The 288,358-nt window shown below is 39.5% G+C and overlaps 2 protein-coding genes and 1 long non-coding RNA gene across 5 annotated transcripts; 1 reads left to right on the top strand and 2 right to left on the bottom strand.

Moving 5' to 3' along the window:
• Positions 1–53,729: 53,729 nt before the first annotated feature.
• On the bottom strand, positions 53,730–135,354 carry DPY19L3 (dpy-19 like C-mannosyltransferase 3). Of its 2 annotated transcripts, none has more exons than XM_081274490.1 (19): positions 135,017–135,354; positions 133,116–133,257; positions 130,199–130,332; positions 105,449–105,539; positions 98,961–99,082; positions 98,224–98,369; positions 96,427–96,550; positions 95,753–95,887; positions 85,158–85,289; positions 82,307–82,408; positions 79,999–80,072; positions 79,669–79,827; positions 76,589–76,711; positions 75,888–75,999; positions 75,204–75,260; positions 71,207–71,289; positions 63,414–63,546; positions 60,387–60,545; positions 53,730–57,578 (listed from the first exon to the last, which is right to left on the bottom strand). In XM_081274490.1, exons 2-19 carry the CDS (start codon positions 133,234–133,236, stop codon positions 57,417–57,419), a joined length of 2,169 nt encoding a protein of 722 aa, XP_081130616.1. In that variant the 5' UTR covers positions 133,237–133,257; positions 135,017–135,354; the 3' UTR covers positions 53,730–57,416. The 2 variants fall into 2 exon arrangements, with proteins under 2 accessions (XP_081130616.1, XP_081130617.1); XM_081274491.1 differs by lacking the exon at positions 135,017–135,354 and adding an exon at positions 134,558–134,996.
• Positions 135,355–135,385: 31 nt separating this feature from the next.
• Positions 135,386–146,299, top strand: LOC308637746. Its single transcript, XR_014019678.1, has 3 exons — positions 135,386–135,490; positions 143,484–143,809; positions 144,587–146,299. It is a non-coding gene; the product is annotated as an uncharacterized lncRNA (long non-coding RNA).
• Positions 146,300–148,897: 2,598 nt separating this feature from the next.
• ZNF507 (zinc finger protein 507) lies at positions 148,898–183,974 on the bottom strand. 2 transcript variants are annotated; one of them, XM_081274488.1, is made up of 7 exons: positions 183,826–183,974; positions 182,302–182,395; positions 174,529–176,666; positions 172,827–172,944; positions 169,051–169,165; positions 153,491–153,625; positions 148,899–153,369 (listed from the first exon to the last, which is right to left on the bottom strand). In XM_081274488.1, the coding sequence occupies exons 3-7, from the start codon at positions 176,662–176,664 to the stop codon at positions 153,003–153,005; spliced, it is 2,871 nt and encodes a 956-aa protein (XP_081130614.1). In that variant the 5' UTR covers positions 176,665–176,666; positions 182,302–182,395; positions 183,826–183,974; the 3' UTR covers positions 148,899–153,002. The 2 variants fall into 2 exon arrangements, with proteins under 2 accessions (XP_081130615.1, XP_081130614.1); XM_081274489.1 differs by lacking the exon at positions 182,302–182,395 and having other exon boundaries at positions 148,898–153,369.
• Between the last annotated feature and the right edge of the window lie 104,384 nt (positions 183,975–288,358).

Genomic DNA, 288,358 nt, shown 5'->3' on the forward strand with positions numbered 1-288,358 from the left:
CATAAATATATATGCCCCAAACAATGGTGCAGCTACGTTCATCAAGCAAACTCTTCTCAAGTACAAGAGTCTAATAGACCACCATACAATAATCATGGGAGACTTCAACACACCTCTCTCACCACTGGACAGATCTTCCAAACAAAAGTTAAATAAGGAAACTATAGAACTCAACAACACAATTAACAACCTAGACTTAATCGACATATATAGAATATACCACCCAACATCAAGTAGTTACACTTTTTTCTCAGCAGCACATGGATCCTTCACAAAAATAGATCATATATTATGTCACAGGGCAACTCTTAGACAATATAAAGGAGTAGACATAATACCATGCATCTTATCTGATCATAATGGAATGAAACTGAAAATCAACGATAAAAGAAGGAAGGAAAAATCATGCATCACTTGGAGAATGAACAATAGGTTACTGAATGATCAATGGGTTATAGAAGACATTAAGGAGGAAATTAAAAACTTCTTAGAGTTAAATGAAATCACAGACACAACATATCAGAATCTATGGGACACATTGAAAGCAGTTTTAAGAGGAAAATTCATTGCTTGGAGCGCATTCCTAAAAAAAGAAAAAACCAACAAATAAACGATCTCATATATCATCTCAAAATCCTAGAAAAAGAAGAGCAAAACAACAGCAAAAGAAGTAGAAGGCAAGAAATAATTAAAATCAGAGCTGAAATTAATGAAATCGAAACAAAAGAAACAATTGAAAAAATTGACAAAACCAAAAGTTGGTTCTTTGAAAAAATAAATAAAAGCGACAGACCCTTAGCCATGCTAACGAAGAGAAGAAGAGAGAGAACCCAAATTACTAGCATACGGGATGAAAAAGGCAATATCACAACAGACACTTCAAAAATACAGAAGATAATCAGAAATTACTTTGAATCCTTATACTCCAATAAAATAGAAGATAGTGAAGGCATCAATAAATTTCTTAAGTCATATGATCTGCCCAGATTGAGTCAGGAAGATATAGACAGCCTAAACAGACCAATAACAATAGAGGAAATAGAAGAAACCATCAAAAGACTACCAACTAAGAAAAGCCCAGGACCGGACGGGTATACAGCAGAGTTTTACAAAACCTTTAAAGAGGAACTAACACCAATATTTTCAAGCTATTTCAGGAAATAGAAAAAGAGGGAGAACTTCCAAAGACATTCTATGAGGCCAACATCACCCTGATACCTAAACCAGACAGAGACACTTCAAAGAAAGAAAACTACAGACCAATATCTCTAATGAACCTAGATGCAAAAATCCTCAATAAAATTCTGGCGAATCGGATTCAAAATCATATCAAAAAAATTATACACCATGATCAAGTAGGATTCATCCCTGGGATGCAAGGCTGGTTCAATATACGGAAATCAATAAATGTTATTCACCACATCAATAGACTTAAAAATAAGAACCATATGATCATCTCGATAGATGCAGAAAAAGCATTCGACAAAGTACAGCATCCCTTTATGTTCAAAACTCTAGAAAAATTAGGGATAACAGGATCATACCTCAACATTGTAAAAGCAATCTATGATAAGCCACAGGCCAGCATCATTCTGAATGGAGAAAAATTGAAGGCATTCCCTCTAAGATCTGGTACAAGACAGGGATGCCCTCTCTCACCACTTCTGTTCAACATAGTCCTCGAAACACTGGCCAGAGCAATTAGACAGACGAAAGAAATTAAAGGCATAAAAATAGGAAAAGAAGAACTTAAATTATCACTATTTGCAGACGGTATGATTCTATACCTAACAGACCCAAAAGGGTCTGCAAAGAAACTATTAGAGTTAATAAATGAATTCAGCAAAGTGGCAGGATATAAAATCAACACGCATAAATCAAATGCATTCCTGTATATCAGCGACAAATCCTCTGAAACGGAAATGAGGACAACTACTCCATTCACAATATCCCCCCAAAAAATAAAATACTTGGGAATCAACCTAACAAAAGAGGTGAAAGACCTATACAATGAAAATTACAGAACCCTAAAGAGAGATATAGAAGAAGACCTCAGAAGATGGAAAAATATACCCTGTTCATGGATAGGCAGAACTAACATCATCAAAATGGCGATATTACCAAAAGTTCTCTATAAGTTCAATGCTATCCCAATCAAAATCCCAACAGCATTTCTTGTAGAAATAGATAAAACAATCAGGAAATTCATATGGAATAATAAAAGACCCAGAATAGCAAAAACAATGCTAAGCAGGAAGTGTGAATCAGGCGGTATAGCGATACCAGACTTCAAACTATACTACAGAGCAATAGTAACAAAAACACCATGGTACTGGTACCAAAACAGGCGAGTGGACCAATGGTACAGAATAGAAGACACAGTAACCAATCCACAAAACTACAACTATCTTATATTTGATAAAGTGTCGCGACCCCCTTGCCCGCAAGGAAGACGCAACAACAGGAATCTTCTTTCAGCCGTTTATTCAGGTCCTTGATATTTCTTCTTCTTTTTTTCGGATGCCTCTCCCAGCCTTAATAAAGCATCTCAAGCCCCAATGCGAAGCTGCCACGTGGAGCTTTCTCATAGGGTGTTAAAAAACCATGCGCCAACTCTCCCAAATAAGGAGTTGTTTGTTACAGACCACAGCGGAGCCAGCGCCATCTTGTAATGGCGACCACAGTCCGCAGAAACGGCTCACCACAGTTCCCCCTTTTGTTTTCCAAAAACAATACAGGCGAGAGTAGAGGTCCTATCCCACTGTGCAGAAGTGGCTGCATAGTATGGCTCAGCCCCAAGGAGGGCCCTTCCCCAGATCTGAGGCCATATCAGCTGACGCCTTTTTTCGTGGGACGGGGCGTGGACGCGTCTAACCCGCATGCAATAGGACATGCTCTCCTTGAGGTCCACTTCAAGGATCACTCAAGTGCAGTGCCTTGCCTCGCATCCTGTATCGTGATGATGGTGGACGAAGGGGGATGGCTGAGGCTGAACTGTGGCTGTATAGAAATACGACGACAAACAAGTTGGCAACACCCTAAAAGAAAGGCACGGGTCTTAAGGCGATAGAAAAGCACTAGTGTGGAAACCCATCTGCGTGCAATGGCAGTAAAGCCGGCAGAGTGCAAGGGCTTTCCAACACTAAGAGAATAACAAAGAAAGACATGTCGATCCCAGTGCAATGTTCATAAAACTTGGGGTGCAACGACCATGTCAAAGATTTACTGTTTAATCTGCGCAAGCCAGACTTGAGATGAGATGCCATTTTCTAAAGCTGCAAGAGCTTGTATGATCATAGCTTTATCTGGACCAATTTCCGGCCAAATATTCGCCAATGATACGGGAGGCATTCCTGGAATCATTAAATCATGAACCGGCATCGGCATTGGCCAAGCCCGTGCCGCTGCCCACCACTGCATTGGTGTCGTCCATGTCATCGGCACCAGCACCAGAGCCAGAGCACTCAGCAGAATGAAGATCCTCATCACGGGGTTGCTATGGTATTTCTTGTTGCTGAGTAGCTGGCGTCAAGACTCTTCTTGTCAGGCGTTCAGGGACCCACAATGGTTCCGTGCGATCCTGGGAAAAAACACATACAGATCCTCGTGCCCATGTCAGCACGGGGTCGGGGCCGTTCCATTGGCCCGTAAGAACATCTTTCCACTTAACATAGCCAATCACAGAGGGCTGAGGGGACACATGTCTATCGGCCGCAGAGCGACCGTGAATATCCAAATTCAAAAAATTAATGGTAAAGAGAGCTAAGGACAGGCGTTCTTTAGGAGTATGTTCAGCTCCTATTTCCCCCTTTTGTTTTTGTAAAGTTTCCTTTAAGGTGCGATGAGCACGCTCAACAGTAGGCTGCCGCATAGTGGCAAGCACACATAATTGGAAAGGTTTATCACTCTGGAGCCTGCATAAAGTAGCATGTTGTATAGCTTCTTCTACTGTCATAAGGGCCGCTCTAGCCTCTTTAGTGAGGCTACGAGGGGAAGTAAGATCTGGATCACCCCTAAGAGTAGCATACAAAGGCTGTAGCATAACATTAGAAATATGTAAATATCCTCGTATCCAATTAATATCTCCCAGCAGTTTTTGATAATCATTTAGAGTTTGGAGATCCTGAGTTCGTATGGTGATTTTTTGTGGTCGTAATTTGCCATACCCAATTGTTGCTCCCAAATACTTAATAGAATCCCCTGTTTGAACCTTTTCAGGTGCAATATGCAGTCCATATTGAGCTAACAACTTCACTAGGTCTTTATAGGCCTCATGAATTGTCTGCTCTAATTTAGCAGCCAATAATACATCATCCATATAATGAATGATCTTGATGGAGGAATACTTTTGTCTGAGAGGTGCGAGTGTCTTCCCCACATACATCTGACACATCGTGGGACTATTAGCCATTCCCTGCGGCAACACTACCCACTCAAACCTTTGATCTGGTTCCTCGTGGTTACACGATGGAAGGGTGAAGGCAAAACGCTGCGAGTCTTTAGGATGCAAAGGAATAGAAAAGAAACAGTCTTTAATGTCAATAACAATAATGTGCCAGCCTTGAGGAACAGAGGAGAGCAGAGGCAGCCCTCTTTGAATGGGCCCCATAAGTTGCATTTGAGCATTAACTGCTCGTAGATCATGCAGTAGGCGCCACTTCCCTGATTTTTTCTTAATGACAAATATGGGAGTATTCCATGGAGAAGTAGAAGGTTGGATGTGACCCAAGTCAAGTTGTTCTTTAACTAGAGCATGGGCTGCTGCCAATCCAACCGAGGGAAGAGGCCACCGAGGCACCCAAACAGGCTCCTCGGTGAGCCATGCTATGGGTATTCGAGCCCCAGCGGCCCCTAGGAAAAACCCAGACCAAATCTGTCAAGCTTTTCATGACCTTGTACAGGATGCTTACGTCCCTGTAAATGTTTTCCTAGTCCCAAACCTGGCCTATACCCCATACTTTGCATAATTTGTTGAGACACCGGGGAATAATCATTACTAAGAGTGAACCCCATGTCTTTCATCAGATCACGACCCCATAGAGAGATAGGTAAATCAAGCACATAAGGCTGAAAGGTACCATTATGTCCTTCTACATCCTTCCAGAATAGATGTCTACAGCTAATCTGAGGAGCTTGGGCATATCCAAGTCCTCTCAGAGATTGATCAGAAGTCTGCACTGGCCATCCCTTAGGCCAGTCCCTAAGCGCTATAATGCTACGGTCTGCTTCTGTATCAAGTAATCCCACAATAGATTTACCTTCTATGCTTAATTCCAAAGTAGGGCGATTGCTCATATCTAGTGACAAACAAGCACAATTCCCTCCGGTGGCACCAATCTCATTCCCTGTCCGTGACCTTGAGTCAGCAGGGAAGTGATTATGCAAACTAGGCAAAATTAGTAATTGAGCAATCCGATCTCCTGGGGAGATGGACACAATGCCCCCTGGAACTTCCACCATAACCTTTACTATCCCTACAGTATCAGGACTTATGACTCCGGGGAAAACACGAAGACCTTGTAAAATAGAGGATGCACGTCCAATTAGCAAACCTACAGTGCCAGGTGGTAAAGGCCCTTTGAACTCAGTTTCCACCAATTGGACTCCCATCTTAGGTGTTAATACGAGTCTGGAGGTGGAACAGAGGTCCAATCCCGCGGCACCTGTAGTGGCTCTCCGCGTTTCATGGGATGGCGTAGAGATGGCCATGTCTCGGGTTCGGGTGCAACATTCTCCACTGCCCCATATATTTGTGGGCCCTGGGGTCGAGGGCCCCGTCGGCCGTTTTTTGGCCCAGCTGAAATAGGTTGTCCATGAATGTCCCTCACTGATCTACACTCTTTTGCCCAATGCTTCCCCTTTTTGCATCTTGGACACAACCCCGGTAGACGAAAGCCATTGGAAGGGCCACCGTGAGGAGGTCCAGTAAAATTGTCTTTTTTGGGACATTCACGTCTGACATGACCGGGTTGACCACAATGGAAGCACGTTCCGGCGGCAGGACCGCCCCCTTTTGCAATCCGAAGGACAGCAGCTGCAAGACCTGCATTAGTTAAAGGTCCTCCAATCTCTCTACACACCTTCATCCATGCTTCTATGCCTTTGTTCTTATAAGGAGCGATTGCTGCTTTACATTCCTTGGTGCATTGCTCAAAGACCAATTGCTTAACAAGGGGCATGGCTCTATCAGGATCCCCAAAAATCTTTCCAGCGGCATCCACCATCCTTGCTACAAAGTCTGAAAAGGGTTCTGTAGGGCCTTGTATAATCTTGGTCAAATTACCGGATACCTCTCCTCTGTTTGGAAGTGACTTCCATGCCCGAATGCAAATGTTATTAATTTGATCATATACCTCAAGAGGGAATCCTGTCTGTTGATTAGCAAATCTACCTTGCCCCAAAAGCATGTCCTTATCCCAATGAGGATGTCCCGCCGCATGGTTTTGGGCGGCCTGTTCTATTGCGCCCTCTAACACAAATGTTCTCCAGTCCAAATATTTACCTGGGGAAACACAAGCCCGAACAAGGCTAGCCCAATCAGAGGGAGTCATACAGTATCTAGACAGACTCTCCACCTGAGTTAGTGTGAAGGCGGCATCCACCCCATAAGTGCGCACAGACTCCGCCAGGGTCTTCACAATTTTAAAATCTAAAGGCTCATGGAATCTTCCCCTATTATCGTCCTGAAAAACTGGATAAGCAAGACCCATCTCAGCGTGAACAGCCTTCCATGTTTGAGCATGGAAAGCTCTCCCCGAAACACCCCCACCATACGGCGGTGGATCCGGAGGATCACATTTCTTGAGCCCCTGCTTATCTTTGCTCCCTTCTCCTACAGCTAAACTCCCTAGCTGGCGAGACAGCCTCCCAAGCTCCTCCTCCTCATTCTCCTCTTCCTCTGACCCACTTTCACATGGAGGTGTGCGCAGCGCACTGAGATCTGGATACAATCGCCTCTTCCCCTGTTTCACGCTCCGCACACTTCCATCCTCCCGAGATACCTCACTTCCTGCCGTCTCTGATTTCTCCTCATGTAATTGTTCTAGAACTTCCTGTCCTTTAGTAAGTGCGTCATGACATCTGTCCTCTGTGAGGCAACTACGGACTATTCTCCAAAGGGGTATCACCCCGCCCTCTAATATGCCCTGCTCAGAAGCAAAGTCAAGATCTTTGCCTAATTTATCCCAACTAGGTATGGTAAGGCTGCCCGAAAATGCAAACCACGGTGCAGCAATATCTATCTTCTGTAAAAATCTCTGTAAAGTACGATGCTTCACTTCCAGGCCCTTGGAACGTAACAGGCCATCTAGGGCCAGGAGAAGCGGACTTGAAGATGCGGCACCCATGACACAACAACAAAAGAAACACAGAAAACAAAAGACACAGACGACAAAAGAAACACAGAAAACAAAAGTGAAAGTACACATTGCAACTGCAATAAAATATGAGGCTCTCTCTTTCTTTGTAGAGGAGCTGACCCCGCTTTGGTCGCGGATCCCACTTACTGGGACTATCCCCGCTTTGGTCGCGGGTCCCACTTACCTGGGACTATCCGGTGCACCATCCCTGACGACTGAAAGTTCTGGTTCCCGGGTTTCGGCACCACTTGTCGCGACCCCCTTGCCCGCAAGGAAGACGCAACAACAGGAATCTTCTTTCAGCCGTTTATTCAGGTCCTTGATATTTCTTCTTCTTTTTCTCGGATGCCTCTCCCAGCCTTAATAAAGCATCTCAAGCCCCAATGCGAAGCTGCCACGTGGAGCTTTCTCATAGGGTGTTAAAAAACCATGCGCCAACTCTCCCAAATAAGGAGTTGTTTGTTACAGACCACAGCGGAGCCAGCGCCATCTTGTAATGGCGACCACAGTCCGCAGAAACGGCTCACCACAATAAAGGGGCTAAAAGCATGCAATGGAGGAAGGATAGCATCTTCAACAAATGGTGCTGGGAAAACTGGAAATCCATTTGCATCAAAATGAAACTGAATCCCTTTCTCTCGCCATGCACAAAAGTTAACTCAAAATGGATCAAGGAGCTCAATATTAAATCAGAGACACGGCATCTGATAGAAGAAAAAGTCAGCTATGATCTACATACTGTGGGGTCGGGCTCCAAATTCCTCAATAGGACACCCATAGCACAAGAGTTAACAACTAGAATCAACAAATGGGACTTACTCAAACTAAAAAGTTTTCTCTCAACAAAAGAAACAATAAGAGAGATAAACAGGGAGCCTACATCCTGGGAACAAATCTTTACTCCACACACTTCAGATAGAGCCCTAATATCCAGAGTATACAAAGAACTCAAAAAATTAGATAATAAGATAACAAATAACCCAATCAACAAATGGGCCAAGGACCTGAACAGACACTTCTCAGAGGAGGACATACAATCAATTAACAAGTACATGAAAAAATGCTCAACATCGCTAGCAGTCAGAGAAATGCAAATCAAAACCACCCTAAGATGCCACCTCACCCCAGTAAGATTGGCAGCCATTAAGAAGTCCAACAACAACAAGTGCTGGCGAGGATGCGGGGAAATGGGTACACTTGTTCATTGTTGGTGGGACTGCAAAATGGTGCAGCCAATTTGGAAAGCAGTATGGAGATTTCTTGGAAAGCTGGGAATGGAACCACCATTTGACCCAGCTATTCCCCTTCTCGGTCTATTCCCTAAAGACCTAACAAGAGCATGCTACAGGGACACTGCTACATCGATGTTCATAGCAGCACAATTCACGATAGCAAGATTGTGGAACCAACCTAGAAGCCCTTCAATAGATGAATGGATTAAAAAATGTGGCATTTATACACAATGGAGTATTACTCTGCAATAAGAAATGACAAAATCATAGAATTTGGAGAGAAATGGATGGCATTAGAGCAGATTATGCTAAGCGAAGCTAGCCAATCCTTAAAAAACAAATGCCAAATATCTTCTTTGATATAAGGGGAGTAACCAAGGACAGGGTAGAGACTTGAGAAGAGCTTGAGAAGAAGATTAACATTAAACAGGGATGATAGGTGGGAGGGAAAGGGAGAGAGAAGGGAAATTGCATGGAATTGGAAGGTGAGCCTCAGGGTTATACACAATTACATATAAGAGGAAAGGAGGGGTAGGAGAAAAATTATATAAGTGGAAGAAACGATTTATAGTAGAGGGGGTGGAGAGAGAGAAGGGGAGGGGAGGGGAGGGGAGGGGGGATAGTGGAGAATGGGATAGACAGCAGAATACATCAGTCACTAGAAAGGCAACTTGTAAATCAATGGAAATGTAACTGATGTGACACAGCAATCTGTATACGGGGTAAAAATGGGAGTTCATAACCCACTTGAATCAATCTGTGAAATATGGTATATTAAGAACTATGTAATGTTTTGAACAACCAACAATAAAATAAAAAAAAAGAATATTAAAAGATAATAAAAGACCAAAAAAAAAAAAAAAAAAAGCTTCCACCTTGATCTCAGGCACATAGCTCCTGGGAACAGAGGAATTCTCTTGCTAGACAACCACGATGTTTTACCAGCTCTGCTACTCCTGAGCCTGCCTGCTTAAGAGTAACTTTAAACAATGGACCTTCTTGAGCATTACACAAAGCTCCTAACATTGTACTTTGCGACTGTGGATTGCAACTGTGGAAAAGCTACATAGATGTTTCTAGTTTCTGTAACTTTCCTGAATACAAAGAATAATGCTTGTATAGTATTTAACCTTGAGAATGAGACATATATAAATAAAGATTGCTGGAGTAACTCTTCTGATCTGCTTCTCCATTAGAGAGCAGCACTCCACCAGACCCCAGCTTTATCTTCAAAATATGTATGTGTGAGTCTATTGTTCTTTTTTTAAAAAAATTTTTTAAAGTTTTTTTTTTTTAAAGAAAGAGAGGTAGAGAGAGGTAGAGAGAGAGAAAATTTTAATATTTATTGTTTAGTTATCGGCGGGTACAACATCTTTGTTTGTATGTGGTGCTGAAGATTGAACCCGGACCGCACGCATGCCAGGCGAGCGCGCTACCGCTTGAGCCACATCCCCAGCCCAAGTCTATTGTTCTTAACCCTCTCTGCCCCATGCTGGGACTGCTTGAGTTTGGCCACACTGGTTGTGGCAGGTGGAAGCATAAAATTGTGCCATATTTGGAGAGGATACATGCAGCAGTTTTTTTTTGTGTGTGTGTCAATTTAAAATGACCATGACTTTCAATCCCCCAAATGTTTTTCCTAATAATCCCTCCTAAGGAGTTCTTTTGCAAGTTAAAGATGAGTTGGTGTTAAGAACTATGTGAGTGTGCATATGAGAATGTATGTTTATGTGCATGTGTGTGAGTGTGTGCAAGAATGAGCAACAATGTGTCTGAGTGTGCATAAGCATGTGTGAATGAGTGTGTATATGTGTGTGTAGGGGTGGGGGAGGTGTGCATGAGAGCGTGAGTCTTTGATTCCTCTCACCATTTTTGTCCCTATCAACAGGCACAGTGTCTGGCACATAGCAGATGCTAGCAAATGAATGAATGAATGAGTGTCAGGCAGATACAAATTTAAAAAACTGTCGTTATATTAATATGTGACACGGATTTGGGCCAAAATACTAACAGTACAGGAGTTATGATAGACAATAAAGAAGTTCATATCACTAACACAGGTATAGCAAATTACTGAAGTTGAAATATGTAACAAAACTAGAGGAAATTCAAGAATAAATGATCATAAGGAAAATCATAGTGAGTCACTTTAATACACCATTCTCAATCTTTGATGGGTCAAGTAAGAAAAAACAAAATGAAACCCTGGCTCTTAGATCCATGGGACTTTGTGAATTAAGCATAGTCATCTTTATTTCAGAACCTATGAGTCTGTCACAAGAAGAAAATCTCCACTTACACAGCATGATGTGCCACCAGGCACATTTTTTGACAGCAATGCAATACAACTAGAAATCAATTATGAAAGGTTAACTTTAAAAATTCAAAAGTTAAACAAACTTTTTAAAGTAGCTCTTCAGTCAAGGAGGAAACCCAAATAGCAATTGCAGGCTCCTTAGAAGTTAGGATGGTGGAGAACAGAGAGTACCAACGCTTCTCAGAGGTGCAGCCAGATCTCTGCTCAGAGTAAGACAATGAAGTTGTTAGGGAGGGGATAGGACCTGGGAAAGGGCTAGGGCCCCGAAACCCCACCTAGCATCTTCCTGTGAGGGGAAACTGGGCCACCTTGAAGTTAAAGAAAGCTAGAGGCCACTAGGGGAATTCAGGACCCTGAAGGGAAAGTCCCTAATCTTGGGCTTAGGCAATAGCCTGAAGAACTGACCTAAAGTTAGCTTGTTGCTAGTTAACCTAGCATTGCTATTTGCTCCCCATCCTTGCATTTTTCCTAAGGGAAAAGAAACTTAAGCATGGGCAGTAGAAGAGAAATTATGTAAATTAGCTGTCAATCAAGGTGTCAATCAACTCGAGGAGAACTAGCACAATCCAATAAAAGCGAGCTCCACCGTGTAGACTGCGCCTCCTCAGCTCAGCCCATTCTTCTCTCCCAAAGTGAACTTTTGATTTCAGTAAAACTTTGACCTTTGATTTGCTTGTCAACCTTTTGTATCTTGCTCAATTCTTTATTCAGGATGCCAACCTGGACTTTTGACCCCTTAAGGGACCCTTGCCAGTCCACCAGTAACAAAGGGTTCTCGTTATTACGTAAGTGAGGATGAACATAAATGAACGTAATATTCGTTAAAGAGTAAGAAAACCGCCAGGTGCGGTGGTGCAGGTCTGTAATCCTAGCGGCTCAGGAAGCTGAGGCAGGAGGGTCGCGAGTTCAAAGCCAGCCTCAGCAAGTTAGTGAGGCCCTAAGCAACTTAAGAAAACCCTGTCTCAAAATAAAATATAAAAAGGACTGTGGATGTGGCTCAGTGCTCAAGTGCCCTTGGGTTCAATTTATCCAGACCCTGTCTCAAAAAAACAAAAACAAAAACGGGATGGGGATGTACCAAAAAATAAATAAATAAATCAAAATGACTTAAATTTTGGTAATGCTAACTAAGAAAAAGAGAAAGAAAACATTAGTGTATGGCAAAGAATGGGTTACCTTAGAGATAGACGGCTTACCATTACAATAGGACTGTTCTCATCTTCTACCCTCTTCCCTGGCTCAGCTCTCTTAGGGTATCAGGGTATCAAGAAGCCGTCAGACTGCAGGGGTTGTTACTTGGAGTCTCTGGGCGAGTTCCAGTGATGTTTTTGGCCACACAAATGCAGAAACTTCACAGCCTTTTCCTTATGATCCAGTAGTCAAGGGGAAGATAGATGCTGAAATCAAACTGGAATTGTCTCAGACACTCTGGTAACAGATTCTGTGACTACTGCCGGTGATGGTGCTGCAATCTCAATGGCTAGGGAAACTGAGGCAGGAGGCCTGCAAGTTCAAAGCCAACACCCTCAGCCTCAGCCCTGAGCAATTTATCCAGACTCTGTCTCAAAAACAAAAAACAAAAACAAAAATGGAATGGGGATGTTGCTCAGGTGTTTATTTTTATAAACATCTCTGGGTTCACTGGGTTCAATCCCTGGTACAAAAAAAAAAAAAATCTGCTGGTACTCTGGTCCTTCTGGGTGTTCCTCTAAATAGAGAATATGCAATTTGGGAATTGCAGGGTGAGGACCATGTTCTCTAAGGGTGTGGGCAGGAGCAAGTGTGGGAATCAACGGAGGAAGGAGAGAGATAGAAGGAGGAGAGAGCTCAAGTAAGCATATGGCCCCCAGGCAACCTGTGGAGTCAGAAGGTATTTCAGGAGGATGAGTAAAGTGCCTCCAGTCCTTGGGTTCCCTGAGACCTTCTTGTGGTCTTATGTTAGGTTATAATTTACAAAAGATTAAATAACCCGACTCAACAATAAATAGAACAAGCATCAAAGACTTTCTTTGACACATTCATTACTGTGGAGACAAGAAAATATTAAAATTGGTTCAAAGCACATTTGAGGGACTGGATTAAAAAAAATTCTATAGTTGTATATGGATGGAATGCCTTTATTTTGTTTGTTTATTTTTATGCAGTGCTAAAGATCGAACTTAGTGCCTCACACATGCTAGGCAAACACTCTGCCACTGAGCTACAGCCCCAGCCGGGGACTGGATATTTTAGACAAGTTAATAGAGAAATATTAGGGGGGCTGGGGATGTGGCTCAAGCGGTAACACGCTCGCCTGGCATGCGTGCGCCCCAGGTTCGATCCTCAGCACCACATACCAACAAAGATGTTGTGTCCGCTGAAAACTAAAGAAAAAATAGATATTAAAATTCTCTCTCTCTCTCTCTCTCTAAATAAAAAAAAATTAAAAAAAAGAAATATTAGGGTAGGCTTGCTGGCTTACATAGTCAACTGATTGTTCTCCTGCAGGACCACAAATCACAGCTGGGGTTCTCTTTGACATTGGCATTATTTGCATATCTAAAAAATTTCTGAAGTTACCTCTGCCCTTGCAGAGCTGTAAAACAGCCCCTGTGTATAGAAAGTCAATCAAAAATGGAAGAGCAGCACTGCCCTGAAAAAACATTCAGCAGGTCTTTTATCTATTTTCAAATTTGTATTTATTTTCAAGCTTCAGATACCTTTTCCGACACTTCAACTAGATCCACCATTTATCCCAATTGGAAAGGAGTTTTGGTGTTCATTCTGGAGAGACTTAACCAAGTCTGGTGGGAAAGAAGGAGTGGAGCAGTTAGGGGTGGCCAGGCATGAGGACCTCATGAAGGGACAGGGGGTCCTCCTGGGGTCAGGAAACCAGCTCAGAGCACACAAGCCCCCATGTGAAAGTCCCTCTCTGTCCTCCTAACTAAAGCTGAATAAAATTGGACAAATATCAGTGGATTTTAGTTCATTATAAATTAACCAAACTACCCATCCACTTGCATATTTGAGAGTCCACTATATGATTACAACCAGGTTGGAAGTCTGCAAGTGTGGAAGCTCTTCAGAATCACTCTGCAAGACTTCATTGGTACAAGGAACACACTGAAATGAGTCCTGCATGCATTACCTGCACGCTGTTTCATCCTAGAAATGTTTTATAATTCTAGATGTTGTTGTGACTATGGAGAGAATAGGATCAGTACATTTGAACTAGAAGCAATAATTACTTGTAAAAGCAATGAAAAGAAAAAAAAAAGGCACATTTTTTCTGGACAGTCAACTCTCACTGACATGGTTTCTGGTACCATAGAAGTTCTCTCCCGGAAAACTGGGAATTTGGAGTCAGTTACCTGCGGCTCCCAAATTTAGTGCTTAAAAATAAGAATGATTTATTATTTCTCACAATTCCAAGGGCTGGCCACCCTCAGGTGGTGGATTCTCCTGTTGTCCTGACTTAGTGTCACTCACATAAGTGTGCTATCAAAGCAGGCCGGCTTTGTCTGCCTCTCGGTGTGTCAATCATGGAAATGGCAAATTTTGCAAAAGAGCATGTTTATTTGTCAGACAGCCAACGATGGAGGTGGGAGACCCAAATCTACCATGAAGCTAATGGGAGACTAATAATCTATAGCTTAGCATATATTTGATGATATGTATTTTCCGAATTAGATTTTTACTGTTAACTGAAAGCAGGTGAAACTAGAGGGTTTATTCAGGTTTCCCTTCTATTTCAACTGCATTCATTGCGCAGCTTGAGATTCCAAGATGGCCCTAGAGCTGGCTGTTGCTGGGCCTCACTCACTACTGGTTTCTCATCCCTCAGGAGTCTGGCCCAGTCTTTCTCACATCTCAGCAGGAACATTCCAAGAGGTAGAAGAGGAAGTCCAAAGTCTTTATGGCCTGGCCTCCTGTCTGCCAGCCAAAATCAGTCACAAGGACAACTTGAGATTCATGTGGTGGAGAAAAAGATCCTTCCACTTGTGGTAGGGAGGTCACAAAGCCACACTGCGAAAGGATGTGGACACTGGTTACATGATTCATGGGGTGGTGGGAGCCAACTTATCTCAACCTACCCACAGCTATAATGCAGTGGCTACCAAAGGTTCAGCACAAAACAGATATTTGGCTGTATTGCTGCTGTCTGCTTAATCCAGACAGAACCACACATCTGGGAAGATTTTAATCAACATTTGCTGTATTGAATTAGACTGAATGAACACAGATTCAAAGCGAGTGTCACCTTTTCATCACCTTTTGTAACCTTAATCTGTACAGAATCAATGGACCAAAAGCCCTGGAAAAGGAATTTAAGGGTTCGAAGAAAACTCTCTTCCAGATTTTTCATTCTACTTTATTTTACAAATAGTATATATAACACCTAATGAATATTTCAGTCTTCCACGTATGAACCAAAAATGTAATTATGGATTCGATTTTTACCAACATTTGCTGCCTGCAGTATTCAGTGATCACAAATCGCATTAAATGAAAGGTGAACCCCATTATGGTATCAGGAAAATGGAGCTTAATAAGTTTTGTAATTATGGGGCAAATCTATGCAAATTGCAATTTTTATTAGGTAATTTTCCATCTTCATCTAGGCTCTAATAGTCCATTAGACTTGTGGCAGTTCACTGCTTTTATTAAGGAAGTTCTTTAACTTCTTTTCTGTTTTGTTCCTTATAATGAAGAAATTGTATTTGGGGGTAGAATGGTCAGAGTCCTGATTCACTTATCTTTTTCATTCTCATGACAAATAAGAAACTGAATCCATGCTAATTATTCAGCTAAAACCCAATAGAGCCAATTTCTGTCCATCTTAGGAGAATTCTCTGGCTCCCTCTCCCTGGCCAAAAAAAAAAAAAAAAAAAAAAAAATCTTACAAACAAAATCTTCTTTTCCATTTAACATACCACGTTGGAATATTGACCAGAAGGAAAGGACTTCTCAATTTTAGGAAGTCTTACTAGATGAGCTTGTCATTTTAAAAACATTGTTTCACCTGTTTGGTTCTAAAGCTGTGAATTATTTTATAAACTGAGAATTCAAAGGTAATATAATAATGATCAAAACCATCAAAATTACCCATTGCAGCACTACCTTTATATATATATATATATATATATATATTTTTTTTTTTTTAACTAGGGATTGAATCTAGGGGCACTTAACTACTGAGCCATATCCCCAGCCATTTTTATTTTCTACTTTGGAGACAGGATCTGTTCAAGTTGCTGAGGTTGGCCTTAAACTTGTGATCCTCCTGCTTCAGCTTCCTTAGTCACTGGGAATACAGGAGTGCACCACCATACCAGGCTTTCGGTATAATTCTGAGGCTGAGGTAAGGTATTGAAATGTGTCAGATTCAATAATTCTAGATGTAGCAAGTTATCAGGTTTTATTGTCATAAATTTTGTTTTATTTTAAAAAAATTTTGCCACGTGTTTTAAAATCATGGTTTAAAATCATGATGGGATGACCCTGGGTGAATAACTATTTGGGAAGAGCCTCGTGGAAGGTTCTTTTAAGTTGTTTGAGTATTTTTATATGCACTGCTGGGGTTGGCTGAAGCAGGACTGAGCTGGGATTTGATCTGGGCTCAGTCAGAGATTTAGAGCACGCAGCTCGCTCAGAACAAACAGGGCACACAACAAACACTGCTGGCCGTAAATAACCCCCAATGCAATGGAACCTGCCTCACTAAGCACAGGGCCATGGATACCTTTGGTTTCATTTTCAAACATCTCCCTAACACTCTTGAGTTTTCAGCCGTGTGAAAGGCACAAATATTTCTTCAACAGACCACTGCATGTCTACTCAAACCTTTGCAGATGGTATAAATGAACCTCTCATTGCATGTAAGTGATCACCTGGATTTCCTTGGGATCAATGATTCCATAGAATCAGATCAATGTTCCTACAGAATGATTACATCCTACTAAGATTTAGAGTTAGCAGTATCCCTGTTGCTGCCTTTTGCAGGGTGAGACCCTTACTAACTCTTACTTCCTCCCATTTCCTTGTTAAGGTGGCCAGGAATATTATCTATTTCTTGAGACTTACATACACATGTATTACTACCTTTCTTAACTAATGGATATATTTGCTGACTCCCCCAAATCTGTGTTTCTCCTCTGGCCCTTAGTCCCCTTTCTTTCCCTTCTCCTCCCTCCCTCTCTCCTGTCCTTCCCTCCTTCCTTCCTTTTTTCAGTGCTGGAGATTAAACCCAGGGCCTCACATGCTGGCTCAACCACTGAGCTACAGCCCTAGCCCTTGACCTTTAGTTTTGAAAGATACTGGGCTAGGAATAGAATTCCATGTGCAGGATAATTTCCTTCAAAACCTTGAAAAAGTTGCTCTGTGTTCTTCTCTTCAGGGTTGTCAATCTCTCTCCTCCTTTTCATTCTTCCTGCTTGATGTTCTGTGAACTCTTTGGCTTGTGGACTCGGGTCTCTCTTCACTCTTGTTTCTCTTCCTTCATCCCCCCCTCCCACCATTCCTCTCCCTTAGACCTTCTTCTCCTGGATATCAGTTGAACTGCTGTTGAAGCTCCTCTCTCAGCCCTCCCTCCCATCCTGGGCTTCTACATACATTTCCATCTACCATACCGCTTGCTCTCTGCTCCTCCTCTGCAGCATGGATAATTCATTTTCAAGATTTTTCCATGTTCTTTTTCATGCAGTCATCCTAGCTTTGTGGACTCCCAGGAATGCGACTTCTTTGTTCCTGCCTCTGGTTGGCATGGTCTGGGGAGCTGACCAGGGGACGTGCCTAGGTCACCCCAGAGCCATCCACTGGAGCATGGAGCCCCCTTTGCCTCTATAACTTAGCTGCTTCCACATTCCATAGACATCCATTCCTGGGCATGTTAGGCTAGTGTGTCCCCCAATTCAGGCCTAATCTGCCTTCCAAGTTTCAGGAGTTCTTCATAATTGCTGGTTCATTGAAAGCACCCCGTCCTTTCTAAGCACTGTTTATAGATGTAAAAATACAGACAGAGATGTGTGTGAGTATGTATATCTGTCATTTTTAGGCATTTACAGTCAGAGGAGGCTGGATACACCATCTTCATTTAGTTTCCTCTGTGAGGTTCTGAATTTTTTTCCATTTAATGATATATTTTTTGAAGATCTTGTGGTTGTTTTGGAGAACAAGATTCTTAATGTTTAAATGACCATTTATTATATACACAAACTTCATTTATTTAGCAATTCCCTTATTATTAGAATTTTTCGGATTCATTGTCATGTATGTAGGCACATCATACACATATACAATATGCATAATAACTGTCATGTCCAGATGCTTCTCAATTTACAATGGGGTTATATTCCAACAAACCCATCATAAATTGAAAATATGGCAATTTGGAAGTGAACTTAGTACAGCTAACTGACCGAGCATCATAGCTCAGCCCTTTCTCATAATTCCTATTCAATACCATACTGAAAGTCGTAGCTAGTACAATTAAGACAAAAAAGTACAATTAGGAAAGGAAAAAATAATATCTTTATTCACAGATAATGTGATTATTTATATAGAAAATCTCAAAGAATAAGAAGGAAAGAAGGAAATAAAAGAAAGAAAGAAAAATGAAACTAAAACCAAACAAAAAAACATACAAAAACACCATTTCTCTACAAAGTACCTGGAGCTAATAAGCAAATACAGGAAGTACAGCAAGATTATAGAATTCTGGATTACTATATAAAAATTTTGATTGTTTTCCTACCTAGAATCAATGAACAATTGAATTTAAAATTTAAAAATGTCTTTTAAAATAGCACCAAGAGTAAAAATAAATACTTAGATATAAATCTAACAAAATGTACAGAAAACACTGATAAAAGAAATCCAAGAAGATGAAATAAATGGAGATATTCCATGGAGATATTCATGGCAGGGAGACTCAAATATTGTAAAGATGTCAATTTTTCCTGACTTGATTCAATATAATTACAATCAACATCTACTTTGTAGATGTCTAGAAACTAATTATCAACTTTGGAAAGAAAAAGACCTGTAATAATCAACATGATACCACAAGGGAACAAAGCTAGAAGACTCATACCACTCAATTTCCAGGGTTTATATAAAGTTATAGTAATCGAGACAGAATGGTATTGGTGACAGAATGGACACATATATCAATCCAATTGATTAGAAATCCTAGAAATGGACCCATAAATTTAGTCAATTGATTTTTGTGTGTGTATGTGTTAGGGATTGAATCCAGAGCTTTGCACATGCTAGGCAAGCATGCTACCCGTGAGACAGAGCCTCACAAAGTTTCTCAGGGTGGCCTTGAACTTGTGATCCTCCTGCTTAAGTCTCTTAATTGATGGAATCACAGGTGTGTGCCATAATGTCTCGAAGCATATTTTTTTGTTTTGTTTTTTTTTTAGAAGAGAAAGAGATGTTTATTTTTAATTTGATGCTTATTATTGAATAAACATTATTACAGAATATAGTGTACATCACAGGTCATCAGCAAAAGAGATTGAGTTTAGAACCATATCTCACTTTTTTATGTAGTTGTACAGATACGTAAGTGTTTTCAAGATAAATAATAACTAGTCCTCAAGTCTTCAAAAGAGGACTTGGTGCACCTCTTAAGAAAGACACTTAAATGATCTGTTTCAGAAAAGGACATTTGATTCTCTTTAGCGGCAATGATTCAGAGTACTTCTCTCCCTCCCCAAGTACTTTAGAAGAAAAATATGACATTGTCAAAGAACTTTCAAAGACATCATGAAAACATTTTGTTTACAAACCGTGTCACACATGGTTCATCCTAAACTTTCCTGGTAGCTGGTATCCCCATCTCTCTCAGCTAATTTGCTTTATGCAAAGGAAAAACAGAGTTCTTGTATCATTATGACAGGAGGTAGGGACAAATCCTGTGGAAGTTGCAAGTCTGAAAGGGCTATGTTCTGTGTGGCGCCAATTACATAACATTCTGGAAAGGGCAAAGCTGTAGAAATGGGAAGTAGATTAAGGATCCCCCGAGGCTTGAGTGGGGATTGGTATATTAGGTGAAGCACAGGGGAATTTTTTTAGGACAGAGAAACTGTTTTGTGTGACACTGAAATGATGATGGTTGTTATATAACATGTTGGTTTATCAAAAACCACCAGGTTGGGGCTGGGGTTGTGGCTCAGTGGTAGAGCGCTCACCTAGCACATGCGAGAGGCTGGGTTCGATCTTCAGCACCACATAAAAATAAATAAAATATTGGGCTGGGGATGTGGCTCAAGCAGTAGCGCACTCGCCTGGCATGCGCGGGGCGTTGGGTTCAATTCTCAGCACCACATAAAAAAATAAAATAAAATAAAGATGTTGTGTCCACCGAAAACTAAAAAATGAATATTAAAAATATAAAAAATAAATAAATAAAATAAAAATATTGTGTCCAACCCAACTAAAAAAATATTTAAAAAAACCCACCAGGTTTATCAAAAACCACCAATGCATTTTAAAGTTTGAGAAGCACAGATTTACTATGACCCCCACACTCAGAGTGCCTTACCTTTCTTTGTGGCCCTAATGCAGGAGAGGGGTTTTGTCCCTGAAGTCACCTATTGCATTCCTCTGAACTCTGTCACCCCAATTCAGGTCACAGGCACACCAAAAACAAGAGCTCTTTGGCTATTGTATCTAAAGTCTGACCTGAACAGTTTAGAACTGGTAGCCATGTAGAATCCATCTACACTGAGATGACGACACAGTGAGAAAGCCCCGGCTAGCCATGTGGGAAGGCTACGTGGAGAAAGAGATGCCCTGCCAGCCTCTTGCTCTTGTAGACATCCTGGCCCAGGTGCCAGACATGTGAGTGAAGAAGATGACTTTAGCCCCAGATGCCATCCAAATGTGACAGCATTGAGCAAGGACCAGTCATAGAGGCCAGGGAACCACAGAACTGTTGAGAGAGAATAATCAGTTACACTAAGCCATTAAGTATTGAGATAGTCTGTAGGAACTTCATAGATAACCAGTCCAGAGCTGTCAGGCTCTGGGGACTTCTGCCATGTGACCTTACTCACTCCAAAGAGAAGTGCCTAAAATATCAGGGGAAAACAGTGGAAAAGATTTGCAGGCAACCTTCCCAAGTCAAGGGAGCCAATGAGTCCAGCGGACTCCCCCTCTCCCATGCCCCAGCAGCAAAAGGAGTGAACAGATATTACACTTAAATAATTCACATCTAGTTCTTCACCTCTCTTTCTAAGAGAAGAACTAAAACAGTGCTCAGTTTATCAGGAAAGAGAGGGTGATGGCATTATGCAATTCTCAAGTGGGCTCAGATAGAGCCAACCCAGTACGGTGATGACCAGACAGGAAGCAATGCAGGAGTTAGGCAGAGCTCTTACAAAATTAATGAAGTATTACAAGACAGTGGAAGCATGAGTATGGATTAAGAATATGCACTTGTGCTGGGTATAGTGGAACATGCCTGTAATCCCAGCAAATCGGGAGGCTGAGGCAGGAGGATTCCAAATTCAAGGCCAGCCTCAGAAAAAACAGTAAGCCCTCTAAGCAATTTCACAAGACCATATCTTAAAAAAATAAATAAATAAAAAGGTCTGGGCATGTGGCTCAGTGGTTAAACACCCCTGAGTACAATTCCTGACCAATAACTGAATCTCACAATTGTAGAAACATTTAGATAAAACATCTCTAGCTCCTCAGAGAAATTAAAAAGGACGTGTCTATGAAACAAGAGTTCAAACAAGAGACCTAGGAGGTTAAAGGCAAGAACATTAAACCTCAGAAAGAAGGGGGAAGTAGCTCTTGGAGAATGAGTTCAAGGGAAAAGTTAGGTAAGATGAAAACCACCTCCCAAGCACTTGAGAATCAAATCTGCATCACTGTCATGGAGTGGGGTTCAAAGAGAAAGCACCTGAGTGCAGGGGACAGAGGGTGAGGGCGTGTGATTGGGACGGACATGGGAGCAGACAGCAGTGACACAATGCACAGAGAGTTTCACCAGGAGAACATGAAAAAACCAGATTTACAGACAAAATAGATTTACAGTGGAAACTGTGCACTAAAAGGATTCTCTCACTATCACGAGACAAAGGAGCACGAGGCCATCAGGACCAATACCAGTCCTCTAAAGCTCCAGAGCAGGAGAAGGTCAACTTATCATGGGAAATTTGAGGTTGGCTTCTGACTTTCTTCCAAAACTCAAGATGCCAACAGTTAATGGGACAATCATTTATAGGTGATGGTGGGGGCAAAATGGGTAAGCCAGGAACTTATAAATGCTTCTTGAAATGTATACTTTGGTTGATGGATTATGTAGTAAAAGAAGAATCAAAATAAAGAAGTCGTGAGTATTCAGAATAAAGTTTGCAATGAGCCTTGAATGTAAATAAACAAAACGATTAGGTCTAAATGGCTGGAAATTATGAGCATAGAAGCAGAATTCACTTACAATATTTTTACATTAACTTATTATGGAAATATAATAGATCACAAAATTCCCAGCTAGTGCCAAGCAGGTGAGGAATGGGAGAGCATATTGATTTTTTCATTATTTTATACAGGGAATCACTTTATTATTTAAGGTTTTTTTTAAATGAAAATTATTTAAATTTTATTTTTAAAGTTAATAAAGATACTGTTGTAGGGACACACGAGGCAAGGTGCTGAAGATAGCAGGAAACAGTTTATTTGGCTGCAGCCAGGTTCAGAAGGTACAGCTTTTGCTGTAATCAATTAATCCCCTGAACCCCGAGTTCAGGGAGTTTCAGAACTTTATACCCAGCGTGTAAGGGGAGGGGCTCAGAAGTTCACAGTCTGCAGAAGTCCACATAAAAGCAGCTTTTTCTTTCACTGTTCTGGGCAGGTTAACCCTTCAAGGACAACACCTGAGAAGGGGAGAGCTTCTTCTCCCCTTTCTTTCCTCCCCCTGCCAGCTGTAACCATGGAGCCCAATTGGTAACTCTCTCATCTTAGAAAGGTAGACATCTCTGTGAAGCCCCTGCTCAAAGCCAGAGGCCTTGTTAAAGGATCTTTTTTTTTTTTTTAATCACATTTTGCATTTGCAAACACACTTTTACACACTACTATACTGGATAAATGTTTGCGAAAAACTAGTAAAGGGACGTTCAGCACCTGGAGTGCTGATTTCTCCCAGGCCAGTGGCCAAGTAAAATAGAGCAACAGGAAAATAGGAAATTTGCCTACATTGAACTCTTTTGTAGAGACTCTTTTGCTGATAGTCCTAAGATCAATTATGGTGAAGATTTCTGGAGAAGCTTCATTAAGATCTTCTGTGGAGGAGGAGGTGCCACTATGATACTTTGATCTTTTCATCCCAGCTCTAACTTTAGACAATCACAAACTTTAAAACATTCTTTCTAAGACTGGAGCTATAATTTATTATATATAAATAATTTAAAATTATATGATTAAAATAAAATAAAAAAATTTTATATGTACATATAAAATATGTGTACATATATGTATATGTATGTGTGTACATGTGTGAATATAAAATATAATTAAATTCTCTATCTTCATCCTCATTATGTGCTTTTTCTGACTGGTTTTGGGAGGAGTATGTTTCTCCCTCTACTGCTATGCATTCCTTTCTCCCCATGTCTGCCCTATAGTTTTTCTTCATATACTTCAAAGCTACACTATTGGGTGTACCAAAGTACATGATGTTTATTTGTGTTGTGGAATGTAATCTTTGTCATAAAAGGTAATCCTCTGACTCATACAGTGCTTTTTGTCCAAGATGTATATCTATGATGATATTACTACTACCCATGACTCATTCTTTCCTGCCCCCCTCCCTCCCTTCCTTCCTTGAGATTGTACTTGAGATTGAACCCAGGGGTGCTCTAACATTGAATTAAATCCCAGTCCTTTTTATTTTGAGACAGAATCTTGCTAAGTTGCTGAGGTTAGCCTCAAATTTGTGATCCTCTTGTCTCAGCCTCCTGAGTAGCTGGGATTACAGGTGTGCACCACAACGCTTGGCATTTTTACAAGTATTGATATATAAATAAAAAACATTAATACTTTTTAAATGTAGAAAACAATCTACTTTAAGGATCGCCCTCTATTGACATACCCAATCAGGCTCAAAGAACAAAGAAGCTTTTTCAGGCATTATTTGCAGTAGCAAAAATTAGAAAAATTTGAAGGCCTCAACAGGAGATTGCTTGAATAAATGATGGCATATCTACCATTTTAATTGCAAGGGACAGAATTCCAACTTGAACAAGCTTTATAAGGCAAGTGTCAACTGCCATGTGGGGCTCCCCAGAGAGACCAGAACTAAGACTTGCATGCTGCTAGGATTCTTTCACTCCACCTCCACCTCTCTCTGCAAGCTGGTGGAGTCTTCTCCTCCTGGCAACAGGGCTTCCTTCCCCTAGAGGAGAACTTGGAGCACAGGCATCACTTAGGGGCTATCTAGGAGGTAAGTTTTAAAATATTTCCTGCTTTAGTTCCATAAACACCATCTCCATTTGCACACATACCAGTGTGTAAATGTCCACAGGTGTTTTTCTTTGCTGTCAATAAGCAAAATGCAGAAGTGCTTTTTATTTGGGGCCTTTCTGAAAGCCATCTTCTCATTGGACTCCAACAATGAAAGGTATTTCTGTCTCTCTGGCTCACTCTGAGTGAAAATGACCACAGCACAGGGGACCCTGAACATGCACACCACGGTGCACTGTGCACTGGTAACCCTAGTCACAAGTCTGTTCCTTTGAAGACTAACATGGACTTCTCATAGCAGATATCTTTCCATTTTAAAGCTGCAAGTTGAATTTAGAGTTGTAAGTGACTCTCTAAAGATAAAGACAGAATTGCAAAGGCTGGGTAGTATAATGGTTAGGAGCAAACTCTGGAGCTAGGTTTCTTGGGTCAGGGTCCCCATTCCAGCACATATGTGCTAGCGGGGGGGGGGTCTTACACAAATGAATTGTTCAAAACTTCTCATTTGAAAATGGGGTTTATGATAATATGTTTCTTGTAGGTTTGTAGAGTGAGAATTAAATCAATTAACATAGGTGCCAGGCTTAGAGGGATTCCTGGCTGATCACTGACACTATTATGTACATGCTGACTGCAATAAGTATGCCAGAGAAAGAGAAATCGAGTTGGTGTCTAAGGGCTTTCCATTAAGTTTGTTCTAAAGCTGTCTCAACACATATTTTAAGTTTGGCCCAAAGGTTTCTCTGTCCATAACGAACGGTAACCTAATTCGATGTGTAAATAGACTAGATCCTATTCTGGAAGCAAGTAGCTAAGTCTCAGCTAATCACAAGTAGCCAACTGTTCTGATCATGGTTAACTAAGATAGGTCTGAGCTCCAAGCACTGAGGCTGTCTCTGTAACACTTGCATGTTCTTTATGTTACTTCCTTTTCTCGGGCTGTAAATATAACCCACCCACTTGGTGGTGGTGCTGCTGGTGGTGGGAGCACTCTGAATCATCTTTGGTCCAGACTGCTGCCTGGTTCTAGGATCTCAGATAAAGGCAAGTAAGATCTGCAAAACAAGATTTGTTGTGATTTTTTTTTTCTTTTAGCTCCGTTCTTCCTCTTTCTGAAGGGTGTGTTGATGGCAGTTAGCCTATAATTATTCCATATATTGGGAGTGGGGCAATAACTTGGGGTAACCTGAACTTTTGTTCCCACATCTCTGGATGTAGAGAAGGCTTCCTTTGACCTGCCAAAGAGATTCTACAACTCAGAGAGAGGTCCCAGACTTGAATCATGATGCCCTAATTGGGTGGGATTTGGGGGATTATTTCTTTAGGGGAGGGAGAGATTCACTTTGCTTGTTGAGAAGAAGGATGGTCCACATACGTAGTGGTCAGAGGAGAGATGGTCATGTTTAGTGCTGTTGACTATTATTTCCATTGCTCCCCCTGTCCAGGCACACTCTGCGGTGCACTGTCTGGCCCCTTGTGTTTGGGTGGGGCCACATAACTCTTCTGGTCAATGAGTTGTAAAACAAACAAACAAACAAACAAAAAAACATGTATCACATCTAGGCCAGAGCATTTAGTTATTGGAATGAGACCCTCAAAAGGCATCTCTCAGGACTGGGACTATAGCTCAGTGGCAGAGAGCTTGCCTAGTGTGAGGTACTGGGTTTAATTCTCAGCACCACATAATATAAAGGTATCTTGTAATCTATGACTAAAAAAAAAAAGCCATCTCTCCCTTGGTCATTGTGACTCATCTATTTATTTATTTTTGGTTGATTCTCTCTACTTATACATACAGGTGAAATTCCCTGTGGTATATTAAAGATGCACATAGCATGATGTTTAAAAATTCTTTCTGGACAGCACGATAGAAAATCCTAGCTAATCTGCTGGATGTATAGCAAGAGCAGAAAATATCCTTTAATTATTTTAAGATTTCAGAGCTGTTTGTTATGGCAACAGATTGAGCCTACCCTGAAGAACAGAAATTGTGAAGGGAACGTTTTACTGGTATATAAAATCACCTTGCATTCTACCTCCCTGTTTGGGGACCAAAAGCCTTGCTCAAGGCCAGAGTAGAATTCGCACAGTGCTGAATACATCATGGGTACCCAGAAGGTGTTTCATGATTGATTGGTGAATGCCACATTTTTTTTGATGCTAGAGATTTGCTTCCATTGAACTTATAAGGTCTCCACTTAGCTATTATTAGAACATAAATTGGAGTAGACTGCTTTGAAGTGACAGGAATATAAAAATTGGCAACTTGGAGGCACTTCATTCTGAAGTCGTTTGGACAGCTCACTTTCAGGTATCAGAGCAGCAGAGTTATAAGGAAAGATGCGCATGAGCATAGCCAGGTTTAAAATGCTGCTGGCAGAAATACTCAGAGGGGACTCCAGCCTTCTCAGCATCGGCTTGGAGATGAGTGGTGAGAGGAGGCAGGTGCTTGTTTAGTGTCAGTTCCCAGCAACTTTGTTTCCTTATAAACCTAGAGGAGGGGCCTAGGAAGGTCATTGTGTAACATTTTTGGATGTACATCAGGCCAAGTTCAAGATCACCATTTTTTGGTCTTTTTCTTTTTTTTTTTAATAGAGTATTGTTGTTATACATAATAGTTGGGCTCATTCTGACAAAAATCATATATGCATGGAATTTGATTTTAATTCATGTGCCTCCCAGTTTCCCTCCATTTCTCCCTCTCCCCATTCTCTTCCCTCTACTGCACCGATCTTCTTTTTGCTCATCTATTTATTTATTTTTGGTTGGTTCTTTCTACTTATACATTTGGACAGCTCACATGCAGGTATTATATCCCTGTGGTATATTTATAGATGCGCATAGCATGGTGTTTAAAAATTCTTTCTGCATTTCCTCTCCTTCCCCATCCCTCCTCCCTCTCAATCTCTTCTTCTACTCTACTGATCTTCCCTATATCTTTATGATATCTCCTCCTCTTCTTCTTCTTTCCTTTATTTCACTTTAGCTTCCACATACGAGAGAAAACATTTGACCTCTGATTTTTCAGAGGCTGGCTGATTTCACTTGGCATGATGTTCTTCAATTCCACCCATTTACCAGGAAATGCCATAATAGCATTCTTCTTTAAGGCTGAGTAAAACTCCATTGAGTCACCAACTTTTGTAGTGACTCTTTTTAGTTCTGTTACAACATTTTTCTTCATCTGTTATATACCACCATCTTAAGGGCTTCACAGTTTAATGTTCACCCTCTTAAAACATTTTGATTTTTAATATAGAATATTTATTGTTACTAGACCATTTCTGAGAGCAGTGAGCAGGCTGGGGGGGGAGGTGGCAGCGTGGTGAGATGTGCATTTTCAACAACCCCTTTGCACCTGTGGAGAATGGGTGCAGGACACAGGAGAAGCTGTGGACAGAAGGTTGCTCTAGAGCTCTTGATAGGAGGAGGCAGTGATAACTTGTACTAGGCTATAGTCAAGAGGCAGAGTGAACAGAGACTAGGTATGTTGAGAAGTAACACAACTTGTTGAGAGCCACAGCCAAAGGTGGCCCCAGCAAACTTCCAGCTGCCAGCAACATCTAGCTGATTGGCTCCTCTGCGGTGATGTTCATTGGGCTGTTTCCCGCCCTTCAGACTGCCAGCTGATGATTGGCTCACAGCAGCCCCAGCAACATCTAGTTGATTGGCTCCTCTGCGTTGATGTTCATTGGGCTGTTTCCCTGCCCTTTCAGACCATGGAGCTGCTCATTGGGGGACTTCTTTGGCTCCGCCCACACGACCCAGCCAATCGGCCTCAAGAGCAGGAGGATATGGGGAGGGGGTGAGGCTTGTGTTGGGAAGAGAGGCTTGTGGGAAGCCAGTGGTGGCAGTTGGGCTCTGAGGGTTTTTTCCTGAGGAGCTGTTTTGTTTGGTGGTTGTAGTTCTAAAAATAAAGTTCATTTCTTTTGACAAGTGGCTCCTGAATTGTGCCCAGCCAGACTGCGGCAACAACTTGTGGATGTTTTGGATACTGAGAACAAGTGAAAAGACAGCATGAACAGAGGTAAGAAGTGTCTGTCCTGAACAACCTCTTGGAAGAAGGTGCCAGTTGCTGAGCCAGATGAACTGGGTTGAAGCTCCCAAAAGATATGTCCATTTGGAAACTGTGAATGTGATCTTCATTAGAAAAAGGGTCTTTATGGATATAATTAAATTAGGAGTCTTACGAATATTCTGGATGATTCTAGGACCTTCTAACAGGAAGCAGACGGAGATTCAAGATGCACAAGGAGAAGGTCCTGGGAAGATGGACCAAGGGATTGAAGCTATATAGTCATAAGCCAAGAACTAATGGAGCCATTAGAAGCTGGAAGAGCAAGGAAGAATTCTCCCTTAAATCTAATCTTCAGAGGGAGACTCCATTTCAGACTCTGGGCTGCAGACTGAGAGAATAAAGTTCTGTGGCTTTAAGCCACCACGGTAGAAATGAATACACCCTCTTGTCTGCATGTGTGCTCTGAGAAAACCAAGCTCTCCCATGGAGAGGCCCACAAGATAAAAAAATGAGGGAATCCTCTAACCCAAGCACTACTAGGTACTGAATACTGCCAGAAATCAAATGAATAGGCTTGGAAGAGGTCCTACTTCCATTGAGGATTCAGATAGACTTCAGGTCCCACTGACAGCTTGCCTGAAACTTACTGAGACAGCTTGAGCCAGAGGCATCCAGATATTTCATACCCTAATTCCTGAACAATGAGAGGAACTATGAGAGAACACATGCTTTTTTAATGTTTTAAGTCACTAGATTTTGGAGTAATTTGTTACACAGCCTTGGATAACTCATGCATGGGTTTATTGACTGATAGTGTAGTAAGGAGAGGAGACTAGGCTACTTTAAAGAGGGGAGAAGATTAGAGAAAGTTTTTGTGGGAAATGAGAAAGAGCATACGTTGACCAGTAGTAACACAAAAGGATTTCTGCACTATGTTGGGGCCCTGTATGAGTTTAGTGATTATGGATTTATAGTAGAACTAGTTTTCCTTATGTAAGAGGTAACGAGTTTATTCTTTTTTTTCATGAGGACATTTTTTTATGATGTTTCGATTGGCCATGGAAGATCTAGTCCTCCTTTAGTCTTTCCATGACATCTTTAGGAAAACTTATCCTTTTCAGCACATTTGATGAAGCTGTATGTATGCGTCCATTTTCTGTTGCTATAACAAACAACCTGAAACTAGGTAATAGTGTTTTAAAAAGTGTATATACTTAACTTAAAGTTCTGGAGTCTAAAGGTCTAAATTCAGTGGCATCTTTTTTTAAATTTTAAATTTTTAATTTTTTAGGTGTAGATGGACACAACACAATGCCTTTATTTTTATGTGGTGCTGAGGAGCCACAATCCCAGCCTCAGTGGCATCTTTTGTTCAGCCTCTGGTGAGGGCCTAATGGCAGATGGGAGAGATCACGATAAGACAGGAAGTGATTGAATTCATGGACCAGGCTTGTTCTTTTATAATGACTTTCTCTTAGGGGAACTAGACAAGTTCCCATGAGAACTATCCTACTCTCTTCCAAGGGCAATGTTTCCAATGACTTAACCTCTTCCCACTAATCTCCACCTCTTAAAGGTACCACCACCTCTCACATTCCCACACTGAGGACAAAGCTCCCAATGCATGAACCTTTGGGGAGAAGCTACATCCAAACCATAGCATTCCATTAAATGCAACTCTATTCATTAACAAATGTTTATTGTCCAATAGATGTCTGGTATTCTAGGCACTGAGGATATGAGGCTTGTACTATGGAGGAGAAATAAAAAATACATGGGTCAACAAAATATACTATATAAAGAAAAGTGGAAAAGTCAAGGGGATAGGAAGAAGGGGGCTGTTTTGTTTGGGATATGAGGCGTTCCCCAAAGACTCACCGGTTGAAGGCTTGGTCCCCAATGCAGCAATGTTTAGCGGTGGGCTTCTGAGAAATGACTGGATCAGAAGGATACTTACATCCTCAGTGGGTTCATCCACTGATGGATTAATAATTTGATGACATTATGGGAGGAGGTGAAAAATTTAGGAGGGGGCCCTAGTTGGAGGAAGTAGGTCACTGAGGGAAGACCCCAGAAGGGTGCTTCTTGTGCCGGGCCCCTTTTTCTTTCTGTCTCTCTCTGCTTTCTGGCTGCCATAGCTGAGCGGTTTCCCTCCCCTATTCCCTCCTACCATGATGTGTCTTGGAATCAGCCAACCACCTACTGAAACCAGGAGCCAAAATAAATCTTTCCTCCTCTCAGTTGTTTTTCTCGGGTATTTGTGATAGTGATGAGAAGCTAACACAGGGGCTTCCTTTTACTTACGGAGGCAAGGAAAATCTAATTACAGAAGGTTCTGGAAACACAGCAGCAAACAAGATCAAGTCCTTGCCCTTTGGAGACTTACACTCTAGAAGAAAAAAATTAAAAGAAGAAGCAAAGATAGAATCATAGATGCTGACATAGTGTGACACAGAACTAGGGTGACAAGGGCAGGTCTTTCTTAAAAGGCAATGTTTGGAGTAGAGAGTGGAAAGGAGGGAAGGAGGGAGTCGTGTGGAAAGGGGAGGGAGGAGACTCCGTGTTGTGGGGAGGCCTGGGAAAATGCTCTTCCCTGGGACCACACTTGGAAAGTTCAGGAGAGCTAATGCTCTGTGAAGTTAGCTTCGGTTTTTTGCTGACGGCACAAAGTATTTTCAAACAGGCATCCATCAGGAAAAAAGGAGGGGCGGGGATGTTTCTAGTGAAACATAGTTGAGCCACATCAGGGGTAAACATTTTATACCAGAGGGTAAAAAGAATAATTACAACAGCCAAACTCCCTTTTAGGAAGTGTCAAAATTGTGTTAATAATAGCAATAAATATTTATTAGGTGCTTACTCTGCGCCTGGCACTGTTTTAAGAACTTTAAATTATTAACTCATTTAATCCTTTCAGAAACCCTATGGGAGAAGACTATTGATTTAGTCTATTTACAGGTCAGGAAACGGAGACACAGATAATGTGCCCAAGGTTCTGCTCCAGGCAATGATGACGCCCAGGCAGAATCCTTTGCTTCTGTGCTTTCACAGAAGGATATTAGAAAATATTAGAAAATAATGTGCATTATAACTTAGGTTTAATGGAGTGCATTATATATGTGAAAGGAAAATTAATTTGAAATATCTTAATGTGATAAGTGCCACTACATTTTGGGGGAGTCAGATAGAAAGCAGCTTAGATTTACAGATGAACTCACTAATTATTTTGCATTTGAATTCTTAAAATATTGTGCACTGAGGTTTTGCATTAACCTAAACTATCACAGTAATATAAGGTAATGATTTATTTGAGATCTCAGCTGCTAATATGCTGAGTCTCTTTAATGGTTGTCAATCTAGAAAAACCTCAACTTGACCATGGAAAGTAGTGATTCTTGCTGCTTTCCTGGGTTGCTTGTATATGCTAGGCTCACACACTCTGCATTTTATTTACTTTGTGAGTTTTGAGGTCAGTCTGTTAATGACTGATTTAATTGACCTTTGAAAAACAGACATTTTTAACTGTGGTTTTAGATTCACAGAGAAATAGAGAGGAAAGTATAAAGATTTTTCATCTACCCCCTGCTGCAGAGTTTACCCCATTATAATATCCTCTGCCAGAGAGGTCCATTTAATGCAAACAATGAACCTGCATTGACATGTCATTATCACTCAAAGTCTGTCATTGCATTAGGGTTTGCTCTTGGTACAGCACACACTGTGGGCTTAGACAAATGTATAATACTCTGTGCCCATGAGGATAGCATGATACATAGTATTTTTACTGCCCTAAAATCCTCTGTGCTCCAATCCACAATAGCTAAACTGTGGAACCAACCTAAATGCCCTTCAGTAGATGAATGGATTAAAAAATGTGGCATATATACACAATGGAATATTACTCAGCAATAAAAGAGAATAAAATCATGGCATTTTCAGGTAAATGGATGCAGTTGGAGAAGATAATGCTAAGTGAAGTTAGCCAATCCCCCAAAAACAAATGGCGAATGTTTTCTCTGATATAAGGTGACTGACTCATAGTGGGTTAGGGAGCCAGAGCATGGGAGGAATAGATGAACTCTAGATAGGGCAGAAGGGTGGGAGGGGAAGGGAGGGGGAAGGAGGTTAGCAATGATGGTGGAATGTGATGGACATCATTATCCAAAGTACATGTATGAAGACATGAATCAGTGTGAATATGCTTTATATACAGAGATATGAAAAATTGTGTTCTATCTATGTAATAAGAATTGTGATGCATTTCTGCTGTCAGGTATTTAAAAAACTAAAAGCAATTAAAAAAGATAAAATCCTCTGTGCTCTAGTTATTTAGTCCTCCTTCCCCTTTAACCCTTATAGTCACTATCTCTGTTTGCCTTTTCCAAAATGTCATATAGGAAAAGAATCATCCACTACGTAGCTGTCTTAGTCCATTTTCTCTTACTAATAGTGACAACACCCAAGTTTGTTGGGCAAGTTTTATAAAGAAAAGAGGCTTATTTTGTCCCAACATTGAGAGCCTGCAGATAGCTGTCTGAGTCCTCAGGTGGTCTAGGGTATGATGTGACAAGAGACAGGGAGCATGTGTGAGTACGTAGCATGGGGTACCACAGGATGACCTTACCTGATCTACTCACCTCTCAAAGCCCCACCTCTAAACACCATAGTAGAATTCAGTTTCTACTCTCTTAATCCCTCACAATGAGTATTAAATTTTAACATATGAATTCTCAAACCATACCCAAGCCATACTATCGCACGCAGTAGCATTTTCAGATTGCCTCCTTCCACTTCGTAATATGTATCTAAGATCCTCCCATATCTTTCATGATTGAATTACTCATTTTTCGGTGACAAATAATATTTCATGGCCTAGATGTACCAGAGATTATTCATTCATTCCTACCCAAGGATTTCATGGTTGCTTCCAAGTTTGGCACTTTTAAATAGATCTTCCATAAACCTCTGTGTGCATATTTTAGTGTGGACTTAAGTTTTCTACTCATTTGAATGAAAGAATAAGCAGAGGGCCTGATGGATTGAATGGGAAGAGCATATTTAAGTTAAAAGAAACTGCCAAACTGTCTTCCAAAGTGGCTGTACCATTTCGTGTCCCCACCAGTGATGAATGAAGATTTCTGTTGGCCCAGGTCCTGGCCATCACATGATGGCCTCAACGTTTTGGATTTTTGCCAGTCTAATAGGCATGTAGTGATACCAGCCTGCTGTTTTAATTTGCAATCCCCTGATGACATGTGATTAACTTTTCTGAAGCTTGTGACCACCCACTTTATCCCAAGCATAAAAAATAAAAAAGCCAGGTATAAAGGAGCACACCCATAATCCCAGTGACTTGAGTGGCTGAGGCAGGAAGATAGCAAGTTGGTGGCTAGCCTTAGCAACTTAGCAAGACTCTGTCTCAAAATAAAGAAGGAAAGGGGACTGGGGTCATAGCTCAGTTGGTAGAGTGCCTGTCTTGCATGCACAAAGCTCTGGGTTCAATCCCCAGCACCACCAAAAGAAAAAAAGGAGAGGGCTGGATGTGTAGTGCAGTGTTAGAGTGGTAGAGCACCTTTGGGTTCAACCCCTTCTATTGCAAGAGGAAAAAAAAAAAGAAATATTAGTTGCTAATTTGTCATTAGGAATATTCTCTCTCTCTCTCTCTCTCTCTCTCTCTCTCTGTAAATTCTATGATACCACAGATTTGACTGAGGAGGGCAGGGGGCGTGGTTTGAAGGCAAGGGGATAAGCAACATACTTCATGGGGGCAACCCTACACAGTATGATCTTTTTTCTCACAGCGATGAGACTACTCTGTTTGTCTCTGGTGGAAATCATTCTGGCCATCCAAGAAACAGAATTCACCAATATCATCTAGAGACTCATACACCTCCCTCAACATATTCTTCAGATGGATCTTTAGGCAATGATCTTTCAAAATAAAAATGGTCAAAAAACTAGGGATAAAGCTCCTCAAGTTGATCTAAAGAACCTAGAAAAGAACAACAGCTAATATCGTATTTCAGGTTAAAAGACTGAATGTCTCCACCCACTATCATTTGGATAAATATCCCTCAAAGGTTGGTATGGTAAAGTCTTGGTCCCCACCCCGTGGTGCTATGGGGAAGCGGCAGAACCTTTAAGAGGCAGAACCAAGTGAGAGGTCACTGGGGGACCTGCCCTTGAAGGGGATAGCAGTATCCCAGGCCCTTCCTCTTCCTCTTTCCTCTTTTTGCATCTCAGCTGTGAGGTGAGAGGATTGGCTTCACTGTGTGCTCCCCACCATAATGTACTGCCCACCCCAGGCCCCAAAGCATCCGGACTGACCAATCATGGAGTGAGATCTTCCAAATTGTGAGCCAATCTCTTTGTAAGTTGATTACCTCAGGATTTTGTGATAGTCATGGAAGTCTGACTAATACACCCTCTGAGATCAGTAAAAAGGCAAAGATGTTTGCTTTTTCCTGCTCCACTTAACATTTTATTAGAGGTTCTGGCTAGAGAAATTAGCCAAGAGAAAGAATTGTAAGGCATCCAGATTGAAGATGAAGAAGTAAAACTATATCCCTTGCAAATGGAATAATCGTCTATGTATGACATCCTAAAGATTCTACTAAAAAAGCTATTAGAATGAATAAGAGCTCATCTAGGTTTCGGGAGATGAGATCAATATAAAAATTCATCAGTACTTCTATACATTAGCAGTGAATATCCTGGAAATGATGCTAAGAAAAATTTCATTTACAGGGCTGGGGTTGTGGCTCAGCAGCAGAGTGCTTGCCTAGCACGTGCAAGGCCCTGGGTTTGATCCTCAGCATCACATAAAAATAAATAAAAATAAAGGTATGTGTCCAACTACAACTAAAAAATAAATATTTTTATAAAAGAAATATTTTATTCACAATAGTATGAAAAATAAAAAGATATTCAGATGTATAATTATTGCTTTATGCAGCTGTCTTTTAAATCAAATAGGAGGAAAAAAGAATCATAAGCAAAAAATACATTTATACTATATATTTACTGGTGGTGTTACATATTCTAGTGTTCCTTATTTCTTTATGTGGAGTTGACTTATTTTCTAGTGTCTTTTAATTTTAGCCTGGATTCCCTATGAAGTATTTTTTAAGAGGACAGTTCTAATAGCAATGACTTTTCTCAATTTTTATCTCTCTGGGAACATCTTAATTTCTTCATGTTTTTTTTTTTTGGTGGGGGGATACCAGGAATTGAACCCAGGGGTACTTGACTACTGAGCCACATCCCTAGCCTACTTTGAATTTTATGTAGAGACAGGATCTCACTGGGTTGCTTAGGTTCTCGCTTTTGTTGAGGCTGGCTTTGAACTAGAGATCCTCCTGCCTCAGCCTCCCAAGCTGCTGAGTTATAGGCATGTGCCACTGTGCCCAGCCTGTGTGTTTTTATGAGTAGTTTGCTGGCTACAGAATTCTTGGTTGGCAGTTTTTTTTTTTTTTTTTTTTAAGCACTTTGAATATGTTACCCCACTGCCTCTGGCCTCCATTGTTTCTGTTGAGAGGTCAGCTGTTAATCTTATTGGGTTTTCCATCTTATATGTCAAGTAGTATTTTTCTTGCAGTTTTCAATATTTTTCTCTTTGTTTTCATGCTTCAGCATTCTTAAAGTTATATGTCTATATGTGAACTCTGTGTTTCTCTTACCTGAAATTTGTTAAGCATCTTAGATGTGCAAATTAATATTTTTCATTGAATCTGGGAAGTTTTCATCTGCTCTGTGTGTGTGTTTGTGTGCCTGTGCGTAGTTTTTTTCCCCTCTCTCCTTCGGATTCTCCACTTATACATATACTGTATTTTTGTTTTTGTGTTTGTTTTTTGTTTCGGGTACTGGGGATTGAACCCAGAGATGCTTGCACATCCCCAGCTCTTTATATTTTTTATTTTGAGACAGGGTCCTGCTAAATTGCTTACAGCCTTGCTAAGTTGCTGAAGCTGGCCTCAAACTCGAGATCCTCCTACCTCAGACTCCCAAATCACTAGATTACAGGAGTGCACCACTATGCCAGACTCTATGTTTATATACTTGATTGTGTCCCAAAGAAAAGTAAGGCTCTTCATTTTTTCTTCATTTTCTCTTTCTCTGTTCTTCTGGTTGCATAATCTCCATTGATCTATCTCCAGGTTTGTTGATTCTTCTGCCAGTTTAAATCTATTTTTGAGCCACTCTATTATTTTTTAAAATTTCAGGTTTTTTTTTTTTATTTTCCAATTCCGGAATTTTCATTTGGTTCTTTAAAATAATCTCTACCTCTCCACTGATCTTTTATTTAATGAGACATTGTCATCATTCTTTTTAAAGTATGATTTCTTTACTTCTTTGAACATATTTTAAAAGCCTGCTTTGAAATCTTGTCAAATCTGACATGGTGGCTATCTCGCAGGCTGATATGCTACTACCTGTGTTTTTTCTGCTTACAGTTCACACTTTCATGTTTCTTTGTACATCTTAGATTTTTTTTGGTTGAAAATTAGACATTTTAGATAATGTGAATTCTATCTGCCCTCCTAGGACTTGCTGTAGATGGTTTGAGTGGAGTCCCTGCAAAGCTACATGCAGCATTGGGTGTGTGCTCTGAAATCCTATCGTGACAGTGATTTTAGCATGGCTTTCCTCAGTCTTCCCATGATCATACTCATTTGTAGGCTTCTTGATTGATAGCTGGTTTCTCTCTTAATTTCAACAATGCCCTGGGATCCAAATTGCTCCCAAGTCTGATTCTGTTAGTGGTCATCTTGAGGCCAGTGTCTTGATCCCAGAAAGGCTCTGGGTAGGAATCTGTTTCCCTGGTTCTTTCTGGCAAACCAGCTATTCTGTAGTTTAGCATGTGGTTCTCATGAAGCTACCATCCTTCTTTAACTTAAAAAAACCCTCCATTGCATTTGAGAGGGCTCTTGGGCTTAGGCTTCTTTACACACTGTTTAAAATAAAGTCAGCTCCTTTGGGGAGAGCTTCAGAGATTTCTGTTCTTAGAGTTTACCCTTCATCCTGGGGAAAGTCTCTGAGCTATACTCCAGACCTGGGCCTCCCTTTTGAGTGACACTACTGCTTTAGGAGGACACTGCATAAAGGTAGTAGACCCTGGTCTTCCCAGCTTGTCTTTCCTGGTGTTGAATCTCAGCTCCATGAATAGGTCGGAGTGAGGGTAACTGAGGCTGTTTCTCAATGTGCCATGTCTGTGTGTGTTCCTGGGTGGAAGAACAGAGCCACAAATCTCCTAACCACATATATACCTGGAGTATATGCCTGGAATCTAGCCTCTTTAATCTGTAACTAGAATTGGGTGAGAAGAACGCTGGTGGGCTGCCCGACCCCTGGAAAGATACCATAGCCAGCTATTTGGCTGGAGGAGAGGGAGCCTTATATTCTTGGTTGACCTGCTTAGAGTGGGGGTTCTCTCAAGTTGAGCTGGGAGGGGGTAGGGTGAAAAAAGATTGGTTCACATGCCCCAGACTCTTGTTGTTTTTCTTTTAACCAGGTTTTAATTGATTTTCTTGAATAAATGTTTCTTATTTGCTGTATGCCCTTAAGAAAATTTCCATGAACTTTAAATGATTGGGTTTTACAAACACTCTTTCTGGTTTTGCTTGTTTCACTGGGGAGCAGGTTCACAGAATTCCTCATGCAGCCAATGTGGAAATGGAACTCTCTGGAAAGTTTTTTTTAATAACAAATATAATTTTATTAAGGCACTGATTCTCAAAACCAAATAACCCAGTTAAAAATGGGCAAAGGACCTGAATAGATATTTCTTCAAAGAAGACACAAAGATGGCCAATAGTTTCGTGAGGAGTTGTTCAACATCACTAATCATAAGCAAAATGAAGTCAAAGTCACAATGAGTTACCATTTCACCCCCATTTGGACATGTCATGAAAAAGCCACTGCTTGTCTCGTATGTAGATGCCAAAAATAGTTGATCTGGTTTTTTTTCTTTTTGTTTTTTAGTACCAGGGATGAAGTAAGGAGTGAGGGTAATTGAGGCTAAGTTTTCTTAGTGTGCCATGTCTGTGTGTGTGTGTTCCTGGGTGGAAGAACAGAGCCACGAACCTCTTAACCACATATATGCCTGGAGTATATGCCTGGAATCTAGCCTCTTTAATCTGTAACTAGAATTGAGGAAGAAGAATGCTGGTGGCCTGAAAATGGTAAAATGCAGGGGCACTTTACCACTGAGTCACATCTCCAGCCCTTTTTATTTTTTATTTTGAGACAGGGTTTCTCTGAGTTGCTGGGAGCCTTGTTAAGTTGCTGGGGGCCTCTAACTTGCAACCTTTCTGTCTCAGCCTCACCAGTCACTTGGATTACAAATTTACACCACCACTCCTGGCTAAAATATTGAATGTAAGTAGTGATTTCTAGAGGCTGGGAAGGGTAGTGGTAGGAGGGATAAAGGTAAGGTGGAAAATGGGTACCAAAACATAGTTAAAAGTAAATAAATTCTAGTGTTCTATAGCACAGTGGAGGGACTGTATAGTTTACAATAACCTATTACACATTTTATAAACAAACAGGAGAAACGAAGTAATGATAAGAAGATGGAAGCATCAATTACCCTGATTCAATCAGTTACACATTGTATATGTGTATGGATATATTGGATTGTGCTTTATCAATATTCTCAGCTATTACATGTTAAAAATTAATGTTTAAGCAGATGTTAATTACCCTGATTCCCTGTAGGAATTGCTAATTACCTTGATTCAATCATTGCACATTTTGTGTGTGTGTGTATATATATATTTTTTAGTTGTTGATAGACCTTTATTTTATTTATGTATTTATACAAGGTGCTGAGAATCAAACCCAGTGCCAGGCAAGTGCGCTACCGTTGAGCCCCAGCCCCAGCCCCAGCCCCATGTTTGTATGTGTGTGTGTGTATATATATATATATATATATATATATATATATATATATATAATTATTATGGTATACTCCATAAATATGCAATTATTGGTGGTGACATGGAGAAAAGGGAACCTTTGGATTCTGTTGGTGAGTATGCAAATTAGAGCAGCCATTATGGAAAACATTGTGGAGGTTCCTCAGAACGTAACTGAAATCAGGACTTCAAAGAGATTGCTACATTCTCATGTTTGTTACAGCATTATTCACAAGAGCCGAGATATGGAATCAACATAAGTGTGCATTGAGAAATGAATGAATAAAGAAAACAAACACACGTAATGAAATATTATTCAGCCTTAGAAAACAGGGAAGTCCTTTCTTTTGTGTCCGTACCCATGGACCTGGAGGACATTATGCTAAGTGGAATGATACTGAATGATCACATTACATGTGGAGTCTAAGAAATATTGAACTATGAGGGCTTAGAGTAGCAGATGGGTTGCCAGGGGTTGCAGGGTGGGACAGAAATTGGGAAACAGTGATTAAAGGGTAAACAACTTTAGTTGTGTAGGATGCATATGCTCTGGAGATCTCATGTACAGCCTGGTGACTGAAGTTACTAATACTGCATCATATACTTGGAACTCACAAAGGTTAAAACTCATGTGTTCTCTTCAACCCCACTCCATCAAAACTCACAAAATAGTAATTATAAGAAGTAAGGGATGCTAATTAGTTTGATTGTGATAATCATTTCAGAATGCATATGATTATCAAAATGTCATGTTGTACACCTAAAACACCTATCTTTCTTTTTTTGGGGGGTGGGGTGGGGGGAGGTACTGGGGATTGAACTCAGGGGCACTTACCCACTGAGCCACATCCCCAGCCTTATTTTGTATTTTATTTAGAGACAGGGTCTCATTCAGTTGCTTAGTGCCTCATTGTTGCTGAGTTTGGCTTTGAACTTGTGATCCTCCTGCCTCAGCCTCCAGAGCTGCTGGGATTCCAGGCATGCGCCATTGTGCCCAGCTACTTATCATTCTTATTTGTCAATTATACCCAGTAGAACTTGGGGGGTGGGGCAGAAAAAATAAAAACAAAACCTTGGAAAATGGAAAGAAAGGGGGGAAGAAGACAACAATTCTCAATGTGTGGTAAATAGATCAGCTGCATTTCATTTATCTAAGAACCTATTAATCTTTTCTTCCCCACCTCACCCACACTAATGGGATCAAACTTAGATGATCCTGATGCCTAATGAAGCGCGAGAACTTTTACTTTGAGAGACATAAAGTTTGTGTAAAACATAAAAGTAAAAAAGAAACATAAAGCTATATTTAGATTTTAATTTTTTCTTAAATCACTTTTGGTCATTTGTTTTTAAAAGAATTTTTTAAAATTTTTATCAAAGTTTTGAATGTTTTGACAAAAAGTTGTTCATAATAGTCTCATTTTTATTGTTTCATTTTAAAGTTTTAACCTTTGTGAATTCCAAGTATATGATGCAAGATCTGTAGTGATGTCCCTGTTTTATTCCTGGTATGGATTATTTGTGCCTTCTTTCTTTTTTTTCAGAAGTCAGTCTAATTATCAATATTATTGATTTCTCCATAATACCAGTTTTGATGTCATTGATTTTTCTCTATTGCTTGTCTTTTTTTGTACTTTATTGGTTTCCTCACTCATCCTTATTATTTCCTTGTGGTTTTTTTTTTTATATTTCTTAGTTTTTGGCGGACACAACATCTTTGTGTTTTTTTTTTTTTTTTTGTATGTGGTGCTGAGGATGGAACCCGGGCCGCAGGCATGCCAGGCAAGCGCACTACCGCTTGAGCCACATCCCCAGCCCGCCTTGTGTGTTTTTTTTTTAATTGTAAATGAACATAATATCTTTATTTATTCATTTTTATGTGGTGCTAAAGATCAAACCCAGTACCTCACATATATGAGGCAAGCGCTCTACCCCAGCCCTCATAATGTTTCTGTTTCTGTTTCTTTTTCTTTTCTTTCTTTCTTTTTTTTTTTTTTTTTTTTTTTTGTGTGTGTGTGTGGTGCTGGGGATTGAACCCAGGGCCTTGTGCATGAGAGGCAAGCACCCTACCAACTGAGCTATATCCCCGGCCCTTCAGCTCTGCCTTGTGCTCTTTTAATTTGTCCTATCTGGTTTCATAGGTCATTGGTTCTAACTCATTTTCTTTCCTAAAGCATTTAAAGCTATAAAACTTCCTTTATTCTCTGCTTTAGCTACACCCCACTTACATTGATAGGTTATGTGTTCTTTTTTTGTTCAGTTCAAGATTTTTTTCTAATTTCCCTTTCGCTTTTTGGGGGAGTGAGGGGCCAGGGATTATTATTTGAAAATTTATGTTTTTAATTTCCAAACATTTGTGGGTGCTCTAGATATCATTCTGTTATTTTTTTTTAAAGAGAGAGAGAGAGAGAGAGAGAGAGAGAGAGAGAGAAGAGAGAGAATTTTAATATTTATTTTTTAGTTCTCGGAGGACACAACATCTTTGTTGGTATGTGGTGCTGAGTATCGAACCCGGGCCGCACACATGCCAGGTGAGCGCGCTACCGCTTGAGCCACATCCCCAGCCCATCATTCTGTTATTGATATCCAATCTAATTCCTTTATTTCCAGAGAACACCCTTTGCATGACTTCAATCCCTGTCAATCTACGGGGGACCTGCTTTGTGAGCAATCTGCAGTGCATGTTGTTGAATGTCCTATGAGCCCTTACAGAGAATGCGTGTTCTTCTGTTGTACAGAGTGATCTTCTAAATAGATCCAGTTGGTTGAGAATCAAGTCTTCTGTGTTTGTTCAATTGATTAATGAGACCAGTGTTGACATCTTTAATTATATTTCAAGACTAATTTATTTATTCTTTCAATAATGTTCGTTTTTGCTTCATTTATTCTGAAGTTTTGTTACTAGGTTCAAACATTTTCAGAATTGCTGTCTTTTTGATAAATGGACTCCTTTATTATTGTGAACCACCCCCTTTTGTGCCTGGTAATAATTATTATCCCCAAGTCCACTTTGCTGATGTTCATGTCTCCACTGAAGACTTTTGTGATGAGTGTCAGCATGGAGATTATGCTAGTGTTGGATGGGGGATTGAGCAATATCTTTTCCTACCCATCTGCTTTCTTCCCAGTTTTTTATAACAGCATCTACCACCTTATGCTTTTGAGCCCACAGTTCCGTGGTGTTAAATACATTCATAATATGCAACTATCACCACCATCCATCTCCCATAACTTCTTTCATTTTATAAAACAAACTATATGCCCATTAAATAATAGCTCCCTATCTCCTCCACCCACCAGCAACCACCATTCTGTCTCTCTAATTTTGACTATTCTAATATCTTGAGATAAATGGAACCATACAGTGTTGTTTTTTTTCCAACTAGTTTATTTCACTGACCCTAATGTCCTTAAGGGACATATTGTAGCACACTGAAGGTTTTTTTTTTTTTTTTTTTTAAGGCAGATCTCACTATGTTACTCAGGCTGGCCTCCAACTTTTGGGGTTCAGAAATCCTCCTGTCTCAGCCTCCTGAGTAGCTGGGACTACACGTATATGCCTGGTTCCCTTCTGTTTTATGGTAGAGTGATATTAATATTGTGTCATTCACCTGCAGATGGATACTTGGGTTTCTTTCATGTTCCAAGTTATTGTGAATAATGCTACTGTGAACATTGGTATATATCTCTTGAAACCCTGCTTTTAATTTTTTTTTTGTGTTGTTGTTGTTACGTACCCCAAAGTGGAGTTTCTGGATCATGTGGAAATTCTAGCTTTAATTTTTTAAGAAATTGCCATATTGCTTTCCACCTTTTACATTCCCACCAACAGTGCACGAGAGTTCCAATTTCTCTGTGTCTTTGCCAACACTTGATTCTTTCTGTTTTTGTTTTTGATAATAGTCATCCTAATGGCTGGGACATTAGTTTCTACCTCTCCACTGATATTTTTTAGTTCAAGGATTGTCATCATACTTATTCAAGCATGGTTTCCTTTAACTTCTTTGAACATATTTTAAACAACTGCCTTGAAATCTTTGTTAAATAGGACATCTGTGCTATCTTATAGGCAACTTGTACTGCCTGTGTTTTTTTAAATTTTTTTTTTTAGTTGTAAATGAACACAATACTTTTTTTGTTACTTATTTTCATGTGGTGCTGAGACTTGATCCCAGTGCCTCACACTTGCGAGACAAGCACTGTACTGCTGAGCCACAACCCCAGGCCCCTGCCTGTGTTTTTTCCTGCTTATGGATTACAATTTCTTATTTCTTTGCATGTCCTATAACTAAATGACTAACTTTCTTTCCTCTCTTGCTCTCTTTCTCCCCTCTATCCTTCCTTCCACTGGCCTTGCACATGCTAGCAAGTGCCCTACCACTGAGGTGGATCCCCAGCCACTTTACAATTTCTTCAAATAAATATATTCTGCTACTAACACATTTGGGGGGCTGTTGGCCTGAGTACCGATATATTTAAGTGAGGTTTTCATATGCACACATTCCTTTTCAGATGCATCACTGGAACCTGACCTCACCTGTGGAATCCTGTGTAATAAACCTTTACTCCACACTTGTTCTGAGCATCCACTGGGGACTTGAAGACATAAAGATGAAATAGTCCCTGTCCTTAGGAATTTCAAAGCAGGTGAGAAGGGTAGAAAGAAATTAATCAGAATTCTGGGTGACAATGACCACGTTCACTGTATGCAAATAGCACCATGAGAGAAAACATTACACATCAGATGTCTGTCTCAAGAAAACCAGATTCAGTGCAACTCTTTGCCTTCATCTGAGTGTCTTCTTCCAGGATCCTTTGGCTGAAAGGAAAAGACATTTACTCATACTAGAAATAGTTCATTGGAAAGGTGACAGGGTGGTTCATGGAACCCAAGTATGGTGAGCGAGGCCGAGCTTCAGGAGGGACTGTGTGTGGGCACGGTGAGTTCCCAGGTTAGGTTTCCTCTCTGTGCCTACCTGGAGGCACCTGGGTCCTTAACGCTCACTACTTTGTGATGTTCTCTCCTCTGCAGGCTGCAGGTGGCTCGTCTGCTCTGATGTGCACGTAGCTGCTCCTGCCCGATGACTTCATAATGCAAGTTGCCCGTGGAGACTGATTTCAGTCCCTGAGTCGCAATGCCAAGTATTCAGAGACTCTGATGGCCATCTTGGAAAACACAGCTGGAAAGGGATCATGAGTATGGCCTCCTGACTGCTCATCAGAGGTTAAGGAAGCAAACTCTTAAGAAGGGGACGTGGGTAACAGAGGGAACTTACGTGCTCCAAGCAGGGTGACTGTAGGTTTGCAGATATGTCTCTACCTGGTGACTTACTGTAGTCATGGAAATGACAAAAATATGTTACTTATTATTTTCATAGTGTCAGCTATGATTAGGAACAGTGTGTCTCCCAAGCTTCACTGTGGGAACTTTGAGCTCTCTGGTAGTATATTCTCTCCCCTCTGAACTTGGACCAGGAGCAGGTAGACCTTGAACAGTACCTTACATCTATTCTAGAAACAGGAACAGACCTGAGAATGGAATTAATAAGTTAATATGCCTGAAGTACAAAAGTGAGGTGGGCGAGAGGCTCAGGTTCTGGGCACACCAATGACTGAGACCCTGAACTAACTAACGGCCAATGGCCAATTCATTGCTTTTTTTTTTCTTTCTGACTCCTATAAAAGGCCTGTTCCTTGGGGCTGCAGATATAGTTCAGTTGGTAGAGTGCTTGCCTTGCATGCCAAAGGCCTTGGGTTCAATCCCAAGCACCACAAAAAAAAAAAAAAAAAAAAAAAAAAAAGAAAAAAAAAAAGAAAGAAAAAAAAAAAAAGAAAGTGACCTTGGGGCTGGGGATGTGGCTCAAGCGGTAGCGCGCTCGCCTGGCATGCATGCGGCCCGGGTTCCATCCTCAGCACCACATACAAAGATGTTGTGTCCGCCGAAAACTAAAAAATAAATATTAAAAAAATTCTCTCTCTCTTTAAAAAAAAAAAAAAAAAAAGGCCTGCTCCTCCCCAGGTAAATCAGATCAGGATAGGTAAGATTGTGGTGCAGTAACAACCAATCCCCAAATCTCAGGAACTTAAATCAACAGAGGTTTATTTCCTATGCTGTTTGTTGAGTGCAAGCTGGTAGGAATCTCTTCTCCACATCATCCTTATCCTAGGTTGTTGGGGCAGCACCATCAAGGAGAAAGTTTTCTGGAGAATTTCCTGCTGATAGTTAAATGTTCTGACCCATATCATTGTTCCAAACTAGTCACAAAGCCCCACCTAGCCATAAAGGGACTCAGGAAAAATGGAGGACCAGAAATATTTGTTAAATACTAATTGCAGAAAAATTGCTCATCATCTCTAGCAATCAGAGAAATGCAAATCAAACTACTCTAAGATATCATCTCATTCCAGTCAGAATGGTAGCTATTATGAAGACAAACAACAAGTGTTGGCGAGGATGTGGGGAAAAAGGCACACTCATACATTGTTGGTGGGACTGCAAATTGGTGCAGCCAATATGGAAAGCAGTATGGAGAGTCCTTGAAAATCTGGGAATGGAACCACTATTTGACCCAGCTATCCCTCTCCTCGGACTATGCCCAAAGAACTTAAAAATAGCATACTACAGGACACAGCCACATCAATGTTTATAGCAGCACAATTCATAATAGCTAAACTGTGGAGCCAACCTAGATGCCCTTCAGTGGATGAATGGATAAAAAAAAATGTGACATATATACACAATGGAATATTACTCAGCAATAAAAGAGAATAAAATCATGACATTTGTTGGTAAATGGATGGCGTTGGAGAAGATAATGCTAAGTGAAGTCACCCAATCTCAAACAAATACCGAATGTTTTCTCTGATATAAGGAGGCTGACTCATAGTGGGGTAGGGAGGGAGGAATGTGGGACGAATAGATGAACTCTAGATAGGGCATAGGGGTGGGAGGAAAAGGGAGGGGGCAGGGGATTAGCAAGGATGGTGGAATGTGATGGACATCATTATCCAAAGTACATGTATGAAGACATGAATTGGGTGTCAACTACGTTATATACAATCAGAGACATGAAAAATTGTGGTATGTATGTGTAATAAAAATTGTAATACAAAAACAGCCAAGTACATGTATAAAGACATGAATTGGTGTGAACATACTTTATACAAAGATATGAAAAATTATGCTCTATATGTGTAATAGGAATTGTAATACATTCCACTGTCGTGTATTTAAAAAAATAAAATCAATAAAAAAATTTAAATATATATTAAAAAAAAACACCAATCATCGGCTAGGACTGTGGATCAGTGGTAGCAAGCACACTTGCCTGGCATGTGTGAGGCACTGGGTTCAATTCTCAGCACCACATATAAATAAATAAAAGTCTATCAACAACTAAAAAAAAATTATTAAAAACAAAAAACACCAATCATGACTATAATTCCAAACCTCTCCATCTCAAGAAAATGTACCATCATCATGTGCCCAATCTGCAAGACAAAACCCAGGTGTTACCCTTTAATCCCCTTTTCCATTATTTTTAATGTCTGATTGGCCAGCTAGTCCTATCAACTCTTCTACACCACCACAGTGATCCCAAACACCATGACTTCTTACTTGGATTATGGAAATATCTTTATGACTGGTCTCCCTGCTTCCAATCTTACCTGCTAAGCTCACCCACGTCTATTTTCCAGCTAGCATCCGTGGTAGGCCAATTAAGGTCTTCTGCCCACAAAGGTGCCCTCTTCCTAATCTCTAGAACCATGAATATGTCATGCTACTTGGCCAAAGGTCTTTGTAGATGTGATGAAAGTCACTAACCTTGAGATGGGGGAGTCTCCTCTGTTACCTGGTAATTTAATCACGTGAGCCTTTAAAAGTGAGGATCCTCTCCTGGTTGAAGTCAGAAAGATGCAGCCCAGAGGAGGGAGGGGAGAGGTGTCAGTGTGAAGATTTGACATCCTGTGGTTGGTCCTGGTGTGCATCGGGCAGGACAGGAGCAAGGGCCAGAGAGAGGCCTCCAGGAGCTAAGGAGGCCCCCAGCTGAGAACCAGCAAAGACATGTGACCCTCAGACCTTCACACTGAATGAGCCAGAAGTGGACTCATCCCGGAGCCTCCAGAAGGGAGGCTGGATGTCATACTTGTGTGATTCTGCATAGAGAAAGTGGCCGAGCCGTGCTATGCCCGTGCTTTTGACTGCAACACTACGAAACAAGGCGTGTGTGATTGTTCAAGCCTTTGTTGTCATTTCATGTGGCGGCCTTGGAAAATTAATACAGCATCCGTAGACACATTTTTGAAGTGTCAATTAGATAATGTCACTAATCTGTTCAAGAAACCCTCTCATGTTTTCTATTGCATTTGGAAAACAGTTCAGCCTCTTTTTTTGGCATAGGGGTCTGACTTCTGCATCCTTCTCTTGCTGTCTCCCTTCCTAGTGCCTTATCACTGACACCAAGTTCCTTCCTGACTCAGGGCCTTTGTAACAACTGGTCCAACTACCTGGAAAACTTTTCCTCCAGTCTTAGCTAACTGGGCTTCTTGTCATTCAAATATTAACCTGAATACCATTTCCTTAGAGAAGTCTTTCTGAGCACTTAACACCAAGTAGCCACCCAATCACACGCTACTACACCGTCTTACTTTAAATATTCGGCATTTTCTTGTACTTTTCTTGTGTCTGTATCTTCCTCTAAAATGCAGACTCAATGAGAATATGGAACTTGTCTCTCTCATGCATGAATGTGTCCCAGTGACTACAGTCTCAATACACATCAATGGAATAAATGCAATCTCTGGGGCATTAGGTTAAGCCTTACCTAAGGCCTGAAAAACAGGAGTGCTTAAAAATTCCCTTCATAGTTTAAGTCAATGTGGGTTAGGTTTTTCTATAACTCACTATATGAACTTTCTATCGGGTACACTCCTTCTTAGAGGCTCATCATAACCATATTTATTTAGTGCAATAATAGGATCTTTTAAATTTATGTTTATAATAAACCTAACCTCATATCATATCCCCGGATTCCCCCAGGCATGGAGTAGGGACTCAGTAAGTTGTCCACTGAGGACTCGGAGAGCTGGTGTGGGAAGGCTCTGTTCACAATCCAGGCTCAGAGAGACGCTCAAAAGATTCTGAAGCATTTTTCTCTATTAAACAAAAGCACTGCTCACGAAGATGGCACAATGACAGAACCACAGTTTTCCTTACCGTGGTTGTGTCTATTTGTGCTATACTATTAATTATCAGTAATCTCCAAAGTACTTTCCTAGCCGCGGAGAGTGAATCTAGTGTGAGATCAGGTGTTGGAAAAAAAAATCATTAACAGAAGTGAGTGCTAAATGAGCACAACTTATGTAAATAATCTTAATAGCAATAATAAGAGCGATAATTGTTCACAGGTGTCATTTCCTGGGGGGGGGGGAAAAACATCCACCTTTTCTTGCAAGAGAAAAATGCTAATAGTTTCATTAAATTTATGAGCCTTAATTAGCACACTGCTGTTCTAATTACTGTGCTAGTCCTGAAATCATGTTCCCTCACTCTTTTCCCTCTCTTGAGCAGATTCACACACAATCAGCCACTTCTCCTTTATGAATATGTGTATCTTGGCAGAGGTTTGACATTTATCTTCAACAATGATAATGGCTCTTCTAAAGTCAATCTCCACCAGTCTCTGTCTTTGTCCACGGCTATTCTCTCTTAGACACACACACACACACACACACACACACACACACACACACTCACACACCTCTTTTCTTGCAATGCAACTACAGACCTCAAGACAAAGTTGGTTGTCTTTTAAATGTTCTGTTAATCTCCAAGTCCTAAGGTGGTTATTTTTGTTTGTGAGATATTTTCTGCTGCAACAATACTTAACACGAAATCACTGAGGGCTTTTTAGTCCCCGTTTCACATGTAACTTTGTTCTTCACACTTTTTCACCTTCCAGGTTTGATAATGATGATGATATCCTACAGCTTCCATTGATTGTGATTACCATGTGCTGGGTATTGAAGCTAGAGCTTTAAATGTAACATCATTTAACATGCCCAACAACCTTATGGGCAGATTATTACACCCCCCCCCCCAATTACAAAAGAAGAACTGAAGCTAGGAATAAAAGTAGCACTATGGTTTGAATGTGACCCTCAACAAGTATGTGTTGGAAACTTAATCCCCAATGTGATAATGCTAAGAGGGGGGATCTTCAAGGGGGGATTAGGTCATGAGGTTTCTGATGTCATGAATGCAGAAATGCCATTATTATGGGAGTGGGTTCCTTCTAAAAGGACAAGTCTGACCTCCTTTTGTCTTATTCTTGCCCTTTATTTGCCCTTCTGTCACTTGACCCCTTCTGTGATGTCATGATTCATCAAGAACACCCCGACCAGGTGCTAGAGGTAACTTGATCTTGATTTTCCAGTTTCCTGAACTATGAAGAAATAAATTTCTATTCATTATAAATTACCTGGCTTCATATTGTGTTATAGCAGCACAAAATGGATTAAGACAAGTGGCTTGCACAAAATCACCCAGACCCACAATTTCCTCTCCTTGTGGGAATTTATTTACACCTACAAGATAAAGGGACATGTTCTAAAATAAGTTTCATGCTCTTTCCTTTGATTTTTACCTTTTAGTTTGGAAATTTTCTTTTAAACTACTGTCCAATTTATCAATTCTCTCTTTGGCTGTGTCTAATTTGCTCTTTAACCCAAAAATGAATATGTAATTTGTCACACTTTTCAGTTCTAGTATTTCCATTCTGTTCTATTTTATAGTTTTTGGTTCTTTATACTTAAATTCTTCATCTTGTCATTTAATTTCCTGTATATAAACATAGTTATATGAAAGTCTGTTTAAGACTCTAATATCTAATTTGCCTGTGGCTGTTTCCATTTCAATTTTGTTTGTCTTGTTTTTTAAAAATTATTCCTAGTTATTTTTGATTGAGTGCTGCACAGTGCATATAAAAGTTTTAGAGATAAATTGAGGCCACAGATGAGTTTATCATCCTTCATAGCCACTATAGTTTGGATTTGAAATGTCCCCCAAACGCCCATGTGTTAAAGACTTGGTTCCCAGCCTGTGTCACAACTGGGTACTGGTGAAACCTTTAAGAGATAGGGCCTGTTTGGAGGAAGTTAGGTCACTGGGGGTGTTCCCGTGGAGCGGATTTGGGATCTTGGGGCCTTTCTCTTCCTCTCTGCTTCCTGGCTGTCATGATGTGAACGGGCAATATCTAACGTGCTCTTCTCATGTTCTGTTCCATCATAGGTCCAAAGCAATAATGCAAAGCAACCATGGATCAAAACCTCTGAAACCTTGAGCCAAAACAGATCTTTCCTCCTTTTAATTTGATGATCCATCTTGAGTTTCTTGTCAGTGATGGAAGTAACTTAACACAATAGCAGATTTACATTTGCTTCTGAAAGGCAATTCGGATAATAGTCTTCTCTCTCAGGATGAGTTATACTCCCTTTAGGGTCTCAACTGAATGGCTGGGAGATTTACCAACGTGAATTCAGCCCTGGTTGGGCCTCACTTCCAATGTCTCCTGAGCATTAGGTAACCTGTGAAATCTGCCACTTATCAGATCTTCTCTGCCAAACTATACCTGAGCAGGTTAGGAATTGGTCATAGATCCACTGAGAAATTCTCAGATTTTCTTTGTTGCAACTTACTTCTTTCCAGTGTCCAGCCCCTCCAAACCCTTGCCCAATCCCAGACACCTCAGCAGACATGAACTCCAATCTGTTTCCTCTCGCAAGCCCACCATACTCTGCTTGGGCTCCATTTTCCTGTGCTACACCTTGGAAGAGACTCCTTGGAAAGGACTCCTGTTTCCGTTCTCTAAAACTTTATAACTTTGTTAGGTGCTTCCAAATACTCAGTTGTAGCTAGACCTGTCTTTCAAACTACTCTATTGTTCTTAAACTTCATCTTAGGACAAATTCTAGGATGGTTCCCAAGATTCCCAGTCCTCATAGGAATGCCCTGTATAGGACTCTCCCCTTCGGTGTAGGTGGGACCTGTGACTATGATGGGTGTCCCTCCCACAACTAGGCTATGCTGCATGGCAAAGGTGAAGGGATTCTTCAGGTATAATTCAGGTCCCAAACCAAATTTTGAGTTAATAACAAGGAAGATTATACTGGGTGGGTCTGACTTAAAGCCCTTAAAGAGAACTGGACCATTTGTGGAGATGTTCCTGCTGTCTTTGGACAGGCACAGCCTCTGCCTATGAATAGTGGTGGCCTTGAGGTGCTGATGACCTCAGTCCTACAAGCCTAAGTAAATTAATTCTGCTTATTAACTTGTATGAGCTTGAAGAGGTCCTCCAAATTTCATGTGTTTTGGAAAGTGGTTCGCTTGGGGCATGCTCTTGGGTTTATATTTTATCCATGGTGAGTGGAGCTCTCTCTGTCTCCACTTCTTTGTGCCATGTCCTAAGCTGCTTTCCTGTAATGTCCTGCCTTACCTCAGGCCCAGAGGAATGGGGTCGGCCATCTATGGACTGAGACCTCTGAAACTTTAAGTCCCCAAATAAACTTTTTCTCTTCTGATTGTTCTTTTCAGGTCTTATGGTCACAGCAGCTGAATAGCTGACTAAAACAAGGTCTTACTAAATTGCTTAAGGCCTCACTGAATTGCTGAGGCTGGCCTGGAACTTGAGTTCTTCCAGCCTCAGCCTCTTGAGTTGTGTGCATCACTATGCCCAGGCTTGTCACCCCTTTTAAAATAGATTTTTGCATGTACCTGTATTAAGTGTCCCTTGAACTCTTTTTCAGATATTATATAATTCTTGTCTATTCAAGTTAACTTCTATTTTGTTAAGAAATCATCTGTTTCCTGAAAGTTTTCAATTTTTTTTTTTTTGTCACAGAATTCCATGTAGTTTTCTCATATAATTTATTTTATCATTCCTGATTCTGGGATTATATCTTATTTCACAGTCCTAATATTACATATTTTTACCTTTTTTTTAAAAAAATCAGGTTTACAAGGTGTTTATTTCACTTGTCTTTTAGAAAGAACTGGAGCTTGGATTGATTTATCCTTTCTACTATTTCTGATTTCAGTTTTTATCATTTAAATATTTTTAACTTCCTCATTTATTTAGTTGGTTCCAATTTCTATCTTTTGATTACAAAAAATTCCCAACTAATTGTATCACTTGGCCAATCTCATTTCTTCCAGATGACCCACAAAATAATTTTGGTATATAATTTTGACATATAATCTTGTCTATAAATATTTCACAATATATTTTTAAAAGGACTTAAAAATAACAAAATGCCCATATTGCACCTGGTATTATTTGTGTATATGTTTATATGATATTTCTTTAATATCCTAAGTGTTCAGACAGTTCTCCTAGAGTTGACGAAGGGACAAGAACAGAGAAGTTCAAATTGCCATCCTCCCAGAACAGCCCGTGCTGTAAGGTATGGCTTTTACAATGAGTAAAACTCACAGTAAAAAGTGTACTCTCTATCACACCCCAGCACACCAATACCTACAATGTATAACTGAAAAAAATATTACATAAAACAATACCTTTATTTACCGTGTAGATCTGTCTCTCTTCCCCTCTCCCTTCATTCCTTCCTTTAACTGTTGGTTGCAATCGACGACATTGACTTCACATTGTGTTGTATCTATATTATGTGCATTTTGAGAACAAGCCTATGTAGCAAACTTCTAAATATTAAATTAACTGAAAAGGCCCATGAAATGCATATCAGATAGCTTTTGTGAAAGGAGGAGCAGAGAAAAAGCATTTAATCTGCCAAGTGCCTGGTTGTCCTGTGCCAAACCACATCCAGTTCCTTCACATCCCCTTCCACTTACGTATACTGTCTGTAATTCATACTTCACTAGAACAGGATATGTGAGATCCCACTGCCAGTTTCTTCTATTTGTTTTTCTGACAATTTCTGCCTGGAATTTTGACTTGTTTTGAACGACACAACAGTCATATGTTTGTCTCCATAAACTCTTACCAAAAATATGTACTATCACCCATCTTCCTGAATTATTAATGGTTGATAACAATGAAGTAGAAACTATTTTAAGGTTAAAACAGAAATAATTTATATTTTCAGCTCAAATTTTACTGAGCCCTCAATAAACCTCTTCCTCCTCTAAGTGGTTCTTGTCAGGTGTTTTGGTCCTAGTGATGAGAAGCTCAGTAACACAGAAGCCTTCTCTTTAGCAATCTAAATGATTCGAATGAACTAATAAGCAGCTATCAAATTGAAATCTAAGTGGAAAAAAAAACCCCAACTCCTTCAACATTAACAATGATTAGTGATTTACTCTATTTAGCATACAGTTATTGCACTTTAAATAAATAGGTTCCTTGGATTTTGGCCTTCAAAGAAATGAAATACACTCATTTTGTGTAATCTAAAAGAGCTTTATTTAGTATATAATCTCCATACAATTCAGTACAACTTATATAAAAGCTCTTTGTAAGATTTTACCCATAGGATGTAAAAAACAGAAAATTAGTTGTCACAAGAGAGTAAGCCACTTTCTCACCTTAAAAAGACTCTTCTTCCATGAACAGACAAGCTTTCTCTTCTAGGTCAAAAGGTCGTCATATATGGAGCATTTGGGAGCATGTTAACCAAGAAACATGATCTGAGCGCATTTTATTATCATCCTATTAACTCTAAGGATTGAATTAACATTTTAAAATTAAATATTTCTATGATAATTCTGTAGATTTGGGCCAAAGATGAGCTAAATTTTTAACATTTTAGTCAAAGTTAATACGAATCAGAACAAACATTTTCTAGTTAATTGTGAAATAAAGATGCAGATCTGATGAAATATTTACACATGCCCTTGCCCTGGCAGCACCCACCCAACACCACACACACACACACACACACACACACACACACACAACCAACTTATTGAGGTCAATTCACACGGGTCAGTCAGATCATCTTTAAGACAATGAGCAGCCTAGATAAACCTTTATTACATTCCTGGCCAACACATCTGAAATGAAGCCCTATCCTATAAATGCCTGTAATGAAAGTGTCCCCAGGGCCTTTCTACCGGAGTAGAATCTCTATGGGTCATTGTGATCTGTACCTATAGTTGGCATTTTAACAAAGTACCTAGGTTCAAGTAGGGAAGCATTACCTGCAACGTACAAATGTACTTTCATTCACCCATCTTTTCTTTCTTTCCTCCCCGGTGCTGGGGAAGGAACCCCGGCCTTTGCACATGTGAGGCAAATGCTCCGATCCTGAGCGGCACCCCCCAGCCCTTCATCTGCTAATCTTTTGATGTGAGGCTAATGAGGACTTTCTTCTGCATGAGGGTTCAGTGGCTGCTGCTCATTTCTTGTACAAATCAAACCAATAACATGATTTGGGTACATCGGACCACCTTCCTATTGGTTCAGACTTTTAAAAGGCAGAGTGAGTACACAGAAAAATCTGCGAAGCAATCTAAGTTCAGAAATTTTCTTGATTTTTATGTTTCCCTCAGTATTTCATGATTTTGTTAACCACATTAAATTTAAAAGTGATTTTTATTAGCAGTTGAAGTGTTTCCACATCAAAACGGTCAACTTAATTTTTACAGAAATAACTCTTTTCACATCCATATTTCCTAGGCTTATACACAGCTGACTGAGTTGTGTATTTATAATCAGAGGAACTCACATGGCGAGGTCTGGTGAGGGAATGGAACAGAAGTGGGGAGGGAGCAGGAGTGTTGGGAGTACCAGGGAGTGGCACCTGGCTGTGCTGGGCTGGAGCAGGTAGCTGCAGAGGGATGGAGACTCCAGGGCTCTGTGGAGTGATAAGCAGAGTCAGTTAAGAGCACTTCTATTGAACTTACAGTTTCTCTTTGGGGACTCAGAAGCAAAATCTGGTGTTTGTTCTATTCACAAAAACAGAACCTTCGTTTGAGGTTATTACCATACATTAAACAGCTACCAAGGCCTGTGTGACAGGGAGTGTAGGCCACAGGTCTCCTGCTCTGGCTTGCAGAGATGCTGAAAGTCAGAGCCAGAATCAGATGCTTTTTGTACTGTATGCTCCAATGAGAAGGTCATAAAAGAAAGAATTCTGACAAGTGCTAAAAAATATCTACCATGGTACTGTACATGGTCACAGTGTCTTGTAAAGAATGTATGCATGGATTCCGTCTTGCATGACTTTTTGGCACTTTATATTTTCACTGAAGACTGAACACTCAATGTGTTGGCAACAATGGCATTATGAAAAAAAATCACTACGCCATCACTGTGGGGATGACAAGCATACAAATTTAAGTACATGATTCTTGTATACTGAGACTCTAAGTACTCAAATACTTAGACTAATACAAATAGGAATATTTAAAATAGATTTAAATATACATGAAAAAGTAACAGAGATTTTTTTTTTTAAATGAAATCACATAGTCTCAACATCTTGTACCTTACATGTGCTTGGTTTCAATTAGAGTAAGGCACTCACCAAAGGATGTACTGACCCATGCTGTCAGCTACAACAGACATGCATCATTACTGGCTTAATTAGAGTTTTAGTACTGATTAAAATGTTTTATTATTGTATTATCCTAAACTGCAGTGGTCTCCAACCTTATTAAAGGATACAGGAAAGATATAATTCAGGAATTTCAGTTGCATAATTTAATAACAGCCGGGTATTCTTGTGTCCAAAAAGACAATGTAAATTTTTTTGAATGCTGCCTAATAAGTAGTAACTGAATATAAAATCATCTGAACATGCGATGCTGTCCATCTTGACGCCTATGGCAATTTACTTCAGTACAACCACAAGGAGAAACATTTAAATCATCTCCAACTGGCAAGAACGGGGGAGAAAGTTAATTTCATTAGCCACGTTGATTTAATTAAATGGACAATATGCTTTTATCAGCAACTTGTACACATCCCCCTATCATTAGAAATGATGTATAAAAGCAATTATCAAAAAATTTTGAGCAGGTACATATAATCCCCTTTGTTGTTTACAAATAAGCATGACTTAGAGGCACTTGGTTACCTTTTAGTGAGGAAAACAATAACATCACCAGAGCCCACATGATAAGATTGGAGACCCCAAGTCAAACCTGGTAGGAAAATGCTGTCTGCCAAAAATACTGTGTTAGTGAACTAGTCAAGATACAACATTGAAAAAATATTCAGGCTTTGCAAGGTTCTAGGCTGTAAAAAATACAAAGGCTAAAAACACAAAAAGTTTACAAAATTTTGCAAACCCAGTAAATTGAAATGGGTAAGAAATGAAGCAGAACTATTTTACTTGCAAGAGAGACTGAAGAGTATCAATAAGGTTTACAATAATAAGAGTAAACAGTCTTGTTGCTTACTAAACAAATTCTACTTGACTGTATCCACTTTTGCCCCTTTCAGGACTTACAATCTAGAACTTATACTTCTTCTGTGCCTAGCATTCTCACACAAACACACACACTCTCTCTCTCTCTCTCAATGTATGACACATACTATTGAACATATAACATTTCAAAGAGAATACACGAAATGTTTAAGATATATATAAAGACCTAACATGATTTTTTTTTCACGTTAAAAGCACAATTGTTGGAAAACATTATAAAATTTTAAGGTGAAACAGCACAACAAAGAGTTTTTTTTTAAAAAAGCCACTGATTGGTTTTCACTAGTGAAATAATATTAAATCATTTAATTATGCATCCTCTCAATTACACTTAACCAGTGCTGTCTTAAGTCCACCGAAAATCGAAGCATTTCAAATCCTGATGGGATCTCACTTTCTGGCATGGCATGTAGTTGTATAGGTCATCTGCGGAAAGCACACCACTCTCCCCAACAACAAAATCCTAGCTCAGGCATGTGAAACCCATTAAGCTAACGATCATTAATGGAAACGAGGAGGGACGAGACAAAGACAGACTTAAGCTTGCCAAGATGCTTCCAAAGATAGTAATGCTGTGTAAACATCTGCAGGACACTCTCACAGCACAGCTCTCAGGGACAGGCTGCCCCACCACACAGGAAGCGTCAGCTACCACGGTTCCTTACGTGGGAGTCTCAGTGTGTCAAAACAGAGATTGGGCAGAGATCTCCATTACTTGCTCCTGGTCAGCTTGTAGACATGGAATGCTTTGTTCTGAAACACTCGAGTGAAGTGTGCCACGTAGGGGGGCAGGTTCCTCTTTATCTCTTCACAGAAGCGAGGGTGGTCTGCAGGCTTCAAATCTGGATCATTGTCTCCAGGGCCATCCATCATCTAAAACCAAAGCCAACCCAAATGTAATTTGGGAGGGGGGAAGAATCACAACCAAAGCTGGGGGCAGTGGCACATGCCCATAATCCCAGGTACTTAGGAGGCTGAGGCAGGATGATTCCAAGTTCAAGGTCAGCCTGGGCAACTTAGCAAGACCCCCATCTCAACATAAAATAATAATTAGAAAAAAAAATGGCTGAGGATGTGGCTCAGTGGTAGTAAACTTGCCTAGGATGTGCAGGGCTCTGGGTTCAATTCCTAGTATGGGGGCGGGTGGAAACAATAGAAGCAAGAATAGCTACTAAGTTTCCTTACGGATGATTTGTTAGTGAAACTATTATCTCAATGTCAATGGCTACTTAGAGATCACTCTTCTTATCCACCTTAGTTTATACTTTCAGAGGGGGAGTCCAGACTTCTCCCCCTTTGAAAGTATAAACTAAGGCAGATAAGAAGAGTTGTATCCCACAATGATCACCAATAATGGCAAAGTCAGGACTAGAACTTGGATCTCCTTGTTCTTAGATAGGTACTATACAGCTTCTCTCACAAAAATGAAATACAGATTTCTACTAAAATCAATATTCTCTTTAACTTGTCAGAAGGATTACTAAGAATAAGTTACACACAAAGCAAAATTCAAATGCATGTCTTTAATCTGTATCACCTTTGAATTCAGGCTAGCTGCTATTATTTATTTTGGGCAAAATCTGAATTTCATATTCTGTACAGTAAAGTGTTTTTTTTTCCCCAAATTTAGAGGTCTATCATTTGGTCCCATTTATTTATAAACAGCTGCTTTTACACAACAGTTATGGCAGACACCACTCTCCCACAAAAGGAGAAAATTCTGTTGGCTCTGCTTGAGACCCAGCACAGCTCCAAGTATGTTTTCCTTGGAGGTAGAAGGCAGACACCGTTTGCCATCTCTCTGGAGTGCAGCAAGGTACAGAAAGTTATCTCCATGGCTGTTCTCATATGCAGACCGAGGTGGAACAGGAGGGCCTGACCTCTTTCAAAGGGAACTAGCTTTTTGCTTTTATTTTTCTTTTCTGGCCGGGCTGGTGGCAGGAGGCCTCTGAGGTCCTAACATCTCGACCCTTTCCCATGCCTCGCTGCTTTGCTTGGTGGAACAAAGGGAGATGAAGGTAGGGCAAAGACTGGGGCTGAGACTGCACCAACTGCAGTGCCAGCACCAGTTGCCCGCCTGCCAGGAAGGTTCAGGGAAGAAAGCAGTGGGTGTCTGTGGCTGCTGAGGCAACCATGCCATGCCCTGCCGCACCAGGCTTTGGACCACTCCTGTATCTTTCAATGTTCCTAATGTTTTGCTGACAGCTCCCCTGGGTGCCCACTCTAGAGACACTAAAAAGTAGGCTAGGTTGGGTAGAGATTGAGGGCTCCTGCTATCATCCACATGACTTGGAGCTGGGTGATTGTCAATACTATCACTGCTCCTAAAGTGTCACTGGAGGTGACAGCAGCTATGACTTCAGTCTCATTGCTTCTGTGGAAACTGTGGGGGCTGTCAATCAAGCAGCTTCCCCTTCAACAGTTGAGCTGACCTGTTATTGTGAACATTACAGCCACTCCGATACTCCTGATGGCTTCGGAAGATGTTGCTTTGGTTGCTACAGCTGTCCTAAACCACCCCACGAGACCTGTGCCCTGGAATGGCTCTGTCTCTGCCTACCATGCATCTACTTCAGATGTCATCACTTGGGTCTGTGAGTGATGACATCCATGACAGCCAGGACAGGCCAGCCTTTGCAGACTGGCATGATGGCACAGAAATCCTGCAATTAGTGGGCAGGAGACTGTGTACCTCTCAGCCTCACTGGGCCTGTCTGGAAGTCCTGTTCCTTCGCTGCCCCTTTTGTGCTACAGCATAAGCCACAATGGTCTGGCTTAGTTTTATTTTGCCTATTCATGATTTCTATCTACAGTAGAAATAGGGCTGCCAGCCCTGAGAACAGCTAGCAGCCAGAGAGCTGTGGAAGAGCTGTTGGGAGCTGTTAGCTCTGACTGCAGAGGGCTGTGAGAAGCTGTTAGCTCCAGCTCCTGAGAGTGGCTGGGATAGAACTAAGAGCTGCTGGCACACAGAGCTCAGAGCTGTTAAGACTAAAGGAGCACAATTTGCCTTTTTGTAATTTTTTTTTGGGCGGGGGGGGGCAGGTACAAGGGATTGAACCCAGGGGCACTCGACCACTGAGCCACATCCCCAGCCCTATTTTGTACTTTATTTAGAGACAGGGTCCCACTGAGTTGCTTAGTGCCATGGTGTTGCCGAGGCTGGCCTTTAACTCGCAATCCTCCTGCCTCAGCCTCTTGAGCCACTGGGATTTAAAGGTATGGGCTACATGCCTGGCCCTTTTTGCAATGTCTATCTGAAGAAAGAGAATATGTCCCAGGGCAGGCAGAAAGAACAGTAAGAATGGACCACCACCACTCATTCATGGAGGAACTAACATGATGCTTTGGAGCAGTGTTTTGAAGTTTGAAGTTTTGTTTTCAGCAGGAAGCTCTTAGAAACAGAGCTTCATCATGCAAACCAGCCAAAAGCAGAGTTACTGTTAAACACAGAATCGGGGACCTCAGAGCTGCTCTCTCCCCTTGCCCAGCTCCTGTGGCAGTCACAAAAGTGCCAGGGCAGAGAATTCTGTAGAATGCATATAAATATAATTCTTGTGGATATATAAGGGGACGCTAGTCTATATGAATTTAAATTATAAAAAGATTTACATTGCTTAGGATTTATATTGGAATCCCACCCCTCTGAGAGATTCCCTGCATGTGAGGAGGTGACATGCTCACGTGTCCATTGGCGACGTCAAGCAGGTCCCGCAGCCGGCAGCCCCGGTGGTGCCTGCGTTCATAGCATATGCTGTCTTCCAGGATTATGTAGTCAGTGCCGAAGGACCTTAGAAGGGCATGCACGTCCTCTGGGGACCTCTTTGCATATATCTGATAAACCTTCAAAATGAGATAAAAATGGAATATGGCAAAATACATCTTAATTACCTGAGAGTTAATTGAGAAATATGAAGTAACCCCCATAAGGGGGTGAGCTAAGACCTAAACACACAGGTCTCCCACCTGCTGCCCCAACTATCACTTATCTGCAGTGCTGGAATGTTGTATATGTGGGAATGGCTAAAAGAATACTGTAATTATTTACAGAGGGAGAGTGAGTCATGCTGAATACATTGAGATTCAGACACCAAATACACTTGAATTTGGAATGTATTATTTCAAGTTATGAATACATTCATCAGTAGATGCCATGTCTAAGAATGCTTCATCAAGGTAATAACAACAACACAGGAAATAAGATAAATATGTGTTGGTAAGGAGGAGAGCCAGCTTCTGATGATGGCAGGTGGGAAAAAGGACCCCTGAATGGGGTCCCTGGTCCTAGGTCATGGAAGCAACTGCTGCTATGCTGCTTCTCCCTTGACTAGGAGACACTGACATCCACCTCCACCTCTCATCCTTCCCTGGAGCATGAGTAACCTGCAGCCCCTGGGAATTCACTCCCAGTGCCAAGGGCCCCAAGTGAATGCACACACTCTTTGGTGTCTTGTGTTCTGAGACCCGGCATTGGGAAGAGGTTGTGTGGCGGGGCAGAGTGTGTGTGAAGGTCTTAAGAGAGACGCTGCTTCCTTTGTTATCACCCAATTTCCTGTTAGGAGCCCTGACTTATGGGACTGGGTGTGAGGGCCTGATTCAGGATGTTCACATGGAGAGGTGAAATGGTAGGGAGGTGAGCTGCTGCTCTTATGAAAACTTAGGTTGGCCACCCCTCAGTCTAGCACAAGGGCTCAGATGGAGGTGTTCCATGCATGTGAAGGTCACGACTAAGGACAAGCACCAAGACTTGCAGGAGGTCAGTTATCAGGGCATAGCACGTGGTGTCTCTTTGCAGGGGCAGTACACAAAAGGACCGGTCTTTCTATGGCTCTCCAGCCTACACAGCCTAGGCTACCTCTGACTGAACATTTCATTCTTCTTCTGAACCTGGAGCTGTCTGGAACACTAGGGCCATTTGAAAAATTCCCATTTTAGCAGGAGTCTAAGTTCAGATAATTTCCCCTAAAAATAGGGGATTTAGTAAAAATAATTTGCGTTAAAGCTAGTTATATCTCACCTAAAAATAAGACTCAACTAGTAACATTGAGAAATGACAAATATGAAACATTAAAAAGTTTGAAACCTTGCTGATGAGGACTAGGGAAGGGTAAGAGGTATCCTACTGCATTGTTAACTAGAATGTAAATTGATATAACCTGTCGGGGGGTGACTTGATAATATCTAGCTATCTAAATTACAGATGCCTATACCCATTGGCTTAGTGATTACACATCTAAGAATCTGATGTACAGATGCAAATATGCATATCTAAGCTTATTATTTGGAGCACTGTATAGGATTGCAAAAAGACAGGAAAATGGCCAATAGTTAAATAAAAATTGCTACATCCACATAAAGTATTATGTAGCTTTAACAAAAACAAGGAAGCTGTTAATATGCTGATATAGAATGAGCTCCAAAATAGTGTTGAAAATGCAAGGTGTGCTGGGCACAACTTCTAGCAACTTCAGAGGTTGAGGCAGGAGGATCCCAAGTTTGAGGTCAGCCTCAGAAAATTAGTGGAACCCTCTCACAAAGTAAGGGGGAAAAAAGGAGGTGGGGCTGGAGATGTAGATCAGTAGTCAAGTGTCTCTGGGTTCAATCCAAAGTACCACAAAAAAAGCAAAAAATAAATAAGTAAAATAAAGAAAAAAGCAAGGTGTAATATGGTTCCTTTTTTTAAGGAAAAAAGGAGGAATATATGTATGCATATATTCATATTCTTAAAATATGCATACACGTATACATATACACATATATTCAAATGCATTCTTTTTTTTAAACAGAGAAGGAACAAAGAACACCTTGCTTTTTTGACAATATATTTTGGAGATCATTCTATATTAGCAAATTGACAGCTCCTTTATTTTAAATACACACACAATATATATTATGCACGCAATATATATATAAGATTGTTGGTATATTAGTAAAATACCTTAGGGAGGATACCCAAGAATCGAGCCACATTATTTGCTTCAGGGGAGGGGCACTAGTAGCTGGAATACAGGGATGAGAGGGAAACTTTTCACTTATTCCCCTTTATATGTCCTGAACTTTGAACTATGTAGTTAGCATTATTTATTTTAAAAAGAGCAACAACAATAACACCACATATTAGAAAACAGCCCTTAAAATGGTTTATAAAACTGTGACCAGTATGCCTCCACTCCTTTCCTTCCCTCCCCAACTCAAAACTCTTGAGTGCTTTGTCCTAAACCATCTCTTCTGCACATCCCAGGCCATTTATCTTCTCAGCTATCCCTGTGAGAGGAGCATGTAGCCTCCTAAACTGCCTCTATTTATCTGTCTATCTATCTATCTACCTACCTGCCTACCAATTCATTCATTCATCCATCTATCCATCCATTTTGGGGATTACTGACCCAGGGGACTTGACCACTGAGCCACATCCTCAGCTCCTTTTATGCTTTATTTTGGGACATGGTTTCGCTAAGTAACTTAGGGCCTCGCTAAATTACTGTAGTTAGTCTTGAACTTGCCATCCTCCAGCCTCAGCCTTCTGAGTTGCTGGGATTACAGGTGTGCAGTGCCTTTCTGGGCACCCTGAACAGCCTTTAGCAGATGGGAGCAGGCTGAAGTCCAGAACACGAGACCAAGCCCCAGTTCCTTATGTGAACCTTTACCAACATGGGTAGCCTGGGCCTTGACTGTCCACAAGCAGTGGGCAAAGGTTAAGACGGGCCTTACCGCTTTGGTTCGCTCCCTCAGGCTGTTGTCTTCATAGTGCGGGTGGTTGGTTAAGGTCCTGCCCGTGCACAGCTTGACTCCGGCCAGCAACTGCATGCTTCCAGCAAACACAGCCTTCCTTGGAGTGTGAGAACTAAAATATTAAGAGTCAGAATTAACTCCACTGCTAAGATTTCCTTGAAAACATCCAAGAAGACAGTACCACACTCTCAGAATCACCTAGTTCTGCTAGGAAGTGTAAGATTGGGCATGGCCTATGTTCTGATTTGCACGCCATCCATCTCACATTAACTTTCATATCCGTTCTTGACTGTTCACTAGAACAATGGTCAAGAAGCGTCTGACTTTCTGCTTTGATGGGTTTACTTTTATGATGAATTGTCTCAGGAGGAAGGCAGATATCTCCTGAGTCTGAGGTTTCTGGGCTAAAATCCATAGTTCTCTTCTCTTCTGCTCCTGTACCAAGGAGGCAGATTCTAACAAAAAGAACTCAGAAGATTGCCATTGTTTTTTATATTAAATGTCACTAATGGGCTGCCTAAAATAAACAAACTAGAAAGCCAGAAGATCTGAGATATTATTATGAATTACTTTAAAAGAAAAAAACATAATTAAAAGGAAAACATGGAAAGAAGATTCTGAAATAGCAAATATTTTACCAATCAGTATGGGGATGTACACAATTTCTGATGTGGAATCATTCCTTTTGTTTAGTTCTGATTAAAACTATATGCATTTAGGAGACCTTATATTATATCACAATCTCGCTTTCCAATTACCACCAAGCTATGATTCTTTGCCTCCCTTAGGGTAGTGGGGTTGAGGGCCAATGATGGAGGATCAAGGAAAGATTCCCAAAACACAGTGAAAGCATTTTTCCTCTCCTGCAACCCAGGAAAAAATAATCTTAGTACAGACCATTTAATTTCCTTCCATTTTTTGGAAACCTGCAAACCAATGAAGTAGTGTTGTTTTTCACCATGAAAAACACAAACAGCTCTTCTAGGCATTCTCTCTAGTGCCGAATTTCCCATAGAAGCCCACTAGGAATGTTGCAAGGTATGTTTATCTGTCTTATGTTAACAAAAGGAGTCTATGTCTGCTGAACTGAGCTAATGCGATAGAGTTTTGAGGAGTCTATCTGAAGCCATTCAAACTCAACCACCTCTGCAGAAAAAGCAATAGGAGAGTCTGCTCTCAAGGTTTTGGTGAGCAAAGCATGAAACTTGCTCTGCTGCTGAGGTTTCTAAGAGACGCCTCATCATATTCATATATCCCACCAGGATGTTCTATTTATTCCAAATTAATGCTAAAACTACTGCATGAATGCCATCCAACAAAGGCCTTTGGATGTCTATGAGGAAGACATCCTACAATTCAAATGATGACATGTACAAATAATTTACTTTTTGAAAAATTCAAGATTTTCTCTCTAACTATGACACTCTCTTTCACTTGCATTCCAATAAGCCTTCTTAAGTGAGGAAAAGAAGTAGATGGAATTACAATGAGCACACAAGGAATGACACATAATCTGCATTTTCCCTCACCCATGCCAGAGTCTAGAATGTGGATTCCAACAGAAAAAAGTTGTGCGTGAGCTTGGCTGTATTTGATAGGTTGTCATCATTCTGACAGTGAGACCCAGGAACACAAGAACAAATAGATCTATGCTCTGTCCCCCCTCACAACAATTTACAGGGAGTCTTTGACACTTGTCCCACGTGGTCAGAGTAATAGGGTGGTTTAAATAAAAACATGAGAAGGTACACAGTGCTTGTGAAAGGTCTTACAGAAATTCCATTTTACTCAATACCTACTAAACACTTATTCTGGGCCTTATCTACAACGTCACTCTCATTTACAGTGTATCATAATTGCTAAAGAGGATAAATATGAACAAATATGAATTTTAAAAAGAGCCATCATTTTTCCAAGCCATTTCCAAGCCATTCTTTCCTTCTGAAAACTCTCAACTGGCATAAGCCATTCTGCTGCAATAAATCACATAGTCAACATTATGTATTAATGCCAAAATGTGGATGGTCCTCGAACTGGACAGATTAAGAATGTAAGAAGAAAATGAGCCTGGTTTCTATGTCTGGCAGAGCAGAAGGCAGAGGTGAGAGCTAACAGGCAAACAGTTCTGGCTTCTACAGTTTCACTGCCTCAAGATGCCAGGCTGGTCTTTCCATACAAAAGACACATCCAACAGCTGAACTTCCAACCTCTATTCAAACCATTAGCCTGTTTGGGCATTACCATTTGGAATATATAACAGGAATCAGTACCAAGAAGATGCAAAGACCTGTTCATACTGTGCATTTCCTAATTATGGCAGAGACAGATGACGGACCCTCTTATCTATTCACAGTTAATGACCAAGGTTTCAGCCTGCTTCCTGAACCATAATCATAACTCCTGATGAAGGACAGAGTTCACAAACGTTTGAGTGTCAGAAGTCCTGAGCTGTGTGCTTATTCTCTATTCATTCAAAACATATTACTGAGGGCCCACTATGTGCTCAGCTGACAACCTGTCTTTGAAAAGCTGGTTAAGAGAGTCAGGCGCAGCCCACTACAGCAAATGTTTCAAAATACACCAGAAATTAGTCTACTGCTTACATACTAATGCTTATTGGGAGCTTTCAACTCTGCTGGGGTCTGAACACATCAGACATTAAACAGGATCTCTTCAGTATGCCCTACCTGCACCTGAGCAATCCCCTCCCCTGAGCCCCTAGCAGGTGCAGCCCCTGAGGCAGCAGCAGACCATCAGCAGGCAGAGTAAGGAGCTGCCATAACTGCATAGAGGAATTGAGAAAACAACGGAAAACACATTAGATTGTAGCATGTCTTAAATGTTTGGTCTTAATAGCAAAAAGTTCAAAAGTCTAAAAGAAATGCTATCTGTTTAAAACGGCTAGTGCAGCAATCTCTGGGTTGTTAACATACAGTTTTACTGCAGCCCTTGGTTTTATTTTAAAATAGTAAAAATGAAATACTCTAAGGCCTAGAAAATGAATTAGAAATAATGCTTGTTTGAAAACTATTGACGTCCGAGGATAGCAGAGATGACGTTTATTCACTGTATTCGGTTTGATCTGGTTTTATGTGCTGGGCTCATGGTAAATCTGGGTTATTTCACTGCTACTTTAAATATTTAACTTTACTGGTAAAGCAACTGCAAAAGTCAAAGCAACAAGCACAGTAAAAAAGACAAAGAATAATCACACATTTTCTAAACTTTAAAAAAAGTCTACATTTGTTGCATTTTATATATTTTTTTTGTGGTGAAATCCACAGGCAAAGGGAGAATGGATTCTTTGTCCTTAACTTAAAATATGCACAATGACAGATCTGAAGATAGGCATTCTCCCTTTACAGACACTTGCACCTGATATAGTCTGTGGTCTGTATCTAAAATAGCTAATGTGCTTTTAACCATTGAATGACACTTCTCTATTATAGAAAAACAAAGCAATTTTTACAAATGTTTGAACAAATGATGTATAAAATGAAAGGATAATTTGTTTTTATAGCTCTCTGCCAAGCTCCATAGCAGGCTGCCCAACCTGCAAACAATTTATTCTGTAAGAAATGTCACTAAATAATGACAAGGACTCACAGGTCAAATGGATTTACATTATATAATTTAAATGTCATTCTAGGAAGACCTGATGGCATTTTGAACAAATAATCTCATTTATTTTTGAAGCTCTAGGCTTCAACAAGTTAATTACTGTTGAACTAATGGGTAAACTGAGCATTATAATATCACGTGTGAACGTTTGCTTTATCTACACTTCAAAAATTTATAGAATTATGCAAATACCAAAAATGATTCATTGAACATCAAGGAGGTTTATAGGCACTTAAATTCTGGACTTAGCCCACCTCATCTTTAAAATATACAGTAATTCTTTCTACTTTGATTAAATACTTTGATTAAATTTCTGCATTTTTTCAGTCCCATTGAGAAAATACTGTGCATACAGGATTCATTATGGAAACAGAGTATTTCTAGTGAAAATCTTCTAAAGCCAAGAAGTCAAAATGACATACATCAAAATATTCAGATCTCTCTATATTAATTCACTACATCAAAGAAAACTTTCAGGAACCAAAAATGAGACTCTCAGGACACAAGGAATGTGGCATGCACCAGGCTGTTATGTATTTGGTCCTGCTGAGTGCCGCCTGGTTTTTGCTGAGATACTGGAGAAGGCAAAAAAATCCAGGTATCTTACTTTTGTCCCCAGAAACATTACCAGCAATGAGGGCAAATATGAACATCTGCATTTCCCTGTGCTTGGGTGTGAGCCAGCCAGGTGACTACAGGGAAAGTGAGTTATTGTACCTGGGGGCCCACTCCCATCAAAATCCTCAAGGATTAAAATGACTTTAATTAAAGCACCACAGTGAACCCACTATTTTGTATAATTATTCTGCACCAATGAAAAAATTTCTAAGAATTTACAGTATTCTTGTAAAACAGAAATTTAGTACAGAAATATTTTTGGTTTTAAACCTAAATCTCCACTCCTTTAGAGAACTGGACAGGAAAGCATAAAACAACATTTCCTCTGACAAAAACTGGGACTCTAAAAACATTTTCCCACTAAACCTGTTAAGCCTTGAAAAATCATAAAATGGAGTGGAGAGTGGAAGAGAAGAACAAAGAGATAATGTTGAGAGAAAGTTTATTGCTTACTGCAGCGAAGAGGCAGTTAGAGCGGATGGCCTTTCAATGTTTACACCTTCAATATAATGTCCTGTATGTACACCTTTGGTGCTCAATAAGTATCTGTTGGATTGTGTTAATAATTGAGTGACTGTAAAACCGTGAAAACACTACAAGGCCTTCAAGACTTTCACAGAAATCCAGTCCTGTTTGTATGGCCCCTCTCATAAGTGAGATCCTAAAGTAACATACTTTGTTTTCCCTTGAATTTCTCTCTTTACCTCTAAAAGGTTATAACCTCAAAAGGAAAAGAAAATAACTACCTGGGCTTCAGCTGAAGCTATGGCATTTTTCAATCTACCTCAGCAGCAGAGAAGCCCCCAAGAGTCCATGCCTTGAACCACAGCTCAGTGGCCTTGGAGCACAATAGAGAAGCCTGACATGGTGTGTGGTTTACAAGGTACAAAGCCTGGGAGATGGTAAGTTTCTTCTCAATACTCCCCAAGAATCACCCTGTGCCAAAATGGGAGGGGGGGGGGTCACTTGAGGTATCCCTTAGAAATTCTGTAGGTCACCCTGAGGCAGTCATCCGGAGGCCTCCTGTAATGCTGGCCTGGAGAGATGCCATCATGACTGCCCTGACAAAGGACTGACATCTGAGTGTGCAAACTTTGGCTTAAGACAGAGAAGACAGGATGGTGAGGACTGAGGCATCCCTTGCCGACAGGTCTGGGTCCCCCCAGGTGTCTGGAGCTGCTTTTAGACCCACACTGTGTATCCTTGGATTGTTGCCCTTCCTTTAGTGCAGTTCAGACTTTTTTTTTTTTTTTTTGTACCAGGAGTTGAATCCAGGGGCACTTAACCACTGAGCCACATCCCTTTTTTATTTTTATTTTTGGGACAGGATCTCATTAAATTGTTTAGGGCCTTGCTAAGTTGCTGAGGTTGGCTTTGAACTAGTGATCCTCCTACCTCACGCCCACCCCTTAGCCATGGGGATTACAGGCATGTGCCACTGCGCCTGGCCACAGCGAATAACATGGACGCAGTGTGTCCGTCAAATTAGTAAAGTTAAGTTGAAGATCATATTTTATGTTTCAAAGATAGAATAAACCAGAGAGGTTAAAAGAATATTAAATACATTCCCTTGTGTTTGGAAAGCAAGCCTACGGACAAGAGCTGATTTGAATGTTGATTTAAACAAACATATTTTGTGTCTAAATAGACCCTATTTTGGCATACATTCATCATCACTTAAGCTTATTTTACAAACATGCCTAGCAGCTATTTTTACAAAAATGATAATTTAGATTTGAAGAATTTTAGGGGAAAACAGGCAAGATTAGATGACAATGGAGCCAATTTTTTTAGAACAATCTAAATCTTTCAGTTTTAGAGAAAGAAAACACCAACCAACCAAAAGACAAAGGGGTCTGTCTACCAGGGCACTCACTACTCAGGGAGAGGAGCTGCTGGGCCAAGGAGAATCTCAGGTGCAAAGACCACGCCCCCAACAGGGAGGAATAATAGATTAAGGGCTGCCACCTTCACACCTGAATAATTTCACACCCACAATTTTTCAGAGCCAGGAATGTTATTTTGATTTTCCTGGAGAAAAAGCATAAAAATAAAGGTACAACAAATAAGCACATCCAGTTTGAGACAGCCAAAGACAAACTGTGGCTCTGCTAGAATACATTTTTAATGATTCCGTAATTTTATAATTTCTGAATTGGGAAATGCAAGTAGGGAAGCTTATGATGCTAATCCAGGCAGATCTGGAAGCTCCACCATCTTCAGGATGCTACCACAAGTGGATGCCCTGTAGCATTAATTCCAAAGGTATAATCTTAAAAATATAAAATATCAGTCTCACCTTCAGATGCATGTATCGTAAATTCCCAGTTGACTACAGTTAATGCAAAAGTAATTAGCTTTCTTTTATATGGAATAATCTTTCTTCCTCACATACAATAAATACTGAAGGAATTATTTACTCTATAATTGTCTGCCATGATTTAAAATTAAATAAATAAATAAAGACCCAGCACCGAGTACCACTCTCAGCACTAGAAATATGTGAAAAATTACACTCATTGCATCTAGACAAACCCGGTCCTACACTGGGACCAAAGCCACATATATATTTTAGACATAAATCTCTATAAAATCCATGCATTGCACTCAAGAGACCTCAGCTATCAAACATTTACCATCTCTTAATACACAAGCAGCACTAAACTGTACTGGTTAGTAAACATTAGTCATGAGCAAGTGCCAATACGGCTACTAAAATTCAAAGTGATGGAGACAACAGGGCCAATGCCTTCAGAATATGTCACACAAGATTTGCAATGTCTATTTACCTGTGAGTAATCACACTGCTGCTTTTTGGTTATAAAGTAGAGAGATACAGTATTACAGTGTACAGAAATGCAGGTCAGGGTAGAAAAGTTTATTTTTGCTTGTGGGAGTCAGGTTTCATGAACAAAGCTTTGAAATACATGGATTTCACTCTGAGGCTCAAGGCTGAGGCAAACCAACCAAATGCAGTAAAAATAAGAAACAATATAATGCTAAAGTATTTTATCTTCAAGAGAGGAAGAGCCCCCGTTTTTGTATTTAAAATTCTCCTGAGGCTCATGGATCAGTGAAAATTAAATCTGCAATGAGCTATTATGATTCTAATGAATGGTAGTTTATACTATAACTTTAAAATAATTAACAAGGAAAGAATACTTTCAAGCGTCACCATTACCAGAATTTGAATGATATTAAAGCGAAACAATAAAGGCAAAATTGGCAAAGAGTAGAAAACTCTTAAGTTTTAACATAAGTAAAAATTTTACTCTGATTTCTGTCAGTGTTTGAAAGAAATTTGTTTTCTGATCCTGTTGGAGAGAATATTTCTTGAATGGAAATAGTTATTTCCAGATACAGAGTTTTAAAGAAAAAAAATTAATAAAAATGAATGTTTCCTCACAATTAGATTAAGAAAAAACAAACAAAACGAAACAAAACAAAACCTCCACCCCTTCCCCCAAAGTAAATGAGATGCACAGTGACTCTAAAAAAGTTGAAATTTTAAAGGTTAAAAAAACTCCTCTTACTTAATCCAGTTCATCAGCTCCACTGTATCTGGGTCATAGAATTCTCTCAACTCGGAGAGCTCATCCATCATTCCTGGCCAGAACTGAAATTAAAAACAAAACAAAACAAAAACAAAATCCACCCCCATACCCACAACTATCACTAAGATTGAATGGAAAAAAAGAGAAGCTGTACATGGCTTGTGGACTAAGTCACATGGAGGCTGTGACACAGAACTGCGTCTTCTCTGCAGCCAACCCTCCCAACACCAGGGTGCTGAGGTCCAAGGAAAGTTTACAAAATTCTCCTGCGATGAGGCCATTCAGGACCAGAAATGTTGTCAAATTTTTAAAATGAGCTTTCATTTTACCCTAGGAGAAATGCTATTGTAGGTGGTGCTAATATCTAGTGAAACAGTACTTTGCTACGACAAGAATATCAACCATGAAAAAGTTCACAGTGTATTACAAAAATGTAATTAACTAATATCTTGCAAACTACACTTAAGAGTTGAATGTGTCCACAGGAGACAGCACCACATTACAGCTGTAAACATGTATTTAAATGCAGAATCTCGTTTCTGTCTTCATGATAACCCATGAGACAGATGATTCAGCAGGAAGCATAGCCATCAGAGTTCTTTTTCATTACAAGTCTAGAAACTGGCTCAGAGAGATACCTGACTTGACCAGGTCACAAGTGGCAGAGCCACAGTTTGGAAGTTGCCCCCAGTCTAGAACCTCTTGTCATTATATAATATTGTAATTATATTTTTGGTGCTAAAAATATGGTCAAATGGTTTGACATACATTAACAGAATCACTAGTGCAATGGAAAAGAATATTTAAAAGCAGGACCCTCTAGGAAATTCTGATGTATTTGACTACCTTATTTATGCCACCAGTGCCTCTTGGTCAACCTAAGACTCCAAGTTATATAGATACAATATAAAAATTAGACTCTGAATCCACTGCTCATCTAATAACAACAGTCTGTTTATTTAATCATTTAATTAAATCTTAATTGCTTTATCAAATGATGGTTGACTAAAAAGATTTGATCATCTATGCACATCCTAAGGTTAACTGCAGAATTAATTTCATATATTGGCAGAGAAGACCAATGACAATGTATTTATGCTTCCATGATACTGAAAATGTGATAATTTTAAGATCCACCAGTAGAAACAAAGCAGCACCTGACTGGTCTAGGCTGTGTTTAGCCTGTTACTTTGTTATCCTGCCATCTCATCTTTGGCCACTTTTTACTGTTCATTCACATGGTGTCTCCTGGGTGAGTGAATCAGGAAAAGGGCTAGGGATGGAAAACCACGTGTCAGCGCTTCTGGTGCTAGTTTTTGGAAGGCAAGTAGTAAAAATTACTGGCCAAATGATCATTTTGTAATACTGTAACTATTTTCCCTATTAATTTGAAAATCAGAACCCTAGACTTTTAAATGAAATGTTCTAATTCTTTTACTATGTGAATTCAATGGCCATTAGATATTTTTGTAGTTTTACAGTTGCTGTTATCAATGCTAAAAATGTTAAAAGCTTCTAAGAGTCTTGTGGAAAACTTCTTAAATATGAAGGTGAGTGCTGTTTTTAAATAATTAAAGGCTATTTTAAAATAAATGGCAATAGTTTATTTGGGATTCCACAAATCAAATTAATAATCAAAACCAAGTAGCTTTTATTAATTCAGCCTTCAGAGTAGAGACTAGCACCTACTTTTCTCTTTTAATAAAATTATCCTAAAGAGAGAGCAAGTAATATTGGCACTACAAACAAATTTTTAAATCCTCATCATAATTGTCAGGTAACACTCAACTCAGGCTTTGGCAGACATGAATTTGTATTACATGTAAGTCTGTAATAGTTGGAATAGATGGAAAATAGATTGCTTCAGGGTAACTCCTAATATGCATAGCATCTTCTTTTCTCTGACTCTGTGTTTCATAAATTTTGAGAACTATCTCAACTATTTTATGCAGTGAAAGCTGGATGTGGTGGGATTTCTCCTGAAGGCCTATTCTCAGAGATACTTGGCCAACAGGCTTCTGGAGGGTTCTCTCCGATACCAACCCTTTAACTCCGGGAGAAGTACATGGATTTCCTGGAGAGAATGGCTTTCCTAGTGCCCTCCCTGATTCTTCATTAGCAAGGGTTCATAAGAGGAGTGAGGAGAGGGATTCTGATGCTCACTCCCACCTTGGGAGGCCTGGAAACGTAAGGGGGTAGTGATGTGGGGAGGGTGTGCTACTGGCATCCACTGAGTGGAAGGCAGGATGTGCCACACTATCCTATTAGGCTCAGTACAGCCCCCTATGACAGAATTATCCTGCCAGAAAGTCAACAGTGCACTGTTGAGAACCCTGACAACACTACAGCAGGGTTTCGTAAACGTGGTGGGACATGTGCAGCATTTGCAGGGCTAGAACGTCAATTGCTGGACTCTCCTTGCAGAGCTTCCGACTCGGTAGGTCTGGAGTGTGACCCAAGCACCTGCATTTCCAAGAGTTCCCAGATGCTGCTGGTGCTGCTTGTCTGAGAACTACGCCAAGGTTCCTCAGCACAATTTCTTTCTTCTACCATGTCCTTCCTCAACTGTATCAAATCAAGAGACCAAAGTCCTTAAATAGTTTTTTAATTAAAAAATCTATAAAATATCAGTAAGTAGCTGAGACATAAAAGAACTCAGCCTATGTGTCTCCAGCTGATGGCCAAGACAGTCACAGCTCACACCCACCTCCAGAGGTGAGATGAGAATGACGAGGAGCTAGATTTTTTCTAGGAGGAGGGAGTTTTAGTTTCAAGGTCAATTTGTAAGATTACATTACCTGACTCCTCACTAAACATATACTGTTTAACACATAGTTGTTGCTTTCCAGATATTTTAAAGAAGTTTCACTTATTTACATCAGAGCAATAAAATTCCCAGAGGCAAGAAGGCAGAAATCTATTTCTATGTTTTGCAACATCTAGCAGTTGGCACAGATCTCTGTCTATAACAGTCCATGTTCTGATAGATAGGAAAATGACAGAACATAACTAAAAAAATACTTATAATACAATGATTATCAAATATATTTATTTTTAGCCTACAACCTTTGGTTCACAATATCTGACATGAAAATAGAAGCAATCAAGCAATCAAAAGCTGAGCAGCTTCTATATGTGATCCTCTCTGGGGAGGATCCCATCTCCACATTTAACCACCCTCCCAAATCAGGGCCTTCATGACAGTAGAGTGATAAAGCCATTGTTCTAACTTAAAACGAAAACTGAAAAACAATCTAATCTTTAAAAATATGCATTTTTTTCTTTAAAGAGAAGGCAGGAGTTCAATTGGATAAAATAATCTGTGCTACTTGCCCTGGTGATACTTCAAAGCCTATAAGCTCAAGGATGTACAAAAGAATCCAAAGTAGTCAAACTGATCAAGGATCCTTGCCTCTGACTGGATTCTCAGATCTGAAGCACAGTTCATACCGTTTCAGAATTTAGTCAACTGAGCATATGAAAATTTTTGCTACTTCCTATTGAAAACAGAAAACAAATTTTTAAAAAGCCTAATCTCACACTGTATTTATTTTAAAACTTCAGTTCTCTTACGAAGTTTAGAACCCAACAAAATATTTTAAAATAGATAAAAATAAGATCTTAAAAAATCTCTTATGCTATATGAATTGGCTAACAGGAAAAAATAATTTTTCTATTTCATTCATTTCATAATAGGTCTGAAAACGTCTTATTTTCAGAATTTGCATCAGTAACAGTCAAAATCAAGATTAGAATGCCAGTGCTAATAGTTTCTGCTATGATATTTTTACTTAGTAAGAACTATCTGGGAAACTCATCAGTTTTCCCATCAATGCTAACTGCAATAAAGAACTAAGGAGATTGTTTATAAACTCCAATGACCACTTTATTTGCCAAATAACACAAAAATACATTGAGTCAAAGCAAATTTTATGCTAAATAAATTAATGACAAGAATGAGGAAAATTGGTCTTACCTTGTAGCACAGATACAGCAGTATTAATATTGGTACTGAATATCGCATTATACATATCTACATAAGAAAGACACTATTTAGATTACAAGCATTTTGAATACTTTTGCCTTATGGTTTTGCTTTTTAAGTATGTACTTCTTTTGAAATAACAAAAACATAATATAATGGTGCATGAGTCTCCTGTATGCAAAACTGAGTCAATTTAAGGGTTTAATCATTCATAAAGATAGTTGTAGCTTCTACCATATTGCCACCTAGTGAACTGAGAGGGCAGAACAATTCAAAACTGCATTTTCAGGTTATTAAATATTGTAATACATTTGTTAATAATTATTTTGAGGAAAATACCTTATAATAATAAGTTATAATTCTGGATAAGAGGACTATTGATGAATTTTAATTGCCCCTTTTGTGTATATTTCTAAAATTCTTCAATTTCTATATAATAAACATATTTACCTTATAGTTTTGGGGAAAAGTTAATGATTTTTAAAAACAAAATTAAAATTAACAAGTTACTTAAAAAATAATTCCTTTAAAATTCTTACAATATCAATTATTCTTAGTTTCAAATTTTAGTATCCATTTTACATGAGTAACATATGGGCAACTACTGAAGAAAAACCAAGAACAGGAATGAAAGAAATACTAAAAATCATTAAAAATTAAATGGAAAACACTGACCCTCTTTGGGTTATAAAGATGGACCAACTTCAGAAGCAACTCCCAAATCTCAGGGCTGCATAAGCCAAATGATGCGAACACACACATGTGAGATGTCCAGAGGTACTTCATCCTGAAAGGACAGAAACAGAGGAGGTCAGCAGTTCCCAGCAGGTATGCACCTGGATTGGAGACAGCTGCAAGGGCAGCTGCACAGTCAGTGACAGGAACATCTTACTTAAAGCTATGCAGAAACCATTTGCCATGGGTTAGTTCTACTGCCTCTGGGAACTATCCCACGAGTAAAACATATTTCCAATTAAGAAAAAACTGATTATGAATAATATTTTGTAGTAAGGTACACATGAGGACAATTTTATGGGAATGATAATCATTAATGAGGATGACTACTAATTTCCAAATTATATTGCTAAGTAACATTAAGTTAAGAATGGATGAAGCTGGGCACATTAGCACATGCCTGTAATCCTAGCATCTTGGAAGGCTAAGACAGGATGATAGCCAATTTGAGGCCAGCCTCAGTAACTTAGTGAGGCCCTAAGCAACACAGTAAGATCCTGTCTCAAAATCCAAAATAAAAAAGGCTGGGGATGTGACTCAGTAGTAAAGCACCCCTGGTTAAATTCCCAGTAATACCCTCCACCCACAAAGAACAGATGAATTAAAAAACAAATCAAATAGATTGGATAAAACAAAAATACCTCATGGTACTCAATGCTAAGAATCCAAACAGAATGGTGTGTATTAAGTTGTAAGCAGTTTCTGGTTTCAGGTCAACTGTGCATTTTCCCATTTTACCCAGGGATTGTTGATTTGCAGCATCACTGAACAAAATAGCAAACGTACAAATTTAAAGCTAGATCCATACTTTTAATTTAGTTACATCTTATTATTTCCCCTAAAATGAAATGAACTAGCATTGATCAAATTTTACTTTGAAGCCAAAAGTGTCACAATGTAAATGGATAGTAGTTAGAATAACTAAAATTTCATAGCAGATTTTAATTTAAGTAAAAATTTAAAGTACTTCAATTCTTTAAGAGAAATATCAAAAAATAAGTCCTGCTGGAATCACTGAGATGGGAGGAGATCTTGAAAGATGTTTTATGTTATCATTGGCATTTTGCACATTTTTATAAAGAAGCAAAAGTCAAATGGAATTGACTTGGAATTCAATTCTTTGTGAACCAGTGATCACATTTTTTACCTACCAATACTTCATTGTATGATCAACAGATAACTTTTATCAAATAGTTACATTAAGATGAAACCCCAGTGTAATGAACACTAGCTCTTTAATATCATCTGACTACTCAGGGTGTATTCTACTTTCCCTGTTTGCAGCAATTGCTTTTTTCAGATAATTCCTTTGGATCAGACTCTAAAGCTTGCATGTTGCATTTCTTGATGTATCTCTTCAAATATCTTTTGATCTATAAAAGGATCTCTCTTTTTCTTTCTCTCTTTCTTTTTTAAAGGGATATGTATTTAAAGAAAATGGAGCCTTTGTACAGTACCTCCACCCACCTTCTGGATCTGGCTGTCTCCTTATGGTGGTGGTTACTACCTCTCTCTATTCCCATGTTTCTTGTAAAAATAGAATTAGATCTAGAGGCCAAGTTCACCATTCTCCCCCTCTAAGAACACTTCCCACAGATAAGATCTACTCTAGCATCACACTGGGAAGCATGTGCTATCTGGCTGTCTCTACTCTAGTGAGGTTAAGACTGGGGAGTGAATTCAGATGTTGCACAATTTGTTTCAGAGGGGAAAAGAACACAATAGCAAGGGTTTCCGGGTTCAGATAAAATCAATACTTTTATAAGGGCCCTACTGATCCTTCATATAAATTCAACAGAACTGGATACATATATTGCTTTTCTAGGTAACCAGAGACTCTTATTTCTTAGAAATCCTCTTTTGACCACCACAGATTCATAGGAATATTAAAATGATACTCTATGGCAGCTTTTACCATTGATAATAATTACTTAAAATGATAATCCAAACATTGGCTTCTATGTACTTAAAGATTACTCCAGGAGAATATATGTTGGTAAATTCCTTTGACACATGAGAGAATTTGTAACTCCTTCTCTGTACCCTTGCCATGTTGGAAGGCTCTGATGAGTCCCATGAACACAGAACATGGTGTCCCTTTCAGTTTTATCCTTCCTACCACTGCAGACATGTTATGTCAACATCATGGTATTGTCTTAGTAGTATAAAAGCAAAAATATTGGGTCTTGAAAAAAATATCCTTTAAATACTTGAAAGTTAATTCATTAACTTAATTCATTAAGATACTATCATTTCTTAGTCTAGTAGTGCTTTCCTTCTAATAATCTTTCTAAAATCCCTACCTTGTAGAAGAGGATGCTTGAAAATCTTTATCTATAGTCATATTCCAATTCAGCCTCCAGAGATGGCTGCTAGGAGCACCCTGAGCATGGCAGACATGCTCACAGAGCGCTGCAGCCCAGCTGAACTTCCTGCTTTGGATGTGGTCTAGAGTCCTGTCAACACTTGGCATGTCTGGAATAATATTAAATTATACAGTCCAGGGCTAAATTTTACCTTGGGTTAGGCATAAAAAAAGAACACTTCTGAAAGATACTAAAATAGTTTAATAGTCAATGAAATATTTTCATGGTTCAATGTTGCTTCATTCTTAATAATCATAAAACACCTCAACTGATCTGGACTTGCTTCAGCAACAGCTCTCTTGTGGCTGTGAATCACAGCTCACCAGCAACTTAATTGGCCAAGTAACTACAAATAGAAAGGAATTTCTTGGGAGCTTCATTAAGTTTTCACAAATGACAGTAGCTTCAATTTCTTACACTTATTTTTCTTTCAATTTTAACGTGGATAATAAATGCACCCCATAGGCTTGATAGATAGGAATTCTACAAGTTTTTAAAAAGGCTTTAAAACTCCCTTTGTCTTTCAATGGATTGGTGGACATGCTGTAAATTTTTAAAAACTGGCAATTATTACTTAAAACTTATCTATAGTAATATACTTTAGATAATCATATACCAACTCAGCTTCAGACCATTACATTGTTGGTTTCTGACATAAAAAATTGTAATCACTGTGCTTCAGCCTTCTCCCTCCCCGTGACACCAAAGAGTCATCTTATATTTATTTTGCATATTGAAAAGCATAAGATGTCTGAATAAAGTCTTATCCTCTAATAAAGTCCTAAAATAGATGACTTTGTAAGCCCTGAAATAAGATGTAAGAAAACAAATGAATAATAATTAACTTCTAACATTTCACGAGAAGGAGGTAGAAAAAATAGAAAAAAACAGAAAACCAATAATGGAAACAGAGACTTATGAATCACCAATAATAATACTAGCGAATGACAGCTTACACCTACAACATATTCTAGTGTTAGACGCTATTTTTAAGTACTTTATGTTGTTTTAACTTACTTATTCCTCATAAAGTTGTGTGGAATAAGTACTCTCTGTATTCTCATTCTACAGACAAGGAAATGAGATACTAACAGATTATGTAACTGCCTCAAAGATCACATCATTCTCTAGTGTGCAGCTGAGACTTAAACTCAGACCTGTTTGCCATGTCCACTACTCTGGTGTCGTTTCACCCCTGAGAGTAGAATCCATTCTAAACTAGACATGTTCTCTATTTAGGATAACAATACTGTTTTGTTCTATGTCTGATATATTGATTTTCAACTTAAGCAAATTTTCTATAAACCCAGGACAAGCTCATTAAATCATAGGTAGGTTTCTGAAACACTTCATACCTGAGATTTTGAAAGGCAACAACTAAGGCTGCAATCACTGTGATGGACAGAACAAATATGTAAGCATAAAAAAGCAGAGTATCTGAAAGCCTTTCAAATGTATTAAAGGGCAGGAGGCCAAAAGCTTCTTCACACAGATACAGATTTGCATCAAAATCCCTGGGGAACAAATGGAAGGAAAATTGTTAAATTCAATACAAGGTAAGGGAACTACATAATACTTCTTGAAATAAGTCTGCAATTAATATTTGAAGGCATAATGATGACTTAGCTGTAAATTCCCTGATGCTTTAAGATAAAATAGCAAACAGATTTTCAATTCAATCATACCTTGTTGCTCCAAACCCAAATTTTGCCTTTAGAAATTTAAATATGTGTTCATCTGACTTCAGGTTAAGAATTTTCTATTGAAGAGAGAGAAAACAAAAATTGCTATTAGTACCTTAGGCAGGTTTCGTGATAATTTTCTCAAGAAATATGCATAACCAGTGTCTAGTTTCATAAGAGTGTGTATGAAATTTGTAAACATGCACAGTATTTCTCCACACTGATTCTAAAGCAGGAACTTCAAACTCCCTTCTCTGCCTACATTTTCTCTTTAAGGATAATCCTTTATTCAAACATCTTATGCATATGTTCAATTTGCAAAATAGATAAAAGATGACTTTTTTTGGTTTCAGGGACAGGGAGAAGGCTGAAGCACAGTGATTTTAATTTTTTACATCAGAAACCAACAATATTATGGCCTAAAACTTCAAATAGGTATTTAGTCTGTTTGGCTTTAGGGTTTTAGTCAGCAGATACCAACCTAAAATTCATTCACTCAAAGACAATATTTAAGATAACAGTAACTCTTAAGAGGTGAAGAGACAAATGCCATGTTCAGCATCTAGTCATTATAACTTTAATTCACATAATTTTATTTTTAATTTATAGTTTTCAAAAATAGATACAAATGATGAACAAATAAAAACAAAAGAAAGATGAAGATAGAAAAAAGTTGAAGCCAGAATTGAGGTTAGTACATAAAATATATCACTAGACATGAGCCACAAATCTGGTCTTCTGGATTTTAGCAGTAAATGCAAAGAAGAAGAGAAAAGCATGCATGATACTCATAGGGCTGTAAGATTTAAACTGAGGAGAGATGCTTACAGTCCGAGAACTAAGACTCAAGAGAATTTTTTCCCATGGTACAGTTAAAACAACAAGGAGTTTCACAGTTGACTTTTTCTAATTCTTCTCACTGGAGGTAGCTGGCAAAATATCAAACACCATTCAAGAGATACTACTGGGTGGGGGGAGTGTCATAAAACAGAGATTGAGGCATGCAGCTCTCTGCTGGTTTAATTCAAGAGCCTATCAATAAATGTCTAAAGTGGGTAAGTGGATGAATCCTTATCTTTCATCCAATTTTACAGAAATGCTGGAACCCCCATGGATAGCAAAGTCCTCGAATGCTAAAATCCTTATGTGCATGGTGTAGTATTTGCCTATAATCTGCACACATCGTCCTGTACACTTTAGAACATCTCTGGATTATTGTAATAATTAATACAATGCAAATGCTATGTCAATAGCTGTTAACTATATTGTTTAGGAAATAATGACAAGAAAAACATCTGCAAGTGCACAGTACAGACACAATGTTTTTCCCAAATATTTTTCACCTGCAGTTGGATGCAGAGTCTGTGAATGTAGAACCTGCAGCTGTGGAACCCACAGATACAAAGGGCTGACTATACTGAATTGTATGGAATTGAAGAATACAGTGATGAGGACTTGGAATGAGATATTTATTGAGGCTGGCTGAGTGAAGAGACTTTTTTCTTTGATCCTGGGTAAAAACAATGACAGCCATTCTTTACTGGAGGAAAAGAAGCCTGTTTTGCAGAAGTCTCCTATCCCAAGACCAGCCTTCTAGAAGAGGCAAAAATCATCTAATAAAATCATAGCAGCTTTGCTTGAGCATACAATGACGACCTCAAGGTCCAAGAGTTACATTTTGAAGCAAAGCCTACTCTCAAAAAGAAAAGAAAAAGCCAGTAAAAACATTAAAAAGCATGTTTAATGAAGCAGCCCCCTAAGGCACTTAAAGAAATTGTAGCCAAGCTTCTGGGCATGTAACAAATAAATGCCTAAATTACTAAATGACTTATTCTGCTACAGAGAGTTACTAATTTTATGTCAGTTAAGTATTTGAAAACTACCAAAAATGAGCTCTTCTTTCTAGCAGAAATTATATAGTAAAGCTAGTGTATTAACTAACTGAATCCAATAAAAATCATGTCAATGTTTTTAGTAACACAGTGTAGAAAACTATGTAAATTTAGAGAAATATTTAATTTTTTAAGGGTGAATCTTAAAAAATTTAATAATTGGGGAATTCAAGGTAGAATATGTCAAACAAAGAGTGAACAGAAGTGAATGAGTAAAACCAACCAAAGTCATCCTTGTTAGTAGGACAAAGTTAAAACTGAGCCTGTTTAAAGTAAAACTGGTAATTCTTCAAGGAGCTAATATGTTTTATAATGCAAAAATTGACAAATTTATTTCTTTAAAATTAAAAGCTTAAAAATTATTTCCAATGCCATAAGTAAATTTAAAAATACATTGTATGTTTCATTTCTTAACCTACCTTAATAATGCTGTTGAGAAGAAGTGTCAAACAGAAAACTACAAATAAATGTAACAAAAGTTTCCCAATCCTATTAAAGAAGCTTCCAGTTTTCAGGTTTTTCTGGAAATTAAAAGAGTTGTGTTTTAATTCTTACATTTTAATACAACTTCAAAAAACACTTAAGATGAGATTACTTAAGGATTTAAAACATTGGCTCATGCAACAGGTAGGGAAAATGTATGTGGAAAATATAACGTACTTTATATTTATATTTATATAATGTAACTTTATGAGGTTACAACTGTCTCAATATTTTTAATTTTCTAGTAGTAAATGAGTCCCTTAATAATGAACTTCATAGCCAGGCATGGTGGTACACGCGTGTAATTCCATGATTTGAGAGACTGAGGCAGGAGGATCACAAGTTCAAGGTTTGCCTCAGCAACTTAGTGAGACCCTGTCTCAAAATAAAAAATAAAAGGACTAGAGATGTAGCTTGGTGGTAAAGCACCTCTGGGTTCAATGCCATAAATAAATAAATAAATAAATGGGGATGTAGCTCAGTGGTAGAGTACTCCTGGGTTCAATACACAATACCACCAAAAAAAAAAAAAAAAAAGGAGAGCATGCTTCAAAAGATGAAGGGATGTGTCCTACTCTTTTTCTTTCTTTCTTTTTAAAAATCTTAGCAACCAGAGTATTGAGGTCTGCCACTTAGAAAATACTTAGGATATAATGACCGAACAAATCTTTTATCTTTTATCCATTAATTAACTTATCACACAGTGATAACCCAATTAAACAAAAGACAAATAGAAAAAAATAAATTCTGTTCTCTGATGTGTAATAATTTTTATATAATCCCTAATAAATAAATAAATATATATATAGTCAAACATAAGAATATCAAGAGTTCAAATATGAATGATGTTTATTTATAAGAAAGGTTAAAAGGATGAGAACTACTGTTTTTTTGTTTGTTTGTTTGTGGTACTTGGGATTGAGCCCAAGGGTACTCCCTGACTGAGCTACATCCCCAACCCCTTTTTCCTTTTTTAATTTAAAAAAATATATATTTATTTTTCTTAGTTGTAGTTGGACATAATATCTTTATTTTATTTATTCTTATGTGGTGCTGAGGATCGAACCCAGGGTCTCGCACGTGCTAGGTGAGTGCTCTACCGCTGAGCCACAATCCCAGCCCCTCCATTTTTAAATTTTGAAACAGGGTTTTGCTAAAATTCCTAGATTGGCCTTGAACTTCTGATCCTCTTGCTTCAGCCTCCTGAGTTGCTAGGATTACAGGCATGTACAAACACATTCAGCAAGAACCACGGGTTCTTTTTTTTTTGGTACTGGAGATTGAATCCAGGGCCTTGCACATACTAGGCAAGCACTCTATCACTGAGTTATATCCCCTGTCTGAGAACCACTGTTTTCTTCTTCTTCTTCTTCTTTTTTTTTTTTTTTTTGGTAGTTGTAGATGGACAGAGTGCCTTTATTTTATTTGTTTATTTTTATGTGGTGCTGAGGATCGAACCCGGTGCCTCATGCATGCTAGCGAGCACTCTGCCACTGAGCTACAGCCCCAGTCCCGAGAACCACTGTTTTAAAAAAACAATTCATCCACAGCAATTCTCACTCAAAAGAGATTTTTCTTCCCAAAGCAGAAAGCAAAACAGTTTCTTGATATAGAAATGTTTATAGCAAATGAGAAGGAAAATAGGCTTTGTAACAATTTTAAGGAAAACCAAGTAAATTTAAACACTTAAATTTCATATAAATTTAAGAATCTCATATAAATTTAAAAAATATATATAAAATATATATTGTTTATAGTTGGAGGTGGACAGAATACCTTTATTTTATTTATTTATATGTTGTGCTGAGGATCAAACCCAGGGCCTCACACATGCTAGGCCAGCACTTTACTGCTGAGCCACAATTCCAGCCCAAGAAATTCAATAATATAATAAAGTCAATGTTTCATTTTTTATGGTGCTGGGGATCAAACTGAGAGCATCACACATGCTAAGCAAGCTCCCTACCACTGAGATACACTGTCAGCCCCAGGCCAATGTTTTCAAATTGGATTTCATAGTAACTTAGAAAATGACCATATGTCTAAAGGTATTTATCTGAATTCTTAAAATTTTCAAAATGGATTTAACTTTAGTTCAATTAAAAATCAGTACCAGGGCTGGGGATGTGGCTCAAGCGGTAGAGCGCTCGCCTGGCATGCGTGCGGCCCGGGTTCGATCCTCAGCACCACATACCAACAAAGATGTTGTGTCCACCGAGAACTAAAAAATAAATATTAAAAATTCTCTCTCTCTCTCTCTCTCTCTCTCTCTCACTCACTCACCTCTCACTCTATCTTTAAAAAAAAAAAAATCAGTACCAGAAAAAAAAAAAAGAAAAAGAAAATCAATACTAGGGTATGGAAAGATGGGAAGAGTAGTGTTATTACAAAGTGTCCATCAACTCCAACTATTGTGATGAATCACCACTCACACAAGCAGCAGATCCTTCTCATTCTTAAGTTTGTATACACACACAATTTTAAAACTTATTTTTTAAAAAAATTTCAGTATTAAGTCAATGGTATTCAATAAGCACCTGTGGCTAATCACTGAATTAGGTTTTAATTCTCTAAGAAATATGAATTGCCGAAAGGAAGGGATGGCAGGTGACCTCGGAAAGATTCAAACAGAAATGCTATAACATGCATTTAAAAAAAATAAAACGAATAATGACATTATGCTTTTTTCTGGGAATTAGGTCATAGATTTTCCCTTGTATGCTGCAGGAAAATAAGATCTGGGAAACAACATAATTTTTAAAAATTTAAGTACAAAAACAATCTTACCTGAAGTTTTCTTGCAATTAATACTGAAAGGTTAAAACTGATAAGCAATGAGCCAAGAATCATGGAATTAAAAAACTGAAGAACGCAGACAAGGAGTAAGCCTGTTATCTGTATGCCATACAGCCATGTGGCCTGCAACGAAGACGAGATGGTTAAAGAGGTTTTATCAAGAGAACCACCACGTGGCAACACGTTCACTAGCTGGATGCATCTCAGGTTATGAAGAATGCAGAAAAGACACCTCACTTCAAGAATCATGATCTAATTAAGGGAACTAAATTGCTAAGTTGTTGAGGATGGCTTTGAACTCACAATCATCTTGCCTCAGCCTCCCAAATGCCTGGGATTACAGGCATGCACACCTTGCCTGGTTTGTAATCTGCTACAGTTACTGTCTACAGCCAACAGTCAGCACTTTATCACATTCCATTATTCCCTAGTTCTCTTCACTATGCACTTTAGGGCTGTATCACACCGGGGTTCATTTTTTTTCCTACCTCTTGTGTGTGCCTAATCCCCTGATAGCTGAAAACTCCCCCAGCAAGGCTTTCTGCTCTTTTACCTCATTGGTTCATAGCAGGTGAGAATGTGAAGAGCGTGAGCCCTGGAGGTGACAGTTCCTGTACTGCGGTCTGACTAGCATGAATCAGCTGTGCAACATGCTGGAAATGTTTAGGGTCTGAGTAGGTCTGAGGGAGGTAATGCATTACAATGACTGGACCTTGATAAGCACTGAGGTTAACTCTGATGTAATAAATAAAGAATGGTGGACAGGCTGACACCGCAGTAAGCAAAACGCAGCAACTTGAACTCACAAATGGGACACAAAGGATAAAAGCCACGCCTAACAAAGAGCGGAGAACTTTTGTTACTTTTCCTTTTCCCTTTCAAATTCCGTGCTCATACTGGCATGTGAAAAATACCAATTTTATTCAACAGTAAATCCAATCTCCCCCATGGTCAGATTCTCTTGAACTCGAAGGAAACAAACCTAATCAAGCATGAGAAAGTGAACTCTGTCCCTGTTTAGGGCTTTTGCTTGGTGTTAATGGCAACATAGGGCAATGGATGCGGCTGGGTAGAATCCCAGAGACCTGGGAGGTTGAGGCTGGAGGACTGCAAATTTAAGGCCAGCTTGAGCAACTCAGCAAGCTGTCTCAGTGTTAAAAGGGCTGGAGGATGGGGCTGGGGCTCAGTGGTGGAGTGCTTGCCTCGCAAGTGTGAGGCACTAGGTTCGATCCTCAGCACTGCGTAAAAATAAATGAATAAAGATTAAAAGAAGGTGGGGAGCTGGAGAATGCAACTCAGTGAAGTGCCCCAGGGATCAATCCCAGTCCACAAATAAATTAATAAGTAAATATCTTAAAAATAAAAAATAAATATCCAATTGTAGATGAGAAAACTCAGGAAAACATTAAAAAAACAATAATCACTGAAAGGTGGGCTCAAGAATAAAAATCTCACATCATTATCTATGGAAATACTGATTTCATAGTGGGCATATATTTCATATATAGTACTTTATATATTTCACATTACACAGTATAATTTTCTCACACTGCTTTTTCACTATTCTGTGAAAACTTAAATTGCAAATGGCTGAACAGTATTCTGCCGTATGCTATAAGCTGTCTGCCTCTGGATCATTTAGGTGTTTCCACAATATCCCTTCAAAAATTCCTCAGATCATTAGATTGCTTATTTAGTTTGGTGCTACTTCTCCAGTGTCTAAAAGAATGCCCACTAGAACAAGGTCACTCAGTAAATATTAAAAAATGAGTGAATAGATACCTTTTATTAGGACACTAGTTAAAGAAGGAAAAGCTTTACTAAGATATGATTTGTGTGCAATTCATAATTTCTGGTATATTCACAGAGTTGTGTGACTATCACCACAGTCTAATTTTAAGAAACCCTATACCCATTAGCCATCACCACCATTACCCTCCCAGTCCTGACAGCCACAATGTATTGTCTCTGCAGATTTGCATATTCTGGACATTAAATATAAATGGAATAATGCAATATGAAGTCTTTAGTAACTGGTTTCTTTCACTTAGCAAAATGCTTCCAAGTTTTATTCATGTTGTAGCATTTATCAGTACTTCATTTTTTTTTTGGTTCAACATTACTGAAGTATGGATATACTAATTTTGTTTATCCACTCAACTGATTGAGCATTTGGGTGGTTCCTGTTTGGCTAAGAACCACACTGCTATGAACACACACACAGAGATTCTTGAATGAATCTATCTTTTCATTTCCTTGGGTATGTACCTAGGATTGGAAATGCTGGATTACAGGGTAGGTAGCTCTGTGTTTAAAGTTTGAGGAAATGCTGTTTTTTAAAGTGAATGAATCCTTTTACATTCCTACCAGCAACATATGAGAATTCCAATTTCTCCATATGCTCATCAACACTTGTCATTATCTGTTTCTTTATTTTTATTTTTAGCTGTCTGAGTGGGTATAAAGTGGTATCTTGTGGCTCTGATTTGCAATTCTGTTAGCTAATAATGTAGAACATCTTTTCATGTGTTTATTGGACACTTATATATCTTATTTGAAGAAATCCTTTACCCATATTTTATTGTTGAAAGAGATGTAAGAGTTTTTTATATTCTCTAGAAATCTTTCATCTGATGTATAATTCACCAATATTATCTCCCAGAGACAGGAAAAGGGAGGAACTGCAGAACGAAATTGACAAAAATCGTGTGTGTGTGTGTGTGTGTGTGTGTACTACAGTGAATTCCAGATTTACGTGTGTTTATAAAGCACCAATTAAAAAAAAACCAATAAATAAAGACAAGACAGACCAGTAGAGTAGAGGAAGAAGAATGGGAAAGAGGAAGCACAGAGAACTGAAATGGAGCAAATTATATTCTGTGCATGTATGATTTTGTCAAAATGAACCCCACTATTACGCATAACTATTATGCACTACTAAAAACATTTAAAAATATTCTTCCTCATTCCATGGGCTGTCTTTTCACTTTCTAGGAACACTCTGAAGCACAAGTCTTTAATTTTGATGAAGTGTAATCTACTTTTAAAATTCCCTTGTGCGTTTGGTGCTGTATGTAAGAAGATCTGTACTACTCCAATGTTATGAAGAGTTGTTCCATGTTTTCTTTTAAAACTTCTATAGTTGTAGCTCTTCTGCTTAGGTCTATGATCCAGTTTGTATAAATGTGTATAACAAGAGGAAGGGGGCCAACTTTATTCTTTGCATGTGGATATTCAGTTATCCTAGCACCATTTGTTGAAGTGACTATTCTTTTTCCATTTGATCATCTTGGCATCCTTATTGAGAAAAACAATTGATTATATCTGGCGAGGGTTTATTCTGGTCTCTCAATCTATCACACTGATTTATGCCTATTCTGCTAGCATCACATTGTCTTGTTTATTGTAGCTTTGCAGTAAGTCTGAAATGAGCAAGTTTGAATCCCTTAACTTTGTTTTACTTTCTCATGATTGTTTTGGCTATTCTGGGTCCCTTGCATTTCCATATGAATTTTAGGATCAGTTTGTCAATTTCTGTTAAATTGGAGATTTGGGGAGGCCACTTGAGATTCTGAGTGGGAGTACCACCATCCTCATAGGAAGCCTATCAATCTATGAACATGGAACACCTTTCCAATTTATTTAGGTCTTTCAAATTTTAGAGTACAGGTTTATATTTCTTTGTTAAATTTATTTCTAAGTATTTTATTCTCTTTAATGCTGTGTCTTCTAGGAAGTATTTGTGTCCTTTGTTTGCTTTTCTCATTATTTATTTTTTTTCCTTTTTTCATTGGTTTGTAGAAAATTGTTTATGGATACCAACTCATTTATAAATACTTAAAAAAATTTTTGGACTATTTTTATTTGGAGAATGTTTTCTGATGCTGGCAGGTCTCTTTATATCAAGTGGGCATACTTCTAGAAAAAGGTTCAGTTTTTGTAATAACAAGATCTTATAATTTTGCAAATAAAATGATAGTATAGGTTAAAGAGAAACATTATTATTAGCCAGAAATGTAAAGTTAAACAGTAATATATATGTATATTAAAGTCCTGGATTATCTGTGGTATATCTGATGTTCCTTTACAGGTTCTCTTAATATAGTGGCAATATAGAGACATGCAGCCACAATATATTCTTCCTGTGTAGAATAACTAGAATTTTCTTCAATAGATCATGCATCATCATTCATAATAATGACAGTTAACATTTGTTTAAAATTCATAAAAATGGCAGGTGCTGCTCTAAATGACTCACACATGTCTTGCAAATGATTCCTTTGAGCCTAGGCAGATTGGCTCTAGAGTTTATGTTCCTAACCACTTGTGTACACTGGCTAGAACATGAGTAGCACCAAAGAGACTCAGAATTCTGTTATGAAAATCTGTTAAGATTAAAAGACTTTTTTTTTTCTTTGTGGTGCTGGAGATTGAACCCAGGGCCATGTGAATGCAAGGCAAGCACTCTACCAACTGAGCTATATCCCCAGCCCCTAAAAGATTTTTTTAAAACTCCATGGCAATTATGGAGCACTGCTGGGAGCTTGTTCTTTAGCCCATCTTTTCAAATAACTTTTTAAAAAATATTTATTTTTTGATTGTAGTTGAACACAGTACCTTTATTTATTTATTTTGTATGATTCTGAAGATCGAACCCAGGGCCTGGCATCTGCTAGGCAAGCGCTCTACCACTGAGTCACAACACCAGCCCAAAGAACTAGCTCTTTTTATTCCAATGATTCTGTATTCTTATGTTTTAAATTTCATTGTTTTCTGTTCTTTATTATTTTCTAACTTCTGCTTGCATGGGTTTATTTTGCTCCTATTTTTTTTTTTCTTTAAGGTGAGTCTTAGATGACTGATTTCAAAGGGAAACTCGTTTCCAAGGCAAGCATCTAGTGCTACACATTTCCCTGTCAGCGTTGCTTGACATGCGTCTCAGAAGTTCTGATACACTGAGGCCTTGTGCTTTGATCCACAGACTATTTAGAAAGGTGTTGTTAGTTTCCAGGTAAAATCTTCCTGTTTTTTTTTTCTATACTATTTCTAATTTGTATTCACTGTGGTTAGAGATTTTATTCTCTATGACCCCAATCCTTTTATTTTTGTTGTTTTACAGCCCAGGATATGTAACCTATGTTGGTAAGTATGCTGTGAATATTTAAAAAACAGGTATTTACTGTTCTTGGGTGGAAAGCTCAATCAACTTAAAGAAAATTTTTTTTAGTTGTAGTTGGACACAATACCTTTATTTTATTTATGTGGTGCTGAGGCTCGAACCCAGAGCCCTGCACATGCCAGGCAAGCGCTCTTTAGCTGAGCCACAACCCCAGCCCCTCTATCAATTTTTATTAGATTTTGTTGCTTGATGGTGCTGCTGAGTTCTACCTATTAACTGTTGAGAGAGAGGGGGCCTGAAGTTCTCAACTCCTAACTGTGGATTTTTCTATTTCTTCTTTTAGTTCTGACAGCTTTTGCTTCTGTCAGTTCTCTTCTTTGGTGCATATACATTTAAAATTGTTATTTCTTCTGGGTTCACTGACTCTTATCATTATATAATATTTTGCTTTGTCCCCAGTAATTTTCTTCCATTTGATGTCTAATATATCCACTTCTTTCTTTTGATAAGTGTTTGCATAACGTATCTTTTCTATTTTTATTCTCAACCTATCTTGTTATGTTTAAAGGGAGTTTTTGGTAGAAAATAGTTGGATCATGCTTTTCTAATCCCATCTCTTACCTCCTTCAATTAGTACATTTAGATCACTTACTCTTTTTTAAAAAAATATTTTAGTTACACATGGATATAATATTTGATTTTGTTTATTTATTTTTATCTGGTGCTGAGGATAGAACCCAGTGCCTCACATGTGTGAGGAAAGTGCCCTGTCACAGAGCCACAACCCCAGCCCCATACTTAGAAGTTTATCATATTTATTCACGGCTTTTTTTCTTTTTTGGTAGTATTAGGGATTAAATCCAGGACCCCATGCATGCCAAGCAAGTGTTCTACCTCTGAGCTGCATCCTCAGCCCTTTTTATTATATTTTGAGACAGGGTCTCACTAAATTACTCAAGCTGGCCTTAAACTTGTGATCCTCCTGTCTCAGCCTCCCAAGTAGTGTTTATAGCTGTGCCCCACCATGCCTGATATTCATGGTATTTTTTAGCATATCTATTTGTATAAACGTTTTAGTGATTGTTCTGAATATTACATTACACTCATAACTTATTACCATCTATTTATGTGAACATTTTAGCAGTTTAAGTGAAACACAGACATCTCCATTTAAGCCCTTTAACCTTCCCATTTAGAATATATTGCTTAAAATATTTCCTCTACATAGAGAATGACATAAGACAATGTTATAATTGTTGCCTCAGTTGATGAAACACACTTTTAGAAACTCAAAGAGAAATTTTTATTTTCTCATATCTTTTCTTGTATTGCCTTTTCTTTCTTCCTAATGTTCTAAAATTCCTTCTTTTATCATTTTTTTTTCTGTTTCAAGAATTCTTTTAGGGTAAGTCTAATGACAACAAATTGTATTAGTTTTCTGTTATTGAGAATGTTTCGATTTCTTTATTTCCCTTTTTTTTCTGTCTTCAGGATTTGGTGTTTATAGTTCCGTTTTTTGTCCCTCTGTTTTCAAGATTTCTTCTTTGTCTTAGACTTCAGAAGTCTGATTATGGTTTGTCTTGATGTGTATTTATTTGAGTTTATCCAATTTTACATTAGCTCAGCTTCTTGATTCTGTGTGTTTATTGTATAGTTTGCCAAATATGGGGAATTTTCAGCCATTTATTCAAAGAGTATTTTTTTTTAAAAAATGTTTTTCAACCTTATATTTTTTCTCCATTTCTTCGTAGATTCTGATACATAAATTTAAGACTTTCATTTTTCTTCTACCTTCTCTTGTTCTAAGATTTCCATGTGTTTCATTTTTATATCTTCTATTTATTTGCTTCAAGTGGGTTTGTAATTGCTCAATGAAGGCCTGTTATGATGACTGCTTTAAATTCCTTGTCAGATAATTTCAACTTCTATGTCTTGTACTGACATCTGTTAATTGTCTCTTTGAACAGCGTTTTTCTGTTTTTTTTAGTAAAATAAATGATTTTCAACTGTATCCTGTTACATGATGAAACTGTGGATTTTATTTAAATTTTTGGCAAGCCTCCTCTGACTCTATGTGTCTGAGTCCACTTGGGCTGTGAGAACAAAATATCATAAACCAGGCAGCACACAAACAACACAATTTTTGTTTCTTACAGCTCAGGAGGCTGGAAAGTCTAAGATTAAGGCATTGGCCGATTCTGCGGCTGGTGAGGATCTATTTCCTGGTTCATTGATGACATTTTACTCTGTCTTCATGGAGTGGGCAAATAAGTCCCTTGGGCTGACTTTACAATGGAACTAATTCTCCCCCAAAAGCTCTACATCTAAAACCATCAACATATAAATTCTGGGGGTATCAAACGTCAAGCCATAGCACCAGGCCAGTGCTGTGCCAGTGGGGGAGACTAGGGCTGCCCTGTTGTTTCCTGATGGGATGAGTCCAGGCACCCACTTGACCTCCACTGACATTGTGTTACTGTGCAGGGACAAGGGTGCCTCATTACAGCTGGGTGAAGGTGAAAGACAGTCCAGTCTTCTGCTGGCACCATCTTGGACAGGGAAGGGTGCTTCATTACTGCTCCTCACTGGATCTTCACTGATGATGTGGGATGGGATAGTGGGGAGAGGGAGGGTCGCTGCCTCAGAGCAATGGAAGAGTTTCAGCGTCCCTGGTGATTTCCTCTGACACCATGGAGGCGAGGAAGGGAAAAGACATCTTAGGACTGCAAGTAGGGGCTGAAGTTCAGGCTCCCCATGTGGCCTTTATAGATGTCTTTGAGAGACTGGCTCCCCACTATACTTCTCTGATGAAGCCCTGAAGGGAAGCAAGTTGTGCTTTATTGTAGGTGATGAGGGCAGAAGTCTGGGTTCTTGTACGAACCTCTGAGATGGGAACCGGGCTGCGATTTTGTCTGTGGTATTTGACTAGAACAGGTCAGATAATGTCTGAAAGTTTCATATCTTGCTAAGCTTTTCCTTCTGGGGAAGGCTTTTTTGTCTGAGTCCACTGCTACCTCCAGGTCGCTGACTTCTCCAGTACCCAGTCTGGGATATATACGAGGCAAAAAGAAACCCAGGGAACTCATTACCATGGTTTTTCTTGGTCTTGTGGGGTCTAGGCAGTCTGCTTTCTCTCTCTACTTCTCAAACTCTTCTTATCTTTGTTTCAAGTGTACTGTCCAGGGTTTTAAACTATCCTTGGGGAGAAATAGGGAGAAGATTGTCTACTCCACCTCGTCTGGAATCATATAGGAAACTTAAAATTGCCTGTTAGGTATTTATCTTCATAATAGGTTAATTACACTTTATTAATTCACATCTTTCAGGCTTTAATGAAACCAAAGTATGTATGTACTAATAGCATTTGCTGTTCTGCTTTTAATTTTAAAGGCTTTGTTTGCATTGCTGACTGAAGACTTGAGCTCCTGTTGGTAAGAGATTTCCCATCATTTGTGAAGAGAAGCTGACGTGCTAAGATACTGCTTCTTCTGTCTTGCCTTTTTCTATTCCAATTACTCTGACTCCTTCCCGTTTGACATGATTAGAGATAAGTGACTGTAATTTAGGAAGAAATTATGGTTCTGAGAAGTTAAAACCCTTGCCGAGTTTAAAGTTTATTCTCAGATAGGAGCAACTTGGTTCTATAATCAGGATCTTTTCATGATAATAACTGTTTCTTCTTAAAATTAGATACTTAGAACTACTTCTAATACTAATATAGTTTCAAATATAAAAGATGAACAAAGTTTAGAATTGAATATAAAATAAGTCAGCTTATTTTATTAAATTGTGTGTGGAGCCAAAACAGTACCTTTTGTTCTGTTTCCTAATTTTATAAGAAATACTTTTCCCTACGGAAAAAAATTCTGCTAAAGAATATACAGAACACGTGCCATAAAAATAATTGTTAGCATTTCAATGTTTATTTTTTTCCAGAATATTTTCTCACTTTCCCTATGTTCTATTTAAAAAAAAAGAAGGAAACCTAATAATTAAATAGTACTCTAGTACACAGATATGCCGTACTTCATTTAACCATTCTCTGTTGATATTGATGTAAGTCATTTTCTGCTTTTTCTTATTACAATACAACTAGAAGGAATATGGCTGATTATTTAAATAGAGGCCCAACTTCCCAAGGTAGAAGTGCCGGTCAAAGGACAAACATGGCTTTAGGCTTCTAATACCTACTGCAGAACCACCACAGAAGAGGACAGCAGTCTATATTTTGCCGGCGTGTGTGGGTGGTCACTGCTCCCCACTGCAGTGGACACACACACTCTTGCTGAATCTCCTTGCTTTCCCCTGCATGTTACCTTCCTATCCTGCTCCCTCGCACTCCACCTAAATTCTCTCATTGTGGACCAGCTCTTGCTTCTCACTTCTGTGAAACCTTTTCTGCCTCAAAAGAACTTTCCCTCTAGACTTCCAGCACTCACCACTACTACACCTTTCAGGTCTCTAGTGGATCTAGATGTCCATATCTTTATTTCTCAAATGAGATGGTGACCTCCTCATGGATGGGCCAATAATGTCCTGGGTTTGGGGGCATTTTTAGTAGTGCCTATGCTATTAACAACATATGTTTGTTGGTTGACTTTAATGTTTCTTAATTTAGACCCTGGAACTTTCCAAAGATTACTGCATCTCTTTTGATAGGGAACACATCAAAATAGGGCACACTGCTTCCTTAGATCTGGAGATAATATTTTATTATACTTGGGAAATACTTAAGCGACTAGCTATGAGCAATTTAAAAAATGTACAAAGCACATTAAAACATTTCTGCACATTCCTGGGTGCTGTGGTGCATGCCTATAATCCCAGTGATTGGGAGGCTGAGGCAGGAGGATTGCAAATTCAAAGCCAGCCTCCGCAATTTAGCAAGTCCCTAAGCAACTTAGCAAGACCCTGTATCAAAATAAAAAACAAAAATGGCTGGGGATGTGGCTCAGTAGTTAAGCACCCGTAGGTTAAACAAACAAACCTCATAATTATTTGATCAAGCAGCACACAATGGAAGATAGAGATGGTTTTCCTTATTTCACATGTGACATTTGGATTCATATCCCCTGTTGAGCAAATGCTACTATGAATAGTTTAGTGCTACATAAAAATCCTTATATGCCCATTAGGATCCTTTAGAAAAAAGGTGATACATACTAAGAAATTTTAAGAGAGCTATCTTATATTCTAAAATATAAGTCATATCTCTAGATGAAAATTGACCTAGGCATTTATGAACCAAATAGATCTAGTTTTTAACACAAAATAAGCAGAATAAAAGTTAAGATTGTCAAACTGGGCTGCATAAATTACTTAGCTTCAATTGACCCTGGCATATTTACATTAGATGTAAAAAGGAGCTTCAACTTTGTCATTAAGTACTTGCATATTTTCATCTGGTTCTGTGATATAAAACACTAAACAATGAAAATCACACACAGGGAAAGAAAGCAAAGATTACCTTCACAGCTGGCAGCATGTCTAAGGAGTCCAGTATGAACAGCACTACTGCTTGCATCAGCATCATAAATTGATTAAATTGCCATGTCAGACTAAAGAGAAAAGTTGATATGAAAATGGCGAGAAGTGTCAGCCTCTGTAAAAAGAAAACCTTTGTATAATTTACATGTCTCTAGTAATAAAAAACCCTGCAGACAAGTTTTCTCAAGAGCAGCCAATATCTTCTATAAACCAAATAGAAAAACCATAAACTGTTGCTCTGAAAACCCTTGCATTTGTTATTTAAGCTCTAAATATCCTAAAGTGACACTCTGCATATAAATATTCACATACGGTATGTGTATTCCACACTATTATGGAGGCGATAATGCACCAAATCACATCTCAAGAGCAAATGGCTTAAAAATTCTGACAGTTTCACAGAAAGTGTGTGTGGGCTTGCTGCAACTATTTAAGGGTAGATTATGTAGAGTACATTTTTAACATAAAAAATGAAAACATTTTCTTTGCAAAGTAGGAAAAAGCTCAGAAAAAGAAAATTTAACTCGAGTTAAAAACTTGGTCATGGAATAAGAACTATTCACATGGATTGGGACACTATGCATCACACATTCTTCAAAGCTTCTTATATAAAATTGGGAAATTAAAAATATATAAAGATCTATAGAAACTTACTTCAGAAAGAGAATGCAAGTTTGGTCTCAGGAAATATGTAATCGCTGCTATCTGAATTGCAAAGAAGGGCAGTGCCCAGTTCTCCCTCAGTGGGATGGTAAACTCAACTCTGGTGGTATCTATTCTGCACAAAGAGAACACAAGTGGCCAAAATGATAGTTTTTACAATAATTTTCCCAAAGATTTTCTAAAGTGAAAGATATATTACATTAAGCACAATCATACTTAGATCCTGGTAATTGACTCTGAATAGCTAAAATTGTCCTAAAAGTAGCTAAAATCATCAGCATCCCCATAACATAAAATTGGCACTGGGAAAATTTAAGCAACCTGTCCAAAGGTATGTATTTAAGTGGTGGAATTGAAAGTCCCCAGCAAGTATCGTGCCTAACATGCAGTATATGCCTAACGGCTCCTTACTTTATTCTCTAACTGCATTATTGCTGACAGGCAACGTTGTGTATTCTGCCTCTCTGTATTTTTCTAGTGCTTTATATGTGAGTCTTCAATTTGTCACTGACAATAATTTTTGTTCTGTTTCGTTTGTAGTACCAGGGATTGAACCCAGGTGTGTTCTACCAGTGAGCTACATTCCTAGTCCTTTTTTTTTTTCTTTATATTGAGATGGTGTTTCACTAAGTTGTCAAGTCTAGCCTGGAATTTGTGACCTTCCTGCTTTAGCCTCCCCAGACACAGGGAATACAGGTGTAAAGTCTCTGCATCTGGTTTATCAGTGGCAACACTTTGTAAAAACTTCTTGTCTGTCTAGAATGGGAACTCCTAGAGAGCAAATGTAGATAAGTATTCACCTTTGCACACTTTATAGCAAGAACCATGTCTGCACATACTAGGCATTCAATACACGACTCTGTGTGTGTGCATATATAAAGTGACCTTCTCAGTCTCAATTTCCTTTCTCCAAAATGGGCATAATAGTTGGGCATGCTGATGCATGCCTGTAATCTCAACAGCTCCGGAGGTTGAGGCAGGAGGATCGTGAGTTCAAAGCCAGCTTCAGCAACTAAGTGAGACCTTGTCTCAAAATAAAAAATTAAAAAACAAACAAAAAAAGGCTGGGGATGTGGCTCAGTGGTTAAGTGCCTATGAGTTCAACTGCTACTATAAAAATAAATAAATAAATAGGACATAATAATAGTACCTATGCTACAGGATTGTTAACAGAATACATGTAAAGTGCCTTTTAAAGTGGCTGGCATAGTAAGCACTCAATAGGGCTACAAAAAAGTAATTTGCTTAGGATTACAAAACAAAATCTGTATAAGAACTCATGCTTAAGTTATAATTTCACTACTGAATATTCGTGTTGCTCCTGTAGATCAGGCAATGTATCTTTTCAATATATCTTGATTTTTTTAAAGTTCTATTTCATATGGCTCCAGTGGTTTTGTACAGTGCTTTATGCTTTATACTTTGCTAATTGAGAACTAGACACAATCCTATTACGACTGATGGCAAAGATAGTATTACAACTCTTTTTGAGAGATGAGATATGTGGCTGGAGAAATGTTGATAACATAGCAAACAGGTAATAAAATTGAAATTATTAGATATTTCTCTTGTTATACAATACAGTGTTCTGTTTCTCAGCTGGAAATATAGGTGAAAAAGACTTCCTATCTTACCAAGCAAGAAAAATGTAGTAAACCACTAAGTGAACCAAAGAGAAAATACTCCCAACCAAGTACAGAAGAAGAAATTTCTTTGAACTGGAAATAAAGTAACGTCAATTTTACTTTCACTTTGGAAAGGATGAGAGACACACTCATTCCAACTCACCTATTTGTGACATACCAGAAAGCTGCCAGCATTCCTGACAGCCAGGTACCACTAAGAAGCCAGCTGGTTATGTAAAGAGCCGTGACGTAGATTGCTTGGAGTCCAAATAAAGTGTAAATATAAAAATAAACCGGCTCTAAGTATTTCTGTAAAAGAGAGCAATAAAAAACATTTGTCAGAGAAGCCACACCTCATTGCCCTTTAAAAAGATATGACAGTAGAAATTCAGTACTTGGAAGCTTGCCATTAATTCCCAGCAGCCCATCCACACCACCCTTCCCATCCAGAAGTGTGTGAGCACTGGTCTTCCCACCTTCAGGAGAGGAGGGAAGAATGGCCCTTTTAAGCCTTCATACTTAAGACAACTTTACACTTAACTTTGTCCATTTTTGCCTAATTCACAGGAGAAGTAGTCATTATGATGTGCTAATCTTACAATTTTTTTAATCTCAAAGATAAAACAGGAGTGATTACATGTTTCCAAATGAAAATATTTACCAACTATGCTATAAACCAGGAAATATCTATATGTAAGAATCTTACAAAATATAAATAAACAGCAATACTATAAACAAAAAGTTCAGTTCACAGTATATATGGAGAAAAATTAGGGTGTTGTTGATTTTCTACCAAACCAGTTGAAGATTAGAAGAACACAGGTGAAACTTTCAATTCAAAATGATGGATTTTGACTTTCACCTGATATTAACAACTCTATGTCACAGGATATGACATACCTGTATGGGTAGAACTCTATATAAAATACTGAGAAAAACTTCTTGGTAAATATTCATTCGTTGAAGAAGGTTAATTGTCCTCATAGATTCAGTTTTATTATCATAAATTAAGCCACGAAAACCTAAGAATGATATTGGAAAATTCAGAGAAAAAAGTTATAATTGTTCATCCATTCAAAATTATCCTATATTCTTTAGAATGTATCAGAGAATGTGGTGGGCATTGGGGTTGTAACGGTAAGCAAGAAAACAGTCCTACCCTCAAAGAGCTTCACATGTGTTAGACAAGATGTAAACATTTATGCAAACATAATACATTAAAAAATGTATGACAAAAAACCCCCCAAAAACAACTTTTGTGATTGCAATTAAAAAAGAAGACACATTTTTCTGTAGAAGTTCAGGCAAGAGGATTTTACACCTTGCACACCTTCTTACATGTGACATGCAGCACTCCTTGGGATGGGCTGGGCCATTTGACTCTCCCAGTCCCCTGGCATGTCAGCAGATGTGACATATGCCGTGTCTGAGCAGAGGCTCTAAGAGGGGACGTGTGTTTCCACCAGCTCTTGCTCTTTCCCTCTACCAAGACCCTGGCATGTTCCAAAAGAGGATGGACTGAGAGGATACATGGGGGAGAGCAGAGCTACTGTTGCCTCTCAGCAGACACAATGGGAGCAAGAAACAAACCCATTGTTATAGAAATCCATGGTTACCCTGAAGTCATCTGCTACTGAAACCGAGCTGACTAACATAAGGTATGAATAGATGATTCCCAGAAGAAAGCATGCCTACCGTCCTTTAGTCCAGAAAAAGATGCTCAACCTTGCTCCTAATAAAAGAAGTGTAAATTAAAACTGCACTGAGATATCATTTCTCACCTATCAGCTTGGCAAAAATCAAGATCTTTGACAATCTACTGTGTTAGTGAGGTTTTAAGGAAGTCGACTCTCCCTCACTGCAATGAAGTGCAAAATGGGATTATCTCTATGAAGAATTTTGCAACACACAACAAAATAATGTCTATTTGTCCTTTGATCTGGGAAGCCCGTAGCTAGGAATCAATTCGAAAGACAGACTGGCAAAACCACAAAATTACATGGGCACAAGGTCATTCATGCACAACTATCTTTAACAGTAAAGAATCAGAAATGACCCAAGTGCCCATTGACAGGAAGTGTGAGGGATCAAACCATGTTCCCATTGAATTCATATGTTGAAGCCCTAACCCCCAGTGGAATGTATTTGGAAAGGGAGGGCCTATACGATGTAATCAAAGTTAAGTGAGGGGCTGGGATTGTGGCTCAGTGGTAGAGTGCTCGCCTAGCACGGGCGATCCTCAGCACCACATAAAAATAAAGGCATTGTGTTGTGTCCATCTACACTTAAAAATAAATATATATTTTAAAAAAAGTCAAGTGAGGTCATAAGGGTGGGGACTTAGTCTGAAAGGTTGGTGTCCTTAGAGGAAGAGGTACAGACAGCTTGCTTTCAAACTCACACACACTTTTCCCCTGCGTGCATAGAGGAAGGCATATGTGAGTACAAGGACTGGAATGGGCCTTTAAAACCAAGGAAGAGAGGCTTTACTCCCTGCCAGGCATGGTGGAACCACCTGTAATCCCAAATGTTTAGGGAGGCTGAAGCCGGGGGATTGTGAATTCAAGGCCAGCCTCAGCAATTTAGCAAAGGCCTAAGCAACTTAGTGAGATTCTCTTTCAAATTAAAAAGGGATAGAGATATGGCTCAGTGCCCCTGGGTTCCATTCCTACTATATATATATAAAAAAAAAAAAAGAAAAAAGAAAAAAGAAAAAAGAAAAGAAAAGAAACCAACCCTAATGGCACCTTGTCTCCAGTATGGAGAGAAACGAACTTGTTTAAACTACACAGTCTGTAGCATTTTTATGGTAGACCTAGAATACTAAAGCAAGACTGTTAGATGTTGGGGTCCCTGCAAAATTCATATGTCAAAGGGCAGGGCCTTAAAAAAAGGGACACAAGAGAGTTTTATTGTCCTTAAAAAAAGGGTCACCAGAGAGTTTGCCTTCTGCAAGTCTGGAGGACAGTCTTCACCAGAACCTGACCAGCACCCTGATCCCAGACTTCCACACTTCTAGAACTCCGAGAGGAGATTTCTGTGGCTGAAGCAACCCAGTCTATGGTATTTTGTTATAGCAGCCCAAGTAGACTATTAATAAAGGAGACCACTTTTATAATTCATGTCTATTCATACAAAGGAACATCTTTATACTCTACTACAGAATGATCTTCAAGATCTTTGTAAGGTGGAAAAAGCAAAATAGGAGACAGTGTATATAGTAAGCAGATTTTCTGTAACAAAGAGAGAAATATGAACATATTCAAGTAACTTAAAGCATTAACAGAAGAATAAATAGAAAACTAATAAAAAAGATTAAGGCTGGAGTGTAGCTCAGTGGCAGAGTGCCCACCTCACATGCACAAAGCCCTGGGCTCCATCCCCAGCACCACCACCAAAAAGCAAACAAACAAACAAAAGGCTCTCTGTTTATCATTTTGAGTTTGAAACTTTGTAAATATTTTTTTAAAATAAGTTAAAAATATTAAATAAAAAATTTATAACACAATTCCTAAAAAAACAAAAACAAGATAAAACAAATAAGAGCTAGTGGCTTGGTCATGCAGACAGAACTCTTTTAGGTGATTTGAAAATCAGAGGAATGTGACTGTGTATCCCTACATAGCTTCAATCCTAAGGTAAGAAGAAAATACAGACAGCTTGAACTGTTTTCAGGTAATCATACTGTTAGTAGCAATATTATTGTCATTTTGAAAATCATATATATGTATGTCTGTACCTATATATTTACATATAGCATGTAAGTGATAACATTAATGTTGTAAGGAATCAAAAATTTCACTTTAAGAAAAGATATAAACATGAAATTAAAAAATACAAATTGTTGAGGCTGGGGATATGGCTCAGTTGGTACAGTGCTTGCCTCACATGTGCAAGGCCCTGGATTTAATCCCCAGGATCATAAAAAAATTGTTATAACTTTTCTCTGAAAATAGCTATATTCATATTTTCTCTTAGGAAAAAAAAATCATACTTCCTAGCTCTGCTCACTACAAAGGACTGGAAATAAAGACCCATCTAGTAACAATAAATGCTCCCAACACAAAAGTTAGAGTCTTTAAACAGAAGGAACTAGAGCTCCTTGGAGAAAGAGCTGATTCCAGATCAGGGGTAGAAAATATACAAAATGGGCCTCAAATATTTTGTCATGCTCCTCAAAAGCAAGGAGTTGTCAGAGACCATGGGTAGTCATGTCAAAAAGACAGCAGGCAATCCGAAGAGCACCCCAAACTACAACAGCTTGAGCAATGTGAATACAAGAAGGTGGCTGAGCATCAAAACACATCAATATTATATTAAAAGTCCACAAATTTCTTAAACAAACAAATTCTTAACTGGCTACATTCTAAGCTGGGTGTGGTGGCAGATGCCTGTAATCTCCACAGTGCAGAAGGCTGAGGCAGGAGGGTCACAAGTTCAAGGACAGCCTCAGAAATTTAGTGAGACCCTGACTCAAAAATAAATAAATAAAAAATGAATAGGCCCTAGATGTGGCTCAGTGGTAAAGAGCCTCTGGGTTCAACTCCTAGTACAAAAAAAAAAAAAAAAAAAAAAAAAAAAAAAAAAAGAAAGAAAGAAAGAAAAAGAAAAAAGAAAAGAAAGGCAGGAAATTCATTTTAAAAAATAACAAAGGGAAAGGATTAAACTGGTTCACCGAATAGTTGCTGAGAACATATTTTTCTTTAGAGATGAATTCTGTCCAGCAATGAAAGAAGGAATGATGGAATTAGAATACCACCATGTTGTGTGAAATGAATATATAATTAATGGATGTAGATAATAATCATCATCAATTGTGCTGAAACAATTAGGGGGAAGCCTCTCTACTGAGAATTTAGTAATAGATAGATCATTTTTAGCCTGCAGATAGATACTGGGTACCCTCTGATGTGGAATACAGAACATCATAAAGGAAGTACTCTTACCCAATAGTAGAACAACATCTGGGCAAACCTCAATCTAACAATTAACAGGAAATTCAGCAAAGAAATATTTAAATGACACCATAGGGCTCCAGAAAAATTCAGAAAGTGGGAAACTATCCAACAAAATTAATATATATTTTCAACAAAAAAATTACAGGGAAAAAGATGAAAAGATACAAATTTAAGGAAACAGTTAAAGTGATATCAAATGATTGCAATGGAGACATTCTTTGCATTTCCAAACTATTAATTTAAAAGTCTGTTAAGGCAAAAGGAAATGAGAATACTCACTACTGAAACATACTGATATATTTACAGATGAAGGAATGTTTTGGAGATTTACTCCAAAATGACCTAGGTTGAGGTCATTTGGATATAGAGAAAACAAGATTGGTCATGAGTTGGTAACTGTTTTAGCTGAATGAAGGATATATAGAAATCCATTACAGGATTATCTCTACCATTTTATGTTTGAAATCTTCTAAAAGAATAATTTTAATGAATAACAAATTAATTGAAACAGGTCAAGCAATGAGTTCGTCGTGATACTTAGAGAATGCTTTCTCAATTTCAATACCACTGATATTTTGGGCCAGTTCTTTGTTGTGGGGGCTGCTAGGTGCACTGGAGGAAGTTTGGCTGTACCCCAGCTTCTTGCTCACCAGATTTTAGTAGCACACCCCTTCCACTTGTGACAACCAAAAATATTTCCAGACATTCTGGATCTCCCCCAAAGTGTAAAATTTCCCCCCTCCCAAATAAAAAGAATTGCTTTAGAGAATGCTAGATAAGCAACTCATAATTCTGAAAACTGGTAAATACAGTCTATTCTCATTACTCATGGTAGTTATTTTCTATAAAGTTATAGTAAAAAGTGAAATATTCAATACTGAACTAATAGGAAATAATGGGTTGGGTTCTTGCAAGTTGATGATTATAGACTTCTATTGACTGGTCAGTGTATAACCTTGTTTTATGTGTGTTTTGTTTAAAGACCTTTCCTTTAATATATTGTTTAAACTCACAGTCAAGCACTGTAACTCATGCCTGCACAAAGCTTATCTAACACACATTTTCATACGTAACCCACATGTTTTCTCTTTCTTTCCTAAGCCTTCTTGCACTTAGGAACACAAGACAGTACTTTCACACTCTGTTTGGGGGCTATGTGAAACTGCAAAATCAGCAACAAACAGCATAAAAATGTAAAAAGCTATGACACAACAGAGACTGTAAAAAGGACACAATAATATGAGAGCTGAAACCAGAGGCAGAACATTGGCCCTGTTTTAGTCTCTGGTAAGAACATCCATGTTGGGCAACTAAGATTTTTTGATGCTCTGGACATGTCCATGAAGGACTGTGAAAGTACCATGAATACTGATTTTGGGATCATAGATAAATTTTAGTGAGATGATTTTGGAAATAAGGAATTTGTGAAAAATGAGGATTGACCTTATGGGGCGAAATCAATACTTGGCCTGTCTTTCTTATATGAACTGAACCTCAAGGTAACCAAACAAATGAAGAAAATGAAGAAAGGTTTTCTACAGAGGGGAGTTCCAACTAATAAATATAGGGAGAAATGAAAGAAGTAGGAGGTTATTATTTTTTAGTCATTGTATTTTGCAAAATGGAGATAGGTAATAATCATCAACGGTTGCTCAAACCATTAAGTGAAAGGCTATGGGTAATTGACTTTGTTAGGGAGGAATCTGGTTATCAACACAGAAAACAAGTGATTTGTTTTTATGGCACAAAAAGATAACCAAAATTTCATGTTTCCTATTGTGATAAAATTAGAAGTAGAAAACATTACCCATGAAGAATTCCCACCCAAAATATCACAGCTGAGTCCAGCCAAATCCCAGAAAAGGACAATTCTCTCAGGTATACCTAGGTTAGGGATAAAGGATATATTAAGTAGAAGAGGTTCTCTGGGGGGCTTCCATCAGGTGGAAGAAAAGCAGAGTATGGCTCTGACCCACTTAGGTCAAGCGAGAACATAGGAAGATGGCAACTGCAAAATAAAGAAATGAATGGGGACACTGGGAACAAGAGGGACAACTTAGTTTTCAGAACCAAAATACCCACTGTTTTTAGATCATACTCCTTTCGCCTGCAAAGACTTCGTCCAAAATCATCACAAAAAGAATCAACAAAACTTAAAAAAAAAAAAAAAAACTGCAGAGAGGTTAGTTTGAGGATGGAACAGAGATGGAAGGCAAGGCCAGGAGGATTATATAAAGTATTATATAACCTCTTCCAGAGCAAAACAATTTCATGAAATGATTAGAAATTAACAAGGAAAAACTGCATAAGTTCAGAGTAAAACTACACAAATTCTACAAAGCATTTAAGATGCTTTAGTGCAAAAGATGCTTTGACTGAAATTTTGTAAAGATGCGGTCGACTCCCAATGAAACTGTTAATTGTAATTACCTTGCATGAGGGTTGGAGCCTGCAGCATTTGCTTGTAGTAGGAGTAATACAGTCCACATTCTGTTCTGAATGAGATTTCTCGCTCCACTTCCTGAAATAAAGTCAGATCTACTGGGTTTATGTGACCTAGTTTTGTTTAAATGTGTATTATCACTGTAGAAACAGGTCACACAACTACAACTTTAAAGAGAAAAATAACTCTGCAAATGTAGTCTCAAGAACACCGTCCTGAGATCTTGACAAACCAGAACCACAGAAGGCTGATGATTGCTGGGATTGGGGGATGGGCACATGGGCACATACACTATTTTACCTTTGTGGATATTTAAATTTTTCCACGATAAACCATTTCTAAAAATGGAGATACTAACAATTAGTTCTATGTAAGTTTATGTATCAGAGTTAATTTATTTCATACAAAATTAAATTTCATGAAAATATGGGGACACTGGGTAATGAGGATGAGGAAGACTTTCTGGAATAATCCTATTAATACTCTTAGATGATGCATCTAATGCACATGTAAAAGTATCAACAAACAGAAAGTTTTGATCTATGTCACGACAGATTCATTTAACCCAGTGTTTTAAAAACCAGGATCTATACCAATTTAGCTCAGAGAAATTAAACATTGAAAAAAAGGTCCACTGGGTTCTGGAATTCGATTCCATCAGCACACTTCTTTACAGAAGGGTCCAGAGAGGATGACACGGCTTTCTTAGTTCTCACAGTGGCTACTGATTCGTGCTGTTGTCCACGGCAGCGCAGGCGACCTGGGAGTGATGTTGACCCAGTCATCTTCAGTCTCCGAGAAAAACTGCTCCATTGCTCTTGATGACAAAAAACCCCAAACTGTAAAGATTCATTTCTGGATTGTTCAAACTCCTACTTTGTCAAATAATCACAGAGGCTGTGAATTGATGTTAACTGAGCATATAATTGCTTTTGTCCACGTAAATAAGGGGGAAAACAAACAAACCAACAACGTTAATTACAGACCTCTTCTTTTCTCCAGCTGCCTTAAAGGGAAGTACTAACTGTTCCTTTTGATGGAACATCCTACAATGACAACTGGAGGGCCCAATTAGCCCTCCACATCTATGGGCTTAATTTCCTATATAGTTCTAGAATAAAAAACCAGCCTGATAAAAGGCCCAGGGTGGGGGGAACACTGCTCAGAGTTCTAAAAGTGGAAAGCTTATGTGCCCCACCCCGCTCTGTAATATACCCAGAACAGTGAAAAACAGAGGGGGATCTAATTAGTAAAAATGCATTCAAACATGATTAATTGGTAATCTTGGCACCAGCTGTATAGAACCAAATGCTATACTTTATTAGACAGACACTTGCAAGTTTTACATCTGCTTCATGCTAAGAGAACATCTGCTTTCCTCAAACACTTTTCCAGTTTTACAGCAATTTATACTTTGCCTGGTAGATCATGCCAACACAAATGTACATCAATAGAAGTTACCCTCTACAGAATGCAAAACGAACAAATATTCCACATTTTAATTTGCATAGGTTCCATAGGGAAAGCAATGTTTGTGGAGAGGATGAAAACATCTCTGAAGATAATGAGAAAAAGAAGTAGAAAGACAGTAGAACTGTGTTTTTAAGGAACAGTACAGCAAAACCACTCTAGTAGCTTATATAGCAATTTAATATCAGTACTAAAAGGAAATAGCATTGAGGGGAAAAAATGGCTGTTTACAATTAATGATTTGCATCTCCCTCAGGCATTAAGGCAAGTTGCTGGCAATGAAGGAAAGGTTAACAAGCCCTTTTAGACTGATGACACTAAATTTGGAAACACATCAAATTAATTTAAAAATAAAGTCTAAAACTAATTTCATAACTTTTGTTTATAAAAATTGGGCCTCTCCCTGCAAATAATTAGGCTGCTGGAAGTCGGGGGCCAAAGAACAATTAACTTCATGAATATAATCCATTTCAGAATTTGGTTAGCAAATCATCTCACCAAGAAACAGTGGCGCATGATAAGACAGCTGTTCTTAAAGTTCTGCACTGGGAATCATGCCCTCAGCAAACATATTTATGGCACATACATGGTTTATTGTCTGGTTAAATTCATGTCCATCTGTTAGAATGGAATGATTCTTGCCCTAGAGTCGATCAGAGCCGTGACACGTGAGGGCTGCCAAGCAGCGTGTGCGGAAGGTTAGAGTGCTGGGGAAGGGACAGTCATTCCAGTGGGCCTGCGCTGAAGCAATCAGAGTATTGGTGCTTCTGCAGTTACTACTGTGTGGATTAACCCTGTCTATTCCAGAGACCTCTTGCTTTGCTGGAGAACTCAATGGGAAGACATGCAATCTGAAATGTCGAATAGAGTAACAGTGCAAAACATTGGCAAAATATGTAGAAAAAACACAAGTGACCCGAGTGCTTGTAGTCAATGAGAATTACCTCTCCTCAGCATTTATTTGAACATTCATTGGCTAGGGAAATAAATAGGTATAAGAACTGAGTCCCTGACCCTAAGGAGTTTATGTCTCAAAAAAAAAAAAAAAAAAGAACAATGCATTGTAAACAAAGAAAATGACCAATCAAGGAAACAAGTATCAAAATTAAAGAATGAATCGCCTTTTGCCTCAACCATTAAACTAGCTTTTCTACTGGAGATTGTGCATCTTTCTCCAATCTATCTTCCTCAATCATTCATTCAGTAAATACCTATTTTTTACATTTTTATTTTTTTTATGGTGCTGGGCCTTGCATATGCTCTACTACTGAGCCAAATCCCCAGCCCTCAGTAGATACCTCTGACTACCAAGCGAGGAGCATTTTTCTGCTGAAAGATTCAGCAGGAAATAAAATAGACAAAAATCTGGACAGTGCAGGGGTGTCCACCTGTAGTCCCAGCAGCTCCAGAGGCTGAGGCAGAAGGACTGCGAGTTCAAAGCCTGCCTCAGTAAAAGTGAGGTGCTAAGCAACTCAGTGAGACCCTGTCTCTAAATAAAATACAAAATAGGGCTGGAGGTGTGGCTAAGTGGTTGAGTGCCCCTGAGTGCAATTCCTAATACCACCCCCCCACACACAAAAAAAGGATAAAAATCTGCCTTTGTCAAATTTATAATCTAGGGTAAGGGAGAAGAGAGCAAATTATCAAGCAAAAGCCAAATTACACCAGGCAGTCCAGTGCTATGAGGAAAGCAGAGAACAGGGATGGGAGGGCGGGGGAGGTGCTGTGACTTCACAGGAGGTGGGGAGGGACACAACGGAAACTGGAGGGGTGATAAGACCAGGTGGGGAGCTACATGGATACCTGGGGAAGAGCCTGCCAGTCAGACCAAGGACACCCTGAACAGCAAGGAGGGCAGGCAACCTGAGTGGGGGAACAGGAGAGGCAGTTAATAATGCCTGGAGGGACAGGAAAGAGGTCACAGGGGGCCAGATCACCTGGTCTTGGTAGGTGTCAGGACTTCCGGCTTGTACCTGAGAGCCAGAAGGGGCATAGGGTGTGTGTGTGTAGGTCAGGAGTTCGGTTTCAGGTATGTCAAGTTTGAATGTGAAGAGTTTTGAACCGAGACACAAAATGATTTTAAAAGGTCCTCTGACTTCTGTGCACAGAATGGACTATTTAGAATAAGAGCAAAAACAAATAACAACAAACCCCCCCCACACACACATACACACACATACACATACACACACACACACACACCAAACCAGTAAGGAAACTGCTGTAATAATCCAGGTGAAGAAAAAGGCTGAGGCCATGAAAGGTGATTGGATTCCAGACACTGTAAAAGTAAAGACTGAGAGGATCCGGGGAGGGATTTCATGTGGGCTTGAGAGAGCTCTGGTTCTCGGAGGTTTCTGCCCTGAGCGGCTGAAGGATGAGGGTGCATGTTATAGTTATGGAGACCTACAGAGAAACAGCTGAGGGAGGGGAGGCCAGCTGTCTGATTTTGGAACTGTCATGTCTTAAAATGCTACTGGACATTTAAATGAAGGTGGCCAAGAAGGCTGCTGATAAAAAGGCCTGGAGTGCAGAGGGAGTCTGGGCAAGGTCTGAGAGGGAGTCCCCAGCATGAAGATGGCATTTAAGGCTAAAGAGAAGGCTGTTTTCAGAAATAAGGGGGGGGGCAGGAAAGTCCTGGGGTTCTCTGCCATGGTGAAGAGGCCAGGAGGCTCTAAAAGGGCTGAAGGATCAGCTGGAGAAGCAGCAGTAAATCCAGGAGAATGAATCCCGGGAGCCAAGGAAAAATGCCACAGGCCAAGTGAAATGGGGCCTGAGAAATGACCACTAAATTAAGCATCTTGGAGGTCACTGTGACTCCAACAAGAACATTTATGCTTAAAGCCTGACTGCAGTGGTTTCAAGAGAGAGACATTCAGAAGAGAGAAAATAGGAACTGACTGTTGGTTGACCAACTGTTTGTTGGTGCTGAGGTGAATGGTAAAATGGGTCAGCCTCAGAAAGGGGAAGTGCCATATCAATAGGTGTTTTCTTCCAGGATGGGAGAAAGGGAAAAATGAGAGACTCGATTCGAAGAGCAGTGTGCTTCAGCGGGAGGCAGGGATAAGTGACAAGAAGAGAAGTCGGCACAGATGGGCAGGAATCAGGCAGCTGCAGTGTGAAAGCACAACTATGCTTTGCTCCTACTCCCTCAGTTAAACAGGAGCCAGTGTCACCATCAGATCCTGAAGAAGGCAGGGCTGGTGAGTGAGGAAGGAAGGGGTTACAACAGCGGGTGAGGAGAGCTGCGGTCTAGGCTCAAAGGAAGTGGAAGAGGACGGCCAGGCAGCACGGAACGGGCCCCTTCCAGCTCTTCCTTCTCTATTCATTTAGAGTCAACAAATTTTAAAATAAGATATTTTGGTTTCCACATATTAAATTTTTTATACTGCAACAGGCTAAGTTTACTTTTTGCTTGTAATAGTTTTTTCCCCCGATTATTTACTTGGGTCTTTTTGGTTACATAATCATATCATCTGCAAATCAGACCTTCACCTTTTTTTTTCTTTTTCTTTTCTCCTTGGTACTGGGGATTGAACTCAGGGGAACTTGACCACTGAGCCACACCCCCAGCCCTATTTTGTATTTCATTCCGAGACAGGGTCTCACTGAGTTGCTTAGTGCCTTGCTGTGGCTGAGGCTCCCAAGCAGGGATTACAGGTGTGTGCCACCACGTCCTGCTAGTGTGCCACCACCTTTTGCTTTCCAATTTTTCCAATTTTTATGCTTTCTACTTCTAATGTCATGCAGCTGGCACCTCCTAAGCAGTGTTAAAAGCACTAGTAACAATGCATAGCTCTGGCTTGGGGGTTTATTTCTAGTCCCGCGCTGTCCAATTCATTAGCGTCTAGTTCCATGTCCTCACTTAAATCTAATTAAAATCAAAAAGCCAGTTCCTCAGTGCCTGAATACGTTTGGCTAGTGGTTATCATATTAAACAGCAAACCATGGGTAAAGAACTTCCCATCATCACAGAAAGTTCTACCACACACCAGTTTTCTTATTTAGTGGGGTCTTGGCATTTGGGCTGAGATGTATGCAATATATATATAATACTTTTTATTATATATATATTTTAAATGCATCTATTATTTTTAACAGATTGAATTCTCATACCATATATTTAATCAATTCAAAGTGTATGATTCAATGGCTTTTATTACATTCTCAAGAGTTGTGCATGTATCACTATTGTCAATTTTATACCATCTTTATTACCCCCCAAAAGAAACCATACACCACTGATCTGTCACTCTGCAAATCCTTACACCCTCCAGCCCTAGGCAACCTCTAAACTACTTTCTGTGACTTTAGATTGGCCTTTTTTGGACATTCCATGCAGATGGAATCATACAATATGGGGTCTTTTCTGCCTGGATCTTTCATTGAGCATAATGTTTTCCAGGTTTTGCTATGTTGTGGCATGTATTGGTAATGATTTTCAAAACTACACAATTTATTCATTGATCAGTTGATGGATATCTGTGTTGTTCCTATATTTTGGCTACTACAAAAAAATGTTATGAACATTGTGTTCAAGTTTTTGTGTGGATGTGCTTTTATTTTTCTTGGGTATGTATTCGAAAGCACAAAACCTAAGATTATATGGTAAACTGAGCATGGTGGTACACACCTCTAGTCCTGGCTACTGGGTTGGCTGAGCCAGGAGGATCTCTTAAGCCTAAGAGTCTGAGGCCAGCCTGAGAAACATAATGAGAGCCCATCTCAACAGCAGCAGCAGCAACAACAAAATGATCATATGGTAACTCTATGTTTAAGTGTTTGAAGAACAACTAGACTATTTTTCAAAGCAGTTACACTGTTTAAAATTTCTACCAGGAATGTAAAAAGGTCCAGATTTTTCCATGTCTTTGTCAGCACTTGTTATTACCTTAACTTAGAGCCCTACTAGTGGATGTGAAATAGTATTGCATTTTTTTAAAAACTTTTTGGGAATATTGATTAAGGAACTTTGTTACAGAAAATGAATGCATCCAACATTCCCAAGTATATATGTGACAAGAACAGACACAAGGGAGATACAGACAAAAGTTGCTACATTACAACCTTGTTCTTTCCAAAAGATAAACTGTCACTCAAGAATAGGGTAAGGGGATTTGAAGAGAGGTGTTTAGAGGAAACAAGTACTATCCTTTTAACTTAAAAAAAAAAAAAAGTAACAGGATGGCATTGCAAGAACACTGGTCCAGAAATCAAGCTAAGCCTAAACCTTTGGTGGTAACATCATACCAGAGTAGTGGTCTTGTAACAAGCAGCTAACAGGACAAATGGCCTCAATTGGAGTCTCTCTACAACCAAAAGTCTGCTTAATCAAACATTATTTAGCTAAATAGCTACCCCACTTCTATTTGACCACTGAGGGAGCATAAAAGCTACCCCTTCCATAGTCAGAAACTACTTCTTTAGGACTACAGGTTGAGCTTCTCCTCCACATCTGTTGAGCTTTTCCTCCATATCTTCTCCTCTATATTGGCCTATAGGTTGTACATTGGGAGGTAGCAGCAGTTTCAGTTTGGAATTGCAAGTGACAAGGGTGAGGTTAAAGAGGATGAAAAATTCTGGAACAAGTGCCTCTGGGCAAACCTAACAACCTAGGGTTTTTAGATTAGTGGAAGAATTAAGAATTAAGGACCAACAGTTCTGATGGAGAGGGAGTTGATATGAATGGAGATAAGGTTGTGACCATGACTTGCACCCATCTAGGATCTGACAGGGTAGAGAGGACAGCTCCTTAGACATGCAAAGTTCCAAATAGTTAACTTTTTAAAAAAAGCTGCTTTCTCTTAAAATACCACCAAAAAACAAACAAAATGAAACAAAACAAAACACCCACATGCTCCACAGCCTCAAATTTCTATATCCAGGTGTTAATGCTAGGCAATGCTGACACTTACTCACAACCCAGTCCCCTTTGTTACTGCAAGTACAGATCAGCCATCCAGTGATATTTAGTATCACCATTTGCCACTATAGCAACCACCCCCTTCCTAGCCTTGGCAAAATGTTAGCACCATTTACTAATATAACCACAGACCGAGCTTCTTCTAGTTTAAGAACATTGAACAACAATCTACATTTCTGGTGAATAAGCTCAAATCATGCATAGGCCACTCTACTTTTCATGATACAGTTGGTGCTTAGAAATGGTTGATTCCATCAGCCTGTTCAGGTGACCCAAATGGAGCCCAGGATCTTGCTTTGGATGTTTGGTTTTTTTTGAAGGAGGAAAACAGGACCAAATAGATGGATAATGTCCCCACCCCATATCCCTTATTGGAGGGGGGGATCTAGGATTCAAGCAACATTTTGAGGTGTCTTCAAATGTTGAGCACAAGAAATAACTATGTGTCCCATTACATGTGCAGAGGTCGGGGAAGAGAGAAGAAATAAAGTCTGAGGTTTTATACCCTATATACACTGGAAGACATTCTTGCTGTTTAGCAATGCATTTGACCCCACCAAATGAAGCATGGCAGCCAAAGGCAAAAGTAAAGTCTGGACAGTTAGCTGGCCTGCTGACCCTTTCCTATCAGCACATTCACTGGTTTACACTTCATCTTCATACCATTCAGACACAACAAATCATGCAGTAACTTAACGTACCCGCCTCCTTCATCTCAGTCCTAGGCTGGCCATGTAAGTAAAATAGAAGTTACCAGAATTATAGGGAGGAATAGATTTTAAAAAATAATACTGTTTATTTAACTTCAAAAACATTTCAGCATTCTAAACATACAAAAAAACCCCATAATGTTGCAAGTTGTATTTACATACAGAAGGTTCATGAATGTTCACTGATGCAGTGGCTCTTTGTTGACAATAATGAGTTCTACAGTTTCTTTGAAAACAAAGTTTAAAATCTATTGTACTTAACTAAAAAAAAAAAAAATTCAAACACTTCTCGTGGCAGCTGACTCCCCTTTATCCACAACTAAGAAAGGCAGCAGAATGCTGTATCACTATATACAGAAACAGAACAACCTGAAGCTAAATGGATGCCCACCACAGCATCAACAGGTTCAGCCTCACAGCATACACCCTGAGCTACGGCCCCTCCAAAAGGCATCTTCCCATAGCCTCGATGCAAGGAGCATCAAGAGTGGATGCCCCTCAACAGATGAATGGATAAAGAAACTGCGATATATATACACAATGGAATATTACTTAGACTTAAAGAAGAATAAAATTATGGCATTTGCTGGTAAATAGATGGAGCTGGAGAATATCATGCTACGTGAAACAAGCCAATCCCAAAGAACCAAAGTCCGAATGTTTTCTCTGATATGTGGATGCTAATTCACAAAAATGGGGGGTAGTGGCTAAGGAATAGAGGTACTTTGGATTTGACAGAGGGGAGTGAAGGGAGGCAAGAAGCCTAGGGGTAGGAAGGAAAGTAGAATGAATCAGATATTATTACCCTATGTGCATATATCATTATACGACCAGTGTTATTCTACATCAGGTTTGACCAAAAGAATGAGAAGTTGCACTCCATTTAAGTATGATGTGTCAAATGCATTTTACTGTCATGTGTAACTAATTAGAATAAAAAGGTTGTCTTGTTGTTTTATTCTTTTTACAGACTATAGATATGAACAGTTGATAACTGAGGATTCCTAGCCAATAACCATATAATTAACACCACCTTACATATCAAAAGAAATGCCAGAAACATCTTCAAATGCCTTGTCACACTGACAGCAAAGTACACAGAGGGAGGAGAACACAAGAGTGAGTGCCTTTTTATTTTTGAAAATGCTTGGAAATACATACAACTTTGATACTGTTTTGAGGTGCTCTGGGATACCTAAGGCCACTTATGTAAACCACTTACAATTTCTAGAGCACTTTGAGAGACTACAATATGACTGTGATCAAATTCTATAATTGAATCTAAATCCAGTAACAGACACATCTCAAACACCATGTGTCAATCAGGGTGAGGCACTAAGCAACTCAGTGAGACGCTGTCTCCAAAGAAATTACAACATAGGGCTGGAGATGTGGCTCAAAACAGATTTTTATTCGTCCTCCTCTTCTTCTTCCACCTTTTTCTGGGCAGCTTTCCCAGGATCCTTTGTGCCATCAAACTTCCTTCAGACTGACAGCAACAGCCTTCTCATACTTCTCCTTCAGCCTTGTAGTCTTAGTGATGCTTTTTGTTGTCACTTAAGTTACTTCACATCTCTCCCAGCTTTTCCCCCCATCTCCAATGGAGATACTAGGATTTGTGTTTTTCTGGGGATTGGCTTACTTGATCTTGGGTTGGAATTCTTTTTTTTTTTCCCCAGAATTTTTTTTTCACAATACCTTTATTTGTTTATCTATCTATCTATCTATCTATCTTTCTACTTTATAATAGATATGAGGCAGTCTTTAATGTTTGGCAAAAAAATTTAAAGTCATGTAACTTCCCCATTGATTATTTTTTAAAATTTGTTCTAAATGACAGCAGAATGTATTTCAGTTCATTGTACACAAATGGAGCACAGCTTTTCATTTCTCTGGGAGTACACAATGTAGAGTTGCACCATATGTGCAGTCATACATGTACCTAGGGTAATCATGTCTGTCTCACTCCACCATCTTCCCTACCCCCATGGTCCTCTTCACTCTTCTCCCTCCCCTTTGTCCAATCAAAGTTCCTCCACACATACCCCCACCCATTATGGATCAGCATCAATTTATCAAGGAGAACATTTGGCCTTTGTTTTTTGGGGATTGGTTTACTTTGCTTAGCATGATATTCTCCAACTCCATCTATTTACCTGCAAATGCCATGATTTTATTCTCTTTAAAAAGCGGAATAATAGTCCATTGTGTATCTATACCACAGTTTCTTTATCCAGTCATCTATTGAAGGGAATCTGGGTTGGTTCACCTCATTTATTTTTTTGTGGTGCTAAGGATCAAACCCATGCCTCACACATGCTAGGCAAGCATTACGTCCCCAGCCCTTCAGGCTGAATTCTGAACAGAACAGGAAGAATCCAGACGGTGCTCTTTTGGGGGCATTAGGGTCCTTTTATTCCTTGCCTCCCTTGGTCTCCTTCATTTCCTGATCATAGTGTACTTTATCCACCTTTGCCATTTCATTAAATTTAGATTTCTCTTTCCTAGATGTTGCCTTCCACCTCTCAAACCACTTCTTGCAAAATTCTGCAAAACTGACAGGGACTTCTGGATTTATCTTATGTTCTTCTCTGCAAGTCTGCGCAAACAAGGCATAAGCAGACATCTTGCCCTTTGGTTTCCTGGGGTCACCTTTAGCCATCCTGACTGTGTTGTTCACTGGTCTAGGCAGTGTAGGGCACTACACGAGGCTCAGCACTCCCCAGTCTTGCACTAGCTGCCTCCATGAGAGTCACCTGATTGGCCAGCAGGTTCCCCACATTGTGACTGTGATGTGTATTTCCCAGAGAGCTAATGATGGGGTGCATCTTTTCCTGCACTTTTTAGTGAATTGGAGAAATGTCTATTCAAGGCCTGTACCCATTCTAAAAACTGTTTTTTTTTTTTTTAAATTGAGTTTATAACAGCTCTTGATATATTCTCTGTTAAGGTCTCTTAGCAGATACAAAAGTTGTAAAAACTTCCTCATTCTAAGTGCGATGCCTTTCATTTTCTTTGATAGTGTATTTGTAGAGTACAAAATTTCTAATTTTGATGAAGACAACATCTTTTAGTCATTTGTGCTTTCATTGTTGTTTCTAAGAAGTCTTGTCCTACTCAAGGCCATGAAGATTTATTTATATTTTCTTTTTAAATGTTCTATAGTTTTAGAAAAGACCTAAAGACCTAAATTTTGATTCTTGTGTATGGTGTGAAGAAGGGGTTCAACTTCAATTTGCATGTGACTAGCCAGTGAGTTTCCATAGAAATTTTAGGATCAGTGTGTCAATTTCTGTGAAAAGCTCACCTGGAATTAGGAAAGAGATCACATTGAACTTGTAGATGAACTCAAGGAATGCGGCCCTCCTAATAACACTGTCTTCTGATTCACAAACATGGTATAAGTTCATGTCAAATTTATTCCTTTTATCCTTTTTATTGCTATTATAGACAGAATCATTCTCTTAATTTCATTTTTGGTTTACACATAATTACTATATAGAAACAATATTTGTACACTGGTCTTGTGTTCTGCAATCTTGGTGAATTAACTTATTAATTTTAGTGACTTTTTAGTAGATTTTATATACAAGACCATGTCATCTATAGCTCTACTTCTTCCTTGCCTAAGTTCCCTCAGAATTCCCAGGAGTGATATCAACGGAGAGAGAGGACATTCTTTTCTTGTACCCCATCTTAGAGGGAAAGATTTCAGTCTTTTTGCCATTGAGTATGTTAGTTTGAGGGTTTTGGGACAGACATCCTTTGTGAGGTTGAAGTTCCCTTCTATTCCTAGTTGATTGAGTGTTTTTACACATCCACCTAAAGGGATACTGAATTTTGCCAAATGTTTTTCCTGTGTCATCTGAGATGACTGCATAGCTTTTCTCCCTTATTCTACTGATGTGGTGGGCTCAACTGGTATCTTCATTTTTCAAGTTATACATGCTATAAGGAGATGATAATACATTTTTTTTCAAATACTCTGTGTCTTTTGCAGTACTGATATGGCAGATGAATATGTGAATAGGTTTCCCAACAATTTCCTTTGCAATCTTGGCATAAAAATGACTTGTTCATGGGGTGTCATATATTTAATGTGCTACTGAATTCACTTTTTTAGCAATAGGATTTTTTTTTCTTTAACATTCATAAGTAGGACTTGCCTGAGTTTCATTCTTTAAATATTATTTGATTATATACTATCTACTCTCATTATTCATTGACTCATTTGCAATTTTGCCTACTCACTAAAATTTACTTGTAATGATAAACTCAACAAAATTAAAAGTTGCAGTGTTTTCCGCAGTCATTTGTGGACAGACATGAACAGAACTGTGAAAAATTCAAGTTGCCCAGTGTTCATGGTTCCCAGTTGTGGTTAGCGTCTTTTCTTCAGCTCTCATGAGGGATGCCAAGACGATGAAGACAGAAAGGTCAGGGAAGCCCAGCGTGAAAAGCTGCAGCTAGATGAGATCTGAATTCCAACCCTAGCAAGATCAGCAGGGTGGCCTCAGACAAGTTACTTAATGCTTATGAGCCTCAACTTCTCTTTTGTAAAATAAGAAGAATCGATGAGTTTTCAGTACTTCAGACTACACTCTCTGTGTGATGTGTGTACATGTTTCCTCTAGCAGTAATGGCTCAGTATTCAGTAATTCTGTGTTCTCAGCCACTATACAGAAGGTAACTGCTGTATGGAGAACTGATTAGAGTTTAGGTATAAGTGTTCTGTCTACTTTTGTTTCTGAAATTTTCTTCCTCTTCTGTGTTCTAGAATGGTTCAAACAGTACTGGAGCATTTTAATTCTTTAAGAGTTTGGCAAAATTCCTGCACAAAATCAGTGGGATCTGGTATTTTTAGAGGTAGGGGATGGGAGCTCTTTATGGTGTTTTCCCTATTACATCTTCAGAAATTGTGTTCTCTGGAGTCACTCTTGGTAATTTACATTACCTGAGAAAGTCATCCGCTTCATCCAAGACCTCTAACTTGCATGGAATCAAACAAAACAGTCTTCTGTGGCTCTTTCCTACGTCATGGTATTGGTAGTTATTCTTAGTTGCTGTTATCTCATGATCTCTGTAATTATTTTTCATTTTTGCATTTTAACTTCCTAACCATCTCCCTCCCACCTTTGTGTGTGAGGTTAACTAATGTTTTAGTTTTCACCAAATAACCATTTATTTATGACATGCTTTCCTAGTTTCTAGTTTATTTCTTCTTATTCTTTTATCCCTCCTTCTGTTACTAGATTTTCTTTACTTTCCAATTTCAGAGGATAGTTAATTCATTTATGCTTATTCATTCTTACTCCATGATATATTTAAAGCTACATATTTTCTTCCGAGTACTGTTCTATCTGTATTCCATAATCCTAAAATGTATTTTCATCTTTTTCTAGATTTCATTTATAATTTTGATAAATTCAATTTTAATTTCTTCTGTGATCCAAGAGTTATTTAAGAAATACTTTTAAATTTCTAGTGAGGATTTTATTTTGTTTTAGTTAGAGACAACTTTTATTTAAATGAATGAATAAATTAACAAAAGAGGTTACCCTGAGTCTATGACATTATCCCAAGATAGGAACCAGCATTTTAATTTTATTAGGTAAGTAAAGCCATTTGTATTTAGTTGTATAAAAATGTTTGGGAGGCACTGGGGCTGTAGCTCAGTTGTAGAGCACTTGCCTAGCATGTGTGAGGCACCGGGTTGATTCTCAGCACCACATTAAAATAAATAAACAAAATAAAGGCCCATCTACAACTAAAAAAAAATATTAAGGAAAATGTTTGGATACATTTGTGTTGGCATATTTTGTGTCATGTTTTTTGGAATCAATCTTTCACTACGTGACCTGTGTCTGCTTGATATTCTCTGCATACTTCTTTTAATTTGGGAAGCTTACCTTGTTGCTCTAGGGGTTACTTCATAACTATAACTTAATTATCTCTATTCCTAGTATGACTGATTTCTCATAACAAGTAATAACAATTTAATGATGTTTACATTTGTCTCCTGCCCAGCTGTACTTTACATTGTTTTTTTTTAATTAAAAAAATTTTTTTTTGTTGCCTATGGACCTTTATTTATTTTATTTTATTTATATACAGTGCTGAGAATCGAACCTAGTGCCTCACACATGCTAGACAAGTGCTCCACCACTGAGCCACAACTCTGGCCCTTGATACTATTTTTCTTAGTGTCTTCTTTTATATATACTATTCCTCTATTTCTTATCAGTTTTAAATAGAATTTTTTGACCTCTAACTACAAAAGAGACATCAGGATTTCCCCATGATCTTTTACCTTCTCTTTCCCTTCCTTTCTTAATTTGTATTGTTCTATATTATTTTGTTATTATTACATTATATAATTATAATATTATTACATGTTAACATATTATGTTATTAAATTGTTTATATCAAATATTTTTGTCCTGTAATTTTTTTTTTGCAGTATTAAAGATTATCCCCAGCTCTGTTTCATCATTTTTACCTAGTCTCAGTCCCAGAGTAAATAAATTTAACTGTGGCACAACTATAATTCCAGCTGAGGCAGGAGGATCATGAGTTTCAGATCAGTCTGGGTAACTTAGTGATACTCTGTCTCAAAAAAAAAAAAAAAAAGCTAGGGATTTAGCTCAGTGGCAAAGCACCCCTGGGTTCAATTCCCAGGACCACAAAAATAAATAAATAAAAATTAAGACCTACTGACAGCTTTTCTGCCCTTGTTTTACAGTATCTCTCAGCTAGATTTTCTTCTTCCAATTTTTCAAGTGTTCTTAAATATATATATACATATATATGTATAATATATTTTTAAGGATGTAAGGAATTTGTACACTGCCTTTACCCATGATGGAATGACTAGATTAAAATGTGGAAATCACTTAAAGTATTTTGTAGGCAGCACTCAGTGGCCTTTGAGCATTAAATGTTACCATGAAAAATTTGGAAGCCAGTTTGACCGCTGTCTCCCCTTATGGGTAACTTGATCTTTATGTCTGTAATGCCCAGAAGTTTCTTTAAATCCTGCAAATTAATCGAGCTAAATTATGCTGATGATTTTTCTAAGCCAATATTTTTCTGGGACCCACTTTGCTCTTTTACTTTGTAGATTTCAAATTTTGTTTTATTTTGGAGAAGTTTCCTTGAATAATTTCTTTGTATGTATGTGTGTGTGTGTGTGTGTGTGTGTGTGTGTGTGTTTCACTGTTTCTCTGCTTTTAGGACACAAATTATGCATGTTTGCTGTTCGTTGTCTTCCTTTGCTGTCACTTTGTCTCTAATATTTTTAATTTTTAAAATTTTGCTTAGTTTTATTTAGTATCATCAGTTCTAAACAAACTTTTTGGGCTTTCTGCAGATTTGGTCTCTGGTGAGCTGCACCCAATATGATCATGATATGTATTTAATTTTTTTTTTTTTGTACTGGGGATTGAACCCAGGGGTGCTTAATCACTGAACTACATCCCTAACCCTTTTTATTTTGAGACAGGGTCTTGTTAAGTTGCTTGGAGCCTCACTAAATGGCTGAGGCTGGCTTTGAACTTAGGATCCTCCTACCTCAGCCTCCTAAGTCACTGGGATTATAGGCACATGCCACCAGTTCCAGCTTAGACTTTCAAATGCCCTTTCTTGTTTAAGTTTTGTTATCTTTATATAACTCCATCTAGAAAGTATACACCTTCCTGAGTCTCTTCTTAGAATTCATCTTCCACAGTGGCCAACACTTTATTCTCCTCTGTGACGTTTGGTCATAATTTTCATGTCTCTGCTGTAAGATTTCTCTGGTGACTGTTCTTCATCAACCACTGGTTCTTGTTTTCTTTCGCCCTTCCCTCTTTTCTGATAGTATCACTCTATAGACCTGTGCTAATCCTTCCCAATTATTTGTCTTTTCTGAGCATGACAAGTTCTTACTACCCCAACTACTTGAATGCAGCAAGCTCACGTAGGGGAGAGTGAGAGATATAACTCAGGCCAGTTAAGATATACCTTAGGATATAGGGTAGTTTACAAGACAGTTTTTAAGTATTTTTCTTAATTTAGAGATTGACAGCTTCAGGGTTGTTCAGATTCTAAGTCATGTCTATAACTTTATTCCTAGCCTTTTAAGTCCCACTTCCTACAAATATGGCTTGCCTCCGTGATGACTTTTCAGACTGCTTGGCGTGCTCCTCCTGCACACAAGGAGAAGCCTCTGCCATTACTCCTCACACCCATTTCCATGCCCTAATTAGGGGACTGTTGGTTTTTACCCTTCAGGACACTACAGGACTGTGTTTTGCCAGCTTCTCGGAAATCTACAGCCTGGAGAATCCTCTTTCAGGATCTTTTACACTTCTTTGAGTTTTAATGGATTTGGCTGCAATCCATATTACAGGCCTTTCTTAGTTTCATTAAAGATGGGCTCTGGGCTGGGAGTACAGGTCAATGGTAGAGGAGCGTGTACTTAGCATGTGCAAGGCCCTAGGTTTGATCTCTAACATTAAAAAAAGAGAGAGAGAGAGAGAGAGAGAGAGAGAGAGAAGATGGAATCTTATCTTCATTCTCTTTAATTGCTCTGAGGTAATTCCAAGAAAGGAGGATATTTACACTGCCACTTTAAAGTGAGACGTTAAATAAGCAATTTTAGGAGTTTAACACCACAATTAGAAACACTCTAGCTCCCCCAAATTGGGAAGCACAGAAATAGTAAAATAAAAAGATTATAAAAATTTCAAAGATATGAAATTATATAATTATTTACAAAATTACTATGAAAGCTTTATGAAGATATGAAACTATATATGGAAAACATATAACATTAGAAAAATTAAAATTATAAAAACTATATTAGGGTTATAAGTAAAAATACACACACACACACACACACACACACACACACACAAAATAGGATGAAGAATGGAAGGTCTTTTTTTTTTTTTTTAACAGGGCTAAGAATCAAACCCAGGGCCTAGTCTTGCTAGCTCAGTGCTCCCCAGTTGTGCTCTATCTCCAGCCCTAAAAACATTCTTGACAAGAGTAGTGAGGATTAAGCAATGTTTTCTGTTTTAAAATCTGTGTCACTGCTACAGCATAGTTTGTACAAAAACCACCACAACAAAATACAATACATATTTGTGAAATAAAAAGAAGGAAGACCAGATCGATTTTTCACTATAGCATCTACTAAACAGGAATCATTAGAATGCGTGCCTGGCTCCCTTCCCCACTTGTTAGCACCAAGGACGTCCTCTCCCTGGAGGCGAGCTCCACAAGCTGCACCTCTGCTCCAGCTCCAAGCCCCAAGCCGGATCTTTCAGAGCAGCCAGCGGATTCCCCCTCTCTGCCTTCCCTCCTGCTCACAACCCCAGAGGTCAACTCTACTCCAAACAGACCGTTATTTACTTAGCACTGATAATGTGCCAGGCATTAAGGGCAGCAACAGCAAGCAAGAACATGCGCTTTGCCCTTTTAGTTTGTTTTGTTTATACTAAAGGGCAGTGAAAAAGCAGGATGCATTTAAAGGACAATTTAGAACTGAAGTGTTTGGGCTCTGGAGATAGCCAGATTAAGTAAAAATATGTACAAATGTACCTAAACAGTGCCAAGCACATAACTGACATTCAACAAAGAGTATTTTTTTTTTTGAAAATTCTAATACCTTCAATTTCCCAGCAAGGGGAATATAATACATTGGTTAAGACAGTAGGAAAATAATTTTTTAATTTAAAAAATAAGCTGAGAAAGAATACAACATACAAATTTTCTATAACCATTTAAACCAGTATATTTTCCTTCAAGATGCTGCTTCAGGGTTCCTGTTTTTTCAAACCCTAACATTGCAACAAACGTTTAAAACATCATTTTGAATTTGAAAACTCAATGTATGACTTGCTTATTTTACAAGGAATTTTTTTACTCTCTGAATAAGTACATTTGATTCAAGGTATTCAAAATAAAACCAAAGGATTTTTATTAAAAACAAGCCTAGTAATTTTGATAAGAATAAGTTACAAACCACAAATATGAAAGGAAAACAGATTCACCTTTCTCAAAGATTCCCTAATTCCACAATATGAACATGGTGTAAATTTTTAGTTAATTTATGAAGATCTATATGCTCTGAAAATGAGCTTTTCCTTTGACTAAGTAAGGTCCCTGATCAGTAATGGTAATAATTTTTATTTTTATAGACAGAAAATTAAAGTTAAAATGAAGTTACATTTTAAAATTGAAGTTGAACTAAAAGTTAAATAAAAAGTTCCCATGTTGCATTAGTTACATTGTGAATGCTCAGTAGCCATATGTGACTTATGCCTACTACAGGAGACAGTGCAGAAATAAAACAGTCCCTTTATTCCAGAGAGTTTGATTAGACAATAAAGAATAGATCATCTAAGCAGAAAAATAATCTGAATGTTCATGCAGAGGTATGAAGCTTGAGAAATGGTTACCACATCAGAGGACTCCTCTTGTAATGGGGAGTAGGGGGTCTGTGCTATGAGGTGCCTCTTGAATAAAAGGAAAAGACTCACTAAGACTCTGAGCTCAATTGTAGATTTTAGAGGACAGGGTGGTGGGTGGGGAGAAACCTGTTAGAGGATATGCCAGTTTCATGGCTTCCCAGATGGCATCTGAGGCACAGACAGAAGCTGGCCTTGGTTTTCTTTCTTTTCTCATGCTACACATTTCTGAAACAATCTCGCCCACACATCTACAAGCTGGTAATACGAAAATGTCCATTCCCAAACAGATGGGCTCCTGCCTTCACAGCCATAAACCCAGCTTCCCTTACTCCCTGTCTTTACTTGGACTGCTTTGAAAGTGCCTTCCTGTACAAGCAAACCTGAACTCAACAATTTCTGCCTTGGCTCTTTGTATAATAAAGAATTTGGCTGGTCTTTGTCCCCAGGTCTTGGGAGGTAACCTCTACACCCTAGGAATAAAGCAGTCAACTGTTCTTTGTCCTTAGTTCCTAGGAAATAGCCTCTAAATACTTGGAATTTGAGTGACAGGAGTGTCTCTGTTATTTGAGATGTGTTCTGCAGACCACATCTGACAGCTGTGCTAATAGGTAACCCAGGGTGGAGGCTGGCCTTGCCAGTGGATAGAGGATCAAGAGGACTCTGAGCTATATGGTGTCAGCCCAACCTGTGGACGAGGGGAATGGAGACTGAGATCAACCTTGTGGCCAATGATTCAATCAATTCCGCTTACACAATGAAACCCCACTGAAAGCTGGATACGTTGACACTCAGGAGGGCTTCCCTAGTTTGCAATACTCTACATATTGTCACATGGTGAAGTGCCAAGGGGGTAATGCAGTCTGACTCCACAGGAAAAGGACAATGGAAGCTTTGATTTGTGTCTCTTCCTTTGACTGGTTCTAGTTGGCATCATTTTGCCACAATGAAACTGTAATTTTTTTTTTTTTTTTTTTTTTTTTTTTAGTACTGGGAATAGAACCCAGAGCCTTATGAATCCAAGGCAAACACTCTAACAACTGAGCTATATCCCCAAGCCCAAAATTGTAATTTTAAGTGTAATGCTTTCCCAAGTTCTCCAGAGTTGTTCTAGTGAATTAGAGATTGATAGCTGTTCAGAACTGAGGGTCACCTGGACCTCCAAACTGTCTGAAGTGGGGGCAGTTTTGTGGACTCTGTGAAGCTTGTCCTAACTCTGAGTGGCTGGAGTCATAAGTCACTGCACTCTCCAGAACAGCTCCTCACAGTGTTCATTGTCACAGCGAATGACATGTGCATCCATCTACCCAGCAGCTCAAGGTACAAAGCATGGGCCATTCCTCCCTCTGAATCCCCTCCCATGTAAGCACCGAATCACACATCCTTCTAACTGAGAAGTCTCAGTTCTAGTCACTTCTCTCCAGTTCCCTTCAGGCTATGACACCCAACATGATGACTTTTTGCCTTTCCTGTACCACTCATCTCATTGCTCACAGAATTCTGGCCACAGGTGCCTTCTCTCTGATTCTAGACTTGTCAAATTTATTCCTACATTAAGGCTTTCGGTTTCTTCTGCTCTGACTGTTCTCACAGGTTTCTGCCTTGCTGCTCCTCAACATTTAGGATGTGCCTCATCCTTGAAGTGGTCTGTTTCACTCTTCAGTTCCAAGCAGCTGTCTAGCAACCATCTCATCCTGTTTGATTTCCACCACAGCTTATTTTTATTTTGATTTTTTTCTTCCTTGTCAGAATTAAGTTCCACATCATATTCAATACTGTATTTCCAGGGCCTAGAAGAATATCTGGCACACAGAAGATGACCATTTACTGAATACCTTAATTGGATATTCAGATCTTACTGAATCTGCAGAACATGAATATCTCAGCAGCTTCCTCTGACTTTTGTTTTGCCCTCTTCAAATCTACTCTCCACACTGTAGCCTGAGGCATTCTTTTAAAATACCAAAATGATGACATCACTAAAATGGGGCTCACTACTTTATTTAGAGCTCTTTCTCTGGGACACAAAGCACAGGCCCTTTGTGATCTGGCTTGTTACCACTCCTGGTCTATCCTCATCTAATCAGGCTTGCTGCACTATGGCCAACATCCAACATCCAGGCTCTCTAGCCTCTGGATTTCCTGTAAATGGCTCTCTTCTATGACAATCACCTCTCCTCCTTAGTGTGCCTTGTTAATTCATGCTTCAGGTCTCCTTAACCACCATTTCCTCCAGAAAACCTTCCCTGTCCTCCCATAGTCCAATCAGACTGCCCCATCCTCTGTGCTCCCAGTGTTGACATGGGATGTCCTGTAACTGTCTGGATACTTGCCTGTATGCTCAAGAGCGCAAGCCTCTTGGGGGCAAAGCCTTGTCTTATTCAGTGGTACTGTTAGTCAGTGGTACTGTTACCATAAGGAAAGAGCCTGTGGGCACACTGTCAGGTGCCTAATATATATTTACTGAATTCATTTATTATACTAGAAAATTTGCTGGCAAATTTAGAAGTCTTTGTTATTCTTTCCATGCTCCCTATAGAGTTCAATTCAATGTTCTCAGAATAGGCACTCAATAAATACTGTGTAAAAGTAAAATGATTTCCTTAACCCAGTGAAAGTAAAGAGAAAAATCAAGGAGGCTCAGGTTTCTTGATAATGCAATATGCTTATTTAAGGAGACTAGCAAGACCACTAATAAGCTTCAAGTTAAAGAGATAAACTTATAGTTCATAATTAAGTTATATGATCTCTTTCAACATGCTTCTTTTCTATACTGCTGCTAACATTTTATTGTGGCTATATACTCACAGAGGGATATTTCAGCCTTTGTTCAAAAATACCTATGTTAATAGATAAGCACTGCATTCCTTAATTGTAGGGAATCTGTTTATAAGTGCTATACTGTAAAGACATGAATGAGTAAAATTTTTCTTGGCAAGAAAATCCAACCACGTGTTACTGAAGGATAAGAATTACTACTCTCTGTTATTATGATAATTTACATAAAAATATGTACAAAGATGTATGTTCTACCCATAAAGTAATCCATCAGTTTTTAAAACAAATGTGCTAGAAGTTATTGGTATTATGTGTCATTCAAAGCAGTCTTCTGTGGGGACTTATTCTCATAATAAGACCAAAGCTCAAAGAATTTTAGGAAACACTTTTGAAAATGCCATTAGATCTGCATCTATGCTTTTGAACATCCTCATGGACGACCAACCTTCACTTTGAAAGTGACTATTTACCCCTGCAAGCAACTAGTGAGTAGAACATGGCTAGTACACAAGATTACAGACCATGATATACTGGATCAAAAACAAGGCACGTTTGGGTCAAGAACACTGACAATGTGTAATCTTCCTTGTGTAATGTTATATGCTCGTTCTGAAAACAATATCAAGAGAAGTTCTAGAAATGTTGAGACAGAATAAAACAGTGTTTTAAAAAATAATGTCTATGGAGTCACAGACCCTCATGAAAATTTAATGAAAATTATGGCTCCCCTGACTCCTCCCCCAAATTGCATATAATATCAGAAAGGTATAAACATGCTAAGGTCCATTTATGTGGCCAGATTTTGTTTTGTTTTGTTTTCATTTTAATTTATTCTGTGCAGTTTAAAATGAAAGTTAAATCATACAAACCACAGAAATAGAAATAGTACTGACCAATTTTTAAACAAAATCACTGATTGTTTATGCACATTCCCCACCTTTAAGGTTACACCTTGCTGTATGTATAAAGGTACTATTAACATACATAGGCTATTCCTCATATGCTTATTTGTGGAGCAGCAGGATGACAATGCATCATAGCACAGCATACAAGGTTTCCTTTAAGAAACCACAGCATCAGTATTTGGTGAATGGTTATGCATAGAACTGACTCTGAGGTAATGCTGAATATTCCTTATTGAATGTAGCAAGGTACACTAACAAATGGGAAATGTAACTTTTAATATAAAATGTTACTCTTTATGCCTTAAATGTAAAATTCTGAGACACTTTAAAAGCACACAACACAAGATGCTTTAACTCCAGACTCCATAACCGAACGCTATTCTATTGGTTGCTGAGCCCATGACATTTGAGGATGGCTCATTGGCTTTTTAAAGTTAACTTCAAATACATAAGCATTTAGTTTACCAGTCAAAATCTATAGCTACATCGATTACATGTTACATTAAAACATAACTATGGAGAAAGGCTGACTTTTAAAAAGATTACATTGTTTTCTTCAAAAGTGTTATTCTTAAAAGCAAGAATGCACTACTTTCAATCTTGCAACATGTTGTGTGAATCCATAACTTTATATCTTTTAAATCTTTCAACAAAATATTTTGAAATGGTTCTTAAACCTAATAACATCTAAAGAAATGGGTAGGCATGTATGTGAAATGGCTGTCTAATATATAACAATGCTTCCCTTATGAAAATCCAGTGAGTGCATTCTATATTTACCTTGACATAAATATTTCAGACCTCATTTAACAGAGCTATATAAATATTTAGTGTTTTGGCATTTAAATCCCAGCAATGCTACCATACAGGCAATTTTCACTAAAAGGTTCAGAAGCAAAAGACTGATGTGGGAATGGTTAGCTGAGAAGGAAATGAAACCAATCTACCCGAGTTCCTGAGTTTAGAATCAATCCTTAAAAAGATGGTGTATTCCAGAACCATCATTTTGGGGGAGGGTTTAGGTAAGAGTTTACTATTTGTGGTCTGGATGCAGTTCTGGTAAAATTCAGCCTCAAAAACAATAAAACAAAACAGGAAAAAGAACGGAAGCACCATACCACATAGATAAGTCTGAGTTAATAACTATTTCTCTTCCATCTCTTAGTGGCCATAGATATAGGCACTATGTTAAGTGGGGTGCATGAAACGAAAGTTTTAAATAAAGAATTAGTCTGCAGATTCTTCATTATTGACATCTGTAATTCCTCTTCACTCTCTTATAATGAGTTATAGCATGGCAAGTGTGAGCTATTAATATGCTCTTAGGTATATTTCTTAAGTAAGTAGAACATTTCTTAAAATTCTATAAAATAAGCTTGAAGCATAAGTACCAATAAATAATTAAGAGGCCAGATTAAAACTCCATGGTTTAGAACAGTGGCTCTCAGCCACGATGGTTATACATGCATGCCTCTAATCCCAGCAACTCAGTAGGCTGAGGCAGGAGGATCCCAAGTTTAAGCCCAGCCTCTTAGCAACTTAGGTCCTACACAACTTATCAGGACACTATCTCAAGATAAAAAAACAAAATAAAGGGCTGGGGATGTAGGTCAGTGATAGAGTGCCCCTGAATTCAGTCGAAAGAAAGAAAGAAAGAAAGAAAGAAAGAAAGAAAGAAAGAAAGGAAGGAAGGAAGGAAGGAAGGAAGGAAGGAAGGAAGGAAGGAAGGGGAAGGGAAGGGAAGGGAAGGGAAGGGAGGGAGGAAGGAAGGAAGGAAGGAAGGAAGGAAGGAGAGAGAGAAAGAGAGAAAGAAAGAAAGAAAGAAAAGGTACACTTTCTTTTTTTTTTTTTTCCTTTGCAAACAACAGGGGGAAAAAAATTCATTTTTTACTGTGACCTAGTTTGAACTTACATACATAAAATCAAAATCAAAAGTTCACAAAACAGCTGGGCTGTAATCCCAGCGGGTTGGGAGTTGGAGGCAGGAGGATCGAGAGTTCAAAGCCAGCCACAGCAATTCAGTGAGGTGCTAAGCAACTCAGTGAGACCCCGTCTCCAATAAAATACAAAATAGGGCTAGGGATGTGGCTCAGTGGTCAAGTGCCCCTGAGTTAAAAAAAAAAAAAAAAAAAAAAAAAAAAGTTCACAAAACAATTTTTAACCCTATTATATATGATAGTATTTTCTTGTATTTAAGAACAGTGTTACTTATGATTTACTACACCTTCACAATTCATAGTTTGAAATTACTAGTAGTTTGGAGTAACTGAAGCATAACTACAGTAAGTTAATGAAAAAAAAAAAGGGAACTCATTTGATTATAAAAATTCTGATATGTTATTTTAAAATAACAAACACAAGCCTTTTTTATCTACAGTCAAACCTCCCAAGAGATTAGATCCTTTATGTCAAAACTATCTTGACTTAGGTCATTCATCCACATGGCTAACTACTGGAGACTCTGATGGGTAAATCATATAACAAAGAAACCCCATACCTTTATATTAGAGAACCATAAATCATTCTCATGTAAGGTGGCAAGGTAGACAGATGTAAGAAGTCCAATGCAAAGGGCAATGGTCCCTCCAATTGTAAATGACAGAATCTTCCAAAATCTTCGGCTGGCACAACCTTTTAGAAAAATCAAACAGGTAAATGAGTATAAGGAATTTAGCATTTCAAAGTTGTATTTTATACTATAAAGTAAGCTAAATTCCAGGTGCCTGTCACTGGTGAAGGCTTCCCTATCCCCAGAAACTAGTTAAGGGCACCTTTCTGTGATGCCACAGATACAGACTTATTTCATTCTCTCGCTCTTTTTTTTTTTTTAATATGGGGTCTTACTATATTGACCAGGCTGGTCTCAAATTCCTGGCCTGAATTGATCCTTTTGCCTCAGCCTTGCAAGTAGCTGGGACCACAGGCATGCACCACTGTGCCTGGCTTATTTTCATTCTAATTTTTTACCCCACTATATCTAATAGTTCATTTTTTCCAACTAGAATATGAGTTTATCATACCCACACACACTGTTTTATTCATTTATAATGCCTAAGACCTGTGCCTGGCATAGGTGAATAGCTAGAGTTCACATATAAAGTCTGCTAAATGGAGGAATAAATAGGTTATAAGTATAGGATGTGAATAATCTTCTAGATGATCTACTTATAATTTCAGTTTCTACATTAAAACCTTGCAAAAAAACTTGATTACTTACAATTAAAAAAAAAAGGAAAAATAACCTCCTAACTTAAAGGAGATATAAAATAGAAAAAATATAGCACATTTAAGAGAGTTTAAATGTCCTTAATACTGGATACTTTCGGGATAATAAAAAATGATTAATATTTTATTAGGAAACAGATGCACAAAAGAAAAAAATGGCCAATAAATGTAACAGACTGAGAAAAGATGTTCAAATTCATTCAAATTTATTAGTGTTAAGGAAATGCAAATCAAAACAATGAGCTATACTTTTTAAAACTCTCGGCTAAGCCATACAGGGTGGTGTATGTGTCTAATCCCAGTGGCTCAGGAGGCTGAGGCAGGAGGATTGCAAACCTAAAGCAATTTAGTGAGACCCTGTCTCAAGATAAAAAAATTAAAAAACAAACAAATAAACAAACTAAAAAGTGTTGGGAATGTGGCTCAGTGGTTGAATCAGGGCCCCTCAGCCAGCCTCATGCCCCTGGGTTCAATCCCTGGTACCAAAAACAAAAGCAAACAATACAAAACTTGGCAATGTGGTAGCTTACAAATGTTAATACTCTTGTTTGGAAAGGGTATTTTTTAAAAAGTTGACATTTTCAAACACTGCTGGTAGAAGAACTAGTACCTTTCTGAAATGCAATATGGCAAGAAGAATTAAAGCTACTAATTGAGCAAACCATTTGACCAGGAATTCCAAGACTAGGCATTTACCCCAATGAAATAATTAAAGTTTTAAATAAATATTTATAATAATTCTATTTGTATTAGTAGAAAGGATATTTATCATAATTCTATTTTTATTAGTAGAAAGTTAAAAAAGCCATTATAATATTCACCAACAAGTACAGCTACATAATGGAATATTATACACTATGATGTTTTAAAATTATGCCTATAATTCTAGTGATTCGAGCAGCTGAGACATGAGGATTGCAAGTTTGAGGCCAGCTTCAGTAACTTAGTGAGACCCTGTCTCAAAAAAACAAAACAAAACAAAAAAACCAAAAAAACCCCCCAAAAAACAAAAATTGCTGGGGATGTAGCTCAGTGGTAAAGCACTCCTTGGTTTGATCCCCAGTACCACAAATAAATAAATAAATTTTAAAAATTTATTGTCTGACTTACATGTTCATAACATAATAAGGAAAAATAGCAACCTTCAAAACAGCATGTGGGTCTCAATTTTGTAAAAGTAAATATGAATGCTTATTGGTGTACATATTCCAAGAACAAGCTAAACAGGTCATCCATGGTAGACTTGGGATGGGTAAGTTTGGGGGAGTGTTTTTTCCTTTTCCACTTTTCTTTAGTTTTCAGGTTTTTTTTTTCCTGATGTGAATAAATATTGCTTTAGTAAAAAAAACAATCCTCAAAGTTGTGTTTAAATGTAAAACAAATAAACAAATTCGAATTTGCATTGCATAAGGTCAACTACTCTGTATTGTCTAAAATGCATTAGATATTAACAGCTGAGCTGAGTGACAAGACCTCCCAATACACATTTATTTTACCAAACTGCTTTCTCAAATGCATACTAACTCTGGTAAGAATTGACATGGCTGCAAAGAATATAAATTGTCAGATATTCAAAATGGCCAATAGGCTTGGAATTTTTCATGTTTACTTTTAAAATTCTAATCATTCTTAGTTAGAAAGGCAACTCAGAAGGCAAAAAGTTGGCAATTAATGCTATCTGATGTGTTGCTTAGTGAGTCTTCTGTATTATGTGAACACTTTATCAAGTTCTGATCACTCTTCCTGTCCCCCTCTCCAAAAATGATCAATTTCAGGAATTCAACTGTGAATAAAGAATACAAAATATTTTTATTCATCTTTCAATACTTTAATGAAATGAGAAACTCATTCAAGGTAGGCTGCTTATGGTAAACAGCATTCACAAACCAGAAAAATAGGAATAAACTAAAATCTGGATGATGGGTAAAGTACTACTCTAGAGTCATAGAATCAGATTGGCATAACCACAAATTAATGAATACACAACACATGAAGAATTCTAATCAAAGTTCTTTCATCTAATTGTAACTGTAAAACCAATATAATCTAATAGCAGTCAGACTATTAGGGGTGCTGGAACAAGGTTCCTCAATAGTTAAGTCTCACCTAGTTTTTACCCTATTAAAGTGAAATTTTAATATGCATATATAAAAGCAATCCCAAACACTGCTTTAATTTAAATCACCTACCAGAAGACAATTTATTTTCCAACTTCACATTTTCTTTTTGTGCTGGAAAATCCTCAGAAACTTCTGTGGTTTTTACTTCTTTTCTTTGCCGGATGTACATCATGATGTCAAAGACATGCATGCATTGTTCTTCCAGTCACTTCTACAAATAACATAGAAATAAATGGCCCATCCATATGCCAGTCCCCTCTCCCCAACACACCCCATGCTCATGTGTGCTTAAGTGACAACCTGGGCTGTTGTCCCTTGTTTAGTAGGCCCTTCCATTATTCTCATCCAAATCTCAATCAGTTTTCAAAGCTACACTCAAGATACATTATGAAATATTTAACTCAACTCTATTAAGTGCTTGTTCTCCAACAGGTACTGCCAGAAATTAGGATTACAGGTGAGCTACACCGCTGCCCAGGACCTTCCAGGAAGCCTTCTTGGATGCTTCAAGTGGGCTGATATTTTTCTTCCCAGATACATGGCACTTAAGCATACAATCTGTTACACAGTTACAGAGTTTCAGGTTATATTCTACAGTTCCACAGGCAATAGATTTTCAGTATCTCCCACAGAACTGACCACGTGGGAGAGATTTAATAGTAAACTGTTGTCAGCCAGATTTTAAAAAACTGAGACTTTTTTTTTTTTCCTGTCTCTGAATTTTAACACCTGTGTTCTTTACAACAATTCATGCTGGAAGATTTATGCCTCAGTGGTGATGACAGCGGGGGTGTACCAATCAGGGCAGCTGCTATCCCGGGGAGCAACAGTGGGTGTTAAGGCAGCGAGCAGCAGCCTAGTTGGGAAGCTGCAAGTGGGAGGCGGGGGTGTGGTGGCAGTGAGTAAGCTGGTTCCAGGCCCCCAGAACATCTTGCTTCACTCCTCTGAACAATGAGTAGCATTTTGCTAATTACTTATTAATATGATCAGTAGCCTGACATGATTGTTTAAACAGTTTATTAATTCCTAAAGGCAAACAGCTTACTCTATGTAACAATCCAACCAATAGGATACAATTCATTTATTCATTCATTCAAAAAATCGTCAGAAGGAAAACAGACTTAAGTTCTTTGCCTTCAAGCACGGGAGACTGAAGCTGGAGCAGTGAGAAAGGAGTATAGCAAAGTCCTACAGCCAGAAATGAGCTTATTCCCCCAGATGGCCTAATCCTAGAACCATGCCCTCTGTAAGTTGGAGAGGAGTTTTAAAGACAACAGTGTACACATTCTAATATATTAAGTCAGAGCGTCTACAAATACTAAGAGAGCTAATTATGTGTCTAGACTGCGGTAGTTTCACTTACTATGAAACAAAAGTTCCTCCAGCAAACGAAACAGAATGCCATTTTAAACGTATGCAAAAAGGATCTGCTAGCAATCCTTTATTAGTGGCAATGACTAGTACAGCAGTGCGCATCCTCTGGGCGCGGCAGGGCTCTGTGTTCCGCTTACCTGCGCACCACACCCCAACATCACCTGGCGTCCCCATCTGAGAGATAACCGGGGAGAGGCCGGCTGCTGAAGTTTAGGCGCTTTGCTCCAGCTCACCAGGACGGCGAGTGGTCGCGGAGAATCGAGCCCACACCCTCCCTCCGCCCGCGCGGCCAAATGCGGAGAAGTAGCCCCGCAAAGTTGCTCTCTCCGGAGTTTCTGCCCCTGACCCCGCATTTCCGCCCGACATTCGCGTGCTCGGTCCCCTCCGGACGCCCAGAGTGCCACGGCCGCGCCTCCCCGACTGCGCTCGCGACGGGGCGGGGCCGCGCGAGAGCCTCTCGGCCGTCGCCGCGGGTTCCGCGAGACGCCACCAGGCAGGACGCAGCAGGCACCCGCCCGCCCCGCGAGACCTCTGGGGCCCTCCGCGAAAGCCTGGCGTCCGCGTGTTCCCTCGCGGCCCGACACGCAGCCACAGACCTGCGGTCTCAGCCGTCCTCACGCGCGGCTCCGGTGGGGTAGGAAGCGGGCCAGGCTAGGCGGCGCCGAGGGCCGCGGAGGCGGGGCCTCACTACGGACCGCAGCGCGCGGCAGGGACAGGAAGGACTGGGCAGCAGCGGAGCTTTGTGCAACACGGTGGAATTGGGGGCCGGGGGGGCGTTGGCAGCCCCGGGAAAGGGGCGCGCCGGGGAGGCCGGTCCGCCACGGCTGCACCCATAGGTCCCGGAAGCTGCCTGTTAACGGGAGGCTCCACCCCCTCCCGCGCCGCCACGCCCCGTCTCGTGCGGCGCCGGCCGGAAGGAAGCGCGAACTTCCGCTCGCTGGTCCTGCCCAGCCTGTTGGCAACCCTGGTAAGAGCCCGCCAGCGGAGCTGCGGGACAAGTCCCGCGGTTAGCGGGTGGTAGAAATTAGTTCGCTTATGCCGACGTCCGTCACCCGGGGCTGGAGCGAGAGGTGCGGTTGAGGGGAGGAGGGACTCGGTCGCTCTGGGGAAGGGTCGCTCCAGGTCCGACGATTGAGAGCCGCGGCCCCTGTTTGGGCCTGGGAGCCACCAAGGCTGGGTTTGCGGAGTGGGCTATTTAAAACAAAACAAAACAACCCCCCCTCCCCAAACTTTCTTCCTACCTGTACCCTCCTGTGCCCATGTCCTGCTGGATGCGATGTTCGTAAGGGAAGGTATGACGGATTGAGCAGTCAGGTCACTTGGACAAGTCCCGGCTTCCTACGTTGCAAGGACTGCCGCGCCCCTCCCCGGGTCCTGGCGCCCCAACCCTCCGATTTTTGCTGATTTGGGCTTGGTTGTTAGTTACTGACTGCCATTGAGAGTACCCGCGGAAAAAGCTTTTGCATCTCCTACGATGCTCCTGTAGTGCTGGTGCCCCGGGCACTGTTTTGTCAGTTTTTTTCTTCCAGAATATGGTCCTGCAGTGTTGAATCTGGTATGTTATTCCATCACTAAACTGGATTTTAAGTCTTTTTTTGAGGAGACCTACTGTGCTTATACCTAGATAGATATCTTTAGTAATTACATTGCGAAAACCCATAGGTAAAACCTTTTACTTAGCACATACTCAAAATAGATGTTAATTGAATTTTGATGACGAATTGCCATTTGGGACCTTCACCTGTGAAAAGGCGGCTCATCCGTCTAATGCCTAATTCCAACACGAAACTACTGCATCCAGGAAACCTTTTCTAGTAACCCCTGCCTCTTCGATATTTTTCTCCTTTTTGTTTCCATTGCTATTCATAACAAGCACACTCCGTGAATGGTCGAGATATTTGCTGCGTTGCTTTAATAAAAATGATGCCAACTTTTTTTTCAGATGGTATTTGTTGTATTTCTTAATGGTTGTTGGGTTCTCCTATGGACTTTAGGGAAGGAACTGCATATTTATAATTTTTAATATTGATTCCTTACATAAAATATATTTGTTAAGTACATATGTGAATTGATTCCTCTTTAATTAGCATTTTCCCTTATTGTACTCAGTAAGTTTTTTTTTTTTTTAATTGTCTCACTCTGGGGGAAAATGTGACTTGTGAAATAGCAAGGAAGTGCTACTTATCAGCTACTGTTTATTTTAATATTATGAAATGGCTTTACTAAGCAAGATAAAGCTTTAAGACTTTAATAAGAAGTAGAACTCCCCCACCGCTTTGCTGAGAGTTAGCCTTGGGAATGAATAATTGAGTGTCTTAATACAGTGACTCTGGGGCTAATGCATGATGAGTATAGGCCCTCTCCCACCTCTGGCTCTATGAGCAAGGAGTTAGGGAGGGACCATAAAAGGCATAAGCTCTGGAATGGATAAGACTGACTGCAGTGGTACATGAGTATACCCATTGTTTGCACTGTGTTTGGAAGTCCTAGATTTTTTCTGCTCTATTGAGCAATAGTTGAGTTTTGCAATTTTTAAGTGTGGTATGGGGACCTGCTGCATCACTAGCACCATCACCTGGGAACTTGTAAGAAATGCACATTATCAGGTCCTCCATACCTATTGAATTAGTCTCAGTAAGAGTTGCCACCCACTAGTCTGATTTGAAGTTCTCCAGATGATTTTTACTTCAAGAACCACACCAGAACCTTGCTACTCAATATATGGTCTGGATAGGCAGCATGGCCATCACCTGGGAACTTAGAAATTCAAGATCTCAGGCCCTGCCCAAGAGGTATTAAATCAGAAGCTATATTTTAATATGATCTCCAGGTGATTATACATCACACTTTGAGAAGCACTGCACCAGAAAACATTAATACTGTTCATCACATCCCTCCCATAGAAGTGTCTTGCCTTGGGACCAAGGGTGAGAGCTCTCCTGTTGGTGTCTTTCTTTTCTGGTGTATGATGTTCAGTGTTAAGTTGCTTGACTTAGAAGTATGAACACTCTTGATCATTCCTGCCTTCTGCAACAATAGACTGTCCAGGTGTTCCTTCATTTACCTTTCTGGTATTCTTTTTCAGTCTCTTGTGCATTCTTATCCTCTTAAAAAAAAAATATATATATATATATATATATATTGGCGGGGGGAACCATGGCTCCAATATTTACTGATCTTCTGATTAAAAAAAAACACGATTTTTTTTTAATGTCTAGATATATTTCCTGATGTTCAAGTCCCATATGTCCACTGTCTGTTGGACATTTGTATATGCAAACACCTCAAACTTAATGTGTGCAAACTTTTTAAAATCCCCAAAGCCTGGTTTTTCTTCTGTGTGCCTTGTTCACTTAACTGCTCACATACAAAACATAGGAACCAGCCTTGATTCCTCCCTGTTGTGTAATCTGTATTATCCAATCAAATACAGACTCCTGTGTTGTTTGTCTCCTAAATATCTGAGAACTTGCCCACTTCATTTCTGTTGCCACCACCTAAATCTACTATTTCTTACCTGGATCATTTCAGTAAAATTTTTATTTCCTTATTCCTGTCCTTTGTCCTTGTCCTTTCAATCCACCCTCCATCTAATGAATGGTCATACAAAAATAGATATCCCTTGTTGGCTTATTATTTTAATTATTAAGCTCCATAACAAAGTTTGCAAGGACTGTCAAAATCAGGCTCCATTTGTTTGTCTTCATCTTTATATAAATTTTTCAAAGTCTTGCCCATGACTTTATATAAGTGATTCTTGCACTCATTTTACCTGGCAACTTTAGATGTCAACTTAAATGATCCTTGCTGCCTGGTATTCATACCCTTGCGTACTCCTGTCTCAATGAGTCATGGTGGTTCTTTGTGATTAGGAGAATACTGTGGAAATGATAGCTTGGGACTTCTGAGGCTAAGTTATAAAAGACCTTCCAGTTTCAGCCTTAGCCTCTCTTGGATTACTTACTTAGGGAGGATACCTTTTGAGCACACTCCAATAGCCTGTAGAGAAAGCCATGTGGGCTGCAACTGGCTGTTAGCCACCAAACTAGCCATCCATGGAGTGAGCGAGCCATCTTGGAAGAAGATCAGCCAGCTCCAGGTCACCCTTTTGCTGACATCAGAAGACCACCCCCCTAGTCAGAACTGCCTGTGTTATTCAGATATCTACCACAGAAACAGGATAATAAATGTGTACTGTTGTTTTGTACCACTAAGTTTTGGGGTAATTTTGTTATGCAACAGTAGTTAGCCAATAGAGTAATAATCACTTCTGTGGATGTGTTTTAATTTAATTTCTTCTCACCTAATGGGACATTTGCATTGTTTCTGATTTTGAGCTTTTTATAAGCAATGCAGTAAGAACACTCTTATACATATGTAATTCTTCAGGAAATGTTTCTAGAAATAGAATTGCTAGAGCTCATATTCTAAATTGTGTTAAAAATTGGCAAACTATATTCCAAAAAGGTTAAAAATTCTATTACTTATTTTATTGCCAATAACATGTATTACAGTGCTCATTTCTGTATGCCCTTGCCAACAATGGATATCTTTAATCTTTGCCAATCTTAGATGATGGTATATCATTAATTTATATATATGTATTGGTGGGCTGAAGGCAATGATATCAGGCATTTATTGGCGTTTTTTTGGTTCCTTTTTCTGATTTGTCTTTCTGTGTTTGTTGGCCAGTTCATCTATTTAGTCGTGATATGAAGGGATTATTTGTAGATTACGGATATATATTAACCTTTTGTCATATTCATTGCAGGTATTTTTCTCATTACTGTGTATCTCTTTTGGTGTATTTTACTCCACAGGGATCTTCCATTTTTATATGGTTTAATTTACCATCTTTATAGTTCTAGGTTTTTCCATCATGCTTACAAAAACATTCCTCATCTTAAAACTAAATTTTTATACTTCTAGTATTTTAAAATATTCTTTTTAATAATGAGATAGAGCTGACATAATCTTTTTTCAAATTGGACAGTTCATTAGTTCAGCATCCTTAGTCTACTGATTTGAATTATTTTTACAGTATACTAAGTTCCTATATGTGAATGACCTATGTATAAATTATTATGTTTCAATGATTAAAACAATGAACTAGTCTTACAATAGTCTCACATGTTTTTAATTACTGTTTCTTGATAGAATGCATTTTGATATTTGGGAAAGCAACTGACTCTTATGCCTCTTTTTAAAAAAATTGTTTTTTTACTTGTCAATGGACTTTGTTTATTTATACACAGTGCTGAGAATCAAACCCAGTACCACATACATGCTAGGCAAGCACTCTACCACAGAGCCACAACCCTAGCCCCTCATTATGCCTCTTTTTAGCAGAGCAAATATCGCAGCAATTTTGCATACTCATTTGCTCAGATAAACGTCATAATTTTCCAGGTTCCAAAAAAAGAATTCATGGAAATTTTTATTAGAATTGCATAAAATATATATACATGTTTACAATATTGAATGTTCCATTCAGGAATATGTATTTAGTTAAAGACATTTTTGCCCATTACATATGTTTTTTCCAATAGTACTTTAATCCAAGTCATGTTTCTCCTCTTGTCCACAAAGGTTGGCTTTTCAAGTGCCTTGATGAAAGAATAGTTGTCTCCAAATTTTATCCAATAGTTTTTGTCTTCTCTCTCTCTCTCTCTCTCTCTCTCTCTCTCTCTCTCTCTCCTCACACATTTAACTGTGTCACTACAAATCTACAAATGGAAATCCCAATATCTTCTATCTGCATCCCATTGCATTATTTTATACACTCCTTGTGTACGACTCATGTCAGAGACCACAGAGGTGGGTTGTGTTGATGGCATTCTTCTGAGCCTCTTTTGGACACTTGGTTCTCAAGGGACCCAGGCCAAGTCATAGGGATCAGCTTTTTTGGTGCTCACAGATCATTCCAGTCACACAGGAATTAATGTTATGCTAGATTCCTTCTTCTCTCCTTTCTAATACTTGTCCATATATAGCTCCTTCTCTTGTGAGAGTCTTCAGAAAAGCGTTTTGGAATAGTATTTTTCTCTTCCTTTGATCAACACTGTATTAATTAAATCTGAAGTGGTTTAAAATAGCAAAATTCATAGATGGACTGGCATAGGTGCAGACTTACTTAAGGATTCTATTAAGCAAAGTTAAAGTTACCAAAGTATTTCAACACGATCAGTTTTGTTTCATTTTCTTCCTTAACACCTGCTATTCTTCTTACCTCTACTTTCCTGTACTTTTTTCTCATTTCCATGGTTACCACCTACGCTTTTTTTCATTTTCATGGCTAGAATAACTGTTATATATTTTTGAACAAGGACATGAATAGTCAAGCTATTCAACTAAAGCAGATGATGATGTTTTATCACATAAGCTTTTTGCCAAATCTGATGATTCCTAAATGTTAGCTGTTCAAGTCCAAGAATCAGTGGCCTCAGCTGGTCCTTCCAGTTTCTTTCTTTGGACTTCTCTAATGTCACTCCCTTAACAACAGGTGTATATACAGGTGTCTAAAAATCCCAGAAGCAGATTTTTTTCCCTAGTAACAGATGCCAAGGCGTATTGTGAAGCTTGGGACTTTTTGGATTTTCTGTAGGGAAGTAGAACTTCGAGCCAGAAAAGCATGTTTCTAACACTCTCAAATTCAGACATTTTATCTCGCATGAAGTCATGGCTAATCTAGTGCTGGGGTGGATTTTACTAACACCTATCAAGTGTTCCCCCTTCCTGAGTCCATCCATGATTGTGGTGAGCTGGTCTGAAGGGCTCCCTATGCATTAGAATAATTTCCAAGTTGAGTTGCTCCTCTTCAGGCAAGCCTGAAAGATTCTAGGACTCAAACTAGCCCAACAACTGTGTGGAGACTATACTGGGTGGATTCACTATTTTTAATGACTGACCTTCATGGATGGATCGCAAAATTGGCCTCCTATTAAAGTTTTATAATCACAATCTTTGAATTTCCAGTCAAAATATCAGGAAATGAAGTTCTCTCCCTATAACTACCTCAACCAGCCCATTTATACAAGAGCATACATTCTCAATGGTGATACCCCTCCCAGTGGGGAGAACATTATTTCTTGGGAATTGAAAAAAAAAAAAACCCTTACTTTTTAAATGTCACACAGTACCTAAACATACCTACTTTACATCTGTGGTAGTAAAATTTCATGGAGAGGGACCTGATTAGGAAAAAAATGTCTAGAAAAGCCTCCTTAGGAGGGTGATAATGAAAAAACAACCAGTTGAAATATTGATATAGTCTAGGTTTTGTGATGAGACCTTTAAGGAATCCTAGCAGAATGCTTTTCTCTTTAATGGATTTCTTTATGCATAGATGGGAGGAGGGACAGTCTAGAAATAATACTGAAGGTTTGGCATTGACTAGGATATAGATGCCATTTCTGAAACAATAACTCAAAAGCCAATAGCTTATTTGTCAAGGCAATTATTTGTCTATCTGTTATGCACAAAGTCCAGTGCTACAGTGTTAGGGACCCAGAATCCTTGTAATCATATAATCACATAAATGTTTTTTAATTGTTATAAAATTTACTTTTTTTTTGCACTGCGGATGGAACCTGGGAGTGCTTTACCATTGAGCTACATCTTCAGCCTTTTTTAATTTTTAAATTTTGAGACAGGGTCTAAGTTGTTGAGGCTAGCCTCAACCCTGCAATCCTCCTGCCTCACCTCCACCCCAGAGTCATGGAGATTACAGGCATGTGCCTCTGCACTTGGCTCCATCTTACCCATTTTTAAGTATACAGTTCAATGGTATTAAAACATTCATTTTTTTTTTTTTTAGAGAGAGAGAGAGAGAGAGAGAGAGAGAGAGAGAGAGAGAGAGAGAATTTTTTAATATTTATTTTTCAGTACTTGGCGGACACAACATCTTTGTTGGTATGTGGTGCTGAGGATCGAACCCGGGTCGCACGCATGCCAGGCGAGCGCGCTACCGCTTGAGCCACATCCCCAGCCCCAAAACATTCATAATGTTGTGCAATTATCACCATTATACAGCTCTGTAACTTTATGTCTTGTGAGACTGAAATTTTAGGTTGACTCACAATACTCCCCATTTCACCTTCACTCAGTGCCTGGCAACCACCATTCTACTGTATCTATGAATTCGACTCCTCTAAATTACCTCCAATAAGTGGAAGCAAACATTTTGTTTTTGTGATTTGCTTATTTCACTCAGCATGATGTCTTCTTTAAGGTTCAGGTATGTTGTAGCATACTGCAAAATTTCTTTCCTTTTTGAACTGAATAATATTCCATTGTATGAATATACCATATTTTGCTTATCATTCATCCATTGATGGACACCTAGATTGCTTATGAACCTGGGCATACAATTATCTCCTTGAGAACTTGCGTCCAATTCTTTTGGGTAAATGCCCCCAAATGGAATTGCTGGATCACATGGTATTTCTCTTTTTAACTTTTTGAGTAACTGCCATACTAATAACTGCCACTTTTCCACAGTGGCTGTACCATTTTACATTCCCATAAACAGTGTACAAGGGTTCCAATGTTTCCATATCCTTACAACACTGATTTTTTGATAATAGTCATCCCAATGGGTGCAGAATAGTATCTCACTATAGTTTAAAGGATTTTTTTTTTTGTGTGTGTGTGTGACCACGGATTGAGCCTGGGGTACCACTTTACTGTTAAACCACATCCTTGCCACCTCTTTTTAAACCTTTAATTAATTAAACCCAGCCCTGTCCTTTTTCACCCGCCTTTGGTAATGTATTTAGAGACAGGTTCTCCCCAAGTTACTGAGGGCCTAGCTAAGTTTCTAAGGCTGGCTTTAAACTTGCAAATCTCCTGCCTCAGCCTACTGAGCTGCTGATTATAGGCATGCACTACCACACTACGCTTCTTCATGCCCAGTTTCATTGTAGTTTTGATTTGCATTTCCCTGATAGTGATGTTTAGCATTTTTATATGCATATTGGCCATCTGTATATCTTCTTTAGGGAAATGTCTATTCAAGTTCATTGCACATTTCTTAATTGATTTTTTTTTCTTGTTGCACTTCAGTTCTGGACCACATTTGAGATCATCATCAGTGTTAGTTCACCACATTCATATGACAGCCAGCAGAAAAGTGAAAGAAGTGAAGGAAAGGGAACTCTCCTTAATTTTAAGTGCATAATCCAGATGTTTCATGTATCACTATTAATATCTGATTAGCCATGATTTAGTCACATGGCTCATGCAACTACAAAGAAGAGTTGGAAATACAGTCTAGCCGGGCTGCTATGTGTTCAACTAAACAGTCTACCATGATGAAAGAGAAGAATGGATGTTGTGGAATAACTGGCTGCATCTGCTACAACTCAAGTGGGAACTTCTTTCTTTGGAAGGTGAAGGTCAAATGTATCTGGCTTCTTTGATGATCATAAACCTTGAAGCACAAACAGCATAAAAATAAAGATGCTAGCATGTAGGATTTAGGACTGAGAAGCAGAATCAGAATAATTCATTTAAGAGTATCAGTAATGGGTCCAAAACCAAAATATATCTATTCAGCTGATTTGGTGCTGAAGGAAGATTCCTTAGTTAAGTGTTCCCCCGACTACTTCATGGAAAAGGAGAAATTTCTTTTTTCCTTCTTTCTCCATGCTAGGGATCAAAAACAAAGTCTCCAGCTTGTGTTCTGAGCTAAACCTCAGCCCTAGACTTCATTAGCCCCACCCGCTACTGGAAATTGAATCCTACTGGATGGGTTTTACTAGAAGAGCTCTCTCATGGACATTTAGAAACTCAATAAGAGATGTTTAAGTTTTTGAGTAAATCAGCTGAAAGGTGCTATGTAAATGCAAATTACTGTGCAGGCAAGATTTGGTGTTTCCTTGAATTTCAAAAACCCTTAGGTTATTTAATAACAGGCATGGATGTAGCTACACATGAATTCTAGCACTTCTCTTTGCAGGAAATAAATGTTAACCGTTTTAGGACTTTGATTTACTTGTATATACTGCCCTTTATGTTTCACTTCCATATTTTTAAAAAATATATTTGGAAAGTGTAACATGGCTGGAAATATGGCCACTAAGCTTTTACTCCATTTAGTCTTTTAAGGGTGACATCTATGGATTATGGCTAAAAATGCTGTTTTTTTTTTTTTAAACTTTTTTCAGTTTCCTACTTGATCACAAATAGTGGCAAATCAGTAGAACTAGGAGAGCTACATCCCAGGTCTGCAGGGGAGCACCCAGCACAAAGGAGCTGGCACCTGGATTGGCTTGTGAATCCACTTCAGGGTTAGGACTTCTCTGCACCAGAGTCCTTGTGAAATGGCTAGAAGACTGACTCCTGTGTGACAGCCCTGCACGACCTGGGACAGGCCATTTCACACTTCTCCAAGAATACTCCAAACCAGATGAGCTAACAATACACATATTCTGGAGCTCTTGGAGGGCTGGATAGCTGGTTTGTCTTCCCCTTGCTTCAGATAGGACATGGCGACTGCTTTCCCATTAGGAAGAGTCATGCTTCCCCCCTCTGCTATTACAAAGAAAACAAAACTGCACTGGATGCTTTATCAGCATTTGCAGGCTCAACACAGAGTTGCTCCAGGTGGGCATAGATGTTGAGGTTTCACCCATGTGGTGGTACTCTGCTGGACTCCAGCATCAGATCATCATTGTAGGGGGGCACTACCTCACCAACCGTGTTCTCACACTTCTACAGAGAAGGTCTAGAAAGTGAAGATAACCTTGCAACCACTAGTTTCCTACAATTGCTTAATTATTTAGGTGTAACTCTTTGTAGAATGTTAGCTGTAGAGGAGCCGAAATAAATACAGCTTAAGATTTGAATCACATTCTGCTGTACTTGTTCTCATAAGCCTGAAATAGAATTTTCTAACACCTTTTGTGGTTGGATATACTGAATTTAAATAGGACTGTAGATGTAAACAAAAAGAGCAAGATGTGGATTGATGTGCCTATTTCAGTAAAATGTAGCCATGTTATTTTGGAAATACCGATACTATAATTAATAAAATGACAAGTAGGGAAAAAAACACACAAATTTGGAGAACAGCACTATAGTGATAATAAACTTTTAAATGATAGTAGATGCCAACAAAAAGGACCTGAAGAGAGAATAACAGGTTTTATTTTGTTGAGGATCTTTTCAGGTCTCTATAGTTTACACATTTAAGATAACATACTTTCTTACCAACTTTAATTTTGGTGCGGGAGATGGAACCCAGGGCCTCATGCATATTAGGTATGTATTCTACCATTGAGTTATACCTGAGCTCTATTATTACTAGTTTTAAAAACCATATTTGATCATTACTGATGCCAGTGGCCATGGCATGGATCATTATAAATACTTTTCATTTTTGCCTTTTACAAAGGTCAAAGATGAGAAATGAGAAAGATGAAATGGTTGGGGCCAAGTTCATGGGCAAGGAGTCATCATTTTCTGATTTTTGTTTTCATGATACTGGATACTGCATGTAGGCATACTCTACCACTGAGCTACATCCCCAGACATTTTGACACGTTCTCACTAAGTTTCCCAGGCTGGCCTCAGACTTGTGATCCTTCCTACCTCAGTCTCTCAAGTCAGTGGGATTACAGGCTTGCACCACTGTGTCCAGCTCATTTTCTGATTTGTGTAAATAAAATTCTATCTACATAATATGTAGAGTCTTTCTGAAACAAAGGCCTCCTTGTACTTCGGCATTGCCATGAAAGTACCTGTCTTACATTCAATTTTGCAAACTATTAAAGAATGGAACCTTTATTATGTGGATCCAGTGAGACAGTTGGTATAAATCTGGTAAAGTTTGGAACACAAAAAATACCAACATCTGACAATTTCAATATAAGGCAGTAAGAATTTATGTTAGAGGCCTAAAATTAAGGTTTTTTTTTTTTTTTTTTTTTTTTTCTTGGTGCTAGGGATTAAACCCAGGGGCGCTTAACCACTGAACTACACCCCCAGCTCTTTTTTGTATTTTATTTGGAGACACAGTCTTGCTGAGTTGCTTAGGGCCTTGCTAATTTGCTGAGGCTGGTTTTGAATTCGTGATTCTCCTGCCTCAGCCTCCCAAGCTGCTGGGATTACAGGCATGTACCACCACACCCAGTTAAATTAAGATTTTTTTAATTTAAAAGAAGATCTATACTCTTTTGTAAGGCAAAAAATTTAAACAGTGGTTACCCATTACTGGAAAAAAAGTATCTGTAAGGTTAATAAAAAGAATAAAGCTGGCATAATTTTATAAACACTTCCTGGCTCAAATGATAAAACTAGATAGATTTATTAATACACCACTATATTCTGCAATTACATAAAATGAGGTCTACAATTCCCTAAAACAGGCAAACTGGGTTTTTCTGCATATATGATTCTGGAAGTGGTTTAAGCATTTGGATTCTGAGATACACACCAAAACACATTACCTAAGTAAGATTTTCATATGGCACCAATTAAGAACAGAGACTTCTCTTAAGAATTTCCAGGGCCAAATATGTTCTCATTTTACATCTTTGCTGATTGATCTGGAAGAAATCTATGTAGGAGAGTACTGTGACTTTTTCGTAGCTGTGCCAGTTTAATCAACAGCTCTACATCAAAGCCAGCTACAACCCCCTCTCCATCCATGAATTTGGCTTTAGAGTCAGACATGCTATTCAATATAAAGAGTGTTATCTTTAGATTCTTTTCATTATATCCTGGATTATTCAAGTCAATAGTCACCCCAGTTGAGTGGATTGATTACTGTGGTCATCTTGTCCCATGGTTACTCAAGCAGTGTCCAACTGTTTGCAAGTGTGAAACAATCAAAGCTAACACAGACATGATAAGGTCATCAGGAGGAAAGTAGTACTTTCCATGGTGGCATTAATTTACTATTTAATAATGCATGTTACTTTAAACAAGTTGTGTTTAGGTTTAAATATTAGAGATGACAAAATAGTGAGACAGGTTCAAGTCATAAAACATGCATAAGACTGAGGAAGAAGAGGTAGATGATAAGAATGACAGAAGAAGAAACAATACAGTTCTAAAACACTTCTCGAAAAAAAAAAGCTTTCTTTGTGTTGGCTTTCCATCCATGGTTACCAAAATACCTGACACAAACAACTTGTAGAAGGAAAGGTTTATTTTGGTTCATGGTTTCAGTCTATGGTTGGCTGGCTCCATTGCTCTGGGCCTGAGATGAGGCAGAACATCATGGCTGAAAGGTGTGGCAGAGGAAAACCACTTAGCTCAAGGCAGCTGGGAAGCAGAGAGGAAGGGACCAAAGATATAGTCTCCAAGGCCATACCCCAAATGAACTGCTTCCTCCAACCATGCCCCTCTGCCTACAGTTTCCATTACCTCCCAATAGTCCACTGAAGTTACTAATCCATCAAGTGGTTAATCCTCTGATGAGGTCAGGATTCTCATCATCCAATCACTTTTCAAAAGCCCCACCTCTGGACATTATTGCTTTGGGGAACCAAGCCTTAACATATGAGTTTTGGGGGACATTCCAGATGTAAACTCTAGCATTTTTTAATAAAAAAGTCTTTTCTTTCAGGTAGTTTTAAAGCACAGGTTATATATACCATTGTTCTGTAGTTCAACGAACTTCCTGATAGTAAATAATTTGGACTTTGTGGGTCGTACGGTCTTTGCCACTAACAAATAGTGCTGACATTGTTCCTTGAAAACAGCCACATGACATGTAAAAAAGTGATTTCACAATCACTTTTTTGGTGGCGCATGCCTGTAATCCCAGCAGCTCAGGAGGCTGAGGCAGGAGCATCATGAATTTAAAGCCAGCCTCAGCAACAGTTAGGTACTAACCAACTCAGTGAGACCCTGTCTGTAAATTAAAATACAAAATAGGGCTTGGGGATGTGACTCAGTGGTTGAGTGCCCCTGAGTTCAATCCCTATTCCAAAAGGAAAAAAAAAAAAAAAAGTGGGTGTGGCTGTTCCAAGAAAACATTCATTTACAAAAACAGGTGGCAGCCTAAATTTAAAGTAAGGGCCATAATTTGCCAATTTTTCTCCTAAACTAGCACTATCCAAGAGAAATATAATGTGAGTCATATGTAATTTAAAATTTTCTAGTAGCTACATTTATAAAATAAAAATAGGTGAAATTAACTTTTTTTAAAAAAAATATTTTTCTTTAGTTATAGATGGACACATGACTTTTTATTTATTTATTTTTATGTGGTACTGAGGATTGAACCCAGTGCCTCAAACGGCTAGGTGAGCGCTCTACCACTAAGCCACAACCCCAGCCCTGAAATTTTTATTTAACCCAATATATTAAAAATTTTATTTTAACATGTAATTAATATAAAAAACTATTTACATATATTTATTTTGCAACTATTGGAGCATTTTAATTATATTTCAAGTGATCAATAGTCACATGTGGGTATGGGTACCAAATTGGACCATTATGTTCTAAACTTTCCAAGATAGGAATTCTATAACTAATTTAGAGTTTAGTGACACAGTGTTGGGATTTGGATTTTGAAAGATAGGGGATATGATTATATTGCTCCAGGGAGTACAGGACCAGGGATTAAAGCTACTGGGACGAAATATGTGGTGTCAGTCACTTCAAGCTGAGGTGGCCCAGGATTCTAAAGCACAAACTGATAACTAATAATGCAGTCAGATGATGTTAGCATCACTTACCAGTGCAACAAACCAGATGTCAAAAGACATGAGACATTAGACCATGGAATAATGACAAGTGAGAACTCATTGCTGTAATCTCTGGCTTTCAGTAAACAATGCCAACCATCCTAAGTATGACTAGTCTTCAGAACTTTGACCACAGCAGAATTGAAAACATAAGTGTGTGATTTGGAAGACAAAATTAAGACCTACTTAGCAAGGGGAAAAGCTCCAAACTTAGACTGAATTTTAAAAATGATTTCAGAAGCCAAATGCTTTTTCAATTATTTTTGTTTAACAGTTTAATACAAGCCAGCAATAGTTTAAAAAGTTACTAGAGGGTGATCATAAGCCTTACCTTTAGGAATCTTTTATTTAAATATAGCTATCTTATCAAATCAACATTTCTAAGAACAGACATATGTATAGTTAATAAAACTTAAAGGCAAGTGTTTTTAACAAAAAATTTATTACCAAAATACAATATTAAAGTCAATACATGACAAACTCCTGTAAAGCAAAATAAATTATTCTAACATTGTACAGTATTTCCAAAGGTAGTTAAAGAAGCGCTATAGACCTTGCTTCACTGTTCTGAACAGATAAACTGTTCTATCATGAACACAATCCTAGAGTTTCAGCTTTAAGGCATGCAGCTCAATGTGCAGGATAATTTTACAAAATGCAAATCATCCTATTTTTAATAAGATACAGTGTCAGAATTAACTTTACATGTAGTCTTTACATGTCAGTGTTCCAGAAACTTTTATACTTTGGCTATAGAAGCAATGCCTTAGTGTTACACAATACTTATTTCTTAAAAAAATACATGTATTCATATCCATGAATATCAAACTCAAATTTCTATTAAATATATTTTATAGAATATTACTTAGAGCACCTTGCTGTACAATAAAAAAAGATTAAATAAGTGTCTATGAAAACTAAAAATAGAAGTCTCATAGAGAAGCCTGCTTGTCTTTGCCAAGCCAAGTACGCTACAGGAAGATACAATGTAAACATGGATGCCCACCATTTGCTTTGTGAGAAAAAAACAGAAAATCATTATAAAGCCATCAACAGCTACCCTGAAGAAGATGAAACATCTAAATCAAAGGCTTCAGTCAGTGTCACACACGCACTGTCTGGCCACAGAACTTAAGTCTACAGATCAAGAGGAATATAAGCACAGTACTGTTGGAACACTGGGGACACCAACCACATTCTGGATTATTAAAGAAAGGGAGAAAACATCAGAGCCCTGAAAAGTGTTATTTATAATGATCAGAATGCATTATCTCCCTGATTCTCACCTTTGCTGAATTTAGTTTATTTTAAAACTATTTTCACTATCAAATCTTAGAACTGTATAAGTGTTCAGAGCAGAAAACAAATAGTATGAACTCTATATGACAAAAGGTCTAGTAGCAATAAATAATTATTCCTATAAAGGGATTCCCTATTCATTATTTTAATAACTCTTTTCTACAATTATAATTGCATATTTAATCTTCATTATTACTTTTAGAAAACTCAATTGTTCTTGGCAGAAACACTTTTAAGCCTTGCCACAAAATAATAATGGGAAGATTTAAAATATTCTTGGTACATATTTCCTCCTGTAGACCAAGAGAAAGTTTTTATGGACAATTGAAAGCCAGAATCAGGTGAAAGTTTAAGGGGGTTGAACTTCTGGGTTAACTTTTCCCTAAGGGGTAGGGAATTAAATTCATGATTTCAAATGGAATATTTAAGTAACAATCAAAGGAAGTGGTTTAAGAAAATAAAGAGAGGCAATTTAAAAAGTCACACTTAAAATTTTGGGATTTTTTTTTGGGGGGGGGGTGTTATTAGTATTTTCCAAAGGATTATGGAAAAGTAAAGCCAAGGAAAATTCTTCTAAGATTGTTACTTTTCAGAATAACAAAACTTTATAAAGAAACATTGAGTCATAGTCACAGTCACCAGAAATGAAAAATTAATGTACATAGAGTGGCAACAACAATGATGAAAAGGAACCTTTAAAGGATTTTATTTGAATTCAAAATTAAATATAAATGGTTCAATTCTGAAATAGGAGAAAATGCATTTATTTAAATCCATGTATAGTGGATTTGGGAAATATAGTTTAGTATATATAAATTCATTTTATCTTTTCAAAAAGCATATATCAGAAATGAATTAACTTTCACAAATAAATTAAAGCTACCTAAATCAAAGAGCTGCAAAGTTACAGCCAACTGTATGTTTAAATATCATCATCAAAATGAGAAAAATAAAAACAAATTAGACAGTGTTTCAAGATGGCTGGCCCCACTTACATAGTTCCTAATGCTATCTTAAAAATATTAATTCATTTTATTTATACCTGGACTTTGGGAGCAAAATTCTTTCTGAAAACTTTGCCTATATAGTATTCCATTCATGAAACTCTTGCTTTTGGTGTTCTAAGTTTATCAGAGTCACAACCTCAACTCTAAATGTTAGAAATGGATATTCAGAATGTTCATCTGAAATAGCACCATGAAGATGGCGCACTGAATGGTGCACCTGCCTTTTGACTGGAGGCAGAATTTAACAAAAAAAATAAAGTATAAATAAGTGATCAGAACTACAAAAACAAAACATCCTGTTTTTTTTCACCCACTGAAACAATTATAATACAAAATATGTAATTAACGAGAAACTTATGTGTATTTGACGGCAAGTTTTACTGCGACAGCACGTTTACTTAGTTTTCCACATCACACTCTAAACAGAATTTCTTAGAAAGAAATCCTATAGAATTGCCAAATTCTGTTTGCTAATTAAAATTTTTACAAACAACTTGAATTTTTACTATATTTTGGTCACATTTGGTTATTTCTCTTCTGCTAAAAATGTAACTAAATAAAACTTCAGAAAGGAAAATCTCAATAGCAGTACTACGTTTAAGAGTCCTCTGAATTTTCTCCCTCAACTTCATTTTTATCTTAGTGTTCAAACTATTGCTAAGGCCTGATGTAATTTTTCATAGTCTGTTGCTGCTTTAAGAGACTCATTCAAATAACAAGGAATCCTCACTTAGCACTGAGGATCAGAAAGCCTATTTAACTATCCAAAGTGTGCTGTGTTCTTCCAGACACTCTGAAAGGAACCTGTGAGAAGTGCCCTGCTGTGCTCAACTAGTCACCAATTCTGTGAACTTGAGATTGATTTGAGTCTGGTTGGAATGAACCCATTTCTTCCTATTCCTACCAAAAACTCACTGTAAATTTAAGACAACAATTTACTTCTTATATGTCTATTTATAATCCAGATTTGGTTTAGAGGTCTTTCTTTTGTTTTTGGGAATAAAGGAACATCCCAGATTGAATATATGATAAATTCTTATTGAGTATATGTTAAATTCAGGGGAAGATATAAGTGGATCATTTCAAAGCCCTCTATCTGCTTCCTTGTAGACTCTGAAAAAAAAAAAAAACCCTCTAGAAGCTATGTGCCATTCTCACAAGAGACCCAGTGATTCCAGAGCTGGCATGTCAAAAGTAAACACAAGAAAGTTAAGCTCTGCTAAGACTGTGACACTTTTATAACAAGTTTTAGAAGAGTTCCTGAAAAGCCCTTTCTTAACTTTTGCTTGCATGTATGTCTAAACTATAATAAGCTTTTAATAATAAATACACTCAACACTAAGAAGGGGTGATAGAGGATTAATACCAATTACATCTTTGTTCCTCCTCAACCCACTTTCCCTCACTCAAAATATTTAAATATTACTGTTTATCCATTTGGAATTAATTTTATTACATCACAAGTTTGGTTCCAAAGTCACACCTGTCATTTCCTCTCACACCAACTAGTTTTTCTGCATCTAGTAGGTTAGTTATCTGACAGCACAAAGGTGAAACTGGGTTAACTATTCCAGCTAATTTGTGTTTACAGCTGTGCTGTGGTCTTTATTTAGGATGATGTTTACAATTTCACCCTCATGCTCTTTCATATGATCCAAGAGATTTTCTTTGCTGGTTGATTCAAAACCACAAATGCAACAACAGAAGAGCAAAACGCAATACTCCATTCCAGGAGGGGCTAGACTGGAGTTCTTTTCTAAACTATATGAGGTATTATTTGTAGGGCTCAGTTTCTCATTCTCATTGAGATCTATGACTTCACTGGGTGCTTGGGAAATCAGCTCGGAGGATGACACCAAATTTTCTGAACTTCCAGTGACAGGATCGACTCTCTCTTCACTGCTGTTTAATAGAGTTTTTCCAGATGATTTCCCCAGAACTCTTCAAAACAAAACAAAACACACCAGACCTTGAGTGGGCTACCTATACTGTAAGACTAGTAGTTTTAATTCTAACTTTAATTTATATACAGTAATAAAGGGAGGGGGGTAGAATCAAATACCTGCCACTTTGTGAAATTGCATCATTAATAGCCTTGTTTACTTGTTCGTAGTTGTAATTTTGGTCACTTGCATGCTTCCACATATGAGACTTCAAAGACGGAGGATGGCTGCACACATACCCACACAGAGAACATCTGAAAGACAGATAAGAGAAAAATCAGAACACTCCCATGATGTTATTTAAAATTTAGAATGATCTGTAATAATGATTATAATCCTTCTGCAGTTTTACTAGATATATCATATTTCACGGAATCTCAGATGACTGATTCTAAGAGATATGGGATTCAGTCATGTCTAAGAATGAGTCAATAAATGAAAGAGGCATTTTATAGAGAACTTACAAGAATCAAGACATCTTGGATTATTTCAGGTATTATATGATCTTGAAAATATTTCTAACAGTAACATATAAAATCTTGACTCTATATTACTTAACAACATACATAAAGAAAACAAAATTAACATTTTATACCACTATATTACTACTTTGTGTGTATGTGGGGGTGATACAGGGGGTTGAACCCAGGGACACTTTACCACTGAGCTATATCTTCAGTATCCTCAGTCCTTTTTTTTTGTAGTGGGGGATTGAACTCTAGGGTACTTGATTACTGAGCCACATCCCCAGCCCTATTTTGTATTTTATTTAGAGACAGGGTCTCACTGAGTTACTTAGCACCTCATTTTTGCTAAGGCTGGCTCAGAACTCTCAATCCTCCTGCCTCAGCCTCCCGAGCTGCTAGGATTACAGGTGTGCGCCACAATGCCTGGCTTACCCCAGTCCTTTTAGGGAAAAAAAAAAATTTTTTTTTTTTTTTTTTAATCTTGACACAGGATCTTGCTAAGCTGACTATGCTGTCTTCAAACTTCCTCCTCAGCCTCCCAAGTTGCTAGGATTATGAGCATGTGCCACTGTACCTGGCTATACCACTCTATTTCTTAATCAAGAAAGCCAAAAGGAAACCAAATGACTTACAACATGAACTTTGCAGATCCACAGAAAATGGAAGTAGTCATGAAAAAGTTTCAACAATTTAGATTTCATAAATATAATTGTCTTAATATCTTGCATTAGTAGTGTGGTATATTTGTTAAAATTGATGAACCAATATCAACACATTTTTATTAGATCTAATTCACAGTTTATACTAGGGTTCACAGTTTGTACTGTATAATTCTGTTTTGACACCATGACAGTGTTATGCTAGTTCCACTGTCCTTGAAATCCTCATGTTCTATAGACACTGATCTATCCTTCCTGCCCCTCAATTATAGGCAACCACTGATCTTTTTATTGTCTCCACAGTTCTGCCTTTTCCATAATGCCATATAATTGGAATCACAGCAATATGCAATTAATGTTTTTCACATCTTGTAGTGGATTGGTAGTCCTTGTTTACTGATAATAACAGATATTGTTTGGATGTACCATAGTCTCCTTATTCGTCCACCTCCTGAAAGACATCTCAGTTGCTTCTAATTTTTTGCAATTATGAAAACTGCTATGAACATTCATATGCAGGTTTTATGTGGATAAAAGTTTTCATCATATGGGTAAATACCTGAGGGCTTACTTGCAGGACTGTATTATAACACTGCTTATTTTTTTTTTTTTGGGGGGCGGGGGTATTGGGGCTTAAACTCAAGGGCACTCAACCACTGAGCCACATCCCCAGCCCTATTTTGTATTTTATTTAGAGACAGGGTCTCACTGACTTGCTTAGCACCTTAATTTTTGCTGAGGCTGGCTTTGAACTTGAGATCCTCCTGCCTCAGCCTGTGCCTGGCAAAACAGTTTATCTTTTTAGGAAACCACAAATGTAGTTTTTCAGAAACATTTCTCTTAAAATATAATTAGAAAATCAAATCAGATAACTCATTTGAACTCCTCCCTAAACCAATAAGAGACACGGTCAACAAATCTAAAGGCATAAGAGTAAAATAAAACCATTAAATATGGGGAAGGAATATAATCTTATTCTAACCCACCACCTCTAATTTAACTTTATGATGGAATGCAGCAATATTTCTTTATTAACATGTTCTGAGAATTGGATTCAAGGTCAACAGACTTTGACTTTACAAAATACCACTCTAGGTTTATTTTTTATTTTTTTTGGTAGTTGTAGATTGACAGAATGCCTTTATTTTATCTGTTCATTTTTATGTGGTGCTAAGGATTGAACCCAGTGCCTCACACATGCTAGGTAAGCGCTCTGCCACTGAGCCACAACCACAGCCCTAGGTTAATTCTTGACAGACCTTTCAGCTGGATGTGGTGGCACATGCCTATAATCCCAGCAATTTGGGAGTCTAAGCCAGAAGGATTGCCAATTTGAGGATAGTCCGGCCAACGTAGTGAGACCCTGTCACAAAATTAAAAAATAAAAAGGCTGGGGATGTAGCTCAGTGGTAAGCACCCCTGGGTTCAATCTCTGAAGAAAAAAAAAAAGTAATGCAATTTCCCTATTAGTGAGGAACTGGCAAAGATGAGTAAGTCTAATAAGATTCTTCATAGATGTGGAAATGCACAATTGATCAAGAGAATGACATACCTGTAACCCCATAAGTTCTTAGTTATCTACCTTAGAGACATTCTTGCACCTGTTTACAAGGATACACATACAAGAATGACTACTGTAGCCGTGAACAGCGTGGGAAAAATGGACATAACCCATAATCAGTTCCTGCACAGGGCCACAGAAATCAATTGGTTTTTCTTCATATAATGCAACATTAGAAAGTCATTAAAGTCAAAAGAATAAGATTTATACTTTTCACCATGAACCAATGCCAGTAATAATCAGTGAAGAGAAAAAATAATTTTTGTGTGGTACACAATTTAAATATGCTGTTTAAAAAAACCCAGTATGTATGTATAACCTGTAAGTTTATGTATATACATGTTTATATGCTGAACACACACAAACACACACACACACACACACACACACACACACACACACACACATACACAAAGAGTTATTTAAAAATGCCCAGAAATGACACATATCAACATCAGGAAAATGGGTTACCCTAGGAAAGAAGAGGTGAAGAAAAGAATAAATGAAGAAGAAAGAAAACGAGATTTTTATTTTTTGGTAGTGGGGATTGAAATTGAACCCAGGGATACTCAACCCCTGAGCCACATCAAAGCCCATTTTATATTTTATTTAGAGACAGGGTCTTGCTAAGTTGCTTAAGAGCCCCACTAAGTTGCTGAGGCTGAACTTAGCCTCCCAAGCCACTGGGATTACAGATATGTGCCACCGTGCCCAGCAAGGTCTTAGTTTTTATCTACAATGTTTTATTTCTTCAAAATGTGGTAAAATGTTTTAAAATGTTCCTTTTCAAAAATACTTTTAAAAATCATTAGCCTATTCTCTTTAAAAATTTATGGTTTGTATTCTAAGCCTTTAAGATTTTACAGCTAAAAAAAAAAATAATAAGATTCCATAGCTAGCATCACTGGCTACACACAAAAAAAGTAACCCTAATTAGATGCATCATATTTTAACAAAGCCCAGCTAATCTGTTTTTACTAATATGTTTATAAAAGAGCTGGCATGGTATCACCTCCACTGTTCAACCACTGAATATTGTGTCTGTATCTATTGTTTTACTGTCACACTGTATTGTGTACTACCATGTGCTCACAATCTCCCACTTAAGTGGCTCCGGATCAGTTCCTTGAAAAGAGTGACTGCCCTGAGCCACTGGGGCTTGGCACCCAGGTGACAATGGTCAAGAGATGCTATGTATTTCCAGCTAGTATCTCCACTAACTACAATGCTTCGATACATATTGAATGCGGCAACTTATAATATAAATACCTTTTTGTTATTTTTTTTTGAGAATTTTTTAATATTTATTTTTTAGTTTTCGGTGGACACAACATCTTTATTTTATTTTTATGTGGTGCTGAGGATCGAACCCAGTGCTCCGCACATGCCAGGCGAACACGCTACCACTTGAGCCACATCCCCAGCCCCCTTTTTGTTATGTTATACAAAAGGGAAATAGACATGAAATCTTGTTTTTTTAGGATTACTACTGTCCAGAAACCTCAGCAGAAAACTTTTATCCATAATGAGCCACAGAATTCTGTGTATAGCAAAGGATCTCCTGAGTGAAAAGTCAGACTTATACAACCAGAATTTCATACTTTGAGAAAACTGGGTCAAAAAATATTAAAAATTTATCTTATAGAACATCTCTAATGTTACCAAAACTTATTTAAAAAATAAGGATGAGGTATTTAAGTAACTTTTCTTAGAAATAAACTTTTAATTTTAGAATAGTTACAGATATACAGGAATACTGAGTTCCCCCTATTGTTAACATGTTACATTCATAAGGAACAGTGTTGATATAGTATTAACTGACGTCCATACTTTATTCAGATTTCCTGAACTTTTACCTAAATATTCTTTTTCTGCTCCAGAATCCCATCCAGTATTTCACATTGAGTCATCCTGTCTCTTTAGGACCTTCTAGACTGGAACAGTTCTCCTCAGACTTGCCTAGTTTCAATTGACCTTGACAGAGGTGAGGAATACCAGTCATTTTTTAAATTGCCTCTCATTTGGGGTTGTCTAATGAAGTGCCACTGTCATCAACTCACACTATCAATGTGATTTATCATTGTGGATGCTGACCTCAATCACCTGGCAGAGGTCAGGTTTCTCAGTAAGTGACTCTTTCCACACTGTACACTTTGGAAGGAAGTGACCATTTGAAGCCCTTACTTTAGGAGTGGGAGTATTAGCTGCTTCTCTGAGGACAAAGTATCTATAAAAATTATTTGGAATTCTCCTGCACTAGTGATTTGTCTCTTCTCACCCACTTATTTATTTGTTCAATCATTATTTCTATCGATATTGGCACATGAATAATTACTTACACTGTTGGACAGAATTCAGTTCATTGCTAACATCATTCCAGCTTTGATCACTTTCCATTAGTCCCTCTGTCCTGTTGATTTTGTCATTTTGTTGGTTCAGTACTTTGTTACTTGCTGGTGCTACAAGATGCACAGGATTATCATTTCTTTAGTTTTTAACTAGTGAATGATATTAGAAACCTAGACTTGGGGGCCAGTGAACTACTTTCATTTTGTAGTGATATTTTTTTTCTGATTTCAAAAATTGATCATAGAAGCCGAGTGTGGTGGTGCATGCCTATAATCCCAGCTGCTTATGAGGCTGAGACAGGAGAATCATTGAGTTTGAAGCCAGCCTAAGCAAAAGCAAGGTGCTAAGCAACTCAGTGAGACCCTGTCTCTAAATAAAATACAAAAAATAGGGCTGGGTGTCAAGTGCCCCTGAGTTAAATCCCCGTTACGCAACCCCCCCCCCCAAAAAAAAAGATTGTAGAAAATTAGAAATATCCAGGAAAAAACATAGAAAATAAAAGTCACTCACAATTTTAGCAATAGATAAAAACCAATATTATCTTTTAACATATTTTCTAATATCTTAAAATACATATAGAATTTTTATAAAATCGGGATCATGCAAGCCTACTGTTTTATTAATATTCCATTCCCTAGTATGACTTAAACTTTCCATAATAACATATTTAACAGATGCCTTGTATCCTATCATTGAGTGGAACTGACAGAATTCTATCCACCAAGTCTCTATTGTTTCAAGCAAAAAACAGTTACTATGGTTTAGTTAAATGTTACCAGTCCCCCACCAGCATTGTTCAAATTTCAGTTACTAACTGGTACAGATATGCTAAATGACTAACTGTACAGTAGTAACTTCATTGGTAGCTTTCAGTTCATGACTTCAACACAACTGTAGCATCGTCAGTGAACAGTCAATTTGTTCCTTTCAAAGTCTGTCCAAATTGGTCACTATGTTTCTAGTCAGTTCCCTCACAGTCAGCAAAACATACAGTTTGTGTTGTGTCCTTGTCTCTCAGTGATATACCCACTTTTAAAAAATGGATACTCAAAAAGAGGGAATTGGTGGAAAAAAAATGGAAGTGCAGGAAAAAACCTGAAAGAATAATGCTGGAAGCAAAATTAGAAAGAAATGTCAATGGAATTATAGAACAAATAATTGACCAATAGGAAGGCTGACACTGTGGCCATGGAAGAAACCGTGGATGTACAGCAAGAGGATAAAATAGAAGGTGACCTTAATGGCATAAATAAAGAATATGGTTGCCAGAGGAAGTGATGTTGTCAAGATATTCCACATGGAAGAAGCTCTTGGAGAAGTTTTAAGATACTGAAGAGCAAAGGATAAAATGTCTAAAGTGGATCCAGACTTACAAAGGACAACTGACAATCTGCCACAGAATAGAAAAGATGCTCACTTCCCTGTATTAAGGAAGAATGTAAGCCCTGTTCAAACTATTCTTGGTAAGTTTTTTTTGTACTGAGAATTGAATCCAGGGGTGCTTAACTACTGGCCACATTTCCAGTCCTTTTAATTTTAAAATTTTGAGACAGGGTTTTATTAAGTTGCTTTAGAGCCTTGCTAAGTTGATGAGGCTGGTTTTGAACCTGCAATCCTCCTGCCTCAGCTTCCCTAGTTGCTGGGATTACATACATGTGTGCACCACCACACCAGCCTTGGCAAGTTTTTTTTACAAAGAGATAAAAAAAAAACCAAAAAACAAAACCTTCTGAATAAATCTAAATTTTAAATTATAGTATGCTATGGACTACATCTATATGGTCCCCCAAATTCACATTTTGAAACCTAAACTGTCAAGGTGATGATATTAAAGAGATGAGGCCTTTGGGAAGTGACGAGGTTATGAGAGTGGAGCCCTTGTTATGAGAGTAGTGCCTTTATAAAAGAGGCTGAGGGAGCTTTTGTGGCCCCATTACACCATGTGAGGATTCAGTAAGGCACCATCTCTGAAGAAGAGCACAATCCCTTACCAGATATCAAATAGGCTGGTCCCTTAATCTTGGATTTCCCAGAATCCGGAACATAAGAAATAAATTTTCATTTATAAATTACAGGGTCTAAGGTATTTTGTTACAGCAGCCTGAATGGACTAAGGTACAATGTATTAAAATATATTTCACACTATATTTATAATAATTGACAATAAGAAAAAAGGTCACAGAACAATTATAATTTCCCTATTAATTATTAGAATTACTTTGCATGGTTTCAACTTGCGTGGTCATATTTATGGTCCCACACTATTGTATAAACTATACATATATGTGTGTATATACATATACTCAGACAAAACAAGAAATTTATAAGATAGTATACATAAAGAAAGCTTTAAAACACTACTTAGGTACAGAATACATAACTTGAGAGATGAAAAAGCCCATAATTGGGTAAAGTTCTTAATTCTTCCTAAATTAATCCAGAACCTTAACATTATAATACTAATTTTAAGAGACTAGGCAAGCTCATTCTGAAGTTCATATTTGCATGCATTTATCCCTCATTCAAAATAACAAGAAAGTGAATTACCTACAAAATCTTCATACTTAACTCCACTTCTTTACTTCTCCCATAGAGTTTGGTTTAATTTGAATACACAATTGAAAAAAATGTTTTATTATGAAACACATTGTAAAAACAGTGGTTTAGGGGCTGGAGATGTGGCTCAAGCGGTAGCGCGCTCGCCTGGCATGCGTGCGGCCCGGGTTCCATCCTCAGCACCACATACAAACAAAGATGTTGTGTCTGCCAATACTAAAAAATAAATATTAAAAAACTTCTCAAAAAAAAAAAAAAAAAACAGTGGTTTAAGGTGTATATGCAGTTCAGAAAATAATAAATACTATACACAACACCTGCTAAAGGGGAACATTACCACCACTGCAGGAGTCTTTATGTGTTTCCCCCAAGATCTCATAAACCTTCTTCCCCAATTGAGGCACTGACTTTCTGAATTTTTGATTTTATGATTTGCTTGTCTTCTCTCATTGTTTTCATGTCTTTGAGTGTAAAGAGAATATTTTATGTATTCTTTGGTGACCTGCTTAGCTCAGTATTTTTGAGATTCAACCAAGTTAACAGGCTTACAGAGAACCTGCTTTTCTTTTAATTTTTACTTGTGCAGTTTCTCAATTTCCGTGATAGAATGTGAAAAGGTTTTTAATATTCATCTAGCATTGTGGTTATCTTTGTATGGAGTGCTTGAGGTTATCTCGTCTGTTGTCTGAAATAGGAGCTCTCTGTTTATTAGTTTAAATTGCTGAGTCAATTTTTGTCCTGCTCAACTGGTCAGCAAATGCTGTGTTTACTTAAAACCTTTTCTGATGATATGACCTATATCCCTTACACTCAAATGAAATATACAGGCAAGTACAAAGATAAATTCTAAAATACTACTTGTATAATTCCCTTATCTTTTTTAATGTAGATCTGATGTAAAAGTGGGATTACACTATAGGTTTTCAATCCTGTTTTGCTAATGCTGAGTATTTTCTCATTGAAATTATGCATTTTCAATGGGAATATAATGTTCCATCCTAAAGCATCATAAATTATCCATTTTACTCATTATATAGCTAGAATTTAAAAAATCCTTTTTGCATTATAAATAATGCTATAACAAATACCTTGTACATCAAACTAAAAACATTGTTGATTATTCTTTAGAATAAAGTCTATTTCTCTCATAAAATTCTTGAAAAGAAAACAAAGAAGTGCACACTCACAGTTAAGAAACAGAACATTACCAATGTACTTTTGAGACTCCCTATGTGCCCCAAACCTTGATGGCCTCCGCATTCCTGGACTGCTGGACAGACTTTTTAAGCCTTTTATTTGTTAGCATTTACTATGTCAGGGAGAAACCAGGTATAATGAAATATGTATATTTAATTAATAATGGATATTTATGTAAGCAGTGAGCCACACATTTTAGCAGTGAATGCTCAAGTTTCTTTTAGAAGTTTGTGAAGAACAAGTACAGCGTTCTTCAAGATTTTGAGAATAGTTAAAATTCACTACCAGAAATGCTCTTTTGTGACGTGGTTAAATGTTGCTGATGTGACTAATCAATATCCTTTAATATGAATAAGTCCTTAAAATCTTTTTTAAAGGGAGAAGAAAGGGATAAAGTGTGTGCTTGACAAATAAGCCTTAATTTCATGAATACCTTCCTTTCAGGCTATTCTGGGGGCTGGGTTGTGGCTCAGTGGTAGAGTGCTTGCCTAGCACATGTGAGACACTGGGTTCGATCCTCAGGACCACATAAAAAATAAGTAAGTAAAATAAAGGTATTGGGTCCACCTACAACTAAAAAAGTATTTTAAAATTAAAAAAAAAAAAAAAAGAAGGCTATTCTGAAGGAACACTAACAATGGTGAACATTCATGTCTGGATCTAATCTAAGTATGGAAGGAAAATTGAGAATCAATTGATAACATTAAACACTAAAGTGATTTTCAACTGATTAAATAAGAAAGGATATTACAGGAGAACCTCAACTTCAAAGTTGCATAAGGTGGCATAAATTCATTTATACTCCCTTTTAACCATTTTATTTTTTTGAACCCAGAGGGGCTTAACCAGTAAGCCACATCCCCAGTTCTTTTAATTTTTTTTTATTTTGAGACAGGGTCTCATTAAGTTGCTGAGGACCCTGCTAAATTGCTGGGGCTGGTCTGGGACTTTTGATTCCCCCTGTCTTAGCCTCTCAAGTTGCTGAGATTACAAGCATGTGCCACCATGCCCAGCTGTGATCCTCCTCTTTTAAGAATATGCTTCCTTTAGTTAAATTTTCTCATTTTCCATTCCCTCCTCACTTCTCCTATACAATTCCAGGGAGCAACCCAAATTTTATTAGCATAAAAAAATTAGAGAAAACCATTATTACATCATCATTCTGACTTACATACTTCACCATACTTGTTTTCTGAAATTCTCCTTACTGTCTACCTTCTTTCATAAAGATGCAAATTTCACAATCATGTGTTTTACTGAGTTGGAAAGGGAAGAGCTGACTCTATTCCATTGTGACCAAAATACATGTAGTACCCAGGGAAAGGAAAAATGACAGAAAACATGTTTTAAAAAAGAAACTATGTCTAATAAACCATTTCTAACCACTGTGTCCAACAGCCCAGCAACATCCACATTTCCATTTAGATAACTTACTTTTTCCTAGTCCACCCTGTGCACTGTGTGTGGGGAAACCCAAAGTAAAACAAAATCATCAAAAGTAAGCAGCAGCATGGGTACATTTACTATGATATCACCTGTCAAAATTTTGTTTTGATCCTTTGGTAGAGCTGCCAAATGCTCCTGATAGAGCCATTTGGTACTTAATTATTCAAGTCTATCAAGGCAAAGTCATGTATCTGACATGAGAACAAGAAAGAACACCCTGGCAGCTTAGCTCGGCAGTCCTGGTAGCCTGTCAATAAGGCCACTGCTGGAGCAAAGCTTTGGAATGCCAGAACCAACAGAATTTCCATGTTAATCAATAATATTCCAACCATCTGTATAAAGATGATCTCTTCCCCATGTAGAAAAACTGTATTTTGGCAGCTAAAAGAAAGCCAATGTAGAAAGTCAAGGTTTGTTTTAATCAGCTTTTTCATTGCTGTGACCAAAAGACCTGACAAGAAAAATTAGAGGAGGAAAAGTTTATTTTGGGGCTCACAGTTTCAGCGGTCTCAGGCCATAGATAGCGGGCTCCATTCCTTGGGGCTTGAAGTGAGACAGAACATAAAGGCTGAATAGTGTGGCAGAAGAAAGCAGGTCAGCCAGGACATGGCCACCAAGAAGCAATAGAGAGACTCCACTCACCAGATATAAAATATATACTCCAACAGCACTCCCCCAGGGACACACCCTCTCCAGCCACACTCTACATTCAGTCACAACTCAATTAATCCCTATCAGAGGATTAATTCACTGATAGGGTTAATGCTTTCATAACCCAATCATTTCATCTCTAAGCCTCATGCATTGTCTCACATATGAGCTTTTGGGGGTTACCTAATATCTAAACCATAACTAGATTTCTTACAACTGGGTAAAAAACTTGGGTCTGAATTTTTCTACAGGCTTTCCTCCATTGCTAATAAGTCCCCAAACTCCAGGATGCTGGTTAAAATAATCCTATTTCCCAAGCCTGGGACTTTACTTGGTGAGTCTCTAGATCTGGTCAAATTAGGAACAGTTGCTGTGAGGGGTATCAAAGAAAAAAGAAGTTGAGTGAGTGTTTTACAAGTATGAGGCAACTCATAGGATTTGAACATACACACAAAGATTTCAAAAGAAATCTTGCAACAGGGTTTGTCTTATTACACTCAATTTATTTTCTATGCAGAGAGAGAGAGACAGAGAGAGAGAGAGAGAGAGAGAGACAGACAGACAGAGAGAGAGAGAGAGACAGAGAGACAGACAGACACTCTTAAGAGATTTGGCAACCAAACTTGGTGTTTGGACTTTGTTAGGCTCCTAATATAAACAAACAAACATTTAGGGGAAATTGGGTATTTTTGGACTGTGTATCAAAATTGGACCTGTATTAAAATAATTTGAGCCGGAAGTGGTAGTACCTGCCTATAATCCTGGCAACTTGGGAGGCTGAGGCAGTAGGACCACAATTTTGAGGCCAGCCTCTGTAATGTAGGGAGGCCCTAAGTAACTTAGTGAGACTCTGTCTCAAAACAAAAAACAAATAGGGGTAGAGATATGGCTCAGTGGTAAAGTACCTCTGGGTTCAATCCCTGGTACCAAAATGTAACAAAACCAAAATGATTTGACATATATATATGTATGTATCTCTGTGTGTGTGTGTACGTGTATATATTTGGGCAACTCTTTTATACCATGAAATATTTATTTTCAATAATAAATTTTACAGTAAGTTTATAGAACCAAAGCCATTTTATACATGAGATAACCTGAGGCACACATCAGCAAGCATTTACTGAGTAACTATTATGTGCCAGGCAGTATGTTGAATGATTTAGTGATTTTATGTCAAGTTTCACCCCGAACAGTGTTTTGGAACCTAAATATCAATACAATTATGTTGCTAAAGGAAAATGGGTTAAATGGTATATGGTTAGAAAACAACCTGGTAACCACAGGAAAAGATTTTATTCTCCACAAAGGTAGTATTAGGGGATGTAAATGGAAAGCAGGAGATTCTAGTTCTGCAATATTAAACCAAAAACAATCTACTGTTTGAAAATTCTGAAATTTTCTTTCAGAAAAATTTGGGGGCCACTGTTATATCAGGTATAACTACAATTGGTGTGTGGTTAACATAGAATAAACACAAAGTTAGCTGAGTCTTGCAAAGATTGGGATAGGATAATGTCATTTTAATCTTTCCCAGTCCTTACACAGAATGGTTTGAGATGATCTCATGACTTCATGAGCAGGAAGAACCAGTACCTTCAACATAACAGAAAACATTCTGGGGCTTCACGAATATAATCTCATTCAATCCTTGCAAAGCCTTATGAGCCAAGAAGTATTCTCCCCAGTTTCATATGGGACATAAGACTGAAATAACATTCCCAAGGTCACTGGGAGGGCACAGGAAGTTTGTGGTTCAGGCCTGGGTCTTTTAAGCATCAGTACTTCCCATGACACTGGATTGTCTCTGAAACAGTCAGACAGCACGGGGACCTCAGCAGTGACAGTGTTTCCACCTGGGCATAACATTTCTCTTTTAAAATAAGCTATGCCTGACTACCCAGGAAAAGGATTCTTTGTTTCCCAAATGATAAGACAAGTCAGCATTTTCTTTCTTTTTTAGTTAACCAATGAATCACTGGGAAGGGATAAAGACAAACCTGGGCCAGTGACTATTAGGCAAGTACTGTTTCCTGGCTGCTTATTATGTGCTAGCACTTATTATAGCATTTCATAGACTCTTCACCACCTCAATTATCTTCATTTTACAAATGACAAAACCAAGCAAAGAGAGGGGACACAGTTTGCTCAAGGTTACAGATCCCCTAAGTGAGCTTGCTCACCCAGGACTCTCTGTCCCCACAGCCAGAACTCTTCACACATAAAGCTGTATTGTCCAGATTACACAAAAAGATTGAGTGAAGGACTAGAAAGGCAACATAAAAAGCAAGGCAAGAGGAAGAAACAGGTGTCGCCACTGCAGATATCTATTACACAATGGGCACATGTCAATACATGAAGAAGCTTTTGTGCCCCGGAAAAAGACTAGTTGTGCAACAAGGCATTTTGCTGTGTAAGAAATTCACCACTGCTTCTTATGAGCATGTTTCTTAACAAAATGTAGGAACCAGAAATGCTTAGAGTATGGATTCTGAGAAAACCGACCCAAACTCTGATCATAAGTGAACCAGGCAACAAAACTGAATGAAATAGGTAGGAAATAAGATAGGAAAACTACTGTGACCTTTAGATTAAGGCTCAGCTCATGGCAAACTATATGAAAGTGAAAAGAAAGTCCTAGAAACATACTGGAATAGAACACGTTAATTTATAATGCTCTGCAGACTACAAATTCCATTACGACAGAGGAGGATACATATTTAAAGAGTTTAAAGGAGGTTAAAAGGAGTCACAAGGTTATAGATAATGAGATGCTACATGAAGAAGGTTCTCATAGGATGTTGTCCACTGGTAGGAAGATCTAAGGATAACTGCAACCAATCCCATGAGCCTATGACTATTTTAAGAACATAAGAAAACATCCCTAAGACACGAATAGCTACCAAAATGAATCTTAATAAGACTCATCAATTTAGGTCAACACAAAATGCTGCACAGAATCAGAAATCAATTATTATGAGTCTCTTTTGTAAATTTATCATTAAAATCCATAAGTTCCCAATAAGGAACCAACTGAAAAAAAAATTTATCATTATATACAGGTTGAGTGTACTTTACTTGAAATGCTTGTGACTATTAGTCTTTCAGATTTTATATTCTTTCAGTTTTAGAATATTTGCATGTGATAACGAGGTATCTTGGAGATGAGATCCATTTCTAATCAAAAATTCATCTGTTTCATATTTACATTATACATATAGCCAGAAGGTAACTTTACCCCATACTCTTCTTTGTGCACCTGTGTTTTGGCTTTAATTCATTGTATGTGGTCACATGTGGAATTTCTACTTGTGGCATCATGTTAGCACTCAAAAAGTTTTAGATCTTTTTTTGTGTGTGGTGCTAGGCATGTGCTCTTCCAATAAGCTTTACTCCCAGCCCTGGACTTTTGGATTAACCTGTACTTGAGAGAAGTGTTTGTCTACAAGCTCCATGATAAAAAGATGATGTCTCTTCTCTTATGAATACAGTCTCAGAGCCTAGCACAGTTCCTGGAACAAAATATTTGTTCAATGTTTCTGAGTGAATAAATGAACAGTCTAATTCTAGACCCAGAGACTATCTCTGCCCAAATCATGTGAATTTGGCATGGTACATCATTGCATTTGAGAACAAAGACACAAAACATTAAGGCAGAGCTTTCTCCTTATATCAGAAAATACTAGTATCTCCAGTTTCTGTGATGTTCTCCCAGTATGAATCATAAATGAAATATGTTCACTTCCACTTATCATACCTTACATAGAATTTAGGACACTGAGTTACCACTAATAATGGCCTTCATTATGCTCTGGAAAAAAAAAAAATCTTTCTTAGGAACTGTAATTTTGAAAATACTACAAATGAAAACAAAGATGCTGAGGTCAAGATCAAATACCTTCCACTAAGCAACTTAGTAAGACCCTTTCTCAAAATAAAAAATAAAAAGAACTAGGGATGTGGCTCAATGGTTAAGTGTCCCTGGGATTCTGGGTTCAATCTCTGGTACTCAAAAAAAAAAAAAAAAAAAAAAATTAAAGGGGCTCAGTGGCATCAAAACAACCATCACCACCAACAACAACAACAACAAAAACCCACCATATATATAGAGAACTCCTTGCTATAGGCCCAAATAATGACATTTTATGGCATAGTCTGTCAGGTTTTCATGTAGATTAACAGAGCAACTTTTCCACACTCATTTGTGTCATATCTATTAAACTTGGGAAAAGAGTTGAAACCTGAAAAAATGTTTTGATGAGTGGTTAAACTATGGCCTAGAACTATCAGTCACAGAATTTGGTTAAGTTCTGATGTAGGAATCTTACGTTACACTGTAGCTTCAGGTAAAACAAACCACATTTGGACACTTGGAAAAACTCTGTAAAACATCTGTATCTTCACATATTTATTTTGCAGTACTGAGTATTGAACCCAGGTCCTTGTACATGCTAGGCAAGCACTCAACCACGGAGCTATACTTCTAGCCCACGCCTGTACGTTTATTATATGCAAACAACAGTTTATTCTCAAAAAGCAAAGTTTATTTAAGAAATAATGATTTCTGTTTATCAGAATCCTGACTGAGAATGCTTATATTTTCTCTAAATACAAGGTGTAATTAGTTTTTATGAAAAATCAAGTAATAAAATTAAATTATTATATAGGACAGTTAATTACTCTTTTGCAGTGAATTTTACTTTTAAATATTAAGGATTAATTATTTCTATTTTACTTATTTACTATACAAAATTTTAATATAAATATTGAAATTCCAGGATCATCACACTTACCTGTACGGCTTGTCAGAGTTATGAATTCGTCTGTGGTTTCTGACACCAACATATGTTGTACTTGTATAATCGCACACATCACATCTATACTGTTTCTGGGTTGAAGACTTACTCCCTAGACAAGGTATTTCAGAGTTTCAAAGATAGGTTTTAATAAGATTCAAATGACAGCATTTACACTCATTCCGTTGTAAATGAATATTTATACACCAGAGAGTACTATCATTTTAATCAAGGTTTTCTTACTGTTTAACAAGTTTGAAGTGGCTTTATAGATTGTGCTGTACCTAGACTATCAGCAGATATAAACTGATCATCATCTGATCTGTACACATAGATAAGGCTGGGCTGGTTTCTGCAAAACCTTATAAAAAATTCTAAAGTATACTGAACTTGCTTCCAGCTGCCCTGCTGGCTGTATAGCAGTTATATTAATCAGAGATCCACTTTGATCAGAAAGGTATTAAGTCTAATCAGCATTGGATACAGTATCCTAAGGAAACACTGGTTTGAAAATCAGCTGTAATTTATTATAATCCAATATTACAAACTTTAACCACAAGTCATATATAGCAAACTCAATATAAAAAGCCTAAGCTGGGTGTGGTGGCGCAAGCCTATAATTCCAGCTACTTGAGAGGCTAAGGCAGGAGAGGAATGAAAGTTTGGGGCTAGCCTGGACTATATAAGTTTTCTCACCCTGTGCATTTACAGGTTACAGCTGTCAGCTATCAATTCAACATAAGAAGAAAAGCAACTGCATATTTTGAGGGGCTCTATTAACGTAGAATAATTACATTTAGTAAACTGACACTTTACAGGGACAAAGACTACAAATACACAAGTTCTCTGAAATGCAGGAAATATGGATCCAATGGAAACAGACCATATTACTAACTCATTCTGCAACAATAGGGCTGAGTAATTAAGTGTGAAAATACAAGTTGAATAACTTGACCAAATGAAACTGTTTCCTGAAGATATCTGATGCTTTATTTATTCACTGTCAGCATAAAATCCACAGGTTATTCCTACTCAGAATGCTTTATATTCAGGAACAAAGCAAGCATTTAAGCTCAAGAATCAGGCAGAGTAGGAAGAGCTATGTGTCCCTTGGCAGGAAGAAAGCTTAGGTAAAACACAAGTAACAGGGTGTAAGAGCAAACTTAGTGGTACAAAAGAAAACTTGCACTGAAATTTTAACAAAAAAAATCCTTATGTTATATTTAAACTTTTTAAAATTGAAATTTTCTTTGCCTAATAAATACTGCCAGGCAGAACAAAATATCCTAATTTCCTGGTATAAATCTATAACATTAATACATGTACTAATCATAATTATAATCTAAGTATCGCTCTTAATTGGTAGGTTAAAAACTTGGACTTGATTATAAATGGCACTGTTCCAAATATAGTTTAAAAAAAACTTGAAAAAATGAAGTGTGAAATATTGGATAATGGTTTTGTGTGAAAAATATTACAGATCAATGACAACTAATAAAACTGACAGATGGAAAAACTTAATATAGCACAGAATGAGAGCCTGTGCTACTTCAAGCAAATGTTTCCAATGAAAAAGAAGATTGGATTTAAAGTTCAAAAACTTGGGCTTAGTCCTTGCTCTGCCACTTACTACCAGTATGATTATAGGTAAATTATTTCACCTCTTGAAGTCTCAAGTTTTCTTATCTACAAAACAGAAATACTAGAATCTCATGCATGGTTTAGTAAGTCATATATTTTTCCTTCACCAAAGTATGTACATTTACTTGCTTCTCTGGGTAGTATCTGCCTTGTTACTGAGCTGTAGATTCTTTGAGGGTAAGGATCTACCCGTTTGGTTTGCACTGAATCCCTAAGGATTGGCAAATTGTGGGTTTCTGAGAAAGGTCAATTTAACTGAATTTCAAGAATAAACACCATGCCAAAGTGCTTTGCTTCACAGGGCCACTGATGGATTTTGAAGATATACCCATCAGTCCAGTTCTGACTTCTTCACTGGGCTGGATTCCTCAAGGGCAAAGATGCCCGTCATTGTATATCCAGCACCTGGCACTACTCTAGAGGGGCATGCCATGCCTTCTGGATGAAGGAATGCCTGAAGTACAATTACACTGGACCTATGTGTTGAAAGTTATGTCCAGAGGTATCGGTGGTATAATAATGGGCAGACTGGGGATCAAAGGAGACATACACCTCCTCTCTTGTTTAATAAGTTGACTAAGTGGTTAAAGAAGTTTTAACAAAATACGACTTGAAAAGTTGTTCTGTCATCTGATTTCAAAATAGCTAATATTGAATTAATAAAGTACCTATCCAGGTGGAAGTATGCAGGAAGCAATTGGCAACCTGCACTGTTTTATACTACTATGACAAAGAATAGGCAAGGAAGTTTGCAGGGGTAGGAAAGAATGGTAAGCAATTAAAAATTGATACATTTAACTCTAAGAAAAAGTATAACCCACAAAGAAAAGAAATTGTGAGATGGAATATGGTGGGCAGATGCTAATACTGTAAACTTACGGTTATTTTAATTTTGAACCAATGTTTTATCTTTTTTATTAAAATAGTGACTTTAATCTATGTACCCATTCAGATTTAAATTTTTGTTGCTGGAATACGTATTCTAGCACTGGTATTTAACTGCAGGTGACGCTACTGAGTCATTTCTTCATTAGGGATTTATGGTCCAATCATTTCTAAATGTTTTAATGTCTCCTTTATAGGCGATATGGAAACATAATGAATTAAAATAAAAGGAGGCATTTAGGGCTATTTTATAAAAAGGAAACAAAACTGTTTTAGCTCAGCCATCTATTGCAGAAACAGATGCCATGTCATAAACTCCTTTTGTTTTGGAGAGTTTTACAGGGATGACATCTGTTTGACAAGAGAATTTTGGTACTACAGTGGTGTCAAAATCAGTTCTTTCAGAAACATTGTAGAATCAGTTATGCTTTCTGGGGTATAATTTAATGAAACATTATGGTAAAACATTTCACTCTGCAGTTGTTTCTAACTTTAATTCTTAGGAAATATAAAAAGGAAAAGTCACCCCAATATGTTTTATTTCCCATAAACACTATGTACCACACTTGAGACATTTAAAGTATATCAATTTAAGTGAGCGGATGCAAGGAAGTATAGCTTATTACACTTTATCCCTAATTCTCCGGATGTGGCATCCGCCTTTTCATGGAACTCTAATTAAATCTTTTGATTCTAATATTCCTATTACCAGAAACGTGGCTGACTGGTACCTAACTAGTACATAACGTTTGTGTGTGTGTTTTAAATAATGCAGATGAAATCTGGCAGTATACTTAGAGAAGAATAAGATCACAGCAGGAAGCCTCAGTTAAAAGTTTGAGGTGGGGGCCTACCATCTGCAAAAGTTATGTTTGCTGTAGGTCAACTGGTGCTGGGAGAGGGGGAGGCTTCTTTCTATGCTGCAGTTTCTCTGGCTTGCTGATGTCACCTTCTGAGGGTCTATGCTATAGCTTGGCTTTTACTGGAGAGCATAAATTTTAATTGAAATATCTACCTGCACAGTTTAAGTTGAGTCCTTACTAATCTAGCCCTACTTATCCAGGATCTAGTAATAATTTACTGCACGAAATTTTCTTAGGAGCAAAGGTAACAATCACTCACATCCACAGTATAAAAATAGAGGATAATATATGCTTTAGTCCTGAAAATAACCTATGTGACAAGTAAGGATATTTTTTACTGCATATACTAGTCATTGCAGCCTGTATTTAAAAATGCACAGATACCTTCCTGAACACATTTTCCATCAGTTGTATCACTGGAAATTCTTGGCTCATTAGAAGCTGCTATTGACAAGGTGTCTGGAAGGCTGTGCTGTTCTCTCTCATGATTCCTCAGCTGACTCTAAAAAGTTGAGAGAAATTAATATGTAAGTTTTCTTTTTTTTTTTTTTTAAAGAGAGAGTGAGAGAGGAGAGAGAGAGAGAGAGAATTTTTAATATTTATTTATTTTTTTTTTAGTTCTCGGCGGACACAACATCTTTGTTGGTATGTGGTGCTGAGGATCGAACCCGGGCCGCACGCATGCCAGGCGAGCGCGCTACCGCTTGAGCCACATCCCCAGCCCAATATGTAAGTTTTCAATAAAAATACACATCCAATTACTAGGAGGCTGTGGAAGAAGCAGCTAATTGCTTTCATGGCCTCCTACTGAGAACATATTACCAATATTTTTAAATAAAATCTGCTAAAAGACCATTTGATTGACACATTTCACAATTTATAGAAAGAAATTCATCAGTAGGGTCACAATCTCATCACAAAGGCAGCTCCTCTTTTTATACTCTCTGAAAGGAAGTTACCACTTCTTAAGAGGTGTTTATGTATATCATATACATATACTGGTAGGCCCAGAGCTGGCAGGAGCAGAGTGCTCAGGATAATGCAACACTTCTACAAAAATTAATTCAATCAGTAACCACTAAACTTTATGCTAATTTCTGTCTTTAAACATCAAGCAGATGCATGAGAGGACCTAATTAGAACTGCTCCTCCAATGATATCCTCTTCTATTTCTACTCCACAAATCAAGAGTACAGCAGCAGAAAAAAAAAAAAAAAAAACTTCCAGAACTTGCCTTTATAGTCTACTTGGATATTCTCCTTGGAATTTCATAAGGGTAATTCAAGCAGCTGGATCTCTCAACATTTTTATTTTTGATTACCTTTCTTTTAACCACCAACTCTGGGTGATCTGACAGGAAAAGTATACCTTCAGTTAGCCAATTAAGATATATTTTTAATTTTTACCAAATTTTCAGAGATTGAAGAAGTTCTAAACCAATGATTGATTCAATGGATGCACGTTTTCTTTACAAAAGAATGAGGAGCATTTCATACTAGCTGTTTCATTTAAGGTCAACAATAAGATGAAAATCAGGCAGTATAAATAACCCTTGAAAGTTCCTTAAACTGCCCATTAAACATAGAGTATGTGACTTTATTTCTACCAGACTTTCTTTTAATAAGTCTAATATAGTCCATTTTCCCTTTTGCAATGATATAAATCATTGTTCATTGTATAGCAGCTAATATGACTGACTTGCATTTGGGGGCCATGTAAGATGAGAAATACACATTTTTCTGGGGTTAAGTAAGTCAAATGTGTACGTAATGTCAATCCACTGTATATACATTCCCTTCCAAATGAAAATCAACACTTTAAAAAGATATGCACATTAAAACAATGAAGTAGTAAATATAAATACTAAGCAGGCAGTAAAATGGGGAATGAATTCTGGAGTGGAAACTATAAAGGCCTGGATTTCAGACCCAACTTTAATAATATTTAGCTGGGATCCCCGGGGAAAATTATTAAACTTTTCTAGAACTCATTTTCCTTTTCTATAAGATGAGATGGCTGGACTGAATTAAGAAAGTTCCTTCCTCACTCTAAAATCCTCTGAAAGATTTCACTAACCAAGGCTTACCTTATAATGAAAGGATTCTTCACATTGTTTACATTGGTATATTCTTGTTTTACAGTGGTTGATCATGTGGCTCTCCAAATCTTTGCTGTTGTCAGCTATGTGCTCACAAATAGGACACTGATATGGCTGTCTCTGTCGATGAACTCGTAGATGCTGCTTGATGTAACCCTTATTACCACTTGTATAGTGACATAGGCGGCAACGGTAAGGCCGTTCAGCATTAGGGATATATTCTACCACATTGGTTCCCAACAAACTTGTATCACTGTTGGGTTGGCACTGGGCATTGTCCTGCAACTCTTTCAAAATGTCATCATCGGAAGCATTTTGATCTGTCCTTTCTCTCAATTTTTCAATTACAGTAAGTAGGGACATGCTGATGCCTGTCTTAACTTGTCCATCTGACAATTCCTGTCTACCCTCTGGAAGTGCTACCAAGGTAGAGTTGCTTTGGTTAAAACTAGATAAATCATCTGAAGAGTTTTTAAGTGGTGACATCATTTTTGAATATGCTGCCAATGGATTATCTACTTGCTTTTGTCCAGTATCTGGATCTAAGAGGTTTATATCCCCATAATGTCCAAGATTGGCTCTTGTTAGTTCTACAGCTCGTATAGGCATTGTGACAAGGGCTTCTGCAGCTAATGAATGTAGTCTAAGGGACTCAGAATTTGTCCTTCTTCGGCCAGGTGGGGCATTTTCATCAGTAGCTAAGCCTTTACTTATTAACTCATTGTCTTTCTTTTCTGGATTGCTCCAGCCTATGATCAACCCCCCAATGTCAACAGTACATTTGTCAGCATGATAAATGTCATCAGTTTCTCCACAGCCAGTCTGGGTTTCTGTTGGGTTCAAGTTTTTCCCTTCTTCAATTTCAGTATTCATGAGGAAATGTTTCTGTGAAAGTGTTTCTTCTGCACTTGGTAAACGCTCCACTATCACATTAACATGACCTTTCTTATTTGGGCTACTGCTGATGATTTTCTGTGCCGACGAAAGTAGGCTATCAGCAATCAGATTCTCCTCTGAATCAGAGATCACCTCTAGCATTTCTTCCTCATTAGGGTCAAGGGTAACTGACTGACTTAGGTCTACGCCCCCTTCTGCACTATGTTCTAAAGGAGATGAAGATGACGACAACGGTTCTGAGCTGCAAATTTGCACTTGTACCGATGGTCCATTGTGGATACTCAGTTCACTGTCTCCAATAGCAATGACTACTGCATCAACCCCACCTGGTGCAGCAGATACTGAAGAATCCAGCAAGCCGAGAGGCTCATTTTCATTTTCAAAGATTGGATAGGAGCAGTCAACTTCCCCTGCATGTTTCCAAGCATGTGTTTTCAACATTCTCTGCTGGCCACAAGTATAACTACAAAACAAGCATCGATACATGCCATATTGTTCATATGCATACCATTTCCTCCTACCCATTTCAGTCACGGATGATGTTCGTACAGTATGAGTTTGCGAACTATCCACATTTATTGGGATGTCAGGAATGGTTTCATTATTTCTTTCAGTGGTTCTTGGACATGAGGAGTTGGAGGGGCTTATGCACTGTTGGGCTTTAGACTGGATGTGACTATTGGCTTCATTTTCATGGTCATTTACCACGTGAGCTTCAAGCTCCTCTTGGCTTTTGGATGTAATATGGCACTCTGAGCACATTAATATCACTTCATTCTGCTGACCATGCTGCTTGATATGGTCTTTTAACACAGAAAAAGATGATGACAGAAACTTACAAAGGCTACACTGGTAAGACATTGCCTTCCCATCATTCTGGGCAAGAGAGTCAGGTGTGAAATTTGCTTGTGACATCTCAGCCTTTCTAATGTCAGCAGCAGGTGACTGGGTTACTTTTGCTGGAATCTCACAAAGTTCTTGGGTTTCAAGACAGCGTGCTGTAGTATTTGAACGTGAGCGTTTTTTCCCAATCAGAAGACATTTTTGTGACTTTTCATGCTCCACTATCTTGCTTAACTTCTGTATAACATGAATTAATGGATCTGCTTTAGCTTTTCTTTGCTCATCGATTTCTAATGAAGGAGCGATGATACCTTCAGCCGTCAATATAGTTTCTTGTTCCCCTGTATCTGGCACCAACATGGCAATACTGCTTCTGTCTTCCATATCTAGAAGGATAACATACAAGAGTAAGAAATACCAGGTACAGGATAATTACAGGTATGTAATTCAGGAGATACATGCCAATTTTGGTGTCTAAGGTAATCTAAATATTTTCTAAGCTGGGAGTTCCACATCAATGTAACTAGCTGTCTCCAACACAGAGTTAAAATGCTTAGAATTCCACTTTGGAATGTAACCTCTCACCAAACTTGATGATGAAGATCTTGCCATCCTTTACATATTTCTCTGGAAATAACTTTAATAACCTTTATTTCCTTTTTTCTTCATCATGTTTGCCTTCGACATCAAGTTGGACCCAATCAGTTCTCTGTCCCTTTATGTACAATGCCAAAAACAAAAATAACACAGCCATTCTCAGAACCTGTGGAACCACCTCAAGTTACTGTGAAATGTCACTCTTTTAAGTCATATGTTTCCTGAGAAACTATTTCTTAAATCAAAATGTAGCTATAGACTTTTTTACTAAAATCATAATTTTTCCCCTCCTAAATCTTTGAAATTATAAAAACAGCATCATGTAATAAAAGACACAGTGAATTTTGAGAAGTACTATGCAAATGAAACTAAATAAAAGCAATAACCCAGTTCCTTCTTTTACTTCCTTTGATTTATCATCCTGAAGATAAACCACAAACTATGCTGTGGTTTTTTTTCTAGAGGTTATATTAGTGGCCAACTATTACTCATACCCACATGCATGTTCTTTTTCCTGAAAGGGAAAGGGCCATCAGAGAAGGAAAAAGTTGATATTCCAGTTGTGCTTCAGGTCCGAAATGAACAGAGTCCTTCAAAGAGCTTATCTGTAGGTCTTAATGATGCACTATGACCTCGGAAGCCTCTAAACATAAAATGCTCATAAATTTTTCTGCCTAAGACTCAAATACTCCTTATATTTCCTGGCAGCACTTTCATTTCAAACATTTCCTTTGGCTTAAAGTGAGACTAATTTGTTGACTTGGATCACATTTTTAAGTTTAGGCTTTTTTCCAGCAACAAGTTTTGTTTTTCCACATTTAGGTGCATTCTGGAATCTTACTCACAACATACAACAAATGCCAGCAAAATTTTTAGTGGCACTAGCTATAGACCAAAGACCATGCTATTCTTAAACTTTAGTACAGACTTTGAGTTCTTATTTTAGGTAGTGAATCATGGCTCTTCTTCCCCACATGGCTGAATCAACATATAAAGGTCTTTCAGCCCCTTGCCAGGATCATACCTAACCCATCCTTCTAGACCTCTAACCAGCTTCAGTACTAGTTTGCCCATATCCACTTTGGCAGCAATTGCAGCTTTCCCTCTTATTTTCTGTTCTTTCTGGCATACCAGTTTTCTATATCTAGGTCCACATCAGGCAAAAATGCAAACATTTTACTCTTGGCTTCTTTAGTATTCCTTCTTCCCTCCTTGCTAATACTCTGCCCTATGAAATCAGCTTTCTTCTTTTCAGGGATTGCTTCTAATCTGCCTCACAGCAGGGAGTGCATTTCACCAAGGGTAACACTGACAGTGATTGGGCTGGGGATGTGGCTCAAGCGGTAGCGCTCGCCTGTCATGCGTGCGACCCGGGTTCGATCCTCAGCACCACATACCAACAAAGATGTTGTGTCCACCGAGAACTAAAAAAATAAAAAATAAATATTAAAAATTCTCTCTCTCTCTCCTCTCTCTTTAGAAAAAAAAAAAAAAAAAAAAAACACTGACAGTGATCCCCTTCCCAAAGGCCAATGGGCCTTCAGCTACTCTCTCCCCAAACCACCTCTCAAAAGAATAAATTTCTTTTTATCTTTCTCAGGTAGAAAAAACAAGTCTTTTTAGATTTCTACTCAACCTTAAGTCACTGAAGAGGAGACCAATGGGGGAACAATAGTTTCTTTGGAAAAACCCTTTGCCACTTCCTAAATCACTTTACTGCCTTAGAAATGCACATTTTTAGGCCAAGAGGAATTTTGGCTCTTCATGTGACCACTGATTTATTTTTTGGACCATTAACTTAAGGCTATATTTTTTTCAGTTCAATGGTTTCATGCAGTTACACAATATGTTTAATAATAGGAATCCCCAAACATTCAGTATCTTGGACAAGATATGGCTCACCACTGTAGACCAAAGGTCTCCTCCCTTGAAATGTAACATCCACAGAGGCTGATTGATAATCGGAGGTTAAAAGTGAATGTTTGCTCAATAGACTTGGCACACCCACAGTTACAAAGGTGACTCAGTTACTACACTTCTACTTAATGACATAATAGGAAGGATACAGAGCAATGCAAATTGTTCCCCATGGATATTTCAGTGTGATCCTTGGGGGGAAAAAAAAAAGGAAAATAAAGGAGGAGGAGGAGTTCATCTAATCTCAAGTCTAATACAAAAGAATCTGACAAAACACTTACATTTTTAAAGCTATGTCTGCTCAGGCATTAGGAGCTAATGGAAATTTGCAGCAGATGCTCCAATTTTCCCTGAACATTTATGTAAGTATCTCATTTTAGATGCTGCATACATTTGGGGAAAAGTACAGTAATGGCAGCTATAAAACAGATATGACAACATAAAATACATCAGGAAACACCTGAGAAACCAGTTTGGGTCCACATGCAAAATTAATACACAAGTCAAAACTCATCAAGACAAAAGTTGTTAAAAAAAAAAAAAAAGGCAAAACAGCTCATAATAAAGTATACACAGAGGGGACATTACCTTAAAGCTGACCCTCCAAATTTTGACAAAAATTTTACTTAGACCACTCATGCAATCACATCTATATCTATCCATCTATATATAGAACACTTCAAACAAAGTAAAATTTATTGGAATGAAAGAGATGAAAATAAGGAGTATATGTACAATCTCAGTTAAAACAATGACTATAATATGGATCACCTGAATACTATCCGTGAACTCTAAGAGATGGACTAAACACAACCTAAAAAAAATTACCTGGATAGTGGAGGGGTGGGGAAGGTGGGGACAAAATAAAAATGACAACATCTGTGAGTGAAGTTGTGTGATGAGTGCCCAGAAGTTCAATATACTATTCTTTCCACTTGGGTGAATATCTCCATTTTTCATAATATAAAGTTATTAAAAAAAAAGTTATGTGCAAAGCCCAACACAAAGTAGCAGGAAAAATGGAAACATTTGAAATTCATAGTACTCACAGTTTTAAACCAAACTGAGTGCATAAGACACTGAAAAGTTAAAAAGAATTAAGTAACAGCTTTTGAATGATGTAATAATACACAGAGTAAAACTGACAGAGGGCAACAGTTAACAGCTAAATCCTAGGAGAGACAGAAGAGCTCCCCTGGGCTAGGAAGGTATGCAAAAGGCTTTTTGAAGAGGTAAGAGGTACACTGGATCCCAAAGGATGGACACTGTGCAAGACATCATCCATTTGCCCTGTATCCCCCTCTCCAATCTGCATTTCGCCCAGGAGAGATTCAATCATTAGTCTTCCCTGACCTCTAGTTTCTGGTTGAATTCTGCCAATGGAGAGTCTTACAGATCTAAGGGATACAGAAGAATGAGAACAGGATATTCACTGTCCTAGATCCCTGCCTCTAAGTTGCCCTGTCGGACTGTGTTCCTCAAAATAGCCATTTCTCTCCAGATAGGCTGCTCTATAAGATTCTGCTTCTGGTTCTGGGGCCTCTCCCTTCTCCTGATGCAGCTAGGCTCCCAATAACTGTTCTATCCCTGTGCTCTGCCTACATAATTCCAACACTTTTATTAATAGTATCTTTGTAAATATACCCTTCTTGCATTAATCTAATTTGAATTTGCCATTTTCTTCCTTGGAATACTTCTGATACAAGGATAAGATTGACAAGAAAGGCAGCCATAACATTATTATATTTTTAGAAGTGAGAATAAGCATGCTATCTAAGGGTTAGCAAAAAGATCAAAATGGCTGGATAGGAAGGTTCACTCTGAGGACAGAATACTAGAGGCGTAAGCAAAACCCATTGCTTGTTTGAAATCATTAGAAATGACATTAGATCAAATATATCAAACTGTTACAAATAAACAAAAATTGCATCCCACACCAGAAAAGTTCTATAACCTTTTCCGAGGAGTCTCTTAAATCTTTCTTTGACAATAGTAATTCTCAGGCAGAAGCTTAGAATTAATGTCTTACCCAAGAAAAGTTAAGAGCTAAATTATTTCCTTATAATTTGCTGTTTGGTTTACTTGTGTTTCTAATTAGTTCCTTTTAGTTATAGTAGTACAGTTATCACAAGTCAAATCAAGTTGAACAATTCATGTGGGCCTGGAGAAAAGGCTGTAATTTTCTGTGTATATATAAAAACAGTACAATATGATATAAAGAGTCTTCTCTTTCACACTCAGAATTTGTTCTTTTCCAACTAGAGAAAACATTGTGCAACAGAAATAAAAGCCAATTCCCCATTTTTTTTTTCAGAGTCTCATAATTTAAAAATATAAAACATTTGTTTTGCTCCAGACAAAAGGAAATAGGGGACAAAAGCTCATGTGTCCCTTCTCTATAGTGCCCTTAGGCAAGTCACTGTCTCTGTGGGTTTTAGATTATTCAGATATAAAACAAGAGGGTGGAACTGGAGAGACTTTCCGGTCCCTGAACTATAAACTGCTTATAAAGAGTTACTGGGAAACTGCTTAAACTTTATAGGTTACCTTACTAATGTCAGCTATAATTTATATGACTTAAAATCTCCTTAACACAATGTAATTATTAATTGCCACTTTGAAAAAAAACTGAGTATAAATATCACAAGTACATGAATTTCATAGTCTAGAATTCTTAGCTGGCAGTTAGCCTGAGAGAATATTCTAATTTGGCAGCTGCAATTAAGACATAAGGTCTAACTAATATTAACCAACATTCAGATGTACTATGATTTGTTGAGTACCTATATTGTGCCAAGCATAGTGCTGGAGACTATTATAAAAATGATTAAGAGGAAATTCTTGTCCTTGAGGTACAAGTCCAGGGAGTAGTGCCTATGTAGATTTTTCTGTGATACTCATGTAATTCCTGGTAATATTAGCCTTTTTTTTTTTTTTTTTTTTTTTGCAGATGAAGAACTTCAAAGATGTAAAGTAATACATCTGAGGCTCACAGATATAAAGTAACAAATGGTTTAAGAACTGGAAGAACTGGAATACAGCTGAGTATGGCAGTACATGCCTGTAATTCCAACAGCAAGGGAGGCTGAGGCAGGAGGATTGCAAGTTCAAAGCCAGTCTTAGCAACTTAACGAGACCGTGTCTCAAAATAAAAAGCATATGTATTTTAAAAAAGAGCTGGGGATGTGGCTCAGTGGTTAAGTACATCTGGGTTCAATCCCTGGTACCACTCCTTCTCTCCCCCCAAAAAAAAGAGAAAGAAAGAAAAAGAAAGATCTGGAATCCAGGCAAGACAATCTTATTCTAAAACCATGCTTTCCCAAGTTTCCTCTCAACTTTCAGTGAGAACATAAATGCATAAAGTTATTCATACTGAAGAGTAACAGCCTCTCACAGTTAGGCTGCAAACATGTTAATGTATTTGATCCTCCTAACTCTTTGGGACAGGCTAGGTGGTGTTATACAATTTTATAAATATGGAAACTCAGTGAGGTTTAAGTGACTTACCCAAGGTTACATGGTTGTTAAGTGGCAGAGCCAGTGTCTTTCAAATCAATTTCTGAAATTAATACAGTCCCTTGGATCAATCTTCAAAATCCAGCTGTGGCCAAGAATGAAAGTATACAGTATCAAACATTTCTTTTTTTTGGTGAAACAAAGTAATGATTAATTTGGGCAGTGAAAAATTTTCCAATACTCCATGTCAAAAAAGAAATTTAGAATAATATTCATGCAATCTGATTATGTGATGCAAATTTACATAATTCAACAAGTAGACTTGAGGATTTTTCAGAAGTTAGAAAAAAATAGCTCTGGAAACTTCTCCCAATTAATTGTATATTTCCTTTTACCTCAGACTGTATGTAATTGACTTCAACACACTGCTGGTCTTACTGACATCAATATGGAATAATAAGTTTCATATTGCTATTTTAACCTTAACCAAAAAATACAATCTAAAGGATGAGTACGCAAATTTTACAAGCACAGAGGGCAGAATGGCAGCATGAAAAGATATGACACAACGGCTTGACCTATATAGGTCTTTCTAATGTCATTTCCTGCCCTGGTCCTACATTTCTTTGCTATTGTTTCTTATGCTAGCTGGTATGAACCTAAGGGTCAAAGAATGATTTTGGGTTTCATCTAAAAAGCGACTAATTTATTGATTATATTTAAATAAAATAGTTCACTGCTGGGGAGAAAACATGTTTTCAGGCCTCCTCTTAAGTTAATTTTTAACGAGTTACTATGATAAAAAAATGAAGGGCCAGACTTTCTCCTTTAATCAAACACAACCCATTCACTGAGTCAGAGTGGAGTACTTAAGAAAGTACAAACTCAAGGAGGTGATAAATATGGTAATTGCCTGATAAGAGCATTGTAGATGAATAGCGAATTTATAGCCCACAGCAGGAACTAAAAAGACAGCCTTCGGGTTGGGAGGGTCCACTCTGCCCAATTAATCGTCCAGGCTTTCCACACAAACCATGCACTCCGAATGCCCCCAGGTCTTAAAAAGGTGGGCACTTTCCCCAATGATCTGGAGAGATCCTTCCATCGGGATGATAAGTGCGAAAGGCCAGAACTGCTGTTTCTGTACTAGGCTGTTATTACACCATGCAGTGCCCAAAGGGCTGAGGCGATTGGGGTTGAGAAAAGTAATCGAGAGATGCGGCAAGAACAGTAGTTAGCTCCATCCTGGCTGGCTTAAGCGATATTACATTTGCACAGGGAAGGAAGCAACGCCTCAGATAGGCCTGCCTGGGGGCGCCAAGCTGGAGACAGTATGCGGGCAGCGGCAGGTTCCCCCACCCCCAGCTGCAAGGCAAGGCCGGGGTCTCCGCAGGCCTTCCTGTGGACGGCACAGAGGACAGAAAGGGGACATGGAACTTGAGCCATGTGGCAAGCACCGGGAGGGTGTCAGCCGGCTGAGGAGGAAGCGGACGCCGGTAGAGGCCTGAGGGGAGGATGCACATGGCCGGCGGCGGCGCTAACAGCGAGCGGAGGGGCGGCCCCGGGGCGCCGTACCTGCGGTCGGGCGGCGGCTGCTGCTTCCGCGAGCCTCTTTTGGCCGGCCAGGGCCCTGCCGTGCCCTTGCCCGCGTCCTCGCCCACCTCTCTCCCGGCTCTTTTCCCTCTTTTCCCCTACTTTCCCCCGCCTCATCCGGAGCTCCAAGATGGCGGCGCTGAGGCCAGATCACGTGAGCCGCGGGCAGGTCAGGTGACCCGAGTGGCGGGCGAAGGGGCGGGGCAACGGCCAGGCCCCGCCCTCTGCCGGCCAGGGCCGCAAGGGCCAACCAGGTTATCCGAGCGCAAAGAGGGTATCCGCCTGGTTCTCTGCTGCCTCCGGAACCGCGGCGGGTTCTGCTGGCGTTGTCCTGTTCTCAGGCCCCCTGCCCTCCTCTATCTGAAGCTCTCTAGGTCTAGAAGTCGATGCCTATACACTTCGGAGCCTTCCCACGTGGCCTAGATCTACTGTGGGCTAACTTTATCACCCTCCCCTCCCCTTAATTCGCATTCAACCATGGGCATTGACATTCTTTTCACCCCTGTGACCGTGGATTTGTGTTGTTTCTTCTGGTTGGGCTATACTTATTGAGATGTTCTTGGCTAAAATATAGAGGTCCTGGCTAGGTCTGAGACTTTAATTCAGGTGTGCCTGCTGAGGGACAAGCCCGGGGAAATCTATTTGCTTCAGAGAATATTCCAGGGTTGTAGGATCGGAATTGATAATCTCTGACCTAGTAACACAACCTTAGCTTTCTGAGGGCATGATAGCGTTTTTCATTTGGATCTGTTTCAAGAAAAACCATGTGTAAACATCGTTGTTGGGGTCCCCCTGCTCATATGATAACAAGAGTGAAGCATTCCACCCAACTTCACCAAGGGTACTAGGCAGTTTTGGTGTATTAGGAGTTATACAGGCTGAATTCTTGGGTCACAGACACAGGGAGGGGAGTAAACTGAAGAGTCTGCTCACAGCAATGGACTGGACTTGTTTGTTGAGATGTCTTTTGAATACTTCCTGATATATTTAGAGGCCTTTATGAGCAGGATGGGCTGTCAAGTGAGTACATAGGGAGAAGACCCCAAATACACAAAATAATAAAATTTATAGTCATTGTTTACATAGGTCAATAATTTAACTTACTGAATCTCAGGATACAAATACACCCTGAATTTGGGTGTTGGGAAACCCACAAATGAAAGAAAGTAAATTTGTCTTTGTCTGAAGTTCCAGGGATCATTTCTGGTATACACCGGCTATTTTCCTTTGTTTCTCTTCCAGCACTTGCTGAGATGAACTTTCTGTTCCTCTTGTATTTTGAAGGTGTGACCTGTGACTGGTATGGGCTAATGAACTGTATGTGGAAGTGAGGGGCATCACCCTTTCTATCTGGTTTGGAAATTGACAATGTCACTCTGTCAGACTGTTTCTTAGAGTGATGGTGATGAGCTGAACTCCCAGCTGATCAATGATAAGATACCTTGGGTAAGCAAGTCACTGTTTGTTATAGCAGCATGGCACAGCTATTGCTAGCATTCTCCACTCCAGGGAAGTAACTGGAAAAGGCAGAGCGTTACACGCAGAAAGGAATATTAACAGAAGAATTAGGAGACAAGGTATAAGAAGCAGAATCTGATAGAAAAACCTAGACAATTTTTAAAAGCCTCAGTATATTTTTTTTCCTGCAAAAGAACTCTCCAAAAAAAAAAAAATCACCGTAAACATTTTTAAGTCAGAGGAATGAAGAGACATTCAGGTGTAGTTCAATTGAACTTGTGGACGTCTCATCTAAACTCTTCCATCTGCCACAGAACGTTATTTATCATGATTTAATTAACCAATCATAGTAAGATTTAATGTTACAGATAGTAAACTTGCTTACTTGGTTATCTATTACCTATTCAGTGGAATCTGATTCTGTTTCCAGATGAGAGATGACCCAGATAACTGAATCCCTGTCTCCACACACCTCATTATTCTACTTTGGGGCCATTAATTAGTTGATAAGGTTAAAGGTTTCACTTCTTCTACAAGTATCATGGGTCTGTATCTCCTAAAATAGCCAGACAGTCTGATAATACATATTGCTTTACAACTTAAACCAGAGCTCTGTTTAAATTTTGGGAACACGAAGGACAGCACAGTAAGTAAGTTGCAAGGTGATAACTGGCCATAAACTGAATGGGTCACTAAACCAGTTGAAACTTAAGGGAGAGCTACCTGTTTCCACCCCTCATACTTATGAAGGACACCTTGTCTTCAGTGTAAGAAGATTAGATGAGATTTCTTTGAAGAGATTAATCATGTAAGTCTTTGGCATAGCACAGAAAATTGGATGAGACATGTAGCCTGTATTTCTTTTAGCAGTAATTTTTATCATGACCTTTAAAAAATATACTGCCTTTAAAAAAAAAGGAAAGATGGAGGAAGGGTTAGAGGAGACAGGTAGGCTGCTAAAAGAGAAAAGGACATAGTAGTGTGAGCTGCAAAAATAAACTCAAAAATTATTCCAGACTTTGCTATTTAGCTCCCGTGGGGACTGTGAGCAGGTGGATTCCATCTTTCTGATGTTTTCACCTTGCTTGTAAAACAAGAAGTACCATTTATCCTTTTTTTTTTTTTAAAGCATCAACTATCTTGTATACAGAAGTACAGAGTTTAATTATAGGAGTTCTCTGGGTTCAAATTTGGACTTAGTTATTAAAAATAATAGCAAGACCTGATTGTATTAATGAATGAAAAAATTGCTTGATATAAGTCAGAAGGAATGTAAGATTAAAAGACATGATATATTATTATATATACAGCTGTCAGCAATAAATTAACATTAACTCTGGATTCTGTACACTTTGCATCCTGAATATACACCTAGAAATACTTCATAATTATAGTTCAGGTCTCAAGAATCATCATAAATTATCCATCTGTCATTCATTCCCTGCTAAAAGCCACAGACCTAGCAGCATATTGACATCTAAAATCTCTAGTGCTACGAGGCACACATACAAATTTATTTCTTATTGAAGGCCCGGATAAACCAGAAGAATACACAGCAACACACCAACCCTCTAGGACAAGGAATAAGAGGATGAAGAGCATAAAACTCGATTGTGAGAATTGGGGTTTGCTCTAACAGATATCAGCTTGTGTAAATTTCAGCCCTGTTGTTTTGGGTCTGAGATACTAACTGGTTTGGAAAAAGCCCACAAAGGAGCTTGGACAGCCCTGCAATCAAGGTCACGGATGGAATTCAGTCTGAAATTCTCCTAGCCTTGGGGCTCTGCCTTATGCTCAGGACCTGGGCATGAGGACAAGAATCAATGGTGGTGACATCTAGTGGCATATCTGGAATGTGCAGTCAAACCGCAAAGCACTCCAGTGGGAAGTGGGACATTTGCCTTGTCCAGCTAACCCAGGCGTGACCCCGAGGTCCCTGAATCAGTCTGAGTTTGGTTTCTGGCAGAGATTCCCTGAATGCATGTTGATTTATGGTTGAGATCCAGGAAATGCAGCAGCAGGCTGGGAGTGGAGGTGGAGAAGGGCTGCTTTTGGGGACGACAGGAGGCTCCTTTCAGTCTAGTCTGCATATGCCACAGACTTGTGCTGCAGCAAGCATGGCTCAGCGGAGCTGCGCGATGGAGCAGGGAGCTTGCCTCCGCCAGACTGTCTCTCTGCTTCAACGCAGACTGGTTATTGGAACGCTCAGGCAATTTTCAGTCGTCTTTGTCAATAAAACCAGTCTCTTCTCTGCAAGGGGAATGAAAATGAGATTCGGAGGCCTCCAAAGGGCTCTCTTCTTTTGCCACTTTATCTGCCCAGGATCCAGGTAGTAGCTCAGCTGAGATGGGTGGTAGCTATTTGCTATGCCCCAAACCCTGTTGACAGGTAATACCCCCTGCTTCTGAAAAAGACAATCTGATTGTAATAGGATACTGTTAAATTCTCCCCAGAGAAGAAGCAGTTTCCTTAAAGCAGTGACCTTTATTGATGAGAAGGTCCAAGGAAGAAAATGAAAAGAAGAAGAAGATGATGAAGAAAGACACTAAGAGCAGAAGTAACTGCTAATCAAACCCAGAGAGCCTACCTAAAGGGTAACCACGTGGCTTAAAAATATGTCATTTGTTATTTTGACATCTCGTCTTTAGGTGATAGACTAGGAGGAGCCACTTAAATAATTGTCAGTGGGACTAGAGTACCACTTCTTGCTTTTAAAGGTATCAGGAAATGGATAGATAACAAGAGATAGTAAATAGTCTTGGAAGGTAGAGGACCTTCTATAGTCTTCCAGCTTTGAGTTTCTCAGATACCATGGGAGACTGAGCACAGGGAACATTATATAGTTCTTGACCTCTTGGGTTTTTTTTTTTTTTTTTTTTTTTTTTACTGATAAAGAAACATGAATGAGAAAGAGAAAAAGAAGGTGAGATGCATGTAGTACCTACAGAAAGTCCTCGCTGCAATATTCATGCCCTTTGGGACCTCATTATAAGCTCCATCAAGCTACAAGGCCAGAGGACCCTGCTGGAAGTGGCATTTCAGTGTCAGGTATGAGTAGGGCTGTGGGGTGCAAGGAACCTTTATGGGCATGTGATTAGGCTCCTGTGTCATCTACCCCACTTGTACCCTTCTCTTTCATCTCACACCTTTGGGTCACATGCAGGGAGACACATATGGTCAGCCAGTGGTAGGAAGAAGCCTGAGAAAAGCTCAAGAATGGGTCAGCTTGGAAGAAAACGGACCAATAAGAATGAAGGTGTGAAGTGAGAGTGGACATAGGGCATCTATCTGCATAGTGGAGACCCTTCTGGAAGGCTTGGAGTGGCATGTTGGAGCTGGGACTGGACCAGGCAGAGACAGGCAGTGAGCTCCATGGAGGGCCCTGTGCTAGGGGCCCTACGTGCATTATTTCACACATCTTGGTGCACTTAACTCTGCTGTCATTAATTACCAGTGCAATCACTGCATTAACATCTTCCCAGTAGGCCCAGGGAGCTTGTCAGTCTTACTCATTGATATTCCCCTTTGCCTAGAACAGGGTCCAGAATGCAGCTACATTCAGTAAATACTTGGTGAGTGAATGAAAAAGTGATTTCATTTAGCAGACAAGCTCCCAGGTAGGTATTTAATTGGGGAATCTACTCAAGAGCCATCTTTTGGAAAGATAGAGTATCACATGGAGGCCTGGGGGCTTGGGAAAAAGAATAAAAAATGACAGCCAGTTAGGGACCAGGGAGTTGGCCTGAGAGAGGGCCCAAGAATCCAGCCTGTTGACTGGTTCACTCTGAACTTCAAAATCTATTAGCACTCACTAGCTGTGCGACTTAGGATGAGTTACTTAACCTTTCTGTGCCTCACTTCATCTGTAAAATGGGAATAGTGATACTCTTAAAGGCTGTTGAAAGTTTAAAGGATGCCATGTACATGAAGCACTGAGGTACCTGACTCAGAGTATACAATGTGATTATATATATTGCAACACTATTATATTTGCAAAGATTGAGACAGGTGTTATGTGGAGTAGAAGGAAAAGATGGAGATGAGGGACACTGGAACAAAGAATATGGAGCATTTGGAAACAGGGTGTGAAGTCGAGGGCCAGTAAGCACCTCGGCTCATTCAGCACGCCCTTGACTGAAGCTGTCATTTGCAAGGCTCCAGACATCAATGCACCAATGACAAAGGCCAGCACAGAAGTCAGAGGACACACAGAAAAGGAGAAGAGGGACAGCATCACGAAGCTACTCTATAATCAGCTTAGGAGTCGTGGAATTTGATGTGAGCTTGTTAGTAATGTCACATATGACTATGTGGGTTTTCAGCCTATTTTTCTTAAATGAGGATTTTGTTGGCAACTGAATGTATGCTAACACCCTAAGATTTAGTTACATTTTGGTTAAGAAGTCCAGAAGACTTTGGACTTGGCTTTGAAACATTGAAAGTGAATCAAATTTGCATTATTTAAATGGCTTATTCAGATTAACACTGCTATCTCTTCAGATTTAAAAATTCAAAGACTCAAGATTTGATATTTCAGCAGCAACAATGACATCTAGGGGTTGGTTTCTACAGGTTTAATCTTAGATATATATCCTCCGCATTTTGAGAAATAAAAGTGCTAACAGGCTGATGCATTCCAGAATGTCTGTTTGGACCATGTGAACTTGGTGGGTGGCCAGGGCAACACTGATGGATCAAAGGAAGGAAGGAGCTGGAAGTGGCTCTAGCTGTCATCTTTTACTTTCCTTCTGACATGGCAACACCTTGCAGTTTGCTTAATCCACTCATTTTTCTCCTGACCTTTCAGCCAACCATGTGATATCCTTCTTGACTTTCCCATTTGACCCTAGTTCTTTTGGCCCCTGGATGCCAGGTTTGCCTTGCCAGCATGCAGATGGGCTCAGTATCAGGTTCTAGCTCCTTACATTTTTTTTTTTTAGTGTGTGGTGCTGGTGATTGAACCCAGAGCCTTGTGCATTGAGACGAGCACTCTTCTAACTGAGCTATATCTCCAGCCCTCCTTCTGGTTTTTATTCCCCACAATTCTTTTGGGTATCAGTGGAATAAATTTTGGCATTGTACTTCATCTTTACCCTATGTTTTTAGCACATTCCATGAAATCAATCTCTCAGCTTTATGGTTCTGACCATCAGACTCAGAGGCAGTCGTTATCCACTGTCTGAAAGTCAATCAAGTGATAGCATTGACTTAGCATCATCTGGGTACAGTTTTTTTTTTTTTTTTTTTGGTGTGTGTGTGTGTGTGTCCTTCCTGCTGGGGTTTCGGTGGTAATAATGAGGACTTGAAAGATAATGCACGTGGGTGTAGCCCATGAAAAACACACAGTTTATTTAGAGCTTTCCCAACATGCATATTAACGAGAAATAAACTATTCATGAAAGCATCTATGAACATACTGCAAAAAATGCACAAATATTCAGATGATGTTTAAGGTTTCCTCTCAGCATGAAAATTCTGTGATTTTTGTGCAGATTAAAATTAGTACCCTGCTATACTGATGCATAATAATGTTGGTGTCAGCACAAGAATAATAGCTACCTTATAGTTTTTTTTTTAACTGTTTTAGTAAAGGCAATGTAAAATAGAACCCATCTCCATGGGTGGCTGTGAGTTGACCCTTGGTGCTATTAAACTCAGAGGTTTGTTTCCAGGCCATTTGCAGAACTGTGCAGAGTTAGCTGAGGGTAGTGAAGCCTGGCCTGACTGTATGGCTTGCAGGATGCACACCCTTGTCATCTAAATTTCTGATTATCTTAAGATGGGCTGGGAAATCCTTTGCATTTCAACCCCTGCTGTTGACCTCCCTTTCTCTCTTTAGTTCATTTTTCTAGTTTCCTGCTAAGGCAAGTAGAGCGCACAGAACTGAAATATACAAGGCTGCTAATTTCACCTGCTAAATAGTTGTGTTAGACCCCTGTGCTTTTTGCTTTCTGTTATTATCAGGGACATATGAGATTAGCTTGGAAAAGAGGAAAGGTGAATCTGGGCTTAGTGTCTCAGAGGTTCAGTCTACGATTGCTCGGCCCTGTTGCTTTGTGCCTGTGGTGGCAGAGGTGTGCTGGAGGAGGCTTGTTCACTCCATGGTTAACCAAGAAGCGGGGAGAGACAGTAGGGACTGGAGTCTCAATATTACCGTCAAGGCCACACCCGAAAGACATGACTATCTTCCTCTGGGCCCCACCTTGTGAAGGTTCTACCACCTCCCCAGAGTGTCATAGGGTGACCAAGCCTTTAACACATGGGCCATTTGGGGGGCACTTATCCCAACCACAGCAATAGTCTTTGAAGCTTTCCTTTTCTGAAGGAACCTAAAAATCTTCCAATGGCTTCTAAAAGAGACCATCCTTTATCCATCCTTCAAGATCATCCTGATGTCCTGGGCTGCTGCTCCAGCCTCATCCCCATCACACCTGCCCATCTTCCCTAAAGTGTATTTTGGTTTTGCAGCTGCACTAAACGCCACCTCTTCCCACTCCCCTTCACATGGTCATTTCTTTATCTTTATTCAGGTCTTAACTGTTTTCTCAGGATAGCCTTCCCTGACCTCTGTGGCCAGGTTAAATCCCTTTACTTCCTAATGCCTTTGCCCTTTGTAGTTTATCTTTATTCTTATTGGGTCAAGGTCAACCTCCTCCCTGCACTGCAATTGTGAATTTTGGGAGGTCATACACTATATTTTGCCACCATGGTGTCTAGAACTAATAGATGCCGATCAATAAACAAACAGTAATGAATGAATAAATGACACTATAATAAAATTTGTCATAAGTGACTGAGATTCTTGCAGTGCTTCAGAGTAATCAACCCAATGCCAAATCAATCTTTTTGTTTTTGGTTCTAGAGATTTAATTCTGGGTGCTTTACGACTGAGCTACTTCTTGGCCCTTTTGTTTTTTTGAGACAGGGCCTCACTAAGTTGCTTAGGACCTTCCTAAGTTGCTGAGGCTGGTCTTGAAGTTGAGATCCTCCTGTCTCCACTTCCTGAACCTCTAGAATTACAGGCATGCATCACTGTGCCTGGCAAAATCACTCCATTTAATTGTGTAAATTATAGAACCAATGGTAGGCAATATGGGTTATATTTATATGGGTTTTAGGACCCACTGAGGAAATTGTTCCTTAAATTTTAATACTTAACACAAGTGGGCATTAGTGTTGTGTATGAAAATTTTCAGTTACTTGAGTTAGGTCATTAATCAAAAGTCTTCCTGCCTATTAACACTGAAATTATATATTTGGAGATAGGATCTTGCTATATTGCCCAGGCTGATTTTAAACTTGTGATCTTCCTGCCTCAGCTTCCTGAGTAACTGGGATTACTATTGTTATTATTGTACACCAGGTACTCAGCTCATCTTAATTTGGATCAAAGATTTGTAATTTGTATCTACTTTAAATGAAAAGATAAAAAGTAAACTCAAGGGGCTGGGGTTGTAACTCAGTGGTAGAGTGCTTGCCCAGCATGTGTGAGGCATTGGGTTCAATCCTCAGCACCAAGTAAATAAATAAATAAATAAATAAATAAATAAATATATTGTGTCCATCTACAACAACAACAACAAAATATTTTTAAAAAAGTAAACTCAAGGGAGCATAATACTCAAAGTACTCTCTTTGGGGTAGCTAATTGTTTTTATAGTTATCCTAGTTTTCAAAGTGAAGAGCAATAGCATAGCACAGAGGCACAGATTCTGGGTCTAGACTGCCTGGTTGTGTTTTGTGGCTCTGTCACCATCACTTCTAGCTGTGTAACCCAAAATGCTCACCTCTAACTTACAGAGAATAACATCCCCCCATCTCATGGGGTGTCATGTCAGTTTTAGGAATCAATACCCTGGAGAGCATGTGTTCAGTGCCCCTATAGAAACCAAAATCGAAGTGTTAGGTATTACTATTCCTTGAAAAGTGGTGGGATGTGTCCTTTTACTTATTCAGAAGTATGAATAGGTTTTCAGTTCATGATCTTTCTCATTCACTTGTTTAAGTCTTAAAACACATATCGTATGTGTAGTGCTGATGATAAAAACAAGCGTCTGAATCTCTGCTTTGGGGACATTTATGATTTAGTTTTGGGTAAGCAATAACTGAAGAGTGAACTGAAGTCATTCATTCCACAAATATTTCTTGAATACTTACTGTGTGCTGGGTGCTATACCAGGCACTAGGAATACACTGGGAGAAAAGGCAGGCCAAATTGGCTCTTGTGGACCTCAGAATTTAGAGAGAGAGAGAGAGAGAGAGAGAGAGAGAGAGAGAGAGAGAGATAGATAGATAAGCAGGTAAACAGACCGACCATACATGGTACAATTCCTCTCCTAGGAAGAACAGAGTGAGGGAATCGAAGGTGCAGGGAAGAAATGGGAATTTCTGTTTTAAAGAAATGGGGTGATCAGGGGAATGTGCCCTGAGAAAGACCAGGAGGACGAAATTCAGGGATGCTTTTGCTGGGCTTGTGGGACCATAAAGTGTACAGAATCTGCAGTGAGCAACATCCAGCCCAGGATGGCTAAGTGGGGACCCAGAATGTCTTGGAGAAATTTACCAGCGTAAACTGGCAGATTGAAGGCAGGAGGTGTTTTGCTACTCTGTTGATGGAACCCACCGAAAGGGCAGGGGGGATTGGGACTGCTTGTGTCTCCCTTGCCTTTGTGAGGGGTCTTCTGGGAGTTGCAGGGGGTTCCTATAACTTGTGCCCCAGTGCCCAGCCCTTACTGTTTTCTCCAGCTGGTGCCATGTCAAGCTCAACCCCTTCTCCTCTCCCTCCCAGGACTGGGAAGCTGAAGCAGGTGCAGTGAGGCCAGCAGAAAGCCCAAGAGCAAATGGGATTTTAAAGTTGTTAGGGCATTTTGGCATTCAGTTCCCCGAGATGAACAAAGTGTCCTGTCTGGTAATTGCAATTAATGGCTCTGCTATTCAAGCATATCCGTCAATAAATCTCCTCTAATAACCGATTGGGCACAGTCGTTGCCATAGTTATGTCTCTAAATTGAGCCCAGGGTAGTTGGCCATGACACTGACCTTACTGGGGTCAGGGCTGCTTCCTGACTATATGACTCCATATCCCAGGAATTAAAGCTACCCTCCACGTGATTGGCTTCCAGCCAGCTGAAAGACAAGCTCAGCCCCTCAGCTTAACTGCCTGGAGATTTCCTGTAAATCTCTTAAATGTGGAATAAAAATCTTTGAAAACCCAGTAGCATCCATGGTTGTAGTAATTCAGCCCAACCCACCTTTGTAGCCTGCTGGGATGTAGTCAACAGGGGGCACTCACCTAGGATTGGCGACTGCAGGTGTTCATCACTGCAGGCCTCATCTCTGAGTCTAGGCTGAGGAGGCCAATGCCTCATCAAAAAGTTGTTTTCTTCCGTTCTTACCTTCTAGAGAATTCCTTCCCTGACCCACAAGTACTGTCCGAAGGAACTCTTCTGTCTCTTTAGTCCCACCTTTTGGCTGTCCCATGGGCCATCATTCTGCAGCCACATGCTTGTTGTTGGCTTCTGGGGTCAATTCCTTGCAGCTGCAGTCATGATTTAGGGACCTCATCTGTCCCCTTTCCCCCTTTCTCATCTCAGATGCTCTCAGATTTCCAGAATGCCATCTCAAAACAGAGTTTGAAGCATCTGATGAGGTGGGGGTATTTTTTAAATGTGTCTATTTATATGTGGGAGATGATTGCAGGTGATTAACACAGAAGGTGGAAGAAGGGACCTGAGGCAGGTCTCTCTTAATTTCTACCTATGTAAAATCCCTAAAAAAAAAAAAAGGGGCCCCAGCTTGACTTAAGCTTTCTGAACTCTTCTTTTTATTGTCCTTCATGTTTGCTTTCCTGTTTGTTTATTGTTTATCTCAGAATTAGTGTAGTAGGATTTTAGAGTTGTAAGGTTCTCAGAGATGGGCCGAGCAGTGAGGAGGTGCGGCTGGGGTCCCCTGCACAGAGAAGAGGCTTGAGCTTGGCAATGGGAGGCCCAGTTTCTGTATCACCTTCTTTTCTGGAAATGTCTCTCACAGGTGGTGGCAGAGCTTAGCAGTTTTGCCTTTTCTTTGAGAGTCTCTGAAAGAAAAGCGGAGAAAGATTTCTACATCCCAGAAATCTGCCAAGGCATCTTTTAAGACCAAATAAACTGTTTGTGGGTTTATTTTTAACCTTTTCAATAACCTCTACATATAATCAAAATGATGGGTCTATTTTCAAAGTGGACAAAGTTTATAAACTCCCTGACTTGGTGTGGGAATACTCCTAATCTTCTGAACTATAGCATTTCAAAATAATACCAAGAGAAAACCAAACCGTCTGGGAGAGGTTTGGAGAGGGGAAATGTGTATGCTTATAAAATACTGCACATTGGTGACTTGTAAAAGTATTTTGAAAGATGTTTGACAGAATTTAGGTTCTTAAGCATTGGCGAATAGAATTTGGGCTTCACTGTTAAGGATATGTCATTGAAAGGAGTTGTAAAAATAGCAAGAGATTTGTTTTAATAAAAGAAAAATGGGAAAGGCAAATTAAACCTAACAAACACATTAAGCCAAGTAATAGGTATACTCACTTCTTTTCTTAGCCTCCCTCTCCTTTCCATTTTTTTTTTTTTTTTGTGATTGTTGTTGTTGTTGGTAGTGGTGGTGGTGGCACTAGGGATTGAATCCAAGGGTACTTAACCACTGGGCCACATCCCCAGCCCTTTTCTTATTTTCTATTTTGAGATAGGATCTCACTAGGTTGCTTAGAACCTCGAGAAGTTGCTGAGGCTGGGTTTGAACCTGCGATCCTCCTGCCTCAGCCTCCGGAGTTGCTGGGATTATAGTCGTGTTCCACCATGCCCAGCCTCCTCCTCTGTGTCTGATGCTCCTCATCTCCTCTGGGCGATATTCAACACAGATATCCAATTTCTTCTGCCTGACCCTGGTTCCATTTCTGAGAGATTTTTGGTGGACTCCCCACCCATTGCCTTCTTCCTAATTCAAGGCATATCTCCAGATTTTTAAACCTCATTTCTTCTGCATGCTGGCCAGTGCTGTTCCATGGGCAGATAATTTGTTCATCATTGTGGTATTTGGGCTTAAAAAAGAAGCAAAACACAGACAACTCTGACGAATCCTCTGAGTTCTAGTAGAGGGCGGATGGCAGATGGGGCTGTTAACCGCAATACTGCTTCTTCACACTCTGTACATCCGGGGTGCACACAGCATGCACGTACCTGGCAAGCCCGGCCACATACTGGCACCAGGAACTGGAGGGCTGGCTCTGGGCCTCCTCATGTAGGGGACTTAGAGGCAGGCAGAACACAAGGGATCAGAGAAATTGAAATGAGAATTGATGACTAGGAGGAGAATGGATAGAAATGAAAGAAGAATGAATGCAAAGTCAGAGAAGAGAGAAAACGAGAAGCCCAGAGGAGAGATGTGGGTTCAGGCTGGATTAGAGCAGAGGAACCCTCAAGAGGAAGGCAGGGCCTCCAGCAAGCCCCCAGTGGCAGCCTGGCCTTTACCTCCCTCGCCGTGTCTCTCTCTTGTTCCCTCCTCCCCTCCAGTCCTGATGTGTCTTTTTGCCCTCATAGTTATTGACTTTGTCTCTGAATTACAAACCAAAGCAGTTTTTCAAAATTTTTTTTGATTTATACATTTCAAGCAGTTAATACATTTGTACAATATAGAAATTAAGAAAAAATGGGCATACAGTGAAAATCAGGTTCCCCCATCCCTGTTATCAGCCCCCAGTTCCTCTACAAAGGAACCGTTGCTAATGGTTTATTGTATTTTTTCCAAAGAGATTCTATGCAAATACATACACACTAAGCATACTATACACACTGTTTTGCACATTGCTTTTTTTTTTCCCCACATAACCATATGATCGAGGAAATTGTGCCATATTGATATGTATAGGGCTGCCTTGTTGATTCCGGAGACTGCATCATATTCCATTTTATGGATTCGCCATAATTTACAAGTCTTCTGTTGATGGACATTTAGTTCGTTTCCCACCTTTTGCTGTTATTAATTTTCTTGCACACACACATTTTTGGCCCATGTGTGGCTATTCTTGAAAAATAAATTTTTAGAAATGAGATTCTGGTCAGAAGGTATATGAATTTTAAAATTTGAAAAATATCGACACGTTTTCCTCTTTTCTAATTTACAGTTCTACCTTGCCAAACCAGTGTTATGAAAAGTTGATCTTTGACAATCTGTTAGGCAAAACATCGATCTCCTTGAGTGATTCGGCTCATTGGTATTTCCTGGGAACTGTTTGTTCACATTAAGGGTAATTTTGATAAATCCAGACGGAAGAGGGTCAGGTTCATCGAGGTCACCAACTGGAAAAGATTGGAAGAGGGAGAGGAAAAGGGCCAGGTAAGTTTTATGGAAGAAAAATAAACTCAAGGACAATTTTTTAATTTAAATTTAAGGAACCACTGTATCTGGATTATGCCATGCCAATATTCTAGTTATGCACAGATGGTTCTTTGGTTTGATGAATTGACATTTCTGCCCCTGGACTGTGATACAAAAGGCTCTTTTCTTGCAGACCTAATACTCACAATGCCATACCAGCTTTACCCAGCATCACCAGAGAATGTTTTCATTGGAAATTGCATATAAAACCCATTGTTTCATTGCAAATAAAAGTTTAGATTTACTGTGACATGACCACAAAGTGGTATTTTCATCCATAAAGCCCTCAGTTATTTACTTGCTTTAGTGCATTAGACTGAAGTGAGCCATCTCATTTCCAGTGAGTGACCTTGAGGTGGCAGCAACATTACGTTCAATTCTGTGATGCACCAAGTCCATTACAAAGTGAAAGTAAAAATTGCAATAAATCAGAATAATACTGATTGTTATAATTTTATTATCAGAGCATTAAGTCAATAAAACTTATCTGAAATGTCATTTGAATTGTATACAATTTTTACTAGTTATCCAGTATGTCTTAAAAGCATGTTTAAAACAACAAAATGAAGAAATCAGTGATAAATCGTACGAAAGCTGGGACTTGTCTCACGCTGTAGGCAAAATTAAATTCCCTTTTGGTTTTTGTGTTGTAAAATATTCTTTTTTCAGACGTTTAACTATACCATACTGCCTTATGTCTGCCCAACTGTATTTAGTACCCTATTGTCTGATTACTTATTTTCTTATTGTCTGGCCCTTTTTCATTTATGATTTCATATAGGAAGGTCGTCTAATATATGACATTCTTTCAGGAAAGGAGAATGTTTTTTTTAATAATGAGGAATAATGAAACTTATTTATGAAGGAAGTCAGAAAAATTTATTGAAGAATCACTATGAGAGAAACATGCAAATTAAAAAAACCCTGCTTAATAGCATATTCATTACCAGGGAGCTTCCAAGTAATGAAATAGTTGTGTAAAAGGCAGAGTATTAGGTAATGTAATATTGCTTATATCAGGTATAATACATGATTACTATGCATTTTTATCTTGTCAATTGCTATTAGATTATCATGGTATTACTGTGTAATTACTTAAGATGCAAGACAACACTAAAATTGTTTAGGTCCGTATTTTTGCAAGTTTTTTTTTTTTTAATTTTAAGTGATGGATTGCTGACATGTAAGTTACAAGAAGTTGGAAAAATAGATTCTGAATGTGTCCTAGTTTGATAATATTAATGATGTTATCACTCTTGACCTTTGACAAAATATTTTTAAGAAAATGCAAACTTGAGGCATTCTGTGGTGATGTGCATACACTGGACTGGAAGTCAGTGGCTTAGATACCCCTTCAAGCTCTGCTACCATACAGTTCTGTGGCCTCTGTTAAAGACTTGGCCTCTTTTACCTTCAATTACCTCATCTGCACAGTGCCTGGGATGGAAGTATATAGCCTTGATATAATCTTTATATAGAACTACTCTTTTTCTATAATCTTGAATGATGTATGTGATCATTCAATCAGTAGATGTTCATGAATGCCAACTATGGGTAAGGAACTGTGTTAGAGGCTGAAGATCCTGAGATGAAATGAGGCAGAACCCAGGCCTGGGAGTGATTGACAGTGGGGTGGGGAAGGAAGAAACAAAGCCCCATAGCAGGCATCACGCAGGGTGTGGTGCTAGAGGGATCCCGATGGGTGATCAGGACTCATATAACTGAGAACTGAGCATTTTCCCTGTACCTGGCAATTGGTAAGAGCTTTCCAGGAGCTGTTTCTTACAACACTCTCCCTGACCCCATGTTGCACCCCCATAATACAGATAGTTAATAGATGACAAACTGAGATTTTTACACAGACATTCTTTTTTTCATGCCAAACCATATCCACACATTCCTCTCTTTCTCTTTCATTCTTTTTAAAACATGCTTTATTAGTGTATTATAGTTATATATAATAGTGGGATTCATTTTGACATACTTGTGCATGCATATAACATTGTTTGATCATTTTTTAAAATTCTATAGCAGAAAATACCCCTTGCCTGGGGCTGGGGATATACTCAGTGGCAAAGTGCCTGCCAAGCATGCATGAAGGCCTGGGTTCGATACCCAGTTCTGCAAAAACAAAACAAAACAAAACACCTTGCATGAAGGATGTACTTGACTGCTGTTCCATCTCTTACATGATGCTTCTAATGAAAGGGAAAAACATCTTAGAAAGAAACCAAAGGAAGCACAGAGAACAGTAAACAGAAGTGACTTTGACTTTATTCACGGATGGGGCCACCTGTTAGGTACATTCTAGAACTAATTCTCATGGTTTTGAGTTATTTGCTGACTCAAAAGTGGGAAATAATCTTACAAAAATTTCCTTTGGTAGTTACTTATGCCACTGAGAAGTGGAACCATGCAGTAATTGGGAGCAGGGTTCTAGAGTCAGGCTGCCTGGGTCAAATCTCAGGGATAAGACAACGTCTCAACTCTAGTTCATCATCCATAAAAGGGGACACCAATTTGTGTCTTCCTCATACACTTGCCCAGCAATAGATCAAGCCTAGAGCCTGTCATATTAAAAGTGCTTTATAAGTGTTTTCCATAACTCTTATTATTACTGATGGCCTTCTCTTCCTGGACAATTGGCATAAATAGATATGTCATGGAAATCAAAAACAAAATTAAATTAGAAGCTCACATCTTATCTGAATGCAACAGATACAAAGATCAAAGTAGAGTTAAATGTAAATAATTGAGAAGTGCCTTTGCTACTAGCAACCACCATTGCACATCTCAAATAAATTGATTATTAGATAAAATACTTATTCTTCTCTCACAAAGTATTGATTTAATTTTGGTGACAGTGTCAATTTGAGGGAGCTGATTGAATACGTTTGGAAATATCTGTATAAAATGGTCTAACAAGACAGGCTCTTTGAATTGTACTAACAACAGCATGTATTTATTTATTTTTTTATTTTTTTTATTGGTTGTTCACAACATTACAAAGCTCTTGACATATCATATTTCATACATTAGATTGATGTGGGTTATGAACTCCCAATTTTTACCCCAAATGCAGATTGCAGAATCACATCGGTTACACATCCACAATTTTACATAATGCCCTAATAGTAATTGTTGTATTCTGCTACCTTTCCTATCCCCTACTATCCCCCCTCCCCTCCCCTCCCAACTTCTCTCTCTACCCCATCTACTGTAATTCATTTCTCTCTTTGTTTATTTTCCCATTCCCCTCACAACCTCTTATATGTAATTTTGTTTAGCAATGAGGGTCTCCCTTCATTTCCATGCAATTTCCCTTTTCTCTCCCTTTCCCTCCCATCTCAAGTCTCTGTTTAATGTTAATCTTTTCTTCTTACTCTTCCTCCCTGCTCTGTTCATAGTTGCTCTCATTATATCAAAGAAGACATTTGGTATTTGTTTTTTAGGGTTTGGCTAGCTTCACTAAGCATAATCTGCTCTAGTGCCATCCATTTCCCTGAAAATTCTATGATTTTGTCATTTTTTATTGCTGCATAGTACTCCATTGTGTATAGATGCCACATTTTTTTATCCATTCATCTATTGAAGGGCATCTGGGTTGGTTCCACAGTCTAGCTATTGTGAATTGTGCTGCTATGAACATCGATGTGGCAGTGTCCCTGTAGCATGCTCTTTTAAGGTCTTCAGGGAATAGTCCAAGAAGGGCAATAGCAGGGTCAAATGGTGGTTCCATTCCCAGCTTTCCCAGGAATCTCCAAACTGCTTTCCAAATTGGCCGCACCAAATTGCAGTCCCACCAGCAATGTACAAGTGTACCCTTTTCTCCACATCCTCGCCAGCACTTGTTGTTGTTTGACTTCATAGTGGCTGCCAATCTTACTGGAGTGAGATGGTATCTTAGGCTGGTTTTGATTTGCATTTCTCTGACTGCCAGAGATGGAGAGCATTTTTTCATGTACTTGTTGATTGATTGTATATCCTCCTCTGAGAAGTGTCTGTTCAGGTCCTTGGCCCATTTGTTGATTGGGTTATTTGTTATCTTATTGTCTAATTTTTTGAGTTCTTTGTATACTCTGGATATTAGGGCTCTATCTGAAGTGTGAGGTGTAAAAATTTGTTCCCAGGATGTAGGCTCCCTATTTACCTCTCTTATTGTTTCTTTTGCTGAGAAAAAACTTTTAAGTTTAATTAAGTCCCATTTGTTGATTCTAGTTGTTAACTCTTGTGCTATGGGTGTCCTATTAAGGAATTTGGAGCCCGACCCCACAATCTGTAGATCGGAGCCAACTTTATCTTCTATCAGACGCAGAGTTTCTGATTTGATATCAAGCTCCTTGATCCATTTTGAGTTAACTTTTGTGCATGGTGAGAGAAAGGGATTCAGTTTCATTTTGTTGCATATGGATTTCCAGTTTTCCCAACACCATTTGTTGAAGATGCTATCCTTCCTCCATTGCATGCTTATAGCCCCTTTATCAAATATAAGATAGTTGTAACTTTGTGGATTAGTCTCTGTATCCTCTATTTTATACCATTGGTCCACCCACCTGTTTTGGTACCAGTACCATGCTGTTTTTGTCACTATTGCTCTGTAATATAGTTTGACATCTGGTATCGCTATACCACCTGATTCACACTTTCTGCTTAGAATTGCTTTTGCTATTCTGGGTTTTTTATTTTTCCATATGAATTTCATGATTGCTTTATCTATTTCTACAAGAAATGCCATTGGGATTTTGATTGGCATTGCATTAAATCTATAGAGAACTTTTGGTAATATCGCCATTTTGATGATGTTAGTTCTGCCTATCCATGAACAGGGTATATTTTTCCATCTTCTAAGATCTTCTTCTACTTCTCTCTTTAGGGTTCTGTAGTTTTCATTGTATAAATCTTTCACCTCTTTTGTTAGGTTGATTCCCAAGTATTTTATTTTTTTTGAGGATATTGTGAATGGAGTGTTTTCCCTCATTTCCATTTCAGAAGTTTTGTCGCTGATATACAGAAATGCCTTTGATTTATGCGTGTTGATTTTATATCCTGCCACTTTGCTGAATTCATTTATTAGTTCTAGTAGTTTCTTTGTAGACCCTTTTGGGTCTTCTAGGTATAGAATCATGTCATCTGCAAACAGTAATAATTTAAGTTCTTCTTTTCCAATTTTTATGCCTTTAATTTCTTTCGTCTGTCTAATTGCTCTGGCCAGTGTTTCGAGAACTATATTGAATAGAAGTGGAGATAGAGGGCATCCCTGTCTTGTTCCGGAACAGCATGTATTTATATATTTCAGAATTGACCTGTCTCTGGCTTCTCCTTGGTGTGCTGATTGTATCACCTTTTTGGAGCTTGGAGTCTGGCCATGACCCACTTCTCTGACTGTACTGGACTCTCTAGCAGCTCTTATTTTCCTGTTAATATTTACAAAGCCACACATTGCCTTGATAAAGTTATTTTCTGAGTTATAGAACTATCTCATAGAGGCATCACTGAACAAAAAATAAGACCCAAGTGACTTTCTAATACTGGGTTCATTGAAAAAGGCATAAGGGGAAATATCCTCTTTTGGAAATTGATTGTATTTGCCTGAAATTTTTTAAGAGCGTTAGATGACAAAATACATAAAACAATTCATAGCTCTCCAGGGTATCACTTCTCAGTCAGCACATGTGGGTGTAAAACCAATGAGCCCTGCAACTTCTGGGCTTGATCTCAGGGTCTACAGTGCCTGAAGGATTGTCATGAGCATGCTTGGTGCAGATGCTTCACTGGGATCAATTGCCAATGCTGAGTCATAGCAAGTATTCAAGACTTCCTTGTGTTCTCTTCCTGAATTTCCTAACAGTATTCATCTGCTCATGGCCATCTTTCTGTTTTTGGTATTTGAAAGGGCCTCCATTCAAGTTGTCAGAAAATCAGTGGACAGTTTTGCTTCTGGTACTTTGAAAGGCACACATGCACTTATGTACATTTATGCACACAACACCCACAAACACATTTGTTCTTGATTTCTCTAAGCTAAGAGGTCTTTCTATTTCATTGTAAGTCAAAGGCATTTGTTATAATTGCCACCCAAACCCTTTATTATTGTCACTGAAATTTTATATGTTGGTGGAATATGGCTTTCATCACCTTATTCCAGTAGCCCATTGGTACTGATGAGCTCTGTGCATCTCTCATTGAAGTAGAAGTTACAGCTGAAACTCAGTAAACCAGACCGTCCACAGAGATAGATCACCTGTGCCTTGCCTTGACTTTATGGGAAGGAGATTTGAAAGTGAGCTATTCTTACCCAACAAGTGTCCCATTATGGAAGGAACAGTGACACAATATTGAATGCTTCCTAGTGTCAAAGCTAATATGCTCCTTTCCTTTTCTGGAAAGAGGTAGGAGGAACATGGGGAGAGGGACTGTAGATTTTTCAAGGTAAATGAAAGGCTCTATTGGAGTTCCAGTGAGCATGCTCAGGGATTCAATTCTTGGCTCTACCCAAGGTTTTAAGTTCATTTGGACCAACAAGAGAGTCCATGGGCAAATGGCTTCGGCTGGGAGGATTCTTTCTATATCCCCTGAAGAAGAAAATATTTTCTGCTGGTGTTAGACACAGGAGGATTTACATATTTACTATTGAGATTAATGAAGTCTGATTCCATTGTTTCTAGATTCTTAGTCCCTCTCCCCCAGGTTCTGTTTGTCCAGGACCAAACTTCCTAATAAGTATCCTGCTCACATCAGGGCTCTAAGTTATCTTGATTCTAAAAGAACAAATATGAAGAGGCCTGGTCCTCCCCCAAAGAGCAGGGGAGAGAGAGAGAGAGAGAGAGAGAGAGAGAGAGAGAGAGAGAGAGAGAGAGAGAGAGAGAGAGAGAGGAGGCACAGAGGCTGAGGACTAAGCTCTTCCTAGTAATGATCCAGAAAAGATTTTTTAAAAGGCCCATTGTCTGGGTTCTTTTAAATGGATGAGTTCAATTTTCAAGATGGGGACCTGACTGGACTCTTTCTCTTATTCATCATCACCACCACCACTATTACCACTACCACCATCACCACCACCACCAACACAACCAACAACAACTTTCTCTCTTAAAGAGAAAAAGGTAAAGTGCTATGAGGGAGTCTGATTGCCCACCCAGAATAGTTACCCAGGAGGTTAACAGGCTGAAGAGTTTAATGCGAAGCATCACCAAGCTGGCACAGAGGAACGTGAAATCCAATTGGCTAGAAACTGTGCCGTATTGAGACCATGCATACAGCAATCAAAAACACTTGGAAATAGTTGTGTGATTCCATGAAGGAAGCACACAAGTGATATTTGCTGCTAAGCAGCCAATTGATCCTCACTAAACTGTTTGCAGTTTCTCTTCCTCAATATTCTCCTCTTCTAAAATCTCATCCCCGCTTTGCACCCTCAGTTTGCTTTTTGCCACTCACCTCCATCAAACACATTCGAATCCTAATCAAGGGCACTCTGTTCCCTATTAAGTTAGCTTCAAGATCCACTGGGTTAAATTGTAAGTCTGGATCCCTAACAACCTCCCCCCCTCCTTTTTTTGGAGCTTAGGAGTCAATTCTTTAGAAATATAAGAGATGGTTGGTGCTCAATTCTATAACCTCAGAAATATTTTAGCTTTGTTTGCATATGATGGTGCTTAACCTCCTTCTCCAGGAAAACAAATGCCAAGCAGAGGTTAGAAGCAAATGTTGGCATGAGTGTAAACATCCTTTCTCTGCCAAAATTGTATTTCTTATCTAAAAAGGGTAGGAAAGGGCTTAATTCTACTTACTTTCTCCTTTGGGGAATTGGTTCTGCCTGAAAGCTGTATGGCCCAGCACTGTAAGGAAACAGGGTGAGAAGGGCAAAATAGGTGGGAACATGGGCACTGGAGGAGCCCCCATGCAGAAGAGCTGCTCAGTGTTCTCTAATGGGCAGCCACAGTAGGAGCATAAATAATTTTTGCATTGGAGGGATATTTTTTTTTCATTATAAAAGTTGCTTGCTTTACTGTATAAGAGGAGTGTGTACATGCATGACTAGTTATCCACATTGCCATTGAAGGACACCAGAGAAGTCTCTACTGGTTTCAGAAGGTCAGAAACTATTATTCCTTTGGAAGAATAAACATTCTACCCAAACCAGCCTATTGCCATAGACTTCCAAGTTCTGAGGTTTTATGAACTGATTACCAGAAGGAGAAGGCAGAGATTATTCTGCTGGATAAAATCAAATTGGGGGATCATTGCAAGGAACTCAGGGATGGAGAAAACTAAAATAATGAAAATCAATAGTGCATCTGAAGTGATCTTAAAGTTCAACCTGAGCAGTTCTTTGCACTTGTAATTTGTGAGAAAATCCATTATATTGGGGCAGCAAGCACACTCCATATAAATGCACAAATGCTCTGCTAATTGCCACCACCACTTCAAGCTGCACAGTGGAGAGTGCTGCACTATAACTAGAGTCCTAGAATCTGAGGCCATGAGTCTACTTTAGGTTTAAGTAACAAAACCTAGACAGTGGAAGGAATTTTTCCAGACTCGCAAAAATCATTAGCCACAGAGTGGGTCTGCATTTAAGTCTCTGTCTGCTATTTTGTGTTCTTTTTCCAGTGCATGCCCTCATTTCCTGACTCCTGTGTCTAGGCTTGATGTATGTGTTTTGCTCACATGTCAATCTAGATGTTGCTCTGGTACCCTCTAAAATCCTTATCCACAAACCATTACTGATCACTGAAATGGTAGAGAGGGTCTGTGATATGATAAGAAACATATTCATTCTTAGTCCTCAGTTCTTGGCACAGAACTTTAAAATACCTTTGAATTTCCTGAGTGAGAGGAGCATCCTGTGTTATTTATAATCAGCCCCCTTTAGGCATACGTGAGTTTATGCTAATGAGTGACTTAGGTTGGGGCGCTTAGAATGCTGTTCACTAGAAGGAGCAAGTGATTAGAGGTTTGGAACTTTCAGCTGCATGCAATGACCTCTGGAAGATGAGGGGAAAAGGAGATTAAGCTCTAAAAACTCTTAAACAATGAGATTTGATAAGTTGTTGGATTAGTGAACATATCCACATGCCAGAAGGGTGGCACACCAAATTCCCTGGGGACAGAGGCTCCTTCAGGACTCCTGGCCCTTCTAGACCTCATCCTATGTATTTTGTCATCTGGCTCTTCATTGGTACCATTAATTGCCATTGATATTATTAATTAAGTAATTGATAGTAAGCAAATCATCTCCCTGCTGTGAGACAATATGGAAAATTATTGTACCTGAGAACCCCTAATTTTAGCCAAGTTGGACAGCAGTGTGGGTAACCTTGGGTCCTATTTGCAATTGGTGTTCTGATGTGGTGTCTGCTGCAGTTTCTGGATGGTTAGTGTCAGAAAGGAGTTGAATCATTGGATACCCAGTTGGTGTCTGCAGAGAAAATTGTGTGGTGTGGAAAACCCACACATTAGTGTCAGATATGTGAGTACAGAAAAGAATTTCCTTTTAGGGTCATAGCTCAAAGACCTCATGGCATCCTCAATAGAAATTGCTGGCTACCAACGACCACTGTTGGTCATTCCCAGCTGCTTTCTAGAAGCTGCCCAACCAGCCATCTGGCTCTTCATTATGTCAGGGTACAAAGATTTTGTCTTCTCCATGACAAAATTTCAGTGCCTCCTTAGCCCTATGCTCAAACTCACAAAGCCAAACACATGAAACAAAGCACCCTCCAGTTGAAGGATGCTCTTTAGAGGGAAGTTTCTTTGCCATCTTTAGTACTTGAACATGCTCTTGTACCCCATACCCGGCACAGCTTATTGAAGCATTTCCTCTAAACAGACATCGTTTTTCTCCAGGAAGAAGTCTGAAATGAAATTTCTCCCTCTTGCCCCATTCCTATCACATTATGTAGATTCCCTAAATTAGCTGCTCAGGGGCATTTTCCAATCTCTGCTTTTCTTCTTTGGGGAACTGCTTGACTGCTTCCCTCTTGTGTGTTCAAAGCTGACCTCCTGGGCTAGAGCAGTGATAACATAGGTGACATCCTCAACTGCCTATGTGATGGGATGTATACCCTCCAGCTAGGAGTGCCAAGTCCTCTTGGTTCATCTCTATGCATGGATGAAGCTCTTCACCATGACCTTACTAGGTCTCCAGGGATCCCCTTAGAAGATACTGTAGGGAGTTGTTTCAGGGAGCCAACTGGGGACCTGCATAGGACCAGTCTTCAGCTTCCTAGTGGATTGGTGTGTGTGTGTGTGTGTGTGTGTGTGTGTGTAGAGGAATCTGCTCCTGAAGGTCAACAAAGTGGACATGAAGATCAGAGACATGGAGATCTGCTGTTGAGGACACTGACTTGTCAGGCTTCTACGTGCCTCAGTAGCCTCCCTCAATTTCTCTCTCTTCCAGGTGGAAGTGTGGGAAGGACACAGTCAGCACAGGGTTTTCCTCTTGTTCTCAATCCACACCTTCTCTGCTTCCTCTTCACATACCACTCTATCACCTAGACTCACTCCAAGTGTCCCCAACTCACTCTCCTTTTCTGTGGTCAATTCCAAAGCTCTGATCTTTTTACAGGAGCACATTGGTCTGATCTCTGCTTCCAAGGGTTTCCCTATTCTTGGAAGAAAGACCACAGGGAGGCTGAGTTTTTTTTTTTTTTTCTCAGTGGATTAACTATTGAGCTCCTTCTCTCTCTTCTCGTGTCACACTTCTTTGGGGTGCTGTTTAAGACACATTATCTTTTATGCCTCATACGACGAACTGAGGGAGTGAATACTGTTGCTCCATTTTAAAGTATAAGAAATCAAGGTTCTGAAAGCTTCTGAAAGCTGTCAAAGGTCACTCAGCTATTTATGGAAGATCTAGAGTTGAACCCAAGTCTACCTATTACCAAAGTTGTGTTCTTTCCATAGCACTTGGGTGGCTTTGATGAGAGTCCCTGGAAAAGACAGTGTCATTTCTTCTTTTTACAACAGACACAGGTGATTTGGAACCTAGTTGTTCCAGAGCCACCATCTGTTAAGAGGTCATAACATGACACTTGATGAAAGACGAATCATGGGTGAAATGCTTCTCCCAGGAGAACCAACGCCAGCTCTGGGTCCATACTTCAAGTCTCTGCCCCTTTGGGACACTACTGGTGTACTTTCTGATTAATGATGTATTTTTCAGGTCCTGGAGGCATGTTCAGGCTTGAAGAAGGCACAAATGTCCCTGTATGGCTGCAAGGTCCCCAGATTACAGTCTCCAAAGCTCTGTGACCTTGATTAGATTACAGATCTCTTGAGAGCCAGTGGGAGGCAGTCCTCAGCCAGGCCTGAGTTGGCCACTCGTTTGGGGGGTGTAGCACCACTTAAAGGAGTTGACCATGAAGATCGACATGTGATAAATGTGTGTGTTGGCATGTGTATTTGTGGACTTATATACACACTATGTGTGGCTGAACGTGTGTTGACAATGTTGGAAAGAGGGAAATTCTGAAGCAACAGCATTGATCTTTCTGAGTGTTTGCATCGCTGCGGGTAGAGGAGGAAGTGGCTAGTGCACGGCTGCCAGCCAGCTCTGCTGTCCCGGGTTCACACTCCCCGACAGCCTGTGAAGGCAGCGCTTATGGTCGGGATCACGCGTTGCTGTGCTCAGGCTCAGACTGCGAGGAATCTGAGGCCTCGTTGAGTTGCTGGAGTCCTCCTGGCAGTCTCTGAGCCATGGGCTGCTGCCAGATCACCGCCTCCCAGACGAATGTGTGAGTGAGTGCTCTAACTCAACCCAAAAGAGCTTTTTAAAAATCAAAGGCAAATCTTTAGAAAGTAAGGGGCAAATGCTTTTGTGAATTTTTTTTTTTTTCAGCTTCTGGAAGCTACTGGAAATTTCCAATTGGATTGAACCTGTTAGGGTTTCCTGCTCTCTGTACTGCACCTTCCTGAGGTCCAGGGCCTGTGTGGGCAGAGCTTCTGCCAGTCTCAGAACCGTGGCAGGTTCTGGATGTATCTACTCTTGGAGGCCTGCTTGTGGCTTGCTCAGAGAAGGCCCTAAGGATGCCATTACTGTCCCAAATGTACCAAGAGCACAATTACAACCAGATTAATTAAGGTCAAGTCTAGTACATATAGCTAGGAATAAATAGCACAAAAATCTCAGCATATTGTGATGTGTAAATGAAACTAAGAAAAATAATTCATGACTCTTACGTGAATATGTGAAGACACTTATAAAACCAACATGGCGCTCCATGAGGTTATTGGGTAGGATTTCCTAGAGATCTCCATTATCTATGGGAAGTTTATTAAGCACAGGAATCATATAGCATTTCTCTTCACTGTGATTATTTGATTATCAGGTTTTTCACTTTCCTACATATTACCCAACATAATATTTTCTTACACAGCTATGGCATGCTTAGATTCCAATGGAATCCCACTGGGAGGGTTACAGTTAAGAATATTATGCAAAAACACATTCCTTTGTCCTTATGATCAGCCTCAGAGTGGACATCCACAGTGGGGGAAAATAGTGCTGATGGAGGTTCTCTGAGTTTGGCTTTATATTTTTGCAGAACCATATTTGTGGATTTCAGTTATCTCATGATAAGCCAAAGTATTTTGTACCTCAGCATTATGGTAACATTAGGGCATTGACTTCTAGGATAATGACTATTGCTTTTGCAGCAATCTGCTCTGGAGGACACCCTGGTAATATTTCATACTTATCAGATTTTTGACCTCTGAGGCTATATCTACATAAATCCAAAACATATTATCATTTCAATACAAAACTTTAAAAGAAAAGAAAAAGCAATTAACAAGTTGCCTAGTGCTATATAGATAAAAAAAAATCTAGATAATCAACCTAATCTTTGATTTGACTTGATTGATTAATTAATTAAACATTTATTGAGCCAGGCCTGTACTAGGTGCTGCCTCGCTGTGTCTGATAGTCAGGGCTCTGGAAGGTAATTTGCAAATGTTGACCTTGCCTGCAAGGAGTACCGGGAGAAGAAAGGATGCACCAAACACCCTCATCAGTGGGTACGGGGAGGTTCTCTCCTTACCTCCTCAGGTAACAAAATGTGTGCCTCTGGAAGTCATAAACTTCAATGCTCACTCTGGGTAGTGCTGTGGCAGCAAGGTCTCTGCGTGTAACATATTGAGTATGGATGTCTATGCACTCATGCACACACACACAGGCAATGAAGTCCCACTCTCCTTGTTGGTGGGAATGTTAATAAGTACACATCCTAAGGAATATGATATAGCCATATCTACCAAATTATAAAACGTATGTACCCTTGGATGCCCTTTGACTTCTAAGAATTTATCCTAAAGATATTCTCACATATGTGCCAGTGATGATATTCAGATACATTAATTTTAATTCAATTTAAGTTAAGTTATTCATTCATCAAATATTTAATGAGATTCTGCCATATTCCTGCTATCACTCAGGGTACCGGAGAAACAGCAGTGAACAAAACAGAATAGTTCTTGCCCTCCAGGAGATTACATTGTAGGGAGGTAGATGATAAACACACAAGGAATACACAATATGTCAGATAGGATGGCCTGTGTCCCAGTTGCCTGATGTAGTCACATTTATGTCCTCATATAACTGTTAGAGCCCCCTTCTGTTCTTAGAAATATCCTAATCTGCATGATAACAATGCAGTCACCTGGAGTTAGTAATAAATGCTATTAAAAAATCCGGAAAAAAAGGGAAAGAATGACTGAAGTGTCTTCTATTTTATGTATCATCATCCATTGTGGATAGTTTGTAGGAGAAAAAAAATTGGAAACAACCTTTTGGAAACTGGTTCATAAATTATGTTACATTTGTACAATAGAATACGAGTATGCAGCTGTCACAGAATGAGGCAGAATTATGTTTTCTGCAATGGAGCAATTTCCAAGATATACTGTTAAGTGAAATAGCAAGATGAAGAATAGCATGTATAGGCAAATATAAAGAAGAATGGTGTATATGCAGGGTGTGTTTGACCATGTATGTAAAAGCTCTGGAAAGATATAAAAACAATTAACATTTCTTGCCTTTGGAGAGGGATTGGGGTATTGAAGGTTAAGAATGAGGGAAACTTGCTTCTCAGTGTACATTAGTTTATATACTTTGACTTTTAAAAGTGATATTCATGCATTCCTGTTATGGTTTGATCTGAAATGTTTCCCCAAACTTAGGTGTTGAAGACTTGGTTCCCAATGCAGCAGTATTCAGGGGTAGGACATGGAAGGTGATTGGATCATGAGGGTTCTAAAACCTCATTAATGAATTAGTCCACTGATCATTTCATAATTGAAGGGGCTGCTGGTGAAAATCAGGAGATGTTTTGGTCAGCTTTTTTGTCACTATCACCAAAAACCTGACAAGGACAATTTTTAGGAGGAAAAGTTTATGTGGGGCTCATGGTTTCAGAAGTCTCAGTTGATAGACAGCCAGCTCCATTCCTTGGGGCCTGAGGTGAGGCAGAACATCTTGGTGGAAGTATGTGACAGAGAAAGCAGATCAGGACTTGGCATCAGGAAGCAGAAAGAGACTAAGCTCAGTTTACAAAATAAATGCCCAAAGGCACACCCCCAGGGACTTGCCTCCTCCAGCGGCAGCCTACCTACCTACATTGCCACTCATTAATCTCAATCAGAGGATAATGCACTGATTAGATGAAGGCTCTCACAACCCAATCATTTCACCTCTAAACTGTCTTGCATTGTCTCACACATGAACTTCTGGGGAAGTTAAACTGTAACAGGAAATAAGGTCTAGTCATGCTCTGTCTTGTCTTTGGCTTCGTTCTCTCTCCCTCTGTCTCCATGATTTGAGCAGCTTTTCTCCATAAGGCATCCCCTACCATGATGTTTCTTGCCTTAGGCCCAAAGTAACAGAGCCAAGTGGCCATGGATCGTAAACTGAAATAAATCTTTCCTCTTTTAAGTTGATTTTCCTAGGTATTTTGTCACAGTTCTGAAAAGCTGACTAATACAATTAACTATGGGAACAAACAACAATAAGGAAAAGAAGGAAAATTTCTCAAATCTGGCTGGGTCTGAAGTATAGGAACCTTCAAGGGAAGTTCTCACTCATACTGCATTAGAATTGCTGGGCACATTTAAAATAAAGATGTCTGGGTCTTACTAGCAGAAGTTCTGATTCACTTGATTGTGTATGGGGCCTGAGAATTAGTAATTAAAAGCTAAAATTGTCCAGGTGATTCCATATGTGACTAGAATGGAAATCATGTTGGCCATAAATTATTTAGGGATCTTGATAAAGTACAGATTATAATTCAGTAGTTCTGGGGCAGAACATTTCTAACAAGATTCTGCAATTCTAATATGTCCCAGGTGAGGCAAATGCAGGTGGTCCATGGACCGTATTGGTAGTAGCACAAGACTGGAATATCCCTGGTTCTACAAGATAGTTCCTGTTTCTGCTTACACATCTTTGGAGATGAGCTGCTCACTTCTTTTTGAGCAGCAACACTTCTTTTTGTTGCTGTTTCATGGTAGAGTGGGTGTGAATAATTAGCTTTCTTAAACTGGAAGATCTGAAAGCTACTAAAGAGGTCCCAAATCCTGGGCTTAAATTTTATATTTATATTATTCATGTAGCTCTTCTGCTCTGAGAGCACAAACACTATCCTAGGGAAACAAAATGATCTCATGCAATAGTTCATTCATTTATTCATTCAGGGGACTGGGTTACAATATTATTTTATGGGTGAACCTAAGGAAACCCCTCAATTGTGGAAAGTTTGGAGAAGGCACTGATGGCATGGGGTAGGTGACCTTGAATGTCACCTGGGGGGACACAGAAAATTTTAGAAAGAAAAGGAAATGGAGGAGAATGATATCAGCAAAATGGCAGAATAAGACCTTTCTATCATCATCTCCCCCATAGCATACTGATTTGGATCAGAGTAACTCTATGGGAATTAAGGAGTCTGGTAAAGTTCCAGCATAGAATAGAATCATAAAACCTGGGGATAGATTCATTACAGAGGGTAAAAACAGTTTTGCTTTACTCACATTCTCCTTCCTTGATAGGTCACAGTTCAGTGCTAGGAGATACTCCTTCAGCATGCCATTCCTCCCATGGGGGGAAGTGAGGGTGTCTGGCTTCTGCAGCTGTGTGGGATGCTACCCAAGAGGCCCACCTTTTCCTTGCACACTTAGAATACTGAGGGTATCACCACAGTTGAGTAGCTGGGAGAGGCTGGAAGCACAGAAGGGAGGTGAGGATTCAAAGGATTCAGGGTTCAGAACTCAACAAAGTACTGAAATCCTATTGATTGAGTTTTTGGACTCCACCAGGAGGCATTCCCATCAGAGGCTCAGGATGCCTCATTTTTGGGATACTCCCATCTGATTCATGGGTACCTCAGTGCTCTATGCACCTCACCTCTCCTTCCTTATGGCCAGTTCCTTATGTGTGCTTTGGACAGTGAGTGTGAACCTTTTCAGATGGCTAAAAAGCATGCATAGTCAGCCAATAGTCCTAATACTTTTTCCAGTATTGAGAAAGGGCACACAAACTTGATCCTGTCAGGATACCACCCCTAGGGAAAACAAAAGGGAGGTTCTCATCACCTGGTCTGGCTTCGTAGAATTAAGAGAGGGAATGTACACTTAAAAATTTCCCCCTAAAATAGAACAAGATGGGGTAGAACAGGCCTTTCCAAATAAGTGGTCTGAGAGGGGCTCAGAATCCCAAACGAGGGAGGCTAGTAAAAGTCTTTCTCTCCTAAAGCTAATCAGTGAATGCTGGAGGAAATGACTGTTTATTTAAATGTGAAGATAGTAATGCAAGACTTCAAGGCATATGAATAGGAAAAAAAATCTCCAAAGGAACATAACTATTTTCTAGTAATTGATCTCAAAGAAGTAGAGAAGTATGAAAATTGTTTGACAAAGTATTCAAAATCATTGTTTTAAAGAAGCTCAGCTAGCCTCAAGAGATTTCAGAATGACAACTCAATGATATCAGGAAAGAATGCATGAACAAAATGAAAAGTTCAATGGAGACAGAAATCATTTTTAAAAAAAGCCAAATAGAAATTCTGAAGCTGAATAAAACAATGAATGAAATGAAAAATGCAATAAAGAGTTTTGACAGCTGACTTGATCATGCAGACTAAAGAATCTGTGAATTTAAAGACAGGTATTTCGAAATTATCCAGTTAGAGGAGGGAGAAAAAAAGAGAGAGGGACGGAGAGAAAGAGGGTAAAAAAGAATAAAAAGGAATGAGAAAAAAATCATAGAATTTATGAAACGTCACAAAGAGAAATAGTGTACACCTCTCAGAGAAAAGAAAAGAAATGAAAACATATCTAAAAATATAGTGATTGAAAATGTCCCGATATTGGGAGATATATGATATCCAGTTATAATATATAAAATAATGAAACTCAATGGTAAAGTAAGTATATAGCCCAATTCAGAATACTCTACTACTATAATAGTGGTATGTAAATTAATTTTAATTTCATATAGGTTATATAGGTTTAACTTTATATAGGTTAAAAGTAAGAATTAAAATAGCTATAGCTACAATTATTTGTTAATGGATATACAATATAAAAATAAATTGTGACATCAAAAGCATAAAATATGGTGGTAGGAGAAGTAAAAACACGAACTCTTTGTATGTGATCAAAGTTAAGTTGTTACTTACCCTTAAAATAGATGGTCATAACTATAAGATGTTTTATATAAGCCCCATGGCAACTGCAAAGCAAAGACCTACAGTAGATTCCATACCACTATGAAAAATCTTCAAACTCCAAAGCAATAAAAATCAAGGAAGAAAAGAACAGAAGAACTTCAAAATCATAATACAGTGGACGAATGGCAATAGCAAGTCCTTATTTATCAGTAACAGGTTTAATGTAAATGAATCAAATTCTACAATCAAAAGACATTGAACCAGGTGCGGTGGCTCACACCTCTAATTCCAATGGCTCAGGAGGCTGAGATAGGAGGATCACAAATTCAAAGCCAGCTTCAGCAACAGGGAAGTGCTAAGCAACTCAGTGAGACCCTGTCTCTAAATAAAATACAAAAATAGGGCTGGGGATGTGGCTTAGTGGTCAAGTGCTCCTGAGTTCAATCCCTGGTACCTCCCCTCCCCAAAAAAAGACATTGAGCGGCTCAATGTAAATTGAATATGAAACAAAGAAAAACAATCCCTGATATATGCCGCTTATGGAGAGTCTTTTTAGTTTAAAGAACAGACTGAAAGTTAAAAGAAGGAAAAAGATATTCCAGGAAAATAGTAACCAAAAGAGAGAGGGATGCCTATATGTGTATCAGATCAAATAGAATTTAAGTCAAAACTGTCACAAGAAACAAAGAAAATAATATACGATAATTAAGGCGTCAATTTATCAAGTCGTAAATATGTATGCACCCAATGTTGGAGCACCTAAATATATAAAAGCAGATATTAACAAATTTTAAGGGAGAAATAGACACTAACATGATAATAGTAGAGTACTTTAGTACCCCATTTCAACAGTTGGTAGATTATCCAGGTAGAGGATCAATAATAGACATCATCATCCAAAGTACTGTATGAAGACATGAATTGGTGTCAACATACTTTATATACAACCAGAGAGATGAAAAATTGTGCTGTATACATGTAACAAGAATTGAAATGCATTCTGCTGTCATTTATTTTTAAAAAAAATTTTAAAAAGTAAAAACAAACAAATAAATAAGTAAATAAACCAACCATACTTTAGACCAAATGAATCTAACAGGCATATTCAAGACATTCTACTCAACAGCAACTGAATATACATTCTTCTCAAGCACATGTGGGGCATTTTCTAGGATTAATTAGGCCACAAAACAAATCAATATATTTAAAAAAATTGAAATCATATCAAGTAACTTTTCTGGCAGCAATAGTATGAAACTAGAAATCAATAACAGAAGGAAAACTGGAAAAACTGCAAATATGCAGAAAGGAAACAACACATTCCTGAACAACTGTCTTAGACGATTCAGGCTTTTATAGGAAAATAGCATTAACTGGGAAGTTTATAAACAATAAACATTTATTTCTCAGAGTTCTAGAGGTTGACAAGTTCAAGATCAAGGCACTGACAGTTTGGGTGTCTGGTGAGGGCCTTCATTTCTTTGTAGACTGATATCTTCTCACAGTAACCTCATGTGGAGGAAGGGGATAGCTTGCTCTGTATTCTTATAAGTCCCAGTCATGCGGACTGTACCCTCATGACCTAATCACTTTCCAAAGGTCTGATAGCATTACCCTAGGTGTTAAGGTGTTAGGAATTAAGAGTCAGGACGTCAAGGGGGTGACAAACATTCAGACTGTAGCAACAACAAATCGGGCACAGAAGAAATCACAAGGGAATTAAAAAAATTATTTGTTATGGATAAAAGTGGAAACTAAATATATCAAAACTTATGGGATATAGGAGAAACAGCTTAATAGAGAAATTTATATTGACATACTTACATTAAGAAAAAAAGAAAGATCTCAGACAACCTAGCTTTTTATCTCAAAGAACTAGACAAAAGAAGAACAAACAGAAAAAGCAATAAAGATCAGAGCAGAAATAAATGATTTAGTGACTAGAAAAGATCAATAAAATTGACAACTAATTGTTTTTGAAAAGGTAAATGAAATAGACAACTTTTACCTGGACTGGGGGAAAAAAGAGAGAGGACTCAAAATCATAAATGAAAGATGAGACATTGGAAAAATAAGTATAGAAATATAAAGGATCATGAGAGACTGCTGTGAACAATTATGTGCAAAAAGTTGGATAATCTAGAAATAGATAATTTCCTAAGATACAATGTACCAAGACTGAGAAGAACTAGATAATCTGAACTGACCGACAATGAATAAATACATTGAATTGGTCATTGAAAATCCTCCAACAAGGAAAAGCTTAGGACCACATGGTTTCACTGGTGAATTCTACCAAAGATTTAAAGAAAAATTATATCAATCATTCTCAAATTTTTAGAAAAAAAATAGAAGAGGAGGGAACACTTTCCCAAATTCATTTTTTAAGGTCTGCATTACCCTGATATGAAAGCCAGACAATGATACAAAAGCCAGACAAAGACACTGTAAGAAAAAAAAAATTGCTGGCCAATATCCATGATGAACATAGATGACAAAATTCTCCACAAAATACTAGCAAACTGAATTCAACAGCACATTAAAATAATGGGATTTATCCCTGGGATTCGAGAATGGCTCAATATAGGCAAATAAATAAAAGAGATTTTAACTTTAACAGAATGAAGGATAAAAAAGTTCATCTCAGTAGATGAAGAAGGAGTGGTTGACAAAATTCAACATTGTTTTCATGGTAAAACTCTCAACAAGTTAGGAATATAAGGAATGTCCCTCAATGCAATAAAGGTCATATGTGACAAACCCACAGCTAAGATCATATTCAATAACAAAGAATGAAGCTTTTCCTCTAAGATAAGGTGAAGACAAGGTGAGTACTCTAGCCACTTCTATTCAGCACAATACTGGAGTCCTGGATAGAGAAATTAGGCAATGAAAAGATATAAAAGACATCCAAATCATAAAGGGAGAAGTAAAATTGTCTCTGTTTGGAGATAACATGATTTTTTAAAAATAGACCAGCCTAAGGACTCCACCAAAAAAAAATATATCAGAACTAATAAATTCAGTACAGTTGAAGGATAAAAAAATATCAACATACAAATATCAGTTGTATTTCTATGCTCGATCAACAAATTATCCAAAAAAGAAATTAAGAGAACAATCCCATTTTCAGTAGCATCAGAGTGAATAAAATACTTAGAAATAATTTAACCATTGAGGCCAAAGGTTTATACCCTGAAAATTATAAAACACTGATGGAAGAAACTGAAGATATCAACAAATGGAAAGTTATCTTATGTTCATGGATTGGGAGAATTAGTATTGTTAAAGCCGTCATACTATTCAAAGTGATATACAGTTTCAATGCAATCCCTATCAAAATTTAAATGGCTTTTTAAAAATTGAAATAGAAAAAGTAATCCTAAAGCTTGTAGGAATCACAAAAGACCCCAGATAGCTAAAGCCGTCTTGAGAAAGAAGAGTAGAGTTGGAAGCATCACACTTTCTAATTTCAAATTATATTTAAAAACCTGTAGTAATCAAAACAGAATGATAGTGGCATAAAAACATAAACATAAACCATTGGAAGAGAATAGAGTCCAGAAATAAAAGCACAAATGTACTTTAATTAATTAATCTTTGACAAAGGTGACAAGAATACACAATAGGATAATCTCTTCCATTGGTATAGGAAAACTGGACATCTGCATGTGAAAGAATGATAATGGATTTTTGCAAAAGTAAAAGTAAGAGCAAAAAAGAAAAATGTATGAAAAACTTGAGACCTGAAACCTGAAAACTCCTGGAAAAAAACATAGGGGAAAATCTCTTAGATGTTGATCCTTGTAATTATTATTTTAGGATATGACAAAATAATTGTGACTATATAAAAAGTTCTGCACAGTAAAGGAAATGACAACATGAAAAGGTAGCCTATGCCTTGGGAGAAAATACTGGCAAACCATATATCTAATAAGGAGCTAATATCCAAAATATATAAAGAACTCACACAACTCTATAGTAGAAAAGCACATAACCTGATTGAAAAATGGACACAACCCGAGTAGACATTTCTCCAAAGAAAAATTAAAAATGGCTACTAGTCATATGAAAAGGTGCCCCACATCACTAATCATCAGGGAAGGACACACACACACACACACACACACACACACATACACACACACAGAGGAATATTATTCAGCCTTAAAAAAGTGATCCTTCCATTTACCACAATATGGATGAATCTAGAGGACAGTATGCTAAATGAAATAAACCAGACACATAAAGACAAATATTGCATGGTCTCACTTATACGTAGCATTTAAAACATTAATCACATAGAAACAGAGAGTAGATTAGTACTATTAGGTGCTGGGTGGTGGGAGTAATAAGGAGATGTTGGCCAAAGGGTACAAAGTTTAATTTATGCAGGAGGAGTTAAATTCTGGAGATCTAATGTATGACATTGTGATTATAGTCAGTAATAATGTCTCATAGACTTGAAATTTGCTACAATCTTAAGTGTTCTCATCACACACACATGCACCGGTAACTATACTAGGTAAGGTATCAGATATATTAATTAACTTGATTGTGATAATCATTTTATGATATACAGTCAGCCCCTTGGAATCGTGATTTCTATGTCCTTGGATACAACCAACAAAGAATAGAAAAAAATGTATTTGTACCTAACATGTGTAGATTTTTTTTTCTTTTCATTCCCTAAACAATATAGTATAGCAACTATTTCCTGTGTATTAGGTATTATGAGAGATGGTTTAAAGTATACAAGAGGATGTGCGTAGATTATCTTCAAATACTATGCCACTTTAATATATGCATATCAAATCATTATGTTGCATACCTTAAATATATGCAATTTTTTTATTTGTCAATCATACCTCAATAAAGTTGGGGGAAAAAAAAGTAGCTAGTAGGTGGTGGGATTTCTGTGTGCCTGGCACAGGGCAGTTGCTTGATGTTTCTAAAGATCCCTAATTGGGGAGCCATCTTCTTAAAGCAGGCATTGGCTGGGCACGAACAAAATTGTGTCTCCTCCAAGAAGATAAGACTTAAGGAAGTGTTCACAGGCACATTGCAGCATCTGACCCTGGACAGCCTCAGTGTGAGCGTCCTCTGGGCTCCTGTGTGGGTGTCTAGGGCCCCCTTTTAGCCTGAGAGCTCATTGTTGTGTTTGCATGAAAAACTTTAAGAAAACAGGCATTGGTATTTTCCCTCATCAGTTTCACAATCTCCAGTCTGCAGCCACTTGCAATGACTGTTCAATTGTGGGACTTCTTCCTTTTCACGTGGGTGGGTGAAGCATCTGTCTTTGGACCTTTTGGACTCATTCACGAGTGAGTGGAAGGAAAATATCTGGGGGGTGGTTTGTTACACCAAGAAGAAAAATGAAATCACACCCCTTCCGACCCAGAGGGGCTGCCTTTGGGAAAAGCGGTGTCAGCCCTTGCAGAAGGGATGCGATGCTACAGGAGACCCAGAGAGAGCATTTTCCTGCAGGCCGGATGCAAGGGGGAACCTTCTGCACTTACTGCTGTCAGACGATGATTGACCAAGTGAGGAAAGACACTGGAGGAGGAAATGAAATCTGTGAAACAGGGAGGTCCAAGAGGGTTTTCAGGAGGGTGTTTAAAGTGAGCTTCCTGCTATTGCTCCTCAACATGCCCTGAACACTCCTGTCCTTGCCCACAAACTTCCCTTGCCCTCAGATACCTTCCTTCTTCCCTGTTATATTGGAGTCCTTTTTAATATGCCTACTCCACTGTCCTCCTTAAGCGACAGAAGCCAGCCCTCCTGCCCTGTGCATCCAGGGTTGCCTGTGGACTTGGTTTTGTTGTTTATTTATGCATCCCTCACCAGGCAAGTTCCTAGCCAGAGCCCCTGACAGCCTCCTCATTGTCAGGCTGGTGTCTAAGACTTTTGCCTCTCCAATCTCCAAGTGCCTGGCCCAGAGCCCATGTGTCTAACAGCATTGCTGGATGTAATCAGCAAGGTAGGCATAGGACAAGAGCAAATTAGAGGTGACCACATCAATTCCTTCACTCGCAGATCTTGATTCCAGCCCATAGCTCCTGACTCATGCAAAGACTGGGTGGGATGGGTTCTTTATTTTGCAGTAAGAGAGAAATTAAGAAAAACCAGGCTTAGAGAAATGACATTCCTGGCTTGGCTACAGAGACTCTGTATGCCCTTTCCTCATCTCACCCTGTTTTGTTCTGTTTGCCTTTGACCCAGGAAATGGTCAGACCCAGGGCAGAGGACTGCAGGTAGACCAAAATCCTGCTTGGAAGGGTTGTACTAGGGTCCAACTCAGAATCAGAGGCAAATTTGGACCTAAAAACTAGGACCTAGAAAGAGTTAAGATCCAGACTAAACATGGAGTTCTGGAACAATACTAAGAACAATTCTGGAGACCAGTGGTTGAATCAACAGAACTTTCTTCTTCCAGCCTTCTTTCTGGATAAGCAGGTGAATTGGGCAGTTTAGATTATTCTTGTATTGGATGTTCCCCAAGCCCACACCTTGGATTCTAGTGTCATGGAATCTTGGATAATTTTCATATAGATCTATTTTTTATTTCTAAAAATTTTTTGAGTGTGGGGATTGAAGCGGGGGCCTTTTGCATGCTAAGCATGTGTTCTACCACTGAGAGGCAACTCTGACCCTAATGATATTTTTTGAATGACTTAATGAATCTGTAATATTTTACATCAACCCAAAGTCCCCTGATTTCCTTGGCATGAGTTTTTGAGTTAGGGTTTCTAATTTTCGATGATATTTGGGTTCTGCTTAACTCTGCCGTAACAATTTAGTGGGAAAGGCTTGGGAATGCCATCTCCTAACATTTATCATATAACCCAGGATGAGGCATTTAGTAGACCTTCAATCAAACCTAGTATACTCAACCAGCAAGAAAACATAATCCACGGCTTACTTATAATAGATCAGAATCACCTTGACTGGAGTTGCTGGAGTGCTGTTCAGGAAACTTCTTTTCTCTCTGGTCGGAGCCTAAATCCGTCACTCCTGTTGACCTTCAGGACAGAATTGACTACATTACCTTGTGTAGGCCTGGCTTTGGAAAGATTCAATTTTCCTTATTTCCCTCCAGGTCCTGAGCACGTCAGTGACTGATTAGGTCCAGAATAGTCATGTGCTGGTTGTATTTATAGCACTAATTAATTAATACAGGTAAAGAGCTAGGAAGATAAAGTGCTACCAAGAGTGTGAGGTCTTAAAATGACTATTAATGCATGAGCTGGGGACCTTTGAATGTGAACGTATGGGGGGGGGGGCGTGGGGAGAAAAAAGTACCGTCACAGGTGGAGCCTTTTTAAAAGCATCCACTTGATTACGGAAGACATAAATTAACTGGAGGAAGCAGCGCTCCAGTCGGTGACAGACTGTCGTCAGAATCCTTCCTCGTTTGGTTTCCATTTAAATCGACACATATGGCGAGGGGTTGTTTAAGGGTTTCAAGCATACGTGCACTCTCCTGCAGGAATATGGATGCCTCGATTTAAGTGAACTCAGGGGGTGGCATGGCTTCTTTTTAGCATAGGGAAAGGAGTATTCAGCTCTGCAAGGCATAGGGAGGGAGCCCGGAGATGGGTGGCTCGCTTCATTTAATTGCATTTAGTTGGAGGTACCAGAAACCCTTCAAAAAATGTCATGGTGACACATGTGCCTATGAACAATTGGTGGCAACAAGGCCTGGCCTTGTGACAGTGATCAAAGAAGGGCGAGAAGTAGCTTCTGGATTTTTTGTGTAATAAAAGAAGCCAAGGGGAAAGTCATGGCTGTTGGAGTCCCAATGCCCAGGAGTTTAATGAGAGCAGGAATTCATATTCCCAGGTCTTCCACACAAAATGGGATGGAGGCGGTAGGGTACTTTGTGCAATGTAAGGCCTCAGAAGCTCTGCTGGGTCGGAATCTTCTTGGGTCTGGCCTGGCCTCTACCTGCATGGAAATACCCATCATTCTGACTCAAAGTCTTTTCCTCTGAAATGTCTGAAAGTCAGCCTAGAAAACAGTCCTAGGGGCAACTTGAGAGGAGGTTAAGGTCTTTTTGGGAATGAGGTTCCCCCCAAGACATGGGCTGGGAGGCATCTCAGCAGGGTTATCAGTTGCCTTTGGAAAAGGCATCCCCGGACTGAGTGCAGCAATTTGGGCACAGAGTTTGCAAAGCAGATCCCAGCTGCATGTGTGAACCGAGCAGGGCACTTTTGTGCAGTGAACCACCAGCACAACAATATGAAGTGAACTGTGTCTCAGGTCGGGCTGGGAAGACCAAGGGGCTTCCTTATAACAGCCTTTGCTGTGCAGAGATGAAGAGGGGGGCTCCATATCTAGAGAGGCCCACTCTGAACTCCTGAGATACTTTAAGAATAAGTTAACTGCAGCAGTTAGAGTCCAATAAAATAAAACACGCCCAGGTATTTCAAAATAGAGAATTTAATAGAGGCAATTGGTTGCAAAGGTGTTAGGAGAGTAGGAGGGGGAAAATGAGTGTAATAAGGTTACCCAGTGATTAACAGCTACTGCAAGTGGCTACCACCCCAGGGCTTGAGGAACAAAATGGAAAGAGGAGTTAGCCAGTCTCCACGGTTCGGTGCCACTGAGACTATTGCTATTAAGAACAAGCTGCCTGGACAGGAACCTGAACCTGCATTTGCTGGTCTGCTGCTCCCACTATTGTTAGTGGTTGTTATTTTGACTGTTGACTTCTCATCTCTGGCCATTCTCCACTGCTTCTCTTGCTGCTTCTGCTGGAGAAACTGGGAAAAATGGCTTTTCCTTTCCTCGTGCCTTCTATTCCAGGACTTACTATTAGGGGAACCTAGCTGAAGTCGACTACCTAGCAAAATAATGTGGAAAACACAGTTTTCCTAGTTTGTAGCATCTAGCCCTAGCACTAGAGTGGCACACATAGAAGGGTGACTTTGGGCTGAGAGTTAGCATACACCCTCCTGCACATTAAATTATACCTGTCTTGTGTTTATAGATTAAAATTTGAAGGTTAGAGAACTTGACAAATAGTTACTATATACTTACTTAGTGTCAGGCACTATGGTAGGCCCTAGAGGTATAGGGGTGAGCTAAACAGACATTCTGTTCAAGTGAAGCTAGTGGATGTCTGTTTCTGGGGCTAGGTACTAAGTTCAATATTTAGATGCATGAATCCATTTAATTCTCACAACTCTTTGAGCTTTCAAATGAGGTGATAGGGGCCCAGATAATTTATCCCAGATAGGAAACTTACCCAAAATTACATCTACTGGGAAATTGGCTGCTGACTTTGAGAATTCATGTGAATTCTTGCCCACATGGGTACAGGGCAGGGGTTTCATTTGATATCCAAGATGAAAAGACCATCTTAGATCTTACCTAATAGGAAAACAAACAAGTTCTCCCCATAAGACAGGTGGGCCCAGCAAGGGGGTGGCACCCTTCATGACCCGTGCTGGTCTGCACTCCTTAGTGCTCTCAGAGGAGTTATTGGCACCTGTGTCTGGGACCTTATGGAAAGGACATTGACATCTTTCCTGACCTCCTGTGCTGGAGTCCCTTTCTTTCTGTTGGGTGCTCAGGAAGACATTATTTGGATAGATCATGTGTATAAACGGCAAAGCTATACAACCCAAATTTATATGTTTTCAAAAGAAAATTCATCCAAAACAAAAACAAAAACAAAACCCCCTGATAATAGAGATTTGAGTAGATATTGTACACTTATGTTCACAGCAGGATAATCTATAGTACTCAAAAGATGGAAGCAACCCAAGTGTCCATTGACAGATGAGTGGATAAGTAAAATATGGCATATCCAGACGATGGAATATTATTCAGCCTAAAAGGAAGGAAATTTTGACACATGGTACCCCATGGATGAACCTTGAAGATCTTATGCTAAGTGAAATAAGCCAGTCACAAAAGGACAAATATTATACAAGTATCCATTCATATGAGGTTCTTAGAGAAGTGAATTCATAGAGACAGAAAGTAGAATGGTGGTGGTGAGGAACTGCAGAAGGTAGTGGGGAGTAGGGAGCCATTGTTCAAGGGTACAGAGTTTCAGCAGGCAAGTCAAAAAGAGTTCTGGAGACTGGTGTTGGTGTCAATTGAGCACAATGTGAATTTACGTAATATCACTGAATCGTAGACTTAACAATGGCCAAAATATTAAATTATACATCGTGTATATTTAACTACTATTAAAAGTAAAGTCAGGATTCTGCATTGTGCATCCAACTTATGATGTCTCCTGTTCCTGAGACTCTTGCTGGGGAAGGAATCCTTAACGACTTTGGGGTCTGTCTCCCACCTCTATGAAGGCCATGAATTCTAAGGGCTATTTCTGGTTGTTGAAATAATAAATTCATAGCTCCTCAGGACTTTGTTTGAACCCCTAGAGGGGCACCCCAGTCTTACTAACAGAGGACCTCTGGCTGCAAAGTGATTGTTTGCCTAGTGATGTAGGGTGCAAGCACTTTTGATGTTTTTGCTAACATGCTCTGGGGCTATGCCCATCTGTACCCACCAGGTTTCTTTGCTGACAGGCAACTGAAACTAATTCCAGTATGTCAGGAATTTACTGGAAGGCTTCCAGATAGGTTCAAGGGAGGAGGAGGAAGGCTGAAGAACAGAGCTTGGGAACAGGAGAGGAGGATGTGTGGCCTGAGACATCTGGGTTGTATCGTAGACAGTGGGAGACATCTGGTTGCTTCTGCATGTCCGGGTCCCAGGGCTGGAATGAATGGGCTCTGTCCCTGGATCAATTCCCTCAAGACTCTTGGGCCTGGGTTAAGGAACTGGATGGGCAAGCCTAGACAAGGAGCAGCCTCTTCAAGGGGACAGATATCCATTAAAGAAAACTGGGGACTAGAAGAATTAGAAATGAATGTTAAGCTGCCAAAATGGCCAATGTCCACATGAAGGAGGGCTCCCTCCCAGTTGACACCACATGACAGCACAGAGTGACCCTGGTAGACCATTAGGCCCCTGCTGGAAGTTCCATACAGACCTGAGGATCAGGAATAGGAAGCAGAGACCTCCTCTGCTCTCCTCTTAGACCTAGGTCATCCATTAAACCCCAGCCTAGTCCTGGATGCATCTGCCTGCATTCCTGGGTCCTCAGTCCTCAGGCTGTGGGAGGGCATGTGTGGGCACTGCTGTCTTGCCTCGGGCAGCTAAGATACCATTTTCCAGCTGTTGCCTCCTAAACGCCAGCTGTTGTCTTGGAGAGAATGCTTACTATTGTATTTAACCCAAATCCCATAAATCTCCAGGAGTTGCAAAGCAACAGTGTTTGGGGCCCTCACGAATCTTTACAAGACCCCCGGGGAGGGAAAACCAGCCGCAAACCAGTGCATGACCTCATTTGCCCTAGAAAAACATGAATCTTGGCTAACTTTTCCCTTCTTCCCAAACATGCAGTAAAATGTTTACTTCCACATAGACTTTTAAATGCACCACTGATGCGCTCGCTCCCAAAGTATATCAGCAGATTTAAAAGGTTCATAAAAATTCCCTTCATATGGCTACAGTAAACTTTTGTGCAATTGTTCTTCTGTGAGATTAGCAGTTCACAGACCATCTTTTAAAGTTTGATCACTGATTTGTCTGAGACCTCATTATCGGCAGACTAGGGAATGATGGAGCTTATTTATCACCCAAGCTGGTGAATCAACATAGTCCATTAAGCCTCTGGGGCTTGTATCTCAAGGACCTTACTCCTTTGTGGAGCATGAAATGCTATTCTCTCTCCAACTCCTTGTGTTCTTGTCTCCGGCACATTGCTTGTTCATAAGCAGCTGTGGGTGCCTCAATCTGGGGCCAGAACTCTCTCTGGGCTCAGGGGAAAATGAGGACGAGGAGGAGCCTGCCTCCTGGAGCTTGTGGTCCATGATGTCAGCTGAAACCATGTGTTACCTAGACACACTTTATGCGATGCTTAATCTGAAACCCTGACATGCTAAGCAAGAGCTTCAGACAGGAGACAATGAATTGAAGACTGTCCTGAGGAACTCAGGAGGAAGACATCAGCAGGTGCATGCCGTGTCACCCGCATGGCATAAATAAAATAAGTCTTGGGGGAGGCTGTGGTTCTACCACACCAAGCAGCACACTGTCACTCCAGGACTTCTGCCTTTTCATTGCTCTCTGCTTGGCCTGCGCTTCACCCTGATGTCCACTTGGCAACTTCCTTACCTCCTTCAAAAGTTTACTGAAACCTCACCTTCCTCTTCTTCATCGCCATTATTATGGTCATGGTTAAGGTGACCCCTTATGTGGGAGATGATGTAAGAAAATTTGGAGGTGAAATGATTGGGTTATATAGTGTATGAAGTGTATGGCTGGAGGAGGTGGGTGATGGGACATGCCTTTGAGGTATAAACTTTATCTCTGCCCTTCCCACTTGCTTCTTGCTCTCCTTCCTGGTGCCTCGTCTTGAGCTGATCTCCTCCTCCACACTCTTCCTCCATGATGCTCTGCCTCACCTCAGGTCCAGAGCAACAGAACTTGCTGTCTGTGGACTGAGATCTCTGAAACCGTGAGTGCCAAAGGGGCTCTTCCTCCTCTAAATGGTCCCCATTGGGTCTTTTGGTCACAGCAATGAAAAAGCCAACTAAATCAATTATCATTATTGTTCTAAATTGTGGTCAAACACACCTAACATAGATTTACCATCTTAATCCTTTTTAAGGGTATACTTCAGTATTAAGTTACGCAATATGCAACTGTCACCACCATCATCTCCAGAACTTTCCATCTTGCAAACCTGAGACTTTGTACTCATTAAATAATAACTCAGCATTCCTTCTCCCTGCAGCCCCTGACAACCGTTATTGTACTTTCTTTTTTTTCCTACTTTCTTTCTATATGAATTTAAGTAGTCTAGAAATCTCATATGAGCAATTTTTTTTGTGTGTGTGTGTGTGACAGGCTTATTTCATTTAGCATACTGTCCCAAAGGTTCGTCTATGTTACAACATGTGTTAGAATTTCTTGTCTTTTTTTCAGGTGTAATAATATTCCATTGCTTGGATATGCCACATTTTACTTATCCATTCTGCTGTCAATGGGTGCCCCAAACCTGACTAGTTAAGCAGGAGCTTAACAATAAATTAAGGCCCACCTGAGGGGATAAGATTGAAGACACCAGTTGCTTTCAAATTTTGGCTATGGTAATAAAGCTGTTGTGAACCTGTGGGGTGTACAAATATTTCTTTGAGACCCTGATTTCAATTCTTTTAGAATACCTAGAAGTGGAATGGCTGTTCATACAGTAATTATACATATATTATATGTACACATATATAGTAAATATTTATACATCTATGGAATTATTTTTTTGTTCTAAGAATTGAACCCAGGGGTGGATAACCACTGAACAACATCCACAACCCTTTGAATTTGTTTTGCACAGGGTCTTACTAAGTTGCTTAGGGCCTCCCTAAGTTGCTGAGGCTGGCCTTGAACTTGTGATCCTCCTGCCTTACTCTCCCAAGCAGCTGGGATTACAGGTGCATGCACCACTACACCTGGAGGAAATTCTGTTTTTAACAGGAACCTCCATCCTGTTTTCCACTGTGGCTGTACCATTTTACATTCCCACCTGCAGTGCATCCTAATGGGTGTGAATCTCATTGTGATTCTGATTTGCACTTCCCTGGTGATTAGTGACATTGAACATCTTTTCATGTGCTTATTGGCCATGCTTTTTAAATATATATATGTTTGTTCTAATTCATTAAAAGGGACAGAAAATCTTATTTGGAGAAGGGTCCTTTGTCTATTTTTTCTTTTTTTTTGTGGTTGAATTGGGGTTTTTAAAATATTCTAGATATTAACCCCTTAACAGGCTTATGTTTTGCCCATATTTTCTCCCACTGCCTGGTTTGCCTTTCATTCTCTTGATTGTGGCCTTTGATACACAGAGGTTTGAAATTTAATGCAGTCCATGTATGAATATGTAACAACAAGTCCCACCATTATATATAATTATAACGCACCAATAAAAACATGGAGGAAAGTTTAATGCAGCCCAATTTATCAGTTTTTTTCTTTTTTTGCCTGTGGTTTTGGTATTTAAGAAATCATTGCTAAACCCAATGCCGTGAAACTTTTCCCTTTTCTAAGAGATTTATAGTTTCAGGTCTTTGATCCACTTTGAGTTAATTGTTTTATGTGGTATAAAGTAAGTGTCTAACTTCATTCTTTGGCATGTGGATATCCAATTTATTCCAGGCCATTGTAGAAGATTGTCTTTTCCACCATTGAACGGCCTTGGCACTCTTGTTGAAAATCATTTGACTACCTATGTGAAAGTTTCTTTCTGGGCTCTCTCTTTTTTTCCACTGGTCTATAGGTTTATATTAAGACCATACTGTTTTGATAACATAGTTTCATTTTAAGTTTTTCATATCTGGAAGGGTGAATCCTTCACCTTGTTTCTCTTTCAAGGTTGTTTTGACTAAAACCTTATAAAATTTAATTAGGCAGTTACATTTCTTAAGGGGTATTGGTGTGTGTGGGGGGGTGCGGTCTCAGGTGTTGACCTTTTACTCACTCATAAGGTCCTGAGACGGAGCACCTCCTTAAATCTTGGGCCCCCCATCACCTTGAGCCTTTGCTCTCCTCCTCCTAGTCCCTTCCTAGTGCCACTTGTCAGGTCGGTGGGGGTGACTTAGAACCAAGATAGACTTCTCCCGGGAGGGAGAAGGGGGCCAAAGCTGGTATCCTGGTATCAAGAAGAGAGGGTGTTTTGACTTTTTATATGTCGTAGGCTTTCTTTGTTCTCCTGTGACTCCCTTATCTCTCTCCTTCCTGCATACTTGACTACATATTCGGTGGGATGGCCAAAAGGTGGGAAACAGGTGGGCTGAAAGGGCTGGGGGGGGGCAGCGGGAAGTGATGGGGCAGGAAGGGGGTGTGATTAACAACTCCCTGCAGGGAGGGACAATCCCTGGGACAGGTTACCTTAGCAACAGGTTGGAGCAGGGGGAGGTTTTCTTGTTAAGGTTGGAGAAGGGCTTTGAAGGAATTAACATTTCAATCTCTCCATTCTCTGGATCCCACCTTTGCCTATCTGCCTAATTCTGGCTTCACTCGGATGTTTCTGATGCCTTAGGCAGGGCTGGGCACTTGGTAAGCACTTGGTAAATATTTTTTCTGGACCTTGTAGCCTTGCCAGGCAGGGTGGAGAATCCACGGTCTGGAGGTTCCTCCTGCCAGTGACTGAGCTGAAGGCCTGCTTAGGGCCTTTGGCTTCCACTGTGAAGTTGGGCGGGGTTGGGGGAAGAGGAGAGAAGGAGAAGAAGGGCAAGTTGGCTGGCAGTGGAGCGTGCCTGTCTCACTGCTGGCTTTGCGACTGCATGCCACTTAAGCATTATGATTCTGTGATGGATAGTCTAGTCCCGGCTGCCTCGTAAGAGGACACTGAGGAAGGTCCCTCCCCTGCCCTGCCCTTCCCAATTTCATCCTTCACCTTCTTCCCACGTTGTCTTTGATGTTACTTTATGCTGCCATGTTGAAGATTCTGCTCATGTTGACCAAGTTAAAACCTGTGTATATATGTATGTGATTTTTCTTCTTAGCTGAATTACAAACGTTCACATGAGTGGTGTATTTGAAGGAATATGTATGAGTTTTGGCTTTCTTCAACCTATTTTCTCCCTCTAGGTAGCAACCGCCTTTTGAAGTCTGTGCAGACAGTGAATGTCATGTCTATAATTTATTTAACAAATTTTAAAATAGCACTCGATCTGTTCCAGGTACTATTCTCAGCCCTTCTCTTGTATTAGCTCATTTAATCCTCACAACCATGGGCAAAGTAGAATGTGTTATTACCCTCATTTTACAGAAGAGGCAAATGAGACAGAGAGAGGTAATCTTCCCAAGCAACTTCAAAGTAATTTTAAGTAACTTGCCCAAGGTTACCCACTTTGTAAGTGAAAGCCCAATGGCTGGTCATAGTTCTAGAACCCAGGCTAAGTCTCTGAACCCTAATCGTGGTGCAAGTCATTTGCTTTGGTTCTTTGATCATCTTAAATAGATGATGGGGGTGAAAAAAGAAAAGCCACATCAATGCAAAGAACGACAGTAGAGTTCTTGCAAGGGGCCCTGGGTGTCCAAGGTTAAGTTTAAGCAGAGTGTGTTCTGCAGACATTCATGGCCCACGAAAGTCTCCAAGAGAAGATTCATTACAGTCAGGAGGGTCTGAAAAGTCTAGCAGGTTGTGGGGAGGGTTGAGGGTGGATTTGAGAGGTTCCTGGTTTTCCCACCTCACTCATGGCTGAAGGTTAAGAAGTTAGGAAAGCAGAGAGGAAACTCAGTGTATTCATTCAGAACTCCCAACAGCTTCTGGTTGCAACTCAGGGGTGAAGATCTGTCCTGGAGGTGGCCCTGAGCTGCCAAGCCTTGGGTGTTACTGAGATGCACAGTCCTGAGGCAGCTCCACGGGGCCTTCTCTCACTGAAATTACTGAGTTTCTAAAACTCATTAGCTGAGTTTTTAAAAAATTATTTTGATTAAGTTCAGATCCCTCGGACACGACTTGAGACAAGGGAGAGAGAGGATGCAGAGGGTCCTAATAGTGTGCGTCGGGCAGGGAGACAAGCGATTCCTGGCTGAAGAAAACAGGTCAGGTATTTAATGTCAATGTTTTCCTCTTCTGCCTCATATTCCCTCCTGTTACCCCCAGGCTTTAGTAAAATCTGTTTAATACCCAGCACATAATAGGAGGGTTTGGGGACATGAAGGGAGGGCTGGAATCCATACATGGGGCCAAGTGGACAGGAAATGAGGTGACTCCAGGCTTCCCCTCCTTTCCTGAATTCTCACTAACATGAATTTATTTAACAAACTTTACTAAAAACTTAACAAACTTTACTAAAACCTGGGAAATAGTAAGAGGTAGTGTCAGATTTTTTTTTTAAGGCAAGAGTAGAGAAGGTCACTGTGGGGCCCAGTGGAAAGGGCAGGAGTATCAGCTCTCCCTGGAACATGGGAGGAGGAGAGGGGCTGGGATTGCCTGTCTTCTCAGAACATGGGGCAGGGCATGGGTGTCACGGTGAAGGAAGGCCTTGGAAGGATGGGAGCAGGATCATACTCAGCCCTGAAAGACCTTGGAGGAGATGTGCTCCTGAGGACAGTAGGTTGTCTCCTGCTGGGCTCAGGTCCTAGTCTAGACAGACCGTCCATGTCCTGGGAAGGAGAGCAACATTTAAGGAAAAGTTGAAGGAATAGTTTTCCAGAAAAAAACAACACTAACAGCAAAGCCTGTGTGACAATAAAACACGGGGGGCCAACAGCAAAGAAACCTGGTAAGACATTGTGCCTGCACTCCTATAGAAACCCTGTTCTGGAACCTTCTACTGAGGAGTTGGGAGTTACCTGTTAGGAGCTCATCATCTCAGATAGTCATCGACTTCAGGGTGCCAGGGGCCAGACCCAGTACAGGGTGGGAGGGAGGGAGTAGCAAGGCAGGAAGGGCAGGGATCCCTGAGAAGCCCCTGGAGCTAGAACGAGTCACAACCCCAGTTAGCAGGGCTGCCAGGAAGCCAAAGGGACTACTCATGAGCACTGTGGTATGTGCCGAAGGAAAGTCGGGAAACACTGGGGAGACAATAGGTTCTTGTGTCCCACGTTAGCAAGATTCATCGAGAGTGGGATGTATATTTACATTTTAAAAAATTGAGGCAAACTTTGCACACAGTTGAGTAATATATGTGTGTATAAGTGCATACATATGTGTATACATAACCATCTATTAGATCTTAAGTATACCATCCATGAGTTTTGACATGAGTATAAGCTTAAAACCAACCCCACAGTTAAGATGTGTAGGGTCATCCTAGACATTTCCCTAGGCCCCATTCCAATGAGGGCCCCTGACTCCTAGCCAACTCCTGATCTGGTGTCTGTCATGATAGAATCCTTTGCTCTGTCTTGAACTTCATGTAAATGAAATCATACAGCATGCAATCTTTTGTGTCTGGCATCTTTCATTCAACACATTTTTGAGATTCGCCTGTGTTATTGTGTGTATCAGCTGAGCAGTATTCTGTTGTATGAATACTTCATGGTTTGTTAAGCCATTCTCCCCCCTCCATGGGCATTTGAGGTTGAATCAAGTTTTTCAGATGTTTTGAATAAAGCTGCTGTGAGCAGTGGTGGACAAGTCTTCGGTGGATGTACATTTTATTTCTCTTGAGTGAAATCTGCTGGTGGCATTGCTGGTAAATGTAGGTTTAAATTTCTAAGGAACTGCTGGTTTTCTGAATTGGTTGTACTGTTTTAACTCCCATTGGCACTGTATGAGAGTTCTGGTTATTTTACATTCTGGCCAAGGTTTAGTGTTCTCCATCTTTTTAGCGTTGATCATTCTAGCAGTTACGAAGTAGTGTCTCAGGGTGATTGTTATATGTACTCTCCAGATGACTAATAATGATGAGCACCTTTTATGTGTTTACTGGCCATTCATCTCTCTTTTGAAAAATGTCTGTCTTTGTGCTTCTTCTTTTCTTCCTCTTCCTTCTTGCACTGGAGTTTGAACCCAAGGGGTGCTTGACCTTGGAACTACATCTCTCTTCCCCTTTTTAATTTTGAGAAAGGGCTTCTCTGAGTGGTTGAGGTTGGCCTCAGACTCGTGATCCTTTTACCTCTACTCCCAGAGTCCCTGGGCTTACAGACAGGTGCCCTCTTGCTTGACTTTTCTTCATTTCTTATTGGGTTGTTCAACATTTCATTATTGATTTAAATGAGTTATCTATTTTGGATACAAGTACTTTGACAGATATATGAATCGTGAATATTTTCTCCCAGTCTGTGGCTTGTCTTTTCATTTTCTTAACAGTGATTTTTGATGAGTAGAAATTTTTTCCTTGGAGAAAATCCAGACTGTCAGTCATTTTTCTGTTAATGTGGAGGCTTTTTCTATCTTTCCTTTTTTCTTTTTCTTGATACAGGATCTTAGTATGTTGCCCAGGATGGCCTTAAATTCCTGGACCCAAGTGATCCTCCTGCCTCAATCTCCTGGATTCCAGGCTCATGCCACATACTCAACTTCTTTTGTATCTTTTCTAGAAAACCTTTACCTTCTGCAGGTAACGAAGATATTATATGTTTTCTTCTAGAACATGTATTGTATTATCTTTTATGTTTAGGTCTATATTCTTTCTCAGGTTAACCTTTCATGCATAGTATGAAGTAGTAGTGGAGGTTTGTTATCTACCTATGTTTATTCCATTCTTTTAGCACTATTTGTTGAAAAAGCTCCTATTTTTCTCATTGAGTTTCCTTGTGGGATGGTTGAAAATCAATGTGTGTGAATCTATTTCTGGACCCTATTTTGTGCCATTCCTCTATTAGTCATTCAAATGCTAATACTATATGATCTTGGTTGCTCTGCTGAAGTAATTAATTACACAACATAAGATTTACTAAAGTTTCTCTTCCTTTCCAGTGTTGTTTTGGCCACTATGAGCTATTTCACATCCATAAACATTTTAGAATTTATTTACCAAGTGTTAAAAAATGCCTATGGGTTTTGATTGGGATTGAATTGAAACTATAGATCATTATTGATTCTTTAATATTGAGTCTTCCAGTATTAGAAATCAATCAATATTGAGCCTTCTGATTCATGAACAGGGTACACATTTCCATTTACTTAAGCCTTCTTTAATTTCTCTTATCAATGATTTCAGTTAAAATATTTTGCACATACTTTGTTCACATATTTCTGAGTATTTGATGTTTTTCATGTAAATGACTGTTTTAAAATTTTATTTCATTGCTGCTGCTAGTATATAAAGAAATATTTATTTATTTTTGTATATTGGCTTGTTTTGAAATCTTGCTAAATTTACCGATCCTCCTGCCTCAGCCTCCCAATTTCTCTGTAGCTTCCATAGGGGCACGGACTAGATCTCTAGGGCAATGTTGAGTAGACATGTTGAGAGGATTTTCTTGTCTTGTTTTCAAATTTATCCCCCTATAAGTTTAAGGAAGGCAGTAATAAGAGGAAATGTCAATGAAATTAAAAATAGACAACTGAGAGTATTAATAAAACCAAAATTGTCTTTTTTTAAAGAAATATTTTTATTACTTGTTGATGGACCTTTATTTTATTTTTTTGTATGTGGGTGCTGAGAATCGAACTCATTGCCTCAAACGCTCTCCCACAGAGCCACAACCCCAGCTCCCAAGATTATCTTTTAAAAAACATTAACAATGTGATGAACTTTGATTTCTAGGGTTTTTTTTCTTAAAAAGGTGTTTAATCTTGATAAATTGTTTTTTAATATAGTTTGATTTTATTTTTATATAGTGCATCGTATTGATTTAGTTAAAACTGTTGAATCACCCTGCATTCTGTAAAAAGTTCTATTTAGCATAATGTATTATTCTTTTTATATATTTCTGTATTTTATTTGATAATATTTTGTGAGCAATGTTTTTGGAGGGGGGGTACCTGGGATTGTACTCAGGGGCACTCAACCACTGAGCCACATCCCCAGCCCTATTTTGAATTTTTATTAGAGACAGGGTCTTACTGAGTTGCTTAGCACCTCACTTTTACTGAGGCTGGCTTTGAATTCAGAATCCTCCTGCCTCAGCCTCCCAAACCACTGGGATTCTAGGGGTTTGCCACTGTACCCAGCTTTGTGAGCAATTTTTATGTCTATGTTTATAAGGGATAGTGGTTTGTAATTTTCTTTAGTTGTAAGTTATCAGTTCAGAATCAGTGTTCTCCTGGCTTTATAAAACTTGTTGAGGAATATTCTGTCACCTGTAATTTCTGAGAGAGTTTATATAAGACTGAGATTGTCTTTTTATTAAATATCAGATAGAATTTACCAATACAATCCATTTGGATCTCAAGTTCATTTTGAATTATATGTTCAGCTTCTTTAATCAACTTTTACCAGATTGTGTTTTTTTTTTCTTTTAAATTATCAATATTGGTAAATTGAAACCTTCAAAGAATTCATCTATTTCATATAAGTTGTCAAGTATAATGGTAATAAAAGTTGTTCATGAAATGGGTGTCCTTAGTGTCTAAAGAATCTGTAGCGATGCCCGTCCCTCTTTCCCTCCCTCCTCCCTCCCTTCCTTTCTTTCTGAGTATCTATAGGATCTGTAATGATCTCCCTCCCTCCTTCCCTCCCTCCCTCCTCCCTCCCTTCCTTTCTTTCTGAGTATCTATAGGATCTGTAATGATCTCCATCCCTCCCTCCCTCCCTCCCTCCCTTTCTTTCTCCTTCTTCATATTTTGGCAGTGCTGGGGATACAGGCAATGCTAGGAAAGCCTTCTACTACTGAGCTACATATCCAGCCCCATCACTTCTGATATTGATAATTTATTTACTTTCTTAGTTTTTTCTAGGTGTTCATCACTTTGTTAACATTTTAAGAAAGGCAATCTTGATTTTTATTAATACTCTAATTATTTATCTATTTTTTATTTCATTGACATTTCCTCTTATTACTGCCTGCTTTAAATTTACATTGGGTTAAACTTGAATTACTTTTTCTTGTTTTTTGAGATGCCAATTTTGATCATTGCTCTCCGAACTTATCCTGTTTAATATACCCATTAAAAGCTATAAATTCTCTCTTATTTGTAAACTAGCAGCATTCCATAAAGTTTGATGTAGTCTGTTTACCTAATCATTCAATGCCAATGTTTTGCAACTTCCTCTGTAATTTCTTCTTTGACTCATGGGTTATTTAAAAGCATATTGTGATTTTTCTATGTATTTGTACATTTTTTTATTGTGGTCAAAGAACATACTCTTTAAAATTAAAGTATTTTGAATTTTTTGAGATTTGATGCAAAAATATGATTTTTGATGCAAAAATATGTTTTATCTTGATGAATATTTCAGTTGCCTTAGAAAACAAAGTACATTTTATAGTAGTTGGGTACAGTGTTTTAAAAATATCAATTAGGATACACTCATTGATAATAGTCTTCAAATATTCTCTATATTTATTGATTTCATGTTGACTTGTTGAAGCAAGTGATGTATTAGAGCTGGGGATGTAGCTCAGTGGTAGAAGGTTTACTTAGCATGTGCTATGTTCTGGAGGGTTCCATCCCCAGTATGTATGCATAATCATGGGATCAGTTTCTATTGAGTGCTTTTTTAAAAAAATTATGGGTCATATTTTGATGTGTCTTTTCATGTCCAGTACTTTCTGAGAATATAGTAGACAGCATGAATGAGAAACTGTGGGGATTCCAAATTACGTCATTTTTACTTTAATATTTATTTTTTAGTTATTGGTGGACACAACATCTTTGTTTGTATGTGGTGCTGAGGGTCGAACCCGGGCCGCACGCATGTCAGGCGAGCGCGCTACCGCTTGAGCCACATCCCCAGCCCACACGTCATTTTTACTTTAGAGAGTTTTAATGTTTGTTCTATCAGGCAGTAACATTATTATTACTTTTTTTAGTACTTATTTTTTAGTTGTAGGTGGATACAATACCTTTATTTTATTTTTATGTGGTGCTGAGGATCGAACCCAGTGCCTCACTCATGCATGATGGATCTTTTCTGTCCTATTATGGCATTAGGATCTATTTTAATTTCAATCTTAGCTTTTATGGTGTTACCTTCACTGTGGATTAATTTTTTTAAGAAACCCAAACACATGGTTTTGTCGAGATCTCACCCGGAGGCTTGGGTCACTCAGTGAACTTTCTCTACCTTGTCTTTGCCAAAAACTTCAATGTTTTCCATCAATACATAACCTCTGGTTTTACCATATCATTCACCGTTCCACTGCAAAAGACATCTGCTAGGCTTCCTGGAATCTCATTGTGTACAAGCATGTACATCCTGGCCCTCAACCAAGGTCCCAAGGCTAGTTCTCAATTAGATTTCTAGGATCTCTCTTGGTGACCCTTCTTATTCTAATCTCTACCGTCTTAGTTTACTGTAACTCCTGCTCCATTTGGACTCCCCATTCTTTCTTATTTATTTCCTTAGATACTTGGGATTGAACCCAGAAGTGCTTTACTGAGCTACATCCTCAGTCTTATTCCTTCTCTTCCTCCTTCTTCTTTTTATAAATTTTGAGACAAGGTCTTCTTATGTTGCTTAAGACCTTGCTAAATTGCTGAGGCTGGCCTCCAACTTGTGATCCTCCTGCCTCAGCCTCCCAAGTGGTTTGGAGTACAGGTGGGCACCACCACTTCCAGCGGTATTCCCCATTCTTGTGCAGAAAAGGCTGCTCAGGGAAATAATGGGTTTCACCTCATGTGTATGCCTCTTCTCAAAATTACAGTCCTGTACTCTCTCTGTTGTTCCATGTCTGAAAACAGTTGCCTCGTATATTTGTCTAGTTTTATAGTTGTTTTTGGCAGGAGGGCAAGTCTCATGGCAGTTATTCTGTCATAGCTGGAAGCAGAAGTTCTCTGATTTTTAAAAGAGAAGATGTTATTTAAAATGTAAATGCTGATGTTTTCTGTCTATGTCTGTGCTTTAAATTTTAGCATGACTTAATTTATGGGTAGATTAGATGTGATTTAACTATTTCTCAGATACTTGAAAGGCCTTTAATAAAGAACCAACTCTTTTTCCTACAATTGGAGATGCAGATGAACATTTATACTAAGCTACTAAGAACGAACCCTGGGCTGGATATCAAGAGAGCTGAGCGCCCCCTACCCTAGTTATGCCACTAACCAGCAGTGATACTTTGGACTTCTGACCTCAGTTTCTCCACCTGTAAAGTGAATTGAATGAGTTGTATTCTCTGAGGTCCTTTCTAGTTCTGATGTTCTGGGACTGTCTTATCAAATGCTGACACTTAATATTTCCTAATGGCAAACTTTTCTTTTTCTTTGGTACTGGGATTGAACTCAGGGGCACTTGACCACTGAGCCACATCCCCAGCCCTATTTTGTATTTTATTTAGAGACAGGGTCTCACTGAGTTGCTTAGTGCCTTGCTGGTTTTTTTAAAAAAATTTTAATTGTCAATCAACTTCATTTTATTTATTTATATGTGGTTCTGAGAATTGAACCTAGTGCCTTACACATGCCAGGCAAGTGCTCTACCATTGAGCCAAAACCCCAACCCAGTGCTTTGCTTTTGCTGAGGCTAGGTTTGAACTCTCAATCCTCCTGCCTCAGCCTCCTGAGCTGCTGGATTACAGGCATGTGCCACTGTGCATGCAAACTTTTCTTAATGGGACAAATAACAGATTCTGGGTATACCAAACCCCTGAATTATTGAAATAGGCAGAAAACAAAACAAAACAAAAGGTGATCTTGAGACATAAAAGCCAAATTTTATTAATTGATAATTTTGCATTTAACCAAACTTCATTATAAAAGAAGACTATAAATGAAGCAAATTCGTGGCAGATGCCTTGCCACATTTTCTAGATCTTTCCTAATGATGGCCATCATTATCTGGGCACTTGCATTCCTTGAATTGAAATGGATGCTTGACACACACACTCTGTCTCTCAGTATGGCTGTCACTCCCTGTCCCCCACTTTTCTGAAACATTATGTCTTTCTCTGGGGAGTTTTACTATCCTCATTTCACAGATGAAAAAACTGAGAATCAAAAAGATTAAGTGACTCCTCAAAAGTAATACAGTAGCCCAGGTCTTTCTAACTCGTTATTGTTTGTACTTCTCATGTTGCTGGGAGAATTCCATCTTAATCACTAAGTGATTGTAATTTTGGCCAAAGGGACACACGATTTTTTTTCTAATCTCTAACATGGGCATCTGGTTCTTGAATGTAAAATCCAATTTCAATTCCAATTCTTAGAAGAACATTCTGGTTATGGGTCCTTCACAGGTCAGGGATCTGAGGCTAAGTGAAATTCTCCAAAGAAACACTCACAGTTAGTGAGGGGGAAGCCAGGATTTAAACTGGCTTCTGGTTATGCATGGTCTCCTTTACTTGAGTCCAAATGAAACAGAATTGACCAAGGCAGTATTAACTGGTGGTCAACAGTATTCAGGAATTTGTCACTGCTGGTGGGAGCATAAATGGGTGTATCCTTTTAGAAGACTGTTTGTCTTTGTCCACTCAATGTGACATGGGACCTAACGGTTCCCCTCTTAGATATATAAACCCGATAGAATTATGTACCAGAATGTTTTCAACAATAATCCAAATGATCATCATGAACAGATTGGATACATAGATTGCAGAATAAGGGGTTATCAAACAGCAAGTAAAATGAATGAGCTATATTGCAACTTGGTATATAACAACTTGGGTGACTTGAAAGAAAGGATCCATACTGTAAAACTCCATTTATATAAAATGTCCACTGAATAGGAAAGATTGAATTATGTTGTTAGGAGTCAGGACGGTAGTTACCTTTGGTTGGAAGGGAGAGGGTACCTATTGGCAAGTGACATAAGAGGAGTAAATGAAATGTTCTATTTCTCGACCTTAATAGTAGTTCTTGAATGTATTACTTTGAGGTAGTGAATTGAGGTATATACGGTTATGACTTGCATATTTGCCCATATATTTTAATAGAATAACAGAGTTTAATGAAGAGAAGAAAGAACATAATAAAAAATAATTTTCTTAAAAAATGTTGATGCAGCTCTGTTGTCTTTTAGAAAGCAATTACCTAGTCTGCTTTGTGATCTTAATCAAAAGTTTAAAAATCATAGAAAGGACATGTGCTGTGGTCCTACAATTCATCTCATTGCTCTAATGGCTAGGGAGTGCTTATCTTCTGGTCTGTGCTTTAAAACTCAAGAGTGGCAGCTATTAAAATCCTGGATACTAGTAGATGGAAAACTCATCTCCAGGAATCATTTTTGTGAATCCATCAGATTCTGATGACACAAGGATGATATGAAGTCTAGAGTGGAAATATACAGGGCATTCAACACAGGAAGTGGCGATATTGTCAAACTATGAGGGAACTTGGAGAATAGTAGCTTAGCCAGTGGAACAGAAGACTTTGGGTTCAACTCAAGATTGGGTCTCATGATTTTCTGAAGTGGATATCTGTTGCATTTTACCACCCCAAATCCGCTCTTCCAAATCTGCCTGGGTGGAGTTCACACATTGCTGGTCTCTGCCCATATGCTTTGGTAAAGCCTTTGTGCTCTTAGTTTGGGGAAGGGCATGTGACCCAGTCTCAGCCAATCAGTGTACTCTATGCCTCTGACTGCAGTGATTGGTTCAGGCCTGTGCACAGGACTCAAATCGAAGCGCAGGGCCACTCAGGATTCTCTTTCTGTGGGTCTGAGTGTTGTGTTGGGAGGAGGGTTTTCTGGGGGAAGCAGAGTAGGTGGTTAGGAGTGGGAGGTTTCAGATTCATTTCTGCCCAAATCCAACTGGCCCTTTGAACCTTTCACTTATGTGACTCAATACATCCTCTTTTGCTTCAAGTCTTTTTAAGTTGGATTTTTCTGTTGTTTGCCACCCAAAGTGCCCTAATTGCTATACCCACCTATTCTCTGCCTCACCTGTATCTCCAGATCTATTCCATTACACGAATGATGGAGTTAATTCTAAAGGCCACCCTCCTGTGGCTGTTGAGAAAAATCCTAATAGCTCAAGTGCTTGGAAAATTTCTCTGGCTTGATGTTAATGATGGTGATGACGACAATAACAATACTGGCAACCCCCCAGGCTTTTCCAAACTTCTCAGCAGTCGTGTGGCAAGTTCACACCATCTTCTGCTGGCAAGATGTGGCAAATATTGCGGCTCAGCGGTAAGAGTGAGATCCCATGTCCTGATCAGTTGGGTGGCTCTTAGCAGCTTTAGCTCTATTTAAACCTCCAAAACTTTGCTCTGTGTGTGTGTGTGTGTGTGTCTGTGTGTGTGTGTGTGTGTGTGTGTATACGCAGGCGTGCATGCGTAGGAGGGTTTGGACTCTCTTCCTCTTTTGTTATGGGGGAGAACAGGGAGCAGATTGGAACAGGTTGTAACACTTCCGCACGCCCGTGTCCTGGTGCCTATTTCGTAGCGTTGTCTGCCAATTGGCGTCTGGATTCCATGCCTCTTTGATTTCTGTATTTATTGTAAAGCAGCCAATTTCAGAGAAGAGGATAGGATATTCTAATTTAATAGTAAGAGCAAGGTGTAATTTCTTATAAATGGAGGGAAATGCACCCACATTCTTATTTGATGTCAGAAAATGAGAATCTGTTCAGGGCTTTCCTCCACCCATTTAAAAATTAAGACAGAATGTCATTTCACCAAATGATTATCTCAGGGCTTTTGTAAGATGTGAGCATCTTATTTTTTTTGTGTGTGTGCTCGTGTGATTTTGACATTAGATAGGTGTTACTTTAAAAAATAAAGAGAAGAAGAATGGGGGTGGGGGGCTAATCTTTCAAACAAATGGACAAGTAGATGAAGCTCATTCTGTTTTAGACCCATCACTGTTTTCCCTTTAAATTAGGTTGAAAATACGACTTCTAGGGAGGACTTGAGTTTGCAGTCTGCCCCAGACTGGGAGGCCATTGCAGAATTCTGGAGCTGAGATGATGAGCACCAGGGATGCAGCTCCCAGGGAGGACTTGAATAGGTCTGCGGAAATCATGTGAAGGTGAAGAGTAAAAACGACTCCAGTGGTAAACAATCCCCAGAATCCCCCTAGGCAGTGAGGTCCTTGTTTGCCTGACTTGTATCAAGAGCTCCCGGGAGACCCCATCGCTGTTGTCTTTGCAGGGATGTTTTCTACCTTGGATACCACCCTCCCTGGCTTCCCTCCACATAAAGTAAATTTATTCTATCAGGCCAAGTGCTGCTGCTCAGCATCTTGGCAGTGTGTGATGGGGAGGGGCGGGGGAGGAAGGACCAAAACTCTGAGCCACTCCTGGGTCTGGGCTAACCTTGTCTTCACCTCTCCCAGCATTTGGCACACAGTAGGGGTGCCATCAATGTGTGTTGCAGACTCAAAATTTCACCCCTCTGGTTGTGAAGTGTGAAATTCCATCTGTCCCTGCCTCACACTCCTCCACCACGTCTCTTCTACCTCTCCCAATCCCTGCACCTGTGCCTCTCTTATTTCCATCTTGAGCACTTCTGGGCAGCCTTTGTTTTGTGATCTTGGAGGAGTATAGTGGGAGTCTGGAATTAGAGTCGAGCGTTTATTCTTCCAGTGCCCTACAGAGGTGGAGGGTATCTCAATCACAGCATGCCTCAGTTTCTCCTTCATTCAAAATGGGTATAATAACATTTGTCTTCTTACCTCTTGCAGATATGATGAAATTAAAATGAAATAATAGATGAGAAAGTAATTAGGAAAAAAGGCTGCATGCAAATCCCTCACTATGATTAGCATGATCATTATTGCTTTTATTAAAGCCCTAATGAACACATACTCTTACGAAAGACATGGTCTGGGAACAGGAAAATAAATAAGACCCGCGTCTGCCTGCAACCTTGGGGTAGAAAAATCCCCTTATTTGGTTTCCTCTTTCCAAAGAGAACTTGATGTGATCGGGTCATTGCATGTAAAATGCTTTAAGAATATGATCTGTACTTCATCATTTTAAAATTCAAACATTCCTGAGCCTTTTTTCCCCTCACTCCGTTCATATTTATCTTCTTGGTCTTGCCTTCATTGGGCACCACATTTGTATTGATAAATTGTAGGTAGTGGGAGATGTATTGATGGGGTGAAGACAGTTCAAAATGTGGAGTGCTGTGGCTTTGCATATCATTACACCTAGCTAGCTTTTTGCCTCCTGAAAGCTGTCGATTTGTGCATTATTGCTATTCAGGCTGATAAATGACAGTAATTGTTCTTAAGTTGAAGAGCTGGTTTAATATGCTGTCTGGCCTGGGAATTTCCTGAGCACCAGGGTTAAACTAGTGCTCCACTAGAGCTAGCAAAATGGCCCTTTTTTTCATCACAGACTATAGAGTTAATTGAATTACTCGCTATTCATGCAGTTTGTAGCCTTGATTCTAAAGATACCATGAGCCAGAGGGGGAGAGGGAAGCATTCTAAGGGCCTTCAAGATAACCCTGAGCCCTGCATCAAGGACATGACCCCCCTTCCCTGGGTGGGGGCCAGTTTCCTTTCTGCAGCTCAATTTGCTGTTTGGTTCCTGGACTTGCCGATGGTTATTTCCCCGTAGGGCCTTCAAGGCTTCCCTAGCCACAAGGTCCTAAAGGACAGCAGGACACCTGATACTGCAAAGATGATTTATCTGGGGCTCTTTGTGTCTTTTCTCCAAATTTCATACCTGGGCTCTTGAGTTACTTGCATTTTATTTTGTTTCCTTCTTTAACTTTTGGATGTTTGAATGGAGGCTTAAGCTACAGGGATGCCCCAGGACCAGCTCTAACCCATCAGTTCCAGGGAAAGGGCTCATCCAAGCCATGGTACTCAAACAGAGGTGCCATCTGCTGACTGTAGGTGGAGAAGGACTAACTATTGGAGACTGGAGAAGATCCCCAGCCTCTGGAGGAAGATCTTCTCTGATTCTTCTGTGTGGACGGGTTTCCAGAAAAGAATTCTCCTGGAAGTCCATTTGACAGCCTTATCTTATGGTATTTCTGGACTGGTTGACCCTCTGGAAAGAAAGAGCCGATATAAAGCAAATGAGAGATGTAATTTGCCTCACCTAAGTCATCTTTGAGATGGCTCCTTAAAGCACCATGTGGATATAAGATTTGCTTCTGTATGGGGATCAATGTCTCTGCCCCCACCCCTGCCTTCTGCCCCATCCTAGAAGGTTAAAAGCAAGTTGTTTCTCTCATACATTTTCAAGTTTTTGCATTGGTCTTTGATATTATTATGGCAAAGTTGGATAACTGCTCTCTTTTTCTTTCCCCACTCCCCCCACCATCTCTTTCTCTCCCTGAATGAAAGAGAATATTAGGTACCAAATGATGTTCAATGACCTAACTGGAAACATTCACCCTGGTTAGGTCCAACTTAAGAAAATTTTGGACTGTTCTGTCTGCCTGCCCTTTCTTTGATGTCAGCTCTCACATGTGCCCACTGAAGCAAGGCTGAGGGATGGGACCCCGTGCCAGAGTGACTGGAGTAGGGAGAGACTCACATTTAGGGGCATTAATCAATTCTCATCATTGAAGCCCATAAAAATCCATCTTTTGCTACTCAACAAGGTATGAGATAATGAAAGAAGATTGCTTAAAATGTAAATCATTTGGGTCTGTTGGTAACACTGTTTAGAATTAAATTCATGGGTAATAGAACTTCCGATCAGAAATGAACACTTTCCCAGACAAAGCTATCACAAGTTCCATAATTTCATATGGATGCTTCCAGTGCTAATGGAGCCGCTGCCGTTTGCTTGATAATGCTCTAGGCAGAAGAGGATCATTTTTCCTAGTTCTGTAACTAGCAAACATGATTGCAAATCATTCACCCCAGATCTTCCTGTCCAGCATTCTAGGATTGTACATCTCACACTTTTTTTTTTTCTGGTCTGGAGAATGATGAGAGCTCTCCCACTTCCCCCACTAAGACTCCTCCCTAGGGCAGGAGAAGACACTCTCCAAGGTCTAATAGTGACCTGTGGAGTCGTTTGGGTTTGATGAAGGTTAGGGTCCCTTCTCAGCCTCTGGTCTTCCACTGCTTACCTCTGGACAGTCCCAAACCTGGGCTTCATTTATGCTCACCCTGGATTTCCAGTGCGCTCCAGAGCCTGAAATGCATCCCCCTGGTGATCCCAGAAATGCTTGTGGGTGCGCGCTCCTGGGACTTGGCCATCAGTGACATTAAGTCAAATGTCATTCCTCTTTCGGTCCACTCTCAGGCTTTCCGATTATGTCAGAGGAAAGGCTTATTTGGTGCCAAGAGGTCTTTAACAGCTGTCTCCTTGCATTTGCCAACCTCTTTTTATTAAAATAAGCCCCAGCTTCAGAACCTTCTTCATACAACCAGATTCAGCTAGAGCTAAATAATGCCACTTTAAGAAAATGGAATTTACTGTATAGTTTCATTTTATTTATGACAAATGATACTGATTTCCCTTTATGGTCGTGATAAAGATTCCTTCTAAATAAATTTCTTTAAATAAAAAGACTCGACTTAAAGAGAAATATCACGTAAACAACAGTACAAGTAGTGTTGGGCTTATGTGAGAGACCCTGAAGGTGCTGTGGGAATGAGACTCTGTCTACTTGCTGCAAGGGGCTGGTGGCCAGAGGGCGGGAGCTTCTCCTGGAAATCATTTTATACTCCAGAAATCATTATAACTCTGCTTGGATTCCAGGATACTTTAAAAATATCACTGTTTGGTATGATTTGTATGGTTCAATTAAAAAAAAGCCTCCAAATAAAACCCCCCAAATGATAAATGTTTGAAGTGATGCTATGCTAATTATCTTGATTTGATCATTACATAACATATACATGCATTGAGATATCACGTTAGTTCTTGTACACATGAACAATTATTACATGTCAATTCAAAACACCACTGTCTTGTTTTCTCTTTGAAAAGGAGTAAAAGCTTTTTATATATAGAATTTGAAATACATAGAACACACACACACAGAGGAAATGAAGAAGGAAATGAAATCCCCTAAGATTCCATTTCCTAGAGATAGCCATTGCTAATGTCTTGGTTTATTTTGCTTAAGTCTTTAATAGGCAACAATTTATTTTCCTTAAAAAAATCTGGTTATAATGTATGTATAATTTTATAATCTGTTCCTGCCCACCCCCCCAATCCATTCCCCCACTGAATTGTGAACATGTTCCATGTCACAATTTTCTTGTGGTGACCAGTGTTGGATCATTCAGTTCGAATCGATCTGATAATATTTATTGAAGCTCGTTCTAGGCATTTGGGATTCACTGGTGCCCAAACAAAAATCCTTGCCCCGATGGGTTTAACTTCTAGGTATTTTTGGATGAAAGCACAATTTACTCACCCAATTGTCTTTCAGTTGGAGATTCAGAGGGCTCAATATTGTAAGTAAATAATGCTGCCGTTGACTTTCTGGATCCTGAAATCTTTTTGCACATTTCTATTTCCTTCGGAGAAATTGGTGGAAGTACAACCTTGGGATATAAAGATGTGGACTTTTCAAAGCCTATGCACATCTCCTTTACTCTTAGTGTAATTATTTGTCATTTGTAGATCCTTGTCCATGAGGAATCTGTATGTTTTTTAAATGCCCATTTTTAAATTGGTTTGTTTTCTTTTAACTGTTGAGGAATTTTAAAATATATTCTAGATGTTAGCCTTTTGTTAGCAATGTGGTTTGTAACTATTTTCTTTTAATTCATAACTTGCTCCCCCCACCCACTTTAAAAAAAAATCTTTATAGGGTTTTTGCTAAGAAAAAAATTTTCATTTTGATGTGGTCCAATTTGTCAATTTCCTCCACTTTACTTTTAAGCCTGATTGTGTGTATGACTTAATAATGAGAATCCAAACTCCATTAAAATATGTATTTCTTAAGGAACTACTGAATAAGAAAGAGTTATTTAAGGTGAGAGAGAACACGGTGAGAACAATGTATAGTTCTTGCCGCTGAGGAGTTTCATAAGTAAAAATATAATTTCACAAGTAATCACGTAGTTGGTGAAAAATGCTCTCAAGGTAAAGAGCGTAGGTTTTCTGAGGGTGTAATAGTCTATGTTAGTCAGCTTTCTGTTACTGTAGCAAATACCTTCAATAATCAGCTTATAAAGAGAAAAGGTTTGTTTTGGCTACAGATTTGGAGGTTTCTGTCCATGACTGGTTGGCCCTGTTGCTTATGGGCCCATGGTGAAGCACCACATGGTAGTTGCACAAGGCAAAGCCATATACCTCATGCTGGGATGAGAAAGAGAGAAGAGAATGGGGTCTCAATATCCTCTTCAAGAACTCGCCCCCAATGAGCTTACTTCCTCCCTCTAGGTCCTCCCTCTTAAAGGTTCCACCATTTTTTAATAGCACCAACCTGGGGACCCAAACTTCAACATCTGGGCCTTTGGGGGACATGGAAGATGCAGACTGTAGCAGAGTCTGAAAAGGCTTCTTACCTGGAGCATCATTGATGCTGAATGAGAAGAAGGAAGAGTTGGCCAAACAGAAAAAGGGGATTGGGACAAAAGCCACCCAAGGAAGGAAGAGAACTTGGCATGACTGAGGGGTGGGAAAGCCAGCATCTGGGGATGTGGGCAGAGAGGGCTGATAGGAGGGACAGACCCAGCAGGAATGCCCTGGGGGTTTTGCTGGGCGTCGAAGCATTATCCTGAGATTAACGGGAGCCAACAAAACTATATTGGATGAAGGGCCTCACAAACCATTTATTGAACTTTGCAACGAATGATGTCATACTTACTATTATACAGAAATTTCAACTCTTCATTCATGTGAATAAAGAAGTTAGATATCTAGATTAGCGGCTGATTTATTTGCAGTTTGAGATCTAGAATACTCTTTCCTTAAAAAAAAAAATCGTTTCCAAAACTTTACATCTAGGATATGTAAAATGTGCTTAGTTTAAAAAAAATGGTCTAAATTAGGGAGATACAATTGCCTCAAGGGAAAAAAATGACTATAGAACCACAAAATATAAGTTAGATAATATGAAGGACTGCCAGGGGCCTGAGGTATAGGGGTTTAGTTGTCAGGGATGGGGCCCACTTCTGTTACTGACTAAAACTAGCAGGATTTTTGTATAGGAGTTTGATGATGGCATGGGGTGGGGATGTGGGGAGTGGGAGAGGGTGACCGGCTGCAGCTGGCAAATGGGCATGGATGAGACCCCAAAGTGCACGTGGTTATTGTCATAAAGCATATTTTTGTGGGGTTGCCTTTCCAAATTTGCTTCTGTGTCTAAGAACTATTTCTTCACACCTTGGGTTGAGCAAAAAAATTCTGGAAATACTCATTCTTTGGAATAGGATTGTCAGGCTAGTAGCCGTCTTTGGGGTGTGGGGACACAAAAGGACAAGAGAATAGAATAGGAGAAACAGGGCTTTCCAAGCCTACCAGGTGCTCAGGATTCTCATTTGTAATATCCTGGGACACATAGGCCCCGTAGAGATGTGGGTACTCAGCTGGAGCCTGGGTCCCATCCTGGGAGTGGCGTGAAGACGGGTCTGGTCCTGGACTGGGTTCCTGAAAAGTGCATTGGAAAATGGAAGATTGTGTTTAATGGGTGTTTCCTGTCCCATCCCGGGGTGTTCCCAGGGCTCTTTCCATCTCAGCTGCACAGCACCCCCACATGCTTTGGCAGCACCCCCCCCCTCCAAAGCACGTCAGGGTGGAGGAAGGTGGGTGTTGGGAATGTGAGTGAGTGCCTCCCGGGCTGGGCACCCACTGAGTTGGCTCTTTGCGGGGGCGGAAGGGAATAGGCCAGTTGTAACACCAGCTGTCTGTGCACAAACTGCTTAATTTCAAAATCATGCCACAGACAGAATTAAAAACACCACCCTTGAGTTAAAGTGAGAGAAAGGAACAAAGAAAAATTTCTGCCACGGAGCAAGAGAGAGAATGTGTCGGATGCTCAGAGGGACCTGGAAACTCTAAAAGAAGGTTCTCCCTGGGCCATGCACAGGAGGCCCACTAGGCTTTTGATGATTAAACAAACAGATAACCCCTAACCACCTGCCTGCCCTCGTCTGAGAATAACCAATATCTGTGAGTTTATTAGACTCGTCTTCTCCCTTGCTGGTCTGTCATGTGAAATTTGGCAAATTGTTGGCTCAGGGATGCTGTAAATCCACCTTTATTTTAACTGTGTGGGAGATCTGAGAGGCGGGAAGGGGGAGAATGCTAATACCCTCCTCGCCTGCCTCCGACTCCAGGACTCAGCCCTCCAAGTGGTTAGGATGTTTGGCACGCAGCACCAGGCAGAGTGGCCCGGGAAGCGTTTAGATATTCCACTTTACTATTATATATGTTTTTAAAAGTAGACATAGCTTCAAATGAAATGCAAAACAGCAGCGCTGGGTAGCGGCGGCCCTTTTCCTTGACGCAGCGTTTGGAACGTGTCTGAAATACCTAATGGCGAGGGAGACTTTAGTCATCAGGTGGTCTCGGAGAGTCAGTCTGCTTTTATCAGCTGGGTGGGTGTGTAGGATGATGCCTCCTTGTGCAGAATTAATATCCTCTCACTCGGTGATCCTGCTGACACTTCCACTTCTCCTTGGGCAGGTCCCTGCCCCTCTGCCACCCTGACGTTCATTTTATGGGATTTGCAGATGCCTATTCTAGGGTTGGTTTCTGGGGAAGAGCAGAGTAAGACACGGTCCTTGGTGATTTATTCCCGTGGCTTCTCCTTCCTTCTCCTTTGGGTGGACTGTGAGCACCTTAAGGGTAGATGTTATGTCTTATTTTTCTGCATATCTCCTTGGGCATAGCACAGCACCTGGCACAAAATAGGTGCCTATTGAACGTTGAGTTGGAAAACGGTGATAGAGATGCTCATCTTTCTTCTTTTCTCTTAAGTGCTTTGCTTTGCTGCCTTGTTGGGCTTAACATCCACTCCTTCGACTGACTGGTTCCGAGGTATCTCTGCGTGTCTGGTGCACTGGCAAATTTTAAGACTGCCAAGAGGAACCGATTCAGCTGCCTGGGTGATTTGGCCCACAAAGGGTGTGTGTTGAGTCTTGTGGGCATGCCTTTGCCATGGGTAGGATGTTTGACTGTGCTGTGACCATCTCAGCCTCTGTGGCCTGTGAAGATCCCCAGATGTGCCAAAGAAGAGCATAGGATAGGTCAGGAGATCTAGGACCCCTGCCTTTACAAAAGAAGTCAGTAAGCGTATGCATTTCTGAGCATCTGGGGGATTCAATACACATCCAGATTTATTACTTGGGGAAATGAATGGGTGAGCCAAATGCTCAGATTTTAACAGAGTTCGGTTTAGGTTGGGGCTTCACAGGTAGAACAGGTTACTGCTCTTGACAAGAGAGCTGTTAAACACACCAGAGTTGAAACAAACTTCCAACCCATTTCCTGGACTGGCTCTTCAGCCAGAGATGGGTCCCTGGAGTGTGTCTAACCATGAACCAGTGCAGACCACTAACTCACCCTTGGTGTCTCCTGGCCTTTTTCTTATGCCTGAGAAGGATGGACAGTTGGAGGAATAAGACCTGGGGTGTGGGGTTGGATAAGTGGGAACATCACATTCCTGAGTTCAGGGTGCTTTCAGCTTGTCTTGGGTTGGGGGAGGGGAGGAAGCCCCGAGGCAGTGCTCCAGCTTTGACACCCGGAGCCTTGCTCCTGGCCAGGCCCGAGGTCTGGTGCCACGTGAGTCCTGTGGGTGGGGGAGGTGCAGGCAATCTTAGGCATCTGGCTCAGGCTCTTCTCTTCCCAGGAAGCAGCTTCCAGGAATCCTCACCTTCCCCAAGCCACCAGGGAAAGCCCCTCCTTGCCTCATTTGACTCGATTACATTGCTTCTTCCTCTTTGAAACTCAAAACAGAGAAGTACACTGAGGAGGAAAACTTATTTTTTCTCTCTTCACTCTGGAAGCCAGCCTTGATCTGAATGTTCCTATAGCAACATTAATTCTCCCAAGTTGCACCTACTGTATAATAAGTTATATATATAGAAGACCTACTGGGATCCAAATACCCCATATGTGCAAGCGAATGAGTTAATGCTGCCGTGGGAATTAGCAACGTTCCGTTTCCTGATTTTCATACTTTTAAAGTTACAACCTGTGTTTGCTGGGTGCTCTGGATGTGGGCTGTGGGGCACAGTGGATGTGGGTGTTGTGCTGGCAGGGACCTGTCTTCATGGCAGAGTGAAGGGTGTCTCTACAGAATTTTTGCATCTTGAGATGAAAATAGACTTGGGGACGCCAGTGTCCTTCCTAGTCCCCGTGGAACTGTTTCGTGAGCTCAGCGCTGGCTGTCTTGGCCTCCACCATTAGCTGACAGTGAAGCCCAACTGCAGGGCCTGTGGAGTAAGAGAAAGAGCATGGTAGGATTGGCAAGCCCAGGCTCTGAGGCTGCCTGAATCCTGTGGCTGGAGGATGTCGAGGCAATCTTAGGCCAGTGCTTTTGTCCCTTCTTCCCACAGGTTGGTGAGGAAAATGTAGATTCTTTGGCTCTTGGAGAAGTTTGGGTCCTTTGGGTCCTGGGCTGTTGTTTACATTGGGTTATGTAGTGTCAGTAAGTAAGGATGATAGAAAAGACAACTGGTTTGCCAGGTGGGGTGGCACATGCCTATAATCCCAGGGACTCAAGAGGCTGAGGCTGGAGGATTGCAAGTTCAAAGCTGTCTTTAGAAATTTAGTGAGGCCCTAAGCAAACCTTGTACCCCCCCCCCAAAAAAAAAAAAAAGACAATTGTTTATGTTTATCATAAGCCAGGTAGGGTGCCCAGAACTTTCCATACAGTGTGTTGTCTTCTCTTACCACAGATCTCTGATTGTCTCCCATGTACAGATGAGGAAACTGAGGCTTGGATTCAGTATGCAGTAACACAGGAGCTGGAGTCCAAACTCTCCAGCCTGGGTTCCCAGTAGCACTTGCTCGACCTTGCTCTTGCAAGGTAGGGACTGTGGGACCTGAAACCTGGCTGGACCCCTGGGCCTGGTTCTGCCTCTTCAAGTCCTGCCTTGCTTCTATATTTGAGACCTTGGAGCCCACAGTTTGGCTTCACTTTGCAGACGGCAGCAGAGAGGACATTCTGGGGCAGGTTCTGGGGGCTTCCCTGAGCACCCTGAGTAGCTGCTTCCCCTGACCCAGAGCTGGCTGGGTGCCTGTCTCCCAGCTGTGGGGTGTGGCTGACTGTGTCTTGGGGGAGGAGGTGTGAATTGGCTCTGGATCACCTTTTTTTTTTTTTTTTTTTTTTTTTTTTTCTGAGACACAGCAAGCCACATGTGCCCAGGGGCCTCAGGACCCGCCTCAGGGAATGTTGGCATCCCCTGGGTCAGGAGGGTTTGTCCTTGGATGTGCTCAGTGGATTTGTGCCCTGAGTGTGCCAGGAGTGGCCCTGCTTCCCACTGAGCATCTTTTCTGAAAGAGGCACCTACCTGGTCACTAGGAGGGAGGGATAAGAGTGGAATTCAAGAGCAAGCAAGGGACCACTGGTGGAATCAGCCACCATGCCTGGGAACAGGGGAGGCAGTCCAAGGAAAGGGAGGATTTTATGCTTCCTGTGGGTGACCTGCTCCTCAGGATGACTGCAGGCACACCCCATGCACATGTGCACACGTGTCTGTGTGGTTCGCATGTCCACACATGCACATAGGCACCTGGACATGACCTGCACAGCACGGCATCATCCCTGCCTCTTGTGTCCCTCAGAAGGCCTTGGCCAAGGTCCTGGGGCTTCAGGCCTCTGATTGGACCTTAGCTAGAACGCAGAACGCCATCAGCCACCAGAGGGCGCTGTCCTTCAGTCTGTTTTCTGTTTTACACTAGGAACAGTTTTAAAACTCCTTAACTGTTATTGCCTTAAACCCAGAAAGCGAAAAGTCCAACTCATTTCTGGCTGTTCCTTTTTCCCTGCATTTAATGAAAGGCCTTTTCTCACTCTGCCCACAGCCGATGGATGCCCTGAAGAGGTATAAAACCCAATAGACACTCACAGAGATAAAAACCCCTCTAAAAGTTCTTGGTTCTAAACCTTCCTTTATGGCCCCGTATTGGGAGTGCTCCTGGAAAGCTATTTTGGGAAATGAAATGGTCCATTTGTCCCCTTGTAAAACTGAGCTGAGTCCTGCAGAGGGCTGGGCACAGCAGTGGAGTGCCAGATGTGGAGGTAGTTGCCCCAAATGGATGGGCTGGGGTACGGGCATGGTAGGGTGCTCTGGGCATTCTGGAGCCTAGGCTGACCACCCAGCCCAAGTTCACACCCACTCAGGGGCCAGCCTAGAGGCACAATCACAGTGAGAAGATGCCAAGAAGTGCCCAACCTGGTGCAGATGTGTGGGGATTGCCCTTTGATCTTCCTGCTGATATTGACAATGAGAGAAACGCCTGAGAGGGCCAGACATGGCTCAGCCCAGGGGTCTGGTGGCTTAGCCCGAGGCAGGGAACAGTGGCTGGAAGATGGGCTGCAGATCTCATAGTTTCCCCTCCTGTATTAATGAGCTTTTCATCGCTATGACCAAAACCCTGACCAGAAAAACTTGAAGGAAGAAAAGTTTATTTGGGTTCATGGTTTCAGCCCATGTTCAGCTAGACTCGTTGTTCTAGGCCTGAGGTGAGGCAGAGTCTCATGGCAGAAGGGCATGGTGGAGAAAGGCTGCTCAGCTCATGACGGACAGGAAACAGAGGACAAAGAGCCAGGGACAAAAGATATAATCCCCAAGATGTGCCCCCAGTGACCCCCTTCTTCCAGCCACTCCACCTGCCTGTAATCACCACCCAGGAATTCATTCAGATTATTAATTCATCAAATAGATTGATCCACCACTAGGTTATGAATCTCACAATCTAATCACTTTTCCTCCTGCATTAACACAGGATCTTTGGGGGGACACCTATATTCAAACCACAATATTACCTTTCTTACACCAACCAGGCCGTATTCCCCTGGTAAGAGGGGATAGTTGAATACAGAGAAATGCAAATCAGTTTTTGATTTTTGGAGTTCAAAGATGTGTTGGCTTATTAGAGTTACCATAACCAAATACCATAACCAGGGCAACTTAAACAACAGAAATGAATTTTCTCACAGTTCTGGGGGATGGAAGAATGAGATGGAAGTGGTTTCTTCTGAGGCCTCTCTTCTCAGGGTGTAAATGATTATCTGCTGCTCCCTTTTTTTTCTTGTGGTCTTCTCTGTGTGTATCTGTGCCTTAATCTCTTCTTTTGAGGACTCCAGTCATATTGGATTAGGGTTCACCCCAATGACCGCATTTTAACTCAATCACTTCTTTGAAGCTCCTGTGTTCAAATACAATCACATTATGAGGGGTTGGGGGTTACGGTTTCAACATATGAATTTGGGGGGACATAAACAAAAGATTTAGAAGAAATACAGAGTAAGGGAAGAGACTTTCAGCCTTCATTCTGAGTCCAGAGATTCCCCTAACAGGTGGAGATGTTGGAGGGAAAGCCAGGGGAAAATTGAGAGAGCTTAGACACTCTTAGGGGTCTGCCATCTTTCTTTCCTTTACCCTCCCTTCCTTCATATCTCCAATCCCCTTCCTCCTTCCCCTCCTTTCAAAGCAGGTCCAGGGAAAGTCCATGGTTGAACACGTTGAGCTCTTAGTGGAGCCAGATTCTACCCTCCAGGACATTGGTCCTTCATCCTAAAGAACCTGCTTTCTGAGGTATTGGTGCTTCTGCCTTCCAAGGTCATAGCCCTCTAAGCTGCCATTTGTCTTATTAACCAGGAAGAGCAATGGTAACTTTCATCCACCAATGTTGCTGGCTTGGGGAGATTTTCATACCAGCTCCAAGTCCACTTACCTGTTCTCTGTGCTAAGAGTCTGGGAGGATGAGCAGAATGTCATCAGGCATGTGGGTGAAGGGAGTAGAGGTACAGTTACTGGCAGGTGGAAAGACTTGGAGATGAGACTCTTCCTATCCTACCATGATGCTCCATGCAAAGGGCTCTATCACTGAGATGAAGGAATTTCAGCTGTAGGTCTAGTTATAAGCATTTTGGCTAGTTCTTAGAAATGGGGTATCATCCATGCATATATAAATATACCACAGGGAATTCCACCTTTATGTATATGTAGAAAGCACCAATCCAAAATAAATACATAAATGAGCAAAAAAAAGATCAGTAGAGGAAGGAGAATTGGTAAATATAGGAGGGAAGAGAAAGTGGGGGTAATGGGGACGGAAATGGAGTAAATCAAATTCCATGCAGGTATTGTTTCTCCCTATGGGGAGAAGTAGGAAATCTCCTTCTATTATCTTAATGCTCTTCTCTTGCTCTCCCTTGCTTTTTCTTCTCTTTCTATCTTCTTACACTTTCTTCTTCCTCCCAAAGTGTAAAGGGTGTTCATGAGTTAATGGCTGCTTCTCTGTTGGAGATAATCATGAGCTTTTCCCTCACTGGGCCCCCTCTTGATCCAGTGCCTTAGCCCACTATTCCAAAAGCTTGATTAAGATAACTTGTTAAGAAAAAAAGACCTTCAATGATAACTTGAATGATTTTGGTTGTCATATATATTAGCATCAAATTACATCTAAATTCAACAGTGTTTACTGAATTCTTCCCATGTGCCTGGCCCTGTGTTAAGCACATTTTCCTACATTATTTCGTTTAATCCTTATATAGAGAAGATAGTAATATTCCTGACTACAGATCTTACAAAAGTAGATTTAGACTCCTTTTTATAGCTTTTATACAACTATAAAACCAAGTCACATTTGCAAATTAAACACAAACAAAATTATAAAACCAATACAATTTAAAATAGCAACATTCATTTAATGGAAAGGATGATGCTGTTTTCCTGAAACTAAGCCACCATATACAACATGAATCTGGAACTGACAAATATGTCCTAGGTCCTTTCCAGATTGGTGAGATTACATAAATTGGGATGGGGTAGGGCTGACTCAGTTTTTCCACCATTTTTCTTTTTCTCGGAACTGCCATTGGTGACAGGATAGAGATTTCTTCTATCATTGCCCCCCCCCCCTTTTAACCTCTCTCATTCCTTGCTAAAGAACCTATAAAGAGAAGATAATTTATTGGTATACCAGCACATGAAGTTACAGTCTGAGAGCTGTCGAGATTAGCAAGAAAAAGTCATTTATATAGTCTGAAGAGTCTGAGGTGTCTAAAAATCTCAATATAATGTTGAATGATGTGACCCTGATCCTCCAGCCTAGGGCATGGATGTGGAGGGAGAACATGCAGATGTAAAGAAATGGAGGAAACCATAGGAGAGGAGAGGGAGAGGCAGCAGACAGAGACAAAGTTCCACTTGTCCTCCTGGGTAGATTCTGCATGTATGGAAATTTCACTCAATAGGGAAAATTTTGAAAAAAAGCATAGGTGTGTTATATATCTTAGATCAGCCTTCAGGGTACATGCCTATCTTTCTCTATGCTGAGGATGGAGTAACTCAGGACTTACACTTCCATGAACACAATTCTTTAGGACCCTTTGGCTTTCTCTCTGGACCAATACATAAGGCACACATCAATTCTGCCCACTTTAGTCCCAGATGGTCAGAAGAGTGTACTTTGCCACCCCATAATGGAAAAAACAAGCTTGGTATGAAAATCATGTGATGAAAATCACCTAGGTGATACAAAATTTGTTTATGTTCATTATATTTTTCTAACTAATTTTTATTTGAGGCAGAGTCTTGCTGTGTTGCCCAGGCTGGCCTCTAACTCCTGGGCTCAAGCTCTTCTCCTGACTAGCCTCTTAAGTAGCTGGGACTATAGACTTGCACCCAACACACCCGTCTCATTATGTCTTTTAGGTGGATTTTCATGATGTGAATAAAAGACTCCAAACATTAAAAATCACTGAAAAGTGTTGTGGATCCCTGAGAATACATTTGAGGGTCTTCATTTGAGAAACTCCAATGTGCCCAAAGGAGAAAAGGGCAGGGCATGATCACAAAGGAACACCAAAGACAGAGGGTGTGATTTCATTGTGTGATGCCACTCACAACCTGGGTGACAATAAGATGGAGACTTTATTTTTCTGGGCCACCATTTTTTTTTTAAATGGTGTTTTCCACATGCCCTAGATATCGCACTCCTTGGTCCTTATCCCAAAGAACTAAAATCAGCATACTGTGAGCTTCACATTCACAATAGTCAAATTATGGAACCAGCCCAGACGCCCATCAATAGATTAATGGGTTAAGAAAACGGAGTTTTACTCAACTGTAAATAGAAATTAAATAATGGCATTTGCCAGTAAATGGATGGCAACGGAGAACATTGTGCTAAGTGAAATAAGCCAGACTCAGAAAATCAAGGGTCAAATGGTTTCTGTCATATGCAAAAGATAGAGCAAAATAAGGAGGAAAAAGTGGGGGCATTGGATATCATAAAGATATAGGGAAGATCAGAGGTATAGAAGAGGGAGATGATTGAGAGGGAAGGAAATGAGGATTGGTTCCATGTGCATATATAAATATACCACAGGGAATTCCACCTTTATGTATATGTAGAAAGCACCAATCCAAAATAAATACATAAATGAGCAAAAAGAAGATCAGTAGAGGAAGGAGAATTGGTAAATATAGGAGGGAAGAGAAAGTGGGGGTAATGGGGACGGAAATGGAGTAAATCAAATTCCATGCAGGTATTGTTTTGCTAGAATGAACCCAACTCCTTTGTATAACTAAAATGCTCCAATAATAAAATGGTGGTAGTCACAAGATGGTGGGGGAGGGGCAACTATGACCCCAAGGACCCACATAGTGTGATCTTGGTCAGCCAGGATAGGCTGTACAACTGGATGGGGTGGTGCCTGGCGGGTGTGTGTGGGGAGATGGCAGGTGCCCAGTGTCTGGGGCTGCTCCTCCTGGCCCAAGTATCTGAGTGCTGGGGCAGCTGGCAGAGGGAGGGGAGTTTGACTCCTGCTGAGAACCCTCTTTTATGAAGATGGGGAGGAGGATGGGCCCCATTCTAACTGTGATCCTTGATCCACATGGTAAGGACAGTGCACGGTGTTCTCTGCAGAGGGCCATGCTGGGCCTGGCACAGGGTTGGGTGGGGACAAGAACACTGGATGTTGCTCAGGAACTCCCAGAGCCCAGCCTTCCTGCAGGACCATTCCTCTGGAGGACGTCTGGGGCAGTATTTCCTAACCAAACAAGGGGTGATACATGTGTTTAGGGTCATGTGGGGAAAAGGCTTTGGAAGTTCTGCTTGGCATCTGTTCTTGGGGACCACCTTTGGAGGCCCCATGGGCCCAAAGGAAGGGCCCAGGAACATGTGCTCTTTTTTTGGGCCTTTCCCCACCTCCATTCCTCTGTTTTCCCCAACTCTCCATCACCATGGAAATCCATGCCGGGGAACCAGCCTACTGAAGGTATCATGAAGTTTGTCTCTATATGCACCAAGGAGACTGGATACTCCCTCCCCTTCCTGATAGAAGTATCTGGAGCCCAGATACTCTCTATCTGTCCATCCATTTGGTGAGAGGCTACAGTGTAAGCTCCTCCTGCCACCCCACTGCCCTGTCTGATGGGTGCATGTGTGACCCACTTCAGTGTAGTGTTTGCCCAGGGAGCTGGCAGGTCCAAGGTTAGCTTGTTGACTCCAGGCCAGTGCAACAAATTTACTATCATTACTGCTTGGTAATTAACATTCTTGCTGCCTGCTCTGGGAGCAGATGTGAGAAATTTAGGGAATATTTGAATCTGAAATCCAGCAGCACAGAGCTAGGAGTGGCATTGTAAAGCTGGGCTGTAATCGACATATTTATCGTCCGAGGCTGACCATCCACCGAGTGAGCTCTGTTCATCACATCAGATGGATAGCGAATCACTCTCTGTTTTTATTATTTCAATTCCTGTCCTTCATGGGGTTGTGGTGAATTAGCTCGGTGCCATTTTCTAAAATATCAAGCATTTTTATACATTAGGTATAGTGAATGGCAAATACTTGATGTAAAGTCTGCAGTTTTACTCCATAACCAGATTGTAAAATATGAACTGAATTAATCATAACTGCGAAGACTAATGGTACGTTTTCTCTTATTTTATCTTTAGTGCCTTTCAGATCATGTTTTAAAACCTTCCACGTCTGGCGTTGGGAACGCAGCCGCGGCTTGGTGGTGGATAGCAAGAGGCAAAGGTCAGACCGGAGGCTGCGCAAATATTGTGCGCTGGATTTATTGTTTTAATTAAGAGCGTGGCAGTTCATCATAAACTGTTTATGGCGTTTCTGCACAGAGCAGCATTTTGAAATCAGCTGTTTTAATGAAAACATAATGTCATATCTGTCAAAGTTCTAAATATTTTGAAAGTGAAATATGGAAACAAGAACTTTAATTCTAGGTTTACCGAGATTAGCTCATTGAATTGCTTTTAAATCCCTTAAGAGGGTCACATCATGGGGACTGCATGGTTTCCTGTAGGTGACTGGGAAAAAAAAATTCTAGGAGGTTCTCAAAGCTGGATATTTAATAGTGAAAATAAAGTTGAAGGTTAATGTATCGAAAAACAAAACCATTATGTTTGGTGTTGGGGTTTTGGATTAAAGATGCAATAATGGGTGTGCAGGGGCCTTGGTGCCGAGTTGTTTGGGGAGACCTAATTGTGCTGAGAGGGAGCTGAAAGGCTCTCAGGGCAGGAGAGAAATGGATCCGCCCTTGTCCTTTTCCAGTTGTGAAGTCTCAACATCACTGTGTTTGCAACTAATTATTTATAATGACCTCAAAGATGATGGGGTTTCATGGACTTTTCGGGCTGAGCAGTTTGCAATCCTAGTAATTCTCTCTCATGGTCGCTGGGCATCTGTGTAGACATGTCAGCCATTCTTGGTTACATTTGTTAGGGAGTCGGATAAAATATTTGTCTAATCTGGAAATTGTATTTTTAGCTGTACTCTCATTGGAAACAGAAATTAAGCTTGTCATTAGATGCTGGGCCACAGGAGTTGACTGAACAGGGTAATGTATGTTATATTCTGTGCTATACTTGGTCAAGTTTCATATATATCGTATTCCACATTATTTTATTAACTTTAATATCTGCACTTCCTATTACCAGACATGCCCCTCATTCAAAGCACAGAGGCACAGTCCTCTAATCAGAAGTGACAGGCCATATACTTTCTCTCAGCCATTACTTGGTAGCCTAGAGCAAAGAACTATGTTTCCTTGAAAATGTTTTGAATTGGGTTATTTTTATTGAAGTATTAAAGTAATTCTTCAGATTTTAGGCTATTATTTAAGTACTTTTGGGAGAATACAATAACCTCCGGATTCTATAGGCTTTGTTACTTTAACAATCTAAGCCGCTAAATGCATCTTTTTAATGCCGGTTATATAAGTGTCTCAGAACTCATCTGACCAGGGGAAGCTAAGAGCATTCAGGTAATTATAGAAAATTAGTAGGCTAAATTAGTTTAGGAAAGCACAAAAGTATAATATTAAAACTGCTCACAAAATATGGGCCCTACTTGCTGGATTTTCAGTGACAAATTTGCATTTCTAATTATTTTATCTGTCTGTTTTTGTAATTAGGTTGAAATAGCCAATAGCTTGGTTAAGAAAGCTGAACTGGGCCCTGTCTGTAGAGAACAAAGCACTGATTCCAGTAATCATTCCAATTCTGCTGCCAGGGTCACCTACCATAGCGTTGGTGGAGGTAGCCATGGCCAAGACCAGACTTGAACTTGGGAGTGTTGGGCAGGAAAGCCTATAAGGTGGATGGCTTTGTTGTAGGATGTTTCTGGAGGTCACAGTTCAAGTCCTGAAGAGGGTCTCATGGGCTCATCTCTGGGGATGGCTCCATTTTATTTGTCAAAAGTTGTTAAGTAAAGACTGTTCGTGTGCATACCCTGCACCAACTTGCCCGCGACACCTATGTGGACACAGTCCCATGCTTTGGATGTCCACTGATGCATGTGTTAACCAGAAGCTTAAGAGAACTAGAATTCACTGATACACCCATGATTAACCAAGCCACCATCCTTGGCAAGCCTTCTTATGGAACCCTTCCTGTATTGCCTTCCTCTCCTGCCATCTGCTCAAGGTCAGGCTGCACCTGGCAGAGTTGAGATTGGAATTCAAATTCAAAGTCAAAATTCTTCCACGCTGCCATGCCATCCCCAAGTGAACACAGAGAGAAGATTCTATCTCATTTTTTTCCTTTTGCCAAGACTCAACATAGTTTTGTTTGCAATTGATCATTTCTCATAGGACCAGAAATGGTAAGGAGTTGAGAAACTTTGGGGAAGAATAGTTTGCAGCCGGTCACGTGGCATATGCCTGTAATTCCAGAGGCTCAGGAGGCTGAGCCAGGAGGATCACAAGTTCAAAGTCAGCCTCAGCAATTTGGCAAGGCCCTAAGCAACTTAACCTAAGTAAATATATATATAAAGGCTGGGGATGTGATTCAGTGATTAAGCTGGGGATGTGATTCAGTGATTAAGCATCCCTGGTTCAATGCCTGGTACCAAAAAAAAAAAAAAAAAATGGCTGGAATACATGGCTAACAGAAAAAAAAAAAAAAAAAGAAAAAAAAAAAGAAAAATCAGGACTGTACCATTGGAAAAATAGCTTGACCCTGTGACTCTCTCATAGGTCTATTACAATTCACTTTTGAGTATAGGAAAAGGAATAGGATTAAGCATGTACTCTGTGCAAATCTAAGTATCTGCTAGGGAATTCCAGCTGTAAGGTATCTTGGGATAGAATTGGAACTCATTAAAAGTAAAATTCTAGCCAACAGTCTAGGGTTTGAACCAGCAGAGATAAAATAGGGAACTTCATATTACCAGCAGAGGTGTTAAAGCAAATGTACATTTTAAAGGCACTAAAAGCAGAAGCAATTCCAAAGCATCTGGCTAGACATGAGATGGAACCAGATGGGTGTCACTATTTGGTAACTTCTATGGATGCTACAGTTCTAGTCATTGAATCAAGGGCAGGCCTGTCCCAGCATGCTGAAATGTCAGCCAAATAGCCATGTTTGTTATTTCCACCAACTCCTATGTTTGTCCTAACAGTGTGCCTTTTCAAATACATGAAGTCTTAGATCTTTATGGTAACCTGTTTGATTAGAGTCGATTCTCCCATTTTACAGATGAGGAAATTTCTTTCTTTCTTCCCTCCCTCCCTCTTTCTCTCCCTCCCTCCTTTTGTTCTTCCTTCCTTCCTTCCTCCTCCTCCTTTCTTTCTTTTTGGGGGTACTAGGAATTGAACTCAGGGGCACTCAACCACTGAGCCACATCCTCAGCCCATTTTTGTATTTTATTTAGAGACAGGGTCTCACTGAGTTGCTTAGCACCTCGCTTTTGCTGAGGTTGGCTTTGAACTTGCAATCCTCCTGCCTCAGTCTCCTGAGCAGCAGGGATCACAGGCGTGCACCACGGCACCTGGCGAGGAAATTGCTTTCTTGATCACTTAGCTTGAGGAGTCTGGTGAAAGCACAGTGTGTAGTTGTAGGCAGAGGGAGTAAAGATAACACAAGGCGTTTAGGAATAGTGCTTAGAAGTTTCTTTATTGTGCATTCTGCTTGGGGATTGTCTTTCTTTTCATGTTGGCCATGCTGTTATTGGCTCTGTGGAATGATCTATTCCTGGTGGCAGAGATGATGCTGTTCACTAAACATCCTTTACATTCCCCCAAATTTCCTAGCTTCCTTGCAAACAGGAGGGTGTGTCTTATTCTGGTCAAAGGGCTGCTTCCAGATAAAACTTAGAAGAACAAGTGGATAGCTAACTGGGTTTCCCTCTTGCTTCTTCTGCCCAGGCAATCACATGCTGAGATCCAGGAACCATAGGATCAATACAGCCCAACCACTGAGACACATGTAGGACAGCTGCCCTTGGGAATTTCTCAGTCTCTTCACAGGTTTCATGAGAGCAAGAAATTAACATTTGCTCTGTTAAACTACTAAGATTTGGGGTTTGTTTGTTACAGCAGCATAAGACTAACCTGTTCTGAGTTATGTACTTCTCTAGGCACTTATTATATCAATTCCTTTATTCTTCCCAGGGTCCAGAAATGGTGACTCTTCTCCCTCCTTTTTATTTTATTTTTTTACATTTTTGTCTTCTCATCTTTTTTGGTTTAGCTCAGTGATGACTGACTCTCTATGAAGCTATTTGTGATCTTTGTATTAGGGATGCAGTATAAAAATGAATTGTATTGTTTATTTAGATGTCACCATTGGCTCCTCCTTGCTGAAATTGACTGTAACAAGTGGTTGGAGTTTCCACTGGAGGGTAATTTATATTTATTTGAGCTGCCACCAACTCCTTATTTAGTTTGCATAAACTACCCAGGACAGGAGAGGAATCTCCCTGGACCCTGTTTATCTTGTAAAAGTGGAGCTTGTTCGGGAGGGTGGATTACTCCTCACATGGCCTTCCCTCCATCCCTTTTAGCGATGAATAATCAGTCATCAGGAGAGGGGATTAAAAAATAGATTTATTGCTATTTCTAAAAGTCAGAACTAGAGATGAGTAAACACAACAACAGATGTATAAGAACGTAAGTAGAAACACTATTTTACAATAACATGTACTGAAACACATTTATGTACTGGAAACTATGAAAAATAGCTCTCTTTAAATGATTTAACGTTTGCTCTCTCTTATATACAGTTGAGCTTCCAGTGGGAGAACAAAGATGCTCATAGCTCTCTTGGTCCTGGTGAAAACCCTTTCTTAAAACCTTCTGGAATGCTCCATGAAGCAGTTTGTGGTTTGGGAAGAAATAGAGGCTGTATTCAGTATGCATGTGTATTGTGCCATCTTCTCATCTCCCCTTTACCTGGGACATCTTTTCTGGGGCTCAGGGAATCCTACTCCAGAAGAAAAAGAGAGGCTTCTGAAATAGTAATGTCTAGTAATGACCTTCCTTCTGGAGAGAGAGGGGAGCTGGCGTCCCCAGGAGGAGAACTGCATGCTGTGCCTGTGAATACTGTCCTGGGCGAACCCTGTTCCAGAAGGCTCTGGGTAACTCATTCCTGCAGTGATGGGGCTGCAGAGCATCAGTTGGAGAAGAGCTGATTTCACAGCTTTTGCCCTTTCCAAAGGTCTCATCAGGCAGGCTGTGTGTTTGGCTGGATTGATAATATGGACAGGATTCTAATTAGAGGTGCCAGTCCCACAGCCATGTCCACATGCACTTCCTCAACCTTGAAAGTGGGTGATTTTGGCGGTATCTTAAACAATGGATTGGTTGGCAGGATTTTGCCTTGGAATTTTGAGGACCCTAAAAACTGGGGCAGTTGGAAGCTGGCAGAGTAAACCTCTAGAGTGACATTGTGGCTCAGAGTTTGTGACAGCTATGCAGTGTCACAGCAGCATAAAAATGAAAGGCCAGCTGATCAGGCCAGTCTGGTCTTCACACCAGGAGTGGGTATCTTTTCCTGGAATTGGCCTCTATTTAAGGACCTCAAGTGTTTTTTTTTTTTTTTTTTTTTTTTTGACCACAGATTGAACTCAGAGATGCTTAACTACTGAGCTACATTCCCAGCCCTTTATTTTGAGACAGGATATTGCTAAATTGCTAAGGGCCTTGCTATATTGTTGAGGCCTGCCTTAAACTTGCAATCCTCCTGCTTCAGCCTCTTGAGTTGCTAGGATGACAGGCATGTGTCACCACGCCCAGCCAGCTGCTTGGTTTGTGTCTGAGTGACCGTATAGTTTTAATTTGGTCCAATCCAGTGATTGGAGAATGACAAAGTAACAGCATGATTTGGGATGGGGGACAGCATTGAGGACTGAAATTTCAGATAGCTTTGATACAAACATACCCCTCTTTTACATTCTTTCCTGGACATGGCTCAGGTACTGGAGGTCTGTTTTTTACAACCCTTCTCCCACCTTGTGCTGTTATCAAATTGTTTTTTTCTTAGTAATCCGAATGGAACTTGCATGTGATAAAAAAAAAAAAAGAACAATAAGGATGAAATTTTCAGTATTTGTAAGGTAGAAGTAGAATGTGTGGCTTCTAATCTTGGTTTTGCATACATCACATCACAAGCACGTGTGTGTGTGTGTGTGTGTGTGTGTGTGTCTGTGTGCGCAGGCGCCTGTGGGTGTGGGCATGTACCCACACACGTGTGACGCCTGAGCATAATTGCCTGATTTGGAAATCCGTGACAGAAAAATAAGATTGCATAGGTGTGCGCTCGATTTTGCATACGTTGAGTCTCTGGTTTCAGTATTATTGAACTGGCTCTATCTTTTTTTTTTTCTTTTGCAGTAGTGTTGAGAAACCTCCCTACTAATGCAATATTAAGGACCACATAATTAGCCACCTTAATAAATTTTTTTTCCAAGATGGATAGGCAATGTTTGGTTTTCTTCACAAGAAAACATTCCCCTAATAGTATTCCGTGGGAAGCTACGGAGAGAACAATGAACAGAAATATCTGGAAATATATTAAGATATATGTGCATATATTGGACATTAGCACCATACACTAAGCATATTGGGAATATGCTTCAAAATATTTCAAACATTGTTGACCTTTGTTATATAATCCCGGGCTCAGGGAAACATATTTGCATAGACTTAGCAATATATTGTAAATAACTACGTAGGACAGTGTGTATTTTTCCTTAAGATGCAGTATTATAAGCAAGACATTAAATTATGCCTATCAGACAAAGCAGCCAGATCTCTACATTTTTTTATAGCACATTCTATGGGGAAGACATCCCTGCTTCTAAAAAGCACATGCATTAACTGCCTGATTCATGTGGTGACATGTGGCATATCCAAATGCGTTATGGATCTCTCAGGAATAAAAACAACATAGCAAAACCATCACCTTGGGATGTTCATTGAGTGAATATTTTACAGACACACTCCTTTTATATTTATATAATAATTTAGTGTTATGACAATTTTTTTTAGCAGAGTTGGCAGTTTTTCTTTTTTATAATGGTATTATATTTGTGAGCCTATTAAGTGCATATGGGATAAACTACAGAAAAAAGTATTTTTCATAATTCCTTAGGGTGCTTCTAGTAAAAAAAAAAAAAGCCCACCAAACATATTGGTTTAGAAAAATGTTAATAAAAGGTCAAGCAGAACTTTCCAGTGCTTAGCATGACAGCAGTGGCAATTTGGAGTCCTTTTTTGAATTGTATATCGAGGAGACACAGGGATTTATAGGGCTTCCAGCAGGAAACCGGCACCTAATGTTCTTTCTGGAAGGGAGACTGACCCTGTGATTATTTAAAAAAAGAATCAAAATGGTGCGTTGCTTCTCCTTTCTTATTCATGTCACTCCAACAAAGCGCCCAAGCTGGTCTCCAGCTTGGTCTGGGTCCACAGGAGCCAGCGCTGCTGGGCTGGGTCTGCTGGCTTTGGGGGCCGTGCCTGGGCATGTCTCCAACTGGGTATCTTTCCAGAAACTGGGAGAATGAATGGTGAAAACTTGGGGTACTTCTCCCCTTTTTTCATCCTCTGTCCAAATAGGACAAGGCAGGTGCCTGTTGGGGAGGCAGACAATGCTACCTGCAGGGGAGGCACACAGGGCAGAGGGTGCTGGCAGGAGCGAGCCACTGAGGTGGGGATTCCCCCTTTGCCCAAAACCTCCCTTCCTATTTTCTTGCTGCTAGGAGGTTAGGTGGAAAAGGGAGAAATTCTATATTTCTTAATCTCTCTTTTTCTCTCTCTCTCTCTTTTTTTCCTTTCAAAGAACTTATAAAAATGCAAAAATAGAGCATGGCTATTTGGGGATTTTTATTTAGCAGCTGCCTGCATCTTAGCATGTTTCAGGCAAACCCGTACTCTGTGATTCCGACTGGCCTCAAATTAAACTCCCTCAAAATAGAAATGTTCTCTGTGAAGAAGTGGACAGAGAGCGACTGTCTTGGAATGGATCCAACCTGGATCCCGAGGGGGGTGGAAGCCCAGGCACCCTAGTGCCAGGAATGGCAGGACACACCCTCCCAGGGCCAATTGAGTGGTGGCCCTTAGGAGAAGGTGGAGAAAAGTCAAAGAACCACAGGAAAATCTGTCACTCATTGTCTCAGGGTCTGTCTGATTGTTTTGTGAGACTCGAAGGCCTCCTGTCAGCTCTGCACTTAACCCATTATGTCCCATTGTCCTATATACAATTGAAAACTTAGGGGACTTAATTGGTTAATACATCTTTTCACAAATGACAACAAAGGGGTCATCAGAATCCAGGTCTGATTCCTCCCTGCCAGAAGGTGAAGGTAGGAATATGTAGGGTGACAGTGATGGGGTCCAGTGGGGAGTCCCCCAGGGCTAGGAGCAGATCTTGGTGGCATCTAAGCAGAGAGCAGCACTCAGCATGGCTTTCCATGGGTGATGCTCATCTGGTGCTTCCTGGGTGCCTCTTTATCACATGCTCCGCTTAAGCTGGGGGCCAGGTGCACAATTTCTGCTGAAGCCCACTGCTCTCATCCTTGTGGGGTCAGAGATTAATCCAGACATCACCCCAATGAATATTTAATGACAACCGTGGTGAGTGCAACAGGGACAACGCGCTCAGTGCTATGAGAGTATAAAATGGCCAGCTCGTGCTGTGCAAGGTCAGAGCCCTGTCTTGATTTAAAATTTTGATTATCATGAGATTTTAAAAAGTTGAGGTTTTAAAAATTAGCTTCAATTTGATCTTTGAAAAGATTGGCTATACCTTGATAGTTGAGTTTTTTGGTATTCCATTTGAGATGCCAACGGTGTGAACCTGGGGGGCTGAGTGAATTCTAGACTTTACAGGTTGTTAACTTATCTAATCACCACCCAGCAAGACGCTTTTCCACCTCCACCTGCAGCTTCTTGCAAGAAGCTTGGTGTTTCTCCGCCTGTGCCTCTGGCTTAGAGGCCAGAGCAGAACATGCAGCCTCAGCCTTGCAAAAGGGGACTCTGGGCCAGTCTCAGAGAACGAGAGCCCCAGGATGTCTCCTGGGTGAAACAAGGTCTTCGGTTCTTGGGCCTCCCTCCAAGGAGCAACTTGGAGAGGTTGAGCCAGCTCCTCCAGGCCACCAGGCATGGTCTCAGGTCATGGGTTGCTAATTGAACCTTCCTCTAGGACCTTGAATTTGAAGAACTAATGGATCAAGAGCATGCTATATAGACTGGAAGTTCAAGAGCTGCTATTGAACTTCCAGGGTATGCCCACGGCTTGCCCAGCCATGTGAGCCTCTGCTCAGTCCCCCAGCACCACCCCCTGGTGCCCCAGGAGCTCTGTGAGGGCCACACAGCACAGGGCTCTGGTTTCACAACTCTGCAGGCTTTCTGCACTGCTGCTTGGATATTCTCCTGCAGACTTACCGTGAGCTCCTGGGGCTGACTCTTCCTTTCCTTGGGTGATCTCCCCAGCCCTGAACAAAGTGGAAGTCGGGCAGGCTTTCGGGAAATACCTTCCAATCATTTCCTCCTTAGGTCTCTTAAAGGAATAAATAGCTCAATGGTTAGTGTTCCTGATTTAAAATGTGATGTCTCTCTTTGGGGGAACCTGAGTGCAGTGTAGATGATAAGAGGGTACCCTAAGCAGGGACAGGTCAGTTTCCCAACATGCCAGTGGGGTACAGGAGGTGGCCCTGGCACGGCAGGGCTCTGCTTCTAACATGGGCGGGGCTTGCTGCCAGGGCATGGGGTCACCTCTGTCCCCTTCTTCACATCATGCTTGGAGGCCCCTCCCTAGCCATGGGAGCAGGGGACACAGACCATTCTCAGAGCACACAGCCTGCTGAGAGAAGAGCGGGTCAGTGTGTCTGGTCCCTTTCTTTCTGGTCTGTCCCACACTCATCTTGTGGGAGGGCGGGCGTAGCTGGTCATCTGCTCTGGAATCTCATGTGGGAGTAAAAAAAAAAAGTGAGATCACCTCTGTTTATTAAATATGCTCTTCTATTTCCTTAGGTATATGGCCTCTCATCCCTTCACGGTTTTGAGACAGAAGAGTCTCACTGCAGACCATTTCCATGCCCAGTTGTCTCGTCTCTGATGAAGAGCAGCTTGGAGAGGCCCTGGGGGGAGGGGTAGAGGGTCTCCATCAAGGAGAGTCTGGCAGGCCCAAGCTGAATCAAAGGAGAAACCTTGGGACTGGGAACAGCCAGGCAGCCCACTTTCCACCCACCCTTTCCCTGCACATGGAGGTTATTCGGAGCATCAGATCCTCCAACATGGAGCCATCTCCCCTGTCCCCACCAGCCATGAGTCCTCCCTTCCTCTAGGAGCAATGCCATGGCCCAGTGTCTGCAGCTGCTCCTTGGCTCTTCAGTCACCCACGAGGCAGCTCTGGGGCCCAAGGGAGAAGATTCCAGCCTCAAATGTGAGCTGATAGGCTGTGGGCCAAGAGCATTAGGGTCCTTGTGTTGCCCCTGCTCTAGCCAACGGCAAACATGGCTTGATGATGCCTTTAGGCCCCTGGCCAATAAGGGGCCTTTGTGCTTTATCATGCCATTAGAGTCTCAGGACATGCCTGGGTAATTAGCACCATCTTCCAGATGGAGCAGTGGAGGCCTGGTTTGGTCCAACTTCACCGGCTTGCCAAGCCAGGGCTTCAGGCCTGAGGCAGCGGCTCTGTAGGCCATCTCTGCAGGTGGGCAGTTCATATTACTGCGCCTCAGTACAGCATGGGCAGTGTTACTTGGAAGGTGAATTGTTAACGGAGGTAATAGCCACCCAGACCCTAGGCATGTTCTTTCCCAAGGCTGATGGTCAGTATAACATGAGTGGCAGAAGCTGAGGTCTCCCAGAAATGCTATTTCTTCTGGATCCAAAACTGGTAGAGAAACAAGCCACTGGATTATGTTTATGCACCCTTCCACTCTCCAAATACCAAGTGTCTGTCATGTGCCAGGCATTGTACTGAGTTCCAGGGTAGAGCACAGGGTTCAAGTCCAGAGGAGAGGTGCTCATGCACCTCTTCCTTTAAGCAAGGTACTTCGTTGAAGCAGTCAGAGAGGAAGACCATTCTGACATGATGCTGTGGCTGTCTTGGTGGCAGGGCTGTCTCTGGGCTGGGCAGTGACTTCTGGTCAGCTATGATACTTTGGGGTCTATGAGAGGTGGTGTCCAAGATGTGTTTGGTCAGCGCTGACGTCACCTCCTATGAGACTTTTCCATGCTCACGTGGCTAGTCCTGAGAGAGCTTTTTCGGCAGCATCATGCCAGGGTACTCTTGAGATCTTGGGGGGCTGCCCTTATCTTATCACATACCTTACTTGGGACAGGTGGACTTTTAGTTTAGTGACTGAGAGGGCCACTGTCTGTTAGTCCCTGATACCTACATTCACACGGGTGCCTCCTTTCTGGAACCTTTGCATCTATTCAGTTGGGTGGTGCCCCTGGCATTAGGACACTGGCTGAACTCCTGAGTTATCTTGTGCCCATTGTCCCGATCATATGGTCCTGCAGACACATTCAGAGCATCAATATCCTGATTTGGGTGAAGAAGATGAAAGTCACAAATTCATCTCTGGCATATTTTTACACAGAGGTGGTGAACCCCAGTGTCTGAGCCCCTGGGAGGCCCAGGACTCACCTTAGACTTGTCCCCAGTGTCTGACTCCCAATTCCTCCATCCCCAGCACACGAATGGGTCTTTCCAGCTACAAAGGAGCAGTTTCCTGAAGAGGGCAAGTGGTAGGATTTGGGCTGTAGCTCAGTGGCAGGGTGCTTGCCTAGCACATGTGAGGCTCTGGGTTCCATCCTTAGCACCACATAAAAATAAACAAATGAAATAAAGGCATACTATCCATCTACAACTACAAAAAATATTAAAAAAAAGAGGTGTCGTGGGGCTAGTGGAGAAACAGATCTTTGTGGAAACTGGAGACCCTGTGCATGGAGCAATGAAAACATGGAACTAGGAGAGACAAAGACTTTAACATGATTTAGTTGGGAAAACAGAATTTTCTTTCCTATATAAATCTAGTGGGGGGGGGGCTGGGGTTGTGGCTCAGTGGTAGAGCTCTTGCCTAGCACACATAAGGCCCTGGGTTCAATCCTCAGCGCCACATAAAATAAATAAATAAAACAAAGGTATTATGTTCATCTTTAACTTTAATTAAAAAAAAAATCTAGTGGGTTTACACTGGAACCCAGGATAAATAATCCTGGAAATCTATTAGTAATCTAACCCTGAAAAAAATAATGTCACATATATTTTATGCTTCTTTCCATGACATGGGGCACTGATAGTGGGACAAATCTGGATTCTTTTATTTTGGGGACAAGTGTGTCCTCTGAGACATGTGGTGAAGTGGGGGAAGGCTCTTTGTTTAACTACTAATTGTTCCACATTTTGGTTGGGATGGTTTCTGGGCTGGAGAGGATGTACCCCATGGCCATCCCAGCCATGCCCAGCCTTCTTAGCCTGGGCCTCTCTGTTCTGAGGGAGTAAGTTGTCTGAGCACCTTGTTAACCAGGGTGCATCAAGATTCTAACCCCTCGATGCCTTCATAACTGCTCGCTGCGTGAGCCAGTGTGAATGGCTGATGCTGACAGGTTTCCATAAGCCAGGGAGCTGTGGTCCAGGCCCAGAACATACCGTGACCCCTTGATTAGTCTCCTACTCGGACCTTGTCCTCCATTCTCAGCCTGGAGCCAGTGACATAGTAGGGGAATGAAATTCCTGCACAAAACTTCCAGTGGCTTCCATCACGTACAGAAGAAAATGCAAACTCCCTGCCGTCCCCAGAAGGTCCTCCAGGATCTTGCTCCCCAGCCTCCTCTCCGACTCCACCGCCTGCTTCCTCACCTGCTCTCTGCCCTGGAGCTGCAGGCCTCCTGGCTCTCCTCACAACTCGCCAGACTGGTTCCCTCCTTGGGCTTTGGCCCTTCCCGTTCCCCCTGCAGGGAATGCTTGTCCACGCCCTCAGGTCTCTTGCTCCTCACTTCACTCAGGTCCCCTGATTGTCACCTCCTCAGAGTGACCTTCTCTGTAGTCCTCTTAGGATAGCTCCCTTCACTGCCTCAGTCCCCATTTTTTTTCCACAGAACGGATCAAAAGCCACCCTGGTGCTGTGTTATGGTTTATTCCTTAACCCTGGAATCCATCAGCTCCACGACGACAGGCTCTGTCTCGTTTACAGGTGTTACCAGGCTTCTAGAAGGTTCCTTGTTCCGAGTGTAACTTCTGAGGGTATTTGTTGGATTAATAATGAACAAATGAACATGATCATTGCTAAATGCTATTTTTCTAATTAATGATGGATGAGAAATTGTTAAATGCAGAGAGTTAGAAAATATTATTCAGCCGAAAGAATATTAAAAATTTACCTGAATCCCTTCTGCCATTATTACTATTTGGAGGAATATTCTATAGTTATTGTGTGTGTGTGTGTTTGTGTGTGTGTGTGTAAAAAGCATGGTTACATTACAAGTTGCTTTTTTGTTATAGAACAACATGATGTGAAGAATCCTTAAATGTAATTAAGTATATATTTTTTACAACATTACTTTTAAGAGTCTTGTGTGTGATCTATTTATATGCCTATTGTGTGTGTATGTGTGTGTGTTCTTCTATTGTTGGACTTTGGTTTATTTCCAATAGCAATGAAAAGCCATCCAGCTGAATCTTTATACATATCTGTGATTGATTTCTTTGGAAGTAGAATCTCTGGGTCATGCATTTTTAAGGATTTTGGTAATATTGTCAAATTACCCTTCATATAGGTTACCTAATTTATTCCATCACCATTGGCATTGAAAGGGTTCATTTCTCCATTCCTCCACTACATTCTATATTATCATTGTTTTGTCTTTACCAATATAGGGACAAACATGATCTCTCATTTCTGTTTTAATTTGCATATCTTTGATTACTAATAAGGTTGAACATCTTTTATGTGTATTTATCATTTGTATTTATTCTTTTGTGAATTGCTATTCAAGTCCTTGATCCATTTTTTTTCCTATTGAAATATTTGCCTGTTATTCATTTGTAAGAGAGCTCGATACACTAGGGGCATTAGCCTTCTTTCTGTTATATATGTTGAAAATCATTTTTTTTTTATTTTCCTGGTTTAGGTTTTCCTTTCAATTTCAAAATTGTATTTTTCACATGTAAATCTTTTCAATCTGTACAATTCTAGTTATTTTTTTCCCACAGGTGAATCTTTTAAATTTGTTCATTTCAATTCTAGTTATTTTTTTCTTTCTGATTTTTGTGTTTGGAGTTGGACATAGAAGGAGCTTAACTATTACAATAGATGCAAATAGTACCTCTAAGTTTTGCTTAAAATTCAAATATTTAATTATCAAAGATTTTTAAAAAAATGTATGCTGTGATGTGGGCACTAATTTTATATTTTCTGAATGAGTGGCAGATTGTACCTGTATCTTTATCAATTAGTTATTGCTTTTCCACTGGCATGAAAAGACTTTGTGTTAAAAATATAAATATTAGGGCCTATTTCTGCATTATTTTGCATTTTATTTTTTAAATCATTGCAGCTTTTTGCAATATATTTTTATATCTGGTTGAGCAAGAATCCTCCATTCCTTTTTTTAAAAAATGTTTCTTGGATATTCTTTATTCTTTTATTCTTTCAAATAAAATTTGAAAAATCAGGGTGACAAAACTATCAAAAAAGTTTTGATGAAACTTGATTTGAATTGCATTTAGATTGGAAGAATGGATGAATGGGGATTGATAGGTGGACAATACTGAATCTTCCTGTCCAGAAGCCAGTGTAGCATGATTTATTTGAGCACTATTATCTGTTCTCCTACCAGGTCTTGTAATATTCTTCATTCACATATTGTACATCTAGAAAACAATGTTATTGAGTCTTAAAAAATGTTATTCTCACTTAGTAATTTCACCTTTAGGGATCTAAACAGTGTGAGAAAAAGATTATGAATAAATATTTTAATTATAATATGATCCCTAGTCATGAACACATTAGAAACACTTTACATGAATAACAATTGGGGGAGGATTAAACAACTTCTGATACAGTCACAAGTTGAAATATTATGTAGCCCCTAAAAAGATATTCATGAGATATTTATGGAAATCGGTTTTAACCTTTCATGGAAAAAAAATCAGGATTTAACTTTGTGCAAACAGCTTTGTATTCTCCATGTCCAGCTCATAGCAGAACGCACACCCCCATCGGAGAGCGCTCATGGAAAAAGACTGGGAGAAAAACGTATCAAAATGTTAATGAGTGGGTTATCTTTGGGAAAGAAGTTATTATGGATAACGGTTATTTTTAATTTGAAGTTTCCTGGGCTTTTTAATTTTTTCTGCAGTTTGCCTGTTTTGATGTCCTAGAGAACCGGGAACATTGCTGGGGATGGAGTCTGCAGCCTGCGCCAGTGGGCAGGCAGGCGGGCAGGAGAACAGGGAGGACCCAGCTGGTGCAGTCCCAAACGCGGCCGGAGGGTGGCAGTGTCCGCTCGCAGACCCGCTGCGTGCCGCCCGCTGACCTTTGTCAGCCTCCGCAGCCTCTCGTTTATCACTGATCACAAGAGTAGAATGAACATATTTACTTGTGTTTTGCTTTCCACTTATAATATCTAGTGGCATGGGAGGGAAATGAAAACAATTGTTCATAGGGGAAATTTATGAGCTTCATCTGGCTGCGTGATTTCCGCAGTTGCCCCGACGCCGCCCAGGGACTCGGATTGCCTTTTGCATCTTCAGGCAGGGGGAAGGCGCCTTTTCCATCTGCAGGAACGGCTCTTTAGTGCTCCTCATCTTGGGCTTTTGTGGCAGTTGCCTCTGAGTCGAAGACTTTTCCAGATTCCTTTTCCTTCTCCTTGAGTTTGAGATTTGCCCCAAGGTCCCCTATTTGGGACACACACATCCTCCTCTGAGGTGGCACTGTCGTCCCCACTGCATGCTGGCCCGGTCTGTGTTTCTCCACAATCCAGGAGTGTTCCTGCGATGCCTTTCCTTAATGATCTGGGGCCGGGACAGGGCACTGCCCACTCTCTTGACCCTTAGGGAGACCTCCCAGATAACTACATGGAAGTGGGGGTGTCCCTCTCCATAAGACCCGTGGTTTCCTCCTGAGACCTGTTGTCTCATATCCAAGGACTGGAATTGAGGAGGCTGGAAAAGGGACATGGGAGGGCTGAGGACTTTGTTGAAGATGCATATCTCTTGGGGAAGGGCAGCAGATGGTGGAGTCTGTCTCTTTTCCAGTCTGGCTGAGAGTAGGGACCCTGGCTCCAGGGGAAGGAACCAGAGATCATTGCTGTGGTGGAGGAGAGGACAGTGAGCCCGGCTGTGTCTTCAGAAGCCCTGGGTCTCAGGCTCACAGAACTTGCTCCTGGGGACCTGTAACCAGCTCTTCCTGAAGTCCAACCCTAGGCAGTGACTACCTTCATGAGTTGAGCTATTCTGTTCCCTGATGAAGGAATCCCTTGCAGCCTGTGGACTATAGCATGCTGAACTTGGTAGAGGCTGCCAAGGACTTGCACCCTGAGTGGGGCTGGAAGGGCCGTCCGTCCCCTGGTGCCCTTAACAGCAGAGACATGGAAGAAGTGAGCTGCTATCACCACAGGAACTCCCAACGTGAGCATGCAGGTGTGTTTATGGGGAGCTGATGTTTTCTGCATTAGGAAGAGTTGTTCCTGGCCTTAATAGTCTGGTGTTCTGTTTCCTTCCCCCCTCTCCTTCCTGTTCTCTTTCTTTCTCCACTTCTCTCCTTCCTCCCTCCCTTTTCTCTCCCTCCCTCCTTCTCCTCCCTCCCTCCCTCCTTGTCTGGGGAAGGTTTTCCCAAAGTGGGTCTTTATGCCAAGGGATTCCAGGAACACAAAGCGCACAGGGCCCTTGTTCCTCTGGCTGGGACTGCGCCAGTTCTCTGGGCCTGTGTTGATGGCACTGGCTATGGCTATGCCATGAGAGATGTTGGGAGCACTGGAAAGAGGTGACTGCTTCGTGCTGCTTCTCCCAGGCTCACAGGTGAATTTTGGGTGCCATCTGATCAGTAGATGGGCCTCATGGGTGTCAGCTAAGACCCTCCTCTGTGGCTGCACCCCCAGTACCTGTATGTAGGGCCTGAGCCGCCCTGGGCCACCTCACCTTCACAGAGGGACAGAGTCTCAGTTCAGCCAGAACTGCTTTTCTCTGAATGAGGTTTTCTCCAGCAGAAACAAAAGCCAGGGAAACGGGTTCCCTCTCTGTCCTTGGGTGACTATTTAAAGACCCCATGGCATTGCTGGTGAGGGCCCCGCTTTTACATTTAGTGGAGACAGTAGTTTGGTTCTGTGGTATCTCTGGCCCTCAGGACCCTCCCTCCTCTCAGTACAATCCACCATAGTTCCCCAGCAGTCTTATAATCCAATTACTCAAAATTGCGGAGCTTTATTGCAGACTGCTAAACTCCAAGACAAACAAATGCCCAGATAATGAACAATTTTTTATGACAAATTACTACTTTTACATATAAGATTAGCTGTTTCTATTAAGCTTAGTAAAGGTGACAACCCCTCCCTGAAAAAAAAAAAGTGTGCACTTTAGAAAGTACCAGCTGAAGGTGGGTCTGGAGGGTGCTAGATCTGTGCACGCACCTGCCGACTCTTCTGGAGGGTGTGGGTGGGACATGCAGTCCACTCCTTTGACCAAGGGCGGCCATATCCTTATCTCAGCCTGGAGCTGGGCAGTTTCCATGGGACGTACAGCTTTCTTTGTCTCCTTTAAATAAATAAAGATGAAAGCCCTAAAGAATGGGACGTGTTTCACTAATTGCATTTGTATTTAAGTTTCAAGATTTCTGTTTTGTTTGAAACTGAACTCAACTTTTAAAATTATTTATGGACTCAATAACATATGTCTGGGTTATTGAACCCCCTTTCCGTGCTTTTTCTCATGAACAGAATCCTAACGCAGCTAATTATAACATACAGTATTTTCCCAGCAGTCTTACAATCAAATTATTCAAAATTGCATTTCTTTATTGCATATTGCTAAAACCCAAGACAAGCAAACATCAAGATAATAAACAATTATTTATTGCAAATTATTACCTAATATATAAGATTAACAGCTTGTAACTATTAAGATTAATACATGTGGTAAACTGTATTTATTATACTTATTTTGTAGCAAATATCTTTGTATAAAACATATGTTTATGTATTGCAATTAATGAGAAAAAGTGTAAGATTAACAATTTATGTTGGGTTTTGTTTTTAGATTTATGCACACTGTAAAACTTATTTATTGCACTTATTAAAAGTATTTAATGATGGACTTTTAGATGCTATATTTTTAATGCGCAAATGTAAACTAAAGGAGTATTAAATTACAAAATGGAAAATTATAACTGAAGTCAAAGAATCTAACTATTTTCTGCTATAAATCTGCTTTAAAAAGATTATCACTGGAATTACCGAATCTTTAAATAGTGGCCTTTATAGTACATAATGAGTTTCAGTGAGTTATCCTTTGAAAGGTTTTTTTCATCATTAAAACTAAACTCAACATCTTGCTCTTAAAGATAAATGTAGCTAGAAGCATAAACACCGAATCATTCCATTTTTATGATGAGAAGTGGAAATAACATTGGAGAGAAGAGGAATGTCCTCGAAGGAGTTCCATGATGATGGGGAAGAAGCACGGGGAAGTCAGAGCCCAGGATTGGTGGCTATGTCTCTGGGAGGACATGGGCAGCTCAGGGGCTGAGGAGGACATCCTTATCTTTGCCTCCCTGGCTTCTGTGATGGTGACAGGGGCAGCTTCCTTTTCACAGAACTGGAAAATGATACATGGGAAGGTGGTGATGCTCAGACCATTAGAACAGAACTAAAATCCACCAAGATGCTAATCCTGAGCATTTCCTGTCTTCCCAGGGTTCAAAGTCCCCAGGCACTGTGTCTGGTAGTCTAGCAGGCAGCTCGAACAGAGTGTCAAAAATCCTTGGGAAACCTGCCCCAATTCTGGGACACCCCCTTTTCATGAATATTGTAGGAATTGGTATTGAAAGCTATTCCTGGGTTTCTAGGGCAGAAAGAGTTCATGACCAAGGGCTCTGTGTGTCCTGCCGGGAACATGAAGCATCACTTCTATGTAGCACTGTGTGCCCCTCTCCAGTGGCCTATACCCTGACCAGCCAGCTGATCCTTGGGTGCAGAGTCTGAGTTCTTACTCATCCTCCGTTGCCTGTGTGACCCTGGGGAGGAGGTGGTAAGCACCACTTCCAATCTGGGCAGCACAGACCCTGCAACAGAAGTCCTTGTGCATCTGCTTGGGGACCACAGACCTCCTGGTTCCTCTAAACTCTGGACAAGGATCTGCACAGAGGTGCAGGGCTGGCAGAGGGGAGGGGTGCAGAGGGGAGGGGTGTCGTAGAGGGCTGTGGTGGACTATTCTCCACTGGTATTCTAACCCTTCTTAGGAAAAGAATTTCAGAAAGGAGGAGAGGACAGGAAGGAAAAGGTGAAAGGGGAGGACATGGAGAGAGGTGAGGAGAGGAAAAGGAACTTCCGGTTCTCAAGCTGCACACATCTTTGATCACTGCTGGAGACTTTGCAAATACATTCTGCTAACTCAGAAGTTGAGGGTGCTTGTTGTATTTCATTTAGGATGCCAAAAGCTTTCCTCTGCCCACAAATGATTGTTTTATTTGCAGTCTAGGACACATTCAAAAATTCCTTGCAAAATGTGCAGAAAACATAAAGCTCTGATTTTGTGTCTGGAGTCACTGTGAGTGCTGGTCAGTGCTTCTGTATAGGGGAACACCGGTCACTGTCCCCAAGAGACTATGGGCAGGTGAATGTACAGTGTGGATTCTATCTCTTCCTGGAAACTTCCTGCAACCTCGGTTGGCAAGAGGACAGAGCCAGGCTGGCAGACTTCTCTGCTGTGACCCTAAATTCCCTGCATGGACCCAGTTACTCTCCCTTTCTTCTTGCAGGCATGCATGTATTAATCCACCCACTCACTCATTTCTTCATTTGTTAATGAATTAACTCATTTGTCCATTCATGAATTCGTTGGTTGGTTAGGTAACTTATTCCTTCTTTCCCGCCTTCCTGTATTCACTTGTTCACTTCGGGTTCATTCAGTGTTTATAGCTGCCTCCTGGGTAATTCTCCAACTACAGCCCCAGCCCACTTTTTCTTTTTTAATTAACAAATAAAAATCGTGTTTATTTACAGTGTACCCTATGATGTTTAGATGTAAGTACACATTATGGAATGGTGATCGCCGGTTAATTAACATATACTTTATCTCACATCCTGTCTTTTTGGGGTGAGATCTCTTCAAGTCTATTCTCTTAGCAATTTCAAATATACACTATATTGTTGCTAATACGATGTTGATCCACGATGCACAATGGATCTCTTGAACTTATTCTTCCTGTCTAAATGAAGTTACACAGCCTTTCAGCTCCATCTTCCTAAACTCCTACCCTTCAGCATCTGGTGAACCACATTCTACTCTGTTTCGGTGCCTTTGACTTTTTTGGATTCCACATAAGTAAGATCATGCAGTATTCGTCTTCCTGTGTCTATTTTATTTCACTTAACACAGGCCCTCCAGGTTCATTCATGATTTTGCAAATGACAAGATTTCCATCTTAACGCAGAGTACTGCATTGTATATATGTATGTGTATGTATATATGTACAAATATATTCACATACATATATATCTTAAATCTTCTTTATCCATTCATTTGTTTATGGACACTGAGATTGATCCCATATCTTGGTTATTATGAGTAGTTCAGTCTTGTGTTTTAGGGTGATGAACTGGGACCATTCTCTCTAGGTCAGGGGTCTTAATAGAATCCCACAGGTCTTTACTTCTAGAGATCAATTCATTCTGTAGGTTTGGGATGGGCATGTGAATTGGATTTTCCCAGAGACCTTTTCTCTATGTGGTTCTGACACCTGGGTCTGGGAGCCACACACTGGGCTTTGGGAAAATGAGGCTGTGGCTGTGGGGGTCTGGGAGCTGGAAGCTCTCTCTACTGAGGGAGGGCAACTGCCAGACCATGTTCTCCTAGGGAGTCCAAGGAGTTAAACTTGCTCCTGAGGACTGATCTGATTAGAGCATCCAACCTCCTAGTAATAAAGGATGCTCATGTTACTAGCAAGCTGGTCTTGTTCTAACTCACCCAACAAGTGTTTGTAAACTTGGTGGTATCTAGTGAGAGGCAGGGACCCCGCACTGTGGATGCTGATTGGAGTTAACTGGGAACAGTTTCTAGGAGGACAAAGTACACTTTCTTTGGTCCGATGTAGACCTAGATAGGCTCCTCTAGGAACTTTAGCTGGGGACATAATAAATAAATGACAATGACCACAGCAATTTACCACAGGTGTGTTGTTACAGAATTTGGCATTCTGTAACGAGAAACAGGCTCAATGTAGGTGTCCTCTCACCTAGATTAGAAGAAGAAATGATTTTACACCCAGCAGATGTGACAAAAACCAGGGAAACTTGAATAGCAAGAACTGGGATTTGAGTGTTGGCTTAAATGTGTGCTCTTTCTTAGAGGAAGGAAACATCTGGTCAAAACAAAGGAGAGCAAGGGTGGAGACAGGCAAATTCCATCTCTACAAATGCACCCAGTTCCCTGCGAGAAGGGGGTCTTAGGTGCTGACTGTTTTTTCCTGTTCCACCAGCTCACTTGAGCAATGCATGCCAAAAGCCATAAACTGTGAACGTCCTTTAATCCCCCAATTCCACTTTTAGGAACTGTCCATAAGAAACAATCCTAGAAGAAAGCAGAATCATGTACAGAGATGCCTATTGCTGCTTCATTTTTATTATAAATATATTTTTTAAAAATACACAAAAGTAGCAGAAAGCGGGCCCTTCATCTCTCCATAATTCAGAATGCATCTTTAAAAGATAAGGACTCCTTAAAATAAACCATAAGCACTATGCCTTTATCTCACTTTAGAGCGAACAGAACTTCCCTAATATTGTTGAATATTCAGTCAATATTCAATTTCTCCCACTCGTCTCATAACCTTTCTCTCTTTAGAACCATTTCTTTGTTTGAATCAGATAAGGTCCATCCACTGCCCCCCGGAAGGCATGTTGCGTTGTTTTTATCTCTAAGTTGCCCGCTCTCATTCTCCATTTCTCTTGGAATTTGCTGAAGGAATCTGGATGTATTACATTGCTAGATTTCCCACAAACTTGATTTTGCTTGCATTGTCTTGGTGCCATTTCACAGGTTCCCCTGCATCTTGTAGATCCTGTGATTGTCACCATGAGAAGTCACGAATATTTCTATATGGCCTTATAGCTACTTGAGGTTTCTTAAAATATAAAATGCATGCTTATCTCCACTTCCAAATTGTTAAACCTACCACTAGTCCTTGCTATTTGATAAGTAAACGAAGATGCACATATATGATTATCACAAGTTTGCTTTTGTTCTCTTTTAATTTAAAATTTTAATTGATTCATAATAGTTATACATATTTATGGGGTACAATATGGTGTTTTGAGAAGTATATATATACACACACACATATATTATGTAATGATCAAATCAATGTAATTAACATATCCATCACCTTAAATAGTTATCATTTCTTTGGTGGAAAACATTAAAAATCTAGTCTTCTAGCTATTTTGAAATATGCAATACATTATTGTTAACTCTGGGATGAAAGGATTCAGAAAATGTGGTTTGTATGCACAATGGAATACTATTCAGTCATAAAAAGAATAAAATTCAATCATTCATAACAGCATGGATGGATTTGAAAGATATTTAGGTAAGTGAAATAAGCCAGACTCAGAAAGACAGTTATTGCATAATTTCTTTCATAAACAGAATTTTAAAAAAATTGATCTCATTGAAGTAGAGAATAGACAGTGGTTTCCAGAGACCGCAGAGGGTTTGAGGATATAGGGAATGGTGAAACTTTGCACTCAAAGTTACACATTTATTTATTTTCTTTTTGGGTTACAAATTTATTTTTGACTTTTTTTCTTGGTACTGGGAATTGAACCCAGGGGCACTTAACCACTGAAACACATCCCCAGTCCTTTTAAAATAATTTAAAATTTGAGACAGGGTCTTACTAGGTTGCTGAGGGTCTTGATAAGTTGCTGAGGCTGGCCTTGAACTTGCAATACTCCTACTTCAGCCTCCTGAGTCGCTAGGATTACAGGGTTGTATCACTGCACCTAGTTTACACATTTTTTTTCTGTAAAATATTTTGATAACCACTTCAACAGTTTGTAACATATATATTTTATTTCATTATTCTAAAGAGGAATGCACACTTTTCAGGCATCCAAATGGGCCTGATTTTTTCCCCTTATGGAGTAAAATCTTCTCATCTATATCTATTATTTTGTTAAAGCTGCAAAATGATTATATTCCATTTTCCCTTCTTAATTCATTAACTGGATTAGTTCTAAAAGAATAAGTTTCCCATCTTCAATTACTTGGTTACCTTGATTTTTAAGGATTGCAAAAATTAACCATTTATTTTGAGATGATTTTAAATTCATGTGCCATGGTAACAAATAGTACAGAGAGATAACATGTATTTTTTTTTTTTTTTTTTTGGCTGCTGAGAAATGAACTCAGGGGAACTTAACTATTGAGTCACATCCCCAGACCTTTTTATTTCTTATTTTGAGGTAGGGTCTTGTCAAGTTGCTTAGAGCCTTGCTGAATTGCTGAGGCTGACCTTGAGCTGGCAATCCTCCTGCCTCAGCCTCTGAAGTTGCTGGGATTACAAGCATGCACTACCACATCTGACCACCACGTGCACCCAGTTTCCACCAGTGGTGACCTTGCAAAACGTCAGCACAATTTATAGCAGAATCAGGATATTGATCTTGATCCAGTGGGCATACGGAAACATTCAGCCACCACAAGCATGTCTTATGTTGCCACACCTATTTCCCCCCAACTTCTACCAACTGAACTCCTGGCAATCATTTCTGTTCTCCATTTCTATCATCTTATCATTTCAAGAATGTTATATAAATGGAATCACACAGTATGTAACACTTTGGAATTTTTTTTTCCACTCAGCATAATCCTCTGGAGATCCATTCAGATTGTTGCTCTTCTTTGCTGAGTAGTATTCTTCAGCATAAATGTGCCACAGTTGGTGTAATGATTCACCCATGGTGGGCATCTGGATTGTTTCCAGTTTGGGGCTATTGCACATAAAGCTAAACATTCGTATCTAAGTATTTGAGTGAACAGTCTTAATTTTTTCTGAGATAAATGCCCAGGAGGCACATTGTTGGGTTTTAAGGCAATTGCATAGTTTGTCATTTAGTTTTTTTTTTTTTTTAAGAAATTGCCAAACCATTTTCCAGAGTGGCTTACCGTTTTCCTTTATTCCAACGTGGAGGCAATCACAGTGGATGCATCCAGTGGATGAACTGCATCCCCAGCCCTTTTTATTTTTTTACTTTGATACAAGGTCTCACTAAGTTGCTTAGGGCCTTGTTAAGTTTCCTTGGCTGGGCTTGAACTTGCAATCCTCCTGCCTTAGCCTCCTGAGATGCTGGGATTACAGGCATGCACCACCACACCGGACTGTGCCACAGTTTGTGTAATGATTCTACCAATTGGTGACAACCAGTTGGTATCTTTTCTTATGTTTATTTACTATGTGTATAGCCTCTTTGTGGAATACCTCTTCATTTTTTTTTTGCCCATTTTCTAAATGGATTGTTGTTTTTAATTTTTTTACTTGTGTATGGAGGTTTGAGAGTTCTTTCTATAGCTTAGATGCTAGTCTCCTGTCAGGTATATGTGACTGCAACTATTTTATCTTAGATTGAATACTCTCCAGAGGGTATTTTGCAGAACAAAAATTTTTAATTTTGACGAAGAACATCCATCAGTTTTTCTGCTTATGGATCATACTTTTGGTATTAAATCTAAAGACTCTGCCTAGTTCTATATTCAGAGGAATTTCTCCTATGTTTTCTACTAGAAATTTTGGCATTTTTTCATATAAGTATATGATCAGTTTGGTTTAATTTTTTAATACAGTGTGAAACTTTGATCATATATATATATATATATATATATATATATATATATATATATATATATATATATATATATTTGGCCTATAGATATATAGTTGTTTTGGCACCAATTGGTAGAAAAGGCGGTATCTTTCCTTCATTAAATTGCTTTTATGTCTTTGTAAAAAAATCAGTAGTATGGGTCTATTTCTGGGTTTTCTATTCAGTTCCATTGACATACATGTCTATTCTTTTGCCAGTACCTCAGTGTTGATTACTACAGACTAATTATTTCCATTTTATTTTATTCCTCTTTTAAAAAAATAATTTTAGCTATGCTAGTTCTGTTTCTTCTCAAATTTTAGAATAACATTATCTATCTATACATACACATGGAATCGATTTTTTTTTTTGCATTTAGATAGGGATTTGATTAGACCCATATATTGATTTGAGCAGACAGACTTTATTATTTTGAGTCTTTTGAACCATGAACATGATATATCTCCTCATTTTTTTAGGTCATCTTTGATTTTTTCCATCAGCATTGTGTAATGTTTTTTAAAACTCTTGGGCATTTTAGCTGAATATCTCAGTATTTTATTTTTTAGTATTTATTATATGTCTATTTTTTGCTTTCATGTGTTGGCTGCTTGCATATAGGAATAAAACTTTTTTTTTGTATGTATATGTTGTGTTCTGCAACCTTGCTGACCTTATTTGCTATTCTAGGAGATTTATTGGGATCTTCTACATAATTAATCATGCTATCTGTAAATAGGAACAGTTTTGCTCTTCTCTTCTGATCTGTATGCCTTTTACTTATGGTCTCTACCCTACCCCTACTTTTTCCATTATTGTTTTAGCTACAACTCCCGACAATATGTTCAATCAGAGTAGTGAGAGTGGACACCTTTTCTGATTCCCAAACTTAGGAGAAAAATATCCAGCTTTTTTTTTTTTTCCCAGTAAGCACCGTGTTAGTTGTAGGTTGTTTGTAAATGCCTTTTGCCAAGGTGAAGAAATTCCCCACTCTTCTTTCTGTTCTGAGAGCTGCTTCTTTTTAAAAATCATGAATGGGTATTGAATTTTGTAGAATGTTCTTTTTGTGTCAATTAATATCATCATGTGACTTCTTTTTAGTCTGTCAACATGGGTTACATTATTTGATTTTCTAAGATTGAACCAGCCTTGCATTCATTTCATGTGATTCTTTTTACATATTGATGGATTCTATTTGTTAATATTTGTGAAGGATTTTTTCTCCCTTCCTCTCTCCCTTTCTTCCCTTCCTTCCTTCTTTCTTTATTTCCTTCCTTCTTCTTTCAAATAGTCATTTGGTTTTGGTATCAGGGTAATACTAGCTTCATAATATGATTATAAAGAGTTCCCTTCTCTTTATTTTTTTGGACAAGATTGTGTAAAATGGTGCTAATTCTTCCTTAACTATTTTATAGAATTCACTGTGACAACATCTGGGCCTGGAGATTTCTTTTTTTTGGCGGTAGGGGGCAGGGGGAGTAGTTTTAGAATCACAGTTGAATTTCTTAATCATTATAGTACTATTTATTAAATTATCTTTTTCATATTGGTTGAGTTATGATAGCTTGTGTACTTTGAGCAATTAGACTATTTTGTGGCAGTTAATGAATTTACATAGTTTTTCACAGTATTTTCTTATTATCCTTTTGAAGTCTGAAAAGCTTGTGGTGATATCCCTGTTTTATTCCTGATGTTGATAATTTGCATTTTTCTCTTTTTAAATTTTTTTTGGTTCTGCTAGAGGTTTGTCAATTGTATTGATCTTTTCTAAGAATTAGCTCTTTGTTTCATTGATTTTCTCTATTGTTTTACTGTTTTCAATTTAATTTGTTTCTGTTCCTTATTATGTATTTTCTTCTGATAGCTTCAAGACTATTTTGCTCCTCTCTTCTAGATTCATAAAGTGGGAGCTTGGATTGTTGATTTGAGATCTTTTCTCAACATCCTTTCTGTTTAAATAAATTACTTTAGAGATTCTTTTAGAATAAGTCTGTAAGAGAGACAAATTCTTAATTTTCCTTCATTGGAGAATGTCTAAATCACTGACAGATATTTTGGCTGGGTATAGGATTCTGGGTAGGTAGTTCTTTCAGCACTTGAAAGACATCGTGCTATTTCCTGTGGTCTCCATGGTTTCTGAAGAGAAATCTGCTGTTATTCTATTTGCTTCACCCCAAGTTAGCATGTCACTTTTCTCTGAGTGTTTTCAAGATTTTATCTTTGACTTTAGTTTTCAGAAGTTTAATTATGACGTGTCTCAGCATGGAATGTTTTGTATTTGTTCTGTTTGGATAAAATCACTTCTTCAAATCATTAGATTTATATAAATTATATTTATATAAATTATATTATATTTATATAAATCATTAGATTATATAAATATATGTCATTATATCTCAAATCTGAGACATTTTTAGGCATTGTTTTGTTCAACACTTTTCAACTCCATCTGCTTTCTTCTCTCATTTCAAGACACTGATGAAATGAATGTTATACCTTTTTTTTTAATAGTTCTGTTGTGTCCCAAGGTTCTGTTATTTTCTCAGTCTATTTTTATCACTGCAGTTATGGTTGTGTAATTTCCATTATTCTGTCTTCCAGAACACTGATTCTTTTCTCTGAACCCTCTGTTCTGCTCTTAAACCCATCTGCTATGCTTTATTTCTTCTTCCTCCTCCTCCTCTTCTCCTTCGTGGTGTGGGGATTGAACCCAGAGCCTCTGCATGCAAAGCAAGCACTCTACAAACTGAGATATATCCCCAGTCCTTGTGCTTTATTTCTTTTTTGAGACTTTTTCTGCCTTTTCCATGAGGTGTAATTGCTCATAGAAACATTTCCATGAAGATTGCTCTAAAGTTTTTTCAGATAATTCTAACATCTCTGTCATATTGGTATTAGCATATAATTGTCTTTTTAAGTTCAGTTTGAGATCTTCCTTTTTGTGATATCCCAAAATAGTGATTTCTTTTAAAAAATTGAAACCTAAGAAAATTATTTTTTAAAAAATATTTGTTCTTTTTAGATATACATGACAGTAGAGTGTATTTTGACATATTATACATATATGGAGTATAACTTACTTCAATTAGGATCTCATTCTTGTGGTTGTACATTATGTGGAATTTTACTGGTGGTAAAATTTTACTGGTAGAAAAACCATGTCCAATTCATTCTACTGTCTTTCCTATTTCTATCCCCCTCCCTTCCCTTCACTCCCCTTTGTCTCATCCACTGAACTTCTATTCCCCGTCCCTCCCTCTTATCATGTGTTAACATCTGTATCTGCATATGATAAAGAACATTCAACCTTTGGTTTTTGGTGATTGGCTTATTTCACTTAGCATGATAGTCTCCAGTTCCATCCATTTACTGGCAAAAAAGTCTTAAGATCATCTTTTTATGGCTGAGTAATATTTCATTGTGTATATATATCACATTTTCTTTATCCGTTCATCTGTTGAAGAGTGCCTAGGTTGGTTTCAAAGCTTACCTATTGTGAATTGAGCTGCTATAAACATTGATGTGGCTGCTTCACTATAGAATTCTGATTTTAAGTCCCTTG

This window comes from Spermophilus citellus (genome assembly GCF_964194105.1).
Source record: "Spermophilus citellus genome assembly, chromosome: 18".
NCBI classification, from domain to species: domain Eukaryota; kingdom Metazoa; phylum Chordata; class Mammalia; order Rodentia; family Sciuridae; genus Spermophilus; species Spermophilus citellus.

Bases quoted from the DNA above. Each gene is read 5' to 3' on its own strand.
- DPY19L3 (XM_081274490.1), bottom strand. From the start codon at position 133,236: ATGCATGTCTTTGACATCATGATGTACATCCGGCAAAGAAAAGAAGTA. The intron at 105,540-130,198 runs GTATGGGGTTTC...ACTTTATTTCAG, and splicing joins TATGGTTCTCTAATATAAAG to GAAGTGGAGCGAGAAATCTC. The intron at 82,409-85,157 runs GTAAGATTGTTT...TTTAATTTCCAG, and splicing joins TAATTGCAAGAAAACTTCAG to AAAAACCTGAAAACTGGAAG.
- ZNF507 (XM_081274489.1), bottom strand. From the start codon at position 176,664: ATGGAAGACAGAAGCAGTATTGCCATGTTGGTGCCAGATACAGGGGAA. The intron at 172,945-174,528 runs GTAAGCCTTGGT...TCAACTTTTTAG, and splicing joins AAGAATCCTTTCATTATAAG to AGTCAGCTGAGGAATCATGA. The intron at 153,626-169,050 runs GTAAGTGTGATG...TCTGTCTTTCAG, and splicing joins AACTCTGACAAGCCGTACAG to ATGTTCTCTGTGTGGGTATG.